The sequence below is a fragment of the Cyrtonyx montezumae genome, unplaced genomic scaffold, assembly GCF_038088225.1.
Source record: "Cyrtonyx montezumae isolate F1298 unplaced genomic scaffold, pur_monq_1.0 scaffold_19, whole genome shotgun sequence".
Classification (NCBI taxonomy): Eukaryota; Metazoa; Chordata; class Aves; order Galliformes; family Odontophoridae; genus Cyrtonyx; species Cyrtonyx montezumae.
Genome location: NW_027071925.1, coordinates 8658371 through 8885621, shown reverse-complemented (window position 1 = coordinate 8885621; position 227251 = coordinate 8658371). Strand labels below are relative to the sequence as shown.

The 227251-nt window shown below is 41.0% G+C and overlaps 2 protein-coding genes across 2 annotated transcripts; one reads left to right on the top strand and one right to left on the bottom strand.

Annotated features, from left to right (window-relative positions):
• Positions 1–862: 862 nt before the first annotated feature.
• Positions 863–8811, top strand: UTP18 (UTP18 small subunit processome component). Its single transcript, XM_065735536.1, is given in 16 exon segments — positions 863–911; positions 914–1035; positions 1037–1306; positions 1386–1513; positions 1602–1697; positions 2041–2120; positions 2329–2414; positions 2965–3090; positions 3852–4026; positions 4329–4429; positions 5565–5655; positions 5955–6078; positions 6913–7087; positions 7528–7670; positions 8245–8301; positions 8665–8811. Coding segments are annotated over 15 exon segments (1791 nt in total). The 3' UTR covers positions 8270–8301; positions 8665–8811.
• A 44128-nt stretch (positions 8812–52939) lies between these two features.
• CA10 (carbonic anhydrase 10) lies at positions 52940–195703 on the bottom strand. Its single transcript, XM_065735628.1, has 10 exons — positions 195553–195703; positions 194426–194907; positions 164258–164332; positions 137454–137596; positions 85977–86162; positions 62864–62959; positions 62349–62421; positions 56297–56451; positions 54970–55144; positions 52940–54134 (listed from the first exon to the last, which is right to left on the bottom strand). Exons 2-10 carry the CDS (start codon positions 194484–194486, stop codon positions 54112–54114), a joined length of 987 nt encoding a protein of 328 aa, XP_065591700.1. The 5' UTR covers positions 194487–194907; positions 195553–195703; the 3' UTR covers positions 52940–54111.
• Positions 195704–227251: the final 31548 nt, after the last annotated feature.

Below are 227251 nucleotides of genomic sequence, written 5' to 3'. Positions count from 1 at the left end.
GCAGCACTGAGCGCGCAGCGGAGCCGCTCCGGGACTCGGTGTCCCCCCCCCTCCGGGGCTTTAACTCGGCCCCGGATCTATGGGAGCGCCGCTGCGAAACTTCCCGGCCCGGGAAGGGCCGACGCCACGGGAGAGCGCGACACAAAGGGGCCGGGGCCGCCCCACGTGCGGACTGTCAGGGCCGCCCCCGCCCGGCCCGGTCCAAAGCGGCGGAGCGGGGCCGCCCCACGGAACCGAGGGAGACGCGGCCCCCACCCGCTGCCCCGGGGCCCGTCCTCCCCGGGCAGCCCCGCCGCCCGCCCCCGGAGCCCGGCGGCACTCACCAGCTCCTTTGTGTTTTCCATCAGGCCCTCGCGGGCAGGAGCCGCCCAGCCGCCGCCGCCTCTGCCCCCTCCCCTCGGCTCGGCCCCCTCCGCCCGCCGCCTCCCCCTGCGAGGGGCCGGGCCCGGCGGGACAGGAGGCGGCCCGCGAAGTTCAGCGTCTCCCTGAGAGAAAGGAGCCCCGCTCCCAGCGCCGGGACATCAACAACATTAGCATCGCCGCTGTGCGCAGGCGCGGCGCCCGGCCCCCCGCGCGCCCTCATTGGGCTCTGCGCGGCTCGGGGCTTCCTCGCTCGCCGTACCCACCTCGGGGGGGGGAACCATTGTGGGGAGGGGGGGGGAACTCAGCGGCACGGACCGGGCTGAAGGGGGCGGCGGCGCTGCTAGGAGTGCTTTCGCTTTCTGACGGACGGCGGAACGAAAGTGGCGGCAGCCGGGACTCCCCCTGGGGGATATCACCGTCGTGTGAGGCGGAGGACCTCCCCCTTCCCCCCCCAGCACCCCGCGCGGAATGGAGAGGGCCAAGTCACGTGGAGCGCGGGATGGGAGAAGGGGAGGAAGGAAAAAAGGCAAAGAAAGGAGGTCACGTGCCGCCAGGGGAAGCTCCCGGTTCACGTGGTACGGGACCGGGTGGCGGCGGCCAATCGGGAGAGGGGCGGGCACGAGCGCGGCCACGTGGGCGCCCGCCGCTGCTTCCGCTTCCGGCTCCTCTGCGTGCGGCGATGCGTGCGGCGGCAGCAGCCCCGAAGCTGACGCTGGCGGCCAAAAAGAAGAAGAAGAAGAAGAAGAGCATGGTGAAGCAGGCTCGGCCGCGCGCCAAGGAGATGGAGGCGGCGGCGGCGGCGAAAGAAGCGTCGCGCCGCGCCCGGCACTTGCGGGCCATCTCCCGCGCTACGGCCGCTGAACGAGAGCTGGAGGAGCTGGTGTTCGGCGACAGCCTCGGCGCGGGGGAGGGCGAGCTGCTGCAGCGCCTGGCCGGCCCGCAGGTACGGCTCGGGCGGGGCCGGGGCGGCCCGGCCACCGTTTGGTTCCCCCGCACTGCAGCGCCCGTCCTTCTGCTTTCAGCCGAGCGCCGCGCGGAGCGGGACCCTGCCGTGCCGCCCCGGGGATTCGGAAGCGGAGAAGGACGCCAAACGGGGGTTCCCTTCCAAAGCGCCCGCCTGGGTGGATGAAGACGATGAAGCCGAGGAAAGGTGCGTGCAGCCGGCGGGCACGCGCTGCGTGTCGGCCCGGAGTGGCTGCAAAGGAACCGGCTGTGCCATCGGCTGTGTTTCGCCCTAGGGTCGACATGACTCACAGGTACAGGAGGGAGCTGATGAAAAGCGATGCCGAGCAGATACTTACTCAGAAAAAGCTCAAAGCAAGACTCGAAGAACAGTGAGTTTATTGATACTGTCCTTGGATTTTTCTTTTCTAACTGAATGATTGTTTTCTTCTAAGTTGTACCAAAAAACATCTGAAGTGACACGCTGTTTTTGAGTTAGGGTGATGGGAGATGTTAACGTGGTATGTAAGAATGACTGAAGCATGAATAGAGGTGGATACTGCAGTGGATGTTTAGATATGCTTGGGTTGCCTGGGTGTGAGCGTGCGTTGCTCCAGAGAACTATGAGTCATCTCACAAAAGTGTAACGATCTCTTGGAAGTGCTTGACAGGTAGGAAGAAATGATTTTGTTAAACAGTGTTCCTTTCTTCTCTCCCTCACCCTTCTCTTGCTAGATTTCAGCGAGCTATGGGAGGAGTTCCTGCATGGGCTGATAGAGAAAGCAGGAAGAAATCCAAGCGAGCTGCAAGTGATAGTAAAGAAACCTGTTATTACTCTAGTGTCTCTTTCTGTGCTTCTGCATTCAACTTGTGGAAAAAATACTTGTTTTTGATGTCTGATAAGTTTTGTGTGAATAAAGCTGGATGGTCAGCTTTATTCTTCACTGTGCTTTTTTTCTTGTTGTTTCTGTAGGGAGTTCAGTGCAGGAACTGAGCTTTTCCAGTGTGCTCTGTTTTAATTAGGTGACAGTGATGAAGATGATGATCTGCTGTGCAGAACTGGCAATTTCATATCAAGCTCAGATTCCCTTCCAAGAGGTATTTTGGAGGTAAAGGCAAGCCAGTCTTTGCACCTTAGTTTGACCTGTGAAGATGCTTTGATTTCATGATTGCTGTTTGGGCAGTAAAATTAACTCTTACACCAATGTCTTTGTTCCTTAATTGAAACATCTAAATATTAATGTTTTGGAGAAAGTGGGTAGTTTGTATCACGAAGGCATGAAACAAATTGAGATGCACTGACATGGGGATTATTTCCTGTACTTTTAAATAGCTCTTTGAAGTAGGATTTCAGTCTGTGGGGGGAGGATGGAGTTCTTCCACGACTTCGAGGCTTCTGAAATGGTTCTTGAGATGTGAACCTTCAGATGAGTGTTTTTTACACTGCCTCCATCACAGTAATTTCAGAGGGGCAAGAGTGCAGGTAGTTTCAGCTGGCCATCCTTTTGGACTGACCAGTTTTATGCCTGCCCTGCTGTACTGACCAACTTACCAAACTTCTTGTGTTCGTTCTGCTTGTATCAGACTGTTGAGGTCATCGTAGGCATCAGCATAACTAAAAGTGTGAACTCTTTTGTTTTCACTTGATCTGTGTTCTAGATGAAGAGCTGCTTGCCTGCTAATCAGGAACGTCTTGCTGATGGAAAACTGTCAACTGTGCAGTTCCACCCCTCTGCTCAGGTTGTTCTGACTGCTGGGCGCGACCGATCGCTGTCTCTCTTCCAGGTGAAGATTTCAATTGATACAGTGCAAGTGGGTTCTTAAACAGAATGCTTCTTTGATAAATGTGCCTGAAATACCTTGGGATGATGGGCTTTCTTTTCACTGTTCCTATGATGGCTTGCACATAAGGGTTGTAGTATGTATGGTTAGAATGGAATTTGCTTGGAGTTTTCCTTTTGCGTCTTCATACCAACTGTCTGTGAAATACAGGCAAAACAAGAACTGAAGGGGTTGTGGTTATTCTTTTTTATTACATTGTTTGCAGATACTGTATTGTGAGGAGCAGTCTGCTTATGTGTCCAGCTGTAATATTGCCCAGAAATCCTTGTGGGGGTGCAGGGACTGTGTTGCAGGAGGAAGTGGCATATGCTGGGATACTTCTTTCCTGCTCCTCTGAAGACTGCAGATCCCAGCTCTATCAGGAGTTGGATGTGACCTAATGTTGGTGAAGTGGTCAAAGGCACAAGCTGAGCATGACATCTACGAGGCTGCAGGAAAAGCACATTGGAAGTTATAGTTTATTTGGATAAAGCATAAGACAGTAAGGAGAAGGGGTTTGGAGTATGTCCAGAAGGGCTGGGAGAGTCTCATTTACAGAGTGAGGAGAGGTGGACTGTCTGTAGACTGGGAAGGAAGAGAGGACTAAATGCTTCCAGCTTCTGTGCTTTTTATTGTTTCTCTTGTGCCAGTAAGAATATTTCTCTGCAAAAATATATGTTCATTAATGTGAAAATAATACTGCCCTTTTTAATTTTTATTTTAAGGTTGATGGCATAAGGAATCCAAAAATACAGAGCATCTATTTAGAGAGTTTTCCAATCTATAAAGCTCGTTTCAGTGCTGATGGAGAACAGGTTATAGCCACTGGTACTCACCATAAAATATTCCACGTGTATGACATGATGGGTGGAAGTATTATTCCTGTACATCAAGTACGAGGTAGGTTAGTGATCTAAGTGTCTGAGTGCATTTAAAGCTGTCCTAAGTAGAGAGAGCTTTTGCTTCAAAAGGAGCTGCAGTGAGTTGTTGGAGGTAGTGATGTCTACTGCTGTACTACATTCTGTTGAGCTCTACTTTGTGTTTGGTGTAACCCCAGCGTGGTGTAATCTAACCCATAACAAGTTGTTAGTATTCTAGAGAAATAAAAAGATGGAGTTGGGTCTTGGATTCGTTGTAGGCTTGAAGCTGAGGAAAATGAGTAAGTCATACCAACGTGAAGTTCTGTATCTCTCTTTTTAAAGGTATGGAGGAAAAATTTGTCAGAAACTTTGAAGTCTCTCCAGATGGATCATTTATGCTTCTCACAGGAACTTCAGGTTACCTTCACTTGCTGTCAATGAAGGTAGCTTTTTCCATAATTCATGTACCTTTGGTTTCTTGGTACCCTTTTCCTTTTGAATCTGTTTGCCTTTTAAACTGAGAAGCAATGCAGCTTTTCATTTAGAACAGGTATGACGATCTGTGACAGCCTTTGAAAGTGAGCTGCTCCATGAACCAACTGTAGCTTTAGAAAATGGTTTGGTGGTGTCAGAGAGCTTCCTTTGATCAAGTTCCTTTTGGGATGGGTGATGGAGTGAGGTCTAGAGTTTCCTGGGAGTGTATTTGGGAGGGGATGGAGGGTGGGTTACTGGAAAAAGCCATGTCAATGATCTGTTTCAGCTGATGGCACAAATGCTGTGCTGACAAAACCAATAGCCTCAGCATGGGAATGAGAGTGTGAAGGTGGGAGAAATGCAGGATTTGTTTTCTGGGAATAGTGCTGGTATGTGTGGTCACGAATCACTCCATCTGCTGTGATTCATAAGGAACCTAGATTTTTATTCTTTAGCTATATTTTAAAATGCCACATGATGGCAGCTGCACTTGTTTCAAACTTGGAAATAACTAGGGAAAATATTTTTAAAGAATTTCAGTCCCTTTTGTGTTGAGATCCCTCTCTGAGGGAGCAAGTGAGCATTCACTGAACTGGCTGTAATGTTTAACAGTAAATTGGGTGAGCGTGAGCTTGTGCTCTGGACTGTAGGCTCTGAAAATGCTGATGTGTTCTTTTAATGCCAAGTTACTGCAGCTAACCTAAGGTTTTTGTGGGACAAGAGTATGGAAGCATCTTTTCCTAAGTGTCACAGCACACCTGAAAGTGTCAAGCATTTGTTGAATGCTGCCTGTTAAGACAAAACTTGCTTAATTTCCAGATGGACAAAATAAGGAGAATAATAAAACTCCTCATGTGTGATTACATGTAGCTGAAGAATACCAGTTTCTTGGTTTTAGTGTGGCACTTCTGCGGGCTGACAATTGTGTGATAATGCTACAGCTTCAGGCAAAATAGCACAGAAATGAATGTCTGTCTCGAATTTACATACAGATATTACAGTGCAGACTTTAGAGACCCATGCTTTAAACAGACTCAAGAATACCTCAACCCAGAAAGAGTTGAAATGGCAGAATGGGTCACCATTGTTAATTTCCTCCTGTAGACAAAAGAACTGATCAGCACTTTGAAGGTAAATGGAAGAACCACTGCATCTGCTTTCACTTCGGATGGCAGTAAAATATATAGCTATTCAAGTAAGTGTTCTGTTTAGTAGTACTAATTGTAATTCCATTGAAATTGCTTGAGTTGCTGTATATCAGTCGTTGCTGTGCAAAGTTAGACCTTATCTGACCTAGAAATGCCAGCAAGTGATCCTTCACTAAGGATAAACTCTTCTAGTATGCTCTTCTTCTTTAAACAAACAAACTCCTTATTTGATAGCTGCACATAAGTCAACAGCTGTCTTTCTGAAATCTATGTTAACAGTTTTGTCAGTTCAATATATGTTCTGTATGCATGGGTTCTGTGATTTTCTCTTTCATTCTGCAAACAGAGGAAGGTGAAGTTTTCATTTGGGATGTGAGAAGCAGGAGGTGCCTGCACAAATTTGAAGATGAAGGCTCTTTGGAAGGAAAGTGCATTGCTGTTTCAAAAAATAACCAGTATGTGGCATGTGGGTAAGTGTCTCAATTTCACTTTCTTCCTATCTCATTTTGAAGCTCTTCAGAATTTGTGGCTGGTCAGAGTGTAGGAAGATGGAACGAGTTTGGTTTTAATAAAGTTGTAGTAGAAGTGAATAGATGAATGTTGTCTTTTCTGTGATAATCATTTATTTGGTTCCATGTGCATATAAAGTACCACACGTGCTGAGTTCTGGTGTCACTCTTAATGTGTTACTATGCCATGCAGTGTGTTTAGCAGTTAATTTTGAAATGATGTAACTGAAATCAGAGGGTGACCTTCTGTAGTACAGGTGTCAGTTTGGGCCCTCATTTCTTCCACCTTTCTTCAGTCTCTTGTACTCCTAATTTGGTTGCTATGAGAGAGCATGTTAACACTTATGAAGATGTTTTAACTCTGACAGTTGCAGCAGCAGAGCCTGAATACTGCTTCAAAGTATTTCTGAATTAGTGCTTGCTGAGAGTACTTCAGTTTGCCTGTCAGTTCTAAGAACTAACTGATGCTGAAATACAGTTGGCATTTTCTTAGCAAAAGGTTTAAGAACCTTAAATGGCTTCAGACTCTGATAGTAAGCTCAGTTTGAAGTTATTGTCTGTATGAGATCGGTGTACTGAGAGCACCAGGTGCTCTTCCCACCCATCACACTCCTCTGCTGAATCCTGATACAAACTCTAAAGCAAAACACAATCTCATGACAAAGTACTGTTACAAACTGCTTTTGGCAATTAATGGCTAATGATCTTTAAGTTGACTATTGGCTATAGATGACAAGTCAGTGTGTACTATAAATGCTGCTTCTTCATGTGGCTTTCGTTATTTTCTCTTTTTAGTTCAGTTTCCGGAGTTGTGAACTTGTACACCACTGATGTCTGTCTCAAGGAGAATCATCCTAAACCAGTTAAAGCCATAATGAACCTCGTTACCTCTGCTACATCTGTGACCTTCAATCCTACCACAGAAATCTTGGCCGTGGCTTCCAATGAAGCAGATGAGGCTGTCAAATTGGTATGGTCAGCTGCTTTTCTCATGTAATACTTCTTGTGTCTTTTTTTTTAAATACAGTGCATTCCTGCTGACATGTCAAACTGATTCGGTGTGGGCACGTGCCCTGCAGAATTTGCTCAGTTGGAATCTGTGCAGGGTACAGTACCTATATCAGAAAATGTTCTGGTTTTTTCCTGAAGGAAGTTCTTAAGATAACCTTGTAGTCAACTTAATTCTTTTTTTCACTTTTTTTTTTTAATATTCTTGATTCATTGCTGCAAACACAGTAACTTAGCAACAATTCTTAATTTTCAGCATCTGTTAACTGTGACAGTCCTTACTGGGTGGTGGTTTTTCCTCACTTGCTAAGAGATTTTGGCAGCCGTGCCAGAATTCTGGGTAAATTTGAATCTTCGTTGGATTTTCCTACTTGATATGACTAACTGTATCTTTCTTAATAGATGCATATTCCATCATATACTGTATTCTCCAACTTCCCAGTGTTCAGAAGAAAGCAAATTTATCTTACTCAGTCTATGGACTTTTCTCCTAGAAGTGGATTTTTCTCTATAGCAAACAACAAAGGCAAAGCTTTGTTGTATAGGTATGTACTAAGTTTGGCTGCTTAATCCCAGATAACATTTATATTCAGTAAGGTGATGCAGATGAGTGGTAAATGATGAAATCTGACTACTTGACCTGATATTCACTTGATGAGTTAACAGAGTGTGGCACTGAATTCCCACTGTGGAGAATGAACTTGGTTGTTTTCTTCTGCATTGACTATGCATTACTGCAGACATGCCTGTGAGAAGTGTTATTATTCCTTGCTGAATAAATGCAGGAAGGAAATAGCAGATAATGGATGGTTTTTCCCATTTTGTTTTCTTTTTAAGCTTAATTTCAGTGTGAAATCTGACTTAGGAAGTTTGACCTTGATGAAAATAAATCTTGTCATTTAATTGCTCTTCATTTAAATTTGATCTGTGTGTTGTAATATGCAGGTAAACCTGAGGTGATTGCTAGCTTTCACTACATCCATGTTTCAGATCAGTAGCAGTTGTAGATTATTGGAAGAATACTCAGTGGTACGACTAAATATTTATTGCTTGTTATATTGTATGCTCAACGGGTTACTGAAAAGCTTTAAATCTGTCTCAACTGTGTTTTTTCTTCAGATTGAAACATTATTCAGATTTCTAGAAGATACAAGAGAAAATGGATGAGTATCTCAGGTAAAAGTAGCACTCAAGCAGTTGACAAGATTGTCTTGATGTTCCTTCTGTTCATTCAGCTACCTCTACCTCATCAAAGGTGGCAACAAGAAGTTCTTAGTAGGTTCTGTAGGTTACTTAAATAACTGAAATTTTAAGTGTAGCTTGTGTGAATTTTTCTCTTCTCCTGGGAAGCTGGGATGTCCTGTAGCCTTGTCAGTAACATGCTCGTGTTGTTTGACCTAAAATCTGTTAGTAGTTCGAAGTTCAACCCATTCAAACTGAACTTAGTTCATCTTCTCCACATGAAGCTTCTGTAAAATGGGGTGATAGCTAAATGTTCTGAGCATACTAACAACATTCTCTGTGCTGATCCTTCCCCAGGTGTTGTAACCTGCAGCTACAAAATGCTGACAAAATCAAGCAAACTACTTGAAATGGAAGCTGAACAATATTCGTGTAACATCTGTGTTTTTTGAATGTTTTTTCTTAATAAACGTACCTGATGAATTTTCAGGCAATTCTTCTCAATGTTTTTTGCCACTTCTTTTAAAATAAATAGCTAGGAATCTGCTGCTAAAATTTCAGTTTGGAGAATAAACTGATTGATCACTATCCATACCAGGGAGCTTTTTGGGTGGAGTAGGTGTTCCTCTGTAGTGGAAATGCTGAGTCAGGGCCTGAAGCAGCACCTGGGGGGAAGGCAGGGCCAGCCCAGGGGAGCTCAGCTGCGTGCAGTGTACCTGAGTGATGGGAGGGTTGGAGCCAGGATTCCCCCCCCTGCCCAGCCCTCATTGAGGGGTTGGCTGTGGAGGTCCCTGTGTACCTGAGGCCTTCTGAAGGTAAGCAGCTTCTTTTCTTTATTTCTGTGCCTGCAGCTGTTGTGTTTGTGCAAGTCCTCACTTGCTGTAGCCTTGGACCTCACTACTGTGCTCTCATTGCTGTGCTTTTCATTGCATTACATCTGCTAACCAGTGGTGAGGTTGATATTACTATTCCTGAAGGCTTAATGTTATCTGGGCACGAGGGAAAGCTAACTGTAGAAAATAGTAAAAGATAATAACAAAGGTATATGGCTACTGCTAAATCCTCCTCATAACTGTTTTCAAACAGCTGTTCTCTGAAGCATTGCAGTTTTTAATGTAGCTTTACCAGTGGCGATGAGAACTTGATTTCACAAGAGCAGTATGATATAGAGGTATTAAGTTGACTGGTTGTTTAAACGTAATGCAGTGAGCAACCTAAACTAAATGCCCTAGTGCAGAGTAGGGAAATTAAAACGCTAAGCCCAAACTAACCTGGCTAAAAATCCCCTTGAGAGGGCACTTCTGTCAGATTTCAGCGACCTAGAAGCTGGAGGTGGTTTGTACCTTCACTAGAGGGCAGCACGTCACCGCCTGACTGCTTCCATGTGTGCACAACGATTCAAATGCAATGATCAGTTTTACCTGCCGCTCCTCGAGTGGGGGTTTGGCTGTAGTTCTCAACGTGACTCAGGCATTTGAATCCTTTTTGTACTTCACTGATAGGTTTAAGTAGTGCAGTGTAATCCATGGGAACACTGGATTTCTTTTCTTGGAGTTCTTATGACTTCTAACAGGGCAGGTTTAAAAAAACCCAACAACTTTTGTCTTTTACCAGTCTCACTTAAGTAGCTGTGGAGTGTTTTAGTACCATTGAATCTACTCCTGCGTGGCTCTGCTCTTCTCTGTGTGTCTCTTTCCCCACTTTTCCCATAAGGAAATACTCCTGAACCTGGTGATTGAAAGCTATGAGGAGCTTTGAGGAATGGCACTTCCTCGTGCTGACCTGGCTCCTGACAGTGGGTGATGCTGTTGCATGAAGTGGATGCTGCACTGCTGTGTTGCAGTGGGATACAGTTGCTGCACTTGGGCTGTTCACACCACAGTTCTCATTTTGAAAAATGCAGCCTTGTCCATTTGCTGCGTGTTAATAGTGCTTATGCTTCTGACCTACTTAAGGCATTGGTGTTTAATTCTTTTTTTCCTAGCATGGCTTTTTTCTGGTGTTGCTCAGCTGAAGTTCTTTTAATGAATTATTTCTCTGCTTTTCCTCTTTTGCCATTCTCCTTGGCAAAATAACTTTTATTGATGTGACCCATTAAATATTTATCACCGCAGCCTTTCCCCTTCAGGCTGTGATCTTGTCCAATTTTGCAAGCTAAAGGCAATTAGTCTCATGCTTAGAAAGGAAATCTCCAAGAAAAAACCTGCCTAGATGGCAGCAAGGCTGGTTACTTAGAAGTTGATCACGTTTGCTACGAAGTCTGTCTTGAAAGTACTGTTTGCCTTTGTTCTCAGAGCTAGGTTTGGGGTGGGGGTGGTTCAGCAAAATCTTAAAGGACCAAAGTTCCTTTTTCCACATCTCATTCGATGTTCTGGAGTGCTGTGCCCAGAGTTGGTTGGGAAGCTCCCTCTGTCAGCGTGCTCCCTGGGGATCTGTTGCAGCCCCTACCTGATTTTTCCAGATGTTTGCTTTCCAGTTGAATGGAGAGCTCTTGAGATTTGACTCCTGTGTTTAAGTGATGCGTGTATCAGATCTAATAGGGAAAGGATTACTTTAAAGGTGGTTGAGGAGTTGGACAATACAAAATTTATAGTGGAGTCGAACAAAGCTTTAACATTTCACATAGTTAAACTCCCCAAACAGACCTGCTTCATTCTGGAGTGTGAGCTGCTGAAGTTTAGGAAAGCCTCTAGTCAAATCGGGGCTAGAGCTGATACCCTTTCCCATTGTAAGGTGGGATTATCTATCTTATTTTGTGTATAGCTCTTTTTCCAGCTGCTGTGGCTCCTGACTTACCCTCCCCAAGTGTTCTAAGGTCGAATGATGTTTCTAACATTCCTCCAAGTGTTTGGATAAGAAACACAATGGGCACTCAGGGCACCTCAGTAAACCGATGTCTCATGAGGACCTGGACTGCTGTGCTTGGTTCGATGCGCTCAGGAAGCAGCTGAGAGCTGCCTGGGGAAGCAGCAAGAAAACACATTTCTGAAGCTGGCTTCGATAATTCAATATTTTGGTTGCATGGAGCAGCGCTGACGTTGTCAGGAACGTTTTCAGTTCAGAGAACTCTGTGTCTTTACATGAAACATGAGCAGTGACAGATGGAGGTGAGGTGTGGGAAGGTTACTGGAAGGGTCAGGCCTCCGTTTTCCCCTTGGTGTGGCTCTGGAGGACGTGGCTGGCTTTAACCTGCAGTGAAGCAGCCTGGCTGTGCTGTGGGGGCAGGACCTGGCCCTGGCTGCTCAGCGTGAGTTGCTCCATCTCTTCCCAGCTTTGCCTCTTCCTGATCTGCCCTCTGAGAAGCTCTTCCTTGCTTTTCTGGCCACCTCAGAGGAAATCCTAGGAAGAATATGAAGTAAATCTGCAGCTCAGCCAGCGCTCTTAATCTAAAAATATGAGGCACATAATTGCTGTTAGTGCATGTAACAGTTATAAGTCCGTGGAAAGTTAGCCAGAGTTTTTAATGGAGCTACTTGGCAGCTAGATGATGTTCCTGATGAGCGTGTCATTGCTTCATTAGGTTTCTCCCCTCATCATTTTCCTGCATTTCGTCAGCAAATGATCGTTTGCTCTCAAGGACTTCTTAGAGCTCCTGCTTGGGAGATGTGCAGTGCACCTATGGCTGCAGTCCCTCACCTGAGCACCCACAGTGCCTCCAGGTGCCAGCCCCTACGAAGGGGCAGGGAAGAAAACCTGCAGAAAAAATGTTTATTAATTTTTTTTATGGTAATAATCTTGTATGCTTATGTATAGCGCTGATGGAAACGATGAGATTGATGTACTCCAGATAGTAACTTATACTTCATTAACTTTATTAGGCAAAATTGCTTCAGACTCCATAAATACCAAATGGCAGTCCCTGCACGCGGCGTTTACGAGCGCATTAACGGAGTGCGTGGAGGTCACCCCAAGCCACTCCGTGTATTTATTTCCCAGGATAAGATTTCCTGAAATCCTGGGAGCTTTTGTAGTAATTCAAGGACCTGTGCATTGCATTATCACAGGTGTGAAGGCCTTATTCTGAAGGGTTTGCCCGGTGAGATGCCAGCTGGCTGTGCCAGGCGTTGCTGGCTGGATGGGGGTGGTGGGGTGGAGTGGAAGTGCTGAGTCAGGACCTGAAGCAGTGATGGAGCACCTGGGGGGAAGGCAGGGCCAGCACAGGGGGCTCAGGTGTGTGCAGTGTACTGAGCGATGGGAAGGGCTGGAGCCAGGATCTGCCCCTGCCCAGCCCTCACTGAGGGGTTGGCAGTGGGGGTGGGAGCATCCTGGCTGCTCTGCAGGGGATACTGGCTCTCCTGCTCCTGATAGCATTTATTTGCAGTGTTAAATCTTTTTTTTTGTTGTGATAAACTCTGCCTTTCTCCACATCTTTGCTTTCTGAGCTCACTTCTTTATGTAACTAGCACAAGTGGGATAAAGGCAGGCAGTGAGTTGCTACACCCTAGTTGAGGCTGACAGCCTTTGATCAGCTCCTGTGGCTCAGGGTGGTCATTCTGATCTGGTCTGTTGCTTAAAGAAGCAGCTCTTTAACTATCTGAGCTGGCATTCTGCTGCTTGTGTGGGGAAAGCCTTGCAGGTGCCCGTGTTGACTCGAGGTGGTGTTTTGGTGATGGCACAGAACTTGAAATGTATTTAAATCCTAAGAGTAATCCTGGAAACCTGTATGTTTACCTAGAGTGGCTTGGATTTTTTTTTTTCCAAAGGTTTAGTTTGTAATAGTGAGACAGAGAGCAGTGATGTATTGGGGAAAGGGTGGCAGGCCTTGGTGTGGGTGTGGAGCTGTCTGCCTCCTTTTCTTTTGCTCTGCCTCTTCCCTCCCCCAACCCCTTGCCCCACAACCAGCTCTCCCTTGCCACACATTCTCTCTGCTTTGGCTCGGGCCCACTTACAGTGCTTAAAGATGGGGTCTCCTCACTCAGCCCGGTGCCGTTCCCCCAGCTCAGGCACGCACAGTGCAAAGTGTCATCTCCTTCATCTCCTGCACCAGGGAGGTCTGTGGGGTGATATTTTTGCAGAAGTCGATCCAGTTCTCCTGTTTTAATTTCTCATTCTGTGGGGCTGCGTCGATCTCTTCTGCTGTGAGTCTCCAAAGTCATTTGAAGAGTGTGGAAGAGGGTTAAAAAAAAATGTAAGAATCTCCTAAAAATTTAAAATGAGCAGGTTTTGTGACCCAGCAGATTAATTCAGAGGGAATCAAGTGCTACGTGGCAGAGGTAAGACATCTGATGAACAGCTCCAGTACAGAAGGGCAAATGATGTCAGCTTCATTTGGAAGTAATTGTTTTTGTACATGGCTGGCATATAAACCACGGTAACCCGGTGCTGCCACAACCTGCCACTGCAGCGTGCTCCTCGCCACAAATGGGAACGGAATGCAGATGTTTTGTTTTAGTATTCAGGCAGCAGCATTTCCACAGCACCTAATTAACTTATAGATAGATACAGCTATTAGAGAGGAAGCTACTGTGAAGCAGAGATGTTTCTGCAGGTACCGGTCTGGATCTGTTCTGGACTCTCCGGGTGTCAGCGTGTTGCTGGGGAGGGTCAGTGGCCCCGAAGCAGCCCAGGAGGTTGGTTCTCCAGGGGATTCCTCGTTGGTAGATGGAAAATAATCGCTGGCTGCCAAAGGAGCTGTTGGCCTCACGCTGTTCTTTAGCAGACAGGTACGCTTGTACAAAAATAGCACTGATCAGCTGCTGCACTGCCTGCCTTTGCCCATACAGGCAAGATGTGAGAGGGCAGCAGATGTTAAAATGTCCATTTGTCCTCCACTTGCTCCTTTCCCCTCCATCTTTGTTGCTGTTTACGGCTGTGTGGTGGAAGCTGTGGGGCTGGGCATGGCGTTTCTAGGAGAGAGACATGGGGAGATGGCGGTGGGGTCAGTTCATGTGACTGCAGCTTTGCATTCAGGATGTCGGCCTTTTTCTGTTGGTAAAAGTATTTTCCAAATACTGATGTCTTTATTAATATTGTGATCTGCTGGTGCCAGTGGGCCCAAATTGGGCTGAGCATCTGCTGCAGGGCGGACTTGTGGGTGATTCCTGCAAGCATTATTGGAGCTGATGCACCACCGGGGAGTTTGTATTCCCTCATGTCATAACCTTACCACAAACCAAAATGAATTCATCCTGCTTTCTCCTTCCTCAGACAGAAGCTGATGAGGTCTCACTTTTCCAAGTAGGTCTTATTTACCTTCCCAGAAACCTCTGAGGAGGCTGTGTTCATTCTTCCCTTTGAAGTCCCAGAGAGAAAAAGGGTGTGCAGTGGTACGAGGAACACAACCCAGAGCTTTGCATTTGAGAAGCCCTGTTTGTAGAGCTAGAGAGCAGTCCTTTGTCAGGGGAATGAGGGCAGAGAGAAGCAATGGCTTCTTGTCTGTGCTGCAGGAAGGCAGTGTGTGTGCAGGCAGTGCCCTGGCGGTGTGGCTCCCTGCATGCGTGCAGTGGGAGCTGGCAATGGGGAACAGAACCAGCGTGTTTCCTATTGCCATGGGGCACATATCTTACTTTTCAGAGCACTTAAAAATATATATTATAAAAATCTTAATGTGTTGCAATTAGGCACTCATGGCATAATGTGGGCTTATTGTTTTCTGTAGTGACTTCTCTGGCTGTGATTGTGTAGCTGTGTGTTTTTTCTATTTGGAAGGAGTCATATTTTTACAGTGGCATAATCCATTTTTTCTTTATTGTAATTGTTTTGGAATAAGAAGTAATCATCCAGGACTGACCAACTTGCTCTACCACACGTTCTGTTCTCAATTCTAGTAAATTGCTTTGAGAATTGAACAAAGCTCTGCTCAATCATGCAAGATATCCATTCCGAACAACATCAGGCAAGTAAACCTACTTTAGCCCATTGCAATCACCTTCGCTTCTACTTCTTAAAGATAAAACTGTAAGAGCATGATACCGAATGTGCAGAACTTATGAATTTTCATTCATTCAATAAGGAGCTTAGTCTTCATGTCCCTCATTCAGATTCCCAGACTTGGCAGGTGTTTAACTTCTAATTTTTTTTTTACTTGTAGACTTGAGCTTTGATGGAGAATCCTACTGGTGGATGTTGGCATTCTGTGGTTATGACTGAAGCTGCTGAGTTCCCGCTGGCAGGGCCCTGTGCAGGGCTGGTGGGTGGCTCCTCTGGGACATCTGTGCTATTGCTGTCCTGTCTTAGATGCTGCCAGCCTGTGTCCACACGAGTTAGGTGATGGTTATCTGCTGGGTGGCAGCTCTTGTGGCCAATTAATCCTTGCTTGTTGAGCACTGTGCTTTTAGGATGGCTGGGACTTGAGAACTCTGCACATTAGTGTAATGTTAAGCCAACGCAGATCAAACAGCAGCTTGCAGTAGCATCTGTTGGCTGGAATCCAAGTGGTAAGTTCAACCTGAGTGTTCCACAGAGCTAGGTGGGATGTAAGGCCCCGTGTGAGTAGGAAGCATTCGTATCCAAGTTCCTTCAAAGAGTTCTGATGAATAAAGAGTACTGATTAATCACTAGGTGTGTATCTCTGCTCAGGATTCAGCTTCACAAAGCATAGGGCATGTGACAGTGGAGAGTTTGTCTTCTGACTCTCTTATTTGTTGGTTTTATTTGCTGTTTTATGTCATGGTTGGTTAAGTCTGAAATTAAATATACAGGCTTCATTTATATTGTATTCTTGTACTGATGCGTGGGGTGACACAGATTTTTTTTTCCATTTTATAGGAAGGAGAAAGAGTGATGCAAGCTTTTATAGGAATAGGAAAAGAAACATCAAAGGTAGTTACTGCACACAGAAATGCTTCGTTTTCCACTGTTATATAAAGGTTCTTATCTTGTATGGAAGATGGGTAGCGACTGCTTTAAAGAAACCAGCCATGTCTCTTGAGTAAATGGTATTTTATAGGCTTCTGTAGGCTTTCTGACTTTTTTCTTCTGAAGATGATAAAACAGTAGGAACAAAAATTAGGCCTTTTCCATCACTCAACTGAAACAAGCTAATAATGATAGAGCCTTTAAAAGGACGGCACACTGGGGAGATAACGGCCATTTTCAGGGCCAGTGTAAATTCAGATTAGTAAGACTGAATGACATTAATGTTATCGTGGTGAGGGTCTTCAAACACTGGACAGAGCACTGCTATGCCCTTTAGTCACTTCTGTTTTGAAGGAGCAGCATTTTTCCTTCACAAAGCTGCAGTTGATTCCTTTGGTCTTTACCAAAGCAGACCTCGCACTGAAAATCTTCGCACCAGCCTCTTCGTTTCAAATGAAATTATGAGAGATGGATCTGTTTTTTGCTATAAATAAACCCTTTTAAGCTGGGTAAAGTGCATTTATTAAAACCAAATATTTGAAGGGTTGCCCCTTTTAAGTGGGCACTGTCAGAGTCAGTTAATGGTGGGGGTGACGGATATGTGAAGCACTGAGCACACACACAGCAATGGGATGATGTGTTCTCTTCCGATGCCATTTATGCATGCCATACACAGCAACACTGAACAATGGAAAGAAATCAATATTGGAAAAGGGGAAGAGGATGATGTTGTTTCAGCAAAACAAATATCCTCTGAGAAGAGGATCCTGGGGTCAGCGTGTGCCAGCGAGGCCCTGCTGGAAGGCAGTGCACCCACAACGGCGTGGGACGAGTACGACTGGGAGGTGTTCAGTAATCTCTAAATACTAACGATGTCAACACCCAAATTGGAAGCTGTAAACAGAGTGTCATGATTTCCCTTTGGATAATGGGAAAATAGATCATAAAAACAAGTGAGCCAACTTCTAACGCTTTCAACTAAAGCTTTTTGTTTCTTGCAATTAATTTTAATTGCACTTGATTTTCATCTGTGTAGAAAAATAGACTGAATTGTTATGTATTTGTTACTGCTGAGGACTTCTGCTCTTTGTTTTTATATGTTCTTCTATGCAGAACCCCACTGCTTGGAGAATTACTTTAGCATGGCAGCTTCCTGGGCTGGTCCCCAGCAGCCCTGCCACATGAGGGTCTGCAGCAGGGGCTCTGCCTGGTGTAGAGTATTCAGGACTTCTTTTACTGTCCCTGTTAAGCGTGCTAATTTTGGTGCACGTCATGTGTCTAGGTGCTGGATATTTCTAATTTCACTTTGGAGTTTATCTTCTTTGATAAAAGTTGTATTACTGCACTTCAAATGTACTTAAGAAAAGCAGCTTATGATTTGTGCTGTCCCCCTGAAGGGATCCTCGTTGCTTTCTGGTTTAAAGAGTGCTCATTGTCTGAGCTGTTAATGTGTTCCTCGTCTATATATGCTAAGTCCTCCAGACACTGCACTGTCACTGTTGTAATTGGACTTAGGGATTCGCCCGCTGATGCTCTGTTTCTGGGTTTCTGCTGCAGCGTGGCTTCAGGACTGCAAGATTTCTTTTCCCTGGGAATACAGAGGGTATGAAGCTGAGGACGGTGGCCTTGCTCTCATCCCAGTTGTCCACAGCCTCTAAAGCTCATTCTCACACAGCAACTTTCTACTCAGAGCCCTTGATTTTCTTGAGCTGCAGGGATTTTTCAGAGCCGGGCTTTGGTGGATGATATCTGCTCTAAATACTCTGCAATGTGTTTGTGTTCCTATGGGAAAGGTGTGCTGGGCAGCAGGGAGGAGGATGCCCTTTGTCCTCTCTGGTTGTGCTGAATGGAAGATGGTTTTATAGACCACCGTTTGAAGTCTGTGGTTCTAGGTCGTCTGAAAGAAAGTTTTTAAGATGGGGTAAAAAATAGCGCAGCAGAGATAGCGGCTGCTGGCTGGAACGTGGGATGTGTGTGCTCCTGCTCAGCTCTTAGGGAGAGCTGTTTGGGTGAGAGCGCAGAGAAGTGAGGAGGGCAGTCTGTGCATGTAGCCATCACCCCTCCTCAGCAACACTAACAGCAGGTTTGGCTCCCTTGTGGCTGTGGGGCAGGGGAGGGAGGGTGAACCTGAAGAACTGATGCTGTCCTGTTTTGTGCTGGGTGGGGCAGTGCTGACCTCAGCCAAGGGCCAAGCTCTGCCTCGTGTGGTCTTTGTGTAACTGAGGAGGAGCTGCTGGAAGATGGTGGAGGAGGGAGAAATTGGATGCATGGGGTTTGAAGGGGCTGGCTGGGCTTTTCAGGAGGATGCCGTAACCTGGCTCTTTAAAAGCCGAAGCCCTCTGTGATCCCCTGTGGCTCAAGGAATGCAAAATCATTATGTTTTCCAAGATGGATTTGTTTTGGAGGAGAGAATGCTGAGGAGGACAGGTTTACATGGCCACAAGATGGCAATCACAGAGCAAACTTGTGACGCTTCTCTGCGGTGTCTGATGGAAATGAGGGCTGTGCTCCTTGAACTGCAGATGCCTATAAAATAAAAATAGTGTAGCAGGTGAGGAAGGTGCTGTGTGATGGATATGTAAGATGTGTGTGTGTTTATTTAAATGGCATTTCTTCTCAAAGCCCCATAAATACAGAGTGCTTTGTGAAAATGTCTTTCTCTGATTCAGGTGGTCACCAGGGATAACTCCTGCTTTCTCTTGGTCACTTTAGGACTGAGACAAGTGGAATATATATGTGCACGATGATTCTCCCGTGCTGTAGTTGCTTTAAAGCTGTTTAATAGTGGCCTTTGCATTTCAGCCCTTTCACCAGAAGCTGCACAAATTCTTTGGTTATTTTCATACTTCAGTCCTGAGGGGAAAAAAAATCGCTGTAAAAAATCGGTTTGGAACGTTTCCTGTTAAACTGTTTTCATGGGTCAGAGGCATGACGTGAAATATTTCTACAGAGAAAATAACAGATTCTGCACTATGTCACTGCTATAGGCTCCATTTTCACATTCTGTGAAATAGTTCCTATCCTTTTTCCCTGTTGTTATTGCTATGAGAACGAAAAGAGAAGTTTTATCCAGGTTGGCTGAGGGGCTGTGAGCTGATTTTGATTAAACTATTACAGAAACAACAATTAGCATTGGCCTCTTTTGGGGGGATTTGAGTAGAGAACTTGCACCGTGTGAGCGCTGCATTAGAACACATCTCTCTCCTTTTTGCATCTGCTTATCTTACTCTGCGAAGGCCAGGCATCACCTGGTGTGATGGGAACTTGGAGAGGTGTGGTGCTTTCCAAGGGGGTCCTTGGAGCCCCGATGCTCCTGTTGGGCAGCACGGCTGCAGAGCCACGTGGGGAGCGAGGGGTTTCTCTCTGCTCCCAAGCACGGTGTCTGTAGATCCCCTCACTGTCCTGGTGTGTTTGGAAAGGCAATTATAGAAATGCACATTAGTGGGAGGAATCCCAGCTTGTTCCTCTGGTATTTGCATTGGCTTTTCTGACGCTGAGCTTGTCCTTTGGCAGGATTCCACCCATAGGATTTCCGACCTCTCCTTGAACCGCTCTCCTGGCATGATTTCTGGGGCAGTTACTGGTTTGTGTGTGCAGGACAGGAATGAGAAAGAGGGACGTTTTGTTTTTATATTTATAGCCTGTTTGAAATTGGCATGCTAAATATATGTACGTGTTTATGTATATAATTCTTTGAATAACTGGAAGAAAGGCACTTGTGAATCTTCTTGCACTTGTGAATCTTCTCCTTTTGGTTAATCCCAGTCTATCCTCTCTGCAGCCAGGACCTTGCAGTGTTGCTTTCTGCTCTGCTTCCTTGGTCCCACCACTCGGTTGGTCTCTCAGTGCACACAGGCAGAATGGCCAGCAGCAGAGCAGGGAGGTAGAGGAGGCCTTGTGGTGAGAGAGGAGTGTCATGGAGGGAGTTAGGAGAACCCAGAGCTCAGAGGCAGGAAGTGGGCAGTATGGCAAAGTATTCAGGGAGACAGTTGAAATCTGAATAAAAAATCAGCAGTGTACAATAAACAGCAGCAACCTGAATAATTATCAGTTATAAGAATTATGATTCTTTAAATACATGCAATCTGAACTCTGTAAGACTGAATGTGAGGAGCGATAGTGCCAGGGTCTCCATCCTATTCTGCTGATATCTCCTATCTGACAAGTTATGAGGCCATGTAGGATAGGAATCAAGGCATAGTAATCATGGAAGTCTGGAAAGAATTACCTTGACTGTAATATGGTAGGCGTGAGAAGACTAAGTCTTTGTCTTTTGCTTCATTGGTTTGATTAAATAAAGTTACAGAATTAAATTATTGGATTAAATTCTCTCTGTGGGATCCAAGTTATAAACAAGGTAGAGTGAAAAGTGCAGATAAAATCGGAATGCTGAACACGCTTGATCTGTATCTTTCACAGTAGCTGCTACTCAGAGCACATCTCTATTTTGCTTCATTTTTGACGTTGAGTGGAATGTGGCTCATGCTCCCTAATAGAGCTGGCACAATTTCAGGTTGACATGGCTGTCCTGGCAGTGTCAAGTCTAGCTTGAGCCATCAAGGCACAGTGGCTCGTTACGTACTCGTTTTTATCATCTCTTGCTTTATTCTGTTGGAAGATTACAGCAGAGGTTAAAAACCTCATCTACACTGGGACTCCTCTCCAGCTGCTACGGGCTCATTTTCTCCCTGACCCTTTATGGTACTAAAGCCAGCCTGCTTCGTCTGTCACTGGCTTGAAAGGAAGCCTGGTCCCAAGACATGCTACATCGTTTATTCCTGTTTTTCTTTTTGATGCAGAAGACTTGAAATCCATTCTATTTCCCATTAATAAGGGTTCTACCAGATGCACAGAAAGGATAGGGGACCTTCTGACGTTAGAGAAACACCACTCTGCAGGGCTATCAGATTTTTTCTGCATTATGACACAGTGACTAAAAAATAATGTGCAGCTTTGTAAAGAGAAAATGTACTGCAGATGCTTTAACTAAGATGGATGCTTGTTAGTTCTATTAGTTTATCTTTTCAAAGTGTTTTACTGCGAGCATCCTCTAATTATGTCTGCACGTGGTGAGCAGTGTTGTGTGTATACTCTTTTGGGCCAAAGCTGTACTTTATAGGTTCTCAGTTTGAAGCTGATGAGAAGAGAAGCCTGAGGCTCACGAAGAATAGCAAGCTTAGACATTACAGTAAGAATGACAATAAGCATGGCTGTAAAAGGGACTTCAAATCAACAGTCCCTCTCTTTCCTCTCCCTTCCTGAGAATGCTCTGTTTCCTTAGTCCTTTGCCAGTACTGATTTTAGGTACAGTTAAGGCTTTCTGTTCTTCAGCTTGTCCAATTAAAGCATAAACATTAAACTTCATCTGAGAGGTCCATTGGTGCTCTCTGCTTCACCATAAGGACTTACATTTGCAGCAATCATAGCTGTTTTCTTGAGGATCCTTTTAAATAGGAAAATTGGCCCAAATCATTTGAGTTGGCTTCAGAAATTGCACCTGTTTTTCTACCTGACTTTAGATACTGTACATTGTCTTTCATTATCCATCATACAATCTGGGCTCAAACAAGGCTAAGCAGCTTCCCAAATCTTGTAAGCACTGTAGTTACCAGAGCCAACAGTATATAGATGTGCATCAGTTTTAGACACACAATGAGATGAAGTTTCCTTACTGGTGACCTGGAAAATCAACCAAATTTACTTTCAAAATGTTTCTGAGCAGAAGATCTGTGGCAGTGGATGGGCTTTCCATTCCCTCCTGTGGTCTGGACCATGCTTGCCAAGTGGGTTTTCACTTGTATGGAGGGTAAAGCTGAGGGAAACAGGAACTCTCTACAAGAAGGTATTAGTTCTTCCATATATGAAACAGATCCTCAGAAGTCTAAAAACTGAGCTTTTGAACAAATGTTCTCAAGTCTGATAGCCTGGCAAGGCTGCCTGTGTCTTCCTTTCTCACTGTGGACGTGGGACTGCTTCGCTGGTCCAAACTCCAATTTCTGCAGCTGAGGCTTCTTAAGCTCTCTAATACTTTCCTCAGTGTGTTACAGCGAGCATGCATCCCTCAAGTCTACGGATGCATGCTTGCTGTACTAGTCTAGGTATTACAAAAAGCTTTCTCTTTTGAATTTATATTGGCTTCCAGTGCTTGAACTCCATCCCCGAGCACTCAGGATGAATGGATGAGCACCCTTATTTTGACATATTGATAGTTTTAGAAAAACATGAGCAAAGGAACATAATGCAAATTGTAATTGAGAGTTTGATGTCCGGCTCTGGGCTGGGCTATGGAAGAGTTAGCCTCACACTCATTCTTTTTTCACTTTTTTTTGTTATGACCTTGAATGTGTACCACTCTGCATCCTGTTAGACTGTGCTGTGTCCAGCCAAGCACCAGAACTCTGCCAATACAGGACTTCTGTGGCACACTCTTAACTGAGGAATCTAATCTCAGCCAGTGGCTGGTGACTAAATTCTGATTTCTAAATTTACTGCTCTGTTGCTGAGAGCGGATGAGTCAGACTATGAAGCTGTTCACTGTGTTTTGGTAGATTTTAGAGCTCTAAAAACCTAAACCTGCTGGGTTACATTCCTGACAGATGTGGTAATGACAGTACATGTTGAAGACTGCGTATCCATTAGGCAAGTAATCACGTACTTTGCATTTCCTGTGCGTCTCTTTGGGAACCTCAGAGTACCTTAATTGTGCTTTAGCACCACTGTATTAAGGATTATTGAGTGCAATCTTCCCTATTACAGGAGTAAGTGAGGCCCGAGGTAGTTAAGAAATTTGTCCATTGGTGCAGGGAGAATCTACTGAGCTGTGAAAGCGGCTCTCCAGGTCTTGATCCCATTTCTGTCCCCTAATCCAAAGCCTACGTTTGAGCTTGAGTTGCAAAAATAACTACAGCAGCTTATGAGCACAGAGGTCTGCATCCTCCTTGATACTTCTGTCTGTGGTGGTGCTCGGTCCTGTAGGTAAAATGGCAGAAAAACATTTTTTACCTGCAGCGAGTGCATTGTGTCAGTGGAGTTAATGCAGCTTGTAACTGCGATCCTCTGTTAAAAGAAATCTAAAGGGAGAATGGTGCATTACATCAGGATCTGATTAACTTCTCATTGGGAGATAATGAGGGTAGAAGCTTTCCCTGAATAAAAAGTGTCCATTGAAACACTTCATAAAGGGAATTCTAATTCGTACAGTGTTAATAGTCTATAGTCTGTAACCCACTATTAGTCACTTAATAAATGGTTTAAAAAGTATGGCTTAGTTCATGTCATGTTAACAACACAAACCAACAAAGTCATCACCTTGTACAAAGGTTGGAATTTATTCTGCTTGGTAGAGGAACAGGGATGAAAACAAAAAGGAATCCCTTTCTCTTGACTAAAGACATAAGGAAAATGCCATTCTTGTTTCCTTGCTCTTGATTGCTGCTTCTCTGTGGTTGAGGCAGCAAAGGCTGATGAGGTTTAGCATAGTTCCTTATCTTCTCTGCAAGCTGTGGCATCTCTGTGCCTCTCTGTGTTTCCCCCACCTTTTTTTAACCTTTGACTATTAAGGAATAACCAAAACAACAAAACCAAAACAATTTTTTTTAATATATAAATATTATACATCTTTGGTATAATATATAATATATATGTTGTACATATTTGTATGTATTATGCTTGCATAATATATAGAAATAATGTGAGCAGTCACCAGATCTTCAAAGCAGTTAGGAAGCATCAGGAGTGGTGGTTCTCCTGCTGCATGCTGTGCTGCTATTGTCCCCTGAGCACAGCAAATATAGGAATGAAAAATGAGAGCAGTCCAGCTGAGAGCGCCTGCTGGACTCTGCTCATGAGAGGACTCTGTCCTTAATGCATCTGGTTCTGTCCATGCTGGGCTTGCTGTAAACTCCATCAGAGCTGAGCCTTCTGTGTTTCTAATTCATTTACTTAGTTGTTTTTTGGTGTACGTGACAATTACAAGCCTCTTCAATAGACAGAGACGTGAGCTTCTCTTAAGGGGCTTGTTGAGTGGTTGCTGTTGTTTGTTTTTTGCATAAGATATCATAAAAGGTTTTGAAATGCTCAGTTTTTATGATGCTGAGGAATGAGTTGGCAGGATTTCATGTAATCTTTCATTAAAGATTGGATCTGGGGGAAGGAATATTTTGAGTTAATATGCATTGGTGAGGTCCTGGAGAGAGGGTGATGTTAGTGCTTTGGTATTAGGTAATATTAATGCCTCAGGCAAGCCCTTGAGTAAGGACTTTTCTTGCTCTCTATTGCTTTCCTAAGTTGGGATGGGGGTGACCAGAAGGGAACCGATCAGTAAAAGCTGTGCGAGTTCCCTGTTTGACCCACACAGTGTGCCTCTGTGAACTGCACGGAATTGTTTCCCTTTCCAGGGAAAGCTGCTAATGAAGCTTTGTGTATCCCAAAATCCAGTTCTTATTTCTGTTCCAAACAGACGGGCACTGAGGCTAAAAAAGCACTCTTTCAAGTGCTTAGTTTTCACTGTAACGTGGGAATGCAGGAACAGGAGGAAGCTGCACAGGCATAGCTGGGCACGGTGTGACCGCCGTATTAACACGGCAGAAATGCAGAAGCTGCAACACACAGACCCTGCTGCCTTAACCTGTCTGCCATGGCAGAGTTCTGGACTGTACACTGAGGACTCGCAAATGAAAACATTGACACACTTCTGTTAAGGAAATACATCACTTTATAAATAGACGTTTCCAGTTTCACCTGCTCCAAGCTGCTCCATGGAGTTTTTTGCACCCTTGGGAATGGACAAAGCAAAAACCAAAACAACAAAAACACCAAAACAAACCCAACATATTAAAACAAACCCACTTGCAAGGTTTTAGCTACCAGTTCTTGGTAGTAGCAAGATACTTTGGATCCATGCTATTGCTCTCCACGCACAATTTTTATGGTAGTATCAAAGTATTGGAACACTTTATGAAGTGCTGCTTCTGTTATTTTTGCAACCTAAATTGATTTGGTTCTTAGCATATTGCCTGTTTACACTAGACATTTCTGGATATTGGTGTGGGATATGCTTTAATACAGACAGTCAATTCATAGAAGGGTAAGTGCTTTGTTTACTGGTCATCAGTAATGATCAAGACTTGAGGCTAAAATTAAACCAAAAAGGGTATGAATCCACAAATCTGAGGGCCAGGAAATAATGCTTAGACCAGAATATAGCTCTGGAAATGTGTGTGCAGAACTTGTCTTCTGTATTCATAACCTGCCACTGCCCTGAAGGGATTTATTAAAATTCAAAGCATGCTGATCCCAGACTGTTGGATTTCAAACATGAAATTGGGACCTGGCTTTGATTTTATTTATGTATTTTTATATGTGTGTATATATACATATAAAATTGTATATATAAATACATAACCCCTGCATTAAAATGCAGATTGCTCTGTGAAGATGTGTTCATATGCTGCTTACAGTAGAACAGCAAACTTAGATACAGAAATCATGAATCTGGAAAACAAGGACCAACTAGGATTGGATTTCATTTGAGTGTACAAAAAAAGTGTAGGTTATCTTCAGTAGGCGTTGCTGATGTGGGGTAATGGGGCCCTCCTTCTCCTTATAGCTGCTAATATTCCATGAGTTGATGGAACAGAAAATGTTTGAAACTCTAAAATGGGTTACAGCTCTTACCTGTATTGGGAAAACTAGAGGGCAAAAATCTAGTTGGCCTGTGTTGTAGGCATTTATTTATTTCCGTGGATTTGTTATTTCCCTCCCCTCTGATAGGACTGTTGCTAAAAAGATTTGGAAGACATTCAGTCCTTCTGGTCTTAATCTGGCATCTAGTTTTGTTTTCTGCTCTTTTAAATCAAATTTGTGAAGAATCCTTCTGAGATGGGGTTATATGGCTCCCTTTTATGGTAATTGCAAAATATTAGTGAAAAATACTCAGCGCCGGAGGGATCTGCTCTTCTCAATAGGCTGGACAGATCAAACAAGTTGTTATTAAAAACAGATTCCTGACTGATAATATCCACCATCTGGGAGCAGTGATTGCAGATACAAAATTGGATTCACCAGGGGAGGTGGTTGTGGTGCTTGATGTTGAAATAGGCTTTGATAGAATGGGAAGACGAGCTGTTTACTGCAGATAGAATTCTTTGAATTTCTTGCACGAATCCATTAAAACTCTCCATCTTATCCTGGGGGCGGTGGTGATAAGCTAGTATTTTCCAATATCATTTCAAATTGTGAATGGGAAAGGAAGGTTAGGTAAACAAGTATTTCCCTTTCTCATCATCGCATTTCCTTGCTTATTATTAAGTCTTGGCAGAGTATGTTGGAACAGCCACCAGATTAATTATGCTTAAATGGATTGTTCTTTGTACAAGGAATCTTTTTTTCTTGTTTTCTTTTTTGTTGTTTTTAAGTGCGGAGTACTTAGTGCTATCAGCAGATGTTGAACAAATCTGCGTGACTTATCTTTGTTTTCTAAGGCTACAGGAAGATTTGGTAGAAGAGGATGAGAATGGAGAGGATTTTAGCATCCCTGTGTTCGCGCTGCTAGCCCTGAGACGGTTATCTTTTTCCACTGGGAACTGTACTGAACTGCCCTTTTGTGTTTGTTTTGAATTTGGATGACAAATATCATGGCTGGGAAAACTTCTGAATACTTGGTGTGTTTCTGAAGCTGTATTCTTAGAATTAGTGCAATTTTGGAGGAGTCAAACTTTTCTGGAGATGGAAGGTTAATAAGCGTTCCCCTAGGAAAGGATGAAGTAGGGCCACCAAACACAAGCATGCACTTGGCTCAAATCACTCTGAATGGATTTTCATTTTGTGAAAGAATTCAGCAGGTTTTCTACCCTCACTCTCACAGGTTACTGCAGTAGAATATCTAGCTTGACTAAACCTCACGTGCAAGTTTAAGGAGTAAGCCACATAGTGTGGCTGGGTTGTGAGGCGTGTGAAGTTAGATCTCAGGCATGGAACTATGATAAATATTTGAAATAATAATAGGCAATTTAACAGATGTTAGAGGACAGTAGTTTGAATTTTCCTCAACAAGATCCATTATTGCATGTGTCAGTGGTTGTTCGTTCTTAGCAAATAGTGAAATGTACGTGTTTCTAACCCTATTACCTTAGAGATTCCCTGCTCCTATAAGTGTAAAGAATTTATGAGCAACAGAGGATGCAATATTCTGAGCCTGAGACCTTCTGCTCTCTTTCTCCTTTCTCATTAGCAGCAGCAGGCCTGCAAGAGCTTCCCATGGATGTTCGGACCGTGGCTGCTCCTTTGTGGGAAGGCCTCTTGCTGCAGTGTGACACAGCTCCAGAGGGAAAGGCACTTAGCATCTGTATGCAGTAGTTTTCACAGATCAGCATCCACAGCACGCTGCTTTTTCATTACCACTTTTATTAAAAATGGTAATAGTCAAGGCAGAACATCAGGTTGATTTTTTTTATGACAAGCAAACATTCATATAAAAAATAGAACAAATATGAGGTTTCAGAGCATTTATCTTTCGATCTTCTTTACATATAACTGAATGAAAAAAAAAATTGAAAAACGTTGTGTTTAAAGCTTCTGTTTTCTGTGGCTAGCTTATCCAGAATCTGCCTTTCTCTTGGACCTTCTGAGAGGATGCAGTGGGAGAGGAGAGGTTTTGGTCAGAGCTTTACTTCTGAATGAGCCGTGATACATAAGCTGAAAGATTTGCATTGACCTTTCTGAAAGTTTAGTAGTCCTTCCTATTGATGAGCTTGGAAACAATATGGAAATACTTCAGTATTGCTGCTTCTTGTTTGCTCTGAAGATGGAGTGGTGCAGGCATGTCTCATCAAGGTGGAGCAGTGGTACCTGATTATGGATTTTTTTTGTGTGTCTAGGCTGAAGTTATTATTTTTCTTACGGTATTCTTTTGAAACTAACTGAGTAAGCCATTGCAATATATATATGTTTTATTGCTTTTTTTTAATCCAAAAAATGTATGCTTGTCTTTAACCTTCCATCAAGATAACTGGTTGGAAAATAGAAATATATATGTATTGCCTGGGGATTTTCAAATTGTGGTACACATTGATTATAACTGTCCTTAAACTATTTGTGTTCCATCTCTGCCCCTGAACCCCAGTATGAACATTTCTTCCTAAAATTCAGATGACTTCCAAATCCTGTGTTCATTTCTTATCAATACCAGTGTTTGGTGGTTATGGTTAAGTTTGATTTCGGATATTTTCTTCTCTGCTTCCCTCTGTGCTCTTGTTGCTCTTAATAAGGGACTGGGGAAAAACATCTGGCATCAAGGCAATGTGAGGCAAGAAAAACATGTCATGAAACATCACATTAAAAAAAAATAATCTCTTGCAGTTACTGCTGAATAATAATTTAAAAAATAATGGAGATGTAGTAAGCTTAAAATGTTTTAAGGCTTCATGAAGAAATTGTTTCAGGAAAAAAATCATGTAAGAAATTATTTAGCTGCTGCTAAATAATTTTGGCTAAATAAATATATGTATTTGCTAAATAAATTTTGGCTGCTGTCTGGCAGCTTGTGAAGCTCCAGGAGGGGCTGTGAGGAGCTGTGGGGCACTGCCTGGCAACAGCAGCCCTCCAATGGCTGAGCCTTCTGGGGGCTGTGGATGAGGCTCTTAAAAATGTACATTTAAGATCATAGAATAACTTGAGTTGGAAGGAGACTTTAAAGGCCCTGTGGTCCAACTCCTCTGCAGTGAGCAGGGGCAGCCACAACTTGATCTGGAGCTCAGAGCCCGTCCAGCCTGACCTTGAGTGTCTCTGAGGATGGGGCTCCCACCGCCTCCATGAGCACCCTGTGTCAGTGCCTCACCACCCCCAGTGTAAACAACTCCTCATGTCCCATGTAAGGTGTGTGTGTCTATACATCATATATGTGTGTTTCTGGCTCACTGTGCAGTATAATGTGCCCGTTACTCTATTACTCTAAGGGAAACCGAGTACTGTTTTGCTGCAAGCTCCCTTTGCTTCATGCAAAAACAAAACACCGAAGCAGCCTTGATATAGGGCAGCTCCTCCTGTTGGGTGCCAGATTTGGAGGTTTGGCATTACAGATTGTAATGATATTTTGCACCCGACTCTGCAGCTGTGCATACTAAAAATATCTTCGGAAGTAATTCAGCTAGGAAAAACCCTTAACTGCATAAGAGGGCATTATTTATTTCTAGGGTCTGGATTGCTGTTAAATTTCACCCCTTTCTGTTTTTCTTTCGAATATGCATTGAGTGCTCTGTATAATGTTGACAAGCATCTGTGTGCTGCCAGCTAATGAGCCCTAGACAGCAGTGCGTCGGTCTACTCAGACTACGTGGGATGGTGTATTAACTGAGGTAGAGGAAAACTCTCAGAAAACATGGAAAACTGTCGTGATGAGGATAACACCTCTGTGCTGCTAATAGTCCCTGAGTTAGGCCTTTCTATACTTCAGCTTTCTTTTGCTGTATTCCAAGCATACACTTTGACAGCCTTCCTACCCTGCTTCAGTGTAGTCAGCAGTAACGTTGTCTTGTCGGGAACCATCCCTCTCTTGTGAGCTGCAGTTTTCATCTACTTAAATTTGAAACTGTTTTTTCCTCCTGAGAAACTTGTGTGGAAGTGAAATCTTTTTGCTCTGGGCCAAGACTTAGAGAGGAAAGAAAGGGGAAGTTTGTGGTGGGGGGAAGGTTTGCCTCAAATGTTCCTGTTCAGTGAGGACCCTGTGACAGATTGTTAGACAAAGCAATGATAGAAGTAGGAACTTGCCGTGGAGAATATCCTTCCACTTGCTGAAGGTCTTGAGATGTCAATAGTGATCTGATTTCCTTCAACAGAAACCACCTGGGAGGTGAGTAGATGGATCTAATCTTTTCCTCCTTTTTTTTTTTTTTTGTTTTTGCTCTTTGACAGCTTTTTCTCAGCTGTCGACTGTGGGTTTTCAGTGTAGGATGAAGAATCAAGAACTCACTAGGGAAGTGCAACAACTGCAGGGGTTCTGTAGACTTCTGACTGGGTTTAATTGTAAATGACGGATGACCAAAACAAAATCTAGGTCCTAACTCCATCCAACTTTGGAAAAAATCAGACTGAGATTTGCAGAGGAAAGCTCTGCTTTGTTCCATCAGTAATTCCTGCTGATCTATCATAGGATGCGTGCCCGTGGGAAATAGGGCAGAACTGAAGCTCCAAAGCTTTTGAGGTTTCCCTTAACTTCAGTAAGTATTTCTGTTCCTCAGCCTACCTTAGAGTTGAACTTTTAAATGTCAGATTTTTTTTTTTTTGGATCACATTTAAAAAGGTGACTCATTTTGAACACTTTATTTTATGTTGGGCTGGGAAGGACAGATAATGGAGTTTTGATAACAAAACAGCAGAAAGTTGGAGCGATCTCATTATTGCAAGAACTGTAAAGTTAACATATTTATTAAAGTTCTGACAATCGTGGCAGCCATCCTTGCCTGTAAATGTCAGAGCATTATAAACTTTCAAGCTTTCTTCTTGTTTTTCAGACTCTTGTCAATCATCACAATTATTACATAAATTGGCATAAACAGTCATTATTTTTCTGCTGTATTGTCTTTAATGTGGTGGAAACGGATTTTATTCCAGGAATACTTGACAACCACTTGCTATTTGATAGGATGTTGGTGACAGCATTGACTTTAAATCCTACACTCTGATCTAATTGCCCAGCCGTGCTAGGCTTGGCCTGCTTTATTGCTGCTACTGCACGTTGATTTTTACAAAACATTGCTATGAGGATAATACAGAAACTTATATGGAGAAACGTATTCTGCACCATGCTCTGATTGCACTTATTAATCCAAGTGCAAAATGTTTAACCTGAGCTGTTTTAATTAGCCACTTCTGCAGAAGCATGTTTCAAAATAAATCCTGATGATGCTGAGGACAAAAACGTGCTGAGGGTTCCCAGCAGCTTACAGGAACAGATATAACACTGGAAGTCCCTCACTGAAAAGTTTTTCCCACTGAAGAGGATAATAAAAATTATCTTAAATTAAATTTTAAAATTTTTTAAACTGTTTATAATTTTTAGATTTTTTAAAATTGTTTATAATGTGTTGAATGGTGCATCTAGACATTTAAAAGTAGATTCCAAATCCTTGATTTTTGACTGATCAAAGTTGGTGGAGATGCAGCTACTTCAGTGAATGTAAGGACAGTGAAGGAGGTGGTGGTACTCTGCAGGAACAATGCTGTGCATCGTTCTGTCATTCAAAAATTGCCCATTAATGTGTTCTTCCATGTTTATTCTGTCAGAATTTGACTGGCAAGGATCTCTTGAGCTGGCACTGCATCTTTATTTTCCAACTCCTATTTATATTTACATTCAAAAGGGACAGCATTAATTAGTCCATTGTAAATTACTGAAAAGATTAATAGACGAATCCTTTCCACTGCTTAGGTTGGTCTCTTGTGAACTTGGTTGTGTGGAGTTCCTTGGAGCAATTTCCTCCACTGTCACCGTAACGTGTCTGACTGTGTGAAGTAAATAAGTCGTGTGTTTTTTTTTAATGCCAGACTTCTGTATCTCATAATTTTGCATATTTAAATATATGCACCGATGACTAATTTTCATATAACAGCTGGAGTGATTAAATAATTTGATTAGGCGCACAACATGATTAAAGAAAGATGAATTTTTCATCAGGAGTATGAATTATAAAATACTCAGTCCAAAGCAGTTAAATACATTTTAAGACACAATAGTCTGAATAGTTGAGAAGTTTTATTTACTGGCTTTCCCATTCTATGAGAATTGAATCATTTTGGGGTGAGAATCTTTTCCTATTAGCCATGTGCTATCGAAGGCGTCACAGCATCCTTACTGAAGGCAGTAGCAAAGGTTGTGTGTGGGATCAGAATTTCACTGACAGGCTGCAATCCTCAGGAGCACTACTCCAACCAGATCCAAATGTGATGGGGAATAATCAGAAATTCGTCCCCAAACACAACCTTAGGAAATCTTTCTTTTCAGGATTTACTGGTAATGTAATTCAGTCACGCATTATTGTGTAATTACAGGGTATCCCATGCTTATGTTTACAGAGAATGTATTTGGTATTTGCAATGTTTTGTTTTGAGAAGGCTTTTGTTCATGATCACTGGTCACAGTTCCCAAAGAAGACCAAGGAAGGGTAGCTTGGTCCTGCAAGTTTGATTTGTGCAGAATATCTAAATTCAGATAACCAAAATATTATATACATACTGTGTCATGTGAAATAAGTAGAGTAATATCGTTAAATAGTGAGTTGTTATTTTGCCAAAATATTGTGGCTTTTATTTTATTTTTTTAAGTGTAACATGAATCTTATTTGTCATTGTTAGATGTAACCAGCAGCCAGATTTATTGCTTTGTCATTCATCTGTAAAATAAAATCAATGAAGACTGGCAGCTTTTCCTGTCTAGTCATTGGCAATTAACTTAAATCTTTTGCTGATGACTTTGTAGTCTCAATCGTTCTTATAATACAGGTTTGCCTTGTACAAATTAAAATATAGGGGGTGAAGGGTTTGGCTTACTAATGAGAAAATTAGGCAATTGCCATACTCTTTGAAAAGGTCTGGATGATACTGGTGCATTGCAGGTAGTGACAGACATCTCAGTAGCCTTGACACATCTCGGTCAGAGTGTCACCATAGTGAAACATGATGCTGTGGCTGATGAGGCTCTAATTAATTCCACGGAGTACTGATACAATGCTGCAATACATTGCCAGTGGGTGGGCTCCTCTGAGGGGTGCCTGCCGTACTCATCTGCTAAGCTTTACTAATCATCTTTACTGGTTCCACAGTGAATCATTTTCTTGCACATTGTAATTTGCTGCATTAAAGCAGCACATCTGAGGGCTGCTCTAGCCTAGGCTATGCTGGCAATTTCATAACAGAGCATGTTTCTCGTGGGCTTGTTGCTCTTATGTGTGGTCTGTTATCGTTATTATTATTAATAAAAAGGGGAAAAACCAACCAGCTCTAATGAGACATCCGGCTGCTGATGCCTTCAGTCTGTCTGTTCTCAACCCAGTCATGCAAAAAGTGAGTTCAAAGGCTCTAACTCATTATTTACTACAGGAGGTTTGTAGTACCTGTAAAGGATTGGCCCTGTTGTGTTTGATTGATGGTTTCTGTGACTTGACAAAAAATTAGAATCAACTGTTCCCTTTTACATAAGGCTTTTCCCTTACGTATGTGGCTGTTTATATTTTCTGCCTTGGGAGAGAAATCCTATCTGAGAGAAATAACATGAAGTGAGTCAAAGTCTTCTACTAATTATAGGAAAATCCTATTTTCACACTGTAGTCATCCATGTCCTCACAGATTGTTCTGCTCTCACACTGGCAAACGCACAGTTGATGGGAATGAATAGGAAGTGTCAACCTTAAGAAATAAACGTTTTTGCTTGCTGAACAATTGGTACAGGTTACAGGAATGTACAAACCTGCCTTAGTTGTCTTTGTGTTGTAAGTTATGATGGGAGATTTCTGCTTTTTTGGCTTGAAATTCTAAAACATTGGAGTTACATCAGTGACTGCTGAAAGATCTAGGCTTGCTTTATCAAATTCTGCTTGCACTGTCCTGCTTCATCTGCCACTCTCCCAGTCTGCCTAAGAGCCCAGGCAGATCTGTGATGTCTGTGTTCCTGATGAACCATCTGGAAACTGAAACCTTGATAATCTGAAAGCGTTGGAAGGATTCACTGTCTGTAATCGATAATTCTGCTAAGTCTTGTGCCACCATGCAAACGATTTAGCAGTCCTTTGAATCAGGTCTGTCAATTTCCTAACCCTTAAAATAGCACAGGTGTTTTATGATGAGCAGGTGATTCTTAGGAAATGACATCCGTATAACTAAATATTTTTAAGTGCTTTTTTGTGATTCTTTTTCTCATGCACCCTATATTAGGCTGTCAATCTATTATGCTTAGAATCAACCCATACTGTACATTACTACTACATGTAAGTGTAAAGGTGCAGGTACGAGGGCTGAATTGCCATGTTCAGAGTGGTTAGTAGTGCCTGTGAGCAGACAAACGACCGTTTGGCAGGTGTTTTAAACTTGTACATGCTTTCAGTTCATTGGTGCAGAGGCAGAAGAATTTGAGGGGTACTGCTAAGGCATATTTCTTTCAAACATATATACGGTGCTGCATTTTTTCCTTAACTGGGAAAACTGTCAATGTTGAGTAAAAAATCAAATGGTTTTTTTTGTTAAGGAGCTTAAAGCAGATGCTTTCCAACTCTTGAGCAGTATGGAGGAGTATTAGTATTGCTACCAAGTGCAAGCATGGTGACGAACATTTGAAGCTGGTTATGTTTGTGTTACAATGAATGAGAATTTCTTCCCAAGCCTTGAAACCTGAAGTGTCTGTTGTGTCCATTTCTGGGTAATGTTTTGTTCTGCAGCGAAATTATAATTTAAGTCTTTATTATAATTACTACCATTCAATTTTAAGAATGTTGAACCATTTAAAATGCTCTAACAGCTTAAGAGATTACGTCGTGAGTAAGCCAACTGGCAAAAACCTGAACATGGAATATCTGTTGTGATGCTCTTGGAAACAGCTGACTCCCTCTCTTGTGTTTGAGCGGTTTCTTAGGTTTCTAATTCCTTCCTAATAAAGCACATAAGCCCTTTTAATTGAATCAAGTGTTTGAATTGGGAACTGTTTTTTGGATTTTAATTTTCCATTTTGACAGGTGAAATGAGGAAAACATCGAACGTAGTGGACTGTGCTCCTTTCGTTCCTCCTTTTTCTCTTTTATTCTTTCTTTCTCCTGATGATATTTTTGTGTACCAGGTGTGCTGTTACCTGTTCTTTCTTTTTCTTTTCTGTTGGATGTACCTGGCACAACCAGCATGAATGGGATTCATTTGAATTTGTGAAATAAAGGAAATCTTGTCAGAAGAATGAAGGCTAGCTGGGTAATCATATTCAGCTCAGTGAAGGCAACAGCAAATGGCTTCTGCTCTGTGGTTCAGATTGTACAGATTTTACTCATGACACTGGCCTGTAATTCATAGAAACAATCTTTTCTGTAACATGTAATGTTACTAGTGTATTTCCTTAATTTGTGATGTGATAAATTTCCAGTTAGCTCTGATGCCTGAGTCAAACTTTTGCTTATTTGAGTATGTTAGGGTGTTAGCGGTGCTTCTGCTGTGCACTTGGTTTTCCACTTGAATTCCTCTGTAAATTGTATGCATGAGTCTGGTTATTTGTCTGTTGTATGCTGGGCAGGTCATGAGCTGCTTCTGTCATATAGTCATGAACAATCAGTAATACAGCAAGTAACTCCTGACAGTTATTAAATGAATTTTGGCATCGTTCTGTTGGCGAATCACTTGTGAACAGATGGCAAAACTTTAGTAAATTTAGTAAAGCATCAAAGTTTTTCCTACTCTGCCACCTGAAACTGTCCGATCTGAAGCCAGCTGAGTTTTAGAGTAAATGTACTGTCAGTGCACGGTGGAATAATTTATTCTCGTCAGTCTTTTAGGTGACTTGAATGCATAAATAATATCAACTTTCCAGCAAAGGAAGATTTTTATGAGAGCTAGACTTCTCTAGTGGTCAACTCTGTGGCTGCTTGGTTAGTTCAAGCTGTGCTTAAACTTCGGTTTCCCCCACTTTTCTCTAACTCCCACTGAATTATAGTTATTATCTTCAATGAAAAATGCATTTATTCAAGTTTATTAATATGTATACCATTTCTGTGATGACATACACTGATCCAGGTTGATTGCTGTGGACGGCAAGGGAGGGGTAGACGATCCCCTATCATGGGAGTACTGTCATGAGCTGAGGTTTTATATAGATAAAATTGATTTATTAAAATGAAATAGACATTTAAGTAATTGAGAAACACTTTGAATAGTGTTAGAATAATAAATGCATTAATGTAACATTAAATAAATACCTTAGTTCTGTAATGAATTGTAGAGTATCCTTGATTTAATTATTTTATAGTGAAGAGAGTAGAAATTAATGAATGAAAAATGAAGTGCTGTTCTATAGTCGAAGGAGATGGCTAGTTTGGTGTTTAAACAAAACTTTCTGTACACTGTGTACAGTGTTTACGTGGAATTTTATCAGTGATAGTTGACTATAGCTGATTTATCACAGAGTATGGAACCAGCTACAAGATAATCACAAACTAGGGATAGTCACTGAGGCAAAAGTGATAATATACGTGACAAATGGATTCTGGTGAGAGTAGACTTGAAATGAGAGGCTGTATCGGTCATGTAACTCAGCCACAGTTTCAGTGCTGAAGCGAAAGCCGACATGGACATGTGAAATGAGAGTTGCACAAAGCAATTGATGAGTGCTTCCGTTCTTCCTTGTACCTCTGTGGATTTTGAACAGTCTCCATCTTTTCAAGTTCTAGGATACACTTCTGCATGATAAATCTGTAATGATCTTATCCGCTTTACATGGTAAAAGAGTAGTTTTTTTATTCTCTGCACTAGTTTTCCTCCATAATCTGTGAATTCCACATGGAGGACAAGTGCTTTTTCATACATAAATCTGATTCCAAGCTAAAATAAAATCTGAAAGAGATAGAAAGTTGATAAAATAATGATTAAATTAACCGTAACCGTGGCTTCCTATAAAGTAAACTGTAAACAAATTATTTCCTGTGCAAATGTAATGTAATAAGCACAGCACTTCTAATTTTGATATATTACGGTTTTTCAAGCTTCAATCATTGTATTTCAGATGACCTACGATGTGCACAGAAAGACTGTGACAGAATGAATTTGCAGAGTGCACTATTTTAGAGCAGATCACATCTTCATGTGATTTGTAGCTCTTCTGAAACAGTGTGGTGTGCTAGGAAGGCAATGGGGCTGTAATAATGTAGTTATTTCTGTGCCTGGAACTAATGCCCAGCTGACGTGTCAAATCTAAGTCATTACTAATACAGCTTTTCCTGCCCTGTGGTAACCCTTCATGCCTTTTTATTCTTCAGCTGTCTATCTTTTATATGCATAACAATCCACTCTTATAAATGGCTGAGTATGCTGGCAAAGAAAGCTTGCTAGTCTGGATCCTAAGCATGTTCAGCACATACTTCTCACTCACGCTGTGACTTTGATACAGCATGCTGGGGGTATGCTGTATGTGGCTGGAAACAATGGAAAGAACTGAAATTCAAAATGAAAATTTTAATTGCAGTGGTATATTTTTAATTGCATGTCAGAGCCTAAACTTCTGATGGAAAAGATATGATGCCTCCTTTAGTACTACTTTGAGATGCTGCAGAAGGTCATGACTTGTAGTAAAGAGAAGGGAAAATGTGACCTGTCTGTATGTAACTTAGTGCTTACACGAAGCATTTGGTTTGAGAAGTTTAGAGCACCTGACAGGTATTAATAAAGTCTCATGACCCTGCTGGGTGACATTCTCCCCATCTAGAAGATGAATTTGCCCTGCTGTAACAAAACCAAGCTCTTGATGCACTGAACTTCTTAACACAGCAGTAGGAGATGCTTGCAATATTGGAAATTCTTCAAAAGCTTTGACACTTTCCAAGAAGTCTCTTGTTTTTAGTTCTTACCTGTTTTCTTTTCCATCACCGTTGCCGCCTCCTCCTCGCATTTTCTCAATGCAGTCTTATTTTCCAACCATTTATGGTTAGCAGTAAAAGGTTTCAGGGAAGTGTCATGTTTAAAATATATTGTCACATCAGTTTGTTTCAGAACTGATAGCAGGGTGCCAAGAAGCACTAAAATGCTCCTGAAATGGCACTAGAAGCATCTTTAGCATTTGTTGGAGGAAGTGTAATGATGCTCTGAAGGATATAACAGATTAGGACTTAATAAAAATCTTTACCTTGTCCAAGCATTTGATCTAAGAGGTTCTATCAATGGGAATTCATTACAAGTATCAAGCATCTTATATTTTATTTAGATTGCATTGCTGAGCCTTTATTTTTTTGTCTGTTTATATCATGTTAACTCTTGTTATTTTAGTCTGAAGCAACCTGAGAGAGAGCCAGATCCTCAGCAGAAGTGGGAAATGAGTATTCTCCATTTAATCTCATCGCACAACATTCATAATTGAGCAAACCAGTGTGTGTGCTGTTTCTGTTAACTTACTAAAGCTGTAGTTTCATGACTGCTGTAAAATACTGTAGGTGGCACTTCTGTTATTTTGCTTCCATGCTCATTTTACCCCACATTTTGTGCCAGAAGCAGCATTTACTTGAGGAGCCAGATTAAAGCTATATATATATATATATTTGATGGATGTGTTTTCATGTGGTTTGCTTATCTGGTTCATGTGTCTCATAAATATATCTTCAAATACTAGGGTCTGGAAAAGACTGAGCAGTTTGTGGAGAAGGTAATGGGAAAAAGGCTGTGATCAAAGTTGAAAGCTGTCTGTAACTTCAGTGCTGCATTCTGCATCTTCAGGTGTTTGCAAAATCTTTGCACTGAAGCCAGGTGAGCTCAGATGGACCAGGTCTTTGCTATAGCTAGGGAGATGCTTGAGTACTGGCACAGAGCAAGAGAGGTACAACTGATGAAAAAGGAGAAGAAAAATAATCTAGAGGTGCTGTACATGTAGAGCTGTTAAGATATAAAATACATACCCTGATGACTGATGATGAAGCATGATCACCCTCTGCCCCTTCAAATCTCCTCTGCTGTTTAAAAAAACCCAAAACTTAAGCTGCTTAAATTATGAAAACTGTGTTTAAATATGCTGACTTGCAATTTACATATTCTTTGTAAAAAAAAAAAAAAACAAAAAACAAAAAAAAAAAACCTCTGAAATTTATTACGTACAGCAGAAAACTTGGCTTTGAATTATCCCTAAGCAGTTTAAATTCCCCTTTGCAACAATATAGTTTTACTTCCTTTGCTGTATAAGCTACTTTATAAATTAATTGCCTTGTTCAAGTATCTGGATTTATAGGTGTGTATTATCTTGTACCCAGTTTTGCTCATAAACAATACTAAGCCCGCTGACATTAAAGTGCTGCCGATAACGTGTCGAGTTATGAACAATGCTAAGTGTTTTTGTAGGACTTGTTTGGATCCTAGCAGCATAGAGTTCATTGGAATGCATTGCCACAGTGCTATTGAACTCACACAGGGCTTGTGGGCTTTCTTGCAGCTCATGTCTTTTTTTTTCCCCACCTCTGTATCTGCTAAATGTAACCTCTGGGCTATTTCGGATGAACTGAAAGTAAGGATAGGAAAGTATGAGCATACGTTATTAAAATGATCATTACAGTCAATAGTTTAGCCATACATTTTCTGTACCAGCGCTACTGTTTTGAAGCCAGATGGCCATCAAAAATTTTAGCAAACCATATTGCTTAACCATTTGCATGATTTATTCTCTAGAAAATGAACGTGACGAATACTTAACAAATAAGTTGTAGGAAAAATCAACGTGTATTTAATTTAAGAGATGTCATATGTTACCGTATGGTGAATTTAACATTATGCTGTTGAGACAGATGTAGTCACAACGCACCATCCACAGTGGTACAGTAATTTATGCAGACTTGTGTTGCACTGCTGGTGTTCTCCACTTAAGCTATGCCACGAGCTCTGTTGTCACACCGCACATGAAAACTGGTATTTTTCTTTAGGATGAATTATTCTTTAGTAGCTTCTGAAACAGCTGAATGTCATACTAATACATACTAAATCATTATTGCCTCGTAGCAAACAAGAGAAAACTTGAAGTCAATTGCTATAGTTACTGCATGAGGCTTTCTGTTTCATAAAACGTGCTGATATATTCATGTATATTTTGGAAATGCTAAAATATAACATCCTCTTCTAGTAAAGGCTATATCTGAGGGTGTTGCAAAGTTACACTGAATTCAGTAATATTTGTGTTTGAAAACCGTGTTGGACAAGTTTTGTACTTGTCAAGTGAAACAGAATAACAGTGCTGAACTGGAGCGTGGCTCAACAGTAAAACGTGTTGTTTACTAATAGGACACTGCTAATAGTATTCCTAAGCCAGCAGACCCCTGCTGTCCCTTAGGTCACTAGTCACTTAAACACAGCGAGGCAGTAGTGTTTTCTTCTAGAGTTTTAAGTATTTGAAAGAACTGCTGTGTATATTTTTTTTCAATTCGATTCTTCTTTAAGTAATGGATAAATATTTAAGTCACAACTTAAATATTTATTCACACAAGAAGATTTGTCTTCCCTGGAAGCTTGGAGCGTGACCTCCCCTCTTGACACAAAGAATCGAGGGCCTAGGGGTTCTTGGTTTAGGAGAAGCTCCAAGCCATTGTACAAAAGGATTCCTCTGTACCCATGAAAGAAATCTGATCTTTTATGCTGGGGAAAGCTAAGGTGCTCAGCTTTAATCCAAGAGAGAGAGTGCTAAGGCAGATTTGGGTAGCAGCACTGTGCCTGCCCAGAGCATGCTATGGCATCAGTGGCATCCAGGTGAGAGCCTGAGTGTATGCAGAAAGACATAAAGATGTGCTGGAGGGTTGCTTGGTACTTCCAACTTTGCTATGGGTTTCCTAACTAATATAACCGAAGTGATATACCATGTTGAGCAAGTGATTCATAGCAGGTTGGAGTCCAGCAGGGTGATTTTATCTAGCACTTGAGGGAAGCAGAGGATATGAAAATTAATGTCAGAAATATAATTAAATGTTTTGTGCTGCTGCTGATAGATATATAATTACAACACCACCAGTATCACGTACCTGCAGAGAGGAACAATGAGCAAGGCTACATTTGTCAACTTACTTGCTCCCTAGGAATTCCCCAGCTTTTTTCTTACCTTACAATTCTGCTCTTCCCTTTTTAATTGAAAGGTTTTCTGTAATGCAGACACGATGTGGAATCATTCAGACCTATAGGATTTAAAAAAAAAAAAAAAGTGAAAACAAACAAAATGTCCTGTAAAAAAAACCAAAAACCTCACCAAGCAAAGCTGTCAGCTGAGGTGGAGATGTAGCAGAGCAGACTGTAGTTTGCTATGGGTTTGTTTGCTGTGGCTTTAACATAGGTGGTGAATTTGGATGCTGAACTTGAAAAGCTGTCCTTACTGAATGCAAATGATGTGCAGTAGTGCTCTTTTGAATGCTGAGTTAGATGACAAGTATTACGATAACTTGAAAGTGACATGCAGCTGGAAGTCCAGCTGTGATGTGAGTAAAAATTTTGTGATAGTTCAGTTGTTCAGTCAGAGACAGCCACAGTCAATACTCCAAGTGAAGATGACAAGATTTTGGCTCTTAGAAATGGCATCCTTTCCATCTTGCCCATTGTCTGGGCTTATGGTTGAGTTGATTGATCAATGCTATTACTTTCAGATTTTTTTCTTATCTTGTTTTGTGCTTCCAGACGTGATGGAAAGAATGATACCCACCTGGATATCTGGTAAAAGTAAACTCAGATTTAGTCTTTGTATAGCTTAAGCTCAACCATACCCAGGATACGTCAGACTTCAGGAAATATGTTTGGGGTGACAGCATGCAAGCACAAGTACTGGTGTTGGGAGGGAACCTTTTGATAAATGGGAGCTGGGGTCTTGTTAGTCAGCCATAGCCACCACGGCTCTGCCATTACAGATTACTGGCTGAATCTTCTGTGTGTTTGACTTTGCCTTCAGCCCTTGAATTTAAAAATCTGTTATTATACACCGTAAGTATTTGACCAATGCATATGTTTTGCAATTCTTTTCCTTCTGAGTGAGAACTATGGTGAACCTAGGGATCTGGTCAATGCTTGAGGCGACTTAGAAGGAAGTGTTTTCTACTGTTTCTAACTGCAAGTACAGCTTTGGTTTTAGTGAAAATTGGAAAAATCTTTCAAGTATTATTACATTTAAAATGAAAAAAACAAACTGCATGCGGCATCTTTGATGTTAGAACAGATTTTTATTACCACTGACATGGTACCTGGAGCTCTGGATGGACAATAATTTATTGTTCCTCAGATTATCATTACATTACCTTGACATCAGAGATGAGTAGGCAGGGGCCCTATATGCTAGGTAGGGACTCTATACATTAGGTACTTTAATAATTTACAAATTGAGGGAAATTAAAATATAAAATGGAGATTGAAACATAATGGTGTCTTAAGATCCTATGCTTACATTTCTCAGTGCTTTGAGATAGAGTAGGAAGGTTTGTGCTCCCCTGACGTGGGCAGCTTTTCTAGGATGTGTGCTTACCACATTGTTCTGCTCTGAAAGATAATGGGTGGTATAAATAAGGTGTTCTCACTAGCAGTGCACAGGCCTTAATATTTATGGTTCATCTGCTGGCTTACCTCTTAGGGCACATCGTTAGTTTACATCTTAAAGAGTGATTATGAAAGGGTGCACAGATATCCTAAACTCTCTTTCATCATCTCCACTTTGATGAGAAGAGCTAGATCCTTCGAACTGTGGTTTACTTTCTCCAGTAATAATTTCTAGCCATTCCTAGTGCTTTCAGCTTATGCTTTTAAGGTGTCAGTGTTGCTGCAGTGCCTTTTGATTCACTCTGCATCTGTATTTGCTGAATCCTTCAGCTACAATGGTGTGTTGGCTTCAGTACTGATCATGCTATGGAGTGTTAGCTCGTACACTTACTGGTATCTGAAGCATAACTTCAGTGTATCATGTGGTGGGATGGACTTACTGTACTAATAAAAAATACGCTGAAGTTGCAGAATGCTTTGGATCCTTTAATCACAAGAGACATTGCATTCAGAAACTGAATATCCACTCCTCATACCTTGTTTAGATGTTACATTGCTTCACGTTCCCAAAACTCCTTATTAATTTTTGCTGTCGTAAACACCATTAGAATTTATTATCATTTTTTCCTATTACTAAAAATATTCCTAGTTTGTAAAGTAGTGCTTCTTCATTACAGGTTCAGTGTCTAAAATGTGCTTTCTGTACTCAGCTGACCTTTTCTGTGAGTGAGAAGGTAAAATCTGAAATGTGTGGCTTTCTCCCTTATTTACTGAAATATCAAAACCAGCTGGATTAAATTTCTCAATTCTAGCACTAATTAAAGTACTGTTATGACAGGAATTATATAGCTGCTTGTTAAAGGTTGTGTAGTTAAGCCTCCATTAAAAAGCAACAACAAAAAAGAAACAGTCGAAGGCAGATGATACGTGTGTGTCCTACAGGTTCGTGTATTTAAATGTGGTAATGCAAATCATCTTCTGTAGTGACTTTTTTGCATAGCTGCCTTTTGTTCTGAGTTGTGGTTGTAGCTGTTATAACTGAGTGATAATATTTCAGTAAAGTGAAATCAGTTGATAGATCTCAGTCTGGTTTTCAATAGACTAATGAAAGGTATTGATCTCATATTTTCCATAGAGGGGGTAAGTGTAGGAAGGGCACTGGTCTTTCATTCACCCACTGCCTAGATAAAGAATTTCAGTGGTATTGTACCTTTTAGGTAAGAAATCAGAATTTCCTTGTCCTTAAATCTGTTTTGTATTTAAGTGAAGGACTCCTCTCTTGATTCTTGCCCTTTGACTTCATTACTGGGTACCAAGAGTCACTCAGTGTGTGTGTAGGTGACTTTGCAATGTCACTTGTCAACAATTTTTTCTCCTTTCCAGAGGAGTGTAAGGCTCTTTAAAAAAAATAAACAGTAGCTTTTTTTAAAATTATTATTATTATCTTGAAACAAATTGAAAAATGCTGTTCTTTATCCTCCAGGGTTTCTTTTTTGTTTTTTGAGGAATCAAATCTCCATCCTGTAGGACTCATACCTTAATGCTAGAAAGGGTTATGGGCATTAAATCTGTAGGGGAAGCTGAGGACACAACCAGTTCTGAAAGAAAATATGTACAGAATCACAGAGCAAAGATGACGTAAGTGCAGAAAGCAAAGCAGATTGAAGGTCAGACTAATCATGCCTACATTGTGTGTAGAGAACAATATATTAGTAACAGAGATTTGAACTTTTCTGAAGACGAGATTTTTAAAACCTTAATTGAAACATCAGTTCCTTCTTCTTCACTGGGAGCATGGAAATCCTTCTCATACATGCATAATGTCATAAAGAAAGGAAGGATTTGAGACAGCAACAGATGTAACTTCAAAGGGATCTTTAACGTAAAGGCACGTTGCGTTAGCTTACACTGCAGGGATTTTTAATCAAAAAAGCAGCATCTCTGGCAGATGTTGATCCAAGTACTGCCCAGCCACGACCCTCTTCCTTTCAGAATTGGATCAACCACTGTTATTTTACTGTAATTATATCCATAGGACTCTCCTATGCCTCTCACAGCTGGCAAGAGATGGAGGCCTTGAAGGTGTTGTTTTTGTTGTGTGAGAAAACAGGTTTTGTTTGTAAGAAATGTAGCCAGTATCTTTTGATCAAAATTCTCGCTTATTGTGAGCAAAATGGGGCCTTGGGGAGGTGTTCAGGATCATCATTTCAGCTGGATCAGGACAGCATATGAACAGAATGATTCCTGTTGAACTTGGTCATTTTGTCAAACTCACAAGCAGGTGTCCTCTGTCTTCTAAAAAAAAAAAAGAAGCATTAAAGCATTGTCACCGTGAGGTTACAGTGTGTTGGAAATTCCTCCACAGATGTCAGCAACTTCTGTTTCTTGCATAGACATCCATCTCAAAACTTGCTCTGCGTGTGTGCACGAGCCCACCACGGTTGGCTGTTAAATGCCCAGAAACCATCCCCAGTAACTCTGCAGGTTTTCCTTTCCGCAGAGCCCTGTGGTGATTACTGAAGTTACTGTGAAGTGGTGTATTTCTCCAGAGCTGATATTTTTTCTTGAAAGTAGAAGTCAGATTTCAAGAACATTTCTTGCAGTAGGTTTATTCTTAGATTGAGAAAAAGTCCTCTGTGAAAAACCTGTTTTGTGTCAGAACAAACTCTGACACACCTTATCATAAAGAAACAGAATAGTGGGAAGACTTGATTAAGTGTGAAGTCTCATCCCAAGAGAGATTTTTGATATTGCTAAATAATGTCTAATCAAGGAGATTGGGATTATTAACAAAGTGAGTGTTTTGTAGTCATCGTGACCAGTTTGGTTTGAACTAAAAAGTCACTTCGTTATTAAATTGTTGTTCTTTCTCCCCATTAATCATTTTATAGTTATCTCACTGCTATCGAGTGTCATACTGCATACATTTGTCAGCTCTTTGAAGACAGTATATTGACTCTGGTTCTATGTGGGAACACTTCTTACTTTGAAGAGATATTTTTGGGGAATGTCATGTGAATTCCCCTTTATTAGCTGTTGAAAGGAAGGAGGAATGCATATTTTATCACTCTAGAAATTCACCCATGGTATTTTCCATTAAGGCAATATGTGTGGTGAAGAATAGTAAACTAACAGTGCTAACATATGGTTTTTTAATACAACATTTGAATTTTGGTGCAGCATGAAGATATATAGGATTTATCTAATGGAAAAATCCATGGAGCTCTTGCCACTTAGTCCTGAACCAGAAATGTGGATATTATTTGAATGCTAATGAGCCATTTTAAAAATAAAACTTCACTGGAGAAGAACAGATAATTGTGCCATAACGAGAGTTTAAATGCATTGTCTGCATTGAGTTTATTTACATCTTAAGTGATAAATAATTTTTCTCATTATTTGAAAAGCTTTGAATAACTGAGGGAGAAAAAATAAATGCATGGAAGGCAGCTTCTTGACAGTCCTGTCAATGTATGCGTTTGGAAGTGACAACATGAGAAATTACAGTACCAATGTAAAAAATGAAAATCCTCAGGGCTCCAAAAGCATGAGATGGAGGCAGCAGCATTTGTATGCCACGGCTGTGATATATGAATCCCTCTAACAGCCATAGAAAGATCAGTGTGTGTCTGTGTATGTATGGTTAAATATAATGTTCGGAGTGGTAGTGGGGAGAAGAGCTGGCATCTCCCTTTTAACACTATTAACTCCCTATTATTTTCTTGGCAAATAAGCACTCAGTCTTAAGAGAACTCTGTGGTCTATTTTAACTTGTATAGTGCTGTAAAGCACAAGGAGATAACTTGATAGCTTTTTACAGACCTGCTCATGCAAAGTTATGGAAATAAACTTACTTAAGTTTGAAGGAATTAAGAAGCAAATTGCAGTGTGCAAGGAGAAGAAAATTTGCTTTTAAAGTAATGAATAAATGTAACTCTGCCATCTCCTTCTGGTGGGATCTGGAGTCTCTCACATTTTCCTTTTCTTGTAATATTTCGTTTACATTTGTTGGTGGATTTCGTAGAATACCTTTCTGAAATTTGATGCAACAGGCATCGGTATGCTTTGATATTTATTTTATTGTATGTTCTTGCTCAGCAAGCTTTTCGTCCTGCTTATCTTTACGATCACTGTTGTGAGAGAGGCAGGAGATGCAGAGAAAATATATGTGCACTGAAGTGAACTGGGAATGAGCCTTGCAGCCCGTGTGTAGAACTTGTAGGCTGGAGTGGCCACTTCCACTGCTTGTGCAGGGCTGCTGAGAAACTGTCTCAGCTGCCTCACCTAAAAAGGCTGGTGTGTCATTTCCAAGGCTTCAGGGAAATCTACCTCATTATGAAAATGCTAGCTGTTGTTATCTAAGTGTTGGTGACTGCAGTTTGATAGCTCGGATCATGCAAGTTATGTAGATGAAGCAAGTCCTTGTGATGTTGAATGGAGATTAAATCCCCTGTGGCATGGAATGGTGATTAGGTTTCTGTCTCAGCTCCCTGGAGGTCTATTTTGTGTGCTGTGCTGTGAATCTCCCTGAAACTCAGTAAGAGCTTTCTTTACTGCAGTATCTGAATTGTTTATGTGGTCGTTCTTGCACCAACTCTTTCTTATAGTGCTAATGTTTTCTATCGCGTTTATTAGGTGCACACATAAAGAGGGGGCAGTGATTTGTTGTGGATTGCAATACAGTGTCTGGTGGAGCAAAAGTTTCACAAGCCTCAGGCTGTGGGGAAGTCCTAGAAAGATGACTGCTTCTTTTCTTGAATGACCATATTTCCAATTGCTGTGCTGTCAGCTTTTCGCTCTGCTCAGTTCATGTTGTAAATAACACTCCAAATGAGTACTTTAAGATGGCTTTTCCTGTTGGGCTCTTATTCCATTCCAAGAGCCGACAAGTCAGCTCTTCCAGTTTGTTTTTTTTCTCTCAATAGTATATGCTCTGCATTGCTTTTATGTTTTTTAATCAATATTTTTCTAGACTATTATACCTGTTTGATCTTTCCGTATCTTGTAGATCAATAAGAAGAAAATTGTGAATATTTTCATGAATTAGTACCTTCAATTAATATTCTCTTCTACTTTGAAAAGGGAAGCAGAGGTTTATGTCTGTGTATTTATCTGTGTTAATATAGCTCCTGCATTTTTTTTTGTCCGCTAGTTTTTCTAAGCATCAACTAGAAAAAAAAACATTTAAAGTGAACTTGATTTCCAGAGCCTGTGCATGGTAAGCAGGGATAGGTTAAATGTGATTGTTTTAATGCACTGAAACCCAAGAATGACTGGGGACATCTAAGCAAAGCTCTGTGGAGAACAATGGTAACTACAGAAGTTGCCCCAGATTTAGTTGTGCATTAAAGGCAAGGTGTTTAAGTGGTAACAATACAACTCATTTAGGAAGAAATCGTTATCTTTTGCCAAGTAATGATACGTTGTCTGTAACCAGTAATTTTTTATCATATTTTTGTAGCAGCTCAGCAACATCCCTATTCTCATGGCAAATAGAAAAGTTCCAATAAGACATTATTTATATTTATAAAGAACTTATTTACTGGAGGCACAATGCATTTGGCACAGAATGCATCAAAATAAAATATTTTATGTAGGCAATATGCTGTCAGAATTCCAGTTCCAGCATACTGAGGATACAATTTTCAGAAGGAAAGCTCCATCCAGAAAGCATTAACAAATAATCCTTCTGCGAGTTTAGTGCTTTCAAACTCACTGTAAAATACAGAGAAAGAGTTACCTTTGTTTCCTGAATTAACCAGGAGTAGGAGCTAAATAAAAGCCCTAGAAATATTCCTTTGTTTTTCTGTACTATTTCCCATGACCAGCCATGGATGGTGTCTGTCTGCTGCTCTGGTGTAACTGCCAGCTGTGTGATGAAATCTTCCGTGGCTATGCTGAGGTGTGAATTCACTGGGAAGCAAAAGGAGTGCTGTTTGCTCCCAGCCTTGCTCCTGATAGTAAGTCAGGGACATCAGTTGCTTTGCTTGAATGTGTATATGTGTATATTGGTGTGTAGCAACACAGTGAGCCCTGACAGCCCATGTACCAACTGTTTAATATGTTTGTGGCCGTGCAGTCAGGCTGCTGGGGACTTGCTTGCTTTCAGGCTTGCAGCCTCAGGCACTGTCCTGTGCACACCGCCTCCTGTGACATGGAACTCATACAAAAGCATAACAATCCTGAATGCCAGTTGCAAGGGTCAGCTGGTAGCTTGCCATGTACTGATGCGAATCCTTGCGCAGAGAATTGATGTTACCATTTGCTGTATATGCACTGTTTACATCTGCAGCAAAAATCCAAACAGTGCTGTAACTGCTTTTGCAATCCAGCCTTTACAACAATATTATTTACAACAACCATGTTCTCCTGTATTTCCCATTTTTGCAGGAACCAACTTTTTATTTGAAGACTTGGACGTGGCATTATCTGCTTTGTTGTGTGGATTCTGAATGATGCAGTGAGGCTGAGATGAATCAAAGTTTATAAGTGCCAAAGCCCTGCTGGTCTTTAACTTTAGGTTAGATCACATCAGGTCTAAAAGGAGGAAGCTGAGTTTAATTAGCTTACATACTTTTATGAGTGATGACTTAGGAGGGTTCCTCTTCCCACTGCTTTATAAAATGACAGTATTTCAATTGCTTTATTTTAATACAAGAATTTCAGCTGGCCATTTGTGTTGGAGGAATGAGGACTGCATTTGGGTGAAATGTTTGTCAGTGGAGTTCCGTTTCTGGAAGTGTTTTTCTGCAGCTTATTCAGTTTGGATATAAATGTTTAATGAATGAGACCTTCAGAGTGGCAAAGGTTTGTCATGAATGTCTCAAAATGTCACTATTATTCATACTGCTGTCAATTTTTAAATTATACCTGAAAGAAGGCAGAAAGCTGAAATCAGCTTGCTGCTCTTTTGTATTTTAGAGGAAGAAATTCAGGATGGATTTATTTTCCACACTGTGATTCTCCGACATTATGTATTTTTGCTATGGTACTTATGACACTGTTGTCTAAACATAACAAAATTTGTCACATTTGAATAATTAATGTTTTTCCCCATCATATTGCCATGTTTTACCTTTTTTCCATATATACTTTGCAATCACGACGTTTGCAAGACAAATTCAGCAGTTATTCACGAGTCCTTTAGACTTTAATCCTGAACTGATGTTAATACAGAGGAGTTCATTGTCAAATGGTTGATTGTGTGGATGTGTGCATAAATGCCACCCCCTTGCTCTTTTTATTTTGGTCTACTCATCAGCTTTAAGCTGAACTTGCTTAGTACTGCTTGGAGCATTTCTGGCTTGTTTCTTTTCCATTCTTTAGCCCATCATGATGGAAAAAAAAAAGGAATTTAAGGCTTTTTCAATTTTTATAGCGTTTTCTTTAATGAAATATTTCTGAGGACTTGATCATTCCACAGCCAAGTGTTGGAGAGTTCCTCCCATTTTTGTCATTCTGTTAATCTTTTCATTCAGTTCACAGCTCATTCCTGTCCTTACCTTTTTCTCCTTTTTCTGCTGTTGCACAGTTCAGTATGCCAAAAGATTTTAGCTGAAGAAACTTTGCTTTACGACTTCATAAGCTGCGTGACTGCTGCCAGAGGACAAAGCTTTAACTCTGGCTTGAAGATAGAGCTCAATTTCTTAGGTGATGGTATAATTTTTATCCCCTCCCCCAAAAGAAACACTATTAAGATGGAGCAGAACCAGCTGGAGTAAACCCTGAATCATCCTCAAGTATTCTGAATCCCTTTGCATTTGGGAGAAATTTGTAGATAGTGTCAGCAGTACATTTCTTGTGCCCTTGCAAGACACAACCTTAGTGCAGGCACGTCAAGTTCAACAGTCATATTTACAATGGCTCATAGTTAAGTCATCCTTCATTGTTTTGCCAGCTCTCCTTTCTGTAGCTAATACTACTACCAGTGCAACACGAGAATGAGGTCTGCTTTGCTTTTTGAACATAGATTGTGTTCCGAAGAGTCTCAACCAAAGCATATGTGTGCAGCAGCAGTGTAAGGGAAGCACAGCATGAGGTATTTCTGGCAGCCTCTGATATCTTGTCAGAGTGCTAGACAGGGGTTCACAAAATCTCCTACAGCACTGCGGGGGCATGTCCAGGGAGGAGGAGAGGAATCAGAAGCAGTATTTGGATGTGACTCAGCGCTGCTTTTCCTTGATCAATTGCATACATGATGCAGGTACATCATGCATGATGAACGTATGTCCTGTGTGGAGATACCAGAAAGCTCCAAAAATGAGATTTTTCCCAAGTGTCAGTGTCTGTCTGTGCTGGAAATAGTTATTCGGTGCTGAAGTTCATATCCTTAACCTGGGGTGATTGTGGCATCTTGCAGCAGTACCTTTGTACTGTTTAGATTTACTTTGGACTCGTTCTCCCTCCCCTAGAGGATGCAGTATTTACCTGAATTCACACTGTCATATCCTCCTCATAGTTTTCAGGATTTTTTGTTCTATTTAAATGCTAAGGGTTATTTTCCCTTACATACAAGATCTTTTTTCCTGTTTTTCTAAGTTGTGTAATTTAGATGCATTTTTACTTACTGGAGTAGAAGCTTGACACTGTAGGAAACAAAATATTTCCCTGCATCAGGTTTCACATTATACATGGTTCTTGCTCTTTACCACGCAAACAGACTCCTTGAATAATTTTACAGCACGGTGCTGAGAACTGTGGCAAGCCCTTTAGTAGTAAGTCAGCACTTCATACAGCAAGGCCTCTACATCTAGGTATTAAAGTCTGATAAAAAATAAAATTAAATTAAACCATGGAGAAGTTACAACTGATCTCCCTGAGATCATGTTCAGCCAGGCTTCTCATGGGCATCATGGATAGAAAGCAGATTTGTGTCTGTTGCTTTGCTGCAGACTCGATACCAGAAGATCATTTCTGTGCCAGTTGTTGGATACTGATTCTTTACCTTTCTGATGAAAGGCTTTGGGGTATGCTTTGCATGGCTTTCTTTGGATGCTCAGTGTCTTCAGATGGAGACGAGTGTCAGATTTGGAGACAAGTGTCAGATTTGAAAAACTGGGAACTACATGTTTAGATACAAATGCTACTTAAATCTGATGTGTGCAAGGTATTTAATTCTAAACTTTGGTTTGATCAATTTCCACTGCAATAAAACAAATACCCAAAAAAATCACAGCAAGCTGAAGTTCATTAGTACTTGGGATTGTTGACAGTCATGCTGGGACATTGCAAATACATTTGCCATGTTTCTCTGTTTGCAGGGTTCTATACAGCAGCCTCACCTAATCCAAAGCACAGCGTGACTCTTTCCTTAGGACTGGTCTCTTCTATCATATCTCTCTTTCTTCTTAAATCCCTTCAACCAGCTTTCAGTAAAATAGCATATAGGTTTTATTACTGAAAGTTTTATAATGGTGGCCTTGCTTATCTTCCCTACCTTCTGTCACTGATACAGCTGATCAACAATTGTCAGGTATTTGTCCAAAAATACAGTCTGAGCCATTGTGAACTTTGTGCTCTCAGTAACTTCTCTGTGTAACCTTAATGATCCCAGGAGAAGCTTAATAAAATAAAACAACAGCAATAAAAGCAACAGTGACAACCAAACAACAAAACCCACAGCCAGTCAAAACAAGTCATGGAAACAATCCTGATCCTACAAGTTTAAAAGTCAATTTAAAGATGACTGTGGCATTTAAAAGATATTAAATGCATGTGACTTGTAGAATTCTTCTTCCTTTTTATTAGCTAGGTAAATCTAAGGTAGAAATTTTGCTTTATTTCAGTTGCAGAATTCAACTAAGTAAACCTACACTGTAACTGTCACTGTGAGGTATTTCTGTGGTGGTTTAGTAGATGCTTCAGACCACTACACGATGTTAAGTTAGTGCATGTAATTAATTAGAAGTGCTGACTGGAGTAAGTTAGGGATCAGGTACACATCTGTGTTAACAGGTTCCTGGACCAGAGTCATCACCCCAAAACCTTTCTGCAAATATGACATCGGTGTGTCGTGTCCCACCTGGTGGGTCCTCTGCATCTTTCTCTGAACAGTTGAATTGTTGGCAGCTTCAGATTCCTTACAGATTTCCCCCCACTCTGTGCTTACTTAATTTGTGAGTTCTCTGAATACCAGCTCAAGCATGTTCTCACTTTCATGGTACCTTCTCCTTTCATGCTGCTGATGAAATCACAGATTTCAGTTCACGCGTTACAATCTTTCTCAACTCCCACCTACAGCAGTCTCTTGAGTTTCCCATCTGATGCTGTCCATGCTGTTTGCTTTGGCCGAAGATGAAATACTGTGTTTATTATATTGAAGGTGGTTGATCTCCAGTGAGGATTGGGCCTCTGCGTTCCTTACCGTGTTTCAGTTATTTCAGACTTACTGTGGAGTGTATTTTTCAACTTGGTATGAATAACTCATAGTTCCTGTTTGGACCTTTTAGCTTCATAATCTTTTCTGCTAATTTCATCATGTTGTCGTGCACAGCAAAACAAGCACTAAGAGCTGGGTAACATGAATTCTGCTCGCTCTTCAGAGAAAGAAACAATTCAAAACTTCTTAATGTGCAAGAAGGCCAAGCATGCGGCGTGTGAACTTGTTAAACACATTTATTTAGTTCTTGACAGTAACCAAACACAGTGAATGACCATTAGAAACAAGAAAAAAGGCATTCCCTTTTACTTGGTCAGCTCCTGCTTTATCTGTAGAGAAAATATATCCATTTCCACCACCAATTTACAGGGTTGAATTTGTTTGCCCAGTAATGAATTGAACAGGGGAAATGGCAATTTGAAACTGAGGTGTTTCAACCTCAATTTGTTTCTGAGTCCACTTCTGTTAATGATTGACCATAAAGCAGAGTTAAAGTGATACTGGATTTAGCAGCATTCACAATTGCCATTAACTGATTTTAATTGGCTGCAAACAAATAAATGAAGTTTTTAAAAGGTATAAGAGAAAGAAAATAAACTAAAACATAAACAGAGCAGCCACACATACTTAGAAGCTTGTTATTTCAGAACGGAAAAAAAATAAACCAAAGCAAGTTTACTAAATTAATTTGTTAAACACATTTATTGAGTTGTTATTAGTAACCAACACAACATATGATCTGTTGTAAAACAAGAAACAGAAAATGGATCAATTCTGATTTTGGCAAATCCTACTACAGATATGTGACAGAGGGAAATATTTCAATTTCCTTTATATTCTGCAGTGATATATTTACAATACTTATCTCTCAGTCTGTCCCTTTTTTAATTAAATGAACAGAAGGATCATAATCTAGAAATAAGTTTGCTCTACAGTCTTCTTGTTCTGTCTTGTCAGTATCCATTAATGATTGTGAAATAATGAGAGCTTTCCAAGGATTACTTGGCACACAGAACACAACTCCACTTTGATGCTGCACCAAGCCACCTTTTTTTCTCTTTTTTTCTTTTAGTTGTAGGGAGTGGGGGAAAAGAGGAAGAATTTCATTATGTACAAAGGCTGAAAAGTCTTTTTTTTCTTTTCTTTTCTTTCCTTTTTTTTTTTTTTTTAAGCTAAATTAGTTCAGGAAAACTGTATCAAAATTGTAATCACATTTACTGTAATACTGTCTTTTTATTTTTACTTTTTAATTACCACCGATCATATGAATGAATTTTGAGTTTCCAACATGGCAGCTTTATTCCTACAGCACGCTTGCACATGCTGTCACGAACCCAAAGAGAGAGTGAGTTTGGGTGCATTCTAGATTATGTCAATCACAGTAGTAGCATTCCACTGAGGTTATGGGTTCTGCCTGCTCTGTCTTACTTGAGGAGCCATTCATTTACTGAAAGGAAAGAGAAACAAAACAAATTATGTTTTAATAAACCCCAGAAATGAAATCAGATGAATATAAAACACTTCAGCACCTAAAACATCCTGGGAAAGCCAGGAGGCTTGCTTTTCTCCTCCTCCTGGAACAGTATTGCATCTGTATGTTTTTGGGTTTTTTTTGAGCAGTGTTGCAACTCAATTGTTCACTTTGCTATTCAATAAAATGTGTGTTCAGCTTAACCAAGATTTTATAGTCAAGAAGGAAATTTTACAGTGTTGTTGTGAGTAATAAAACTATATGCTCATGGGCTAAAAGGTGCACAAGATGCGCTCCAGCTCGGTTGTGAGCTCCCAGCTGTGGCAGTGTGAGGTGTTGCCAGCAGCTGACTGGGTTGGTTCGTCAGTTTAACGCCCATTGTGTAATAAAAAACTTGCCACTTTGGATGCTTGTTATGGCAGTGCACCTCCAAAGTGAAATTTACTCTTTTATTTGGGATCAGCTGTCATCAGGACTAGCTTATCCTCCTTTTTCTTTCCACTGTGGGTAAAGCAGAATAAAATGCTCCCTGTCAGGCTTTAAAATGAGGCTAGAAAGCTGAAGGCCTGTCCCATCTGCTTAAGGAAAATATCAAATGTCCCAGAATGACTTTTTTCATGTCTTTTCGTGGATGTTTCAGGGCTAATTTGCTCTTCTGTGTCAAATATGCAATGTTTGACTCGTATCACTATTGCCCCAGATCCTGAGCTTTGTTCATGTTTCTTTTTATACTTATGTCATGTCCTTGAGTTTCCCAAAGAAAAGAGCTCAGTGTAAGCAAAGAAAGGATTATTCTGGAGGTAGAACGTACCTCTATACTGTAGTTTCTGTGCTCTATTGTTTGGACAATCTTTTCCCTGTAAACTAAAGTTGATATTGGTTCGGATACATCGATTGTTGAGAGGCTGGACTGGTCTGAAATTGTCGCTCATGCTCAGAAATATCTGTGATGGCTGATTCTGGCTTAGCAGTCGTAAAGAATGCATCTATACAAAATACAAAACAAGGATTTTTAGTACTGGTCTTCCTGTAAGTAAACAACACACAACGCTATTAAATATTGTACTTAGAAAATCAAAGTTACACCGTTTCAGGGATTTGTAGTTGAGAGGTGGGTTGGAAGAGTTAACTTGAGGTCAAACCATTTCTACTGCAGTCCTCTGTTTCTAAGCCCCATTTTAAACAAAAGTTGTTAGTTTTGTGTGGGGTAAATGAAAATGGTATATGAGGTGTCCCTGGCCAAGGAGAAAACAAATGGAATAGAGTATAGATGCAATCCATACTCTGCTATCCAATGGTGCTGGATGGCAGCAGCTGGTGTGGAAAAATGAACTTGATGAACGACAAGAGAGAATTTTCTACAAGTTGTGTAGCTATTAATGTGTCTGTCAGTTGAGAAGATGGTTTTGGATGATGCTGCTTAAGAACCAGGTATGGCTAGTCAGGATGGAAAGGATAATTAACAGCGATGCTCCAGAAGTCATGAAATTAACGATGTTAAACATGAAAACCTCTGCTCATAGGCAGGAGTATTTTGATCGTCTGTGGGATCTCTCTACTGTTCTAGTGGACTTCAACCTATTATTTTGAGAAAGTTTAACAGAACTTCTGAGTTATTGGGTGGTCCAGGGTTTCCCACTTGTCCCAGTTTGTCCAGAGTGCAAACTGCAGACAGCGATTGTTCTTGTAGGTACTGTGCTACAAACATATTCATTAAGTCAACAAAAGTCCTTCAAACTTTGAGTAGGAAACTGAGAAAAAGGTTAAACGTAATTACATCAGTTATTTTTGTACGACGTTGCTGTATTTGTTTTAGAACCCCCATGCATTTATTCACGGAATCACAGAGTACCTTACCAGCAGAGACCTTTTCAGACCATCTGCTTCAAACTCTCGTGGTGACTAGGGGCCACTCAAAGTATGTGTATGTGTAATTATTTTGGCAGTTCTAAATATTTAGGATTTTTCTTAAAAAAAAAAAATGCTCTTCATTATTTTTGCAAGCTGTAGAAATTGCAAGCAGAGGTCTGTGCAGCAAAAGATTGAATCTAATTTTGTATATACAACTAGCAATATATTTAAAATATTCTGCTCTTGTACCTAGACTGGATCAAATACATATTTTTAATTATTTTTACCTGCATTCTTGTTATGTAGACGGGTTTGTTCATTATTATCCAGCTTGCTGTTTCATAGCAGGGTGGAATTGTCATTGACCCATCATACGTAATGAAACTAGATGTCTCTGGGTAAAGCTCCTCAATGTTAAGCCCCTGTAGTAAGTATGCATCATCTGGGGAATTAAGAGAAGAAAAAAAAATAGAATAACACTTTTGAGGAAAAAAATATCTGCAATCCTTACTTCAGAACATCTTGATTTGGCTTCTCCTCCTTGCTGCCAGAGCACAGCTTCGCTGGGAATGTAGCTAAGTATTCACCGTGAAACCCAGAACCTCATTTAAGAAGCAGTTAAAACCTTCTCGAGGTTATTGATTTAGGTGCAACAGTCTTTGGAGAAGAATTACGGTACTTTGGATAGATTAACAATTTTGGCCTGCCCAAGGCATTGTGTTGAACAATGAGTGCTAAAATTCAGTTGCCCTTCTGCCACGGGAGGAAGTTGAAGTTGAGGTTAATGCATGATAATAAACCTGCTCGCTGAAGCCTGATGACTTTTCATGTGCACAGTGAGGGTGGATGTGCTGCTTGCTCACTCAGAGTGCTAACACCAGGGTGGAAAAGCGTGCTGGAAAGCAGCTTACTGGGGGCCTTGCTTTGATATCATAAGCCTCTCTGGGAATTAATGAAGTATCCCTTTGTAATAGAATTCAGTCTGTGAACATCTACCAAAATAGAATGAGATAGGGATAGATCTCATGGCATCAAAGTTCCTCAGCCTGTTCTGTTCTCTGTACGTCTCCCTTGTGCGAGGAACCTGTAGCATTTTGGCAGTGCTGTCAAAGCAGGTGCTGAGGCAATAGGATTTCCTTAATAGGGAATACTCAGGGATAGCATTTAACTTTTGGTATGTTAGTGCTCAGAGAAAGCAGGGCTGGTTGCAAGCAGCAACGCTGTGAAACCTCTCCGTGCACTAAAATGTGGGCAAGGAAAGCTGCATATTTGGGCAGTTCCCTTTTGAATGCACAGAGGAACTGACATCGATTTTAATTGAATACAAGGATGGAAGAGTAAAGTAGATTACTGTTCAGATTAAAGAAAAATGTTGAAAGTCCATCTTTTCAGTCAATACCAATTGCTTAGGCATTCCTGCTTGATTTTCTGATGTTTTCCACATGATTTAAATGTAAACTGCCCTTATTATTAAAAAAAAAAAAAGCTTATTATTCTTGTCCATTGGTAAAAGAAGATTTTTAAATGAAAGCAAATAAAGAAATATGAATGATTAAGAAAGCATGTAAGATCTAAAAAAAGAAGAGCAATTTAACTACAATTTAGTATATAGCTGAAGAACAAAACTTAGATGATCAGAATATTTGTCTCATATTATCTAATGGGGAAAAAGAGAACTACTGTACTGGGCAACAGGAAGATCAAAGTACCCAAGCAAAGTAAACAAAGCAAAGTGTCTTATTTTTAATTTGACACTGGGCACTCACCATGCTGCAGCCTTCCAAGGGTGTAAGTGACTGGTGTTGGTTAAAGGGCCAAAATGGGGGTGCAATATTTGCATCTTTTGGGCCAGTACCTCACAGGTATTTTGTATTTAAAATGTATTTAACTGAGGAAAGAAAATCTTGGCTTGTCCCTTTGAGACCATTAGCAATATGGCTCTCAAACACATTCTTGTCTTCTCAGGGTAACTGCTATGCCATATAGCTGGAGCCTCTGAGGATAAGGTACTTCGTGGTGTCTTAGAAGAGAATGTTATCTTTGTGAAACTGCTTAGCCTTCACTGGCTCATGGCCTGGGATCTACACTCTGTTTCCAGCCCCCAAATTTTGCAGAAGAAAGTGCAAAACCATTGCTATGGTATTACAGAGCCAAAATGCTGTTGAATTTTAACAGCTAGAGATGACTGAATGCACCTGTGTCCTGTTCATTATAAATATTATTTGCAGCGCAGCAGTAATTTTGCTAGAATTACACGTGAAGAGTGAATTCATTTTTTCAAGCCACTGCCTGCTTTCCACGAGTCACCATGCTTCTTCCCCATTCCCACGTGAATATCATGTCTATTATTTATGAATCATGGAGGGTGGTATGTTAGCTCCGAGTGGCACAGAGTTGGTCTGAATTGATAGCTTCAAGCTCTAAGGACCAAATCTGCTCTGTCACATCTGTATTGACTTCAGTTGGACTAAAATGGTTTTAACAGGGTTGAATTTGCACTGAATTATTTGCTAGGAAATGGGAAGCTAAAGATTAATGCAGAGGAGGGATATTGTTGATATGTATTTTTTGTGCATGCCACACTCTAGTTGACTAATTAGTGTTCAGAAAAGAGCTCGGATTATTAACAGTAGGGCTACTTATAAAGTGAAACTGATTTATTGCTGGCGTTAGTGCAGGTAATCATGGGGATTTTGGAGTTGCCTTGCATAGTGTTAATAGAGAATTTTGATGTGAGCTTCCAACTAACTTGCCTACGGATGTACTGTATTGTGGTTTCTAACAGTATGGGAGCAATGTGGGGCATGTAATTCCCACTCATTCAGGCAAACTCAATGCGTGCTGGCGCTCTGAAGGCCGGGAGATGTGCTGCTCATAGGCTTACTGAATTTTGCATCAGCTGCTGGGTTACCTCTGTGTACTGAGGACCTGCAAAATATCCTCTAATCTTTGCGTAGCCATCTTCCCCATCAGCATTCAGCAATGGAGTTGCTCCAAATTTGATTAGTTGCTTCTGCATTCACTTGGAGTATGTTTAGGGAGAGTTGGTGGATTATACTATGTGACAAAATCCATCAGTATTAATTTAAGAGAAACCGGAGGAGAAAATATCACTTCAGAAAAAGGAAGATGGGTGTGAATAAAATAAGAGTTTGGCCAAGAAAAAGCACTATTACTAATTCATGCCTGTTCTTGGGTGATATTCCCACAGAAGTCAGACAGCTCAATAGGAATGCCTTGAGGAGACCTCAGAGTAAGCATTTGGTTATCATTTTTCCCACAAATAACTCTCTTCTTTCCCTCTCCCCATGTCTTGATTTAAAAAACAAAATAAAAAAATCTGTACTGGAACTGAGACAGAACTGGGCGTGGGGATTGCATTAATACTAGACTGCACTCCGACGTGTTGTCTCTTTTGATGATATTTGTTGCAAGGATGTGATCAAAATGGCTGAAAACAGTGTGATCTCTTGCCAGTAATAAAATTCTTTGGTAGACCTGTTCAGCCTTTATTAGATTCTCAGCATCATTCCTCTCCACAGCCCACGCTGTTTGTCTTGTTCTGCCTGTGCCTTGGGGTGATTTCTAAACTCATGAACTCTTCTCTATACGAATCACATTTATTTAGATTTCAAATTTATTTACATATAGACCTCTGACAATTTTCTTAGCAAATAATGAAAGCTCTCTTTCATCCCTAGATTTGTAACAGGCACGTGGGGTCTGCTTTCACAGTAAAAATGGGCTCTTTCATGGAAGAAGTATGTAATCGGGAATATAGCACCTGAACTAAAGAAGCCCTATTTGATTTCCAAGTTTGTATCATGGTACCTCAAAAAGGGACAGTACAGGTCTAAACAGGATATAGGGCAAGGAACACTGAGCTCTGCATTTATTAAATTCAGCTCTGGAGTTTCTCTGTTCACCAGCCTGCACGAGCTGCTCAGATGCAGCTGAGAGCAGCGGGCACTCACTCAGAGTCCGTGCTCATCTCCTGGGGCCTGTCTCACGATGGCTGAGCTGCTCTGCTCGTGGCAGGAGCTGCAGGAGCTCATTTCTTCAGACAACCCACTGAAACCTTCAAAAATTAGGAGCCTTATCTCCAGGAATATGAAGTGTAAAATTGATCAGAATAATCTGTTAAAACGGAAACAGTCTATTCACTTATCTGTAAAACAGTGAAAGAGCAGATTCGAGAAAATGCAAAGTTTTGTAGCTCTTCTGTCTAGCTGAGCATAGCTGGGTGTTTCTATGGAGAATGACAAGCCCAAATTTCAGTGTGGAATTTTGGGAAGCTGAAATGTTACTGCTTCTCAGTGATGAGCAAACACTGGGCAGAGCTGTTCTGAAAGAAAGGTTGTTTATCCCTACAGAATGGTGCTTAAAGAAAAACTGCTTTAATTTCCATTTAAGAGACTCACACCAGTTCTGAATAAAGTCTGTTTGAAAGAATCCTTGTTTCAACTAGCTCAAAGAGAATTCTTTGTGCTTTGTTAATAGAAGAAAAAAGTACTTCAAATCTACCTAAAAGAAGATTGGGGTCCACTTCCCTTAACCACTAATATCTAGGGGTAGAAATTCCCCTTTTCATGCACGTGTCCCATGGACGTTTTGTGCAGCATGATATACAACTCCTTCATTTTTTTGCTGTTCTTTAGAAGAAAGGAAAAAAAAAACGGGGGGAATAAAAAAATCACAAATTCAGCTATGTTACAAACTCTCCTGACTCTGAGCCTGCTCTCATTTGCTCCATACCCCTCCTGAGCACACTGAGGCCAGTGGTTTCACCAGGAGCATGCTGAGTATCGCCTTCAGGCATGGGCACTTAAAGCACAACCTAAAAACCTCCAGCTGCTGAAAGCAGAATAGACATCCTGCAATGTAAGAGGTAAAATTAGTTTCCAGCAATGATGCTATAATCTATCATGTAAGACAACCACAAAATTACTTTCGATAACACTCTCAGACTAAAAAGTTTGCACTAAAAAGTTTCTGGTCAATACTGTTACTACAGCAAGAAATCCAGTGCACAGAGAATGCTGTGTCCGTTGTATCCACAAGAGAGTTCATTTTAGCAGATGTTTGGGATAAGAGATGTTATTAATTAATTAAGTTCCAGTACTCACTGATTTTGCAATCTGTTATGCATTCACCTCAATGTGAAATTTCATTTAGGAAATCTACATGAAGTGTGTTTGGAATGGTTAAAATTCTGTGCTCGCACTTCACGTAGGTCTCAAATGCATTATTTTTTCTTTGTGTAAACATTGTAGGTTTGTAGTCCAGGCTGTGCTGGGAGGGGAAGAGGTAGAGTCCCCAACAAAGAAATAAGACTGTGATCTTCAGGGATGTGTACAGAAACCTCTCCAAACATTTCTGTCGTAAACCTGAAGTTCAGTGACTTATTGGAGTTGCATGGATTTTTTGACTCCTCTGGAGATGCAGATGTGAAGCTTTCCAAGTAACATTTGTTGTTGGAGGGTATATAGTTTGATGTATTTTATTTACAAAGACGTAAGCTGGGCAAAACTGAGCTGAGAACTGAAATCTGCAGTCCTGATATCCAGTCTCATTCCAGTGATGAGCAACTCTGTGTCTTTCTTCATAGATGCTGATCTGTAGTATTTTCATAATCTGACTATAATCTGCTATCATTTAGTGTACTAACTTTACGTCAGCTTAGGATTCAAGTGATTATTTGACAAAGGGGATAATGTTTTCAGTGTAGAGGTTTATTTTTTTCTATTGAGATCTAAGTATTTTTCATGTCTTTCTCCAAATTACCCTGATTTTAACTGATGCTTAAGCTCCAGTTTTCCACATATTTAATATACTAACATGGAAGTACTGAGCACTATCAGTTAAAGGCTTTCCAAATGTGAATACAACAAATATACATGGTATGCTGACAACCTCTTTATATACCCATTACATGCAGTAATAGTTGAATAGAAATGGCATTCTTCTGTGCAAAAAGAAAGCGTTTGTGAATCCTGAAGGCACAGCTGTAAGTTAAAACAGGTAGTGATGCAGCATCTTGTTGTAATTTTAATTGGAATAATTCAGGCTGCTCTATTTGGTACTTTCGCTGCTAGCAATATGCAGTTTTTCCTGAGTGTTCTGTGGAAATATATTACATATATTTATAAATGTATTTTCATCAATTTACTGTTTGTTCAAACATAAAATAGGCGTTGAAGTTCAAAACTCATTGCTGGCAATGCAAGCTTTGTACCTTTTTCTCATAGCAGAGTGTCTCTCAATTCAGTGAATCACTAATACATTAATTAACACTTAAAACACACAATTGTGAAATACTGTAAATGAAGAGAAACTTACTTTTATACGTTATTCTTGTTATAGTGTCTCTGTTAAGCATACGATTTAGAAATGGATTTGATGATTCAGATACCTGAAGAAGAAAATGTACAGTGTCAAAGCTTTCAATCAAACATTCCCTTTCTGGAGACAAAGCTGTGTTGTGCCCGTTCCCTCCATCCCCTCTCAACCTACTGGGGATGGTTCATTCCTAATTGAATCATTCATCTCACATTTCATACAGGAATACCAAATCTAAGAAATCAATAACTTTTGTCATAGGCACTAAACTGTTATGAGTGGTGTTTATGATGTCATTAATTTTCTCTGTTATCCCTTCTCATTTTTTTTCTGTTACATTTTAACTGCTTCAGAGCAGGAATGGTGTGTTTGGTTCCTAGGATGAGGCTGTCTCGTGACTCTAGATCAGAGCCTCCAGACACTGCAGTGCTACTACAAGGAGTCCAGTTTCTACACTTACATGGAAAACAAGTCCACCACCTCTACATTAGATGATGGTAACGCTGAATACTCACTTTCATAAATATGGAAACTACCACCAACCCGTTAGGACTCTTTGCAGCTTCTGTGACATTTGTGTACAACTCATGGTTATAGTGGATCAGCTGAACCTAGAAAACAGAGAAAGGAAAGATTGCAATTGAACAGTAACAATCCACCAACTGCTTTATATTAGCACCCATCTATGTTTAGGATGTTTTTTTTAGCAGTGCGATTTTTCAGAGATTTGTGGTGTGCATGATTTTAATAATTTCACTTACCATCTGGCTTCAGCTGGTACAGCACCAACGTGTTTTCTTCTAAATTGCCAGTAAGTGAATTTACCCTCATCAAGTTATGAATTGCACTGCAGGGGTTGACATCATTTCCCCAGTGAAACATCACTTGCCACGGGCATCACATAATCTGTGCTTTTCAGCCTCGAGCCAAGCACAGGGAAGTCAGGGGCTAACTATTTGTAGAAACATATGGGGTGCAGGATTGGAAGTGTTTAAAGCAGGACTTGCAGAATTCAAGATACTAGTAACCATTGGCTTCAATTTTAACAAACTCAGTTACAAAAGCTCCTACAGCGAAGTGCTTACGGTATTACTGTTAACCAGGTTCAGTTTAGTGCCCACAGCTTCTCTTCTCCACATCAGAATGCACGTTTTAAATTGCATAGGTAGAGTTCATCTCTCCCTCTGCATGTAAATAAATATACGTTACCCTGAGTAATGACATTCATGTTTTTCTGGGACCACTGGATAATTTTACAGTTAATTCTGCAATAATTACCTTTTCTTAAATTATTATTATTATTTTAAGATGAACACTTTTAACAATTAAAATAAATAAAGTCAGAATTACTGTTACTATGTGTTAATTTCAGCTATTTTTCCCTTATATTTCCCTCTCTGGAAAGGGAACTATTGGCTGACCTTTTTGCAGCCCGCATAGTTGGCACGTTTTAAGGCAAGTAAACAAACCAGACCAGAACAAAAAAGTAAAAATGTCAGAGTAGCCAATGAAGACATCTACTGAATTCTGACAGCTGGGAAGCAGAATGAATGCAGTCAGCTTTCTAAAGGTCTTGCAAGGAATCAGAGCACTTACAGTAGAACACACAGGCAATGCAGGCTCATCAGTCACTGCTCTGTGGTGCTACTGAGCTTTCACAACACTGTGGTTCTGGGGACCTCACTGAAATTTTAAAGGTTAGTAATATATCCTTCATTTTGTGTACTACTAGTCACTCTGGCAACCAGACCAACTTGTGAATTACAGAGGAAATAAGAGATGAGAACTGTTTTAGACTAGAATTCCTTCTGTGATGAGTCCCAGAATAGAAATGAATTAGATGAACTGAGTTTATCTCGCAAACCAAAATGCTAGTGCAGGAACAGCTAGAAGGAAGGGCCAAGTTCTCCTTCCACGTGTCAAAGGGAAGCTCATATTTTTACTGATTGCACTTCTGGAAATAAAACTCTTCAAATATGTATGAGCGTGTAGAGAACGTTTGTCTCAGACCCTCTGGAAGGAGTCTGATGTGCAGAGCAACTCTGCCGTGGTGCAACGTGTTACGCTGCAGTGAGATCGTAATTGTCCAGAGAAAATTCTGCCTGTGCAAAACTGGCGTGCACACTGCAGGCAGATGTGTCTGTGGGAAGGAGTTAATACTCTCAGACTGCTTACAAGTTAGAATAGTTATTTCCTGCGCTGATCTATAAATGGTCTCTCCGCACTGTATTGCATTGTCTTTACAAGGAAAGTACCTGTCTGAGAACTTTTACAGGTGATTTCAAGTGGTTTTCATGTTGAGTTTCCTGTTCCTGCAGGTCTGTACGTGCGTGCCCCGTGCCACCTCTCCTTATCACACCTCACATTGGTTGTGAACAGTGTTTTGGAGAAATCTCCTTTCCCTGTGTTTTGAGAAGACCCTCTCACCTCACTAAGCATTATTGTTTCTCAGAGCACCCAGTGCTGAATGAAGACAGGTTTTCTTTTTTTCTTCTGAAAGCTGTCACTTGCTTTATGTTAGAGTCGTATCTTTCTTCCCTGCAGCCAAATCAATTTTAAAGCTGTTTCCATGGCACCATGGTTAAATTCAACATTTTTTTTTTCTTTCCTAGACATATATTTTTTTCTTTTTAAAAACAAGAGACATAATTTTCATGTTTCTCACGTGGAACAGACTAATTTAGAAAGGTACAAATGAATAAAGATATCTAAGATATAGAATACTACATGCAGGTATAAAGATGTAATTCCCTATAAAAGTGGTTCTTTTCAGAATAAATTCCTTGAAACTGCCTGAAATACCTGCAGTCTTACAGTCTGCATTAAATATTGCATGGTTTTTTTTTCAGGGAGATGAAACCACACAACTAAAATTGCTCATATCTGAAAATCTCAGCTTTTCAAATGATAGCACTGTATTAAAAACAAAGCACAACAAGAGCAAACTTGCCATGCTAAAGTCCCCTTTGTCTCTGGTTTGAGTTTCAGGGCTCCAACGCAGTAAAGAATCTTGTTATAAGATATTGATTTTTTTATATTTTGGAAGATTCTCTCTTTAGGATTAATTTGCCTCAGAACAACTTACAGCTCTTTGTTTTCCTCAAGCAATAGAAGTTCTATTTTTCAGGGAGATGGAGAGAATTAAGATTAATTACTCTCATTTTAGCTGATGAAAATCCAGAATGTGCCCTTGTTCCATCACCCAAAAATGTGCACTGGACCAGGAGCAGACGCAGCACTTTTTAGACACCATACATTGGGGCTGGGAATATCAGCAGGAGCTGGCTGCAGCACGTTGGGGTTCACATAGCACGCAGCCCTCGGCTGCAGGGTTTGTGATCCTTCGTGCAGGTGGGATGTGCATCTTGGGCAGAGCTAGTAGCAGATTTCTGTGTGCCATCTGATCAAGGCCCTTTGGCTGAGCAAAGTGATATGTGTGCTAAAGATTCCAGAGGTTCTTTCCAGCAATCTTTTAGCAATGACTCTGACTCTGATCTAGCGTGCATGCTTAACACTTTTATAAATATCAGCTCGCTGCAAAATGTTGTGCTGCAGTGAGGTATGGAGAAGTACGACTCTAAGAGAATTTAGAATATCACAGTACTTCACACATCTGGTTTTTTTTCTCCCACAGTCCTGTTGAGAGTAATGGAAATACCTTTTATCCTCACCTGGAAGTGTTATAATTGAGTGCATAAACATCCTGATTTGTAGGTGACAAGAGATCTAAACCAGGAAGCGAACGGCAGCAGGGAATGGCTGATCTGTAACTCTAATATTTGCATTATGCCGGGCTACCTGATAGACTGTTGAGATACCTGATTGAGAGTGAGCACAAAGCACATTTCCAGCACAGCAGGGAATGAAAGCAAATGGAATTGCATGGGGAATGCGTTCAGCGTTCGTTTTGATTCAGAGTCCTTGCCCACGAGTGGCCAAGATTTCGTTAAGGAAAAACATACTCCTCTGCTTTTATGGAGTTAAATAAAAAGAGTAAAAGTAATGCAATTTCTGTTTGGCAGATATCCAGCAAGTAAAATTATTTTAGGGAGTCAAAACCCATTAATAACATTTGATAGCCCTATGTTAAAATATATTTGCCCTCACAGGTCTTGTAAAACCATTCCGGAAAAGCAATAACAACATATCACCTTAGAGTTATTTGTGGCATTAATTTTATCAGTGCAAAATGGTATGAGGTCTGAGGTCCTCCTGTTGTGAGTGAGGCACAGGATCATAGAGTGGTTTAAGGAAGTGCAAATTAAAATTCATGCTAATTCTCTTCAAAAACTGAAACCTTTTCCCATGCAAGGGGTACTCTACCAAGAAATGTTAGTATCTGCCAAGAAAGCGTTACCCACATGCTTCCTAATTAACCCTTAGCTCCACCTGCCTTGTTATTTCATACGTCTGAGCCCACAGCAGTGTGAGGTGTTGTTACATCATTTTTAAATTGGTGAAACAAATGTCACTTGACCACACAGACCTCCAGTGCTTTCCTGAGCGTTTTATCCGAACACTGTGGTTTTTAAGATTGAAATCGATTAAAAAGATTCAGTTAATGCAATAAAGGAGAAATGCCAAAGCCACTTATTTTAAATAACTTCCCCCGACTCTTCATGGTTACCAAACTCAAGTTACTTAGGCTGCTGCTGACAAACGTTGATGTCGTTGTTTGCTTTGCTGCTTTTGACAGTTATTTCATGATTTAAAAGATATGCCTATAAAATACCGGTTTGATAGAAAGTCTTGTCATCCACATTTATAGCAATTCCAGCAGCTATATTGTAGCTGAATAAAAAAGATTATAATTCTCTTTTATTTAAAAGAATAAGGCTAAGAACATGAGGAAGGAACTTGGTTTTCTCCTGCTTGTGTGCAGACAACTGCATAGAAACTTGCGCAGAGAAATGCAGTCATGTACTGCGCAGTAAAGTGGGATGCAGTCTGGAGTTAACTGTACCTGGCTGTGCAGTGTACTTTGCTAGAAATGATTACATGCTAGGACTTAGAGCTTAAGCAGCAAATGGTGTCTAATACTTCACTAGACCAATTAGTAACAAGAACTAACGTGTAGTACTTCTATTTAGCAAATGGTGCCCGGTGAGCTTTGTCCACATTTCCCCCACAAGTTAACACTGTGTGTTATCCTCAACATAAAATTCTCTTAAATTGAAAAAGTAACATCTCCTTTGTGCTGGAAGTAACTGTCTGTAGTTGCAGACATACAATTGAGAGGTGTGAGATTCCTGGGTACCTGCTCACAGGAGCTCAAGTGGGATGTGTTACGGTACTCAGAAAGAGGTCTGCATGAATCAGCTCTGAAGCAGGACAGCCATCGGCTGCTGACCTGTAGCCTTGCTCCAGTAAGGCTGCTAACAGAGGGAAACGTACTCATTTTTAATTCAAACAAGAAAATTGGATATTTTAGCTAATATTTTTAACTTGAGGGTTTTTTTTTTAAGCAATAGACAGTAGTAAAAAGTACAAATGTACCAGGTCAGGCTGGCTGTGCCACTAACTGGTTGTTATTGAACTTGTCACCTATGTGATAACACCAGAAAAAAATTAAGGAAATGATAGGCTGAAAAAGAGTGTAAGAGATGGTGGATTATCACTACCGAAATGCTGCTGGAATGGTTCCAAATGTCACAATCGTTTGCACCCTTTTGCAGATGGTAGGAAATGCAATGGTGGGAAAACCCAAGCTGAGCTCAAAAGGTACAAAGATGTGTCTGTGTGACAGCAGGAGGGGGCAGTCACTGCTGCAGCTTTCTGCTGCTGGTTGCTCCCAGCACGGGCTGTTTTTGGCTGACCTGCCAGTCAACCACTCTTGTCAGTCATTGTTAGCAGAAGAGCACGAGCTTGGTAAACATAAATAAATCGCACTGTTCTGCAATTCACTTTGTGTGAGGATCAAAATGAAATCTTAAACTCAAATGTTTAATGTTGATTATGTCTTGGCTGATGTAAAATTTCGCTGCAAGCTATAATTTGGTACTGACCCAATCCATCATCTACAAATGCTGCATCTTAGGAGACAATAGATGTAATGTGGGAAAAAAAGGTTCATAGATGAGCCTGTCATCATTCCTGGATTTGTGTGGGATTTCTGACTAAACACTACATTTAAATTGTTTTCCCATTTAAAATACAACAGATGCTCAAGTACCGTGATGATAAATTCAGTATAAATGCACATTTTGAGAGATTCAGTTACATAATAGTGCTCTGAATTTCTGGGATAACTCTATTTCTTTAGCAGCCAGTCCAGAAGGCAGCAGAAATTGCTTCCTGCAAGTCACAGACTTGGTGAATTGGAGATCGATGTTTTTTTCTCATTTGACTTGTTACTCCAAGATAGCGTGTCAAAAGGATGCTTGTGCAAAGCCACTGTGTGGTGACAGGAATGCATTCGCATTTCCAGCCTCTCTAACAGTATGTGATGCCACTCCAGCTCAGTCCACCTTGTGAAAGCACCACGTGCAGCTACATTTTAGTGAAAGAATAGGCAGGGCAGGCAAGGGAAGAAAAATATCACAGATGATGGGTAAAACAGTAAACAAAAATGTAGAGTTTAGCGTTGAGGTTACAAACTAGAATCTCTCCATTTGTCTCAAACTTTCTAGTTATAAATTACATCACAGAAGTAACCTTTTTCCTAACTCATTGCTAATTGTCACCCAGCCCAGATAAATCCCAATGACCTCTGCTTCACAGTTTGTCTTGCCTGTATAATGCAAATGCTTAGAAACAAGAAGCCACCTGAAAACTCATCTAAATGCTAGGAGGTAAAGCTGTGAATATGCCCGGAATTTACGCTTATTCCCAAGTGTTGAAATTTGATAAGTGAAGGCCAGTACAAAAGCCAATTGCAGAACCTACAGACACAAGCTAGATGCTGTGTCTGTTTGCAGGCTGCTGCAATAGTGAGATGCAGAGCTAAGCCAACAAAAGGTGAAGAACAGAAATCAGTTACGCAGCCAACATCACCGTAATGAGGTGAATAGCACTTGGCAAGGAATTAGGCTAAAGGCAAATGAAGATAGAAGGGGAAGCTCTGATGCAACACTGCTAACCTTAAAAGCAGACTTTTGTGAGTTTGTGAGCTCAGACTGCTTTGGGTCTCCTCTGTGTGTTTTCAGGTATAATCTTTCTTGTTATGAGTCTGGAAACTATTAATCACTAATTCATCTCTTCACTGGAAGTGATGGTGAGCACAGCTGAAGCAGCTCAGATTTGCAACATAAGCCTTTTATATGCTTTTCTTTAAAACAGGGATGAGTGTTGTGTCATTAGTACTCAAAATGTGGCTCATGGTCATCGTGATGGTGGGAAAAGGAGCAGCAATAAAGATATGCTTGTAATTTGTATCAGTAGAATTTCCACATCGAAGGACAGAAGTTTTTTTCCCATTAGCAAACACAGTCTGCATTCATTTACAGGGTAATTGATGTAGCTGAAATGCTGTAAGTACTGGCAAGGGAATACCTGAAAGGCCAGACATATTTTCCCTTAATGAAAGAGAACCAGGGAATTAGCCACACTCCGAAATGCAGAACTCCTGAAGGAATCCTCACTCTGTTGAATTTTCTGCTATTAGAAAAGGTGAATATGGGTGATGAACCAATTAAAGGCTCTGAAATTCGTTTTGTCCATGTAGTAAACTAGTTTGTGCCGGCAGATAGCCTGGCCTCAGTCACGTGAAAGCAGCTCCTGGTTCGTGCTGGCCATGGGCCCGGCTCAGAACGTCTGCCACTTCCGCACAGATCCCACACACTCTTTGTTTCCTGCTGCTTCCCGTTCCCACTGGAAGAGCTATAGACCCCTGAAGCACAAATGGAATGGGTTTCAAGAGCATTTCTTCCAGAGGGAAAGAGTATTGGAATTAAATTAGGGACTGTGAAAGGTGCAGCTGCGACGCGATGACTGGCTTTCAGTTTGCCTCAGTGCAGCACTGTTTCCTTCAGTAACTGCTTCTCATAAGTGAGGAGGAAAGGCAAAGAGCTGCAGAGGGGGTCACCCCTCAACAGCAGCACCTCCACCCGCCGCGGTGCTGCTGGCAGGAGCAGTGAATCCGGCTCCGCTCCCCCCTTGCAGCAGCATGGGGCCACGCGGTGCTGCACTCAGCTTTGGGTTTGTGCCAACCTCACGCAATCAGGCAGGCACAAATATTTACAGACACTGGGGCACAGCGACTGGTACGGTCTTGCCCTTTGTTAGTTATGTGCGAAAATATCTTTTAAGACCAGCAGTATCTCTTGTGGATTTTGGCTTATTTTTATGCCGCGAAATTATTTTTCGCAGATTTCACCAGCAGTAGTTTATCCACTTCTAATGCTGCACCTGCTGCCTTTGCCTTTATTTCATTTCTTCCTGTGTTCATTCCTCTGTGCCATGGCTCTTGCACAGCAAAAGAGAACCTTTCTGTTAGTGCACAGATGAAATGGAGCTGAAAATTAGAGCAGATAAAAATCCGTCTCTTTGAACAGTAATGTTGGGAACTCCTCAACCACTGTAGGCACCTAATTGGAGATAATGTTGATTCTATATATTACATTATTACTTGGTCAGGCTTACATCGTTAAGCATGTATTTGATTTCATTACACTGCGGTAAACAATTTTGTTGTTGTGATTATATGCTGGTTTGTAATGACTGTAGGGGAAGCTGCACTGTGAGTTAAATGCAGATAACGCTGTCTTTAGATTTTGAGTTATGGAGCAACAGTGTGCTTACCTCATTACCTTGCTAAAACATCAAAGCATTTTGCAGTGATGCAAAAATCAGCAAACCTAAATGTGAGAAATCATAACGTGAATTAATACTTTAACGATATCAATTTGCTGGCTGTTGTGAGGAAAGGATCTCATATAAAATTATGGTAATGAGGACTACATATCACTAGAATGGCACCTAACAAAAGATTTATTTCTGATTTTTATAAATATAACGTAAATGCAGAGTGTGTGTTTGGCTTTTTAACTCATTTAAATATATACGATTACATTTCACTGCATCACAAATAGTGTGCTTCTAGTACTATGGCCTTTGCAAAGCCCATTACTGCAAGTTTCAGGAGGGAGACATAAACAGAAAAAAAGGTGTAGGAAAAAGCACGTTCCTCTGACGTGAAAAAAGTCCTTGAAGTCTGAGCCCAGCTTACAGCCAGAATTCTGCCTCCAGTGATCCCTGATCTCCTCAGGTAAAGAAGTTCCCAAATCCCATTAAAAATAGCTGTTTTCTCAATAAATAGCCTGCAGACTTCTTCCTGGGACTAAGGTTTTAATAATTAAAATTAGCCAATACCAAAGCACTGGAGATTATTTGATCTTGTTCAGAAACCGACACTTTCCAGAAGGAAAAAAAAATAATGTTACTTCTCTAATAGATCATTTTGTGCAGCACTGTAAGTCAAGCAGCAGAAATTCATCTCGGAAGAAAAGAGACAAACTCACCGGGGAAATAGGTTTGCTCGATATAATTGTGAGCTTGAACATCAAGGTTGAGATTTTAGGATATTTCCAGAAAAAACCCCAAACCTCTAAGACCCTCAGGAGGAGATGTGAAGATGCATTTGTTACCACTTCAGGGCATTACAGCTCTCAGACACATTATGCGAAGTTGCTGTTGGCTCTTGTGCTCCAGTCCACATTTCAATTTGTCTATTTTTCATCCTGTAATTTCTACTAAAACTGGCTGCTTTACCAAGTCAGTCTGTATTTCTGCACAGAGGCAAAAACGTCCCCATTCATTTAATAGAGTTAAGTTTTGCCTTTGTAGCCTCTGCCACCTTTGGTCACTGCCAGCAGAAGAAAAAATATAATCAGAAGCATGCTAGTTTGAACGTGTCCTGTAATGACAGGATTCCTTATAAGCCACGCTCATTCCACATCCCATAAAAATACAGCATGTGCCACTCAGGCTCACGGCATACTCCTTGCCCATATGCAGACCCATACATTCTCCTCTTTTGTGAACACAAGCATATCCCCTGCCCTTCTCTGCTCTATCTCTACCTGTCATTTAAAATATGTCATTCTTCTAATGTTAGCTCTGATATCCAGCTGTGCCATTCCTCACTGTGCATTTCCTAGAGAAGCAAAATGGTCCTTAAATATACCTTAGTTTTCTTTCGCAGTGGTGTTAAAGGGTTAGTGAGTATATGTCTTCAAAGAGAGTGCTGTTTGTTCAGGGGGCTGTCACAGTGGGAGAGGGCAGCACTGCTGCTCAGCTGTCGGCATCATTTCGGGGATGTCACAGGTTGCTCATGCTAGTGTTTCAGAAGGCACAGAAATATGAGTTCAGGATGCTCTGGCAGGTCTGTCATCCTCACATACCAACGACAGAATGTTTTCAGGTAGGCAGACTATTGTGCACATCTGATGGGAAATTCATACTGTTATCCATTAATGCATTTGGATGCTGTAGTCTGCACAGTGTATTGTGCATGGGGGTGATTAATTTTTGCTATGGGAGTAAGAATGACGAGATCTGCCTATTCAAGTTACCCATGAGCAAATTTTGAGGAATCAGGTAGGCAACATTGCTGGGACTTCAAACACACCACAGAATGTTGTATTTCAGTCTTCCCTGTGCCATAGCCTGTTGTCATGACTGCAGTTGACTCAGCCTCTGTCTCTGCCTATCTGTTTGTAAAATCTGCAAGATAACTGCGCTGCACAGTAATTGATAGTTAATGGGGAGTGTGTTAATGACCGTAAAGCATTCGACAAAAAGCACTGTAAGGGCTATCATTAGTGCCTGCTGAGAGCAGCTATCAGCATTTCAGAATACCTACGGGGAACATGAAGTGACCACTTCCAGGCACACCTGAATTAGATTTCTGGTTCAGCCCCAACTCTAAAACAAAGCGGTGAACTGAGAGGAGACAGATAGCCTCTTCCAGCTCTTCACAGTGATTTTATTTTCCTCTTTGCAAACGTTGAAGGACGGACTTAAAGCTGATATGAGATACAACTTGGTCATTTTGTTGGTTTTCTGGACTTCTCCCACTTAGAAGTTTTTGTTATTTTAAACCATGTAGCTCTTTAGATTTAATCACGGGCATTCTCTTTGAGATATAAGCTGCTGCTTTTAGAACACAAAATCTAGCAACACATTGGTAAAATGGACCTGCTTTGCTCTGTCCCAAGGTGGTTTGATGACCACACACAAAATAGTGATGAGTAGACAGATAACTTGGGAGATGAATGGGGTCACAAAACGTATCAGCTCTTCGGTGCTGTTTCATTTCAAACTAAGGAATCCTGGGTAAGTGAATGTGAAGTTCACATTTATGATGACATGCTCGTAGTTCCGTTTTTTTCAGTGGGTCTGTTAATGTATTTGAAGAGTTGTTGCCTAGAAGCTCAGAATGCTGACGAAGGATTTCCAACTTCCTTTGTCATATTTGTTTCCAGTGCTCAGTATATCTGAAATAGATGTGTGCATTTTCAAATAGGCCACTGGAAAAAGTTTTCAGGTTTTTTTTTTTTTTACCCTATTTTTCCTTTCATCATTTGCCCGGATTTCTGAAAGACAATCCTATGAGAATGAAACAGACATTCATTAGAATCTGGGAGAATAAAGGTGATTTCTTTTTTTTTCATTACCCCAGAGAATAACTCTGCCAGTTAGGATGGAGAACAGTTCCACTATTGCACCTTTTTAAACTGAGAAACAGCAGACAGGGAGGCTCTAAGCTACAAATCAAACAGTGAAAATCCTCTTGACTGAACACACCCTCGGGCTTCACGCAGAATAAGGCCTTGCAGTAATCAGAAGCAGAACTAGCTGGGATTTTTATTTTTTATTTTTTGCTGAAAAAGGGTTTTGCTGGAAAATGCTTACATGTCAAAACCAAAGTACCTTGTGGAGGGAACTTGATTTCAAAGAACTTTGGCTGAAACGCAAACAGAGGCTGTCAGAAATCTGCCTGATTTCCTGCCAGCACGTCTGTTGATTTAGCTGGAGTCTGGACACCCGATGTTTCATCACCCTAGTTTACCTTACAGCAATTTGTTGGTTTTCCTTTGGTGTCCCTCTCCTCAGCAAGACTATAAATGTGCATAAAGGATTGTTTGTAGATAGAGGCAGATTGTCAAAGGGACAATCTGAGTACCTACTGCATGGGAGCTTTGAGATTCCTGTAGAGAACTCTGCCTTAAACCATAACTGTTAGGGCTGGGCTGTGATTTGCAGAGTTGGATGCACACAGAAATATTCCTGTCTACTGCCTCTCTCACAGCTCTACCATGCCTGAAGCAGAAACCCAGCGTGGTCAGGGATGAATTGTACCATTCAAAACCACAGCAGCACCTTTCTTCCCAGCTTGCCCATCAGCCCACCTCACTGGAAACAACTCGCTGCAATCACTGCTCTAAAGTTAAAGACGGAACAATATGTGCCAAAATCTGACTTAACTGGAAAAATTTTGGTGCAGTAATTTGTATTTCAGGTAAAACTGTGCCTGCAGGTCAATGCCCCGTTGCTCTTTAGAAACAATCCACAGGACTCAAAGCAACAGAGAGGTTCCACAGTGTGCCTGATTAGAATTACAGCTCTGTCTCTATGGTCATTTGTGTTTGAAGTATTGGTGTGTCCTGACAAAGGAGGAAAGCGTATTACAGAGGGTTTTAAGTTTCACCCATGATAAATGCTTCTGCAAATACTTAATGTATTTTTAATTACACTTTTATTGGTAGCATATTTTTATGATATTTTATTGACCTTTGCCTGTTTTTTATGTGAAGGGAGCAATAGATGAACACTAGCCTCAAACCACTTGACAGCTGAAGTACACATGGCTCTGAGGAGCCTTTCACCCTTCTCTAAATCCAATTCTGTACTTCAGACAAGTGCACCAATTCATCATTTATGTATATTACCATAATTTTTTTTGTTTTCTCATGAAAGAAAAAAAGGGTTGTGTTTTTTTTCTTGCTTCTTCTAGAGGATATTAAAACCAAATTTGAAATCTGTGCTCCTCACTGCTTTAGTCTGGTGAAAAAGCACTGCACTGATGGTTTGGTGGAAAATTTTCTACACAACATTGTCTGAGTATTTCAGACTTGCATGGTAGGAAGGAAAGAAAGCATCAGATAATGAGAACTGGATGGATGAACTCCTGTAGCCATGACTGCTGTAATATTAAGTCCTGAATGAATGTGAAATGATAGACCTGTAATAAAGGCTATACCATAAGCAGTGCTTTGGACATAGGCTTCATTGTAACTGTCTGGGTCGGTGATAGCATATGGGGTGATAAAGAAAACCTCAAATGCTTTGTGATTTCATTGTTGGAGGACCCAAGGAACTAGGAGAGAAATAGATAAAGAGAAAAGGACAAAAAAATCACGTAACAAAATATGCCCAATGTCCAGTGTTCACATTGATATGCCTTCAGAATGAAGATTTACAAATCTGTTTTTCATCTATAGGAATTATGTGCTTGAGGGAATATTACAGCAGTTGCTGATCAGTCCTGTGCTGAAGGTTAAGTAGAACAATCTATTACTGAGGATTCTGCTATTAGCAGTGGCATGCTCATGTGCTAAGACCCACAACTCTCTTTGGTAGAACTTCCATAGTAATAACTTTGTACACGGTGCTTTTCTAATGCATCTATGGCAAGTTGCCAGGTAGAAAATGTTTCTGTGGCAGTTGGAATAGAGAAAAAGACAAACTTAATGAGAAGTAACTTTCTCATTCTATTAAGTTCTGCTGAGTTTTAATCCAGCAAGTCTTGGCAGATGTGTGAAGTAATTTCCAGTAGTTTATCCAGAGATACAAGTGCAGACAGGTAAAGGTGAGATATTAAAAGATAAGCAGAAAGAAAATGGACTTAGAAGAAATGTTTTAACCTTGTGAATTCTCTTTCTCTGTCGAGTTAATGCTGATATGCCTGCTGTCACGTGCTGTATTAAATATAGGCATGTCTGAGAAACCGGCCAAATAGTAATAATTGTAAAACAATAACAGTATGACTTCTCTTTATTGTTTGTAAAGCATTCGAATCCATTATCTATCACAATTTTGTATGAAGGAAAGAATATTTAAGATGGTTTCCTTCTCAGTCCTTGTTGAAGTCATCGATGAACTAGCTGGTTAAAATAAAATACCTCAAAGTTAAAGTTTTTTGGCTTTTTTTGGAGGCAGTGTATGCTTGTGTGCTTTTAATTAAGGAAAGGTCTGCAGCGGTGGTGGAAGGTCGAAGCAGAATGCTAAATGAAAACTGCAGCTCTCCAAACTCCGTGTTCCCCGAACATGTAACAAGAAGTCCACGAACACTGACATGATTTAGTTGTCTTTTTACTACAGTACTGAAACATCTTTTAAGGAACTATTAAACATAAGGTAAGGGACAGAGACCTAACAAAGGAGGAGCTGAAGTTACAGAAATAAACTGAAGGTTAGAGAGTAAATGGTAAGGCTTCACAGCTGCTACAAGTGTGTTAGAAAACAAGAATTACTACCAGGGAGGAGCAAAACATCAGGCTGCTCCATGGAGATAGGCTCCTAGGCATTCAGCCCCTGCAGGATGTGCTCCCTGCCCCATTCATATCTTAAACGTCAGTGATCACCCTGTCCAGATGAGATGTGGGAAAGATGGGCTATGAGCCAGGAATTCCTGCCTGCCACAAGAAGGGCTGGCCAACAGGCTGCCAGTGTGCAGGAATGGGGTCACCGTGCTGTGAGAAGTTCTGCCACTTGTTCAGAGTAACCCCAAAATGATTGCAGGAAGATTCCATAGTGAATCCTAGCTCTGGGGGCTAGAGGGACCGTTCTTGCTCTCTTTGGCCCTGAGAAGTAGCTGGTTTTGACTGATCCCAGTATGAATCAAGTCAGTACATTCAAGGTACCTATGGCCATGAGAGTGCCCAGCACCTAATATCCAAGTGCCTGGGCAATTTCATTGGGTTTGGTGATGGATCGGTACCTTGAAAGTTTTTGTGTCATCCACTCTTTAACTCTGGATTCTTCTGTTAATGGTCTGATGGCCTGTATTTATCCTTCGGCCCACAGAAAGCATCACTTGAAAAGGACTGAGCTAGAAGGTTTGGCATTTTTTTGCCATCTGAGGTCAGTGATCATTATATAAGCACTTTTACTCTAGATGAACCCCCATGGCTTTCATGATAGTTTTATCTAGCAAAATGATAGCAATAATCAATCCCTGTTTTTTATTCATTTTGTAAATTGTGAAGATGGTAAAACCTCATATAAGCTGGCTTTTTATTTTCTCCTGTGGTTGTCCAGGAACATGGCTGCAGGAATGTTTGAGTAAGGAATGAGTTTGATTCCTTCTTTCTCTGGAATTTTATGTTAAATACATTCATGGAAAAAGTTAAAATTTATGAGGAGTGTAATGGAGAACTCATTCCCAAGTAACACAAAACCCATTGCAGAACAAGTGTAGTTTTTTTGGCTGCAGAGGTAAATTGCTCTTTAATTAAAGAAGAATCATCCGATAGCAAGTAAAGTGATCCAAGCAAATTATAATCATTTGGAATAAGGCAAAATGAATAGTTGGTTAGTGACTCTGGAGGTTTAGAGGGCCGAATGTTTTACTGTCCCAGTGGTTTAAAAGAGCAAATCCTACAGCTGCTACTCTAAGCAGAAAAACTCCACCTTATTGCTTTATGATGCTGGATTTTAAAATTGAGGCACCAAGGGGATTTAGATTATAGTATGTGACAGACTGTGCTCTCAGTACATTGACACTCTCTTCCTTTCTCCCTCCCCCCAGAAAAGAGAACAGTTGGTATCTGAAAACTAAACATGTGCAAAAATATATTTATTACTAAAGGGGATCTGTTTCACTCTGTACTTAAGAAATCCAGCGTTTACTATTCCAAGCAGCAGATATTTGGTTGTGTTGCTACATGAATGGAAACTGACATTTTCTTAGGGCTTGTAATTTGCTCGGGCAGTTCTTGCAGTTCTGTTGAAGGATGGATGCTCTGTAAGACTCAGAAAAGCAGCTCCCAAAGGAGAAAAGTTTTCTGGCAAGGAACACCCACACACATGCATAGAGGATGAGGAATAAATGATAATAATTAAAAAAAACCCAAACACTAAAATCTGCACATACAATTTCTCAAATTCCAGTAACTAGCAACGAGTATCTAGGGAGTTCATATCACAGAATCTCCAAGAAGGCAGCCTACAGAGGAAAAAAATACTGGAAACGGAGCTCCTGGAGCCAAGCACCTAGAATATCCTACACAGAATCCAGTAAGAATAACGAACTCCAGTAAAACACTGAGAGATCTAGGAAGTGTGAGTGCTTTCAGAGGCAGGATAGATGAGCGAACACTTGCAGAAATGTCTGCAGTTTTTGCTGTAAGTGACCTCAGAGTCGAAGTGCCACTGCACAGCGGTGGAAGGGGAGCTCCTGCCGCGCACAGCTGGTGCTCGGCCTCAGCAGCACTGCACTGAGTACCTGAAGAACAACTCCCTCTACTATGGCATCTTCAAGTAGACACACTTCTAACAATGCACAATCACATGCTTTCTATAGATCAGTTACTAATGTAGAGAAATTGAGTGATCTCAGTATTGCTTATTGTCTGAAATGCTAAGCTGTTCAATTACTCCAGAAAGATGTGATATAATTTGTTTCAGGCAAAGTGTAAGTAAACAAAATGATGACACAAGTAAATGGCAGAAAGTCTTCTATTTATTGACATGACAGTGTCCTAGCATTTTCCATCTACTCTGCTGATGCAAATAATGCAGTAAAATACAGAAGTTAAAAGTAAAAGCCCAAAGCACAGTTCAAAATCCTCAGAATTTTTGTCTCTAGTTTTCTGAGTGGTTAAACATTTGGTCTAAAGGATCAGTCAAAATCCAAATTGTATCTAACCATTTTTTGAGATTATAAAACTAAATGACTGGTCCTTTCAATTATTTAATTAATCTTTCTGCTAGAAGAAATAAATAGGTAGTTTTCCCCATGTCTAATTCTTTGTACCTTAGAAAAGGCCATAGTGACATGAGAGAGCAATTCCCTGTTTGGGCAGTAGCTAAGCTTCTGTGCTTTATAGACCAAGGGAAGCATGCTATTACAACTTCTCAAAAATTAAAGCTTTAAAAATGTAATAAATTAAGAATTCCCACTTCTGTTTGTGCATTCAGATTTAGATGTGTACTATAAAGTATAAATTCTTCCCCTTGCAAACAAAATCCATCAGGAACCTCATTTGTATTTCCACTGCTAATCAAGGTGGAAGGTGAAAAACAACATTAATGGTGTTTATGGCATCAGAATCTGATTCCGTGTGAAATAAAATTCTTTATTGCTGATATAAATTTTGGGCATATATAATCTGATTTGTGTAGTCTTTTTTTTTTTGTCCCTAAGGGAAAGAAGGGTAAATCATGCTATTTCTGGACTCTAGTTTTCTAAGCATTGCAGGAGGATCCTGGCACCACTCAGCAACGCAGCCACTCCTGGAACAGCTTTACTTGCTGCACAGCTCAAGTGTTGATTTATTTATATGTGTGGTCATCAGTTTGTCACTGTTACACCTTCACTTAATTCTGTAACTTTTCCTGGCCATTGGATGTTGGGGTTTGTTACACTATGAGCATTTATTATGCCTGCAGGTGACATGCCAAAAATGCCAAAAATTATACAGGAGGGAATGTAAGTTCAAGTGCAATTGTTCCACTTTGGAAGTTTTAAAGATGAATCTGTTTCTGAAGGTCCTTTTATCTTCCCTTCCCATTTATACCACACGGATGTCACCCACTGTTGTATTCCTGGGTTCAGGTGCAGTAAATGCCTTAGCATTTAGTCAACAGCAATTTTGCTTTTGCTTAGCGACTTGCTGTATCAGCTCATTTTTCTTTGGGATGTATTTTGGGAACATTTGACAATATTTTTGATAAGTTTCACTTCACCAAACAGCATTGCTTTCCAGCACAGCTCCCTGCAAGCCCTGCTGGCTGGTAACCTCAGCAGTGCTCTTTCTCGGGCTGTACCCTCAAGGACCACACTTTAAATTCCTACATCCTCCAGAGGTAGGGGGCAGCTGCTTTGTTGCACATAGCATTAAAGGGAGATGGACTCCTGCATCACATCTCTGTTGAAACACTAAATTTCCTTATGCAGTCAGTTGAGAATGGAATAGAAAAACACAGTAGTTGATGTTAATAAGCGTGGCTCTGCTTTTGTGGGTATAAGCATCTTGTAACGTTTCTGGTGGAACCCACTGGTAGTCCTTAGGGTGGACAGAGGTGCATTCTTGCTCCTAACACACGTTCATCTCCCACTGATGGTGAATTACTCACGTGAACGGTCTCCTTATGCTGCAGTAATGACAATACCTCCACCTCTTCCTGATTTATATTCTATTCCTCTAGCAGTTTAATTCATTATCCTATTGACTTTCTCCTCTGAAGCTGAACATTAATCTGAAGGTTATAGAGATTTTACTAAACCACCCTTCCATTAGACATGTGTTCCCTCATCTGCTACTACCCTCAGAGGCTTATTTTTCAACATTAATCAGCACAGGAATACAGTAAACTTATCTTCCTGCTGCAACACTTACAAAATGACCCGTATCATTTCCACTAAAATTTCCAAAATGTAAGACAGATGGCCTATGGCAATGGACATCACCTGCTGCTGTGATGCACCTTTCCTGGGGAAGGACTACGTGCTACCGTGTATTCTGATGAACAACCCTGGTAAAATCCCAAATCCTCACGACAGTGAGGATCCTATAAGGAAAAAATGCAAACGGAAACCCAGGCTTGGGTGGAGGAACCTAAAGATTGAACAGAGAAATGATTGGGAAGACAGGCAGGAGGGACCCACCATTCAGAAAAGGAGGCATAGACCTGAGCCAAATGTCAGAGGGAGGCACGACTGACATTTGCCTTTGAATGAAGATAGGGCCTTATCAAATAAAAGGAGATGTGGCTGGCCTGCAGCTCAGAACAAGCTGTGCCCTTAGGGTCGGGCTGTGCCTACAGTTTCCTCTGACACGATGACTGGCTGTGACTTGCTTTGTTTGGCCAGCATCACTGAAGTTGTAATTCATATATGGTTACATCAAAACTATGTCAGTAAAATTTTTCTGCTTGGTATAGAGATACCAACAGAAGCATTTTGGGACAGGTTATTCAAAATTACACCAGCAACTCAGAGGTGTTCAGAAGAACTCTGTGACAATATCACTGTTTCTGGTTTAGCAGTTGAGATCATTCTAATTCTGCAGCAGACTGGATTAAATTATTTCAGCTGGCCTGATGCTTCTCACAGGCTGTTTATCTGTCAGTCCTGCTTCTAAAAATATCAGAAGTTGGATTTGCAACACTGATCTCTCTGATAAATAATCCTTCACTATCAATCAAAGTTCCCTACTCATGCAAAATTTGCCTGATTTCACATAGAAATGAAGTATTAGAAGGCTGGTATTGCAGAGTTTCCAGCCTCCTTATCCCACCTCTGTTTTCTTACATTTTACTTCATTTTTTACTGGCTTTTAGCAGTAGAAAAAAATAAATCTTGGTTTGAAACTGTCTGCATAGATGCAATATACGTTCATTTATCTGGATACTATGTGGCTATCATTTTATTTCTTAAGTAGGAGGTGAAGTCATTTTGTGCCTATAATGTCTGTCAGGTTTTCAGAAGATGACTTGGTAGGCAGAGAAGAATAAATCTTTTTTATATATATGTATATCTATATTCTGGACTTTTTCTCTTGTTTGAAAAGTGCATAACCTCAAGTAATTAAGATCCTTGACTTTCTGCCTCTGTGTGGATGAGCCTACTACAATGCACAGCCACGAAATGGAGTGAAGTTACATGGTCCCATTTTCTTCATGAACCTTGTAGGTTCAGTTACCTTTATTTTATTTTTTATTAGTTAGAGTTTGACCAGCAGCACTATTCTGCTGTATTCTGTGTTTCTTCCTTTCTGAAAGGAGGATGGTCTCGTTAAGTGATACGGACACTTATGTGCTAGAAGGAGTTTTGCATGGAGATGCCAGGCAGCAGACATGAATGGCTGGTGTCCTAGCTGAGGTCTTTGCTTGAGCCAAGATTTTCTTTTGGTTGTTACACTGCAGTGGGATGCTCACGCAAAGAGCAGAGAATTGAATGCACACAAGTATGTATCTGAGGGACAAACAAATGCTCAATTTATTTATTTAAACATTCTGAAGCCTTTCATTCTTTCCATGTTAGCAGTGTTAAACGCATTGATGATAATCTGATAGTCAATTTTAAAGCCATTATTTTGAGACTGTTTAAGCATTAGTTCAGTTATTCTGTCTACTGAAGTGGTCATTAGGGGCTAAAAGGTAACCAGATCTCTCTTGACAGCCTTTAACACCTGGAAATTACAAGCCACTCAGTATGGTTCAGACCATGGTGCATTTTGAAGCAAATTGCTATTTCTAGATGTTTTCCATTCCATGGCACCACTCCAGCATTCTCCAGCCTGCTGAGTGCCCGTGCACTTGCAGAACATCTTTGCAATGCAAAAAAATAAGAAGTCTAAAAACAGGCCTCTTGCTTAGTATGGATCCTAGCCTTGATTTCCAGATGTGTAAAAACACTCCTCATAATTGAAAACATAATGGATCTGCTCAGCAGCTTCACCCTTCCCTCTATTTGGATTTAACTTCATTCTGTTTGAGTCAATCTAAATTTGCCCATGCTATTATGGGGGGGTGCTCTCTCCCCAGCTGCCCCAGGCTCCCCTCCTCTCTCCAGTGCACTGATTTTAATGTGTCCTCGAGATGTCAGTGTCAGTGGAAATGAGGGGACAGAAACAGATGGGAGGAGGGAAAAGGAGGAAGATCGAGCTGAATGTGATCTCCTGGATTCAATCACACTGCTTGGGTAACTCAAGAATTGCTTCTATAGCAAGATAGAGATTGCAGTTACTTTGTCCAAAATAAATAAGAATGGCAGCAGCAAGGAAGGGTCGTGGGCATTAGTGTGCAACCAGGAATCAAGCAGCGTAATCCTGATCTTTCTCTGGCTGCCTTCATCCACTAAAGCCCAAACCAGAAAACCTTCACTGCTGTGGTTGCTGTACTACCTAAATTAAACAAATGCAGTTATTTTTCTTTATCCTATCTCCTCTGACAGTATCACAGGAGTGATAACAATTAGCAGCAGCATTCTTGAAAGCATATGTTACCTTACAAATTCATGTACTCTATCATAAAGTCAGCTAACTGGTCTATAGTTCTGTCATTCTAGTTGCTGGGAGCTGCAAACATTACATCTCCAGTGCTGAGAGCTTATTGAAAATAACTTATTTATATAGACAGCACTTGTATGGGTGAATGTACATCCTAAGAGCACTGTCAGCTGCCATCCTTCACTGAAAATTTGTACCTATGCTGTTCAGCATGATTGATTTGACTCTGTTCATGCTTTGGAAACAGTATGTGTTTTATAAATAAGACTTAACTGTGAAGATACAGATCCAAATTGAAAATTAATACTTGACATTCCTGGGACTCACCTGTTTGGCTGCCCAAAATGGCTATCTGAAACTTTGAAAAGCACATCCTTGAAGGTTAGAATTCATCTCACTATCCAGAAAGGAGGCAGCTACCCTAAGATACTTGGCCAGCTGTTTGTCTGCTCTCTTGTCAAAGCACATGCATTTCCACTGAGTGATTTGTCCTGTCCTAAGAGATTTGTCTCTAGCTACCAGGAATTATTGTCCTCTGAAGATGCCAATCTTCTTCCATTCACTGCAGGAGGAATTCAGATAATTAGATGAATCCTTCATATACTGTGGATCCAGCTGTGCATCACTGACTGACTGACAGTGGTTTTCACTTATCTAGATTTTCTGCTTTTATTAATAAAAACTTGAGGTCTGCAATAGCAAATAATACCTAATGTTAACAAAACATGTTATTGCAAGAAGTCAGAAACAATAGGAAGGCGGTGACCTTGACCTGGTGACTCCAGAGGGAATGCTGAGAGTAGAGGAAGCTACTCACACTGTTTCCCTGTTGCAGTTGGCAAAGTTAGGAAGCTGACTTTTCTGTTTAGCCAATAAATGGAAACGAGCACTTCCTGGAAGAGATTCGGGGCATATGAACCAGGGCTCCAGTTGGCAAGTGGGACAGCCCAGCTGGGCATCGTCTGAGGTACATCCTCACTGATGTCATGGAAGATTGTGCAGGGAGCTCCAGTGGTGCTCAAGGCACTCAGGTGTTCGGCGATAGTGAGCAGCTGGGCCAGCAGCATCTGTAGCTCTTCCAGCTGAGCAGCTGCTCTGCTACCCTGCCCTCCTCCAAGAAACCATCGTGTAGCGTCACTTTGAAGTCTCACTGCATCATCTGGTATTTTGACGTGGACCTTCTTTAAGTTAGTCAGTGGTATTTCAAGCATAGTAGGACAGGGGCTCAAGTATAGCTGTTTGTGTAGATGGCTTCAGGAATAAAAATGTATTGAGGCCAAAGGAATGTGAAGTCAGTATCATCCTGGCTGCAGGAAGAAAAGCTGAAGGAGATAAATCATCATGTCTAGTCTCCAGAGAAGAAGGTTAAGGTCTTTCAGTCCACGGCCAGCTGCACTTACAGCTGTGCTTCAAAACCTCTATTTCTGAAGTCACAGAGCCTACTTATGTATTAACACAAAGCGTTTGGTTTTTTTTTAAAGCTCTACATGTTTACTTTTTGTTATTGTCTATGAGCGATGAGTTTCTAACTTGTCTATTCCTTCAAAAACATCTGAAACCACACTGATTTGTTATACCAAGTGCAGGGGTGTGCTTCAGCTGGACACTGCTTTCTTGTTCTGTCAAACTGCTTTCTTTCGGATATCTCTCTTCTGTAAATCTGATTAGCAAAACAAATATCTAATTTACTGTACAACACCCAACTTTCAGCTCTTAAAGGAGTAGTACATTTTATGCCCACTTATTATAGAACTTAAACAAGGCAACTGGAAGTCAGTGGTGTAAACCATGAGTAATTTCACGAAAAAACTGCCTGTGGTCATGTCACATATCTATGAAGCTTATCAAAGCAAATAACTGCCATCGGTTATAACATCATTTGACAGATCTACAGTTAATGTCCTACTCTCATACAACTGCTGTTGCACAATGCCAAAAAAAAAAAATAACACTCATTAACTGTCTCATCACCAGAATCCATGAGAGAGATTACAGATGGTAATTTACTACTCCCCAACAAAGTTTTTTACTATGAAAAAACTATTCCTTTTGGTCTTCCAAAGGAGAGGTACCAGGATGCTTACAGAGCATCTTTACAAACAATCCCTAAGGTTATTCTGAAGTATTGCCTTATTTGCTAAGGTATGTGGAGGAGAGATGCTGGCAGTTTAAGGATCCACCAAAGCATACTTGACTGCTTTATAAGCAGTGTATTTGGGAATACAAGGGGTCCATGAGTACAGTTAAGCAGATTCTTTATAGATAGACTCACACATTAAGCCATGCATGGGTTGGGAAAAAAAACAACAATACAAAAGCCAAATTCCACACTGGATTAAGGGAAACAAATTTTTTTTGTTGTTCCAAATTGGTTTGCAAATACCTTCAGGCGGAAATGAAAAGTGCACCGTTTCATGTTGGTTCGTTTGTCACTCGGAGTATGCTGACATACCTCCCCAGAGAAGGCCTGTCCATTGAGAAGGTGCTCTGATCCCTGGCTGTCTTCACTTCCAAAGTGTAACCGGATCTCCTCTAAGCGGTGACTGTACGTCATCGGCCCTCCAGAGATGTTGACCAAATGCTCTTTGTCTAATCGTAGAGAAACGTGTCTCCCTGTATTGTACATTGTCCCGCTGACCTAAAGAAAATAGGAGTAAAAAGGTGTTGGTTTTTTTCAGTATTATTTGTAATTCCTTGAAACCAATGACAGTGCAAGCTTTTGCATCTGACAAATCTTCATTTAAAGGCAGCAATGTATCTTATCATTGCTGTGTGATGAAACAACCTGAGGATGTACTTCAACTTGTGTGTGAATTTTACACTGTACATTAAAATATTTCTCTAAATCCATATGTAGATGTCCTACCCAGGGGCATGTGGTTAGCACAGTGAGTGGGACTATTTACTCCTAAATAAGTAGGCTTTTAGATTATTTCTGATGTAAAAATCTGGATAGTGACTTCATTACTAGATTTCTGCACTGAAAACGGGAACATTTCAGTTGGCATAAATTATTTGAGTCCAGTTGAACATATCTGAAATGTGACGCATTTTTTTCTTCTTTGGACATTTATAATGAAGTCATCAGAAAGTAAAGGTGCTGCAAAAGGAGAGCTAAGTCATTATTCACCAAAAAGGGAGTGCTGCTCACTCTGATGCTGCAGGTAAAACCTTTCAGCGTCCTCCTCTGCAAGGCTCTGCTCCAGATATTTTACTTCTACGGTTGCCAGGTATTTTAGCCATAGTGGTTCAGAATTAATTTTGGTTTGATGAGTATCTCCAGTTCCTACTACACCTCGAGTAGCTGTAATGCTCTTTAAGATTCAGCTTTACTTTTAAAGAAGACTGAATTCATTCAGTCATTCATACGCTCCATTTGACAACCAATTTACATTCTCTGTAATGAAAAAGAGAATGATTGTAGGAATCTTTTTTTTTTTTTTTTTTGGTACAGAATATAATTCTGTCACATTTACCACTGTCACAGGAGAAGTTCCTACAGCAAGAGCTTCCTTAACTTTCACGTCATTGAGAAGTGAAATATGCCAGCTTGAGTTAAAGGAGAACAGTGATTTATTTAAGAATGTTCTGCGTGGATGCAAATGCTACACTTGAATAACATTCATTTCCGCTAAGAAGAGGAAGGATAGCAATAATATGCTTTGTTGCACTTCAATTTAAAATTAAAGACATGACTATTATGTATTATATCCTATACTACATCAGTACTATAGTAATTAACATTGCTGCAGTGTCATTTTATCTGTAATAGTAATTACAGAATTTAAATGGCCTGTTTTGTTGCACAGTATGTTGTAAAAAAATGATACTCCACAGACGGTGCGATGCAGCTGCACGAGTGAGGTGGAACAGGCTCTCCTGCCGTGGTTACCTTAAACTTTGATGTACATCTTCTATATTTCGTTTATTCCAATTCAAAATAAACAGTAGCAAATGGTTTTAGAGAAGCAGTAAACAGAAATAATCCCATTCTTCTCCAATAAAACACAGTGATTTTCTTTGTAACTGCTCCTCAGTTTTCTGCCCGACTCTGCATGCCAAATAATTAAATAGCAAGTTTAGTTTAACATGTGAAAGGTCAGTTCATTGAACCCAGCTTCAGTACGCAGCGTATGGGTGAGATGAAATTGCAGACGGTGACTGAGAAATGCAGTTGAAAAATAAATAGGGGGAAATGGTTGAAAGCCTCTTATTCCTGTCTGCAAGCTCATGCTTCACTGAACACTCAGTTAAATTTAGCAACAGTGCAAAATATTCAGAATCCATTTTCTTACTTAAATTGCCACAAATCTCAAATTAGGTTACCATTATTTTCTCTCTTTAGGTAAAAGTGACCCAAATAACCTCTAATATGAATGAAATAACTCTCTATGGAGGAGAGAGGGGAAATGATAAGAGAGGAATTCATGAGCAGGAGAAACATTTGTCTTTCTCATTTTCCCCTTCATAAAGACGCAATGCTTGTAATGAGATTGTATTGACCATTTTAAAACAGGATTCTGCTATGTAGCTGCAGATAAAAAGTACTGGTAATGAAATGAATATCTGCCATGCCTCATTTCCCACTGCAGCAAGGGGCAAACACCTGAAGGGAAACTGCAAGAACCTCCCACATAGGCAAACGAGCTCAGCACAAGGAAGGACAAAATTCAAGATGTTCAGTATGCACTGGCTTGCTTTTTTCTCGTCAGCATTTTTAGGATGAACTGGGGCACTAGTTCTCTTGTTCTGAGGGTGTGCTCAGGGGAAGAGCCGTGTTCTGCAATCCAGATCCTGGAAAAATGGCCCGACGTCTCCAAGATGTTTCTCCTATAGCACTGAGGCTTTAATGACTTTTCTATTAAGGGCATTTGATGACAACAAGAACAAAAGTGTCTTACAATTGCCATTTACTCAGACTGCATATGAATCAAAGATGGACATGCTAAAGGATTTTAATTTATTTTTAATTTCTGGAGATTTTCTGACTTGCCATGTTTGTACAAGACTGCAACATGTCAAGTATCAGCAGATTGCTGTCTGAAATTCTTGCAGTGCAGGATACTGTCTGGTTTATATACAAACTGAACATCTTATGACCTTTAAAAGTGTACTTTTCGAGTACAACCACTTACAATTACAGGGCATAGTGCAGTTTGGAAGCTCAGAGTCTCCTAAATGCATTACACTCAGTAGGAAAGCACTGTGCAGGAATCATGAGACGTTTGTCTTGCATTGTTTCCAGCAGAAAACTTCCTGTTGTGTTTTCTCTATGTACACTTTTAACTGTAACTGGAGAAAAAAGGAGATCCTGATCCTGCTCATTATGTGGAGATACTGCCAAGAGAGGGACTCCATATATTTTATATTTTATATGTTATATATGTTAAATTTTATGGTACTGAGCCTTTGAAGTGATGGTGCAGTCACTTTAGAACATGCAAGTCACTCGGTTTTGTGGACAGTGAGGTTGTGAGCAGTTCTGCAGCCGGCATTCTGTTGGTGCTCTGCTGCAGGACATGCAGTGGGAGGGAAGGGGCTGGCTCTGCCTCCAAGGGGCAACAGCACCTACTGCTCTTGAGCACAGCATTAACTAGGGCTTGGGGAAAGCATTACAGCCTAGTTACAGGGGCAGAGCAGTCAGGGTAATGCACAGCTCTGTTGCAGTCTGTGTAACTGCTTCCTTGAAGTGTCAAATTGACCTCTGGTGCCGAGTCCTTCACAGTCCGGCCTCTGCTTGCTCTATTACTGAGTAACATCTTCATTCTCTGTTCGAATTCAATGTGTACACAGTTTCACTTAAACCACATTAGGTAAAGACGAAAACAGCACAGCAGGTTGGGGAAAAATACACTAATTGCCCCTCTTCTTTTTTCAAGACAATCCATGTTCACATTTATCTTATGTCCTACAAATAAGACTGTGCCAAAGAAATACATTAAAGCATCCTTAAAAATCCAAGAGCTACATCCAACATTCTCAAAGGTAACAATTCCAGCACACTCACGCTCCTGGTTGACCCAATTTTCCTCAAACATGGGGAAATGTTTCCGAGCTTGTAATTTCACCTATGGCAAAATCCCCAAGTAGAACGGAGGATGTCGATGGGCTCCAACCTTAATTGTGGAATGTTTCAGCTTTGGTAGACTTTAATTAAATTATTAACATATTCCTGATGTAGTTATTTTCTATTTAATCTCATTCGTTTTAATTCTTGCTTCACAGAGCTTTGTGCACATAATTCCCCAGCAGCATTATTCTCTCTTTATCTTGATGCAAGACAGCCACACAGGCACACTGATGTATTCAGTGCTGCATTTGAGTGAGATCTGGGAACTCATGCATCTGTGTGTAACTTTCTATCCTACGACCACAAGAAGTCCAAATTCTGCTGCTTGACTGAAGGGTACAAGGTCAGCAGAAGCACCTAACTAACCACTGTGAATTATTTGGCCCACGTTTATCTTGAAATGTCACAGATCTCTATGACGATTAGAAAAATAAAATAGCTGAAACGATTTTTCCTGATGTTGCTCTTTAGCCCTGTCAGAAAATGAAGCATGTTTTGGGGTAAAGCTGCGCCAGCAACATAAGCAGGGATTGCAAGAGGAGTGGTGAGGGAGCTGAGCTGGATGCTGTGCCCTTCATCCTGTGCTCTGCTGGTGCTCATTGTCACCGCTCTTCAGCAGCTCTCTGCTTCCCAAGGGTCTTTACAAAATAGTGAAATAGTCTCTCAGCATTTGGGATTTATTCAGGTAACGGTGGTCTGAAGATCAGTTTCAAGAATATTTTTTAACTTGTATCAGTACCTGTCAGCAGAGCAGCACTGAATGCAAGGAAGCAAGAAAATCAATTGTGTATGGCTGCCTGCTGTGGTGTCCTTGGATCTTATCTGGGGTTTTAGCTTTTTCTTTCTTTGGGATGAAAATAGATACCGTCCAAAGAAAGCTTTGCACTGTGTAGGGAAGCAAATCACTGAGTATTGAAGGGTGTTTTGAAGACGCTGTAATGCCCTGGTTTTACATCCTGCAATAACCACGTTTCTATCATCTGCTGCATGGCTTCCATACTTTCCTGCTGAAGTCTCATGTTCTTGCAGCTCTGCAGGAGCAGTGGGCTTTCTGCCCCACTAACAGAACCTGAGCTGTTAACACCACGTGCTTTGTCATCACCTTCGCTCTCTGCCATTCGCTATCAATGCCACAAGAGCAGTAGATGGCCCAGTGACTGCAGCCCGGATCCTACAGGCAGGAGCTGTTGGTTTCCTGCTCAGCTACTGGCTGTAAGAGGGTCGTGGAGGGAGCCAGGATCCATGGAAACACGAAAATATCAGTGCTAGCACTAAAGTAGCATCTGCCTTCTAAGGGACACAAAGGGCGTCACAAATGCAAGAACAAACGTGCCATCGTCTTCAGGCTCACTAGGTTATGAGTTTTATGCTACTGCTTTGATTTTCCATGAGTTGTCATCACAGTGTTACTTTTGGGAAATATTTAAGAACTGACTGAAAAGGTAGAACTATTTTTTAAGTTGTCTCTTAAAGAAGAGATTAGTACCAAGTAGGAGACAACGGTTCAAACCATCGCAGGAGACCGAGGGCTCTGTGCTTCCCTGTTGTGTTCCTGCACTCACATAACAACTTCCATGTTTTGTTTTTAAACAGGTGGTTTTTCTTCTTCTTTTTCCTACACAGCATTCAAGCACATTTGGTAAACTCTTGTCCGTTTCAGTATTTATTCTTCATAATACTTCTCCCCTGCCTTCATCTTCAAGCTCTAATTACACAACCTTATGTAAGGAAACTGTTGAAACACTGCGAGCATAGCAGCACCTTCAAAACTCTGTTTGCTATAAACAGCATGCTTCTTGACCTTTTAAATCATGATCTTCTATAGATGTGCATAAAAACATCTCGCCATAGATACATACTGGAAGCATTTTCGATGCAGCCATTCCCTGCTGCCAGCAGAGAGCACTGTTGACCCATCCCCTATGGCCGCCACCTGTGCCACGGGGACTTGAACAGCCAGGCAGAAAACAAAAACCACAATGGTTCGTTCGGTTTGGTTTATTCAGCCTCATTCTGTGCCATTAGTTTCAGAAAGGGTGGTTTGAGCGGTGGGACAGAAGTGAAGGGGCTGCTGCAGCGGCTGGGAGGAGCAGCACACCTTTCTCTGGCTGCAGCACAGTTTGTATCTCCAGCAAAAAAAAAAAAAATCCAATCAATTTTTGCATGGGGAAAAAATTAAAGATAAGGAAATACGAGTTTTGATGCAGTACTGTGTACTGTGTGTGTGGGGGGAAGAGGGGAGGAGGCGGAGATGTGACATAATTGCTGAGCTTTGAGGAAGAGCAGGCACCATCATCACCAACATGTGATGGGAAAGGCACGGGTGGGAAAACGAAAGAGAGAAGGGCAAAGATTAAAATAACTTTTTTTTCTCTTGTTTGTTTGTTTGTTGAAAAGTTTTGAAAAGGAAATGATGTTAATGAGTCTAATTAATCAGTTTACCTGCTTAGTGTCATGTGGCATGGCTCAGAATATGACATGACATGTTTGTTAAGGCCCCGCTGTCAGTGTGAATCCCTCCCATTCACTGGCCTCTGTTCTCCTGTTTACTTCCCTTAAGTGACTGATCTGAGAAATCTTGAAACAAACTTCATAAATTAAATATTCAGGCTTACTGGCTAATGAGCACAATATGTCAGTTTCTCAGTGATCAAAATAATGTGCTTCAATAATGTATACACCGTTCTGTAACAAAATAATCATTTTAATAGGGGACCCGCAGGGTCATGGTTATCCTGAGATAATTATGTGCCATGGATAGGAAGGAATGAAACTGCTCCTAGGACACTGGTAGTACCCCACAGAGCCTATATGCTACATGTGCCTTTTAGGGATAATAAAGCGTTTTATTACATTTCCACCACTACATTAATGCAATGATTTTGCCTTGTTGGTATCTATGAGGTCTAAAGCAGATGCAGCAAAATTTATGGTGACTAGCTTAATAATTGCTCTGTGTGTGTGTTTATGTTTACTGCTCTCCTTCATCTAAAATATTCCAAAGACATTTAAACCATGTGCAGCAGATGAATTAGATCCCAGGGCTTTCAACAGATTTCTAAATTAAAATTGAGTTATTGAAATCAGCAAGCAGAAAAACTGGCTTCTGTGACTCAACAGCTTCCACCAGTGCTAGCTGAAAGCCTTCAGGGACTAGTAAGGATTTTAAGTGGGAGATACATCTTGATACTGAGATCTTCCTGCGTGTTGGGATCCATTATATGCTGTTTGGTGTGAAAAAGAATCATTAAGACTATTTTGCTGCAGGAAAGCAGACTGGATCTCAATGTCCATCTTTTACTGTGTAGTGCCCTGAAACCTACAGCCTTAATTTTTGCTGGAAAATCGGAGCATGAAAGAGGAGTGTGTAAAAACAAGTGGCATTGCATTGTAGCCTTGGACTTCTTTATGTGCAGCAGAAATGTGCAGTATCAGTGCAGACAGCATGCAGTTACTCAGCAGGTAAGGCGAGAGTAATCACATTCCTTTTAGCCAAGTGAAATTGTGAAGGACTTGTGTCAAGTTCTGTGTGGTCAGAGAGAGGATGGGTCTTAAGAGTCCATCCTGAGAGGACTGGCAGAGTTTTTATACAAATACCCAGTAATGCTCCAGCAGCAGTCCCAGATGGGGCTTCACTGTGGTAGAATCCGGAGTGACTTCGGTTTATTAGCAGAACTAGAGTTTGCTGTGAGGTGCCACGTGTCTGCACCACACTCTAGTGCTCAAGAAAGATGTCTTGGCTCTTCTAGTCTAGACACACACTGTATGCCAGCAGGACCAGGCTCTATGACCCACAGCCCTCTGCTTCCACAGCCACATTCATACCACTGATGCCAAGATTTATCCTTTGTCATGACAGTAATAAGCATTATGTGACAGTGGAGGGAAAAATTACATTTACATGTTCTTTTTCATTCATTAACCTTAGTTTAGAATTAGGCTAAGTCAATAAGTAATTGAGAGAATAACGGAGGCTTAGAGAACCCATTACCCTAATTTAATCTAGCAACCTGTAACAAGATTTTAGTTTGAAGAATCCTCATTAAGATCTGTGTTAAGAATAATTCTTGCCTCTGATGAGGAGATGTCAGAAATGCCTTTTTAAATCTAGAGGCTTCGGTGCATTTTCAAAAGGTACAGAAGCCCACAAACTGATGAGGAATTCAGACAAATGAAAAGTTACTCTTTTCATTTTATATAGGGCTTTAAAAAGTAAAATAGAGTGTGTTAAAAGTCTGAGGCTCTAATTGAATCGCTATTTAATGAGTGATCTTAAGATGCTCCGATGTTCAGAGTTCTTTGGTTGGAATGCCAGCAGCTTTCCGATGGCAGCAGAGGGACCGTCGGACATGCACGTGCATGTGGAGCAAACAGGAGTCACTGAATTCCTCCCTGTGGAAAAACTGACACCTGCTGCCACTCACTGATGCTTGCTGAGAGCTGGTGGGACCAAGCAGTGGATGTGAGCACTGTGAGGGTTTGCTGGTGTGTTTCAGCAGTGGTGACATGAAAGACATGCCACGTTCCAGATGGCCGTGTGGTTCATTGTATGTGTGGCTTTGTTCCTCTCTGGCATAAATACAGGGTGGTGGATAGCTGTGTTGAAAAGTCATGTTTTGCAGCTGAGGATTTGCTCTACGAAACTCTGTCACTGTGTGCTTTGTATCTGTACCCACTTCCATGGGTAGTTCCCATGGAATAAATAGAAGGCATTACTTTTGGAGTGAGCTATATATTTTTCAATCTAAGCAGTGAATAACACTGTAAGGAAGTGAAGATTATTATTACACTCACCACTTTATTTCTAATGCACTCTTCACATCCATCCATCCATCCATCTACCTATGGATATATAGACATGCATTTCTTTGCGAGCATTTATCTGTATATATACAGATAGAAAATGTTTTCTTTTTTTTGGTAATTTCTGTGGATAGAAAAAGAAAGAAAAATGCCCTTGCTCACACACAGGCCTAGATTAATGAGTTGGCAAAGCCTTCCTGCTGTTGTGCATCCAGTGCATTAGATTGCTGTCTGATTGACTGAGACACATTCGGTTTCCTGAGCAGGGTGAAGGATGTGCGCAGAGTTCATCTGTTCTGTGTCGCAATCAAAACACACCATTATTAAGTTTAATGATGCAATTTTACAACAGCCTGAAAACACCATTTCTCTCATTCCTTTGCTATCAGGAAGGTCTGCTTTTCTATGCCCATTAAATTTTCATCAATCCTCTGAAATAAAGGAGTGACCACTGCTGATTTTGAACACTTTGAGCGCTTGTCCTGCTTTTGGCTTGGATGGAGTACAGCACTGGTATGGTGCTGTGCTCCGGGTTTAGGATGGGAATAATGCTGGTAACACACGATGCTGGAGTTGTTGCTGAGCAGTGCTTACACGTGTCGAGGACTGCTGGCTTCCCACGCTGGGGAAAGCAAAGCAAAGCAGCTGACCCAGAGCGATGGGAGAGATTTGCTGTCCCGCACGGAGTCCTGCTGAGCGCAGACACCGGGTGCTGCTGCTGGTGGCTGGCTGGGCACGCTCGTCTGTTAGCGAGAAATTGCACTGTGCTTCACTTGCTTGTCTGTTTTCCCTTCCTTCTCTTTCATTACTATTAAACTGTCCTTATGTCAACCCAGCAGTTCTGATGCTTTCACACTTTGCAGCTCTCTCCCTTATCCTTCCTTACCTCCCTTATGGGGGTGAGCACAGGGCTGGGTGCTGTCGAGCTGCCCAGCAGTTACACCTCTGCAGCCGTGATGCTCCCACAAGGCCCCGGCACTGATGCCTGAGAAGGGAAATGGCAGTGCCCGATGGTGGCACAGCCTGAGCAACACAGCAATGCTTCCCTGCAATTCCAAATCAGTGGAGATGGAAAGGACGATCAGTACAGCTCAGCTTTTTAGCCATGAGACGGATGGAAGTTTTATTCGCTTCTTTTAGCAGCATTGTAACATGTGTTTGACAGTGGTGTATTTCACAAGTTGTTTCCCAAATCACTGCCAGGGAAAAAAGCATGGTTACTGCAAAATAATTTCCTTGTATCTCTGGAGGTAAACTAGTATTTAGATAACTTGAAATCTGACCTCAATAAAATTCATTACATGCCAAGGCAAATCCTTTGTGACATGCAAAAAATCATAAGCTATTCTGCCTAGTAGCATTTTTCACTTTTTCTTTTTGAGCAGTAGAAGAGCACTGCTTTGTCCTGATTTCTGTAATTCTTTAAAGAAGAATAACTTCGCTTTCCCAGTAACAAACATCACTGTTTCTGTTTACCAGATGCCTCTTTTACTTTGGTCATTTTATTCACCTCAAAAAACATTTGCATATCTTTTTCTATTGAGGAAAGTGGAACTGCAGTAAAGGCAAAAATAAAGAAAAATAAATCCTGCTCTTATTATTATTTTTTTTCTAACAATGCAATTTAAAACCACAAACTAAAAAAATATTTGAAATGTTCTTATGTTCTTACTAAATAGACAGAACGTGGGCAGAAATTGAACTGGAACTTTCTAAAATGAAGAGCAGAGGAAGAATTTATTAGACATTACTGAAAAACTTTGGACTTCTGTATTTCCAAGTATTCCAGATGCATCTGGGTTCTGAATAATGGGTCTGCCCCAGAGCTACTGAAATCCGAGGGCAGCACCTGCTTTTAATATATAGTTGGTGACCAATGGAGTCTGACATAAAGACAGGAAATCTTTAAGGGTCTGCACTAACAGAAAAATATCCACTCCCTGATGCAATTGGAAGATTTGTAAGTCTATTGTGGCTTATGTCTTATTATTTTCACACCTACTATTTCTAAAGTCTAGATGATGCCTAATAAACAACTCCTTTAATCATCTTTAAAATGACAAACCTGTTGATGAATTGAATTTTCTCCAACAAGATATTGCTATATTGATTTTAGTACTCCATTTTTAATAAGCAGAGACTGTTAAGAACTGCCTGCTATGACAGCCCGGAAAGTAGGGCATCAACTGACTTGGCAAATGGCTGAATTTATAGGGGAAGTTTTTGCTAGAACTCCAATCCGTTATTCTTTTATTGTCGACATTCACTTGCAGTAAGGACGTTGGACCAAATCAGCTGCATATAAAAAATGAACAGATACGTCTGCCTGGAAGTTGCTGTGGTAGATGTCCTTTTTTCAGGAATAAAAGCCACATCCTCCCAGCCACACCTGAAGTCACCAAATGAAGTTCTGCCCACAGGCAGCCTTACTGACAGCCCCATTGTTGGGGGGCTGACACTGCTCAGTGCGAGCAGCAGGTGTGCAGCACGGCCTACACCTCAGTGCTGGAGCAGTGATTTCACTGTGCAAGGAACAGTATCCTCACCATAAAACAGGCAGATACATCCTTACACCAGCCTGGGTGGTGCTGCTGAACACGCAGGGTATGCACAAAACAGAGAGAAAAGGTGAAGCACAGTGGCTGGGTCGATGCACAGCACTCATAGAGTTGCTTGTAATTGCAGAAGTGTATTTCATCTACTGGTGGAATTTATCTTTCTTTTCCCTGAAAGCTTTGCACATGCCAAGGAGTACAATGGTGTCTTCAGACATCATCTGCTCAGTCTGCTCACTGAAAAAGTTACTTACCTGACACACAGCAATACAAAACTCTTCTGCGTGTTGAACTTGAATAAGATAAATGTAGGGACAAGCATCCTAAAATATTCCAGTTACAGAGAAATGGATGCTTTTGATATTATAACTTACACCTCGGAAGTGACTGTAGCTGGTGTAGTAAAGCTGTATTTCTGTGCACGTACAAATCTGTTCTTGCACTAAAACCATTTCCACAAAGATCAGAACACATAGGCACCTGTCTGTGTGTCCTGCAAACAGTTATGTATTCATGGTACAATGCCTGGTACTTTACAAAAGCTGTCTTTTGAACCACAAAGTGATGACTGAACAAATGGTGGTATATACAAGCTGGCAACTGACAGGTCAGTAATGGTTATTGAGTAAAAATCTGAATAAACATGTTATGGCCAAATCACCTTTATGGGTTTCAGGTTCCTGGTTTAAATGCTGTGGCTTGTGGGTTTTTTTTTTTCTTTTTCTTTTTGTTTATGTATTAAAAAAGGTTTAATACTCTAAAATCCATGCCCCTCATGTATGTCCTGTCAAGCAAAGCAAAACAAAATGAAACCAACAACTTCTAGCAGAAGAATTCCACCCTCAGTGGACGTTCACACAGAAATGGAGTACGTGTCCGAGTGCAGGGCACAGCCTCGAGCTGCTGCCGTGGGGGGACCTGCACACACCTGAACCAGAAGCAGCTCATATGTGCTGGAAGGCTGAGAAGTACTGATCTAGGTCAGCTTCTTCCACACTCAGGCGCTTGAGCAGACGTGACCTGATTCTCAGAAGTGCTGAGTAAATAGAAATCTAGAAATGATAACGTTTCAATAGCAGGGGCTGCTTTTCACAAACTAGGAAACTCCTAACTATGCCCCTCAGGCTGTCTGGAAAATGCAAATCCTAACGTCTTCATCTCTGATTTTCTTCCCTTTGTTGTCCAATGATTTGGTTAGTTTGGTCTCCCTTCTACTCTCCTATATATTTGGGTAGCTCTCGGTTTTAATTGTAAGTCTGCTTTGCCCATAATTCCTGTTCCTGTGCAGCTCTGAGGCAACTCGAGCAGGAAGGTCCCTAGGGTTTTCTGTTCTGAGTATAACCGTTATCTGTTTCGCGCGTCTCTTCTTTGTGATGTTTGCAGAAGAATTTTTAATGCTTCCTGCACTGTGCTTCCTAAAAGATATCTAAACCTGACAAATCACGTAGCACAGGAATGTATGTTTTCTTCCTAATTAATAGTGTTTGGAAAATGCTCAGCCTTTCATTTCCATGCAGAGGGGCATCACCCAAGCTCACACTGTTCTCCTGGCTGAGGCTGTTCAGCAGGTTCTAGCAGTGCTATAAGAGCATACAACACAGGAGCAACCAAATATTTGCCGTCAGCACTAACCTACCTTCACTTCTGAGTTTAAAAGGATGAGCATACCCTGAGATTCTCCTATTGAAATCAGCAGAAGCAAAATTGGGTGATAACAATCCAGAGAGTTAGTTGTAAATTTGAGTACCTCCTTACTGAATGAAACCCAACACCCTGTCCTTGTGGAAAATTCCAACTTATCTCTAGGGAAGCCTAGAAAGTTCTATAGAAAGTAGTGAGAAAAAGGCCGCTGTGATTATTCTTTGGGATTCTGAAGCTTTTTTGATGCAGTATATTTTAGGGATAGAATACTCTAACATAAACATTTAAACATCCCAAACCAGGAGGCTTCAGATTCTGCTATAAGATATGTGTGGAGGAGGGCACAGAAATTCCAGCAGAGAAGTTTGATATTTGCCTTGTCAGGAATATAGAGTGCTGCTGACTGCCTGTCTTGCATTTACAGTTGTTATTTGACTGAATGGGTCTTATCTATTTATTTTCTGTATTTACATCATAAATGAGAAGACACTGTACCGTGAACTGGTAAAAAAATAGCCCACTGATTTGGACAGCAAGCATGTACAAATATCTGCAGTATTACTGTTTTCTTCTTCTTGAAACGTGCTCCCTACCTTAGCAATAAGGCATTCCGAGATCCTCATGGCCCCACCTCTGCATTTCCTTATGCAAAGTCTTATTCTGAAATTAATGTACAGGTAAAGCAGCGCCAGTTACACCAAAAAGACTGAGCCAAACCTTGGGAAGCACAGAAGAAAGCAGAGCTTAAAACCTTGGGTGACTGGATGAACTCTGCATACAGTTAATTAATATTTCAGCTGGGTGTATCACCCCAGACAGAATAATCCCGTGGTGCTGCAGTAGGTGGCTGCAGTAAGAGCTAACCTACTGACATGCTGTTTCTAGCAAATCAGAGACCTAAGGCTTAATCTACATCATCTAGAAAGCATGTGTGCAGAAAATGTGTAATGCCAGATCTTACTATGAAAAAGAAGATTAAGGCTGAAAAAGGATTAGAAATTAATTAAGGAGCTTCTTCATGTTCCCCAATATCCCTCTGATCTGTTACCAGCCTATCTTCGGAGTCTCTGCTGCTGATGCCGTTGTTAGTGATTGTTCGAACCACAAACGCTGCGGCGGATTATCACTGTGCTTTAGGACGAGCTGTGGCTGGGGGCTTATTTTCCACTTCCACGCTTTCCGACTGACGGCAGGGATCAGTGGGAGAGCTGCAGACTCCAGGCTCGGAGGGACACAGATGTTCGGGCCTTGCACTGCTGCCAGCAAGCAACCTGGTGGGTGTTGCATCGCTGCAGGACTGCAGCAGAGAGCTGGCAAGCACCTTCCAGAGCAGTAAAGCTCTGAAATAGCCCATCTAATGTGGAGGGAAGCAGCCAGGACCCTGAGCTGGAGAACAAAATGGAGGTGATGCACAGGCAGCTCTCTGAGCAGTGGGGGCCTGTGATTTTTCAGTCAGGCGAAAGTCTTCCTGGGCTCAGTTTTGCGAGCACAGCTGTGGGATTGTTCAGCATCCTCCAGGGTGGATACACCACGCAAGTTTGTGTTAGCATGAAAAGTACCTCATCTCATCTCTAAAGTTTTGCTTAAACACGGTGGTATACCCTTAGCAACTGTGTGTGCTCCACGTGTACATTAAGATTATGCAGCAGTGAATCATTCGTTTTGATTAACGTTAATTCTAGTTAATATTAATCATTTTGAAATTAATTATGGTATTTACTATGCAGACAGTTTCTTGCTTATGACATGGAGTGTTTCTATTTTCTGGAACTTGATTATACTGAAAAATACAATCTTCACCCCGCTGAGGCAGACTGATCATCATTTTGTTTGAAAGCCACAGCTGAACGTGCACATAAATGGAATTAACACAGCATGACTATGAGATATCCTATAAACAGGGCCCTCAGGCTTGTTTCTGGGAAAAATCAAATGTATTTTACCACCTTTATGAATACCCAAATACGAGCGGGTTCTGAAGTACAGAGAGAATCATCGACACTGACAGCACTTATGAAAGCAAGTAGTGATAAAGGAACCGTAAACAAGTTTTTGAGAAAGATGAGTTTCATTTCCAATGAAAACCCTGGAAATGAGCAGGAAAAAGCTGACTTGGACAAGTAGGAAGCTTACGTGTATTCTAGCACAAAGATACAACACCCAATAAAACCCATGGCATCGACGCATCAAACTGAAAAAGAAACTGACATTAATGGTGTCTGCAAATACCTATTGGCCTCTATTACAGGATGCAACAGGTGCCACCACGAACTGAGGCAAAATCAAAGCACCCATTTCTTCTAACAAACTTCTAATGAGCAAACACTTCCACGCAGCTGTCACGCTCAGCTCTGCGCTCTTTACACGTTCCCTGATCCTCGGGAGGAGCCTTCACATCTCAAGGGTTGTTTAAATTTCCATTTTCAGCTGCAGGTTACCACATTTCCATATAGCCAAGGGCTGCTTTAGCAGAGCTGAAATTTCTTCTATTCTTACTTCTCTGTCGCAGCGTTTGGGGATGAAGCAGGACACGTCTGCTTCTCATCCACACCGACACGCTGATCAGATCCCACAAGGCCCTCCTCGTCGCGGAGCCGTGCTGCAGCCTTCAGGCTGGCTTCCCAGCAGCAGCAGCGCTTCCTCTGCTTCCATTGAAACAGCAGCACTTGGGTGGAACAAAATTACATCAATGGTGGGCATGTCCGTGCCGTGTGATGGAGCTCAGACGTGCATCTCCGAGCTGCTGCTGACACGGGTGGCCCAGAGCCAGAGCCAATACGATCCTGCTGGCAGCTAATTGGCCATGGTGAAATAAAACCAGGGAGCTGCTTATTAAAAATTGTCCTCGGTGAGACTTCCACAGCCGTGCATTCGTACTGACTCTGACATGCAAGAGATCTGTTTTCAGACTGCTGTTATCTTTGTAAGACCCCAATATATAGCATCTGTAGTCTCTGCCTTGTGCTGGATTGATAACTAGCAAATCTCTATTCTTTTCGAAGCAAAATCCTATTTACAGAAAAACCTGTCATTGCACAGAATCCACACACTTGTAAGAAGAAAAACATCTGCTTACCACTAAAAATACATGGGAATGGATAACTTCAGGGAATATTTAACGGTACCTGCAAAATACAGGGAGGGATTCAAATCTCTTTTCCATATTACATTTAAATTCTCACAAACTTATTCACTATGGAAAATACAGCTAGCAGCTGTTGTTCCTTGTCCTATGACATTAAATTAGTAATTACTGTGCATCGTATGTGTGTATGTGCGTGCAAATATTTATTTACCATTCGTTTTATGTTTCTCTCTCTTTTCTTTTTTACATCACTGCAGCAATTCAGCTCCTCTAAATCTTCCAAAAGTTACATAAAGGTGCCATTCGGGAACCTGAAATTGTACCTTTTCCCCATATGTGGCACACCCAACCTCCTGCTCTCACATACATCAGAGTGTACCAACGTATCTTATATTTCATGCAGTAAACCAGTTTCTAAGAATTACCATATAAATATCCCATGAAATATAACACAGCTTAAAAAGGCTTCGTTGAAATGTATTCATCAAATAACTTTTATCAACTGGAATGGACTCCAGGAAGCTTCTTCCTGGTTATTTACTGGGAGCCTGGCCTTCTCTTTAACCATGGCAATGGGAAGCAGAGTGCTTCTTCTCCCATCTGGTACTTACTATAGTATAAATCCAATGGCTTTGCTATAGCTGCTTCTGATTACACTGTTGTGAAAGGACAATCAGGTCTGGAGTTTATGTGCAGGGCCGCAGTGCTAGCATCAGTGGGAGCCAGGGAAGTTTCAAGACATGTCTTTTTCACCAAAACATGACAACAGAGGCACGTATCATTTATTTAGTTTATCAGGGGAGAATTTAAGAGGTCTGATTGCTCAGAAAACGCAGGCCCTTGTCCTCAGCTGTAGTGAATAAAACGAGGCTTGGCCAGGCTCCTGGAGCATCAGAGCGTTGATGGCTGAAGGTTGCCCACAAACGACCACAGATCTTTCAAGAACTGGCAGCTAGAAACACGCTGCTCTCTAGGGTAGAACATTTGTGCTCTCATTCCCACAAGGCTTCCCTATCCTTTCTCTCACTCTGGGTACATTTTGAACTGTTAGGGACTTCGATGCCAACAATATTCACAAGACAGCTTTCTGCATCAGCAGAAACAGTGCCACTGGACTATCTTTTCAAGTCCTAAGAGACATCCTAACAGCATCCCTGCCTTGCCTTGTTCCAGGCAGCTGAATAGAGAAACACAGCTAAAAAACAGCCAGAGAACCAGGATTTCACGAGCAAGCGAGCAGCACCAGTCATTCTGCATAGCCTTCCCAGGGACCTTAAAGTTCTTATCTCTGCTTCTAAACTCTAAGTGAGGTCAGAAACCAGACTGTGTAGCTGTTTTATCTTTAAGGCAATAACAAGGCGATGTGCTCTGCACTTGGGACATAGACTTCCCACCTGCTAACGTGGGGGAAGAATTCAGTAATGATCGGAGCAGCGCTTTCTGTAAACACAGGGCACGGCAGATCGTCTTCCCCTGCATTTGTTATGCACATTAACTCAGCTGAGTTTTGTAATATCCAGTGTCTGATAAAATCATGGCCTGAAGTAATACTAGAATAAAGCTGTAAGTAGTTATTATGTGCAGCAGTGTCTTAACTGAAGTTCAAAGCTAATTACTGACATTTCTACAACGGCAAATATGTTGATATTGTTTGAGATACAGCCATTTCTGAGCTCCAATTAGGAGATTACATGTATTGATGAAAGCTGACATTGGAAGTCTTCTAAAGCAGACAGGTGAGCAAATTAATCAAAGATGCATGTAGATCAAATCGCTCCTGGAAAATACTCCAGGAGCATCTGAGCAAGAGAAGAAAACATTTACTGCATGAATTAGGGCAATTGAATTTCCCTAGATCAAGAGGAAGAGTTAAATTAATGGAGCAATAGTTTGACAAGTTTGGCTTCAGTTACTAGACATAAACAAAATCATTACTTAAGCATATTGTTAATTATGTTCAACTTGAGAACAAATAGAGTGATAGCTGTTAATTAGGCCCGTGTGCACAAGAAAATGAGCAGTGACATGACAGAAGGCTGTGAGGAGGTACGTGTGATTGCACAACGCTGTCACGCATACGTGGGCAGGGGAAGGAGTGCTCGTGGGTGTGCATGTATGCTGGCTGCGAGGCACACGCCTTGCTTGCTTTGTTTCAGGCCGAAGCTGTTTTATTGTCTGACCTATGTGAGTGATCATAGGATCCGGTTCTGCCATCAGTTCACTCTGCACCATGGTTTACCCACGTTTCATGTGGGAATGGCAGTGAGGCCATGCAGAGCACGTGATGATCCTCGTGCAATGCTCCGCTTCCAGGCAGGGATGGTGGTTCTACCAAATGGGGGAAGGGTGGTCACAAGAAGCTGAGTCTGCTAAGGAGTTGGGAGGCTAAAACACATCACATCCTGCAGACTGTAGTAGAAGGCCACGCAGGTGATCAGATGGCACTGAAATTCTTCTTAAATGAAAAATATTTTTCCTTGAAAAAACACATATCAGCTTTTATGGAGTACCTTAATATCCCTGCCTGATTTTCTAACCTGAACGTCACCCCGCAATGCACTTGTGTCCAGAAACATGTATGTACATAAGCAGTTGAAGAAATGAAAGATAAGTTTACATTAAGTGATCGATTCTGTGAACCGTGCTGTTATGTGTGCATACAGAGCGCTCAGTTCAGCAGTTCACGGAAACGATGGAAACGTACACAGTGACACAGGGAATGCAGCTGCAGCAAAACCAGGTGGGGGTCGGCTGACCCAAATGTGCTGTGCTCACAGCAGCGAGAACAGGGCAGCTCTGCAGCAGCAGCATCTGTGAGAAACGTCCCAGGGACTGTGAATTTCTGCTCTTGAAGTCTGGGCTGACTTGTGATGTGTGATTCTGAGAAAACGGAGCGAACAGCGTAAGTTTCCTTAAGTGGGGAGAAACAGAATGGGAGAGTTATACACTTCTGTGCCTTCCCATGTTGGCACAGGGAAAACTCCATTTTCCATGGCCAGACAAAATGTGTCAGTGGGGCGTGGATGACAGCTGACCATACACAGCCTGGTTTTGGAAATGAAGTCTCACAAGTTCAGCTCTCATTCTTAATGTTTCCAAAAATGACATCATCACTCTAACGTAGAAGATATACTTCTCCATATAGTGATAAACATATAAAGCACACTCAAGCCATTGGAGAGAACAGCTACTGCATTAAAATTCTCAGCCACAGTTGTGACTACGTGTGCTTCTTTGCATCCTTCTGACAGAAATGACTGCCAATGCCTGCAGTGCAGTTCTTAATACTTTTGTTGCTTCCTATTAGGGTATAAGCGTAGAGGAAAATTAAAGGTTATCATTAAATTGCATGAGTTACACTTTAAAGAAAATGTCAGTCAGCATTAAAAAATTTGAAAACTGAATAGAAGTTGTTAGCTAAATGGCTGTATAGAAACAATCTGTGGTGCACACACAGCTTCCTCCTCCCTCGTGTCCTCGGACACGTGCTCTGCTCCTGGTGATTTCTTTTCTCACGCTCTCACTGCTGACCCTGCTTAGTGAGGCACTCTGCAGGCAGCATTCAGGCACCCACCTCCTCCCAGACGCTCAGCCCCACGGCCCGGGCACACTCCTGGCAGACACGGGCAGTTTTGGGAATGCACTTTGTTCTTTCACTGAGATTAGCGGTGCTGTGTGCAGGTCAGGACCTGGTGCTGAGCAGCCAGCAGTGCAGCAGGGCACTGGGCTTCCTTCCAGGGCTCCAGGTTCTGCTGAGGCCTGAAGGAGCTGCTCTGCATGCTCTGAAAGCACAGGCAAAGGGAAGGGAACCTCGGTAAGAGCAGGAGAGCAGATCTGCTTCAAAAGCACAGTCCCGAGCTGAATGAGAGCTCAAAATGAGATGCACATTTTGAAAGCTCCAGATGATGTTTATAGGACTGGGCTGTTAAAACAGATACAGTTTTTTACTGAAAGTATTGACCTGCTGCTTACAGCTATTAGAAAGTCTGGGCAACGTCGGCTTGGCAGCTACAGGTGATTATCCGGTTACCAATGGGTTATTAAATCTCCTCCAGATCAATGGCTCTTCTTCCAGAAGTGTATTAAAAAAGCTGGGGAGGAACAGAAACACCCAAGGGAATTATACAGAAGCCATCCTATATTTTTTAAAAATCTAATTAACTGTAAAGTAATTTCACTCCACAGAAACCATAATAGCACAAACGTAAGAGAAAGAGCAGTAATTTGCTTTCCTGCCTATTGATTTCTGGATGGTAACTGGAAGAGGCAGGTATTTTCAGCCCATCTTCAAAAAATAGCTTATAAGGAAAGTTTTTCTGTGCCCAGGGAGAAAATCTAAACAACCTTTAAATGTCTTGTTTTGCTGCGTGCTCTCTTCAGACTTTGAAGTTTCATCGGTAAGTAGGGATCCATGGTTTGGAGCTGTAAAAACGGGCCAGCCCATGCTTTGGGGTGGTCCTGACCCATGATGAGCGTTGACCTTAGAGCCCCCCACCTCCCCAGCGCTGCACTGGTGGAGCTACCAGCTCTCACACCTAACAGTTCTCCTCCAGGACGGCGTTCTGCTGCTCACTGTGCTGTCTTCTCTTTTCGGTTAAACTGTCACTGTTTTCCAAGGAACACTGAAAACATCTGCCAGCACTAATACCTCTGGGAAGGCCTTTCCACCCACAGCAGCCGCCTCTGCTTGACAGGGATGCTCAGCACCCTCTCCAAGCCTGGTAGGGAGGAGGATCCAGGAGCACTGAGGCACGTCTCACACCGGCCACCACTGCTGATGGGGCTGACACCTCCGCTCTTGCAGAGAGTGGCTGCCAAGGGGTGGCAGGCTGTACTGAATTTTACATGAACCTGTCAGTGTAGTACGTAATGGTACGATTACGGTGCTCCTCCGAGACTTAAATCAGCATGACATCCCCTCCTCATTTACTGTAACAAAAATCTTTTGTCTAATATTAACTAAATGCTGCTCTTACTTATGCCTTGTTGGTTTTGTTTCCAAAATATTTCCTGCACGTACAGCGGGAACACAGTGCTGCACCTGGTTCTGCTCTCAGTCACAGTGCAGCAACACGGTCTGAACACTTCCTCTGTGTCTGAGGACACCTGAAAACAGAGCATGCAACAAAGGGAACCCCAGCCTCAAAATAAATACAAAACCCCAATTGATTTCACTCGGGGATATGAAAGGTGGAAGGAAGATGTGCTGACTAAGCATAACGTGAAAAAAGGGTTAATTAGAGGTAGTGCATCTTTTCCAGAATTTGAGGTAGAAATCTTTCACAATATAGACTTTTTTTTGGATCAGGAACCACTCACCTGCTCTGATCCACTAGTGCAGTGTGAGCCTTGTTTGAACGGGTGAAATCCATACTGTGGTTCTGATTGTTCCCAGCCCTCACCAGATGCATGAGCAATCTGTGTAATGCTAGGAGCACCCTTCCTGCTGCCGCCACACCACTCCCTCCTTGTCTTGCCAGCTTCCCTCACCAGCACTCCCTTCATTAAGCTTTCCCAGCCCTCAGCTAAGGAGATGATTTACAGCAGTGAGTCTGAGAGAGAACAGTTGGTCATATTTGGAATTGTGGTACTTCATACGAGTTTCAAAATGCAGTTAGTTGCTTGTGTGCCAGCAGATACTGGAAATATTTTCTGCAGAAAATAGGAGAGTAGCTCCTGATCTTACTGGGATCACAGGAGACATGAAACAGAAAGGTCTGAGCAAGTAACAACAATATTCCTGTGGTTTGTTCACATATAATAATGCATCAGGTGGGCATTTTCTCTCTGGACAAAATGGGCTTTCCAACTCAGTGTCACAGTACCCTGCTGTGCTGCAGCCATAATTCCAGAAAAAAACATTGGGTTTGGTGTTTTAGAAGTCACCTTCTCTCTGTTAAATTAATCTGCCTAAGTCTGAGTGCTGCAGTTAAATTCCCTCCCACAGCTTATCACCCCCACGTTCCCCACGAACACACACACACAGATTGTCTCCCTCTCTCACGCACACAGAACTCCAGCTGGCTTATTTCTGGCAAGCCATAGGTTTTCCTTTGCACCCAACTCAGTGTTTTAATTTTAGTTCAGTCCCTTTCAAAACCAGTAGGCTACCACTGCCCTAGCCCTCGTTTTTTTTGCTCCATCTGCACCTGAACTTCAGGGCAGATATTCAGTGTTATGACAAAGTGAAACACTCAAGGAAAAATTCATATGAAAAGCCTTGTTTCTGGGAAGTAAAAGCTAATATGCAGTGTTGGGAAAAACATTACAGTTGCAGTCCTGTGTACATAATGTGACTATTTATCATTGTTTGGCACTTTCAACTGGGTGATTCAGGATTTACTTCATAGTTTGAAGACATTTACAAGAAGAGAAAGGAGAAAACATTTGGTAAAAGATGATCCCATATGTTGTAAATAATGACTTCTGTGGTGTCACCATAAAATATCTCATAATAATGAACCGAGGTGAATAATTCACACAATTTTCTATGGGTTTGAAAAATTAGATTATTTTTCAGGAGTCAAACGAACAATAAATTTCAGTTCCAAACAAGCAGCTTGGCAGACAGCCTCCATCTCTTATGCAAATATCCACACATATGGGAAATGATGGCCACCAGAAGTGAGCATTGTGAGATGCTGTTCATACACAGCACGTTAAGGCACTGTGACCATACACGTCACTGCAGGGTACACTCCACCAATTTCCTGGTGTTTAAGGGCTTTAAAAGTAATTGTTGTATACTCCTAAAGTGATCTGTTGTATTCATAATTACTGTTTCAATGACAACTAAAGCACTGCAATCAAACAGTTTGCTCACATGTTCTGAACTTGTGCTTTGTTTTTCTGGAGAGGATTGTTTTCCTCATGGAGTGGTTGTTGCCATAAATTGCTCAATAAATTCAAAGATTTGTTACTGCATTCAGTAGCAAATACATTCTTGTAAAATACACTGTAGGTACAGCTAAAGAAAGGTAAAGGCTGAAGCTCTCCCTTTTTATTGTCAGCCAGAATGACATGTGATATGGAAAGCTCAGAGGTTAATACACTAATAAAAGTGAAGTCAGCCCCGGTGATCTGGGGTGATGTGCTGTCTGCTCAGTCTGTGTAACTCTATCCAGCAATAAATATCCCATTTGTTACGAGTAATGAGTGTTCGTATCAGCGTCCTTGGGAATTGTTACACACAGATATGAAGCAGCATCTGAATTACAAAATAGGAAAGGAAAGAAGGAAATTTCGATTTCATCTACACAGCCTTCATTTTTGCACGATTAAACCCAAACCCAGGAAACCAGCTCATTCACAACAAAACGACCTTCTACAAAGTTAAAAGAAATCTTTTTAAAACAATTTCTATTTCTCTGGGGGTTTGAATTCTTCATTTCAGCTTGCCGTATTCTGGAATCGCGAGTGTCAGTGTTCAGTTCTGGAGAAAAGCCCAATATTCACGAAGGTGGTAGGAAATACGTAACTTTGGATCCCTGCCCTCACCGTTCCCTAAAGTTTCCAGTGCACAGGGAGGCAGGCTGAAGCAGATAAAATCCTTTTTAATAGTTAAGTGCACTTTCAGTCACAAAATGCTGGGGCACAAGGACAGCAGCACTGCAGGGAAAGGGAGCCAGGTGCAACACTGGCATGTGTGCTAACTCAGAAAGCAGGAGCTTACTCTTAAAATATAGATGTTTTCCATGTAGCTGCAAAATATGCTTACCTACGTTTTCACATATGGGCTCTGCTTATCTTTGTCTTGCAGATTTGCTGGATGAGGATTAGAAACAATCAGAATGCCACTTGTGCAACCAAGACACTTGTGTCAGTGCATGCAAACACATGGCAGGAGCCGAGCTGAGCAGCAGCACAGCACAGCAGCCTGCAGCAGCAGAGCTGGTAATGGCCAGCATGTGCAGCTTCACCCGAGGAGCTTTCAAATCCTAATGCTGCCTCTGCATCAACAAGTCCATCAGTAAGTACTCTGTGTTACTAAGAGTTTGTTTCCATAGGGCTTGCCTATTGCTATATCTACAACTTCACAAATTCTCCTGCTTAGGAAACCCTTATTATTAGTGTCCTATTTTGGTTCTTAAAATTGTATCTAGGTTTAGATTTTCTGATTAAAAACATATAGTTCTTTTGGCACTAAGCAAGTACAAAGTCCTTTGAAAACTGAAAGACGTGGTTTGCTTGAGGTGAATCCTCTAGCTCTTGGCACAGCTACAGAAAGAATTCCATGAGAAACACGAACCCACTTCACTCGACAGCAGGAAAGCATTTCAGTGCAGAGCCTTTGCAACTGCCAGGAACGAATCCTGGCTCCACTGAAGTAAAAGACTTCTGCCATCAATTTTAGAGAAGCCAAATTTTCTTTCCAGGTCATTTGAATCCATGTCGCACAGCTGGTTGCTCAGGTCTAGAAGCACTGCAGAATGGTTCTTGGCAGTCACATGCAACAAGAACATCCAGTGTCTGCCTGCTATTTTGGCCCTGGGAATTTCATCAAGTCAGAGCTGGTGCTGGGCAGAATCAGGATGCAGGCTGCCAGCACAGAGATTTCCCATTCAGAAGAGGGACTTTTCAGGTTTATGTGCTCTACCAGTGTGTAGGCTGTCTGCAGGAGTCCCAGCGCAGTGGCAGCTTGCAGTGTTGATGCACACAGCGTCTGCATGCTGCCCAGCTTCTCTTAGCAGCCCCCAGTGGCTGTTATTTAAATGTTAGTGAAGGTAAACAAAGTTACTCACATTTCTAACTGAATATTTATCTAATTCACTAATCTTTTTTGTCATACTGATACATTTTCTTTCTTCCCATGAATAAAAAACAAACACAATTTTCTGATCTGTAGCATCTCATGACACTATATAACACTTCCCAGTCACTTAGAAACATTAGTTTTCTTCACCTTGTCATTTTTGATTAAAAAACCCCACCGACTTAACTGCTCTGCAACAAAAAGAATTCAGAATATCCACGTGTTTGTTCTAAACATCATTTCAAACAAAATGTTTAAAGAATCACAGAATTGTAGGGGCTGGAAGGGACCTCTAGAGATCATCAAGTCCAATCAAGTTACATCATATGGGAAATCATCAAGTACCTTGTGATTTCCCATATGATGTATTATGGGGAATAAAAACAGTTTCAATAGTATCTAGTACAGAACCTTAAAAGAGATTTAGGGAAATAAGTGTGGGTGATCAGGCCCCTAATGCAAGAGTCTGGAATGAGTGCGTGCTTCAAGTTTGTAGGGTTTTGGGTTGTGAGTCCTCAAGTGAAACAAGCTGTTCCACGCTGTATGCTGTGCTCTTCTCGTTACGTTAGGACAAGTTATGTGCTTTGTTGGAGAACTCTCAGAAAACAGGGTTTGGAAAGATCTCCTGAGTTTTCATGTTAGGACGTTTATTGAAAGAAAATTTTTCGTTATGTTCAATTCCCTTTGAAAATTTCTGTGAACAGTCTTGCCAAACAAAACATTTCCTGCTGCACAGCTAATAACACGCTGTCAGTTACTGTGGGAAGAATTCTGTGTTCAATGTAGTTGGACTGGGTGTTTCTCTGATCCTTCCCATTCACTCTTACGGCCACAATTTCCCTTTAAACCTGCCTAGATGACTTAATAAGCATAAAGAAAACTGAAAAGCACCTTGTTCAAATCTGAAGTTACTGTTAGAGCTTGGCTTTGCCTGCCAAAACCATGAGGTACTGCTTGAGAGTCCTTGAAATCCATTAGGATTTCTGCAGCACTTACTGCTCTTAGATGGTTTAGATGAGTTTGGACACTAGAGTGATAGGTGGCTGCATAGCTACAAACACAGTGCTGTGCCAGGAGAATTGCTTCTGTTCATTTAGCCATCATTGACTCAAGATTTGGACATTCTAGGGAGCAAGGTACTCAGCTGCCATTGAATTTCAATTACAAAATAGTGCCCAGATCCACGAGGGACTTTTGATCTAACTCAGCCTAAATTGCTAGGACCAAAGGCAATGAGTGGTCAACTGCTTCGCAGCTGCTCTGCCAGCTCTGAGCACCTCTCTGAGTCTTCCAGTGCATGTTAATGTGCTCCTGTGGAGAGGGGGAATCAGCTGTGTTATTTGCTGAGCTCCCTGAAGGAATTTGTGAATGAACTGCATTAAGAAGCTGCTGGTGCCTTGTGGGAAATCTCTCCAACACATCTTGTTTGAAATCGATTCTGTACGTGGCCTGTAGCGTATTTTCTCTGTTTCTTTTCTTCTGTGCTGGAATTCTTATGAGAAAAGCTGTTGCTTTTTGGGGGGGAAAGATTTCCATTACTGGTTCATCTCTGACTGAATTTCCATGGCTAAGTATATGCTGTTTGAAGCAGCAATTAATGCAAGCTCTATTCCCCAGAAAGAAGAGGATGGGATTTTGCTCTCAGGGAGGAGGAATGGAAAATAAGGGAGAGGCTTGTGTTTTCTCAAAGATGTTGTCCGCTTGTCTGATGAGGATGAGAGGGAGACATAAGAGAAGGCAGTGAAATTTATTACCTTCCCTGCATATCCCAGCTAGGCATTCTCTGAACAGTTCTATCAGTACTGCTCGTAAGAACCCGAGTGGTTTTGAAAGCCAGGCTGTATACTGAAGTATGACAACAGAAGTGGCACGGGTTAATTTATTTCTGTTTTGACAACACTGATAGCATAGCACAGCCAGCACAATGACATTCTGGGATTCTTCCTTCTTGCATTTCACTGCTACTCTCTCAGTAAGACAATATTTTAATAAGAACCTGCCAAGAATATTAAGTGGGATCCAGGACCCTCGCTGAATTTTTCCTCTTCTGTGTGACTGCAAATGCTCCAGCTATAGCTGGGCAAGCTGAGTCCTCAATCACACACAAGCATTCTCTTTAGACTGTGCTTTGGGCTACTGACAGGAAGGTCTGAGAGCCGGCAGAGAAGCGCAGTGTGCGCAGCCCCCAGCATCGCCTACGTGCCATAACCGCTGGGAAATGGGGCACCACTTCGGCCAGGCCACGGCTCCAGGGGGGCTGCCAGGAAAACAAAGCCTCTACCTCAGTGCAGCTGAAGTTGAAACAGAATCAGTAAGAGACACTTAAACCTGGATTAATCCCTTACAAACTCAGTTTGCATTTTGGACCTGAAAACGAGAGGGACATAAAGGAGCACGGTGCCTCAAATTCTTCTTGAGGGCAACACTGGAGAATGAATAAAATAGAAACAACAGCATTACAAAAAGATTGAGGTGTGCCTCTGTTGATGGTACTGAAACTATGCAGCTGATGTAAAGTCTTCTCTTGCGCAAATTACACACAAAACAATAACAATTTTGAATAATAATCTGTGCACGATGGCTTTGTGCTGCTTCTCTATTGCTCCAATGAGTGTATCCAACTGCTCTGAGGCAAATCCTCTACTACCTGCTCCTGCTGCCTCCAAACTGAACATACACTCAAACACAGTCAAGATCAGCACAAGTGCACTAAACTGATTCTTTCTCATGACTGATTTGTTCTTCAGTTTTAGAAAAATATCTCAGTAACACGATTTTGTAATAAATTATAGAAAAGTGCACAAATTTTGTAATAAATTATAGAAATCCAGAGAGAAGCTGGAAGCATGAGGCCAGAAAGAAAGGGGACCTTAAATCACTGCCTTACTTTGGAGATCTGAATGCTACCTTTGGTCAGAAGCATTTTAAGGGTCAGAAAGCATTGGCTTACATTTTTGAAGGAAGAGCCATGGAGAAGGTGGAAAAAACACAAAGAGTTATAGGAATGTAACCTTCCACAGGAGAGCAGTTTACCTTTTTTTCTGATGATTGTGATAGATGTTTTCTGACGACGATCTTAGCAGGAAACTCATCCTAACAGTTACTGTGGCACAAAGTAAAACAATATTACAGTGTGCCGACATGAATTTATCTTGATTATTCTAATGATTTTATATTTTTATTGGTGCACTGGATTGCAAAAAATGCAGTATAATTTAATTTTCACCATCATGTGTAGGGAAATCACTGGAGGCATTAAAATGATGAAGGAAGAGATATGCTAATACCGCAAAAAAGGATGCAAAAATGATTTATGTTACTTTCTTCTCCTGTTTGCAGTTCATTAAGTCACTGTCTTTCTGTAATGACCGAGTGAAAATTAAAGTACTTCAGAGAAGAACTTTAGGTTCAAGCATCATTAGAGGAAGAGAAATGGGTTCTTTGATGAACTTGACTGCAGAAATCTATAGAGCACAACTTAATCAGACTGCACATTGATCTCTGATGCTATGAGGCAGACATAAGATTGAACAAATCTTTTTAATGCATATTTTTTTCTTTAAAAAGTAGCATATGATGCATGAGAATGATTTATATTTCATATACTTCAAGTTTATATGGCATAATGGCACACTGCATTTTCTTCTTCACTCACTTCAAACCAAAGCCTACAGAAAGCAGGTACCCACAAGGTTATGCATTTCCGTGTGCATTCTGTGCTTCAGAGGATCTATGACTTTGGGAAACTATTGTTTCTTAACTGATGAACTCTCAATTCACTCAAAATGCACAATTTCCATTCCTTTGAAACACGAACCATGAGTTATAGTGTCAGCAGATAACTGTGGGTAGGAAAAATATCTTCAAACTATTTGCTCTCTCCTCCAAGAAGACTTTTTAACAACTTAATTGGGTGGTAGATTGAATTCCACTCCTATATTTGTAACGCTTTGACTTTCTAAGGTTACTGCAAGGCTGAAATCTTCCCTGAGTTATCACCTCCAAAGAAAAATCCTCAGTACTTCATATACTTTCTCAAGAGCCCTCTTCCTTCCCTCCCAGGAAACTGTGATCATTGGTCAGATATACATACAAGAAATTAAAGAACAATTTCTAAAATGACTGCTTCCTTTTTCACTCTCAGCTTCTCAGGTTTCCCCTATTTTATTTTCTGCTAACATGCAGATTTGAGAGAGCAATCCCTTCTCAGCATAAACCAATACTCTCTTGGCAACAAAGCTGCTAGGTATTAAATACAGGATGATGGAGATAAATTTTAATCAGGTCAATGTGCTTTAATTACTGTAAATTAGATTTTATTTCTCTAAGCAAATAAACAGTATTTGGGTTATTTAAAACAGAAACCCTTTAAATGGTCCAAGTCCTTTTGCAAACACAGATTGATTTTAAACAAAAGCTCATCATTGTGGATGTACCAATAATTTTATGCTCGTGGCATAAAAGGAATAAGGTAAAAGCTGATACGAAAATCTTTTATTTACAATAATGCTGCTTATGTGAAAACTTGGCAAAACTTTTCCTACCTGCTGTGTAAGCCTCCTCTCATTAAGGGAGTTCCCAAGAGCCAGAATCTGCCAGCAGAGACCCCAAAGTACAGCAGCTGCTCTGCCATGGGTGGACATTGGTATGAACAGACTGCAGACACTGAGTGAACTGACAGCGCACGGTTACTGAGATCAGTGCAAAAAGCAAATATCCAAGAGCCACAAGTAGAAAATCTGGCAATCTGAACACAGATATTTATTTTTACATTGGCAAAGCTGCACAGAGGAGTTCTTGGAATATTTGCTATACAGGCAGAATAGCAAGTAAAGTTAATAAATGGAGTGTAAGAGCATTTGTGGAGCTCTTGTACGTTCTCTATCAAGAGCATTTAACTCTTAAACCCTTGGCTATCTTGGGAGAGTGCCAGTGCCTTACATATCTCCTCCATGATTCTATCACTTTATTGCTCTGCTGGGAGTGACAATGACAAAGCTTGCCACTGTCCTTCTGCCCACCACGGCTTCTTTGTCTGTCTGTAACACCATCAACAGATTTTCTAAATGTTATTCCACAATCAGCTGACTTTGAAGGAGTACAATATTTGTATTGCATAATAAAAGAGGATAATTTTTATAGGTTTTATATGTTAGGTAATCAGCTTCAGAGATGATCAAAGATTAACTTTAAATGGATGCTGCTAAGAAAGATCTTCAGTCTTAAATCAGCTTTTGTGCTTTAAACCTTTCTCTTTAATCCTCAGCTTCAAGTAATTTTATAAATAGATAAAATTGGAAAATCTTTTAAACTACAGAAGTATACTATAGTCAGATGAGCCTCAGTGCTATCTTTTCTTTACTTGCCATAACTGTAGGAAAACGTAAACACACTGTCTTCTTAAAAGCTCACTTCTCATCAGTACTAGCCTAGAATTATTCATAAACAAAACGTGGATCATTTACAGAAAACCCATATCAGCTCTACATCAGTGTAAGCCCTTTCTCCTAGTTACGTAGTATTTTTGAGAAGTTTCTATGCCAGGATTTAAAAGCAGAGGCAGTAAGTAACACCAGCACCCACCAGCACGTGTGTGCAGCTCAGGGGGACCTTTCCCCTCCCGTGGCCACGTGCTGCTGTGCTGTGCTGTATTTGTGCTGCAGTGCTGGGGCCAGCAGAGCCCAAAGGATGGAGGTACAGCCCTGACCAACACCTGCAGCAATTTTCTGGTATCCCTGTCAGTGCTTCTGCAGTTACACTAATATCAAAAAAGGAAATCTGCAAATGTTTCTGATGAGAAGTTTGCTGTTCTTTTCTCCTCTAGTTTAGATTGATTCTAGTGTTACTGGCCTCAAGGTAAATAAGAGGTAAACATCTTCCAGAATGCAACATGATCTTTAAAACTACAATAGTGTTGTTTAGGGAATCAGTAGACCTGGTTTTACTGACATTTAAATTGGGTTTGTAGTGCTATCAGCCCACTAGTTTAAATGCAGTTATCCCTGATTTGTATGAGTGTGAGAATACAATCCCACACATTTTTTTGCTTTTGACAGTATGCATATTTTTCCATGCAATTTAAATAATCATATCTCCTTTCCTTCTTATGAACTGGTCACATCTCATGAAGTTGGTGAATACTTCACAACTCCAGTAAACAGCAGAAAAGGCATTTAGAAGATGCACTATACATAATCATTAAAAAGACTGAGCATAAAGAACTACCAGAGCAGCAGGCAACAGCAATACTCACAGACAAACTCTATGTTTGTGTTCAGCCAAAAAATTAAACCAGATAGAAACTGTCATACCCAGTGGTATGTAGGGCAGTCACAGAAAAATAGATATGAAACAAATGGAAATGTTTATAAATTCTTTCTTGAACGTCATTAATGGTAGTAATAAAAATACATGCACACACCAAAACCAAACAGAAATGGCTCTGAAAAAATTCTATAGAGTCCATGTTGAAGCATCCAAGATAGATGCTACGAGACCTGTGTTGTGAGGAACAAGTGAAATAGGGTAGAGGAATATTAATGCATTCTGATGTGTGTAAAGGGCACCTCCATGATGAGCTGGTTCAGGAAGGCTTCTCCTGTTCCAGCAGGCATTGACTGGTATAGCGAGAGGGTAACTAAATACTTGAATCAAATATTTTAATGTTATGTAATAACAAAGTAAAAGAGCAATACTGAGAAGGGAAGCAAAGCAACAGGGGCTTTCTGTCAAGGCTCTAGTGTCTTCTGTATTCTCTCAGAGTATTTTGGGTACATCAGGAAAAAAGATCACTTTGCAAGGCTTCTTCCACATGGCTCCTTATAGAGTACTTAGTCCTGCTCAGTTTTGAGACTCTCAGGCAAGAAGAGCATCTACAGTTTTACATGGGAGACTTCTCACACTCCCAGCTCTCGCTGCTGGAAAGTTTTCAGCTTCAATTCTCCTGTAATTTCTTCCCATATCTCAAGTTCTATGGTACTTATGGCTCAGCAGTGTAACCCAGAATCACAGTCATGGTCTTTCATTTTACAATTTTACTCCTTTTTATAATTAGCAACTTGCAAAATTCTCCAAGGAGACAGTCAAGTTAACTATCTGAAAAGACAAGATGTTTCCATGCCTTGGGATTGTTACCTGAGACAAGATAACCTGTTCTGTACTGCTACTCTGAGTAAGGGTGTACCACTTCAGAGGTGTGCATGAATGTGGTAGAAGCCAAGTCACTGAGCAGCAGCAGTACTTAGGGCTGTGGTGATGCTTCGGAGCAGACAAGTAACATTTTAATTTGTCTTAAACCTGAATCAGCATTTGAGTCAAACACAAATGCTCAGACAGTTGTAATCCCACTCACGGTTTTTAACACGAACATTTTTCTTTATCTTGTATCATCCATTGCATCAGCTGATGCAATCTACAGGAACAGTAAAGGTTCCATGGCAGCTAGTTTAATTTATTGCTGGTGTTTGAATCTCATCTTGATGTTGCAGAATATGTCAGACTACAAAGGAATACAAACAAAAGCAGAATGGCAATAATTATTCATTCTGCTGGCAAGTCAGGCATTAAAAATGAACAAGGAGCAGTAAAGATTCTTTGGCAAAGCTAATACAACCTCTGTGTTATCAGGGATATGCTTACACTATCTGGTTTTACTGGTAATGAACAGCTCTACGCCATGGCACGCCTGTCTTGCTGACCCTCCCACACTGCTCCCATTTTTGCCCTCTCCTTGAACAACAAGAGTCTTCCTTAATAGAATCACAGATTAATTATTAATGCTAGTGCTTATATTATAAAATAGAAATGGAAATCTGTTCTCCTCTTTTCAGACCTAACCTTTTTAGCCTCACACTAAACCTGTGGTACTCCAGCACTTTACTCATTAAAGGCTAACATGGTTGCAGTGTGTGTTTCCAGCATTCTTTACTCAGCCATACTAGAAAGAAAGTAAGAGAACTAAGTTAAAAAATGTCCCTTAAAAATTCAGTTCTTCTTAAACTAAAAGCAAAGGAAAATGTCAGAGAAGATGAGTGATACTTTTTGCTTATTAACGCTAGATGGAACTTGATTTTAAGCTGTTTAGACTTTGGCCTGTTTGGATTTTAGGATCAGAAGAGATGGACGGATAGGTTCTGCACTCATTATCTGTGAGATTATGAATTTGGACAAAATGGGTGAAAACAGTTTTGGGTGAATTTTTTTTCCAAGTATTTCCCTCTTTCAGCAACGACTATAGGAAAGATAATATGACCCTTACATTTCATTCGGCCATCCCAGGACAGATTCAAGCTCTTTGGAATATTCTGGAATCCTCCTGGAATATCAAGCTGAAACTTCAAGGTGTCTTTCTGTTTTGTCTTACGATAAGTTATGGGAGTCAAATTAGGACACGAAGCAGTCACTCAAAGGAGTCTCATTTGCATGAATAGTCATGAGAACTGCCTATGTGCATACTTCTGTTAATCTCCAGTATAAGACCTTCGAATCTTTCTCAAATTTTGGATGATGAGTTTGTGGTTGCAGAAAGCAGCTGCTCACCGTTTGTACTTCTGTTGTGTCTAGGGACTGCTGATACAGCCTGGGCACCACTGCTATTGAGTCAGGTGCTATGAAATATGTAAAGCTATTTCCCAAAGAGACTGCTTCCATTATCCTTTTTCTAAACAACTGTTAAAACCCTTCCTGTAACTGTCTGCCATCTCAGCTCATTCTAGAAACGTATTTCTCCAACTGATGCTTGAGACAGCTTGAAGGACTGCTGGCATTGTTTGTGTAGATGAGCACAAATAACCGGGCAGAGGACATCAAGCCAAGAATTTTACTTCCAGGAGTATAAATCTGGAGTAATATCAATGTCTCGGCTGGCTGTACTGCTGTGTCTGTGACTTGACCCTCTAGTGGTTTTGGCCCTGAAAGAGCTGAGATAATGATTACGTTCTTTTGTTTTGTTTTTTAATGAGTTTTTATTTTGGATACTCTGTGAATGGATACAGTGGCTAAACGAGCAAGATCCATCTATGAAGTTGGATAAAGGATTACTTTGCTGTTCAAGCTTGTCTTGACAGAATACACTTCTCCACAACATGAGCAGACCACTTCCACTAGGCACTCATTTCTTTTTCATTCTGCACTGGCCACTTAAACCAACTTTCTCAGTTATTATCCCAACATTGTCTTTCCTGTTTCTCTGCACTTCCCTGCGCTGTATCCGTTCTCTGTATTTCTTTGCAAACTTTCCTTAAGAAATATTAACACTCCCTTGACATTCTCCTCGCCTCCTGGTTCACCAATTTTAAACAGGGATATTAGGGAAAAGTATCAAAAAGGAGAGAATATTATGTTCTCTGAGTGCCTGCAGTGCCAAGCAGGCACGTCTGCAACCTCCGAGCAGCTAATCAGTCAATTGTCTGCCACAGAAACTGAGCGTGAAAAAGTCTAGTCAGTGTGAAGATGAACAGAGAAGTGGAACACGTTCTTCTGGGAATATTCTAAAAACACAGATTTCTGACATTCCAGACAGCTGTGAGCAAACAGGTTTGGTTTGTGAACATTCAACAGAGCTGACGTCTGTCAGCTCAGCATCTTCACATGCTCAGCCCAAGTGTTTCTACACACATCTGCACTGGGAACCTTTTAAGATGATATTAAATCAATGAACAGTGTAAACCAATAGTGTCAGAGTAGAACTGTTGTGCTGTATCTCAGGATTTGCATCAGTAAATACCTATACATCAGGGATTTCAAACAGCCTTTGTCACATCCCAGGCACACCACAGAAAGCTGAAAAGTGTTTCTGTTGGTCCTCTGCAGCCTTAACTCATGCTACAGACTTTATTTTTTGATGAGCTATGTGTCCTACAATTTAAAAAGTTCTTCCATGAATTTTAGACACACAAAATGGTTCTGACTCCTTACAACTCTTGTTTCACCAGGCAGCAAAGATTACCTTGTGCCCACTTGCTGGAGAACCCCTGTAATACTGAGCGAGGTTTGGATGGCATTTCATTCACAGCTAGCTGTGGGATGTTTATGGCCCACATCCTGACATGCTCATTTGAGCAATGCATTGAAACAAATGCAGTAATCTGTATAAGGAGGAAAAAGGTCTTTGGGGCCTCATATAATTCCATTAATCTGCAAATCTGAATGTGCTAGACTTAATTGGGGTTATATAAACGTTGCGTACACTCTTTCAAAGCCTGCCCAGAGGAGCAGCTCTCACACGTGTTACCTATGATGTCAGCAGGGGGTCAAAACCATAAGCAAAACAAAGTGGAACGTGCAAATGTTTTCCAGAAATTTGAAGAGCACCCAGAAGTGCTCGCCCCGGCCAGCAAAAGCTGCAAGTTCACTCTATTTCCCAGACACAGAAATCAGTTTCATTTCAGCCCTTGTTCTGAAACTGCCTATGTTTATAGAAGAGTATTTTTCAGTCATTTTCCAAATACAAAACCCAGTACCAGAAATACTCATTTAGGAGGAAAGGCATATGGGATTCTTTGTCACACATGCAAATGTGAAACAATGAGTCTCTTCTCCATCGCCCTAATTATTTTTCACAAAGTGAAAAGCTCACGTTGACAGGTGTGAGTGTCCTTCTCATGCAGTGGGAGGGCAGGCCCCCCAAGGAAAGCTACCTCCAGGTAGCAGACATGGACCATATTTGAATGTAATACTCTCCCTCTTGATGGAAAAAGGGTTGATGAGATTTCCTTGCAAAACTTCCTACAATCAATTCTGTTGCAGCAATGTAAAAAATAGTTTCTGTCATCTACTTTGTACAGGATGCAAATTAAGTCTGAAAGCTGCTGCAGTTATTTGGACTCTGTGAAGAAAGGAGGAGAGGTAAAACAGAACAGAAGAGTGTTGCAGCAAAGCACAAACACTCCTCCAATTAGCAACGCACTCTGAATTTCTGTAACAATCCGTAACGCTGCTCTGGGCATCAGAAAAATACCTCTGTGCCCTCCACACCTGGGCTCTGTGCTTTCCTGCTGTGCCTCGGTTCCTGGCGCTTAGGGGATGCTATGAATATGCAGGTGTAAAACTTGAACTCGTGATGATGATTTTCTGTCAAGTGTGACAACCCCACCCGTCTCAGCCCCTTGCTGGGAGTTGCTGTGCTGTGCAGAGGCTCCTTCCACCCACTGCCCGGGCGGTGATGCGGGCGTGCTCTCCCTGCTGGGGCTCCGTGGTGCAGGGGCCGATCAGAGCAGGTGAAGCTGCAGCTGCTCCTCTTTGAGCTGAGCCCTCAGCTCCCATCCCAGAGCAGTGGGATGCAGTGTGTGCTGTCACAGCAGCGTTCAGCAACGCTGTTCTGCTAAGATGGGATCTGACACGTTCCCGTTGAGGAAGCTTCATAGGAAAGCTGTAAAGCCCTCTGGTGAGTTCAAAAATATTTTTACCTACACTGCAAGTAATTAATACTTAATCATTACAAAAAAATAGGTACATACTGTCATTTGCATTTCCCATAATCCTGCCTAAACCACTTCCAGGGCTCTTAGGTGCCAAGTAAGCAGTTCTTAAGAAGCTGTTCTGTGTCTGGAAGAGAGAATTCCCTCCCCCGTAGGCAGACAGGTCTCCTGACACCTTCTAGGTGGTGGCTACGAGGCTCTTTAAAATACAGGCTCTTTGGACAGGGTTGGTATTGAATATGGACTTTGATGTCTGCCGTCCTCATTCCTTCTGTTTTCCAAATATCATATAGGAAAATCTGGGTCAAACTGGAGGTAAAACACACAGTTTCAAATTAAGCACCACTTGAGCAAGGGAAGTTCTCCCTTGTGTTAAGAGGAGTTCTGCTCACCTCAGCACGGCTGTAATTTGGCTCCCCTAGCCCTGAATATTCGTGTCTTAAGCAGCATCTTCCTAGACAAAATACTGCCTTGGAAAGTTAACTGAACAGTAAAATGCGTAGGAAATTTACATTCAATGTGAAACTTTTGAAAATACTGATTTCTCTCTCGCTCATCGTCAGGCAGCTTATTTACATAAAAAGTGTGAAATGAGCAATGGGCAAATGTGGGATAAATAAAAGGCAGAATAAAAAACAAACGTAAACCACACAGAGTACTCTTAACCATTTCAAAGTCGTATAAAGTAGAACTACGTGATGGATCACTGCAAAATTCACATAAAATAATGGATTTTTTCCCTATCTTCCCATGAAACTCTGACTTTATTCTTCTGAAAGTGCTATAACAAACACAATAAGTTATTTGCCTGGCAAGAAAACTGTATAAAAAATGAATCACCAGCTCTACAGAAAGGGGAAAAGATGTGGTTCAGGAAGAATATGAAGGAATGGGAGAGGGGATCCCAGCAGCTCACAGCTCTGGTGTGGTACAAAGCACTCCTCTGGAGTGCCCTGGCTGCCTTAAAGGAGGACAGAGCAGCTTTGGTGACGCTTTGGAGACACAGCTTCAACGCTGAGCTCCTGCTCATTACAATTAGCATGAAGAGCAGCAACAGTCCAACCAAAGAAGTGCAGGGAGTGGAAATCAAACCAAAACAAGAGAGGGTTATAATGAGTAAAAGTTGTTGTTTTAAAGGAATTTGTTCCAAGATGAAAGCTTCTGAGAAAGTGGAAAATATTTGTGGGAAAAAGGCTCGCTTTTCATCGATGACCTTGAATGCCACTGCTGGTTACCCTTGGCAACAACTGAAGAACAGCTGGGTTTCAATAAAAGGAAAATGCAAGGGAGAGCAAGGACCAATGTTGCCAGCAAGTTTAATTACCCACTTTTCGTGTTTGTATTAGTAATTGGTTTCTGGGGTGTTGTTTTTTTTTCATGTTTAATCCATATGGATGGTAACACCCCATGCCACGGCTGCTCCTCACGCACGGGTGGACGCCTTTGCCAGGAACAAATGCAGAGCTCTGCTGCTGCCCAGCAGTGGGCAATGCCTCTCTGCCACCTGCAGCATCTGCCTGCACAGGGCCACAGCGTGCACCAGGAACCACCTCTGCCCATCCACCAGCAGATTTAACACCTTTTATTTGAGCAAGACATGCCTGCACACCATGAATCCCAGGCCTGGTAAGCATGGTGGATGTTTCAAGGTCGCCATAATTGCCTGTTACACTTTCTTTTTTTTGCCCTCAAGAAATAATCAAATTAATGATGCTATTTCCGGGCAACTCCAGAAACTCTATTAATTTTAGTGATTCGTCCTAATACAGTGATCACTGCCAACAATTTATTTCAGTGTTTGGTGTGCAGTGAAGCTAACGTAATTTGAAAATTATAACACTGTAAGATATGTAGTGACATAGAATTGATTAAAAACACAATTTAAATGAATCACATGCTTGCTTCCCTGGAAAGATTAGTAATGGCCAGAAGAAAAGACAGAGATGAGACTGAAAACTGTGAGGGCATAGATTTTAAGCAACGGATCCTCCACACGTCGGTTTGCCATTGCTAATCCAGCACATATGGCGACGCCTTTGAATCACCAGGCATGTTTGGGTGAGGACATTTTATTTGGATATGAGCAGAATATCATCTAAAGAAGGTGTTCAACCCATTTCTAATAATAATCTAACTCTTCCCATCAACAATTCTACATCGTTACAAGCCCGCAAACATCCTGGTGATCTGCAGTCTTAAAATTAAGCAGCTTTAAAGAAAGCTGGAATCGCCTGTCCTAAACAATTCAGTCATGTGATTAAAAGGAAACAGGTGTAAGATGCAAGAGTCAGAGAAGAGATTCTACTTTGGGTTTTTGTTTTATCTGAAAAGACAGCATCTCATCTGTTGCACTCATTCTCCTTTAGGAAACATTAATCTGCACAGATGGTGAAACCTAGTAATCTCTGCTACCAGCTGCAGAGAGGAATTTTTAATGAAATGGGAATCTGAAGGTTTTCACAGAAAGCACCAGAATCGCTCCTATTATTTCCCATGATGCCCAAATTACTTTGACTGTTATTTGACATCCACTGTACTGTAAATACAGCAGCCGCATAGCTGCGGCCGCGGCCCAAACACAATCGTTTCCGAGAGGCCTTTGTTGTTTACAAAAGCCAGATGCTGAAAGCATTTCAGTCAGAGAAAGAAGTCATCCAGCATCAGCACATCCTCTACGCAAAGCTTGAGAGCCTACAACCTGTTATTTGGCACTTTATCTTCCTCTGGAATTTGAAATAGTTTTAGCATGTTTGTAAACCAAAATGAAGGCAGAGATTAAACAGGAAATGTGACTGCAGGAAAGAGGACACCTCGGGAACACGCGGCCACCAGCAGTTTCTCAGCCTTCTGAGATAAAGGTGTTAGCTAGAGATTGTACTCCAGCCCTAAGGGTCAAAGCAAGCAAAGCAAAAGAGAGCTGCTCCAGGGAGTTAACAATCTGGGGGAGCAATGCCAATCGATAATGACTAAGTAAATCTAGAACTAATATGCACATTTAGGCTTTAGAGGTAGTTGCTGCACTGTTAGGAACACACTCACAATGTGCAGTGCTGTAATGAGATGACAGAAGTGAGTAAGGTGCTTCCCCTGCAGAGCTGGGACTCCGCTGTGCTGTGTCTGCCTGCTTAACCCACTCAGAGCCAAAGGGCCACAAGTTCACGAAATAACCTCAGGGTAAGACAAATAGTTGGGAAATGAGTCAAGTCCATGATCTGTGTTATATATGTGCACCCTCCACACCAAAAGTGTTGTCAAAGTGTTGAGTCAAATCAAATAGATCAGTTAAAGTGCTATAAAATATGAATGCAGAGGGAATAGATGAGATTTTGATATGAATCAAAAAATACTCTATAAACTACCTGAAATAAATCAATCTTCCTTTCAGGCAGCTGTATATTTCATATTAGCCATGGCTGAAGTGAGAATACATTCAAATGAAGATACAGTATTAGAAGTCTATTTCATATAGTGCTGAACAACATTGCCTTAAGTAATCATTTACCCTACAGAAGTAAAAGGGGCAGATTTACGAAGGTAATTCAATCCTTGAAGTGAAAATGAAGTGATTTTTAAAGACAGTAATGCTGGCTCTAACTTCTCTCGATGAATATGGGGTGCAGAGCATTTGTTAATCCTCATTAGGAATGTGACATGTTTCCTTCGTATCCAGAGGTTGACAGAACAGAAGTCAGAGGCAGAGTTTTAGGATTAGCCATTGTGAGGATCAATCCCAGTCAGACTGTGAGAGCTCCTCTCAGAGGCCAAGGAATGCTGTGTCTCTGTATTTAGCTGTATTTCTGGTGATTCAGGCTCTGATATTTCAGCTGAAGTTAACAGGGCACAATGGATAAAGACATTCAAGGTCAGATCCATGTGGCCAAACCAGGCTTACACTGGATTTCTATTTGTCTGAGAAAAGAATGTAATGAACACAGGGCTTTTTAAAACACTATTAGAATGTATTTATACACATAAATGAGTAAATATTCATTTCCATATAAATGTTGCTCTTGTAGCAGTGATTGAAGGACAAGGTAAGAGACAAAAAGCTCAGTTAGCTGCTGCTTGGAATTGCTGTGTGCTGGTAAGCCAGGGCTGAAACACTGCAAGTGCAGTAATATTGTCTGTATCTGATAGGGATTCCCAGGGAAAGATGTAAGTGTATGAAATGTCCCTCCACTGGAATAATAATTCAAAGAAGATTTTAAAGAAAATGCTTTTGGTAATAGTAAGCTTTAGTAGATTATATTTGCTTAAAATGCAGTTCTGTCTCTGTTCACCCAGCGTTCCAGCAGTGCCATTTGTGTAGCAGACCCCCCAGCATCCCAAGGGCTGCACCTTGCAGCCCTGCTTCTCACCTCCCCCTCTCCGAGAGGGACTGCTTCAGGCTCCAGCACCCTGAGCCAAACTTTGAAGTGCTGAGGAAAACAGAGGTAAAAACACCACTGAAAAGAAAAAAGGAAAAAAAAAAAAAGGGGGGGGGGGAAAGCAAGGAACATAGACAAAGAGAGCAGGAGCAAGAACAAAAGTAAGGCGCTGGGAACGAAGGGGCCCTCCTGTGGGTGGGCAGAGGAGGAGAGGGCTATCATCAGAACCTCCATTGCAATTTGAAGAGAGACATTTCGCTGCTTTTATCTCGAGCAGCTACACTGGAACTATCTCTGTCATACCACACCTGACACAGTGAAAGCCACCCACGTTATTACAAAGGAGAAGGAAAGATCTATTTGATTAAATGAATGCAGCTCTACAAAACTTACCAGGTCTTGCAAGACAAGGTAAAGAAAAGCTTTCATTTAATGCTGTGGCTTGTTGAGCACAGCTCTTTGTGATGTGTAGCCTTCCTTACAACAAACTGCTTTTGGGGTTTTCAAATGCCTCAGCTTTGCTTCGGCGTGTTTAATCACCTGCAGAAGCTGTTTATTGCCTTGTATACTTCCCCCATCGTGAACATTATCCTTTAAGTAGAAGGCTTTATGGTGAGTCGAGGCAGACCAATGATGTAAGGGTACAAGGCGCTACCGAAGCGATGCGGAAGCACGGATGAAATAAATCCATATGAGGACTACAAACCATGAAAGTAGAAAGATAAGCCATAATAATGCATTGCAATGATTTCACAGGCACTATGCTTATCCTTTAAAATGTGCAGTTGTCTTTGAGAGCCACACTGGCAATCTCATATGCAACTATCGAAGAAGGACGTAGGCATTCAAAGAAAATTACGATCATGATAGACAAAGATAAAAAGGCGAATAAAGGGCATATATGTGTACTTTACTTCTGAAGGCTTCAGCTAGGGCACTGTAAAACAGCTGCAAACATAATAAAAAAGCAGAGCACTGACTAAGTATTTAAATGAGAAAATGTTTTATTACATAGAGCACTTCCTTTATTAATAAAGAAGGACTCAATGTGTTTGTAAAGGGCCTTCATATAAAAGAATATCAAGACCTGGGACAATTAATCAAAGACTTTTTACAAAAAAAAGAATAGTTGATCCTTCTGTGGAAGGCAGAGATTGTTGAATTAAGTTCAAATATCTTTAAAGCTTTTTTGCAGGTATTTTTACTTCAGTAAAGAAAATAATATCAAAGCATCTAGCAGCTGTGCTGCTAGTGGGTTTGATGACAGAGATAAGAAGTGGTGGACAGCGTAACATGAAAGCTATGACAGTGACCTACTCCTCTAGTTCACACACAACAACCCGATTTCTCTACGATTTCCAACCTTTGCATTTTATAGAGAAGAACAAGAAAACCCACATGGCATCATAAAAAAACTGGAAGAGAAAACTGATGTAAATTGTAAATTAGAGGTTAAAATGTTGGGCCGAATGGCCTTTCTTGTCTTTCATGTCCTGAGCATTCCCGCAGAGAAGGCCTTTTACAGCTACCGACAAGCACTTTGCCAATTCTCACTCAAAGGGAGTGATGTATGAATCTACTACTCTCCTGCTTTTGTTTTTTTGACACTAACCACCTCGATGTGTTACTGACCTCCAGAGATGCTGCCTGGATTTTGGTGTAATCTCACATGCTTACGGGATGATCAGTTGAATGAGCAAGTTAAAATGGTGACACTGAAATTAAGTATGGTTGCAAATGCTAAACAACTGGTGTAAACAGAAATTCAGTATGGAGTTCTATCAGTTCTATTCTAGTACGAAGAAAATGTATTTCCAGTGAATGCTTTATCCTTTCATTTTTCAAATTCACTGAAAATTTCTCTAGCTATGTTTTATTTACAATGCATTTACTCTGGGTTGACAAATACAGTCAGAGCCATTTTAAATTCAAGAAGTAGCAGGGAAAATTAATTTTAACTGATACTGTTTAAAAAGCTCGATTTTCCTGGCTGAAAAGAGCAGGTTATTTCCTCATGGTATTTTTATATGCCTCTGTTAAAGAGAAGGAATACTACTTAATGTTTAGGGAGAGAAAAGTGAACAAGCAAGTGCTTAGAGCTCGTTTATACTTGCTGTAGTGATACTGAACTTCCTCTCCTTTCTTAGAAGTAAATTCATATTTGTTACTGTCTCTTGATAGCGAATGAATTAAATTTACCACTTAACTAAGCACGAAATTATGTTTTCAATAATAATTCAATAAAGGTTGCATAAGCTGGGAACAATTATATATCTCATTGAAGAATCAGTTATCACCAAAGGTGTCCATTTTAGTCATTAAATAAAGTGTGATTGCACATCCATAGCACATCTAGAAAGAGAGCTGATAGCCCACTGAGCTGCAATGAGTCAATGGAGGATGCAGGTAGTAAAACCTATTGATTGGGCTCAAAATACCATAAAAACTTAATGAAATGTAACTTTCATCTTGCAAAAAAATCGCAAAATATATCTCCTTAATGCTATGTGGACTCTTGCTACAATGGCAGATCCTGAGAGGAGAACCATCCTCATTCAGGAAATGCTGTTGCACTTTTCTTTTTGTTTGCAGCTAGTTCCTGCATGCTCTAATTGGATGCTGGTCCTCATGCTCTCTCACTGTACAGTAGTATCATTCTTTTTCATAACATCTGATGTGCAGAACTCCTCTCTTGCTATTAAAAAATGATTGCAGACAGGCAAAGCTTATTGTAATAACTTGACAGACTCAGTACCTCATCTAACACAGCTATTTGGGTTGGAAGGATGATAGTAACCCCTAAAGAATGTGCCCACAACACGGAAGCTTTTGAAATAAAAGTACTGTTTGAATAGATTCAGACTGTACAAAGCAATGCAATGCATTCCTACAGAACTTTATCAGTTCTTCCCCTAAGTTTCAGGAAGAAAAGTGGGTGATAATGCATTGATCCAAGCCTGTCACCAAGAATTCCTCTCTTCCCACAATGTCATGCAAACATTCTGTTATATTTCTTTTCGTATTCATTCCACGATCATATTCAGTCCTGCTTGACAATTGATTTTAGAAGTCTCTAAGGACCAAAACTGGTTTTACATCTTGTGACTGTGGAGGGCAGCTAAAACCTCTCCCAAACTGCTACCTCAAGTTCGTGATGCGCACCTGGGAGGACACCAATTTTATCTCAAGATATCTCCCAGGATTACAGTCAAGGATTTGTTGCTAAAACTCCCTCCATCATCAAACACTTGAGAACGATCACAGAAAAATTGTATGTGTGCTCTCTGATAAATTGCTTTACCATTGTGCCAATGTAACTGACAGACACTCTGGTGGTACAGGACACTCATTCCATCACATCTTGAGAGTTCTACCTTCTAAGGGAATCGGGACTCGACTGATGTAGCACTCTCTTTCATAAAATTTCACGTGCAGAACTCTTCTCTCTTTCTGCCTCTTTCTCTGTCTTCTCCTGCTGCTGAACAATGACTACAGGAAGACTAAAAGTAATATTTATAAGCTTTGTTGTAATCATTTGCCAAACTCAATATTTCATCTAGCACAGCTGTTTTATTCTCCCATTATGTACACCAGATGCAGTAGTACTGCTGCTGATTTATGTGAGGGGTGTTCAGCTGAAGGATGCTGCAGGCTCCCACACCACAGAGCGTTGACTTGCAGCCCAGCAGCACATCTCTGTAGCAAACACCTCCATGCTGCTCACAGGAAAAGCAGTCCCAACCCTGCTAATGGTAACACATGGTATCTGGCTGGAGCAGGAGGAAAAGTTAAGTGATGGCATGTGTTCTGCACTTCCTAGTAGTTCTCTGCAGGAATCTCTTTCCTACACACCTCACTGCATATTCCTTTATTCATGTGATTATTCAGAGGACAGCGGGGCACCAAAGGACAAACACCACTGGACAAATGATTTGAGGTGTCGAAATGGATATGTGATTTTACAGATAAAATGTTTCAGGAAAAGAAGCCAAAATGGAAGAGAGAATATGAGCAAATTCCGTTGGCCAAAAATGCTTAGTCCTGTCAATGAGACAGTAAGAAAGCCCAGAACTAGCTGAGGAAGGAGACCGGACTGAGAAAGCCTCATTTTGATCAGATTTAACAGGGATCTGCAAATGAAACCAGGCTTCTACCCAAAGAATGATGTAGATGCAAGTAATTATTTCTGTTTTCTTATCAAATGTGTTGTAGGAGTTTTCACTGGCATAGGCTTTAATGAGAAGGAAGTTTGGAGTTTTTGTTCAAATATATTTACAGCTGTGTTCCTGATTTTGTATTGTAGGAGATGAGAGGTAATTGCTAATAGTCCAGGCAGATATACACACAATATGGTAATTATAGCACGTTCAAGGTTGGTCCTTTCATTACGATATTACACCTTCGTTTGCAGTGGTGAATATTTACCACAAAACTGGTCTAATTCTTTTTCATGTGAAACAATTATTCCTCTTTGAGCTTTCCTGGGAGAGCAAGAACAGCAGGTCATATGGCAGCTGGACACATATAAACATCTTGGTGATATTTGCAGTGAAATTCTGAGGAGAACTGAGCAAACCTTCAACTTCAAACAGCATTTAAAGAACATGACATTTGGAAAAATATCAGTCCACTCAAATAACTTGAGCTGTTGGGGCAGAAGTGTCCCCCAAACCATGGAGACTAATGCGGAGATGCCCACCAAGGCTCTGGCTCCTCACCAGCTGTGCAGCACCTGCTCAGATTCCCTATTTTCATAATTAGAGCTGATACCCATTCTTGTTCTCCTCTGAGCTAGCTTGGGGACTTCTGAGCAGATTCTCCTGTAGTGCAACTTTGGCCCGAGAGACCACAAAGCTGTAAGAGAATTTTAGCTGTGACCTTGCCCGGAATGAGTACGTAGCCCTTGCTCATTCCTGAGATTACAGTACAATTACAGTGGTCCTCAGAAGACTTTGCCACACTAGACTAACTAGAATTTATCACAACAGTAAGAAGTGTGAAATTCCTTGTTTGGTGCAGAAATTCTTAGCTTCTATAGCTCCGCCGTCACAGACACAGCTTTCAGTAAGATGCCTGTAACAAAAAGTACCACCAGAAATTCATTATAACAGTAACAAACTGTTTTGTGACCTGTTTTCTACTTTCTGTAACTGCAGTATTTGCTGGCCGGTTTCATCCAACTTTGACAAAGAAGAAGATATCTAGGTGCTCCGTTAAAATTGGGTAGAAGAGGCCAAACTAATTTTGTACTGAGGAAAAGGCAGGTAAAACTAAGGTATTATAGATTGCTGTTAGCAGCAGTCAATTGAGCAATCAGCAGGTGCATTTGCAGGCTGGCTGTCACAAAGAGCTTGGAAATAGCCACAGCTCTGCTGCCTTTGCCTTGTAATGGAGGGTGTTTGTGAAGTGAAGTGATAACAGGGTACAGAGACTATAAGGAAGCTAAGATGTGATTCCATGGGAAAGTGGGCTTCATTATTTCTGCAAGTATATGGAACACTTGGTGTTAACAGAAAACTTGCATAACTTCTTGCTGCAAAGAGGCCTCCAAAAAGGTCAGACTAATAGCACAAATACATAGCGACCTTGATGAATGAAGACATTTGGGTAATTACAGATGGGTGCTTACATGGTACAAAAGTTAACATAATAATAAAGGATGATTCCATCTGAAATTTGACCATAGATGCTGCCATGCATCTCTGTGCTTTCAAACCATATCCTTTTGTATTTATGTATTTATGTGCATATGGACCTGCATCAAGGAGTTTTGTGTAACTCTACAAAGAGCCTGGATACAACATTCATCTTACCAGGGATAGACAGTAACTTCCTTATAGTGAGAAGATGTCAAATAAACAAGATAAAGTGCCAGAGGTTTAAGCCTGAAGTTGAGATTTAGCAACATGGATTTATTGTTGGATGGCTAAAGAATTGAGTCTCTTCAATAGCTGCCTTCTGTGCATGTCATATCCATCGTGGTAGTGAGGTTCTGGGTGCGGAGTTGCTCTCTCCAGCATTCAAATCTGTCCTCTGGCAGCATCCCAGGAGGTCTGTTTAGCAGCATTTCTGGACTTCTAATTGAGCAGTACCTAGTAAATTGCCCCTAATGCATCAAGCAGAGATTTACATCCCAATTTATCTTCAGGGTATTGGAACCACAGCAGACTGCCACTTTTAATAACACACTGAAAGGAAAGATCACCAATGTACATTGGCATCAAAAGCTGAAGTCACTCAAAAGTAGCTATTTATGTCCATCATATAAATAATATGCTTTACAAAACTAAACACAAAAATACATTTAGATGGAAGTGCTGTGATAATATCAAAAACACGGCTGTGCGATTAAAAATAATGCACATTTTTCATCTTGATTCTCTTTCTGAATACTTCTTCGCACAGTGCATTTGAACACTATTTTGAGTAGAGGTCTTAAACAGTCCTAGATGAAACAGGACTAGATGAAATACGTGGTTAAATCCTTAGTTAAGGCAAAGTGTCTTCAAAGCAGCTTTTATGTACCACCTCAGCACAGCTGCACATCTGAGTCCCCACATATTCCAAATGGATTCAGTCACTGAAGTGATAAGGAAACAGTACCCCCAGTAGAGACAGATCTAGATTCCAGATTAAAGTGTTTCCCTAAATACCTCTGAAGCAATACTCAGTGGTTTTTCCATTTCTAAATACTCAGTGATGAGGACTGATGTTCAGCAGTTACATTAACCTGCTGGTTTATGACCATTTTCTGGTCACTCATTACTGTATCTGAGAACATACAATACAGTAGAAGTATCAGAAAACTACTTAAGCAGCAATACTCTATCACATTTTTTATTCATTAAAGTTTTTGGTGCCTGCATTAGACTTTTGACTTTCTAAAGCCACTCTAAATCAAAACATCATATTAGTAAGCTCTCTCAAAATTCATCACAAATCAGTTTACAGATGACATTGATGTCTTATTGCTATCCATTCCTCCTAGACCATTTCTAACAATTCATTTTTTATATTCCTGCAGTGCTGAAATATGGTTCAGACCAGTATCTGTCCTTTTAGCAATCACCAAAGCAAAGCTTGGTGGTTGTCATATATTGCACTCCTGAGAAAAATGCTAGTAATACTCTGAATTGATTGAACAGCGTGGAATCAGAACTTGCTGGCAGAGAAACCATTTAGCTGATTTCAATTCATAACTCTTTTTTCTCCCACTCTATTTTAGTTTAGAAATTGCTAAATATTGCCTTTATCTTGTGATGCATAGTATGAACCCATTATTTATAAATATATTAATTTAAATAATATGTGATTGCATTTGTTAATGCCCCATATAAGGAAGCAGACTTATGGATTTTACTGAACAACTTTCATTTACAGACTGAGCTCAAAACTGCATGTAACAGCACTCAGCCAGCAGAGACGGATCTGTTTGTTTCCTCAGACACGATGTTCTTCCTCATCTTCAAACCAAGTGATGTTAAGCAGAACTTTATCTGTTTTAAACAATAAAATAAGTCCTTAATCATGACTTAAGATGATTATAATGCAGGTTATTAATTACACGACAGGGTAAATTAATTGGCAGGATTCACTTTCAGTCCAGTAAATGTGTTAGCAAGCATATTTTTAAAAGGGGAAAAGAAAAAAGTATGGCCAAGAACTGCTAAAAAACAATGCTCATGCTGGATGGTAAAAAGATTTCCTGAAGAAATCTTTACATCTCTGGCTGCCTGTCACCAGCTGCAGGAGCTCAGCACTGAAGCTGTCCTGCCATCCTGTTGCTGGGTGCCTCAGTGCTTACACGAATCCAAAGAGAAAAGTAGAGAAAGTAAATCTATATGTTTGTTTTTTTTTTGTGACAGTGGAGAAGTGTGATTTGCATATTAATAAGGGTTTATATTGTTTATTCAAAAGGACTGTTTATCTGAAAAGGGCTGCTTGTTCAATTCACTGAAATGGATAATCAAGAGACAAAACTGGGCCCGAGATAGAGCTGAGAGTCGGGGAGTTTCCTCAAAAGCAGCATTTCTTCTGGGGAATTTATCTGCATGTAGACTCATTAAATATCTTGTGCTGAGATTCTGGATCTTGAAATCCAATTAACTGTATCAATGATATTCAGCCTTGAGGACCTGAAAAGCCACTTTCTCAGGAAATTAAGAAGCACAAACATACAAAATAACACAGTGCAATTCAGAATAACATCTGACTACACTTGAATTGTAAATTGCACGAGCCAATACTGCTCTGTAACAGTTTAACAGCACACAAAACAATATTACCATTGCTCACTGGAACTTTGTTGTGCAAATTGGATCAAAGAGGTTTATCTATTTAGCAAATTACGTTGCCATCCCATTTGCTCCTGAATGGATTGGGAAGAAGTTTCATCTCAGCCTCGGGTCAGCAGTAGCTATTAAGTCATCTGCTTCACAACAGGTCACAGACTGCACTCTCCCCTCCTCGTAGGCACTGTGGTAGGAGGATGGTAACGTTCCTTCATATTCTCCTTTTAGACCATCCCTTTTCTTTAGGAACAAGAAAAGAGAGTTTTTAATTCTCAAGTGGTCTAAAAAATTGCAGTTGGAACTGGAAAACCAATATAGTTTTCCAAACTGTCTTCCTTACTAATACTGAAATTTGGCAGTTTTGTTCTGGCTGATGAAGATTGAAGACTAGACAGATAATTGGTCTACAGAAATTAAGCAATGCTCGAAAGCCTTTAGAGAAATCAGTGGTGAGGAATGAAAGAGTTAAAATGAAATGCTGCCTGGGAGCAGGTTGCCCAGCTGGGTGTCATTTGAATTGCTCTGGACTGTCCTAGAATTCTGCTCTTTGGATGAACCTCTTCTATTCAGTCTTAAAACACAGAAAGTAGAAATGTGGTTTTCAGAATTAGAACTCAAAACTGGTTTCTACTTCAGCAGAATAAAAGATTTGTTCAAAATTTGAAGTTGCTGTTTCAATGGCAACTGCAATGAAAGCTTCCTTCCATCTAGCTGCTCTCATATGGCATGATTCCTGCCAGCTCCCTTTCCAAAAGATGCGTGTAATTTTGCTTCTGTGTGCACCTACCTGCCTCTTGTTTACTTAAACTAGTTTATGAGAGCTTTGATTTGAAACCATATCAAATTCTTTTTTATTTATTCATCATTATTCTTAGGATCATTTCCGTAAACCCTTTAGTGTACAACATAATCTCAGTCAAGTCTTCTCTTAGAAATTCCTTGGCTGCCATACCATCTGGTTCATTGCCTGAAAACCAAAGTGCTTTAGCCCATGTGAAACATATCAGTTTTACAGAAAACACCGCAAAGAGTGAGCACAAGCACAGCGCCTGCCGAATCACCACCACACTGAACCTTAACTGTGAGGAAAGAGTTATTTTAGGGATGCTTTTACGTAAAAAAACATTTTGATTCAGCCACTTCAGAAATCCCTCTAAAAAAGGTTAACCACAACAAGAACAAATTATGTTCTCATAACATGAAGAAGGCCATGAGCACCCGGCAGCAGCAGGACAACATCTGTGAGCGCGATAAGAACACCTCATTACTGATACAACATCTCCTAGGCCCTCAGTGCTTCTGATATTTTATTAATAATCAGACATTTGCTTCATCCCAAACTGGCAAAAAGAACAGCTGATTTCTTAGTACTGCTACAGATGCTATTGGAGGATGATGTAGGGTGAATACCCTGAGTGAATACCCAAACAGGATCATGAAGAGGGGCAGTATATTTTTGGACAGATTATTCAGATGGTATAAAGACACCTAATAAATTAGGAAGGGCTCACCTGTCACCAAAGTTTGAGGCTCACCTGCAACTCCACGCAGGAGGGATCTCCAACAAGAGATCCTTCCCCACCTGTGGTCAGCCCTTACACGGGGTCTGGGGGAGGTAAAGCCAGACTCTACCCCTTCCGGTCACACAGGTGCACCTGTGCTCCTGCAGCTGACCCAGTGCTCATCTGAGGTGATCCATCAGTGATTCAGGCCACGATTCAACAGTTCCCATACAGCTATATGTTCTGAAACTCCTGACTTTGACTTAGGACTTAGTGACTACTTTCATGTCATTTCTTTCTCAACTTTCATGTTATATCATACTGTAATTTATAAGCAATCTGAAAGATGCCATTCTTTACATAAATACCTGAATCAATACAACCTTTTTTTTTTTTCTTTTTGTATAGAAAGAAAATCTTCAGTGCATTTCTGTGTTAAAAAGTACATTTTCCCTTGAAATGTGGACCACAGCTGGAAGCATTACTGTCCTTCAGAAAGTAACAATGCCATCCTTTTTTCACTTCTGTAAGGAAGGTTACGTCAATTCTGCTGTATGTGCACATGTACCACAAGAAGTTCAATAGGAAACACAGAGCATATTCCTGTCTCATGGTGTTTCCAGCAAAAATCTCATTTGTCTTGACAACAGGAGAAGATAAATCATTTTCAAACAACCTTTTGTCAGTGTTTCTGCTTGTTCCAATATCGTAAGTCACAGTGCTTTTCCATTTGCATTGTTCCGTCCTACAGAAAACTGAACAGCAGAAGAGAATTGTCTGCCTAAAATAAGCAACAAATCTTTCAAATACCTTTTCAGACAAATTTTAGCTCCTGTGATAACTGAGACACAGTAGAAAAGGATCAGTGATGAGGACCTATCAGTAGCATTGTGACACATACACACACCTCAGACAACAATCTCCACCTGTTTGAGAAGTATTATCACCAAGATTGCTTTCTGGACACACGAGCTAACCAGAACAACTCTGGTTTCATATGGCAGTTTATTAAGATACACTTTCCAAATCAAAACAGGGCACAGTTTCTATTTGCACCTTAAAAAAATATATTATTGATCAGAAACAGAGGTTAATAAGCCAGTCGGTTATGGTAAAATACTTTTCAAAAGAAATTATCGCGCTGATTTTACCTGAATAAGACTTTTTTTAGCTGAGCATGTCTTTGCCAATCTATGTTTTTCATTTGATCAAATATTCTTGGAGATTCAATTACCATCTATTAAAGCAAATGTTGTCGTTTTGTTTTCTAATTAATGTATGACTAGAGATATCCAATAGAAGATTTATCCTTATGAACCTAAGTGCCAATATTCTCTGGATTACACAGAAAATAGATGATTTTTTTCCCTGTCCATGCTCAGACATGTACCTTGTAGTTCCCTATTAAGTTCTTGGTTTCATACGAGAACACAACAGAGCACATACCTTTCTTCCCCCTGTGTTGATGCGAAGTGGAGTTAAGAAAGGATCAAAAATCATATGGCTGGTTTCGATATTGACAGGTGACTGTCTTTTCCCAACAGAGCAAAGATTCCAAGCTGAGTTCACCAATCCCCAAAAGGAGGGAACTGTAAAATAGAAAGAAAGTGCAAGTTGAAGGAAAATCTGGAAAGCCTTGAGAAATGACACAAGGCAGAGAGCCAGATAACCAAACTTGTCATACTTCCTGCATGCACACGCTCAAACTGAAAACAGGCAAATCCATCCAGCACTTGATACTAAAACTTCATAAACAAAGACCAGAATGTATTGTTCCCTACATGTCTGTACCACGAGGTGTGTTTTTGAGTAGCTATAATCCCCAGTTCAGCCACAAATAGTTTTTAACTGTTAGTTCAATCAAATATTTCCTTAGCAATAGGCATGTTATGCATTTGTCCTTATGATAATTTTACATACATACAGTGTGGGCACAGAGAGGGGTGAGTGATGCATTTCAGGACTTGCAACAGTGGGTCTCCTCTGCTGGTGAGGACTGTTACGAGCCTGGCATGCAGCTCTTGCTCATGGCTGGAGAAAAAGCACAGCTTTTTCACATGGTAATGACTGATGAAACACAGTATTTGTAGCTGAGAATTTGCTCTAATAAATAGATAGTGTTCTTCTGCTCTTTGTAACTTTTGTAGTTTCCATGGAAGTATGTGGAGGCATTACTTTTGGAGAGACCTACGTATTTATGGTTGGACAAAATGCACAACATTAACAAACTTTTCTCTGAGATCAGAAAGAATGATTACGCTTCAGCTGAAGGTTAATTAATTAGGGACGACCTAAGACTGAACACCTTAGTTAACTTGTGGATGGTGATATTATGCAATATCAATCTCTAATTATATTTAATTAAAGTAATTAGTGTTGCTTCTTAGATGCTTGAAGTATTAGAAAAGTGTTCAGAAGCACGATGAAAAATTCCCAGAAGCATTTATGTAGAAAGCCAAGGCTTAAATTAAAATAAGTACAGAATTAACTGACTAGTCTAAAGAAATTAGTAGCTGAATCTAGGAAAACATAGCAAAATACTCATTATTCTATTATTCCAGGTTAACTTGCAGACAAGGTTCCACTAGGGGGACAGTAAAAAAATATTGCTTTTTTGTTATTTCAGCTTTTATTCTATCAGACAGTGTTCTAGTAGTGGTTAAGTCATTAATGAAATAGTGTTTTCCTCACCACAGTTACCTGCACCGTATTTCCATAGAAATCTAGTCATGTATGAGTGGGGATGCACTGCATCTTTGTGTGTGGACCTCTGAAGCATTCTTGACAGCAGCCTGGCACCTGTGCTGCACAGGAGCTCCCTTCCGTGCTGGTTTGCATGCAGCCCACACAGCAGTTTACCATCTCATTTAACAAGGTTCTCAAGCTAGTGGTCATTCTGCCAGAAGTTGCTATACACTGATCATGTCATTGCTGCCCGTGTCTATAAATCCTCCTAAACTTACATTGCTTGAGCTTGCTCCTCACCACACAGCGTAGACAAAAGGTGACAAGTTTTTGCCTGACCAGTAACAGATTTTCTTCCAATTCACTGGGAAAAAAGTTACACTGAGATGTATGAAGGTGCTTGAATGAGGGATTTTGGTGGTTGTTACCAAATCTATGCATAGCAACAGTGAAATAACAGCAGCTAGAACAGTAAGGATTGAATGCTATTCTCCCACTGATCAGTACTGAGTATTTGCCTAAATATATCTGAGGAGGAAAAGAAAAGAGATGAAGGAAGAGTGCTCTATAAGGGCTTCCTTCTGTATGTGCCATGAACTCACAGGCTGTAATCACACTGTGCTGGACATCTAACAGAGCACATCCACGTCACACAGTCACAGAACAGACTGGACTGGAAGGGCCTCTGGGGGTCACCTCATCCAACCTCAGGAGGAGGCACCCATCTCCAGGTGGCTGTGGAGCATCTGTCAGGAGGCAGCAGCCCCGTGCTGTGAGAGGAGGCAGAGGTTTTTGTAGAATGAGATCAGAGGTGTGCATTCTGTGCCACATCCTAAGTACTACTTGATCATAGTAAAAATGAAGTTGGACTCAAAGGTGTAGGTTACGAACTGGCTGGTGACAGCTATGTGCTGTCTCCCACCTCATTTCTCTGGCTATGGAGAACTTATTTATTGAGAAGTTTCTGAGTTCTGCCTCTTAACTAGAATTTCTGAGGCACTTTCTGAAGAGCTGCAGTAATGCACCTCCTGTAAAAATGAACTGGATCTAGCTCAGAAGTGAACAGATGCACAACTTGGAGTCTGGGGAACAACTCTGCACTTCTTGGCACCCCTGGCTCTGGGTGCAGAGCGCGTGGGGGCTCATGTGTGTAAAACTGCTCCGGGGTGTTTGCTGTGCAAAATTTTCCTTGAAGAAACAGCCTCTGATTTAGGGCTGAGCAATGCAGGAGCTCTAGTTTAAGAAGTGTCTGTGTACTCTGTATAGTAGATATCATACTATAGGAAATTTCCTGTTTTTCATATGAATAAAAGCCCTCATGTGGCCTGTGTAATCTAATTAAGAACTACCTGAAAATGAACTTTGGTCAGCTTGTTTAAAATGAACAGATCAATCATAAAATGAGCACTGCAATGTCTGGAATCTGAACAACACTGGGTGTTTATTCTGACCCTGTCTTTAAGCAGTGTCAAGGAAAATCCAGCAAACTTCAACAGGAAAACAATGAAGGCATCTAGAAGAGAAGATCCTTCAAAAAATGTGTCCAAATAAGAAGAAATGGAAAAGATGATAAACTCTGACATGTTAAGTATCAAACTAAAGCAATGCAAGTCAGAAGAACAATTTGCTAAAGGCATAAAAACCACTAATAACTTTTTGCCAGAGTATGAGAGGCAAGGATGCTGCCCGAGTCTGCAGGCCAGCTGATGATGAAGCTGTAAAACAAGCACATGAAAGATATCGTAGAGCAAAGCTCTAGCAATTCTTTTCCTTACTGCTTACAAAGGTGCCTAGGGATGTTCCCACACAGGAGCTTCTTTATGGGAATGAATCTGAGAAACTGCCTCCAATTCAAGCATTGGAAAAATGTTTTTTAGTGTAAACTGATAAATGGTCACGGTCCGTAGTAGAAGATGAAGTCCATGTTACGCTAAGACCACAACTTCCACTTGGACTTTGCTCATCTTTTCAGAGCACAGATTTTCTGAATTTAAGTTATTCTAGAGTCTATGAGCTTAAATAAAGGGAGTCAATTTCTTAATGCAGCAGTTCCTTGTTTATACATTTAAGCCTTAACATCAGCCTTGGCAGCAGCATAAAACACAATCAAATTGTATTTGTGCAGTGATTATTCTTGTCCTGTGTAATTACTGGTCCCTCAGATAAAATCTCAAGCTACTTTATTGAAGCTGGGAATTGAAACCACAGAGAGAATCGGCTATCTATGTACATCAATAAAGCGGTCCATTAATTATTTCCACCTACTCAACTTGAAGAAAATTACCATACTAATGCCTCTGGGTAACCACATGACCCGCTCTGCTTCTACATAAAAGCCAAACGTAAAGTCATAAAGGCTTTGAGAGATAAATTGGGGACACTAAAGCAATGACAGTGTAGAATGGCATTCATGGAAGTAATTGGTCACAGAAATCTCCAGACTGCATTAACATCAGACAGCATCACAATGCCTTCACATTTAAGAATTGAAAGTATTTCGATTTCTTTTCAACAAGTAAAAAGTTAATAGCTGAAATATATCACTAAGAATTAGACAGCATCTCATTATTCAAAATATGATAAAAAATAAAACTTTTCCCCAACAAATCTTGAAACGTTTCAAGAAGTAAGAATCGTGAAGAGGTGAACTGCAGCACATTACGTACTGGCAGATCCACATGGGATCAAACGCCGTTTTGCTCCACGGAATCCCTTGAAGGATTTTCAATGACAGAAAAAGTTCACAGCTGCATTGGCAAACCAAGGGCGAAGAACCAACAGGAGGGGCCCATGAGGGGTTAAGATTCTTGAAACGCACTTTCTTTCGAAAAGTGTTTATTTTCTGCTGTACATTTAATACAGACACTCTGCAATACCCTTCTCAATTTACCTTTCAAATTATAGCTGCTCAATTCTGCCTAATTAATCATTTTCTTCAATTATAAGGGTATTGCCTGGGAAGAGGTATTCAGTAATCACAATTAGTGACCTCTAAGCCTGCAAAGCTTTTGCTTATTTTCATACAAATATTTGGGATAGCAGCATGGAAAACAGCATTATTTTCTTTGTTATGCTGATTAAAATAGACTAATTCACATCCATAAACTATGCTAATCATAAAGTAAACAGCAGTTACACTACAGTATGTAATTGGATTTTATGTGCCACAATGTGGTCAGTTAACGCATACAATAAAGCTGTAGAATCAGATGGTACTTTAATCTTTCTGAAATATAGATCAGCTGCTCAGAGGTGATTTTCACATCTCTCATGTGTCTGTAGGAAGAGTCCTATCCAGGCCCCAGACTGAGCAACTCCAGTAAGAGCCCTCTAGGGCCAATGGCAGCACCACTTTGGCAGTGTAATACACTTCTTTCTCTCACTCTATAAACATATATAGTCTTGAGGAAAATTGTCTTTCCTTGTAATGTTCATGAAGTTTCCTCCACTGACAGTTTTAGTGTAACTATGTCAAGAAATGGAAATTGCAAAACTGCTGAAGACAGAATAAAGGACAGTTTGTTTTTAAGGTTAGAGAAACTGAGCTGCTTTGTGGAGATTTTGCGGACTTGGATAAGGGAAATCCTTTTTGGTGGAGTTAAAAATGAAAAGATAAGATAGAAATCATCATCTTCCTCCTTTTTCTCAATCAGCACAACATGCTGAGAACGCGTGTGGACTCGGTCAGTGCCTGGGTCTGTCACTCAGTGGAACATCAGGCTCTCTTACTATTTCTGCTCACACTACCCCAGTGTCTGGGATGCCTGTGTGAGTAACCAGCTGCATCACTTTCTGCTAGCTGGCACTTTCTAATCGAGTCTGGCCGTTCCCTCAGCCATCAGTCGCTGCTGTGGCTCAGCAGATTCCCCGTGGTGCATGCAAAGGACAAGGCAGCGATCACAAATGAGCGTGTTTGCCTGATGCTCACTGTGATTTGGAAGGGGGGAAGAGGAAGAGTTTGTCCTGGTTTTAAATGTTAGAATGAAGGGACAAAATAAAAGCAGAAGTGCTGTGATGGTCATTTTGTCCTCTGGGGCTTTAAGCTGCAGTATAAGAAATAGGTGCTGAGCCATCATAATACCTTTAAAAGTAATCTTTTCTCTTAACGTTTCTTTATCTTTCACTTTTGTGTTTGTGCTGGTTTTCTCTCTGTAAAACTGAGGACTCTCACTACTATAAATGATGCACTGATCTGAGACAGGATGAGAGGAGGAGGTAAGGTGTTCAAGAAGATCCAGAAGAAAAGTGAAGAAAGCTTCAAAGAGGTGAAACTGGGACACAGGAGAAAGTTGTTTGGAGAAAGTAATTTGAAACGTTGTTTTAAGGACAGGGGAAAGTCTGCTTATCCAGCAGATAGCTTGAGCTCTGTTCTGTAGATTCAGCTCTATTTTAATGTCTGTGGGATATTATCGATCTTTTTTGATGAAAAATATAAATGAAAGAAGGAACATAAAACATTATAAAAGACAGCATTTATTCTACCGAAAATGCTCTTTCTGGAGTGCCAGATATGTCAGCGCTCCACAACAGACAGTTACTAAAACATAACTCCAGTAGTAAGTCGTAAGTTAACTATTGCTTGCCAAATTCAGTACGTCTGCATCTCTTAGTGCTTTATTTGTTCGTTAGTGTGAACATAATGAGCATCACATTGTGAAACTGCAGGGCTTTCTGGGATTCATTTTGGAGAAGGTTGGCACTGAGCCTTAAGAGTGATATGTGAGGAGCATCCAGTAAGAGTTAACTCATGCTAATCTCTAACACATTTGTGTATAACAGCCTCCTGAGAATTACTTGTACCTACGTACTGCCTTCCCACAAAGCTCCTCCAGCAAATGACAGCAGGCAGTGCAGAAATGTCCTGGCTCTGCTGACTTGCAGAGACAAGTGAGGAGCAGGCACAGAGTTCACCACTGGGCACTGAGGTTCTTATCTGTAACGACAGTTCAGGACAGTAACACAGTCTTCTATGCTGTCTTATTTTCTAGAGTAATCACAGCTCTCTGACCCCACTCCACAGGGCTCTGGCCCTGCCTGGGGATGCTGCTTACATACTGAGATTACCAGAGCTCTAACTTTGTTCTCAGAAAGGCCAGAAGTCTTTGGGACAGCTGACTGGATGCACTTACCAGCTGAAAGTCTGGGGAAATACCGATCTTTCAGAAGTCTAACATGTGCTGCCAAACCACAGCTCTGAATAGATCCATTACTACAGAATGCTTTGGGTTGGCAAGGAACCTTGGCCTCTCATTAGCTGCTCCATCAGACAGTGCAGGTAACTGCTGTCCAGGAGTTGTTACTCTACGATGTGATCTACTGCTGATTTTTTTCCTCACTACAGCTGCACTGATGGATGTAGCCACTGCTTTCTTGATAGCATGTTGTACTTGCAGCATGTGGCACACAGCCTCTGCAGGTAGGTTTCTGCTGCTGTGAACTGAAGCCAGTTTGAGTTACCTTGGAAAGCCAGAGTGTTTAGGGAGAATTTTGCTCTTCAGCTCAAACACTCCTGGCTGCACCTCCTGAGCTGTGTGTGCAAGCAGCAGAAGCAGGAAAGTTTTAGCAGTCACTCTGACTCAGGGTGAACTTGGTTATGTGGAGCCCCACTGCTAGTGAGTAACTGCTTAAAAAGGAGAACTGTGCTGGTAAAAGTTTATCTGTGAGACCCCAACCAACCGGGGAAGAATGTAATGATTTATCTTTCCCAAATGGCTGAAATATGTACCAAAAAGCTGGAGGGCCTCTCGCAGTACACACATTTCCTCTTCAAACTCCACACTTGTCTTTGCTTGTCAGAGCTGTGAAAGTTTGTCCACAGTCCCATTGCCTCCTGTAGCAAACACAAGGCAAGTGCTCCTTGTTTATTCAAGAGTTTGCATATCCATCATTCAAACAAGTTTCCTTTATGGAGTTGCTATTAGAGGGAACTGTTTTTCAATTGGATTAATTGCCATGTGTTGCTCAAATACACTGCAGCTTCATTAATGACAAGGTCATATTTCAAACCTTTCAGCCCACTAATGCATTCCATTTTGAATTCTGCTGTGAACCCGAGCTTCCAAACAACCTTGCTGATCGTGCTGAGGCTGCTTTTGAGATGCAGCAAATGAAACTGAGCTCTGCTGTCAGCGAGGAAACATTTTGCAAATATACTGGTTTTCACAAAGCTGTGAAGGTTCTCAGATACTCACCTAAATGTGTATTTAATGACACTAGTCAGTGCTTTCTTATTTACTTTGAAATTTCTGAATTTGTAGCCAGAGAACAAGGTGTCCTGCAGCACTCCCATCAGACAGGATATCTAGGGAGGCCCTCAAAGTGCTTTTCACACCACCACACCCCCTTACCACCCCCCACCCCCCACCAAATAAAAAAGGGAAAAAAAGAAATCTAAAATGGTGAGTGGGAATGCAAGCAAATAGATTTGCTGAGCACTGCTTGGGAGTGGGGAAGGAAATAACTCTAAGGAAAAAGTGCTGGATGTGAAGAGAATGGGCGTGGGTAGGAATCTACAAAGCAGTGCAGGGCCGAGGTGTTACGCGTGGGTCCGTGAGCTCGTGAGTGGGGTACTGCCACGCTACACATTTCAGAAAATAGCAGGGGCACATTTATCGTGTAGGGGCTGGAGTGAGTTGAATTCATCATGTAATACAGATTTGCATCTCTCTCATCTCTACTCTCATTCTTTTGCTGACTAAATTTTAAATCAACTCTGTAAAAAGGAAAAGGTAAATTCATGCATGCATCGTATTTGTATATGTCACAGTTACTAGATCTTCGGAGTTTTGAAATGTAAGTATGTAAGACAAGGCATGTGTGATTTTCTTCGTGTTTGAATTCCTTTAGGAAAGGCTCTTTCAAATGCTAGAATGACTGATGAAGTCAGAAGCGGAGAGCTGAGCAATGCCAACGTATTGTCATCTCCGTATCTCTGCTCAGCCACCAGAGGGCGGATGGTGTGCTCTCCCAGGGTCTGATCCGCAGAGATCAGGACCCGATCAGTGCTTCCCAGTGCAGCATCTTCAGTCTCCTTGTAAAGGGAGCTTGAGATGGATGGGAACGAACACGCCAGGGGTTCTATAAGCAAAGAACCAGAGCGGGGGGAGCATGGAGGCTGCACAGCAAGGCAGGGCTGTGCAGCGTGGCTATCTCCCAGCTGCTGGCAGGAGGCCCATAGCATCATGTCAGAGCATCAGGTCAGAGAGCAGACCTAGGACAGCCTGTACAGGCAGGGTTACTTGAAAACAGCTCAAGGAGACTGTTAGCAGTGCCAGAACACTGGATACTCTAAAGATGGAGGCTTGAAGAACCATCTCCTCTCAGTGCTGTAGGGTGATGCTATCACCGTACTGTGTGAATCTGATGTACTGCTATTGCTGTTTCTAATTTGGTCATGCCTGATGTCACTGTTAACACACCGTACAAAGATACAGCGACTCCCCACAATAGCTTCAGAAGGTTCTGAGTACTGGCAAACAACTCCATCTAGCAACTGAACCGTAACATTAAATTTGCTCTCATTGTGCCAGTAAGAATTGGTGGAAGTAATGGGTGAGGAGTAGACATTCCTTCTCGGTGAAAGATAAGAGTTGGAAAAGTGCACAGGTTTGCAAGGGAAAAAACAACTGACACTTTCTTGCCATGGCTTGCAGTGACTTACTTCAGCTTGTGAAGAAGGGCAGTAGCAAATACATTACACATGTGAGAAATCCAGCAGTGTGCAAGCATCGTCCCATCTGCGAGGTAACTGCTCCACCTTGAGAAGCTCCACAGCAGTACCCTTTATGTTCTTCCAAAGCAGTGCAGAGAGTGCTCAGAGGTCTGATGCTCAGAATGCAAAATTATAAAACCTCTCACAGGCACAAAGACCATAATCTCCTTCCCAGTGTGTCACAGGGAGAACAGAGGGCCTGTAGCTCTGGAATGCTCCCGACAGCCTATTTCTCTCTGCCAGGGACTGTAACAGCTCGGAAGGAACGAGCATCAATTGCTTCCAGGGGAGACGTGTAAAAGATAATGTATGTTGCCTTTTTGGCAGCAAAGATTCGCCAGAAGATAGTGCCTTGGAGGCTTTATTACTTGTGACCTTCACACAGAACCGAATACATCTTATTTTCTGAATTATTCCAGCCTGTGGATACAGCATTTCATGGTCTTTCTGGCAGTATAAGAAAAATCATACCTTCCTCGAGAAAGAAGTTTAGGAAGAAAAATATGAAATGGTTACTTCAAAACAGGTCAGAAAATTTATGGCCATGCACATGGAAAAGTCTGCAAAGATAACTAACGTCAGAATTACCTTTGTATGCATCCAAGCTCCAAAACTAATGAAAGTTATTACAAAGATTATCAAATGCTCTGTGTAAAGTCAGCAGAACATCTATAGGAGAAAACTGTGGCCTCATGGTCGCGGAAAGCTCAGGCTGGCCTCTGTTACAGGCATGCTACTGCGAGGGCTGCTTCGAAAGCAATGCCTCCTGCTTTGTGACCATGGCCAACAGTGTCAGGGGTGGATGTTGGTGGTGTGGCAGCAGAGGTTGAATGTTCCCACCAGTATCCCGTTCCACTTTGTTGTGTCTGACAGAACAGCTCTGACGCGGGAGAGTGCGTGGAGCAGAGGGGTGAAGCTGAATTCCTCAGTGCAGAAAACATCGCACCCACTGACGTCCGTTGGTGGTTGCAAAACATTTATGGAGACCAAGCAGTGGATGTGAGCAGTGAGGGGTGGGCGTTTCAGCAGCAGCACCTGTGGGTCACCTCTGCTGGTACAGATTGTTCTGTGACTATGCTGAGAAACTGTTCTGTAGCTGAGAATTTGCTCTATCAGACTCTATCAAGTAATAAGCTCTATCAAGTTATTGTGCTCTTTGAATCTGTTGTAGCTTACATGGAAATAAATAGGAGGCACTACTTTCAGAGCTACCGATGTATTTTTAGAAATGAGAATTCAAACCTAGTAATCATGGAAACATGACCAGCTAAACTAGAGAGCTAAAACTCCCACGTCGCAGCATGGAGCCCTTCCTACCCAGTTTTCTTTTTGAAGCAAAAATGTTTGAGTGAAGTTCCCAGGTGATAATTCAGTTTTATATTGAATTTGTTTAATAGGCATCAGAAGATCATTTAGAGCAACAACAAACTTCTCCAGACAAATGACCATTGTCTCCATGAGTGCACCAGCCCAGCTTTAGCACTAGCAGAAAGCACACCACTCGTTCCAAACACAAATTATATTAGCTGAGTGCATTTACTGTTAGCTGATGTGATTTCAGTTTGCACTCTGTGAAAATGAACACAAATTGTTATTCATGAACACGAGGTTTATTTTTGTATAACAGCCTTTTGTGCTTTAGATATATGGCGATGAGCTTTAGTATTCAGCACTTGGAGTGGAAGCAGAGGGCTTAGAGGTACAGATTAGCCATCTTTAGTGTTCTCGCTTCTGTTTGAACTTCCCCAGCACAAAGCTACCAAAGCTAAGTCAGTGATCATAAATCCTATTAAAATTGCCATGTACAAATATCCATTCACTACAGATGAAGTTTACTCTCAACGCATTTTTCCAGTATCTTCTGCCCAAATAAAGAACAGTAAATACCAGGCTTACAATCAAAATTGTATTTCTTCCTGGTTTACTTAACTGAGTCTCAGCACTGGCCTGGGCAGACAGGGGGTGACTTCTTGAGACAGCAGGACAAACACTCCTTTTTCTTTTAAGAAAGCTTTCTATTTTCACCTCCCACAATACGCAGAATGGTTTTTCTGTCCGAGCTTTCAGAGAATCAAACCCTGGCCTGCTTTTCCAGCAGCTGCAGAACTGTTGCTCACCGGTGGTGATACACATTGAAATAAGATTCCCCATTGATCTGCATTCAGCTTAGCAGAGCAGTGACAGTGGTTTAGCAGCCATAAGCTACGTGCAGTGACTAAGCTCAATCTAGCCTATGAGCTTGCTTGCTTTAACAGAAAAGACTGGATATGTTACAGGGAAACAGAGAGGAAAGTTCTTGTTTCCAAAATATTTTCTAAGCAGAAACTTGAACGTAAATCATAAGAGGTAACAATACATAACATAAAAACCCTCTCAGCTTGCATTAGGAATGCTGTCTTCATAAAGTTCTAACTGAACCGATCAGAACTACTTTGGCTGCTTCATTGTGGTGCAAGGGAAACAGGGCAAATCTGAGTCTCACAGCTTGGTAATTGTCATCGGAAGCTTCACCTACATCAATAGTGATGCTTTTCCTTTGTTCTGCACTATTAGCTGTTGTCAGCAAGGGCAGCTGATATATCTGTTTTGCTTCTGAAGGAAACCAGTGGAGCAATATAATGACAATTCCTGGAACACTCATCACTTGACTACTACCTAATGTACAAGAGGAGCATTCATTTATTTTCTGTAGCATTAACTGTGGCCAATTTTGTAGGAAAATGGTCTCTATACATCATTGCCTGGGACTTAGCCCAATGGTTTGCTCCCCAGTCTTGAGATGCAGAGTTACTTTTTGCTATTATTGCATTTAGACATATTTCAATACCATTATGAGGGCTGGGGTTCTTGTTACTCTACTGATTTTCTGTGATTGTGGTTCTTGAGTAATAATGACTCTTCTGAAACCACAATGTGATTTCAGTGGTAACATTCACTGGTGCTGTTTGAAGATTTTAACAGCTTCAAAAGGAAACGATTTGAGTGGTGAATATTTCCTAACAACAAAAAAGAAGTAGCTAAAAATATCACTCCTTTGCAGAAATGAGTTTTAATTGTGGAGATTTAACATGGCTGTCTTGCAGGTTTTTTGGTGGAAGAACACCTGCTTTAGACTATCAAACATCCTTCTTTCCTTTTCCTTTCTGCATGTTTCTAAATGCTCCCAGTAGCTGTTCAGCACAGTTTGCTTCAGGAAGGCCATAGTTATCTGAGTTGGCTTTCTCATCGGGCTACTTTTTTTGGTTAAAATGCAGATATTGCTTGCACTTAAGGGCTTCCCAGAGTTGTCTTCATGTTCTGAACACACATCACTCACCAAAAGATACTAAATAAATTATCCTCATCTATTTCGAAATTGATGTTTAATGTCCTTTCAATCACTGCAATTCCCACCTAATCCTGACTTCGTTGCATGTTTCGTGCAGGTTCTGCTTTTAAGCAGAGGGGACACTTGCAGGGGAGTGAGGAACCTATTTTTGTTCCCACAATTGAGCTTGCTCATTTTCAGTTTTTCTGCCCTCAAAAAATACACTGCAATTTGCAGGATGAAAAACTCCATAAACTGTAACCTCTGGGAAATATCTTCTCTGATATCATCTGAAGTTTCCTGCTGCTAACATTGGTGGAAGGACTTTGTGATGCATTTTAAATCAAAAGTTCTTAAGAAATACTTGGATAAAGCAGTTCAGATGGACTGCCTAATGTACAAGTCCACAGCAGCTCTCACTCACAGACCTGCCCGGGTATATCCAGTGATTACAAACCTTCCAGTTCTAGAACTTTCTTTGGAAAAATCAGGAAGCGCAATTTTTGCAGCACAGTGAGGTTTCATTAAGATCTCTTTTCCCCCGAGGTGACCCTTCCTCATGGCTCTTTACAAGTCTGAAAACACTCTATAGCTCATTAAGCAAATGAACCTCTGTCTGCCACCAGAATCCAAAAGGATGAAAGTCAAAAAACCCAACAGCAGGTTTTGATGGGCTCAAGCTTTTCCTGGAAATCTCATTTCTGTGTTGGAGGTGACTCCTTCATTACTTAACTACTAAAAATCAGTCATGATTTGTACTTCCCAGTAAAATCACAGTCTTTCTGTAAGGGAGAGTGTTTCTCAAACTCTCTGCTGGAAATTTCATGCACACTCATAAAATTAGTGTCACTTGGCTACTGCAAAGAAAATGGACACCCAACCAATGAGAAAATCACCCAAGGAGGACCTCCAAACCCAGGGGAAGACAGCTTGTATTTCAGAGGTCAGGTCTGAATTCCCATCGATCATCACAAAGTGCTTTTGAGTGGTGCACTATGAGGAATAGGGTGCTCCCTGCAACTCTCCAGTCTGCAAGTGAAAAACTTTGAGATAGACAGGCAATATTTGGTTTACTTTTATGCTGAATGTTCTCTATTTCACTCATTTTTACAGCCTGAGGAGTATCTAAATTTGGATATAACAAATACCTATTAGGTAAATTGTGGCACATTATATGGATGAAAGATGACTGCAGATGGCTTCTGTCTGCTCTCATACTTAAAAACGTGTCTTTTAACTCAGCTGTCCTATCTAAACTCTGGTAAAAATACCCAAAACGTTCCCAAGCATGCTTCCAACTACCACTTCTACCTCTTGTCTGAAGTTTTCCAGGAGGAGTATAATTTGTGACGCCAAGTGTGGGGGCATTTTGTATCTAGGAAATATCTATGGATCCCAGCATTTCCAATTTGGGCATAAACTAGCTAGGCTTATTGTAGTGTTTTCTTCATTACCAGAATGACCATTCTCTTTTATATGCTAACCAAATCTGTCATTTTCATCTGCTTGTTATTTATTGTATACATTATGCTAGTTAAAATTAACAGTATGACTGGTTTGCAGTTTATCCTGTAATACCTGCCTACAGACCTGTCAGTTTTTCACATTAAGATACTTTTACTCTTTTCAAAACACATTCAAGCTGACTACTAATTCCTCAGTCCTTGACTTCATAGGCAGTATAAACTTTTAAATGGTAATTGAGTCATCTTTTGATGAGCTGAAAGGGAGAGCAAAGTATGATGTTGCCAACAGCATACCGCTGTTTGCTCAGCAGTAAAGTTTATGGAGTAGTGCTTTGTTCAGACAAATTATTAGGTTCAGTACAGGTGGCAGGTGGATGACACAGTCATGATGTACAGAAAATCCATACCCATTATCTAGCAGCATCTTCTAGCCTTGAGATCTGTGAATTTACAGCTGCCCAGGAGCTATGGCCAGCAGCGACACTTGGCATGGAGTCTGTGCCTGTCCTGTGGGGGGCAGAAAACCTGCTGGTAGGAAAGCCTGACAGGAGTTACAACTGAGAGACTGTTGATGGGTTGTTTATTTTAATTTTTTTTTTTTTGTTTCTCCTGATTTTGGTTCTCCTGATAGTTTGTAATGCTTCCAGAGGTTACATTTCAAAGAATATTTCAGTAACTCAGTCTTCTTTTGGGTGCCACAGTCCTTCCTTAACTCACCTCTGAAACATGGCCGAGGATTCTGAGGAGCAGCAGAGATCTATTTCAGTATGGTTAAAGGTGGGATGAGCAGCATCATGCTGCCTCCATGCTCAGCAGTTCTGGGTTAGCTCTTCAGAAGATTCCTAGACGAGGTTGGTCACAGGTTGCACTGAATGTGAGATATTCCCCAAGCAATTTTTTCTCAGCTTCCACTCAGGCAACCTCATTAACTTCCTGAGAATCAAATTTGTCAATAACAGAGGGGGAAATATCTTGGAAACTTTCACTGTCCCTTTCTTCTTCCTAGAATGAGACAGCACAAGGAGCTAGCAGCAGCAAATGGCACAGCCTGGGTTGGGTTTGTTGTAAGTGAGGAGGAGACCTTTGCTATGTCTAGAAAAGCACCAACTGCAGTAGTAATGTTCTTTGGAACAGAAGCAGAAATTAATTAGCATCTTCATTTCTGTGACTAACAGAAATCCCTTTATGGCAGCCTGTTCCACAGACTGAAGTTAATACTGAAAAATTATGCACTGAAAACACGTGCATACATCATTTATATTATTGCTTAAAAACGTGGATGATCCTAAGCAAATCAACAAGAAAGTGCTAAGAAATGTAACGTGTTCTAACACTGTACACTAATTGAACTGTTTAGTGCAGAGATCAGCATAAATAAGGAATTAGCAAACAACGATGTGAGCATAGGATGCTTTGTAATATCAGTCCATTGATGCACTGAGCTCAGATGCTGTAATTTGATTGGCAGAGCATTATTAAGTTTTGGCACCATTTAAGTAGACTGGGAGTGCTGTTATGAAGCTCGAGCACATTAATCCAAGCTCCAGCTCTCATTAATACTGATGAGTGAAGGCAGTTAATTGAATTATGTATGAAGTACTGCTGATTAAATAATATTTCACTCCTTGCTATAGAATTAACTCTGCTTTATTAACAGCCACTGTTGTCTCTAACAGTGAATGTCAGAGGGACCTTTTCTCAGGTATTCTCTTCTATTTTTTTAACCATCTGCTCAGGTTGCTTATGTGTTTTAATCTTTTTTTCCTATCATATTCTACTTGTGCCGGCGTGAAAATCCATAACAGTTCTTTCAAAGTCTTGGTGTCGTACAGCAGAACTTTTATTCCCTTATAGAAAAGCTTCAACATTTCAATTCATTTTTTTTTCTCACTGACAATAGAAAAAGGATTCTACAAATTGTAAAACCACATACTTCTGATGCCATTTTATGATTGAAATACAACACCGAGTGTTGGTTTTACAGCGTTGTTGATTTCACCTCTTTATATCATTCTGAAATATTGCAGTATAGAAGCAGGGTCACACTGATGGAGGGAAAGGAAAAATTTATACACAGAGTCCGAAGAAAATACAAAGCCACGACTCAGAAAATAAACTGACATCTTCTCAGGAACTCTTCTGAACAACTACAAGAAATGCTATTTTCACAAGGTGGCAGATGTTTACAATTAATCTCAAAGAAAAAACACCTGAAAGAGATCTGTGCTACTTAGCTGTTCAAAAACAACATGGCAAAACCTAATTAGGAAAGTGGCAGTGGTTCATAAACAACAAGAAAAGCCTCAGTGTTGTCAAGAGACAGGAGTTACTCTGGACTGTATTATCAGAAAGCCAAATCTCAGTGTTCTCTTTCATCCTTTGCAAAGAGATGCTCTGAGATGGTAAAATACTGAAATTATACAAAATGTACATTAAAGGATACAGAAAGCAATATGCAAAATGTAAAATGTCACAGCTTCTAATTATAGATAACCGCTTTCAAAATACAGTGTTGGAGATCTGATGAAAAATAATCTTATTTTCCAAACAGAAGTCACCTATCCCCTTTCATGATCAGCCTTGGAATATTCTAGAACCAAGTTTTCAGATGATGATCCTATTCCTGGACATATGTAGAAGGCTGTATGTGAAATGAAAGTCAACTGCTGTCAGTTTATGAACCTGGCTTAAAAGTCAAGGATGAAATTATAATACTCTCTCATTGGAACCAATTGGGTAAAAAAATTCTTCCACTCAGTTGAAATAAAATTGCTCTGTATGTTCTTAACAACAGAAAATTCCCTTGGTGATGCTTAAATAAGGGCCTAAGGAATTAAGAGGATAAATGCAAGTGTTTTGTGTTGCATGGAAATAGTGAATGAGAGATTTCTAAGAGGAAGATGACATTGACAAATGTAAGGAGTGCTTTTTTAAACTGAAGTTAAATTAGGAAGAAGAGATCATGAGAGTGATCAAAGATGAAGTACAATTTAATATTTAAAGGCTATCTTCTCTGGGATTTGGTGATAGACAGGATTTCCAGAGAGAGACACTGAAAAAGGCCAGTATTGAATCTACTTCTATTGAATCTACTTCTTACTAATTCATTCAATACAAGATTATAGGAATTGGGTCTTTGTATCCCACATGTATAAACGGATCAGTATTACAGTGTTTAGTGCAGACACGATAGGCAATTAATCGGACAAATCAGAAAAGGGAGGACAGGATATTTTGGTTACAGGAACAGCATGTCCATTTTGTGCAAGAGATGACAAAAGTTAGATACCATCCTCACTGGGATTTATCAGTGCAATTTAGCGTGCACTTAATCCAAAATCTTTTCTAGTTGCTGTAACTGAAGTTACAGCTCCCAGTGAAGTATGTCAACAGCAGACTTAGCTCTGGATGCTGGGTCTATGAGAAATAGTTCTATGCAAAATTAGTTTTGCTTGGACTGAAATAGATGGGAATTTTATTTAGTAAAAACAGTAAGCCCAGAATTTAACAAAACTGGCAGCTAAATCCAAGAACATATGTCCAATTTACTGTGTGGGCAAGGTATTTCTACAGAAGCCTAAAAATAAGTTCTTGTGTGTGTTTTCTGGAGGTGGGAGTGACCTTCTGGAGATACTTGAGCTCTTAGGAATCATCTTCAACAGCAAATCAATCACAGAGTTCGCCATGTTCTGTAGGTATTTCTTGCTCTAAATTTAGAGTTCATGGAAGGGAGTGGGGCTGTCCGTTACTGGCACACAGAAAGGCAGTTCTCGTGCCACTCCCCTTGCCTTTACTACAGAAAAGTCTGACCAGAACTTTCATTTACGGTCTCTACATAGGGTCAGTAAATGGCAGGGCCTTTCAAAACCATTTTTTCTTTAATGTGCAAGGACTGTACAGAATATAAAAACAACCCACCACCACTTCCTATCTCTGACATTGTTTGCAGCCTGGTCATGTTCCAGGATTTAGTGCGTTATTTCTCTACAAAGACAAGTCTATAGTACAGTTTGGAAATGTGACTGGTAAGCAAAAGTATATCTGTTAAAGGCTTTTGAATATATTTTCTTATTAAAGTCAGCTAACATTAGTTCAACAGCTTTGTATTTTAAAACCCTGCTACTAAGAATATCCTCTTCAATTACGATCAGCTTGCTCCACAAAATTCTCACTGCAAATATATGGCCTGGCAATGGTAGTATGTATAAAGTAGTGGACAGTGTCCTTATGTACATTACGCACGAAAACCAGTGCGAGCTCATATTGCAGAACAAGGTCAAGCAGGAAATTGAAAATTAAATGCCAGTATCTCAGTAACAGCTTCCCTGAAGGATGCATTTAGAAACACTTTACCAGAAATCTTCCCAGAAGCAGGCAAGAAAGAAGAACACCTTTCACTTGAAACCATTTCATTTACCTTTACTACTGCATAGCAGTCATTTCACTGTCTTGTCATTTCACTTTCTCTAGATTCCCATTTAATATGTGGTAGAGTTTTGAGGGCAGGAGCTTATCTCATACTTATTTACCCCACTCAACCCCTAAAAGAATAAATGGATAACACTCTTGCAGGGACTAAAGTTCTGAATTAAAGATGATTCACATGCTTTGGAACTTTGCAGTCAGAAATACAACCGTTTTCAAGCCGATTGTACTGTACTGAATGATACAGTAGATGCCTATTGGGATCTTTCTATCTCATTGTCTAAACAATCTGGATTCTTAATTCTCGGAGCTTTTGAGACACTCTCTATTTTAACCATTTAGCTCTTTTTGCTTGTCCAGTCCTTTGCATTTTAAATCACATAAACACTTTCTAGTTCTGGCCATCAGTCCTAAAAAGGCTACCAAACCAGTTCTGGAAGGGAAAACTGTGGGACAAAATTATCCTGTGTTTTAAACGGCACTCTCTAATGCCTGAAATGTTGCTTATGAAATGGAGCAATTTTTCATTATTTTAAAATACTCATGTTCTGGAGCTGCCTCATGTTCTCCTTTGCAATCCAGTGCTGATTTAGAGTTTTGACTCAAAACCCACACAAATGTTTACTGCTTACTATACATGATGGTACAAATAACCATAAATACTCATTTTTGATGTAACAAACTTGGATTTCCGTTATCTTCAATAAACATTATTTGTAGCCCTATATTCATGCTTAACTATATATTAGAGCCTGCTTAAATGCACTTAGAGTCAGTGAAGACTATAAGGAGAGTAGCTTCAGAATCAGCAACAAAGGAGAAGCAATAGAAGGCAGACAGAAACCCGAGAGTCATTAACACAGGAGAAAATATTCACTTTCTTCAACTCAATTTTGCCACTTAAATCTCTATTTTTCCTTCGTTCCTCTCCAGAATTCCAACACTGTGATTACACTGATTGAGAAGTATTGGAAGAGAATCTTCTCTCTGCCTGCAAATCACATTTAATTTTGCATCTCAGCAAATACATCATCTTTATTTTTCTTTTTAGCCTCTTGACTATTATTTAATGTAGAACATGGATGGCATGCTTAACTGGAAAGGTATAGCTAAAAAACTGACAGAACGATGTGACTATGGCCCTGAGCCAGAGCCCACTGCAGTCCAGTGGAAAGACTCAATTTCACTGATGTCACCAGGCACTGGAGAGAGGCACCATCTTCTTACCATATACCTTAGAATCAAAAAGCCTCAAGTCCAGCCTCAAAGCAGTATATCCATAAACATAAAATTACAATGAGCAATAAAATCTTCAGAGACTAGTTTCTCCATTACTTTAATTTATATCCTTGTTAGCCAATTTAAAATGCACATTAAAGTACCAGGTAATTCTGAAGATGACAGTATCTGGATAAGAGAGCCTGGTGAGGCCATGCAGTGCAAGCATTTCAGCCAAATCCATTAAACTTCAGACATTTATTTCCTTTTCATTTTAAGAAAGCCTAATTTAGAAGTAGGAAGAAGAGCTGTTTGAAGATTACTGACTACTAGGTAGGAAAATCTAAATAGAAACAGAACTCTTTCTTGGTGAATGGCCTAATGTGCAACAGTGAACAGCAATAACCAGCAGTGTGGTGATCAGGCAGACTGATGACACAGGCATTTATCTGGTTGGTTATTTCTCCCCAAGTCTACCTCAAACTCAGTCTTTCTATCTTTATTTCCATCTCACTTAATATTTGTAAAACGATCTCTCTGTGTAAAGATCTTCAGCATCCACTGAAGCCCGCACAAATAAAACTCCTGATTATGAAAAAGATACAGAAAATAATCAGAGGAAGGCATAAGACAGTCCTAAAGATTTTACCCCTGTGTAGTGGAAATGCTGAGTCAGGGCTTATAGGTTCATTAGATTGGAAAGGATCTACAAGATCATCCAGTCCAACCATCCTCCTATCACCATCCCTACCCAACTACTAAATCAAATCCCTATAATCCTGCTTGAAGCAGTGATGGAGCACCTGGTGGGAAGGCAGGGCCAGCCCAGGAGAGCTCAGGTGTGTGCAATGTACCTGAGTGACTGAAGAGCTGGAGCCAGGATCCACCCCTTCCAGCCCTCATTTAAGGGCTGGCAGTGGTAGTGGGGCTGTTTTGCTGGAGATCCCTGTGAATCTGGATCCTTTTCAAGGTAAGATTTCCTTTATTTCTGCACCCTCAGCTGTTATATTTGAGCAAATCCTTGCTTGCTGCAGCCTAGGACCTTGCTACTCTGCTCTCATTGCTGCACTTTCTGTGGCATTGCACCCCTGTTTTGGGGGGCAGTACTTACCAGCACTGCTCTTGGTTGTTATGTGAACAACTTCCTGTGTGACCTCGTTATTTTCTGCTGCATAGTTCATGTTTATTGAAAGACTGTAATGTTGTCTGTGGGCACTTGTGAATTATAGCAGTGCCATTTGCACAGCTGTAGTTAACGACCTGTCAGGTTTCCCATTATGATGTTATGCTGTTATTTTCAGGGTTTATGTCTTGACTATAAAGTTGGTGACTGCTTGGTCTGGAAACACTAATGCATTTTCATACATTTTAGAAATACTAAATGAAGCAGTGTCCTAATATAAAACCACACACTATTCAGAAAGGAAGAAGGGGTAATTCTGAGTAATATTTCCACTAGCAGTAGTAGGAAAAAAAGCACCCAATCAATAACGTTCAGAAAGCTTCCTTTTGTGGCCAAAGTCATTAATTCTAATGTGATTTATAGATCTAAACAGGGTCATCAGGTAGCTGGAAATGCATTAACTAGGTGACTTTGTTTTAAGATGAGTTTATTTGTAAGAGAGTATCTTGGTGACTGCAAATAGCATGTGCCCAGAAATAAGATGGTGGCATGATGTTGTGATAGCTGTACTTCAATATGGGTGTGTAACAGCAGTGAAGTTTCTCCAAATAATCATTCCATGTGTTCCTAGTTGAGCAGACACAGCAAATCGGTGAGGATGGATTTTGTTCATGAGTATGTTCAGGGGATGCATGGTTCAGTGAGCTCACAACTGATCTTTTCACAGAGGTATTACATGAGGAGGATATTTTCACTGAGTACAAATGAGTGGCTGTAGGTTATCAAGTCAATAGCAATCCCATAAGTGAAGAGCCTAAGTAATTCTACACATACGTGCACGTAGGGTTTTTGGAAATAAAACTCTTGCAAGCTATTGAATAAATTTTGATATTACAAATCTGACTTCATATTTGCAAATTAAATCATAACAGACTGTAAAGATCAAGTGCCTCCATTCGGTATGACAGATCCACCTTTAGGAATCAGCATCATCTTTTCTTTTTGCCCTATTTTCTCTATAGGGCAGAGGACTGGATTTCACAGGGAAGTTCTTACGTGTAAGAATAAATCCTTCACTGACAACATGTAGCTGGCATGCTACAACAGGCAATACACAGTGCAGTAGTGTAATCTGAATTTAGAAATGTTTAATTATAGATAAGGGTGTGTCTGCAATTACTATATTTTATTCTGTATGACTTGGCAAATCCTACCCTAATGGCACCAAACTGTACTAGCATGATGTGTGAGTTGAGAACTGCATGCTGCATTAACATGAACTCCTCGGTGGTGCTGAGTTCATCACCCTTGTAGCAGTTGTGAATAGCTTTCCTGAAGAAGGAAATCTAATCTAATAACCTGATGTAAATACTCTCAGGAAAAAGAAAGAATTGTATTCCAATTTGTTAATTGCAAACAGTAACTCATAAAATGTTCTTCTCTTCATCGAAGTGCCTTACAGGAGTTTTTCTAAGTAGCATAATGACAGAAGGAGAGTAAAGCACTCGGTTTTATTTCAGTGCTGGAATTTGATTCCAGTTCAGTTTCACTGTAATATTTTATAGGAAAAATATGTAAGTAATCAAAAGCTGAACAACTGCATCCCTTCCACAATTAAACCCAGCTGTGTTCCACTACAGAAGAATATTGTTAATAGTAAAATACTCTTCCTTGGTATTCCCAGGGACTTTTTTTTCTCCACTGGGAAACTGTGGATTATTAGCTTAGAGAACTGAGGAGTACTTCAGATCTGAGACTGAGCAGCCACTGATTCTTCCATCAGATTTCTTTGTGCTTCTGTTTTCCTCCGGTAGTACAGGATATCACCAAAATCCCTACTGCCAAAGGGTGACATGAGCTACTGATACTGTGTGAAGGGTAGCCTGCCAAGGCCTAAGATGAGATAAACTTCTTGAACATCCCAGCACATACACTCAGCTGCACCAATGGGCAGAAGCTTTCCTGTTCAGCACCTAAAATTGTTCTGAGCAGTCCTTCCGAATAAGTAAGGTTTTATAAGCTTTCAGTTATGTTTCAGCTGCTTTTATATTTAGCAGCATGTCAAGGACAGAATAAACCTTTTCCTGTATATACCAGTATCTATACTTAGAATCCCTCACTTTGCTTTTAGATCACAGTGAAGAGCCTAAGAATAAAACCTCCCCGGTATTAATCTCACTGTTTAGAGCAAACCCTCAGAGTTCTGACGGTAGGGTTAAGGTCCTACACAGCAATGATCCTATTTCAAAAAATATGAATAGTGACAGAAACACCTAAACACCTTAAGAGGATGTGCTTACACCTTAAGGGGGTGTGCTTATCTTGGAGCTGTGATATCTTGCAAGGTACCAGGATGGCTTGTTGGCTTTTCACTTCTAAAAACTTCTAAGTGCATTGGCATAGTATTAAAAAAACAAACAAAAAAACCCCATTAAATTTGCAGAAAAGCAGTTATTTAACTGGTGGTAACTTAATTTCCTCAGGATTCTGTAATGCATGTAGGATGCCATTGTGCATGAGAGCACATTTTGCACTTTTCCTTGTTCTTCTGTTTGATGGTATAAATTGCAACCACCATCTCTTAAATGTCCTTGGAACCAGAAGCCATCCATGCAAACTGTGATAGCCCTCACCAGCTACAGCTGTCATAAGGAATTAGTGTTACTTAATTGTTCCTTCTTCTTACAACTCATAGTAGTAATACTGTAGGGTTAGTAAAACTGTAAGGTTAATCACTTTAATCAAGAAGCAACTGGAATGACTTCTCCCTGCATACAGGCATCTGACCTAAAAGTGAAATGTGAGGAACAGTAACCGTCAGGGATCTGCAGAGCACTGCCTTGAAGGTCTGCTCTTCCATACTAGCATGTTCCTGAAGCAGATGGGGGGGATATTGCTTGTGTTTGTAGAAGGAGTAGGGGAGGTAGGAGGCAGCTGGTAACACAGCAAGAGGCATCATGCTATTCAGTCCAGTATGGGTTATAAAGGGAAGGCTTGACCTTTGCAGTACCTGGCTGTGGCTAGAAAAATAGGTAGGGAGACAACTTCAATCATTTGGTTTTGTCAGTACAATAAAGCAAAGTCTGAGGCAATTCTGTTCTGTGCAGTTTTTGCTCTGTGAATGGTAGTTGTAAATTAGCAGGGGTGGGGGGAACACAAAAATAGCCACAAAAGGTAATTCAGCTACTGACAGGGAAGGGACCTGGGACCACTTTAGTGGTCCAACTGTAAGTTTGGAGAGGCAATGCTGGCAATTCTGAGATTTTCAGAGTTCATTACTGTGCCTTAATTCACGTGAGTGCCTGGGAGAACTACACGTGCAATGTCTTGAGGTCCTGTGCATCTCCCTCTGCACAGACTCAGTGTTTTGGTATAATCTTCTGTTTACTGCTAAGCAGAAATAATGGAGGAAGTGATAAAAAGCTGGAGTTATTTCTTTCCTATATATAAATATTGTCCCTGTTACCATGAAGCATGGGACATGTACAGACAGTAGGTACTCTTTGTTTCTGCCTGATTAGGTTACCCACCACTGGAACATTAAAAGTCCACAGGTCATATGTAAGGGCAGGAATTCAATAGTCTATCACAGTTTTATAGAATGCAGTTTGAACAATATAATGTGACCAACACATAACATTAATCTCTCCTATTTTTATTCCCTTTCATCCATTTCTTCCCTCCTTTTTAACTTCCTTTTTAGAAAGGGAGTTTCTGAAATCCTCTCATTGCTTGTCACCCTTTGCATTACTGAACAGAAGACCACCCCAAAAGCTGTAGTGGCAGATTTAATTCTGGGTTTAAGACTGACCACCATTATTAATTCAGGAAAGGCTTCTACAGTGATTGCTAGGTAATTCAAAGCTTGAAATGAAAAACTAATTAGAAAATTTCCTGTGTAGATTGGAAAGCCACTGCAGAATTTAGGTATAGCTTAAAAAAACAATTCAAAAATATCAGTGTATTCTGATTAATGCAACCATCTTTGTTGGCATGCCCTTGTATGGGTTAGTTGCTGCCAACTAAAGTGAGACAAACAATAAAAAAAAAAAGGATAATACTGATTAGTTTCCTTTCTAGTTATGTGATTTGCAAACAGTTCTTGCAGAACCACCGAAGGAAGTAAAAAAGTAATCTATTACAAAATCTATTTCCTTCCAGCTATCTTTAACGACCCCCAAAGCTGAAATATTGCACATACTAACCTATGAATCTAAGTTTCAATCAATAAATGAATGGTTTCCAGAATCTATGCTTTATCACCCTGCAGCAATGAAGTGCTTCAATATATTGCTTTCTAAAAGAAGAGCTACCATTGTTCCATTAAGTAGTTGTGTACAGCTGTCTAGTTCTTCAGAGTTGGCATTAGGCTGAATGATTTTGAAGAGTGTGTGCAGACTGTTTAGAACACTGCTGTAGCTCAGACAGCACCACAGTTTTCTCTGACAAGCCAAATGCAGCAGACAGTGAGCGGTGCTGCAGCCTCCTTAAATTCCAAAATAAGACGAGGAGGAATGTTGTAGTTAGAATAGAAGGGAGCAATTCAGAAGTAGTGATCAGTAGGTTTGTTCTGTATTATGTAGGCAGCCAAGCCAAGTGGTTACTGGTCTCAGTGTGTGAAATATCCTCCTAGGTAACTGGAGGATGGGTTAGTACACGGGCTTTTCAGAAAATGTAAGATGGAGATGGATGTTAATTTTCATTTCTCCATTTCAGGCCCTGAACAAATGTTTCATAGTTCTTACAGTGACATATCTAACAAAGGTTAGTTTTGGACACGTACATTAAAAAAACATACGTTAGAAAAGAAATGCTAAAGCCCCCACAGGAAAAACTGGGGACACTTGCACTGACTGCACAGGCCACTACAAAAGCACATGAATAAAGTGGGAAGTTTAAAATCAGGCTTTGGCACTCACGACCACAACTGTCACATATTCCAAGCTTCTTTTTCCTTATAAATCACTTCCAAATTAATGCATTCTCTCCCTGGAAGGAGTTCCTCAGTGCTTCACAGATACTGCCCCAATGTTCCTTTGGAGTCTGTGTAGCTTTGCCAGCTGGCCTATGTTAGGGCATAATCCCATCAACATCATCCTAGCAAAAGGCATGAGCAGCATTAATCTCCAGCAGCCTTTTCTCTTTTATAGCAAAGTGGGTTACAATAGGAACTATGAAAAAGATTTCTCATCGTGGAACCATTAAGAAATGAGTAGCTGTTGATTTGGTCATCTATAGCAAATAATGAACCACTGTGGCTTTAGAACTTTCTCTGGAGTGAAAGTTGCTTTACATTTTTTATTATAAGGAAGGAAGAAAACTATCTGCTTCAATGAAGTTCATTTATTGGTTACTTGGAACCTTCTAGGTATTATTATCAGTATTGCCACATAAAATGACTTGAGTTAGTATGACTCAGTAAGGGTCATGGAAATAGTGTCCCTCCAGGGCAAGAAACGTTTGTGCTCTCCTATTTTGACACACATTTTGGTAACAGGATGGAGTTCTAACAAGTGTGAATTCCATGACTACAAATTAGCTTTAGTCACCTTTATATTTTGTGTGCATCAAAGCCCACTTTTACAATGTAATGAACAAAACAAGATCATGATCAAGAGAATTAATACAGGCACAAGAACACAAGAGTTTCAAAGGTTATGAGCATGTATCTGAAGTCCAAGAAACAGTACAGAACTGTTTGATCTGATTGCCTTTGCCACCCTGAAATGCTTACACAACGTATTCAAAGCAAAGCTCATCCAAACAACAGATGTATAAACATGTGCTTTTACCCATCACAAATTACTTCATTATTCCACACCCATGAAGTCTGTGCAGTGGAATTATGTAATACAGATTGATCATTCCGCAAACCACCAAGCTTAAAGAGTAGTACCCATTCTTCACCCCTCAAACATTCCCTGAAGTTTAGTTCAGAACTGATTTGCATTAAATTAATGTTTTAAAGCACTAATTTCTTGTCTGCAATACTGCTTTTCCACCTCCCTGCCTCACTTCTGCATGTAGAGCACTTTCACAAAGTAGGTGGATGTTCTCTTTACTGAGAGAATGCAGGAATGTCTTCAAAGCAATTTATCTTTCCTTGAAAACAGCCATGATCTTTGGAGGGATACGTATTGATGAACTTTTCCATTTTCTATTCCTTCACTGTAATGTGATGCTGAGTTCTTGTGTACTTCATATCTTTGCGATGTATTAAAAAAACAAAACCAAAGACACTTCCCCTCAACCCAACTATATTAATCCCATGGAACAGATTTTTAATTAAAACTAGGATTTTTACATTGCACTTACCTGGAACAAAGCTTCCCTGGACCACCTCCTTGTATGCCCACCAGCCCTCATGGATTTTTGGTGAATTTTGTTGAGCTAGAAATAAATAAACCATAAAATTAAGGCAGTGCATAGGAAACATGTAATTACAAGAACTTTGGAAACTCTAAGTAGGGCATCATCTCCAACAGGAGTCATTCCTCAAGTTCCCAAACCATATCTGTTCAGTTAATTGAATGTTTTCTTTCGAGTGGCTGCATCTTGGAGCCCTTTGTCTCTGTTTCTCAGGCAGTGAAGAAGCGATGGCTAAACTTAAAAATTCAGATTAAAAAAAAAGTTTTTGCAGCACTGCATCACTTGTGTGCCAACCTGAAATTCAGTACAGGATAAACACGCAGATAAAACAAGTGAGCTCTGTGCACAGCAGTCAGTATCTGAGCCTGAGGTTGTGGACTGAGTCATTTTTTCCCCTTCTTTTGCCAAATTCTCCAATAATCTCTCATTTTGAGCAGGAAGAAGTGAGCTATAGGCTGTAGCTGTGTCTGTATGGTTCTCATCTCAAACAACGCACTCTGAGCACTGGAGCAAATCACTGTTTGAAATGTTAACTGAAAAAACATGCAGGATAATAACTTCAAAGGGTGTACAGACATGCAGTAAGAGATGCGTGCAGGTCAGAGTCAATCAGCAGATGTCCTGACTTTGTTTGCTTGGATTTTCATGTTCAGCACAATGTTTTCCTTGAGGTATAGAAAGCACAGCTATCTTCTGTATCGTTAGCTTAATTCCTTTAATTAGGAACTCAATCCTTTCGCCAGGTCTAAGAGTTTTTAACGTAAATACACAGCTATGGACGATGCCAGGTTTAGCAACGTTCTGCTACAGTTTCATTTCTCGGTGACACTTTGGATATAGAAGTCACAATTACCCTGGGAGGAGCTCCAGCAACATCATAAAAATTGTTGTTGTCATTAAAACTTACAAAAAATGTGACATCCAGACTGAAAGATGAGGACAGCTATGTACTGTTCTATCAGTAACAAAACAGTATTTACGATTCAACGAACTGTAAATTGCAGAACCAGAAGTAAAGCTGAAGTTAATTAAAGAGGAGGAGGACCGATGCTATCTGCTCACCAGAAATCCAGACACACTTCTGGAATGGGGTACATGTGGATGTAGAAATCCCCTTGTGGTACTCGTGCTTGTTCCATTAATTGCATGGTGACACATTAAACTGAAAGGACTGTCACACTGTGTACTCTTTACAGTTTGCAGATGATATTGCCTTCATTTTTTAACGTTTATATCTGTCTAGAGAACTCAAACTGTGTCTGGCTTTGTTGTGCTGGACTACACTATGCAAACATTTGGAAAATGGCAAATCCCGGGCCACAACCCAGAACATCTGAGCAGCAAAATATTCATTCCCAGTCCGAGCTGTGATTTCTGGCATCTCAGCACTGGTTCACAAAGGTTGCTTTTATGCTTATCTACGGCAGAAGTCCTTAAAGATTTCAGGATGTTTCACCAATAGGAAGAGATCTAAGTGAGCTCCCAGAGCACAACAATCATTTTTTACTTAATATGTCTCAGAAAATTAAATTCCATGAAAGCTATCCTTTTAGTAACGTGCACAGCTAAAGCTGCTGCACCCAACAGAGGCAGCTGTGTTTCAGAAAAGAGTGAAGAAAGTTTGTGTGTAGATGCAGGCAACTTAAGAAGAGAGGCTGGGTATTTCCAAATGAAACTGTTCACCATTAACATTTATAGGAACTTATACAAAAGAAAAATGTATGAGCTTTCTCTCTATGGCCCATCTGAATGACACAGGCCAGGTCCAGAAGAAAACAAAAAAAGATCCAGTAATCAGAATTTAAATTAAACCAAAATCAAAAGGCACAAGCTCTGCAGCTCTGCTTTATTGTACTGTGCCAGCATTTAGTGAGGCCAATTCCAAAAGCATTATCAGGAAAAGTAAGATTTTCTTGGCATATTTTTTTCAAATCTGTTGCATTAATATGGAAACAGAGATTGTACGAGATGAGTAAGAAAATTAGATTATCAAAGCTTTGTACTGAATAATTGGATGTCTGTGCTATCACTTCAACTATCAGAGAAGAGCATGACCTGCTATTGCTCTGCACTTTCCACGGATTCTAGATCCTTATCTCTTTAACATACACATGAAAATGAAACACACAAAAAAGAAATGCAGTAAGATGAGCTGCTTTCCCACAGCCCAAGGGAATGTGAGAATGCTGATGGGTGGGAACTGAGGCCACTGAGCAAGTCAAGAAGAAAGGCACAGTGTTGTTCTGTGAGAGGAGCTGGGCAGGCAAACCCCAGTACCATGCTGTTGTTTGAGCCCTAAATCTTCTGTTTTGTACCAGTTTAAGCAAAACATCTGCAAAAATAGCACAGGGAGTGACTCAACACAGGTTCCCACTCTGTTGTGCTCATGAAATCGAGCTTGGTGCCGAAGATTTGCTCTGGTGGATCCTACAGGATTTTGCTTAGGACCTCTCCTTAGAAAAGAAAGAGATTTATAAAGCTCTCATTCCTCTGGAGGCAGAAGGTGAGGGGGCTGGGCAGGAAGGAGTGGACATCTGAAAACTTCTGACCTATTATGTCAGTCTGTCTTAGTGGACAAGAAGTCGTAGCAGAAGAGTAAAAGCTGTTCTAAGTTTCAGAAATAGACCCACACTTGGATTAGTAATGGAACAAAGGAATATAAAATTAGAATTAACAGACATATGGACAGTCCTTGCTGGGAATCCTATCTGGGCCACTTACACCTGATGCACATACAACACAGGGTCTGTACAATTGGTGTATCAGTGCCCATCTGACAGAAAGGCACTGCGCCTGGATAAACAGGTTCAACCTTATGGCTCAGGGATTATTGCCAAGGAAAAGGATTCTTCATATCTGCCATTTCATGACTGCAAGTAACAAAACTCTCTCGGCATCCTTGTTATTTTGATTGAAGGAAAACTATATTTCATCACAGTTTTCCTGCATAGGGACCATAACCAGAGACAGGCATGCTTTGTTTGAGGGTTCTGATGTTCCCATGTGGCAGCTCCTCTGCTTTTGCATGAGCTGTCACATAAGATACTGAGAAGGAAAGAAGGTCTAGAAACCAATTCTGTATTTTAGGGGGGGGGTCAGTATCTAAAGAAAAAATATTCATTTCCAGTATCTTGGAGACTTGGGTTTTTATTGCTAATTTAAAAATACCTAGGGTAGGAAACTGAATGGCATCCAAAGGTGTGTACATGCTCTAAGAAATGCTGTTGGTTCTATAAGGCACTGTAACCAACAGGCCCATCTGAAGACACCCTTTGCTGCTGAGCAGTGCTCAGGTAGCTCTGCTCAGCTATGGTAGCACCAGCAATGTGCTCTGACACTAACAGAGGCAGTCCAAAGTGCCACATTTGTCTGAAGTGCTAAAGGTTGCTGAAGTGACCTCTATTTGCTCCAGTGTTCTCAGTGCGGAAATCACTAGGATCTGAGATTACTAGTTGTGCTGATATAACATCGTTATGTCAGATCTATTTCAGTGCAGCTGCTGTGGAGAAGGATATTTATTCAGAACGCATATAGCATGTTGTGCTCATTTCTTCATGTTATTGGAGGTACATCTTATTGTGGAGCATAAAGTTAAAAGCTAAACTCTGCAGGATGTCAAGCATTTAGTGACTTCCATCCATTGGGAAACTGCTGTACAGGGCCCTAACTATAAGCTGGAAATGCAAACGCTAGAAGATGCCAGTGAAACAGCCTCATCAGCTAACTGTGCCTGGCTTAGAAGTTAAAATGGGCAGACTATTCCACAGTCACCAAAGATAACTCTGCGTTCTGGTACGTGGCTTCTGAGACAGGTTCTGTTACACCTGCATAAGATTTGCATCATACTGGGAGGCTAGAACTAATATAATATGAAATGCAATAATATGAAATGCAATAATCCCATAGCAAATATGTCCCTTTGGAAGATGTAAACAAGTCATTCAACAATTAGCTATCTACTTTCTATTCTTAAACAAATGATAGGCTTGTAGGCAATGCCTCTCACACCCGAGCATGAGCCAGCAGCACCCGCCGGATCACAGCTCTGCGTTCCCGTTACCATAATTCCACAGAGATGAAAAATGCTAGACTGGAGAGCCAGGCTCACAGAGGTTAGAGAAAAACCTCTCTGTATTGGAACCTGAGCTCCCCCAAATCCTATATTAACCACTCAGGGTTTCTCTCCTATCCTAAGGGTTTTGCTTTTGATGACCTGATTAGCATTGCTCTGGCGTTAAATAGATAAAAAACACTTTTAGCACTGTTACCTTATTTCCACAGTTATGAGATTAAAAAGAAAATGGTGTAATTTCATAATAAACATAGTGCAAGGCATTAATTTATTGCTATTAATTAAAGTTAGATGATTTTGTAGTGGTTTAGAAGACCTCACAGAGAGCAGTGCTGGATGTGGTTGGTTGGTTTTTGTTTTATGGTTGGGTTTTTTTCATATAAGTAGAAATTTATCATTTTTGCTATACTTCATTTCCAGAATGTTAGGAATGGATGTGCTTTGTAATTATTGTGAATTATTGGTTTCAATTATTACATTTTATACGAATTTTTTTTGCACGATGTTTAACCCAAGGATGGGTCACCCAAACTTTGGAGAGAATATAGAGTTTCTCACACTAAACCATCATTTTTGATGTCTCGAATCATACAAGTACCAGCTCTTGGCTCATACCAACAAATACCTCTTAAAGCAAATGGAATACACATGTACAAACTGGACCAGACAGCAGGGAAACTAAGCAGGTGCAATTAGCTGAAGATTCAGCCTTCTATAATTAATGTTCACTTTGTTTAAAACAAGTCTCTACATAATGCAGCTATTATTTAAGATGTTTTATGCAGCCTTTTCACATTAAAAAATGCTACACACACTTCAGGCAGTATATAAAGCATCATTTATAATTGAATACTTACAGGACAAGAAAGGTTAGCTTGCTTATGAATACTACAGCCTACACTGAATGCATCACCATATGATGAGAGAGGAAAAAGAAAACAAAGGATTATAAAGGGATCAGTAAACAAAATGCTTTCATCAGCTATGCCAGATTTTTTTTTTTCCTTTCTGGATAACATTTTGCTCAGAAAACATGCAAATGCTCTTTCATTAACTTAATACTTTCCAATTCCATAAATCCTTCTTCCACCATCCCCATGTGTAAAAGCTCTCACTGCTGTTGTGAATTCCAAACAGTATTCAACAGAAGCGAAGCGGACGTGACCTGTTTTTATCATGTCTGAGGGCAAAAGCAAAACACTACCACGGGAACTCTGCTGTGGCACAGGGACTAGACTACTCTCTGTACTTTCTACTTATTGTAATTCTGTGTTCTGATCTGACTACAATTAAAATCCTGGGCCAAAGGGTGAGATATCATACAAGCAGGCTCATATGTATGCAGGTAGTAGTGACAAACAACGTGGCATAATATCACAACACAGCAAACAGCAGCACTTACTCCCTGTATGCAATTGGCTTTTGGTGAGAGCCACTGAGCATGCAAAGCCACTGAACACTGCTCGAGGAACCATAAACAGATGTTTGCAGCTGCTGAAGCCCATGCTGAAGGAACTGCATTCTGCTTACACCACTCTCTGAGCAGAGCTTTGCAGGAAGCAAGAAGTGTGTGTAAGGCCCAGCTCTGTTCTGCAGGTACAATGTCTTGTGCAGTTATTCTTCTCATCCCTTCTGCTCAACTGCATTTGTGAAACTTTTGACTGAAGAATTCCTAACCTTAAGAAGGAAGGAAAGTGGCAAGGGTAAGAGATAGCCAGCCTAAGGGCCTCTGCACGGAGCCAGCATGAAGGCCTTCAGAACTTCCCTTCTTCCTTTACTATTAATCTTGCAGGTGACTGTGCACTTTGAAATATAGGTTGTAATACTAGTTACCATCCCACTGTGTTCAGGAAAGGAAATAACAGGATTTGGTAGAAGGAATCCCATGCAGCTGTGCTCATTAGGTGCTTGTCAAGGAAGATGCAAAATTATGTTTTTGAGTGGTGGGTTCCAACTTGTAATCAGCACTTCTCCATGAAGGGCATGTGCCCAATCTTGCAGCCATTATCTGAATTCTAATATATGTGAACAAAACCACACGTTCTGTCTAAAGCTTTCAGTCAGTGGAAGTTGAAATCACTTTGACTCTGTCCTTGCTGAATCCCAAAATACACCACTGTAAACCATGTGCTGCAGTGCAGGGTGGGTTCCTTCTTCACTGCACTCAATTTAACATAAACTTGTGTAGTATTCCTAACTCAAATCACCACACCCCATAAAGCCATCCTTTTAATGTGACCAGAGCACATGTACAATCCTATGTCCACAGTGTCAGTATTTTCCCCATCTCCAAGTACTTTTTGGCTGGAATACAAAGTGTTACACTTTGTTATTAGCTTCTATGTTGTTAAATAATACCTATTTGGAGGGCAATTTTTCCTTTAGTAAATTTGATTTCTGAAGAGATTTAGAGGTAGGAAACTTCTACATAGATTTCTATGTTACCTAGGAAAGCTGAGCAGATTCCTTTGATGTGAGAGTCTGGAAGATTCTAGCTACGAACTTCTATGAACTGGGGTTATGCTCCTCTTCTTACTCAGTTCCCACGTGTAGCTACAGGATTACCACTGCCTTTGAATGAGAGACAGATTTATTTTTTTTTTTTTTGGCACAAGAGTCAAAATTGCATCAAAGCTGAACTACTGTAAGAAATCAAAACGAATAAATTAATGTAGGAGAAAAATCCACAGTTGTATTGCAGCAATTAGAACAAAATACTGATAGTAAGTGGTGTGAGAAATTCAAAGGGTAAAGCCAGGGACTCAGAACCTTGTGTTTCAGGACAGCCACTGATGGCATACTTCGGGTTTCGTGGGTCCTAAACCACGTTCACACAATTTCTGTCTCACTGATTTCCACACTCTCAGGTACGATGTCAGCACACGCCACAGTCTGCTCTGCACTGTGTGAGGTAGGGCAGTTTGTCTCTGATGAGTTGCTTAATCACATCTAGATACTAAGTCTGAAGATCTCTATAAAATAACACAGTAAGAAGAAGCAAGACATCTTGAGATATTAACTTTGGAGTAGCTTGTTACATCGTGCTGCATGCCCTCCACTGCTATTAATTTCAATGCAGTTTTAAGACACAGCCTCTTCAAAGAAATGGCCTCAATATCCTTAAGCCTTTAAACTTCAATACATTATTAATGCTAAATTAATAGGGCTTCCTTTAAAAGGAAACCACTAAGTTCCTTCCTCAGAAGCACATATGATAATGACATCTCATTGGGTTTCTGACCCTGCTTGCTCTTTGTGCTCTCTAAACATAAAGTTACCAATGAGTAGAAGAACAAACAGACAGAATGTCCCATTAACTGCCACAGGCAGATCTTTTTCATTCTTTTCCTTGGCTGCAGTAGAATGATTTCTTCAGCAGTCTTACCCTGTGGGAGCGGTGCCCAGAATTTAATATTCATCGCTGCTTAGGCATACTCAAGAGTAAAAAATAAAGGTCTTCCAATTAACCTCAAGACAAATGGCATGGCATCAATATTAGGTGCTTGATCCTTTAAAATACACAGCTGCCTCACATCACGCTGAATTCTACAGCTCCATGAAAGCTCGTGGCCCAGAATGTGATATGGAAATATTCTAGAGGGCTACATCATACACAGTGAATTAATAATGCTTGATAAATACAACAATTTTCCACAGCCTTAACAGCAGAGACGTAGACAAAGAAGCAAAACTGCTTCCTTCAGCCTCCCTCCAAACCTCAGCTGAGGAAATGTGAAGTCAGAACCCATCAAGATGGAGCACATTCTTGCAGTTGTTCTTTCTCACCACTGCAGTGTATTGGTTCCTCAGCAGAAGTTGGTTCTTGGTTACAGTTACTAGATGTTTCTTAAGGAAAAGCAAAAACCTTGCAACTTTCTAGCTCATTTCTCTGAACTGGGAAGAGGCTGCCTTCCTTCTAGCGAGTAGGAGGTTGCATTACGAATCCTTTCAGTGGTGTTAACAAAATTGTGAAGTATTTTTCAGCATTAAGTATTGTTTCGGAGTAAAGCAGATTTTGACTTGCTCAGGATAAGGTTTGTACATCATACAGCCTTTCAGAAGAGCCCACGTTCATGCATATCACTGTTACTACTCATGGCAAGGGTAGAAGGATCTTGAACAGCAACGAACTCCTTAAATTCCCATTAACTGCCAAAAAGGGTTAGGATTGTTGGGTTTGTTTGTGTCTGTGACCAAACATTGGGATGTCATGAGTTGTCAGCAATTCCAAGGCCCTTGTTAACAAAACAGAGTTTATATATAGATGTATATATATATATTCATTTCCTTGACTCTATTCCTAGAATATAGTAAAAAAAAAATCAGTGTTTATTTCTTGGGACAAGAAAAAAGATTTTTCATGTGAGATATTTGAGACAAATTAGGATAACTCAGAACAAGAAATGATTACTATAGTCTCCCCAACCCCCCCAAAAAAAGGGAAGACTCTGACTGTGCATCATAAAAAGCTATTGAATGTGGCAAAGTGACAGCATTCTTGTTTACTGTGTCATTAATGGAGCACAAATCATTTAACAAAATGAAGTGCAATGGTCAGAATTTTTTAAGTGTTAAACTGGCCATGAGGCAAACGTGACCAGGGTGTATCAGCAGCATTAACCCTCTTACTGAATTTATGACACCATGGGCAACTTGGTAGAGGAAAAAAAGTGTTTGCATCAAAACCTCAATCTCAGTTCCTTATAACCTAAATGATGGAGAGTCAACCTCTATGAATGCAAGGAAGTAAATGTGTTTCACCACTGCTTGATTACCCTAAGTGTTTATCAGCGTTAAGACAAAATGCTATCCAAACCTGGACAAAGCACAGAAAAGTAGCTTTTGTTCAGAGTTTTAACCTAAGCAGCGTGAAATAATTGGGCAAAGCTGAACTGCAGTGGGGGAACCAGAAGAGTAACCAAAGGGAAAAGTCATTTTGTCAGATCAGCTGCCAGGATAAGACAAAACAGATAAGAAAACAACATGTCTTACTCATCTCCGCTGACAGCCATGTTGTATTGCATCGACATTCCAATTCATTAATTACTGCTTAGCTATTAGGGTGATGACAACCATATAAATTCCTGAACATACAGCTTTTACTGGTTCATTGTGAGTTATTTTCAGAAGTGCAGACATCTCCCCAAATTTTCCTAGCTTGGAAGCATTGTGTGTTCATCCCCTTTATCAGGTAAAGATGGAGAAGGAGACAAATCACTCTCTCTGTCTCTCCCACTACGTGTGCTTCCCTGCAGTACAGTGGAATATCCCTCAGAGATTATTTCTATCATCCATCTGTCTGCAGTTGTGTTTATCCAGTGATGCTGGACAAAGCCATACCCTCCTCTTCCTGGCCTGTTTCACGAGGCAGCACTGTAATTCTGGCTCTCTGCTGTTGTTCCATTATTTCAGAAATATTTTCAACAACCCTATCCCAAGGAAGCAAGAGGAAGGAGGGGCAAAACCAACTCAGGATCAGAAATGGAAGTTGGAAATTTTAGATGCAACTATTTCTGTTCTTACTGGCCTTGCATTTCTGAAACAGAGATGCCTGTCAGTTTCAAGTGTCCTTTGAAAACCAAACAGGATTGCATGTTACCCAGCTTTGTCCCATATTTTAGTTATGTTTACCTTTACTCTGAGTATTTCTAGAGAGGGCCTTCTGTGCTAACCCTTGTGATTGCTCTTATGCCATGATCTATTTTTCTCTGAGAACTTGACTGGAAAAAAAAATCACACACACAGAAAAACAAAACAGAAGAACAAAACAAGGAACTGTGAAAGCCCTGCCCCCTTCACACCCTATGGGGCAAGCTGCAGATGGGATCATTCCAATAACTTAGCCATAAACACCAGCTGCCTACCACCTACTGTGCAAAATACTGAGCACGACAGCAGTACAGAAAATCCTGTCCCTCCATAGTACTCATTGCCCACATAATTTCATTTATAAATGTGCTGAGCAGTTATCCATCTATTGCTACGTTCAGATAGTCACCAAATTCCTATCTAAACACAACCACGATGCAGGAGCACAAAGCAACGCATTGTATTGAGCACAAGAGCCCCAGGACAGCAGCTTTCAAACTACTACAGATAGAGGGGGAAAAGTCCTGACTTTTAGGCTTATTACAGAACCCTGGAGACACAGACATCCGTACCTGGTTCTGCACAAACAAATCCCTGCTGAGTTTTCCACGTATGCTGAGTGCTGTAGATGGGAACAGGGAACAGCAGGACATGCAGAACTACGGACCCAGCCCACGCCCAGGGCATCCAACAGAAATCCTGCCCTCGTCTCCTGTACCTGCTTCCTTCCTCACATTCTGCTCTGTCACTGAAGCGTTTGTTTCCTGTGTGCAGAAGGGTTGCTGCTACAGATGGAGCAGTTACAGCCAACCAGTGTGCCCACTCCAAAGCAGCCACGCTCTTGAAAGGAAACTATCAACCACATTCTGCTGACCACAGATCTGTTGACATTTCCTTGGCTACCATGTGCCTGAAGTCACACATGACATATATACATGCGAGTAGATATAGACAGCTCCATCTATCAGCAGTACTGGGATAACCTGGCTATGGCTGTGGGATTAGGTCTGAGATTTGTTTTATTTCTGGGCAGTGAGGAGCACAAAAGGAGAAGGTCTGGGTGGAAACGTGTGCAGAAATCAGTGACAGTGCCAGTGGAAGAAGTTGGGCTGCAGGAACAAAACTCCTTCCAGTCCTCATCTTCCCACCAGGACACACCAAACATCTCAGTTCCTCTAATTCAAATGGACTGGGAGTTTATAAGCTCCCAAAAGTTAGACACACTGTTCATAGAAATAAGAGAACATTTGGAATAGTGAAATAAATGTAACAAACTTTGATTTGTGGCAAAATAAAATTTAGACATTTTGAAGTTATTCTCAGGTGTTAAAACTGTCACAGTAGTACCCAGGAGAAACTGAGTGAAGAGTACACATTGAAGTTCTTCCCTTCCCACAGATGCCTGCCTGGCTGCTGATGAAACTCAGTGCTCTCCGCCAGGGAAATCCGGTGAGGGCTGATGAATAATGCACACAAATCAAAGTCCATTATATCTGGCTGGGTGACCTTACAATTATGCAACAAACAATATCACCGACTCTGTAAACTGGATTTTGAGCCCTGTTAGACAGATGCTAGAGTCAAAATTGGATGACAAAACTGGATACAAAGAAAGGGTCTTACACCAGAGTCCTTTCCAGCATTCAGCATAATATCAGCCCAGGCTCACTGGCATGCTACAGTGCCAGCCTTTCACTCAGCTATGCAGGCAACTGAGCTGCAGTACCAGAAGATGCTAACTTCTTTTACATTTGGTCAGATTGGTCCCTCCCCTTCCATACATTCTTGGAGTCGATCCAGCCATACACTTAAAAGGAATCATGTGTTTTCTGGAATCCTTATGGTACTGTGTGTGCATCATCTGTTGGTTTTTTCCCCAACACAACTTTGTGCAGCAATATGTTGATAAGACTGTTCTTATTTATTTTGTGTACTATTTGCAGCACCGAAGAGTTGCAGAGGTCATATTCTAGAAGCAGCACAGAACACAGAGGCCCATCTGTGTTATGAGCTTCAGAGACCCAATATTTAGCTGAAGAACAAACAGTTTAACCACAACTGCACCTGCTTTAAACAGCTCTACAGCCCTTCCGACAAACTTTACTGTACGTATCTCCACTCTGCAGTGCCTGACCACGTCCTGCCTTCACTGCCTGCCTCTGAAATTGATGTTTATGGTCTTCTTAATGATACACGAGTATATGTAAGGAGCTTGAGTCTGTAACTCATATTAATGCAAGCAGTTTATGTAACTTCAAGGGCTGCTGTTTCTTGGACTGGTGAAGATTAGTAAGGTTTAACAAGGCTGATGCAGTATCTGCAGAACACGGTATTTTGCTCAATGGTACTTTTGTAGCAGCTGATTCTAGGCCCATTCTAAGATATTTAGATGGATAGGAACTATTCGACATCAAATATGCTCTGAATACAGTTCCAGAATACACACAAGATTTTTGAGACACGACCGTGTCACCATCTTTATTTCTTAGTGCAGATTTATTTAATTCTGATTTCTGCAACTGCAATCCCAGGTAGAAATGAGCTCATACTCCTGCACAGCTCACTTCTGCAGCTGTGCCATTGCTGGGTTGGCCCAGTGGTGGTATATTTACTTTACAAACACTCACTGCTTTTTTTCATTATTTTCTGCCATCAGAAGGCAGCCTGGGTGTGTGGGAGATGTCAGGACAGTAAACAAAACAACACGCTCTGATATTAAGAAAGTAAGTGAGGTCTGTTTACTCCCCAAACCCAGAAGGCTGCTCAAAGGAAATAATCAATTTGGGGTTAGTACTTTCTTAAAATATGCTTTTCTTGGAAGACGATCCAAGAACTGTCAATATTTACCCAGTTGTTGTAGGGCAATATTTATTCTGCCAGGTTTTGTGGGAATAAGAGCACTTGTTTTTGAGCTGATAGGAGATCTGCACTCTTCCCTCTCCTCCTCTCCAGGAACAGCTCACAGTAGAAGAACAAATTGTCTCCTTTGAGTGAAATTAATTGAAATAATTGGTGGTTTGTTCTTTTTTTTTTTTTGTAAATTTGGCATAAGTGAAAAAGCCACCAAAAACCATAGAACACATAAGGCTTTGTGAACCATCAAGCTACGCTACTGAGAACAAAGTAAAACCCAAACAATTAGGCATTCCACTTTGGAAATTAAGTCAATTATCTAAAAGTGATCACTAATACATCTTTAAAGGATTTTCAATATGCAATTATAGACTTGTCATAGATCAGAGGCTAAGTGCACATTAAAATGTTAGGCTGTAACCGTTCTGTTGCTGAGCAGCACAGTGGTAATCCATAGACAACACTGCTGTAATCTGAATAAATGTCAAGGTGATCCAGAAGCATAGCAAATCTCCATTGCCTCAAAAAGCACAATTCTGAGATCCTATCACCTGTGATCTCAAGTACCAGTACTTTTCTTCCCGTGACTGACTTTTCAGTCACCCCAGGTTTTAAAGAAAAAGACAAAGAAATGCTAAATATGGAGTAATTACAGAAAACATTAAAGCCTAATCTCCAAACACATGCTGAACAACACCCCTTTCCTCTCATCTGCGTTCAGTCACATCCTGAATTTAGTGTGGCAAAATGTGCATGAGTACTATGGGGAAATGGAACTGACACTGCACAGTGAGGGACATACACTGGCCTATTTTCTTAGGACAATTTACCACTACGTACAGGCATCCCTCTTGTACCTACCAAAGTGATTACAAGGTCAAGTCTTTCCTGTCCTTCCCATACCATACTGGTTCAGACCTAATTTCCTCCTCTCTTTCTTTCCTTGCCTCCTGCATTCCACAGCACCTCATTCAGGCACGCTCTCCTCCGCACCAACTGTCTTCTCATCTTCCCTCCTAGCACCCAGTACAGCTGCCTTCACCCAGCCAGCCAGTCCCAGTTATAGCACATACCCAAATCCAGCCCAAAGCACTTGAGCTGATGGAGATGCAGGACTTGTAACTTATTTCAGGCCTATCGAAGCAGTTTGTTTCTCTCAGATGCTGACTTCATTTTTATCATGCTTACATGAAAATATACCCGTTGTGGTGTATGTCTGTGTACAGTATGCGTAGCAGCTGCCACCATAATAAATGTGCATGTGCATTATACAAAAGTAAGAACAACAGCAGACAGAGCAAATTAATGTGGGAAGCGATCAGTAGGTGAGATATGAATCCTTCCTTTAAGAGTAGGTTACTGGGGGATCTGTGGGAGTGGGAAGTGAGCACATGGGCCAGTAGCTGCAGCATTAACAAGAAGTGTAAAGAAAGGGGCAGGGAATGGATCAGCAAGAACAGAACCAGGGATCACAGCTGTTGAAACACAGTTTGCTGAGCCACTGCTTTTTAGCAGAGGTCCTAAATATAATCTCAATAGAGGACAGTGATCAGCGATTAAACTCTGAAGACCTAACACCCATGGACCCTCCTTACTCCAGATCTTTCACATCCTTTCTCTTGCAAAGGATTCTCGGAGCTGCTCCACCTCCCAGTAGCTCATACCTGGCATGTATTCCAAAGTGGGGAAACAAGCATTAGAATCATGTTGATCTGCAGTAACAGCCAGCAGTAAAAGCTTTGGAAAAAAGGATTCAAGAATAAGCAGACAAGAGAGATCCTTCATCTAAAGCTTTCCATCCCTTAGGGCTAGAGGTCTAGGAGTCTCCTGAGGCGGAGATTCCACTTTATTAACTTGGGAATAACTGAGAGTAACAATAATGCCTTCTTGTTTCAAGTTCCTTACTACTTGAAGAGGAATATAAGATTCCCAGCTCTCATTTCTAGGAGATAGCTTACAGTTAGTGCAAGTCAGGTGTATACTTAGCAAGATCAGTGGAGCTGTGCTGACTTACTGTGCACATCAGTTAGGCCATAGTAGCATTGAAAAGCTCCAATTAGGAGGAGAGCTCCATCCTGTCAGACACTAGATGAATACCTACAGTCATGCATGCCCTATCCCAAGGAGACAGGCTGGGCTGCCTTCATATGCTTCTAATTGAGCTTTCCTTGAAACGGATCCCAAATCTGCAAGATTTGCAGAATGTAGTTGTTTGTTTACTCCACTGGACTGGAACATGAGAATTACTTTAGTCGACCCCTTGTGAAATGCAGGCCTTGCCAATATACCGAAGGGTTGAGCTCAAAGTATGATGAAGTATAAACTGTACCTTCATCCTCCAGACTCCAGGTATTTGGCTGGCTCATCAGCATCTGCCCATTGTAAACAAAAATTCTCTCAGCCCTGCAGGCTCAATAAGAAGGACATTTAGAGTTCAGGCACCTTTAACTGCCCATAGAAATTTGCTAGCTTAATCCTGCACTCTTAGGTGACATCCTGAATTTCCTCTCCTTTCAGAGAGGAAAGAGGGAAATAAAAAGAGAAGAAGGTGGACATCCATGTGTCTCCTTTTTTATCCTGCATCTAAAGGCAAGTGACACTTCCCCTGTTGTCCTCTGATAGCTAATGTGATCTTGAGTCAGCCCTTTCTGATACAGCCCTTCACTGTGCTTTTTTTTATCACTGTTCACAAATTGTTTTAAATAGCTAGCATAAGTGTCTTCAACAATACAAGAAGGTTAAGCATACAATGATGAGATCCATGCTGTTATTTATATCCTAACTAATCAACTCTATCAGAGGAATCATAAAGCTCATCATAAATATCTTACAAAACTGTTTAGAGCTTGACAAAACCCAAGTCCAAATGATGTATAAATTCCATCTTGTAAATAACATGTAGAACATTCTCCTGGGGGCAGTGGCAACTAAAACTGTTGCCCTTCTTCAGAAACAGCTATGTTAGGTAAGGCACAGGGGAAAGGAGGCCACATAAAACACTTGTAATGTTTCAGCATCACCAGAGTTTAACCTGGGAAAGCTTTTACTGGAAAGCTTCCAATTCTGCCAGCTCTTTTTTACATACTGGATTTTATTCCACAGCTGAAGACCTTCAAAATAAAACCATGCAGTGGAAAAGCAGATTGACTTTTTGGCAGCAAGTCAGTGTGCAAATACTAATGAAATAATCTTAGTAAGTAGTCAGATGCCTCAAAGGTCAACAGCACATAGTGAAGAACTTCAGAGCATTTAAGTTATTATCAGTTTTGCCTTTCAGGATCCTGACAGCTTTTGTACTCTTAGTTAAGGTCTTTCCTAAAAAAAAAGAGCCAAGATTTGGTGACTGAAAACAGTCAAGCTCTCTATATTCCACTCTGATTCTTCAGGAGAAGGTTGGGTAGACTTCTGTCTGCATACTGGGTAAATGTAATCTGTGTTTACCAGGTTCACTTCAGCCCCTTTCCAAGTAGGCAACCTAAATGTATACAAAGTAGGCTCATCTCATGCCAGGAGTGCCTCCACTGCTTTTTGTAGCCCTTTAATGAAACTGATTTATTTAAAATCACTTTTTATTTAAGCTTTGCTTATAGGAAAAGAAATAACCTTAACTGGTAAAAAAATCATAAATAAATATGCAAAATTCTAGGAGAAAGAAATGAATTTCCACTTTTCACTGCCCATTTAGACCAGCTAAAACACAGTAGGGTTGAAATGGCTCTTTCTATACTAATGGTAAAGTAGCTATCATTTCCACTTGAACTACTACTCACTTTTTAGCTTCCTTATCCTTATCCTTAGCTCAGATCAACTAGAATAGAAAATCCTAACCTTGGAATCAGTAACAGCTTAACCTTTCTGACCCAGCACTTACCAAAGAAAAGAAAAACTTCAGAAAAACAAGACAGGAGCACCTCATTTCTGGCTATAGCGACGTGTTCAGAATTGCTGGGCAGATCACATCGGTTACAAATGAGACTAATAAAGAAGGTGAAATGATAATTCTTATTTGCTAGTTGGGGATCTGCATCTCTCACCAAATATGAAATGCCCAGAAGACAAATTCCATGCCAGCACAATGCTCTCCTGACTCACACGCTGAGGTGCTGTCTCTTCAGACACTGGAAATCAGAAGGGCTAAAAGTAGCATGAATATATCTAACCTAATGTCAGAGTGTCACCACTGCAGGCAGGACAAAGAGAAGAGCTAAGCAGTAGACAGCGATCTTAAGGAAAAGCACAAGTATCTCATATGTAATCAGAGGTGGGAAATTAATGCAGATATCTAGGTTTAATGTCCAGAATTAAGAACCTAAAAGGGAGTAGTTGTGGATTGTAAAACTACAAAAGAGCAAGTATGGCAAGCATGAAACACAGACACCTCATCCAATCTGTCAGAAAGCTGAATGTACCTAAGCTAGGCTAAAATAGAAGTATTCAAACAAGGTACTTCTAACTCTGCTGCTATAGCACTTGAAACATACTAAATCTGAAATCTGTTCATGAATAGCACAGTAAGTTTCATGCTTCTAAGCACTGACTGCAGTAACATGGTCTGTTTCCCAACATCTTTGCAGTCCTTGGAGAGGTGTAGATGCAGATTTAATGAGCAATGCATACCATCTGTTAATATTGCCTTTAAGAGCAACTGAGAAAAAAACAGCAATACCAGGAGTGCAAGAGATGGCAGAAGCTTTAAAATACGGACCATCAATAATAGGGCCCTCCTTGTATGACTGCTGTAAAAACAAATCCCCCCAAAACGAGCAAGCTATATGTTTATTTGGCAACTGTTAGAATATTTAAGTCAGTCTTAAACCTGGATTAGAAGCGTGGAATAAACACTTGGGTTTGCAGAGCTAGCGGGCATATTGCTTCTGATCAAAAGACAAACTCCCCACACTAACGTATCCCAGGACCTGATACACATGCTTTGGGCTAGCTCCTTTTTCTTACAAAGTAGAAAAGATCTTTCGAGTTGCACTGATTTATATAAGTACAGGATCTGGCTGCTTGCTATTTTACACTCATGCCAAGAAGGTAAAAACTGCTCTAAGTCCAATAGATTAGTATTTCTCACTTGCTCAGCAGGATTATAAAGAAATACTTTGGATGCTAGTGGACAGTCAAGCCCTCTGCCTCTAAAAAGTCTAAACGGAGAAAGCTAAGTCTGACAGAGCAAGACTTTTTCAGCTATTGTACAGGGCTATACAGCAGAATCCCATGAAGCCATTCAGTGCACTGATAAAAACACAAACACAGGGAAACTACTCGGTGTTACTCCACTCAACAAATGCCATCATTGTTTGCAACGAACCCAATCAGGCAGAAATGGCTCCCAGTGGCTAGTCAAAGTGCTAGCTAAAGATCAAGGTACTGTTTGCCCCACTACTGTGGGGCTGTAATTTAGACCACAACATGTGATTGAAGCTTCAAATCCTGTCTATGAAGGAGCAAACTTTACTCAATTCCCCCAAACCAATCTTTTATAGAACATCACAAGAGGCAGGGTCTCATGTTCATACAACGTCAGGTACTTCTGTCATAGGTAAAAGGTTGCTTTTCGTTTTCACAGTAATTGTTTTCATAGACCTGCATCCACCAGTAAGTGAAACTGTGTTTTTTTATTCAGATGATGAACTCTGATTTCCTGAAGGAAAAGGACTGTACTTCCTAATGACTAGCAATGACATCTTAGGGGATCTCACCTCTTTCATACAGTCATATGCTTAAGTCTTATGTTAATGCTTTTATCTTTCTTCAGATAATTTTGAGAAATTGCCAAAAATCCATTTAATGAGTTTACGTCCACAGTCCCAGTTTTATCTGAACACATTATTAAATCTGGAGGAAAAGAAACAATTGGAGGTCCAGAGTTTGCATGATGAGTTATCTTGGCCTAGTTTATCCCGCATAGCTTTGCGACAAGAGCAGATGTAAAAGCTCCTTGCAGCCCTTAATCAAGACATGCTACTACTGTGATACCAGAAGGCAAAAAACACCAGGGTTCAAAAACAGAGATGGCTGCGTGAGAGAGAGAGCTTGCTTTAATCGCTAGAATTCTCTCACTGAGTCCTAAGTTAATTATGAAGTTAAAGCCATGTTACCTCGCTTTATGTTAGTACAAACATGTAGAATGCATTCGTATTAAGTTCATAATCATAACATTTTATGATATACTGACCCTTTCAGAACTGCATTCTTTATCAATGATTTTAATGGGTAATTAGTTTATACTCCATTTCTTTTTCCAGGCAGATGAATCCAACTACAGTTGAAATGCAAAGCCTTATTTTCCTACAACCTTCCCACATCTACTGCAGTGAACACAAAAGCAAAAATATTTCTGCCTGTTTTCAACATATAATGATAGGAATCAATACTGCATTGAAAGCAAGATATAATTTAAGCATGCTTCCTGTTAAAGGGTTAATTATACTGTGGTTTAAACAAACATCAAAACCTAGCTGTTTAAAGCTTGACTGTTTTCATTATTTATTCAGCCAAAACCAGTTTCTTTTTCTGTATATGATGTAGATGCTGCATCTACACCCATCTGGCACATACCAGGTACTCAGCTCTTCTCATCATTTTGAAAATTCTTCTATAACAAAATCAGACACATTTTTTAATTACACTTTTAGAATGGAGTGCTTCACAAGACTACACTCAAAAGTCAAAACAATTCCAATTTGCAACCTTAAGCACAGATGTGGTAAACAGAGCCCAAAGGACACAAACGAGGGGCTCAATCACTCTGCTTTTCTATTATCAGACCCTCTGCTCAGATTCCATGTCCCCAGAGCTCCCCCAGCCACAACCAGCCTGATTTCTTCTGCACACCATTCCCTTTCCCCTAACTCCAGTCTCCTCCATTCTTCACTGATGACGATCTGTTTAAATGCTTATTTTTTATACATTGATTTTCATCTGGGGAAACTTCTTACACCTGCATAGAAATGAAGTACTGAAATGAAGATTAGCCATGCTGGATCTCCGGGAAGAGCCTTGAGTCCTGATAACCCAAATGCTGCACTATTTTAGAAAATACAGTTTCCCTGAAGCTTTAATGGCAATTTTACACTTGGACACATCTTCAAACATCAGTGAAGCCTACTTGGGACCACCACCACTGCCCAGGGCTGACAGACTGAAGGCAAATCATGGAGGTTTTGATGGTTAGGAGTAGTGCCTACCACTTAGAACAAGGAAATGAACACAAGATTTGGTTTCTGTTGTTCTTATCTGAGCTTCTACTGACATGAACTCATGTCTAAACGTAGTAAAACTTTGTTCATCCATGTTCATTCAAAATGAAATCAACTTTTATTGCACTACAGAATAACATAAATAAAAATATATAAAGTTAAATTCAGAAAGAGCTCAGATCAGTGCCTCAGAGAGTCATGAATAATAGGATACTGCTAAAACCAAACATCACAAGAGTTAAAAACATTACAAACCATATCTCTCAGTTACTTAAAAATCTATAGGTTCAGTCAATTTAAAAGATCTAGGAACAGAGGTTTAGTGGATTAGTAACAACAGACCATTAATCTCTGCAGCCTCAATTTTAATCCAGCAATGACCAAAGTGATTGAAAATCATTCTGACCACATGACCAGCAAAGCTCCTAAGCACAGTTCCCTCACATACCTGAATCCCAGCAGAGGTCACAGTGTGCTTCTAATGGGACTGTATGCCAAGAGACCTCTGCTTAATACTTCAATAAACTCAATGCCAACATTTTTTGGTGGAGTAATTCTATGGTAAACTACCTCTGTGAACTGGGAGCTGATCTGATGATTTTACTTCACATTTTATTTCAGTCTGCATTAGAAAAGCTTGGGTTTTGTTTTTGTTTTTTTCCAAACAACCAGAACATCCAAAACACATCTGTGTTTGTTTCTACGTAAGTTTTTAAATAAATGTGTAGGAATTGATGGCTGTCATTCCAAGCAAATGCCAGGAGATTATTTCCATACAGTTTATATAATATGAGTGAAAGTTACATACAGAACACTTAGAGGTGTATACGTACCTTTTTAATGCACTAGTACTATGCTGCGTGCTCTGCTTTTCTACCTAAGAACGCTCTATTTTCAGGTTTTTAAGTTCTGGAGTGTTCTGAAGTAGTCAAAGATTAGAATCAATTTTTAGATGTCCAGAGTTGTGATGATACTGTGTGACCAAGACACATCTTCATCTTTTGGTCCTCAGGAGCAATTACCAGCCTATCAATAAAGCTGACATTGAAAGGGAGACCTTTCAGAAAGGATTTATATTCCACTGTTCTCTGCTGCATTCTGAAATCTGAGTCATGGGTTCTTTTTCAGGAGCATTACAAGGAAGACGATGACTGTCTTGTCAGATATGCTCTTTTATTACTGTGAAGTAAGGAAGTATTTAAAAGCATGAAGACACAGAAGGCCCCAATTGCGAAGAATAAGGAACTTAAAATGTGAGAGTTAGAAACACAAGGTGTGAGAGTTATGTGTCTGTACAGCACCAAGTAAAGCCAAAGCAGGGTAACAGCTGAAGGAGGAAACGTTCCATGCCTTTTGGTAGATACAGCCAAAATATAGAAAGATGATGTAAATGTAGAGCTTTTCTAGCCATTTTCATAAATAGCACAACACTTAAGGAACCTTCCTTGCCACAGTAGAAATTTAATCTTACCACCACGTATGAATGCTGACCACATTTAGAACATGAGGAACCTCTCAGGCAATACACACTGGCCATGCCACCACCTTCCCTCAGCTGTGCAGAAGCCACGTTTGGCTCATTCTGATCACAGACAGCATGACAGACAACCACAACAATTTTTATGTACTCCCCACAAGAAATTTCCTCTATCTGTTTGACTAAACTCTGCTTATGCAATCTAGACTGTGCCAGCTGCTTGCACAAAACTGGCAGGAGGTTTCCCCAGGCACCACTGTTGGCACCACCTGGTTTTTTGGGTCTCTCCTCATCCCACAGCACAGCTGTGCTGCCATCCCTCCAGTGCTCATGCAGGAAGCCCTGCAGCCCAGGCCTTCACACAGCACGTCCTCTTTGTATCTGAACTTGAGGTCTGATCTAAATAAAATAAAAATCTGCACTGGAAGAAGAAGTGGAACAGAAAGTCACAGAAGCAAATGTGATGAATTGCTACCCATCTCTTGTTATTTCCTTCTTGTATATATTTTGTTTGCTGCAGTCCAGGGGAAATCTGTTTACTGTTGTGAAAAATGGCATCTGTTTCATTCAGGGCATCCATACAGCAAGAATTAACTAATTACAGTCCAAATAATTTGAATTGTGATTGCACACTTTCTCTTGCTATGTTATTCATACTACAGAAGTCCTTATCTTCACTTTACCACGCAAAGAATGAATATGATCAAAACTATTTTCTTCACAACTCCATGACTTAGTCATTTGCATATACTGAAGATTTCTGCTCATCTAAACCAGGCACTTCCAAAGATTTTGTATTATTCATGTATAGTGCCACTCCTAGTCCTCCTTTGGCAAAGCTCTCGTGTACACCCTTAATCTCAACTATTTTACACACTCACACATTACGATTCACACACAGCAGAACAGTTTATCTTTTACATTTTGCATTTTGCTGGATCTGTGTATCAATGTATAGCAATAAAATCTAAAAAGAATGACTGTTTTTCATTCACAAGTATCAAAACATATTTATGCTACCTAATAAAAATAAATCATATTATTTATTACTCTATTTTGCTTCTTTTTCCGCAGTGAGCTAAATACCTGTGACTCCAGAGCCAAGGCACAATTACAGACTGGCAAAGATGAATTGTTAACAACTCGGAGGGAGAGCCAAGGGGTTTACTGAAGATAGAAATTATGCATCTGCAGGTAACTTTAAATCCCACTTGCAATTACTAACTGCCACACCATACCCCCAGGATCATCTGGGCAAATGAGGAGAGCGTGGAGTCCTTGTAGATTGCTTTGCTTTCCAGCAGGCACGAAAACTTACCATAGCAATAGGACAATGCTAACAAATAGGAATAGTAACAAAAATAAAAATAAAAACCAACACAAAAACAGAACAAGAAATGGGGAAGCCAGGTGAATATACTGGAAAAATAAAGAGCGGAATGAGAGACACCATGAGCAAAATGCCCTGGGATGAGGCTTTCCCATCACAAAATGAATCCACATCCATTTGCACAGCATATCCAGTTAGTGCAGCAGCAAGAGGGTCTGCTGAGCTCTGTAGCCTCATGGGGAAGGGCAGGAACCTTCCTGCTGCCCCTCCAGGAGCCTGCTCATCACTCCTAGTCACAACAACGATGTAGAAGGGGCCAAGCCAGCGAATGTGAGTGATTTAAGCAGAATTTAAATACTACGTTTGTGGAAGAACCCTGTGCAGAGCTGAGGTTTGCTGCAATAACACACTAACTCCTAGAAAGTACATCAACCCATGTAAGTTAAACTCTAATCAAAGTAACTCTTAAATATACCATAACTGTACCTCATAATAACTTCACTGCCATGAGTGTGAAGAGCAGAAATACCGTGCAATGCCCATGTAATGCAGACAGGAGGAGGGACTGAGGCCTGAGGGACCGCCATGCCTCTTGTGTTTGCATGGGCTGCAGCGCCCCAGGGCCCTTTGCCTCCAGCTCAGGCTCAGGGCCATGGCCATGGCCGTGGCTTGCCTCGTGCTTGTCATGCCTTCCCTCCTGGCTGCCATGGAGGCCTCGTGCTCCCTCATTGCTGTGAGGTGATTCACTGTCAGTCTCTGACCAGAAACAAGGCTTGAGGGTAATCCCAGAGCTGCGAGGTGCAAGGGAGTGTGAGCACGACTGCTATTAAATATTCATATTGCTGCTGGGTGATCTGTCACACAACATTTTACCTCAGTTTCTCTGTTGCATTGGTGCATTATTGCCTGCAGACTGTTACAAGGCTTATCACTGAAACACACCACTGTTTATTTCCTTTTTGACTGAAATGTACTTCAATCTCTTCCCATTCATTATTTTGATTCTTAGAAAAATCCATACTCTACAATCCCATTCAGAGAAATCTGCTGCTCATACACTCCCGAGCAGCAGGGTTAGGAGCAAGGCTGGCTCAAACACTGCTCTTTCAAGGAGCATTTGCCCTTTTCTTCTGTAACTGCAGCTTCCCCTATGGGAAACAGCACACCTCTCCTGTAAGAGGTATGAGTGTCCACCCACGTATGAACAAATAGCACTTCCTCCATTAGATTTCATTTTCAGGGGACAATGTATTAAAGTATCATTACCCTTTTCATCCAGCATGCACCAATCTTCAGTACTACCTTTCCCCTAAAGAGAAAACAATAATCATTTTATTTTCTCTGCCATAGTGGCAAATGCAAATGAATGCTCCTTCTAGCAGCCCAAGTATGCCACCCTGCCAAATAAAATTTAGCTGTGGCAGCAGCAATCCTTCCTGACCCAACTGCCAGGAGAAGAGCTATCAGGCACTTTGCTGGAGAGCATGATCATTCCAGCATCACTTCAAACGATGCCATTTTTCAGTCACGTGTGCCAAAAGGCCTTTCAGCATTACTCATTATCTTTTTCCTTCAGCATTAATAAGGAAAATTCTGTAGGTGTCCTACTGAGCTAGTCTTTCTACCCATGGCAGAATAGAAAAACTCCATTCTGAGCATCATTCTTGAAGCAGAACAGGGCATTATAGTAGCTAACAGTAGGAAAGAACTTAATTTGGAAACAACCCACAAAACTGACAAGATGATTTTGCAAAAAAAAAACCCACATTTTCCCACTAAATCTATCTACTCAAACATTACTTCCAAAAGCTAGCGATGTCAACACATTTAGAAGGGAAAAAATGATAATGCTGCTTAGCTTCCTCCTCCCTGCATGCTTAAAAGCCACTCTGGAGCAGCCAGTGCACAACTCTGTCAGTTCCATGCTTAAAAGCCAGATGATAAACAGAATATTCTGAGCAAGTTAAGCACTTGATACAGGAAGGAAGAAAGAATGTCTAAATTAATAGATATGAGCATGGATAATATCTTTATATATCATTAAGAAGTATTTTATGATTATTTTCTGTGACTTCCACCTGCTGTGATATTTTTCTGGCAGTATAACAAATGATGTCACTGTGGGGTATTTATTTTACTACAGAAATACAGATACAGCAATCTAAACCAGAAATATTTTAGTATGGAAAAAATACCAAACAATGAAAGCATCTATTTTGTTTAGTTCGGACCATTGCTTTGGGTACTCTCAATGTGTGGGAAGTGATCATTTATAATTTTTCAACATGAATAAAAGAAAAAAGGAAAAATGTTAGGGATGTATGGCACTGTGTATGCTGATGCATGGCACCAGCTCTCAAAGGAGCACGGAGTCCCACCAGCTAAAGCTTTCCTCAGTGTTAGATTTTAAGTTTTTGCAATTTCTAAGGCCTGAATCTCATTAACACTGAAGCCATTTATAACATCCTCAGAGTGCTGAGGTCTTTTAAAATGGGTGTATATATAGGTTCTCTTATGCCATCTTACTTCAATTTTCAACTGCTAAGCAGTTGGATAATATGGAAAATGTTTCCCATATTGACAAATACCTTTCCACTGCCTATGAGACATCCAGTGCAAGAAAGGCTTCTGTACTACATAAAATACAGATATAAAACGTTTCACTCATCTCTTTTCTGACAATAATAATGCCTTATTGTATCTTCAAGACAGTTCAGTGGAAGAGCTTGGACAGTTTTTTAACTGTCAGTTGAGGAACACAACAAGGCCAAGAGGCCACTTTGAAAACTGCGTGTCTTTATCATTGAGATCTGTAAAGCGACAGCACTGATTACTTGTTTCTTCTCTTCAGTTTGCTGTATGGAAAACAGCTCAGCATAATATGTGCAAAGCTATTCATAAATGTTCCCTTCGACTACCTTTACATAAGCTAAAAATGAGTGTGTTGTTTTTACACTTTAGTGCCTATCTGGTCACGCTCTAGCTGTAAAACTAACAACAAAAATAGAAGGATGAAAAATACAGGACACACACACATGGAAAAGTAAAGCAGAAGCTTATATGAGACTACAAGGCTATTTCCATGGAATTTTAAAGCAGAAACATCTTCACACCTTTTGAAAAGGCGGCAACATCTCTGAAGTGAGAAAGCATTCAAATGATAAGAAACGGAGAGTCTCTGGATATAGCATATGGCCTCCATCCTGTGTTTGAATGTGAGCAGGAGGGCTGAGTCCACGTGGATTTTCAGTAATATCAACAAACGCCATGCAAGCATGAAGGTTTGCCCACACACATGAAACTGTGGGGAGAGGATAAAGCAGAAAGGAATACTACAGTGGATTTGATGCCAGAAGATCTTAGCTGCCAGATGTACCAGGCTGCATATTCTACCTGCCCATGTGCCTAGTGATGGCTTCCCTCTCACATATATCTGTGCTACGAATAATTCCTTCCTCTAGGGTACTACATTTCTTACTTAACAAAAGTGCCAGAAAAAGCTATTTCTCAAATTAATTATTCTCAAATAATTAACATAGTTTCAACATTTTTGTTCAAACAGAACGAGCTACTCAGTGTTAGCTACTAATGTCCACGAGAGCCTTGGTATTCTTCTCTTCTACAGAACCACTTATGCCAGCTTGAATTACCTCAGGTTGTATAACAGTAAGAAAAGAAGAGTTATCAGACCTTCCGCATCATCATTCAATAGCTAATTCAAGCCATGGCATAATTTAGAGTTCCTGTAGGACACCTCTGTGTTATGCCAGGTAATAAGAGCTCAGAGACTGCAGAAGCAGCAAGACAGAAAATGGAAAGCACTGTGCTCCGAGTTACCCATAGATCTCAGTGCCAGGAGATGCCTGATACACGTGAGATACCCCCTTGACACTCAGGAGGTTTTTGATACCATCATAATTGTTCGTGATACGTGATTCATGACCCCTGTGACTTCTGCCAAATAGGCCAAAGCAATTACATCATAGAAGGGATGTGCCCCTTCATGACTTCAAGAAGGCAGCAAAAGATGAAAATGCTTTCAAATAATGAGAGCTGTGGGACTTGCACCAATTTCATCCATATTAGTTCCTACAAGCCAAAACAGTAAGTATCAATTCATAGGAAGCCACAAGGATGTTGAATATACAGGTTCTATAAATCATTTTGTTGATGGATTAACAGAAAATGTACATAGATATCTTCTGAATCAATTCCTACTACAGCACTCTTTCCTTATTTAAATGATGTATTCTGCAAGAGTTTGAAAGCAGTACCCTGATTTTATCCTGAAACAGATTATTAATATTTAGAATCACAAGAAAATGCACTGGTTTATACAAATGACTATGCAAGCAGATGTGGCAGCCATTATGGGATCAGAAGCATCTAACCTACAGCAGAGAACACTGATGGTAATTAATCCTAGGTGATATTCTTACCAAGAAAGGAAGAATTTTGGTCATCATACTATCAACTATAATCCTTCTTCCGTACAAACTGTGTAGACTCTGTGCCATCATGGTCTGCATCCTCAAAGGAAGAACAAGCAGAGAGGTCTTATTTGTCTTATTTCAGCATTCTACTTGGAGGACATCTTCATTCTGACTTCCCTGTGTTCTTTTTATGTTATACCATAATTAAAAGGAACAAAACCTTGAACCCCATAATACAAATCAAGACTAGTTTTCTTCAGAGACTACACCTCAAAGGAATAAATACGCATCATGACTTAGAAAGAAAGAGAGGCCTTTCATTTCTTTCTAAAGGATAGAAATTGTTTTCTTGGTCCTTCAGTCTATTCTTATTTCTCATTTGCATCTGCACAAATTCTCCTTTCAAACAAATATTTTCAAGCCGCAGAAGACTTAATTCAGCATGCTGAGAGATCATAGACTGTTCAGTTTGCAAAGTTCACAGACAAATAATTTCCCAAACATAAGGGCCAGTAATTAACATACATATTTATTCCTAAATCTCAGCACCATTTCTTCTAAACCAAGCAATCTAATATACATAAAAGCAACTGGCCAATAACAAATGAGAGATGATATTTGGAAAACAAATATACCCCTTTTTAACAGACTATTTTCCATATAGTAAGTATTAAGATACTACAAAACCAAGTCCTAAAAAATAATGGGAGAGATACTGAAAGCCAGTTGTATGCCTTCATTATTTAATTAAGAAACGGCAGAAGTGCTATAATCACCACAGTTTATATTTAAATGAAAGAAATAAATAATAAATTAAAGAAGTAGAGTCAGATTTTGTGACGTAAGTTGAACATGCCTTTAGTAGATAAGTTTACTAATAATGATAAATTATGAGCTAGCTTAATAGTTCTGTTTGATGACTAACAAAACCCCATAGAGCAGCAGCCCTTAAAAGGCCCTAATCCAAACATGCACTGACATCAGTGGGAAGGCCACCGCAGGTTGAAATGCGCACTGAATTCTGTCCCTGCTGATGTTCAGGAAAGATCCACGCAACGAAGAACCGACGTCTCCCCTCAGTTCACCTTCTGGTCATTGGTAGCAATGTGCATCAGCACTGGGGTTTGTTTTCAGCAACGTGTTGAATGAATGGCCAGTGCTGAAGTGCTGAACAGATACAGCTCCTGGAATCCAAGCGTTAAATGGAGGCAAACCTTAAGAGAGACTCTTACGCCTTGCCCTGCTTCCAGACAGCCCAGCTACACAACGTACTACAAAACGCAGTGTGAAAAGGATGGCAGAGCAAAGATACATAGCATTAGTGTCAGTCAGACAGCTACAAATCTTAATCCTTTCCACCAAGGTGACAAATGCTGAGGATTCCTGAAAAAAATAAAAATCCCAAGGAAGAAGAAAAATAAAAACCCAAAGGCTAAATGCCTCTGTGTTCATCCTCTATGTGGGTAAGAAGCTAAAAGAATTGGAAACCACAGCTTTGCCCATGCAGCAACAGCATTCCACCATTCACTTATTCCATATATTCCTTCACAGTAAAATTAAAAGAAAATAATAACGAGAAAGTGGAAAGGCAAATAGGAATGGGAATCCTTTGTAATGTGAGAGAGACAGAGAGGGAAGAGACCCTCTGCAGGACTGCCCTCACTGTCAGCTTCAGCAGCCTGGGTTCTCATTCCTGAAAGCGAGAAAAGGAGGGGGCAAAATTAGGAAACACTGGCAGCTAACTGCATGGCATAAGGACCTGCAGAGAACGGGACAGCTTGTTTCTGTCTCAAGGTATTACTGTTAGAATGGCCACGAAAGCGATAACCTTCGTTTTTCCATTCTCACTGTGCTACTTAAGGAAGTGTCTAATTTGGAGAGAACTGGACAGGTGGCATGTCACGCTGAGCTAAATAGATAAGCGTGAGATTTAAATGACAAGAGGCAGCAGGTTTTGCTGTTCTAGAGAGAATGGTTCTGATGACACCAATGGCACAAGTGGAAGGTCAGCTTGGGGTGCTGCCAGTGTCACCTGAGTGCCTGGGAGCAGATGGTGCCAGTCTGGAGGGACAAAAGGAGGACTGACGTAGCGCCCAGGCTGAGAGCAACAGAATTTGTTTAGGAATGAAAGGAGCACTAGTTCAGACGCAGGCAGCACATATTAATGTCGATGCTGCCGCCCCAGATGTCAGCACCCGAGCCACCAGTCCAAGGGCTGCAGGGCTGGGGCAGTCGGGAAGCGCAGTGGGGGCAGGCGCGGCCAGGGCGAGCTGCTGCGGGCTGCGGGCTGCCGAGCTGCTCCCTGCACGACCCCGAGGGAGCTTTGGAGCTCCATCTCCAAAACCACAGCGGTGCTGGGCTCCGCCGTGCCCACTGGGATGCCCTTCCTCCCCCCTGCAGTGTCCTGGCTGGTGCTGCTCACGTTCCCATTGCCGGACTTACACAACAGCCCGAGGGCAGGAGCAGCCTAAGGGAGGCAGAGCGGCAAGGGACACGAGCAGCCCGCGTCCCCCCGAAGTGTCCCAAACTACAGAACCGCTCACCTCCCCGCTGCTGCCTCCGACAGCGTAATTATTCCGGCATGACTGACGCGACAAATTAACAAGGCAGCCAGGGCTCTTGCAGCAGAGGGGAGTGTTTTCCCCGAGAATAAATTGTTCCAATCCTTTACGCTAGACACCCGGCCGTGACTATTCATTAATTGGACAAGCTCTGGTGACAACTGAAATTACCTGATTTCTATATACTAGAGGGAAGAGAGATCTTTGCAAGCTTAAAAATGAGACGTCTAAAGCTGGAATCCCAACCACCGAGTTTAAGAACTTCAAGAGCAATGAAATTCGGAGATTACTGCAGTGTTGGGATTAATTATCACAACCAGAATACATTAGGAATTTGAAGCACCTGCTAAATCAGTGCACCGTGGTTATTTATTGCAACCAGTGTATGATAATGACTGAACAGGTATTGGGTTTAGGGAGGAATTGATGGACGATGGTTTCTGTCACGATCCACTCACAATACGTCGTTCACGCGTTTTTCAGCTTCAGTTTAGATCGGGATTTATCTGTCTCTTGCCCCTCGCTAAGGGAAACCCCGGCAGCCCCGAGGGGTATTTCTCACCCACACCCGCCCTTTCTGTGCTAGCTGCGTACCTGAAATGCAGACAATGAAATTCGCTTGCAGAAGAAAAAGCACCTCCCAAACAATTTCCATCCTCCGATTCTCATGCCAAGTGCATCCCTCGGCGAAAAAAAATAACAAAGATCAATATCGCAGTTTGAACGATCCCAGCAATTTTCCTTCTGGACTTGCAGACTGTATTCCCCAGATGTGCTGACAACACATGTCCGAGCTCTCTCTGTGTACGGCTCAAGCAAGATCCCTTCCTTTCCTTCGCCCTCCAAAAAAGACCACGAAGCCAACCGCCAGGACAGGGCTCTTCCTCCACGAGCGAGAAAAAAATCCGCTGGATTTCCCAACAAGACATAGACCACAAACCCCAACCGATCCGGTCCGGAGCGTCTCTATTCCAGGGCGACCAGGAGGTGCAAGTTAACCCCAAACTCTGCACGTCTCAGCGGGGCACTGCCGACATGCCCGGGGCTGGGAGGCGGCGGAGGGAGGGGGGTTTCCTCTCCTGCTGCTACAAAACGAGCGGAAAGAGGTTAATACTCGCCGCAACGCCTTCACCCCCCATCCCAGCGCTACCGCACCTCGGCGGCGCGGAGCCTTGCACGTCGCAGCCGGCTCTCCAGCTCCGCAATCCCCGGAGCACAGCCTGCTTTCCGCCCGGTGACTGCAGGGGTCGTTCTTGCCCCGCACAAAGCGCTGCCCGGCCCCGGCCGCGATGCCCCCGCCGCTGCCGCCCCCCGGGGCCGCCCCGACCCCGGCCCCGCAGCTCCGCGTCCCAGGAGGGGCTGGGGTCGGGGTGGGGAGGGGGGGAGAGACAGCACTCGCCCCCTCCCCTTCAAATTCAAATCGGAGCCTGCAGAAGTGGGGGCTGCGGGCAGCCGGGCTCCGCGCGCACCGCCGGCCGGCTTCGCTGAGGATGCCGATATTTTAAAACTTATTGAAAGAAGGAGAAAAAGAAGAACAAAGCCAAACTTCTGCCCGGTTCTGGTGGTAGGAAGGGCAACGTGAGCGTACAAGCAAGAGTTAGCGAAGTACTCGTGCTGCATTGCACAGCGAATTGCATTCCCCGATCCACAGTAGTTCTGCAGAGACACCTTCCCCCCCCCCATCCCCGTCCGCAAACAAGTACTACCGATTTTGGGGCAACCTCTTACTTACCCCCAAATCCTCCCGCTTTTTACTGTTTTTCAGCTCATCAGATTTGCCACTCTCGCCTGCAGTCCCAAAAACAAACCGAGGTCAAGCTCCGAGCCGCGCGCTGCAGCCCCCTAACCACCACCACCTTCAGCTGCAAGGAGGTACCATGGCTCGTCGGTTTCCCCCCCCCCTCCTCCCCGAATCCCCGTTAGTTCGCCATTTCCCCGAGCAGCGCGGCGTGCTGCGGGATGCCGCGGGCCGGGCACGGCGGGGCTCGGCGCGGGGGCGCGCACGGGCGCGGGCTGAGCGCTCCGCTCCGCTCGGAGGCGGTGCCTGGGCGGGCGGCGGCCCCGCACCGCGGCAGGGGGGGGTCTGCGGCGGGGAGCGGGCTGGGCCGAGCGGGAGAGGCGGCGAGGAGGAGCAGCCTCCCCTCTCCCGCACGGCTGTCCGGCTCCTCGGGCTCATTCCAAAAGCCGCTGCGCGCTTTGGTTAAAATGCGGGTCCGAATTTTAATGTATACACGTATGGATGTTTTTTTCTTTTTTCCCATCCAACAAGAGGTGCACCTGGAGAGGTTGGGCTTCCCGGTCTGCAGAGAGGGGAAACTGAGTGCAGAAAGGCAGCGGCAGAGGGTTGGGGGGCTGCCCCGGGCCGCCCTGCCGCTGTCGGGAGGGGAGGGAGCAGAAGCTTCGGGTCGCAAACGAAAATCCCGGCTGAGAGGGATGTGAAATGGTGATCCTGCAACCGCTCCGACCGCGGGTGCCTTCATTGATCACTGCATGCCAGAGGGAAAGGGGAGGGAGGGGGACGCTTTTGATTTCAAACTGTTATCCCGGCTCGTAGCGGGTACGCAGAGGTCATATTACGAATCCTCCAGCGGCGGCTGCATGCATAATAGATTGAATATAGGTTGGTTTATAAACAGCGCCCAGGGCTTCTTGGAAAACGCATCTTTGCCTGGATTCTAGTGTAGTGGGAACGCCTGGATCTCTGAATGGGGAAGGAGGGGATCGACACGAGAACAAACCACAGGCTTGGCTGTTACTGTCATCAGCTCTGAGGAATATGTAGGAGTCGCAGGTTTTGAGTCATCCCATCAGTTTCTATTCATGGTACATGAGATTTCTTGAGTGACTCAAAGACATTGAATGGGACAAAATCATCAGTGTTTGAAAGCAGGAATCGGACCGTAGACGCTCAGCAGTCAATATAATTTCTTGTATGGGTTTTGGTAGTTTTTAAGGTAGCATAAGCACTCCTTGCACTGCAGCAGTGTCTGCAGGTGCTTACTCTCTCTCCTCTGATGGGTTATAAAGGAAACTCGGGATTTTAAGGAAGTGTAGCTGGGCAGGAGCCACTGTTATTCAAGCCTTTAAGGACAAATAGCTTAACTTAAAGAATTTCCATAATTTTTGATGGATTTTTCAGTGAGATGGCGTAGATAGATTTCTTTCCTTGGTGGGGTTTGGTTTGAATACTTGAATTTAAGGAACAGGAATTATCTGTTTTTGGCAAAATGAAATGTATAGGAGTTAGGTAACAAAGGCATCCTGTGGATGAGCAGGCATTTATCAAGGATATCACTATAACACATCAAGCAAACTAGTGCAGATTTTGAAAGATGTTGAAATACAATTTGCATCTTGTTCTTGAGAAGTTAATGAAATAGGAAGTGCAGGGAGCCCTTCTTTAGGACCTCATTAAATGAAGATGCAAGTAAGCAAAAGAAACAATTATTATTGGACCCAAGATTTTATTTGTTGAGTATTCTGTGTTTTCAGAATCATGTAAAACAGCAGATGCAGATCCCTTCTTCATGCCCTTTTAAAGAGCTGGGTTAATATCTCCTGCTCTGGCATTATAAAAGAATATGCCATCCTCGTCTAGACTTTTTTAAGCACGCTTTAGGAAATACTCTTCTGCTGATGCTTACTAAATTCCTTTAATCAGTGAACATTTTCTGTGGAGTTGGCTGTAAATTCTCTTTTGGACTTCCCAACTCATTTCTTAGAACAGAATCCCAATCCACGACACAGTAAAACCATAAAGAAACTCTCACCTTCTATGTTCATATTTTCACAGTCACCCTTCCTCCTAAACCAATGTCCTTGAAACTATGTCATGATGTGTAGGGAACGAATGTCTTGAGCAAGTAAGAAGTACTCAGGATCAAGCAGTGGATGTAAAAGGCCATAGCTTTTCTTCTAATGACCTGCTCTAAGAGGGTGCATTGTCCATTAAGCCATCGAGGAGTCAGACTGGTGACAAGGGAGAATGCCAAATCTTATTCAGCCTGCTCATGCTTAGTTACTATTAATGATAGTAGAACTTATGAGTTGAATGACAGGAAGAGAATACGTAGTTGATGTTGGCTGCTAGCAAATAGCCAAAAACACCCAACAACTTTCGTTGTTGTGCATCTCTTAACCATGGTGCATTTATATTCCTTATGCTTACTTCAATGGCTAGCGACAAACAAAGAGTTTGTGAGTCAAGGCAAGCTGAAAGTTTCCTTCACCTGGAAAATACAGGGCTGACTACATTTTTAAATGTAGATAACTGATAATGAATTTGTTCTGCTGTCATTTACTTGGTCTGATGTTATTTGATTGGCAGTGGCCTTGAAGCTTGGTTTTGAAATCATTATGGCCACATTGGCTGCTGCAACTCTGCAGGAAGGCTTGATTCAATAAAGTTGAATGGATGTCAATATGGGCCTATTTCAAAGCCCACTGAAATCAATTGAAATATTTCTGCAGACTTCAGTGAGTTTTGGATCAGGCTCTCACTACAGAATTTAGCAGTGTGTTTGATCCCAAGGGAAGTGGTTTAATGTAATATAGTGTATTTAAGATAGAAGGAAGAGGTGCTATGCAGCAGAGCATCACTCTCCTGTGTTCATTGGTGTGGTCTTTTGTTCAAACTAGAGAGAAATGCTAGTTGTGGCATCACTTGTATTTTACAATTTATTTGAAGTTAAAAACACCCCCAGCAAAGCAATGAGAAAACTGACAGGTGGTTAACTACTGCATCCATCAGAGTCTGCATGGACTGAAGCAAGTTGTACCAAACTCATGATGTTCCAGCAAGGCCATTCTGGCAAGCAGGGCTGTTTGGCCTGGGCAGGTACCTCTTCTGGTTGCTCTCATTTAGGGGATCTCTATCTGGAGGGCTCTCCTGGAGTGTCTGGTGAGCCCTGAGGTAAGCAAATCTTTCTTTAAGTGGACTGTGGCTGTCACCTTTTTTTGTGTAATTTAGAACTGGTTATCTGCCATTGCCTCTCCCTGTAAGTGTGCTGCTTGCTGGTGGACCTTGCCCCTGAATCCATGTGTTTCTGTCATATTTGAGGTGACTTCTTTTTATTCTGAAGAAGAGATGCGGAGTTGCTGTTATGCACCTGAGAAAGTCACCCAGTGTTCCCGGGTGCTCCCTGCAGCAGATACAAAACAAGAAGAACTTTTTGCTCCCTGTTTTTCTGCACTATGCTTTCCTCTCACAAATCTGAATTAATTAAGAGATCAAAAGCAATGTACTCTTTTTGATACTGAGGATTCTTTGTCATCTCAATCCAAAAGAAAGGAACACCTATCTTTAAAACGATGCTGATAAGGGTCTCACCAGTTCCTTATTACAGATCTTGACAGTCAATTGTCGCCTGGTGCCTATTTAATATAATTTCTTATGCCACATGGAGTACTTGTGATTACACTATCAGATTAATAATATATATGTGTGAGTCAAGGCAGCTATACTGTAGAATTTCAGGCTGTGCTGCTCTCAGGGTGGATTGAGTTGGGAACTTATATTTCTGCTAGGAAGTAATAGGTATCTGCTGGCAAGACACTTCTCCCACTGAGCTGGAGTCTCTCAGGGCATTTGGTAGGAGAGGGGTAAACTCTGAGGATATGCTGTTTCCTGCAGGAACTGAAACTCATTAGAAGTTGAACCTCGAGGATGTACATCTACCAAAAAAAGTCACATTCCCTGCTTCTTTGTGTGAGGACACTGTTTAGCTTTGTGTGCATGTGGACAACGAGATGTGATCTTGTTAAAATTTTCTGTTTCTATTCACTATTCATCTGTGTCAAGGCATGAACCATCCTGCTTTCTGTGGGAAACACGTTACTGATTTTATTTAATTATAAATAGCACTAAGAAGGAAGAGGAAGCATCATTAGTATGTAGTGTTGTTCTTGTCTCTGTAGATCTGTTACACTTTGGAGTCAACATTTTCTTTAAACATATCTTTACATAAGGAACCACCTCACTTCTCCATATTATTTTTAGGCAAGATCAGTTACTCTGAGCATTTCAAAGACAGGAATTAATACACTTGTGTTAACATTAGATGTTGTTTCCTGCTTCTTTCACATGTTATGAATGTCCGTGAAGCACCAATTATGGGCCTGAGCTTGATCCCACTACAATGAATGGGAGCTCCAACCTCTGATTTATACCACATTTCCTTTGAAATTAAGCCTCAATTCAGCCTTTTGCCAGCTGGATTACTTTCCACACAGAAGTAATTCAGCAAATGGAATTATTCATGTGCTTGAAACAGACCATGTACTTGGATTTTTTTGTAGGAGGCATCCAAAGGCACGGTGTCTTTTACAGTACAGCTACAGTTCATAGTCAAGGCTGGAATAGCTGCAGGCTGAATGGTGCTTCCCCAGCTACAGTGTACACCAAAACTGTATTCATGTGCAGCACTTCAGAGGAAATGAATCCTTTTGTGTCTCCTTCCCCTAAATCTTCCCAGTTCTGGGAAGAATTACTTGTACTAATGTCTGGTTTTAAATTGGTTTTGTTTCTCTTACTTTTCCTTTGTAAAATGGGAATAACTCGTGAGGATACAAAAGAGGTTAGCAGTCAGTGCTTGCAGTGAACTCTGAAGAACTGTGTAAGTCCTAAGAAAAGCTGTTACTCAAAACACTTGCATGCTGGCTGGTGTGTGAGTGCTACCAGTAGATCACAGACCTGTGGAACTTCTGCTTTCTATTTTTCTAGAAAGAGAATAGAGGAATTGGCACCTGACACAATTCAAAGGGTGAGAACAAGCCCTCCAAAAGAACATAATGCTCTTCTGACTTTTAGAAGTCTTTATATACGTCATTTAGTGTCATTTCCAATACCTTGAAGGGATCATAAAACTTTGCTCATCTCTGATCACTGTAGCACTTAGAAGACGAGAGGTATGAACAGCCATAACCCTGGCACATTTTTAACTATACTGAGGACCAAAGGGGATTGTAAGATGGAAGCTTTGATAGTAAAAACATAAAGATGTCATTGTCAACTATCTCAAAATATACATGCTTATTGTAAATGTCACATAAGCCTACAGCTAAGGGATGGATCACAGTTTCCTACGCTTCCAAAGTATTTCTGTTGATGAATGCTTTAACTCCTTCATGAGCAAGTTATTTTTTTGTCCCACAATTCTTTCCCGTTGTGCTTATTATCACTGAAACAGAAAGCTTTGTTTAATGTGAGTCAGTTGTGAATACAGGCTAGAGTGTCAGCTCTGCTCTGAACAGAGGAAAGCAGATGCTTAGGAAGTATCTCGTGGGGGGAAGAAGTGTCTAATGTCCTCGATCACCTTGCTAGTGATGGGATGAGATCTTTCTTCTTCATTGAAACAACAGAAGTGCCAATAAGTGTCAAACTAATCTGAGTACCAGAGAACTAAGGACTAACTTGTTCCCCATTATTGGTTAGCAAAGTATTTAAGCATAGGATTGAAACACAATGGTTGTAAACACCTTGTTTCAGCTTGACACTACTGCACTTAGCTGAACAAAAGGCATGTGATACTGTTGAGAACATCCACACAGGGCAGATTTTGATCCGTTAGGCCCTAACTGGGTGACCACTGGTGTTCGTCACCAGACTGGGGTTTGTTGCTGTTTGTGATGAGGTCCTTTTGGTGAGCTGGAGGTCTCAGAGGCACGGGGATTGCCACCTCCAGGTACAACCAATCCCCGCTGCGTGTGGTCTCTCCCATGTGACATTGAGGACACGCTGCTTGTTTCACAGCAAGGTAGGCTGGATGGACAACTCTTGGAAATGGAGAGGAATTCATGTTTTGTTATATCTCTGGGCTCTTTCTGGGCTTTGCTTTCACTTCTTTGTCTCAACCACCTGTTCTACGCTCATCCCTACCAAAAACAAGAGCCAACAATCCACTTCTCTTGTGTAGTTTTCTCAGATGAATTAGTATGCTTTTGTCAGAACTGTTGGACTTTTCCTTGAGTTTGGAGATGGCTATACTATTTAACTGGCTTGCTATAGAGTAGGGGAAAATGAACTTCTCTCAGTAGAGATATAGGTGTGGAATACAGGAACCGTGCATTGCCGAAACTTATTAAGTGCATTAAGATTTTGGAGAGAAACTTCATCACGTATTAAAATCTGCAATCCCACTAAATTAAAAGATAATTTGCAAATTACAGGCTGGTAGGTAGCATAACTCAACGGTTAAAAATCTGTTCTACAGATTGCAAGTCATTAATAATTAGTATTACAAAACCTATTACATCTTTGATTGGGGGGAAATGGACTGAGGCTAGTATTATATTATTCAATTAGATTAATTCCATTTGGTATGTGTTTTGCTTTATTTCAAGTGCAGTCTGTAAAAGGATTGTGGTAACAACCATCCAAAATGTCAATTAATTTGTGTATAGAGCAAATAGCACACATAATAATTTCATCATATAGTGCAGCTCTGTTGACTGACAGTGGAAGTGCTGCTAGGCTTACTATGGTTAATTAGATTTCTTTATGCATTGCACAGCAGCATTACAGGCATAATTTATAAATGAGTTTATTAACATTTCTATACTCATACAGTGAAAGCACATTAAACTTTCTTGAATATTTTTATCCTTACCTTAGTATAATTTACCTCACAATAGGAAAATGTAAATTTTCACTAGGAAAGTGTAGATATTTCTGCATCCTAAGGTTACACAGTCTATGAGTAAGCAGATCAAATCAGAAAGCTCACACAGACCTCGTGGGTCAGAGTGGCCTGCTTGTGAGTGAGGAGATTGCTGAAATCCTTGTCTATTCTAGGATTTTATCTTCTGCTAGCAAGCTTGAATTTCATGCAATCCCAATTTATAAATTAGTCATATCTACCTGAGCAGCCAAGAAGTTCATTATTTCCCAGTTTTTTATTTTCCACGTTTCAGTCTGGTATCACTGCAATAACATTACTGCATTTTTCATTCTTATCTATTTCTTCTGTTCACTATACCTTCATTAGGAATTCCTTGGCACTATGGTTTTTGCCATTGTGTGGATTTTTCCCTCTTCCTGAGACAGTGCTTGCCACCACTGAGGTGCTTCATGATGTGCACATTTCAGCCTTGCTGAGGCTACATGCTCGAGTCCGTGTTTAATTTCAGTATGTGTGCAGGCAGGGCAAATTGAACTGCTTCTCTTTTCTGCACTTTTTTTGACTGTTAAGATTTGAACCATTTACTCCAAACTTTGCTCTGCGTGCTGCTCCCACACGTGCTACCATCACTTTCCTTGGCATGAATACAGCATCTTTTGTTCTGACACTGCATCTCTGTTAGTCTAAAGATTTAAATGCTTCTCCATCTCTCTCATACCTCTTTTCAACTATCGAGTTCTTTCCTCTCATATTTGTAAGTAACAAATCCTACTTGAATAAATCCAATTTATTCCAAAAAAGAAGCTTAATGCACCAGAAAACTAACAGGAATATTGTTCTCAAGGTGCTAAAGAATCTGACACTGCACAGACTTTGTAAGGCAGTACTGCTGTGTACAACACCACATACTATGTTCTGTATTACTTGCATATTGCATGGAAGTCATTTATCTTAGAACCTTGATCACTAGACAAGTCCTTTCATCAAAATAAATGTCCGTGCAAAAGAAAACATCAAGGTGAGGAGGGATATCTGTAAGGTGTCTAGCAGGGAATTGTCCTTGAAAATTCTGCTTGCGAACTACTGCCTTGTCTGAGCTGAACAATTCAGACATACAAAACCAAAAGGAATTGACCAACACATTTAAGTTGCATCTATTTGTTCCAATCACTTTCCCGTGTGCCAAGTGTTGTTATGTAATCTTGCTGGTTAGTCAACCCGAGGTCCAGGAGCAGCTGTAGCAGTTGGTAATTTAGGGATGCAGTCAAGCATTACTTTGAAATCAATGTATTACAGGGGAAGGACTTTAACAACTGAATGGTGCTTTTAGTGGCAAAAATTAATAAGGAAGAGGGCGAGTAAAAGCCCAAGGTAAGGAGATAGCTTGTTCTCATTCTAGCTGTGCATGTTATGCTATAGTAAACTAATTGATTCTGTAGTCCTTCAAAGAAAGAAGGCGGTAGAGAACTCAGTAACCATAATCAAAACTTTTTTTTCAGTAAGATTCATGCACCAAATCCTTTGCTTCTTATCCAGTTTCACTTTCGTTCTGCTCATTGTGTATGTACACAGGTCACCTGAAACCTCCCTCTAAAAAATGGTGCCTTCTTGCACATCTGCAGCTGTGGTGTGTGGTTCCCAGATTGTAGGAAGCAAACTTTGTAGAATGGAACCCACAGATAAGTGAGAGAAAGGAAGATTTTTCTCATCTTACAGAATGAACTCAGCCATACTACTAGATTTAGCCCTGAAACCTCTCCTAAACAGTGGCTTTGGAGTAACACTCAGGTTTTTATTTTAAACTGAAATATTCATTGTTATTTTGGAGGCCACTTTGAGAGAGACAAATATTGCACCAGGGGAACTGGAACAAGTGGTGTGGAACTGCTCAGATGCAGAAACTATGGATGAGGAGTGTGACTGTGGTATTTTCTGACATGATAATTAATTACCCAGTTCTTTAGTGGAATTGTCAGAAATGAGATCTTAGATGCTGCTGGGAGCAAAGCTTTCATATGCAGTGTATTTGCATTACAGAAATCTATTTCTGTGAATATGCATTATAAAATTCATACCTGTCATTCTCGAATCTGAATCCTGTTGCTCATATTTAAATCACTGTTACTACTAATATGCTTCTAGCACAGGATGTTATTCTTCTTTAGGAAGCAATAGCAAATAGGAAGGAAACTCTCAATTTCAACCTGACTTCTGCTATTGTGGTATTTTTTGCTCTGCCTTTAATCCACCATAGTCAAGTTTCTTTCATCAGTGCAGTTCTTGAAAAGAAGTCTCTTTCCATCCACAGCATTACCAGACTGTTACAGCATTTCATTAATCACAAATTCACAAGAATTAGGCAGGACACGGATATGATACAACCAAAAGACCTGACAGAGCACTTCCAATCCTCCTCCACACTGCCAGATGTAGGAGCACATCTCTTCACAGTGGGTTTCCACCCAAGAGACCAGAGAGCAGTGTCAGTAGACAAAGGATAGAAACATGACTGTGGTGAGGAAACATGGATCCTAAAAAGCATCGTGAAAATGCTTGCAGATAGTGAGGTTCTCTTACCACAGTGAAGATGACTAATTAGGTGACTGCTGTCACTTCTTCATTTACCTTTCTGTCCTCTCTCATGCATGTTTCTCATTCCTGCATGACTTCTCCTTTTGCCTTAAAGGTGCATAACTCAGATACTGCTTTGAGTGGTGCACCAGAAGATACGGAATAGATTAATTCATTATTGCATTAAATCAGCCACTGTTTCTTCTAAATTTCTTAATGTAAAACATTTCTGGGAATGCTTTATGCTTCACAGGAATTTCCCAGTCCAGTTCTAAAATTTCCCCAGCACTTCTGAAGGATTCCCAGCTGTGTCTGTTCTTGTGTTTCACTGATGGAGGATCTTTCTAGGGAGTTTTGCAGAGCTTTTTGGATGTTTCCCATTGGTTTTCCAAGAACTCCTGGATTGAATATCCTGTCGTGTTTACCTAGAGCCACTGCTAGGATGTTGAAAACCCCAGGAAGACTCTAGAACTCTACTCAAATGGCTCTCTTGATCCTTGGTATTGAGATTCCTTGTCATGATCACCTATAAGCTGCCCCATGTCACCTACGTTTCATCTCACATTCTTATGGAACCTCCTAAAAATTGAGCATGATGTAATGACTGTTTTAAAAAGTCCCATAAACCACAAGGCTGACTCTTTCACTGGTTTATGGGAGACACTATTAAAGAAGAGAAATGGGCTTTTTTCTTTAGTTGACAAGTTACTAAAACAGAGGAGAGCAAAAGCAGAGAATGCAGTCAGAAAGGAGAATCAAAACAGTTCAAAACTATGAGATGTCACAGGAGTTGAGTTAATAACTTCTCCACGCACCGTACAGTGAGTGTGGAGTTGCTGTTGATAAATCAACTACTGAGAACAGGCCTGTAGTCAGAGCAGAACCACAAACACATCTGAAAGGATGAAAACAGCAGAAGTTCAAAACATATAGGCCTTCATTCCCTTGTCACTTAGTATGTGACTTGAATTAAACTCTTACTCCTCACCCCTAATGTTCTCATATTTTATTGAAGAGGCAATGCTCCACAAAGACTGAGTGTAGTATCAAGCAATAGAAATAACACACAAAAGCACAGGAGAGGACTGAGATATATAGAGAGAATTGAAGATAAAACACAACCATACTGAAGTCACTGTATTAAAGAATAAGTAGGCCTGATTTTCTTCTGCATCAGAGCTTCCTTATGCCACTTTGTAAGAATAATGGGGCCATGGAATGTACATAAGTGTAATTACTCCTCCAAAAGTCACTTAGGTTGACAGATTCATATAAATGGAGCATTGTATAAATGAGAACTGAGTTCAGTGGGGAGAGGATTGCATGTCCCTCTGAATTCCAAATATATTCTAAAATTTTAAGTAGAAAAATGGCAGGGATGTCTCCTTCTATGGAGAATTTGTGTGTAAAATAAACAAACCAAACCTTCTATGTTCCAAGTCTCTGGAGGAAACTGAACAAAAAAAGGGGGAATTGGTCTCAAAAGATCATTAACCCTGCTTTTCTTGTGAAGGGTCTGTGGCTAACATTCCAGCTGATTCATCCAACCGTTGTACTGAGACCAAAGAGTGCTTTAATGGGGAATTCTTCCTTTCTACGATTCCTTTCTAGACTGAAAAACAGCTGCCAGTGGCAGCACTTCTTAGGTATCAGAAGTATCAAGTAGTGTAGAGTATGTTCTCTCCGTACATAATAAATAGATGACCAGCCTACGAAAATGCTTTTAAAATCATAAGATTTATCTAGGGGTAGGATGAGGTCAGAGGAGCTGGGGATGTAATATAAGATTCCAACAAGGAAATTGAAAAGCAGGTGAGAGAAACTGCCTTTCAGGATTCTCTTTTATTATTTCCTTTTCACTGAAATTCATATCAGGATGAGACCTACAGAGCACTTAAACGATCTTGTAAGTCTGCTACAGTATAATATGTGCTGCTCTGCTCAGGTGATTTGTACCTACTACATCTGTGTGAGTTAATGAAATCTAATCCCACACTCTTGATAAGATCTGTTAAGTAGTGACCAGCTGCTCAGGTGGGATCCCAGCACTGCTCTATTTTCTCTCCTTTCCCATTCTGCAAGCACTAAAGAGCACACACCAAACTGGTGGTTTCTGCAGAGCACTGAGTCACCATCTGTAGTTCTATGCTGAACTGGGACCTCAAGCTGGACAAGTTTTAAATGGGAGCGTAACCTTGGCTGTCATGTATGAACTGGTACGTTGTATGGAGAATATAGAGAAACTTCTGCTGTTAAATTTTCATTCAGAAAATCTGGTGGAGTTGGTCAAGAGGAATAAATGTACCACCACTGACAGGCCTAGAGGATAATCCCTGATTAGCCATGTCCTCCAAGGCATATCTTGTGGTATTAGCCTAATTTGATAAAAGGTGTTTTTGTGCTGCGGAAGTGAAATAGAATAATATCCTGCAAAGAAGCCTGACATCTGTAAAGACTAGTTCTGTAGGAGTCCTGTCTAGTTAGAAATACATTATGCAGTCGTGTTGCCTTGAAAGGTGGTGCTCATCTGCAAAACAGAGATGGTACAAATAAGAGATGCTTGAAAGTGCTTCAGGGAGAAGAAAAAAAGTGATAAGGAAAATCCAGCCTCTGCTTTTCTTTTTCCTAGTGAAATAGGAGAAATAGTGATGCTGTGATCTCTGACCTTTTATTAACAAACCAGTCACTTGCAGAGGACAGTGATTCATTGCAGGCCACCTTATCTGCATTTGAACACCCTCACCCGCAAGGCGTCCCTTTGTCATGTACTGTAACTGCAGATGGCAATAGATTCCCTGTGCTGGCAGAAATAGATTTATAAAGTGTAAAGTGCTACTTTATCCTATCTGGAATATGAAAGAACCTTTAATAAGACTTAGAAAATTATGGATAAAACCTAGTTTAACTTTTGTAATAAAACATACAACGACATCTCCAACTAATGTGTATTGTTGCGATGTAAGCCTGTAGAGAATAAAGGATGTCCTATTTGAATTATAAGTTGATAAAAGGAATGTGATACTGTATTTGAAGGTGGTCCGAAGGCTGAAATTTTCTGTGGGAGTAAGAAAGAATGAAATGTCTTTCTTGCTCTTCCCAATTGTATTATTGCAAATCAAATGGCTTAAAATCAAACATCGTACTGCCAACGATAGGTATGAAAGTCTTCTTTATACAGAGTAGGTAAAAGGTGCCACTCTGGTTGCCCTTTCAGACAAAGTCTGATGTGCTCTTACTGCCTGTGATTCTCAGAATTAGCCATGGACACTTCACATCTGGGTGAAACACCGTTTGTTTTTAAAAACAGAAGCAAAATAAATGATTGCCTGTGTGTTTAGAGTTGGGAGAGGGGCTTTTAACCTCCTCGCTTTATCTTTCATCCCATTTGCACCTCACACGCACTGTCAGTGCAGTACAGCAGTGGACAGTGCAGCACCAAGAACGGGACTGAAAGATCATAAGGAATCCATACATTTTCCTTTCTGCTTTTAGAAAAATATTGACTAAAACTGGTGGTCATGGTCAGTTTGTGAGGCATATTACCACAGTCTGTACCCCCCTTCTTTAACTAAATGTGTAGTAATAGATAGATACTTGATAGTTTTTCTAGCTCGTAGGATAGTGGGCTTGGTTCTGGTAATTACAGGTTCTCTCTGCTTTGGACTCATTCAGGTGTTACAAGCACCTGAGGAACTGAATGACAGTGATCGTAGGACCAATGGTCATAGTGACAAGATAGATCATGAAGCCATTTTTCATTCTTTTTCTTTTGTTGTGGGTTGTCCTCATGTTTCCAGGAAATATTCAGAAGAATGAAGCCTTCAAATCTGCCATTTCCTCATGGCTCCTGGAGACCCCTTTAGTTGTTAATATCACATTTAGGAAAGGAGCCTCACTGGCAGGAAGATGAGAGAAAATTAATGCAGTCCAGAATTCTTATTTTTTGAAGGATTACTGGGTGCTGTGCTTTAGACCACATTTTATCACTTCTCCTTAGTTCTGCATCTCACCTGAGGGGAGCAGGGCACAGAAAGAGAGGTCTTCTCTTCACGGTGATATTAAAAACATTCACAAAGTGTATGTTAGTGCTTACAGGGCTCTATGAATTAGGAGGAGCAGCATTACTTCTGCAGTGTTTTTTAAAGTTCATGGATGGGTGTATTGCAAAGGAGAGCTGATTTCATTCCTTGCTTTGGTAGAGCTGTGCTGTGTGACCTTGGGCAAGCCACTTAACACCTGTGTTTCCCTATTCCCTGCTGTGTAAAATATTGCTGATGCTTATCTAGATTAAAAAAGAGCAGCGAGGCGATGTTCATTAATTATTGTTGGAGTGTGTTCTGAGATCCAATCCAATAGAAGCATAGGATACAATACTTTGTCCTTCTAGAATACATTTACGTGGGGAGGGTGAAGCATTATATCTTCTACTTCATGTGAAAAGAAAGAACATTAAAACACTGCTTGGAAACTTTAATTTGCCTTGGATTTTTTTTTTTTTTATTCTACTAAAAAATAATTCCCAGGTTTCTATAAAACACAGGGAGATGGAAGCAGGCACCTACTGCAATTTGAGAAGTGGTCTAGAGATCAGCTCCCCATGGGGTCAGGCAGGAACGTGTTTGGGTGCCTCCCTCAGTCCCAAGGGAGTGCCCATGTACACCCCTGGATGTCTCATTTTCCCTATGAGGCCAAGCTGCAAATTCACAATTTCCAGTGCTTGGTGATAAATATTTAGGCAAAAAGAGTTGCAAAGCTATTATATAACAAAGCCCTCCCTGTCATATTTGATTTTTGAAGTACTTTATCATATGAAGTTTTGGGGTGAGTTGTTAAAATGTTGCCCCATTTCATTTCTGGGATGCGTTGCTCTGAAAGGATCAGAATAGCCTGGTTTCTGTATTTTCAGAGAAATACCTTCAGAAGAATGCACACTGTGTATTCCCTCTGACTTAGGTAGGCACGCATCCCCTTTGGATGTGCTGGAGGGCTATTCAAATTCATCTGATATCTTAAACTTCTCAGGCAATAGTTTATCAATTACTTCTGTGTTTAGAAAAGAGATGCTGCCAGAATGTAACCAGTGAATATGCATTTTTTTCCCCTTTTTTTTCAACATGTGTGCATTTTTCCTTTGCAAAACATGCTGATTGTTATTAGCATCAAATTAGGTGGTATTTTTTCCTGGTTGCTGCTCTGAGCAAGAGCTGTCTTGATTGGATAACAGCTTGTTTTGTTTGATAAAGTTGGCTGAAAAATTGAACAAAGTGGAAAATCAATAGTTCTCCTGGTAATGAAAGAAATGTGTATCTAGGATGGTGTCTGTAGATATACCCTCTGAATGTTATATATGAACAAATATTAGGTAAATGCCTTTTTTTCTTATTTGGAGGTGTAGCTCCAGGTAGCCTGGAAGCAGACCTAAAGAACAGAGCTTAGCTTTCCTTACTGGTCCATAGCTCACCCAGACTGGTACTGCCACTTCTCTTATAGCATGTGAATGCTTAGACTGAAAGGGTCTTCAGGTTTATTCTTTTTCTCAAAGTAGTAGTGAGTAAGGGAGGTATGACATATATTTTTTTTTCCTCCAAGCCTTTCTCTCCATTACTTTTCTCAATTCTAAGAGTACAAATTGTAAGGACAACTGTCCAAAGTGAAGGTGCCTTCTTTTTCTTCTTTCCTGTTCTCTTCTCCTTTCAGAAATCTATTGCAGACTGCCACCTCTAAATCATGCTTGGAGGCTTCTGATCTCTGCAATATACACTAGAGTGGCTTGTGCCACTACTCTCTATTGCAATACAGCAAGTCATTTAACACATGATATCCCTTCAGTGAGCTCTGGAAGGCCTTCCTTAGCTTACAGTGTTTGGGAACTCCAGGTCTTGACTCCAAATGCAGAGGTGATTCTACTATGTAGAAAGCAATTACCAGCCTGGAAACTACCAGAGCAGTGGGGTTAGCCATGCTCCTCTGTTCACTACTACCCTGGTGATGTCAATAACCAAAAGCTCACTGTTAGTATTTTCTGTGAAGCATGCATTTAATAGGCAGTCATGGTCACATTTCTGTTTCCAGCTGAATACATGTGAATGCACTGAACATCAGGCAGAACAGGTTGAACAGTGAACTTGCAAACACACTCAGGTTGCTTGCCTTGGTAGAACTGTAGCAGTTAAATCACAAGTGCAGTGTATAACCTGCACTATCATAATGGCTACCTGCATTATCTTTTGAACGGAGATGAAAATATTTATGCAACAAATACCAGCATAGCTGTACTATGTTTAATATTTGATGCCTTGTAAGTTCTGCTGTGAAGAATAACTCAAGTGGAATTTAGATCACTGATTGCTTATAAAGGATCGGAGATGAAGCGTTTGAAGTTTGAGTGTGTCTGGGGCTCCTAGAATACCTTTTGAATGCAAGACCTTGAAACTGAATGTGAGCTCATTTAAGAGCACTGCTAATTAAATATTGGGGTTGCTATTCTGTTCTACAGAATTGTTCCAGACTGACTCTTTTCTATTGTCCTGGTGTTTCCTGTGATTAAATGACCTGTGGCCAATTAGTTCCTAAGTCTGTGTGCCATCCAGCTATAAACCATTCCCTTGTTTGTGCACTGAAGTGGTTTTCAGTTCTATTGCACTTAGCAGTCAGAAGAGACGTCTTTCAGTTTTGTGTTTGTGGAGAGCCCAGTGACTTCAGCTTCACAACTGGTGCTTGGAGTTCCCAGTTTGGGGATCTAACATGAACTGTGGTGGGAGATGTGACCATGTGTGGAGGACTGGCAGCTGCCAATAATCAGAACCTGAAGCATTTATCTGGCAAGGTTTAGATACCTGGCTCTAGCAGTGGTATTTTGGTTCTTCCTAATATGTCACTCCAGTGTTAATGCCTTACAATAAATGCTTGGAAATGCCTAGGAGTGTACCTAGGATTGCGGCCTCTCTGTGTGGACAGTCCTTGCCTCCTCTACTGCAGCAATTTCTGTTTGGGTTTCTCAAGGTGTGCCGACAGCACGGGAGTTCTTGGTGGTTGTGGAAAGCTGAGGCAGGATAAAGAAAAAAGGCAGTAAAAACTTCCATCATCTTCCTTCCTCAGCAGTAGCTGGGAATGAATTCTGTCTTCTGGCTTTGTTACGAAGGTTCTCATGTTCATTTTGCATCAACAGTGAAAGAAAGTGAAATGGAGAGGTTAAGCATTTAATCAGCCACAGCTGTCAGGGGAGGTTAGATCGTGTTCTGCTGTCCTGTGTGCTGCCTTTGACAATGTCGTAGCCATGGGTTTTACTCATGCATTTGATGCTGTTCAAATGAATACATGTAACCATCCAATAAAGCTAAAAACAATTAAAATAAATTCAAGGGAATGGATGATTGAGCTGAGATGATGTAGAAGAACAGAACAGACTCTCCACTGTTCACAGCCACTCTTCCAGTGCCATCCCTGGAGTACGCTGGACGACAGGGTTCTGTGTGGAGTATTAAGTGTATTTACCCTAATTTCAGATTGGAAAATACTCAGTCACACTTGTAATCTATTTACATTTCATGTACCTGACTCATTCCTACTTCTTTATCCCTACCTTCTCTAAGGGGCTGTGTGGACTGAGGTGCAGGGCCCTGGAGGAAGGGGGTGGCTATGGCAGCTGCTGCTCAGCCATTGTGGGTGGCACTGATGGCTGACTGTGGTATCCTTCCCTTTGGATTAATCCCTTACGGAATAATTATGGAATGGGTAATCTAATTCTCATCCTGTACACTTTAAGTCATCACTGCAAACATAGTAGGATGCATTTGGAATGCTTCACGGCCTTTTTGTTTCATGAGCCTTTTTCCTGAGGCTTGTTTTCCTTCTTAAGGAAGATGAATTGTTGAATACATTTACATTCTGTTGTGCTTGAAATTATGCATTCAGTTTTTTTTTGTCTACACACAACTAGATACTCATTGGGTGCAGGTACTCATTTTTAATAAGAAAGTGGCAGGATTCCAAGCAATTGTTTTCTGCTTTTGGTTTTGGTTTTTTTTTTTTGTCATTCTCCTCAAGGAATTATGAACTGAGATGAGGCAGATTGAGGGCAGGCATGTGGTAACAAACAACTTGTGAATAATTTCATTTCAGATGCTCTGTGATGACTTTGAAAACTTTTCAGGGAAAGCATAAACTTTTTAGGTAAAACAAACCACACACATCAGAACAACAAATCCTTGTGTGTGCATGCGCATCGTGTTGATTTCCTTTTGTGAATGTGTGACAAATCTGAAGTTCTGACTTTCTCTTCATGCATAAAACTTTGACAGAGTTCAGTAAAAGTCCGTTCTTAAATCACATTATTTCCTTAATTAAATCTCAGATCTTGGGCAGTGTTTACTATTGGTCTTGTGGGAGAAGAGTAGCATTTAGGTGTTTGGAAATAAGACCACAGGATGAATAATGGATCTTTTATCTTTATCCCACCCAGTTTTGAAACAAATTTTACCAAAGTTCTTTGCATATTCAAAACTTCCTAAAGACATTTCAGTGCTAAACTAAAAATCATACTGTGATGCTGATCAACTTGGGAACAATAAATGGTTTTTTTTCACATCTACTTAAGAAAAGAATTCTCCAGTTCTCTTACCTCATCCCAGAAGTAGCCTTAATTATTTGTTTTTCCCCTACTTCATCACAGGGCCTCTTGTTTTGGTGTGACAGGTGGAGATGGTCTTGGCCTTTTTACATCTGACTGATCTGCCTTGGTCTCAGTCTGCAACTCTACATACCTTCTGTGGAGGAGTTGGATAACTAAATCTGATCCTGCAGCGCTTGACCAGAGATGCTCAGCAGGATTCTGATGCTGTTACAGGAACAGCTGTGCAACTCTTTGATAGTTCTGCCCATTAGATCCCAACGTTTTAGTTGTGCAGACGTAACAGATGTTCTGATCTCTCTTTCCTTAAGGTAATTCAGTTGTCAGCATCTCATTTTCTACTGCAGATCTCAACAGAACATAAACTACTGGCAAGCTGGCTAATCCTTGGCCAAAGTTGTCTTGCAAACCCATGCAGATCTTCCAGGGGTTCCTACTAGCTCCAGCTGCCTCCACCATATCACACCATTATGTCCCATAGCTCTTCTAAGCCAGTGTCAGTTGATAAAACAATAGTTTGCTAGTGTTGACATCCCAGTCCCAAAGCAGATCTCTGGAGAGACTTTCCTCTCTGCACATTGTGCTCACCTCCTGGATGTTGTAGTGGAGTGACAGTATATTCATTACTCACCTCTCACTGCTTCAAAGAAGCAGATATAATCATAGCAGAATAAAAAAGTGAATGTTAAAACAGAGGCAAAAGGGTGAAATATATTACAGTGATGACATTATGGCAACATAATGAAGAAACTGAAAGGCTCCAAATGAGATCTTATATTTTCTTTAAGTTTAGTAGACTCATTCTTTTGAGCTTTATGGATACGATGAACATCAATAAGATTGATTAAAAAAGGCTGTAGAATGTTCAAATTATACCCTATTGCTTGCAGCTCCAGTATTATTCATGCTTACAATGGGCCATTATCTGTACACTGTTCTTTACAGGGAAAATAATGAATTAATTGCTTTCCTCTGTCTGTTTTTACCTTGCCTAAAGCTTGTCAACAACTTGTCTTTAAAGATTGCTGCAATTACCATTTGCATAGTGAAATCAGCTTCTTCAGCTGGGCAGAAGCTTTGCTGTAAGCCTTGCATCTTCTGTTCAATTGGCTCTGCTTGCTTACAGCACACAACCTGCTGCTGCTTGATAGGAGCCATAGGAGGGTGAGCACGGCAGTGCCATCATGCACTGGGAATGGACCAAGTGGCAGTGGTGTGGGGAGGCAAGGTCTGGCTGTGGCTGGTAGAAGCCTTGCTGTTACCATCACAACAGAAACCAAATCAAAAGCTCTGACTGCTGTATGCTGAGCAGCACTGCTTCTTTTGTGCTTTGGAGGAAGCATGTTTTTTTAAGTATTAAGCCTTGTACTCTAATTCATGGGCTGCAGAGATCTTGCACTGAGAATGATTTCCTTGACTACACACCAAAAAAGTAAAATCTAGTTCACTTCAAACCTCTTCACCCGAAAGAATAATGAGAAGGACTGGAGATGGTGTAAGGTTGTCATGTAGAGAAGTGAAGCTGAGGAGGAACGGTCAGGAGAGCTGTACTGGGACTGGCATGTTCACATGGCACAACTGTAAGGGGATTTAAAAATGGAGTGCAATCTGTGCACAGTTTCTCTCTGGAGCTGAAAATATTTGGGAAATGGAATTGTTTGCTGTTGTTCTGTGTGCTGGCTGCTACACCTGGATGGTGTCACCCACATTTTTTTCCACTGTAGAATTTACTGCATTAGCACCTTACCAAGACATCACCTGCCTGCAAACACATGTACCTTTGGAATGAAAAGGTGTTAGCTGTGCAAGCACTGTGGATCTGCTGAGAGAGAAGGATCACTTTGATTCATATAGCATGTACGCTCTATTTAATTGCTTGTTCTCAATTGTGACTGGGAAGGTAGGTGAAATCCCTCTCCTTTGAGGGGAAGGGATACCTTGGCAATTGGAGATCAGTAAGGAATGCAGCCAAGACATTGCTCTGAAATGTGCCACTCTGAGTCTCTGAATAGTATAGATAGCCTGTAAACTAAAAGCAGAACAGACACTGTTCTGACTTCAAGTGTTCCCTTGTTATTTTTCACCCTGTAGCACCTATTTCACTTTGCCTCTTCTGTTTTTTGTTTCCATTCCTTTATGTTATCTTTAGTAACTCCTCCCTGCACCTGAGAAAAAGAGCTGATGCTTGTTGGTGTCCATTTGTATAATGTATGTTTTTCTTTGCAAAACAGAAGGTCTTCAGGGCAGCAGTACTTCGCTAACCTGGGTGCCTAGCATTTGTGACTGGCCCTTCAAATGTGACTCTAATGGACTTATTAGACTTAACAATATTGTCTTACTTGAAAAATCAATAGGCAAATTACCTCTTATTGCCCTGAAAACTCAAACATTAATTTCAAGAGCTGATAATTTTAAAGGACTTCCTCTGCCTTCAGTTGTGGAAAAGCACCTTTAGAAAATATCAGTCTGAGAAAAGAGCACTATTTCTCCTTTCCTTCTTCTCTATTAGAAACAGAAGAGCTCCCTTAGTGTGTGTATACTCTGAGAAACTTTATTTTGTGCTCAGTTAATGGTGTGCACGAGAATTATACACAAGCAGATATGGAAACTGCCATTTCACACTTACTTGCTTTCATGTTCCCCTGATACTTCATGGGAAAGTGTTGAGAATTTGCCAGAGAAATAACACTTTTAGGAGGCACAAAGAAATGAGATTTCTCCTCAGCTCTGAAAATGATCAACTCTGTGAATGGATCTACATCTAGAAAGCTAGCAAGCTGGAGGGATGCAGGGCAAACCAGTGTATTTATTGAAGGTGCAATGAAAGGAAAACTTCTGTGGGGTATGCCATGCTTCTTTACAATGAAGATACTTATAAATTGCTCTTGATGAAACAGAAGCAAATCTTATCAAACAGTGTCTGAAACTTGAAGCTCCGTTTCTATGATTAAGCTGAAAAGTACTCAGGAACTCCTGAAACTTGTGAGAAAAGCTGTTTCAGCCACATTCAGTTTTGAGCCACCCGTGCTCCTGCCATGGGTGATGCCACACTGATCTTATTCTGCTTTGGAAGGGAGGAATCAATGATATATGCAGTTTTTCAACAGTGCCATGTGGTAGCATTGTACAAGAGATTCTAATTATGGTGAAATGATTCTGGTGGAGATCAGGCAGGCACGTAGAAGAACTTAATGCTGGGGAAGCAGAAGAGTTTATGAATACTTATTCAGATTTATTGCATCTGCAAAACACATTAGAACCCTAAAAAGCACCATACCTATAAAAGCAAATGAGCAAACAAACTGTATACAGAGGTACTTCCAGTTTGCTGAAGGCCAAGAGAGAAAATAAGAGGAAAGAAGGGTAAGTTATTTCATGCTGCAACGATGAGAGTATTGTTTGTTTGAGACTCAGGGAAAGCTTTCATTCATGAGAGTATTGTTTGTTTGAGACTCAGGGAAAGCTTTCATTCCTTCTTGGGCACTGCATCAGTGTCAATCCAAGCTCCTTGTTGAAAACTTTGTTCCAGGAATTTTTTTAATACATTAGAGAAGTTGCTTTTCCCTCCTGTCAATGAGCACTTCGCTGGGGGTTTGCTCAGCAGCTGCTCTGTACAAAAGCTCAGCTTTTTATCCTCACATTTAGGGGAGCTGATCAAAGCAGTAGATGTGGAACATGGAGAGCAGGGAGTGCCAGCGAATGTGGACAGAAGCACAAGAAAACTTTTCTTCCTGCAGTCTGCTCAGAGCATAGGGCAGAATGGGAAGTTGGCAGGTGGGAAGCAGCTGGTTTTTAAGCTCTGTACAATGGGAAACTCTGCCTGCTCACAGGGACAGGGCCTTGCAGGCAGAGTCATCAGTCATTCTTGGTCATTCATATACATGGCCTGTAACTTCCAGCATGACTATGATGTTTTACCACAGCTTCTGCGAGAGCCGTTGGCAGATTTTAACTACTGGGTCTTAGTGATGAAGGTTAAACTTGCTCACAAGGCAATTCTTGCATAACTTCTGTTACTGTGTAAAAGCAATGTGCCACACTGTACAGTTATTTCCAGAAACAAACAAAACAGTGAAACCACTCAAACCATCAAACAGAAAACCTCACAGTGCAGCTTCTAGGAAGGTCTGTTGTGAGTTTCTAGACCAATTGTAAGTTTAATTCTCTTAGATCTGGTGATGTCAAAACTTTCTTCGTTTCTCTTTGTGATGGATTGTAGGGCTCTAATATGCTTGGTCTCTTCTAATGCTAAAAACCGTGTTTTTTGGTGCAAATTCTGCAAACCGTTGGCATTTCTGGCCTTTGGCAGTCTTATTTTCACAATAGCATGTTTTGTTTTTCCTCCTGTATTGTTTTTCTTTAGATTACACATCAGATCTAAACATTTGACATGAAATATCTGTTTGCAGGTGGCAGCTATTTAATTAAGGAGCAAACTGACTGCTCTGGAATCGTACAGTTCAGCCAGTTCCTAGTTACTTCTAATAGTGGCGTTATGTAGGCACCGATATCTATTGCTCCCTCTAATGGCTTTACAATTTAAATTGCATGTAATATATTTTTACTTTATTAGAAGAAGTATTACCTTTTTCTTACACCAAACTGTACTATTATCTGGAGCTTAATGCTCTCTTATTAAATACAGAAGTGTTGCAGATGTTTCACATGTCGGCCTCTGAAGCAGTGAGCCCTCTGTAGTTTTAACAATCTCTCCCTCATTCAAATGATTTCCCGTATTTTATAGCAACTTTTGAAACATTCTTTAAACTAATTCCTTTGCATAACTCGTAATCCATGAATATTTCACCGTGAGGAAAATAGTCAAGAGGATCTTTAAAGGGTGAATATGAAGATGAGCTGGGACTGGAATGAGCAATAAGAGCTTTTCTGTCTAATGAACATCTGAGCTTTCTGAAAATATTTCTTTTCTCGGAGCAGGGATGTGAAGTTCAAACCTTTGAACGATTTGTGAACTGAATCTGAAACCAGAACGCACTAGGTTAATCAAAGCATTTCATTTGGATATTGATCTTCTACATTTAGAACAAAGATTAAAAATGCCCCGCAGTTCTGAAGTCTAAATGAAGAAATCTGTTATTGTGTCAGTGTGACTTTTCAGTGACTTCATGCTTTTATGTTTTTGCTTTATTTTTTGAGAGAGCAGGTAATTATCAGGAACAATAGAAAACAAATCCTGGAACTGTCACTATGAAGTGATTAGTATACCAACATTTATTAAGAATTATTTAAAAATTAGGGTAGCTCTGGCTGAGTTGCTTCAGAAAATGATGCAATACATTTGTTCATTAACTAAGAACTTATTTTGCCTCTACGTTGGCAGCTCCCCAAGAGCTGAGTACCTTCATACCGGATGCTTTGTCAGTGTTTCAGTACGGTCTGCTGCAATGCATTGGTAGTTGTTTCTTTAACCAAAGAACTTTGTAGTCAGTCATAGGAATACTATAACATATCAGATGGGATCTTTACATAATCAGTGTCATAGTGTGGGGTATTGCTTCAGCCAGGAAGAATTTCTAGTGAACGTTGAATATTACTAGAGAAATACTAGTGCATTTTTTCCTCTACAAATTTATATGGTGCTCAGTTTAGCATAGGAATCAGCTCATTGAATTTCAGTAAGATGTGCTTATGTGCTACTGAATGGAAGCTCATATCACTGTCTTTTCTTCTTTCATCCTCATGCAGGCATGCAGAAGGGAATTTCTTAGATTCCCAGGAACACTGCATGGCCATGCAATGAGCCTTGTTGCAGGGTGAACGCCTGCCCAGTGCTCTCTCTCTCAAATTTTCACCATCTGATGCTAAACATCTAGATCATCCAATGTTGAGCATGCAATCAGTTATCTGTAGACCACATTCCAATGGTGTGTTTTAATTGATATCTTACTGAACCAGAGGTAATGCCTGGGAAGTGGAAAGCTGCACATTGTTAACTGGCAGTTTAACGCTGGAACGTAGAAAAACCTGACATGAATACAATGTGAACCAGGATGATTCTGTGTGATTAAATAGTTGACTTTCATATTGTATATTAGTCATGCCATCATCCAATTAAAAGGATAATGGAAACAATAGTCATTTTTAATTTTTAATACAGTGTGGGCTGCATTAAGGGGATTATGGAGCTTTATGAAGTAGTTTGCATAATGTAATGATCGAGAATAGAATCGGAGTCAAAGCTGAGCTGCACATGGTCTGTTAGACAACTTTTACTTTCTTCCTGGCGTAACTTTGGACAATACATTTTGAATATAAATTTAATGGAGGTGTCTCCAAGTTGTGAAGAGGCCTGCAGAGCAGGGCTGCCATTTGTGCTGTCAGGACCACAAATTATCACTAGCATGTGAGTATTGAGGACAGTGCTGCTGTCTGTGGGTTGTGTGCTTTACCAGAGCAACTTTTCTTCCTACAGCTGAGAATGATTTAAATAATTGCAGATCTTCAATGCCGATAGCTGCCACTGTATTTTATTCACTGCGGCTTGCCCTATGCCTGTTACCATCAGTGAGCCTTGTTCTTGTAATTAACCTAATGGTCATCTTCATTTCTCTTGATTAACTGTAATATGGATGAAGATACAGTCATGCAGCTTCTGATGCATTGGCAAAGGTCAAAGGAGTTGATACGTATGTCACCAAAGGGATCAGACACAATTTGGTGGAACTGGAAGCACTGTGGGAGAGGTGCTGCATCTCCCCCTCGCCCCATTTGAAACTGACCAAGGCCAATACTCAGAACCTTCCGTTCAGGTCTGCTCTTCCCAAGGGCAGGGTGATTCAGACAGTAGGTTGTTACTGCGGGGAAGCTGACATTTTTATAGCAGGACCTTTTGGTCTTGCTTGTATGAGATTCTCAGCCCTAACGTAAAACATTTTGCCTTTGACAAAGGTTTAAGTGTCCACATCTGCTGTTTTTAATAATGCTTGGGCAATCAGAACACCTTGATATTGATATTCCAACGCGTTAGATTTCCTTATTGTTCTGTAAATCTTGAAAATTATGTTGGAATTGATTGACAGTTTTATGCTGAAATTTCCCGATCATTACATTGTGTCACAGGGATCACGAGTGAAACTGACTGGCAAGAAATAGATTTATATTTGTATGTTAATTACCTAGGCTGAAAGATCCCAGTGCTCAACTGTATCACAAGAGAGAGAAACAAGCCTCTCCATTTTGAACAGGAAATCCCTTAATGTAACCAATTTATAGCATAGCTGCTCTACATTCATCACTCAGTTTCAGTGGCTTAATGCAAAGATGGCCACACTGGGGATACCTGGCTACAGGAGGGTCTGAATTAGTGCTCTTCGGAAGGGAATGATTTAAACAGCTTCCTGAAGTTGCAAGGGAGACATTTGCAAAGCAGTCCTAATGATATATAAAAGTAATTGAAATGTAAAGCTGCTTTTCCCAATATCCTATTGCATTTGGCAGTCTCTTTCCTCCTTCGTTATTATATGTGAATGTGAGGAAGAAAAAAATAAAAGGGCTTCCAGTCTTTGTGATTTTTTTTTTCCTGAGGCTGATACTGCGTCTTCTTCAGCATAGAAATGTGAGTACTGTAAAGAAGATATAGATAAGCACAGGCAGTTTGGACAAACAGATACGAAAATAGAAATGTTATCTTTCCAAGAAGCTCTGTTGGATGGTAAGACCCTGGCTTTTAGAGCAGCAATACCACCTCCTTCCTCGGTCTCATCTGCAATTGCTTGCTGCAACTTGAAAATGTCAAAGAATTGGGATGTGGAGTGTCCTCAGTGGTTTGTTCACAACTCAGACTGAAAACTTCTCAGCCCCAGTATTTTAAAGTGAACTGTTCAGTGCAACGGGGAAAAATGAGCAAGCCTGGACATGTGTGTCCCATTAGAGTTACAGAAAGCAGGTGAGGAGTGACTGTTTGTGTTTTACAGACCCACTCAATTGCCCAACACATTCAAACTATCTTTGCAATTTCTTTCTCAAAGAATCTAAAAACCGAGATTTAATCCTGATGAAATTACCAATGTTTTTGTTCCCTGCTCACATTTCTTGATATTCACATTATGTAGAATAGGCTTTTCTTAGACAAAAGCCATACTTCAGTGCAATGTGATGGTGCATATAAACTAAAACACAGAATCATAAACCTGGTGCAGCCTTCAACCCTGTTCAAATATGCAATGGAAATCTTATTTTGCGCGTCCACTTTTGGACAGCTGAAGCAATTAGCGCCCTCGCCTGAGGCCTCAGTGTTAATGACCCTCCAGCTATGCAATGATGAAAGGTTTTGTACATCCACTCGTTCCCCACTGCCGAAATTCTTTGTGGAGGTACCTCCTTTTATGTTGAATCTTTAAGACTCAAAATTGTCCACGTATCAAACATGAGCATTCTCCTGTTTCATTCCTCCTTCTTTGCATGCAAATGCGATCAGATTGGAGCAGATGTTTACTGGGGAGGTGGGCTCTTTTTCAGAGTGATGTTTGTGGATCTTGATGTGGCTAGCATGCTCTGAAGATTAGGGCATTCCCCAGAGATACACAACCAGAAGGCAGACTTGAAAGAAGGCATCGTATCATGATTTTCCTAGCTGCCTATGGTTCAGTAAATGTCTTTCCCATCCCCCTGCTTTGCATCTATCTACGTTTTACATCTCAGCCACAGAAAGCGTGGCCAGTGAGGGGGATTTCATGGTATTTCTCTTCAACTTTCACTAAATGAGATCCTCAGCTTAAATGAATCAAGACATGAGTGTCACTGCGAATCTTACAGGTGTTAAGTCCTGTATTCAATTTACAATCCTTAACCATGGTATGAAGATCGATTTAATTTTGAACCAGATCATGATTGTTCTTAACACCTTTTTAATTATGGTTGTTCTGCTGGAATGAGTGTGGTTTTAAACGTAAAGATCCCTGCTCATTGAACATGAACAGAGCTCAATTGACTTTGTAATATTTTTTTAAAGAGTATTTGTGGGATGGCTTCTAAAGCTCTGTACGAACATTAAATCATTTCTGATTATCAAAGCTGTGTTTCTGAATGCTATATCCTTTGATCAACCTACAAGTATGTTTGCTTTATTTTGAGGGCAGGAGGATGGCACTCGGGTTAGTTAAATTGAGCTGCTGATCATCGTCCTTGTTAGGATTACAGCCAAGAGCGTGATATTAAAATTGAGAGCTAATAAAGGGCTTTTTCATATCTGTAATTGATAGCCTGCTTTAGAAGCTTATTTACATTTTGTTTGCTTGCACAAGAATCTTATGATACTATTCACAGACTCCTTGATCCCAGGGAAATACAATATATTGATTCTCTGACTGAAGTTAGAGGCTCAAAAACATGCTTTAATAAGGCCAGTTGTTTTGGCATGTTAACAAAATGACCATGGTGGGCAGAACAATCGGTGGTTAATCGCTGTTAATACCCCTGCCTCATGCAGGTAGTGTTAATAGATGTATTTGGAGTACAGCTCATGTTGGGAATTTCATAATATTTTAGAAGTGATTGTAAAATTAAAGCTAAATGCAGCCGGACTTGATAATTTCAGCATGTCTTTGTCCAAGCTACACTGTCCTATTTTGCACATAGGAAACACAAGTGACAGATTTGATTGTGCTTTTGGTTTCATGTTCTTGGTAGGGGAGTGAAGAAAGGAGTCATCTGAAAAATGACCTGAATTAGTTGAAGGCTGCAGTGTGGGACTGAAAGCAAGAGCTGGTTGCTGGCTGGGCAGAGCAGTGTGCTGCAGCCCTGAGTGTGTGGGCTCAGTGTAGATATTCCTTCTTTTTTTCATCTACTGGGGATCAGATACTGCTGTTCTTGAAGTCTGCCTCTTCTCAGCAATGTTAAAATTAATGTCTTTCTGATGGGAGTGTGCACTTTTATCTCAGTTGTTTCTGGCTGCTGGGAGGCTCAAGTAGCAAACAGGTTATATTTTGCTTGACAGGCATATACAAACACTAGATGTTTCATGAAATTTCTATTCAAGTTTAGTTTCTGGAGAATGAGCTACCATGAGCTTGTGCCCATTTCAGCTGCTGACTTCTGGTTCTCCTTCTCCGTGGTCCACTTCCTGCAGGATAGTGGAAAGCTGTGAAGGATGTACCTGTGCTCGGGGCGTTCTCTGCTCATTGCTGCTTCAGCTCTCAGATTAAATTTTGAAGAAATAAAGAGCAGTCAGTTTAATCACATCTGTGTTGAGGGCTCTATGAAGAGATGCTTTTGACCTTTTTTTACACCTTAATGTTTAATTGAAACGCATTTGAAAACAAAGAATCGAGGATGGCGTTTTACAGTCACCTGAACTCCTGCTGAGCAGAACTGGAGGCAGACTTCTTGAAGCAGCTCTGCAGGATCTGGCCAAGATGTTATCTTATTTTATGGCTCCGAGACACCTGTAAGAATAAGTCATTGCAGAACCTAACAGAATGATCAATACTATCAGTAAAAACTCTGGGTAGTACAGTGTGAACTTAAAAAGTGACAGGTATTGCCAAAATGTTTTAAATAGATTTCATTTTCAGAGCTAACCCTTACACACCCCAGTGCTCTACACAATCAATAACATAAATTAACATGCAAAACTGTTAGAAAAATGACAGATGAATCTATAGCAGTTGTGGGCTGACGGTGCTGTTGCAGCCCAAAAGAGGTGTAAACTTCTCTGGCAGTTCTGTATGGACAGCTCTGTTGCAGATTCAGGGTCATTTTTCTACTCCCAGGGTAGGTACCGTGTCATGTGTGACACTGTGGACATCAGTTAGGCAACATTAAGATTGATGGCACTTGAGGCACTTGATGAAAATTAGTTTTTTTTATTCTTGTCTGTAGATGTCGTAAAGCGAATCTATCACAATTGGAAATGGAGTCTTAATTCTATGTGTCATCTTCGATTATTTTTATAGAGGATTTTTTTTCAGGCTAATTTTGTTCAGAAAATAAAACTGGGTAACTTTGAAAATCTTGTAATGGAGGTAGATTGTGAAGTTGCAAAGAGATGCAGAAAGAGTACAAAACCCTACAGCCACATGCTCCCCAGCATGGGCCAGAGGATATTTTGCTCATAAGTGGTATAAAATAAGAGGCTGCCATGTGGTGATAGCAGTGTTTTAAAAGTAGCATGTCTAGGTAGTCGTGAATTCTGACACTTGTGGAGCTAATAAAGGCAGTTCTGCTAATTGCAGCTCATTAAGGTTGACAAGATGCCTATAGGATGTGTTCATTGCTGCTGTATTCTCCCCTTTTCCCCCGTTGACTGACTGTAAGGCAAAGTTGGCTGATGCTAATGTGCACTTAATAAAACAATCACGACAGAATTACCACCTCACTGACATGTACTACAGCCCACGTCATGGTCCATGGCTTTTCTGATAATGGCCTTTTATACTGATGAACACATACATTATGATGTGAAATAATTCATATTTTAGTTCATTTTACACTGCTGAAGAATTCCAGGAATCAGTGACTTTACCTGAGGGCAGATCCCTGCCTGGGTGTAAGTGGGCGCTGATCTGTGGACAGCAGCGGAATGAAATGGGCAGTTCCCATCAATGTCAAGACCAAGTCAAGATGCATAGCTCTAAGAATTGATTGTGTTCATGGGTCAGAAAAATCCCAACTTGATTTCCATAAAACTGGGGCAGTGATATGCTCAATGAATTGCTAAAGTGAAAATCTGGTGAACCAGGAACTTGATCCTTGTTCTTTTTGACAGTTAAGGGATTAATACTGAGCTACACTTCTCTCTTAGGGGTGATAATCTGTGCAAAGCAGATTTCCAATAGCTGAGGCACTTCCAGAGTGAAGTGAGGCCTAGAAGTCTGCTGCATCACTTGCTCTGACTTGTGGCTGGGTTCTGCTGTGCATGGACCTGACCCTTCCTGGCCAGCAAAGGATTTTTTCCAGTGGTGTCTTCTTCCTCCAAATGCAGTAGATCTGTCCTTGAAGTAGATTGTAGAAACTAACTTGATAGCAAAGTTAGCAGATCTTGGTTTAGGTGACAGATCGTCCATGTGGGAACTATCACATCCAATCCTAATCTTTAAAGTCAAGGCTTCCTCGTGGAGAATCTGCTGCCCTCTCAGCCAGGTGTGCCTGTGGCCAAGTAGCATCTCATCAGATATGATCAGAATCTTTCAGCATCTGAACTGCATTTCTTAAAATCTAAGAGGACACATAATTTTAAAAGCCCCTGCACACGAAAATATGTTCTTTCTTGTTCTCATTCTGTGACTGCTTTTATTTTTTTATATTTTTATTTTTTGGCTGCCAGTTGTAGCTTGAAATTAGTGAAATCTCTGATTTAAATGTCTCTGATTTAACCTCATTGCAATCAGGGTGGCTTGAAAATGTACTTGTGCTTTTTAATGTCTGGACTTTTTAATGGCTGCATTTTAATTGGTTTTCTTATGGTAGTCTACATTTTGCTCCTACATTTACCCTGTACCATGGTGATATCTGTTGTAATTCAGAAAACATTATCTTAAACACCACAGCTGCTCATCAAATTCTTCATATCAGTCTTCCAGACCTGATTACCCTTCAGTTTGTTCCAATGTAAATTAGCAATAAAACAGTTGAACTCATTTGAGTTCTCCTGGAATAAAAATGGTGCAGGACAAAAATAACTGGTGTTTAGAAATAGTGGGAATGCTAAAATAAAATTCGTATATTGGAAATGCATATCGATAGGTGAAAAAGTTGTGGAGATTAAACTGATAGACCTTATTAAAAAAAAACATTTTGCTGGCTGTTTTACAGAAAAGTGCCTTATTTCACCTTTTTGGGAGCACCTCTTCATCTATTGTTGTATTGTTTTGGAAAAGTACACAGCCATTAAACTGTATCTCACTGAAAAGCAGAATGGAAACCCCTTGAGTGGATTTCTCCATCATCCTTTTATTAGGGAGGGTTAAAAACGGGCAGTCCACCATTACATCCAACAGCAATCCAGCCTGGTTGTCATGGAGACAGCTGGGATATTAGCGATCTGGTTTATCATTTAGACATCACTTCCTTGGGTGCTTCCTCCATCCTGAGATCCCATCAGGCCCTGAAAGCACATCATGCTCCTGAAAGTTGAATGCTTTCTTAAATTTCATCAGCAAGGGGGAATGTGAGTCCGGGCACACCTCGCCCCTTAGCTCAGCCTTGTGCCACGGGTCCTGCGGATCTTCACTCACACACACACACACTCACACACACCAGTGGTATCCAAGGATGCTCAGAGCTTTGGCAGCTGACGTCTGCTCTTGTTTCTCCACACATCTTCCAGGTGTGTGAGGCAGGCAGGGTTTCACAACTACTGGCAGATTTGCCCCTGCCTCCCAGACTCTAACTCCTAGGAAGCATTAGGCATTATGCTCAGGGAGTGCAGCTCCTCCTGGCTGACTGCTGCCAGCTGAACTGAAGAACTTGGGATGAGCTTTACTTTATGTGATAAGGTTAAATGGTTAATGATATCTGTAATTAAGTCGTCATTAGCTCTTATTTGGTACCCTTAGGCAAGCTTAATTTGAAGCCTGAATTACTGAGGCTGCATGATTAAAATAAATAAATAAATAACAACAAGCAAACAACCTGTAATCCTGT

Excerpts from the sequence above, each read along its gene's own strand:
- CA10 (XM_065735628.1), bottom strand. The coding sequence starts at position 194,486 with ATGGAAATTGTTTGGGAGGTGCTTTTTCTTCTGCAAGCGAATTTCATT. Across the intron at positions 86,163-137,453 it reads TCAACACAGGGGGAAGAAAG|GTCAGCGGGACAATGTACAA; the intron begins GTATGTGCTCTG and ends TATTTTCTTTAG. Across the intron at positions 56,452-62,348 it reads AACAAGAATAACGTATAAAA|ATGATGCATACTTACTACAG; the intron begins GTAAGTTTCTCT and ends TTAATTCCCCAG.